The sequence below is a fragment of the Heloderma suspectum genome, chromosome 7 (assembly GCF_057233095.1).
Source record: "Heloderma suspectum isolate Gila_16-S chromosome 7, 16-S_ref, whole genome shotgun sequence".
Taxonomy (NCBI): domain Eukaryota; kingdom Metazoa; phylum Chordata; class Lepidosauria; order Squamata; family Helodermatidae; genus Heloderma; species Heloderma suspectum.
The window spans coordinates 47,454,025-47,741,721 of record NC_139464.1 but is presented as its reverse complement, the minus strand read 5'-3'; the positions used below and the strand labels follow the sequence as shown (position 1 = coordinate 47,741,721).

General features: G+C 43.0%; 8 protein-coding genes and 2 non-coding genes across 26 annotated transcripts; 7 read left to right on the top strand and 3 right to left on the bottom strand.

The window, feature by feature from the left end:
- The first annotated feature begins 12,014 nt into the window (after positions 1-12,014).
- IFT56 (intraflagellar transport 56) lies at positions 12,015-50,256 on the top strand. Of its 3 annotated transcripts, none has more exons than XM_084810039.1 (18): positions 12,015-12,288; positions 12,583-12,720; positions 14,338-14,430; positions 16,020-16,134; positions 16,344-16,393; positions 17,002-17,147; positions 18,464-18,635; positions 18,953-19,027; positions 20,461-20,563; positions 22,543-22,598; positions 26,173-26,226; positions 27,569-27,632; positions 31,028-31,116; positions 34,858-34,941; positions 37,807-37,876; positions 40,001-40,107; positions 41,271-41,404; positions 48,887-50,256. In XM_084810039.1, exons 1-18 carry the CDS (start codon positions 12,133-12,135, stop codon positions 48,996-48,998), a joined length of 1,818 nt encoding a protein of 605 aa, XP_084666165.1. In that variant the 5' UTR covers positions 12,015-12,132; the 3' UTR covers positions 48,999-50,256. The 3 variants fall into 3 exon arrangements, with proteins under 3 accessions (XP_084666165.1, XP_084666166.1, XP_084666167.1); XM_084810040.1 differs by lacking the exon at positions 12,015-12,288 and adding an exon at positions 12,376-12,453; XM_084810041.1 differs by lacking the exon at positions 12,015-12,288 and adding an exon at positions 12,376-12,453 and having other exon boundaries at positions 14,338-14,435.
- Positions 23,470-53,778, bottom strand: LOC146339718 (uncharacterized). 3 transcript variants are annotated; one of them, XR_014784326.1, is made up of 5 exons: positions 37,707-37,903; positions 34,586-34,636; positions 30,790-30,942; positions 30,178-30,269; positions 28,165-28,381 (listed from the first exon to the last, which is right to left on the bottom strand). XR_014784326.1 is itself a non-coding variant. In XM_084810052.1 (4 exons), the coding sequence occupies exons 1-3, from the start codon at positions 53,728-53,730 to the stop codon at positions 30,205-30,207; spliced, it is 420 nt and encodes a 139-aa protein (XP_084666178.1). In that variant the 5' UTR covers positions 53,731-53,778; the 3' UTR covers positions 23,470-25,752; positions 30,178-30,204. The 3 variants fall into 3 exon arrangements, 1 of the variants encoding a protein (XP_084666178.1); XM_084810052.1 differs by lacking the exons at positions 28,165-28,381; positions 34,586-34,636; positions 37,707-37,903 and adding exons at positions 23,470-25,752; positions 53,529-53,778; XR_014784327.1 differs by lacking the exon at positions 37,707-37,903 and having other exon boundaries at positions 34,586-34,696.
- Positions 53,779-53,962: 184 nt separating this feature from the next.
- Positions 53,963-103,072, top strand: UBN2 (ubinuclein 2). 3 transcript variants are annotated; one of them, XM_084810038.1, is made up of 18 exons: positions 53,963-54,628; positions 61,774-61,866; positions 64,441-64,542; positions 65,954-66,091; positions 67,233-67,345; positions 67,916-68,414; positions 69,729-69,799; positions 70,953-71,082; positions 73,883-74,001; positions 76,035-76,148; positions 77,748-77,891; positions 87,358-87,408; positions 90,219-90,261; positions 92,043-93,584; positions 93,967-94,020; positions 96,821-97,061; positions 97,904-97,993; positions 101,734-103,072. In XM_084810038.1, the coding sequence occupies exons 1-18, from the start codon at positions 54,137-54,139 to the stop codon at positions 101,781-101,783; spliced, it is 4,086 nt and encodes a 1,361-aa protein (XP_084666164.1). In that variant the 5' UTR covers positions 53,963-54,136; the 3' UTR covers positions 101,784-103,072. The 3 variants fall into 3 exon arrangements, with proteins under 3 accessions (XP_084666164.1, XP_084666162.1, XP_084666163.1); XM_084810036.1 differs by lacking the exon at positions 93,967-94,020; XM_084810037.1 differs by lacking the exons at positions 64,441-64,542; positions 93,967-94,020.
- Positions 103,073-113,755: 10,683 nt separating this feature from the next.
- On the top strand, positions 113,756-113,828 carry TRNAR-CCU (transfer RNA arginine (anticodon CCU)). Its single transcript has one exon. It is a non-coding gene; the product is annotated as a tRNA-Arg (tRNA).
- Positions 113,829-121,906: 8,078 nt separating this feature from the next.
- Positions 121,907-123,761, top strand: FMC1 (formation of mitochondrial complex V assembly factor 1). The gene is made up of 2 exons (XM_084810053.1): positions 121,907-122,054; positions 123,465-123,761. The coding sequence occupies exons 1-2, from the start codon at positions 121,917-121,919 to the stop codon at positions 123,666-123,668; spliced, it is 342 nt and encodes a 113-aa protein (XP_084666179.1). The 5' UTR covers positions 121,907-121,916; the 3' UTR covers positions 123,669-123,761.
- A 6,866-nt stretch (positions 123,762-130,627) lies between these two features.
- Positions 130,628-168,392, top strand: LUC7L2 (LUC7 like 2, pre-mRNA splicing factor). Of its 6 annotated transcripts, none has more exons than XM_084810045.1 (11): positions 130,628-130,985; positions 145,487-145,557; positions 146,966-147,060; positions 155,119-155,217; positions 156,672-156,782; positions 157,983-158,126; positions 162,518-162,694; positions 163,815-163,906; positions 164,360-164,389; positions 165,369-165,563; positions 167,373-168,392. In XM_084810045.1, exons 2-11 carry the CDS (start codon positions 145,500-145,502, stop codon positions 167,569-167,571), a joined length of 1,200 nt encoding a protein of 399 aa, XP_084666171.1. In that variant the 5' UTR covers positions 130,628-130,985; positions 145,487-145,499; the 3' UTR covers positions 167,572-168,392. The 6 variants fall into 6 exon arrangements, with proteins under 6 accessions (XP_084666171.1, XP_084666174.1, XP_084666170.1 ...); XM_084810043.1 differs by lacking the exon at positions 130,628-130,985 and adding an exon at positions 131,052-131,278; XM_084810046.1 differs by lacking the exon at positions 130,628-130,985 and adding an exon at positions 131,148-131,232.
- A 7,328-nt stretch (positions 168,393-175,720) lies between these two features.
- Positions 175,721-175,870, bottom strand: LOC146339713 (U12 minor spliceosomal RNA). The gene has a single exon (XR_014784585.1). It is a non-coding gene; the product is annotated as a U12 minor spliceosomal RNA (small nuclear RNA).
- Positions 175,871-176,206: 336 nt separating this feature from the next.
- On the top strand, positions 176,207-197,964 carry POLDIP3 (DNA polymerase delta interacting protein 3). Of its 2 annotated transcripts, none has more exons than XM_084810050.1 (9): positions 176,207-176,362; positions 184,624-185,011; positions 187,399-187,473; positions 189,340-189,435; positions 192,166-192,348; positions 192,761-192,838; positions 193,777-193,906; positions 195,309-195,375; positions 195,915-197,964. In XM_084810050.1, the coding sequence occupies exons 1-9, from the start codon at positions 176,250-176,252 to the stop codon at positions 196,087-196,089; spliced, it is 1,305 nt and encodes a 434-aa protein (XP_084666176.1). In that variant the 5' UTR covers positions 176,207-176,249; the 3' UTR covers positions 196,090-197,964. The 2 variants fall into 2 exon arrangements, with proteins under 2 accessions (XP_084666176.1, XP_084666175.1); XM_084810049.1 differs by having other exon boundaries at positions 187,396-187,473.
- A 5,207-nt stretch (positions 197,965-203,171) lies between these two features.
- On the top strand, positions 203,172-214,646 carry RRP7A (ribosomal RNA processing 7 homolog A). Its single transcript, XM_084810035.1, has 7 exons — positions 203,172-203,243; positions 205,002-205,144; positions 207,703-207,828; positions 208,542-208,665; positions 209,706-209,803; positions 210,670-210,868; positions 212,953-214,646. Exons 1-7 carry the CDS (start codon positions 203,180-203,182, stop codon positions 213,036-213,038), a joined length of 840 nt encoding a protein of 279 aa, XP_084666161.1. The 5' UTR covers positions 203,172-203,179; the 3' UTR covers positions 213,039-214,646.
- On the bottom strand, positions 214,529-263,443 carry SERHL2 (serine hydrolase like 2). Of its 5 annotated transcripts, none has more exons than XM_084810031.1 (12): positions 236,932-237,019; positions 231,089-231,238; positions 230,883-230,996; positions 227,801-227,842; positions 227,220-227,239; positions 226,975-227,043; positions 224,016-224,128; positions 218,483-218,562; positions 217,775-217,809; positions 216,879-216,946; positions 216,426-216,510; positions 214,529-215,406 (listed from the first exon to the last, which is right to left on the bottom strand). In XM_084810031.1, exons 2-12 carry the CDS (start codon positions 231,234-231,236, stop codon positions 215,287-215,289), a joined length of 894 nt encoding a protein of 297 aa, XP_084666157.1. In that variant the 5' UTR covers positions 231,237-231,238; positions 236,932-237,019; the 3' UTR covers positions 214,529-215,286. The 5 variants fall into 5 exon arrangements, with proteins under 5 accessions (XP_084666157.1, XP_084666156.1, XP_084666159.1 ...); XM_084810030.1 differs by lacking the exon at positions 236,932-237,019 and adding an exon at positions 234,851-235,536; XM_084810033.1 differs by lacking the exons at positions 226,975-227,043; positions 236,932-237,019 and adding an exon at positions 263,333-263,443.
- Between the last annotated feature and the right edge of the window lie 24,254 nt (positions 263,444-287,697).

The following is a 287,697-nucleotide window of genomic DNA, read 5'->3' as shown; positions in this document are numbered from 1 at the left end:
GTACATAAAGCAAGTAGCAGTCAGTGCTGCAAGCATTTTTGTATGGTACTTTGTACTAGAATCCATAGTGCCCTGGAGGCTTAAGAAGCCCTTCAGCTTCTTAAAACTTATATAAATAACCCATATTTGTGATTACTTCAACATGAGAACACTCATCCCCAATGTGGTGCACTACTTCTTTAAGGCTTCAACACCAGCAGGCCAAGTAAATGAACCAGAAGAAACTGTTTTACTGCCTATCAGTGTGTTTCTGAGCCCAATCTAAAGTGCTGGTTTTGAACTTTAAAGCCTTAAATGGTGTGGGACCAAATTACTTGGGACCACCTTCGCCCCTATCATCCTGCCCACACTTAAGATCAACAAGAGAAGCCCTTCTCATTTGCCCACGGGTGAGAGCAGTTAGGTAGGCAAGTACATGAGAGAGGGCCTTGTTTGCAGTAGTCCCACACCTCTGGAAGTTGCTATCAGGGGTCTGTCAGGCCCCATCACTGTAGGTTCTTAAGAAGGCCTTGAAGACTTATTTCTTTACGCTGGCCTTCCCTTGATATATCGAACTGGATTATAGCTAATTGTGTTGTGGGCTCTGTTTTTTGCTGATGTTTATTCTTTTGTGGAATGTTTGCTGCTTTTATTACTGAATTGTTTATTATGAATTTTATGATATGTATTGCATTGTTGTATGCTGCCTTGGAAGGGCTCCTGCCCTGAAACACAGCCTATAAGTATTTTAAATAAATACTTTTACAGTAGAAGTCTGTATGAGTGGTTGGGCCTGCATAATCTCCTCCCAGTCCAGACAATCCTTGGCCTAGATGGATCAATAATTCTTAGTTAGGTTGTACATGTTTCTTTTCCTCAAATCTAAGTTTTTTCTGCCCTGCGTTTCCCCAGTGAATTGAAATAATAAATAGTTGAGTTTTTAGAGTAAGTGTGGTGCATGCTGTGGTATTCATAAGCCCACCAACCTGACTTTTTTCCTAGTGGCAGGAAATGCCATAACCCTCCAAGTGAGTTTGCTGTACGATTAATGCAAGTAGGTTTATCACAGTGGTTTTGCCTTAAAGTGATGCCTAATTAGAGTCCAGGTTTTGACTGAAGAATGTTAATGTTTTTGAATGGCTAAGGACAGCTCCTTGAATGGTAGGGGTACACCTCCAACTGCAGAGGTGAGGAACTGAGACAAACTTGGTGGATTGTGGGAAACAGCAGCTATTGGCAGTTTTGGAAATGCAGAGAGGAATAGAGCTGCGATCCAACTGAAAGTGAAGCATGTTATGGTTCAGGATCTTTTGGAGGATCTCTACACCTCAAGTTTATTGCGTGTTCATGGTTGGTTACTCACTGAATTGTGCTGGTCCTTTACATGACTTTGTTGTTGTCCAGGCATTATTTCACTATTTCCTTCCACCTATCCTGTGTTTTCCTCAAATGGAAAAAAAATTGGTATTTTTTCCAGCCCAGGGAACAGGAGCAGCATGACCACCACGTGTAATTCTCCCATAGTGGAAGAAACCGCTCTCTGCCTGCTGTGGGCATTTGTTTTCAGTTGTTGGGGGTTGCCGTCAGGATGAGGAAGGCAGGCACGAAGGCAAGAATCACCTGCCAATTGCATCTCCTGCCTCTGCATTTCTCAATCGGAGGCAGAAGAGGGTAAAATGCCTCCCTGCAATGAAAGGAGACACATCTGATCCCCCACCCCACCGAGCTCGGAAGCAATGTCCTCTGTTGTTTCAGAGCACCCTATTAAGTTCAATGGGGCTTACTCGAGGGTTGCAGACTTACAGGATGATCTTATGTCTACTCAAAAGTAAGTCCCACTGAGTTCAATGCAGCTTACTCCCAAGTAAGTAAGTGCCCAGGATTGGGGCTGCATGAAGGAAGGTGCTCTCTTAGTTCAAACCACTGGCTGCTGTGTAAAAAGAAGCCTTTTCTTACCCCGCAGGAGGGGAAGGGGGCAAGGGAGCATGTGCAAAGGCAGTCAGTTGTGATCCTGCATTTAAAATGGAAGCAGAAAGCCTCGTTTTAAATGCAGGATTTTAGGCTGGTGTAGAAATGTTCTTTCTGAGGATATATTGTGAGGTTTCACATTTGTTCCTTTCCAGAAATGCTAGGTTGTCTCTAGTTATGTTCTGCTTTCATATTTATAAATCAAGTATACATTACAAAAACATTTTAAAATCTCCAATGCTTTCACATGCAAAGGAAATTAAATTCAGTAGTGCTGCTTCTTAGATAGCATCACTGATGTTAGATAAAAAGTTCTTGCTTCTGGTTGAAAGAAAGGATGCCAGGCAGGCAGCAGTGGATCCAACACTATTTTATTGAACGTTTTGCAAAACAGGTACAGAGCAGTCTGGACCCCGAGCTAAGCAAGCATAAGTCTTTTTATACCTCCGCCCCCTATACATTTTTGCTAGTGATAAGATATTTTAACCGACTAAGCTACTAGCTGACACAGCAGAAGCATGACCTGCAGATGTACAATGAGATAATGTCGGCATGTTTATTTTTGTGATTATGCTTATGTGCCTGTCTTAACCATGTTTTACGACTTCCCTTTTTAACAAATGTACATTCCCACTGGACATGTGTCCGGTGGGCTCAATAATTATGACTAATAGCTCAAAGGTCTAGCAAAGAGCTGACAGCCAAAGAATAAGAGGACAGTCTTTTTCTAACAATTCCCTCCTTTAAGTCTTTACTCATGTCTTAAAGCATTTTAAAACGGGGTTTCTCTATCAGCACAATAAAGCAAGAGCATTTGTTTTGACAAAGCAGTTTCAATTAATCACTGGGATAAGCCTCTGGCGCAGGGGATAATGCAACAACCAAATAATACTAAAACTCCTACCACCACTACAAGCGAGATAAGGATTGAGGCTGCTAGGTGTTTCCATTTTCCAAACCATCTTTCTAACCAGGCGGTCACAGGGTTGTTAATCCCTGAATTCTCGGCTAATGCTTCGGACAAGGCGGTGAGGCCCCGCAAAGCCCTTGTTACCGTGCTATCTGGGGCAGTGTTGTTAGGGATGAAGGTGCAACATCGTCCACCTAGCATGACACAAACCCCTCCTTTTTCTGCTAACATCATATCAAGAACACGCCGATTTTCCCAGGCCATTTGGCTAGTGGCATCTAGCTGCTCAGCCAATCCTTTTATAGCATCTCGGGTATAGTTTATAAACCTCTGTTGATTATAATAAATGTAATTGATCCAATCTACATTTTTGTTAATGGTCACCCACCAAAACAGGGTAGATTTAAATCTTTCAGCAATTTGATTTCTTCCTTTGAACTCATCTGGCATTCCCCTTGGTACTTCTATGGAGTCAATGTATATTCGATCATCAAAAGGGGTTACTGATCGTTTCTGCCGGGGTTGGCTAGTCCTCTCTACTGGATTATATGCAGTTGAAAAGGGGACTGCCAACTGAACTAACCCGCAAGCTCCAGACCAATTGGAGGGCAACACCTCATACAACTCTAGACCCCCACAATACCACCAAAGATCAGCTCGTGGGATTGAAAGGGAATTATTCTTAAAGCGGGTGGAATTAACACACCTTATTTTACTCGTCAGGTTCCCTATGCGCCCCTCTGTGTCTGCAAGGTTTCGGTGTATGCATCCGGTATGGTTTCTTCTTTGCAAGAAGACTGTGGAAGGTCTGACGCAATCTTTTAATTTGAGTGGGGGGTATAACTTATTGAGGGTTTGGCATTCCTCCTCTCCCCATGCATCAGGATGTTGGAACAAACGGATCACGCAGGTAAGGAGGGACGGAGTGTCCCACCCCAGAGGAAAAGGCAGCACCTTTGCTACCGATCTTCCTGTGGCACAAACAAAACAGTCAGACTTATTTAAGGACTTGGCTGTATACTTTATCCATTCTAACCACACATTATCAGTTTCTTCTGTTATCGGGATTCCTAACCTGGTTCTCCAGGGACGCTTCTCTTTCTCGGGGATTTGTACCAGAAGTGGTTTGAGGGGTGTAGGTCTGACATTTTGGAGTTTTATTTTAAAGCTGTCAAGCCCAAACCCTTGAGGTATCACCATCCATGTTAATATTTCTCTGACTAGTATTACCAACACCACCCACAATACTTGCTTCATATTACAAGTTCTTTGTAATTCGAACCCGAGCTCTTCCCAGATGTTGTGACTTGTATATTACAGGTGATTGTGGCTCCTCGATGGCTTTTTCGCCTGTGTCCCTGGCAGCTTCCGGAGGGGTGCCAGGGAGCAAAGGACCGTTGCCCGTGTCCTCCTGTTCTTTCCGGGTGACAGGAGGAAGCAGGGGTCGTTTAAATGGCTTTATCTGGCTGCAATGTGTCCATTTGCTAGAACCTACAAGTTTTACACATGAGTGGCTGGTTGGCCCCACCAAATAGGGCCCTTCCCACCCTTCCTTTAAGGCTTCTTTATTCCACTTTTTCAGCAACACCTCGTCTCCCGTCTGGAAGAGATGGATAGGTGCATCTAACGGCAATCTCTGGAACGGAACGGAATAAGCTCGTAGCTGTGAAAGAACAGACTGTAGAGAAGTCAACTGATCCCTTAGCATCTGATCACCCATCTCCCATTTGACCTCCTCCCTCCTTCCACAGTGTACCCGAGGCGGGAACCCAAACATCAGCTCGAAGGGGGACAACTTTATGTCCTTTCTTGGCATCCTTCGAAGTTTTGTTAAAGCTATTGGCAGAGCCTCAACCCAAGTGAGCTTTACCCCTTGTTGGAGTTTGGTTAAAGTCTCTTTGAGACTCCGATTGACTCTTTCAACTTGTCCACTTGCCTGGGGCCTCCAGGGGCAATGTAAGTGCCACTCTACTCCCAGAGCCTGTGCCAGCCCCCGTGTAATAACTGAGGGGAAGTGTGAGCCCTGATCGAACTCTATAACTTCAGGAAGGGAGAACCGGGGCACCACCTCCTGTAACAACTTAACAACAACAGTTTTAGCATGGCAGTTTCTGCATGGAAACGCCTCTACCTACCCTGTCATTTGACACACTATTACAAGCAAATACCTGTAACCCCTACATGGTGGCATTTCAGCAAAATCAATCTGCACCCTCTGGAAAGGATAGTAGGCCCATGGTCGCCCTCCTTTTGGCGGAGGGGGTGCCCTGGGAGGGTTGGTTTTCTGGCAAATTTCACAGGTTGCGGCTAGTCGGTGGGCGCGTACAGTTAAGCTAGGGGAAACAAACAGCCTCTTGCAATAGTCGATCATGGCTGATGCTCCAGGGTGTCCAAGAGAATGGTGGACTTGTTCTAGAACAACCTTCTGCAGGGTCTGTGGAAGAAGCAGTCTTCCATCTGTCATCTGTATCCATCCGTCATTGCAGGGACTTATTCTGTGTTCTTGTGCCATCTGTAACTCAGCAGGGGAGTATGTGGGGCGCTTTTTTCTTTTGGGTAAAACGAGAAATGTACTTTGGATTCCTTCTCTGGCTGCTCTTTTTGCGGCTTCATCTGCCTTCTGGTTTCCCCGTCTCCATTTTTCCTCTTTTTCTTTCCCATGGGCTCGGACGTGGACAATGGCCACTTGTGAGGGCAGCTGGAGGGCATCCAGAAGATCCACTATTAGGCCGCCATTAGCCACTGGAGATCCGTTTGCTGTAAGGAATCCCCTCTCTTTCCACAATTGCCCATGAGCATGCACAACGGCGAAGGCGTTTTTGCTAACGGTATAAATATTTACTCGCTTTCCCTTGCTGGCTTGCAGGGCTCTTGTCAGGGCTATCAGTTCAGCGGATTGGGCGGAGAAATGAGGAGGCAGTCTTTCCTCATGCACACTCTCGTCTAGGGTAACGACAGCCGCTCCTGTATAGCGCCTTCCATCTAGCATATAGCTAGACCCATCTACAAACAGATCTTCGGCTCTCTCTATTGGTTCATCCTCAAGGTCTGGTCGGCCTTTGGTGTCTAGGTCCAGTACTTCAAGGCAGTCATGATCTGGGAGTCCCAATCCGTTTGTGCCCAGTAACGTTGGCAGTAGTGTGGCGATATTAAAGCTAGAGCAAGCCTTAAAAGTGAGGTTTTCGTTTGTTAGTAAACCTATTTCATATCGGGAATGCCGGACTGGGTTGAGAAATTTGCTTCCTCCTCCTGATCCTAAAATTTGTGGCACCCCATGTGGCACCCAAACTTCAGTGGGTCTTCCCATCGTCATTTTCTCGGCCTCGGTGCAGATCAGAGCTGTTGCTGCCACTGCCCTCAAGCAACTTGGCCATCCTCGTGCTACGACATCTAGGACCTTGGAATAATAACCCACTGTCTCCAAGAGGGCCCTTTTCGCTGGCAAAGCACTCCCGAAGCTATGCCCTTATTTTCATGCACATAAAGTCTAAATGGCCGGCTGGGATTTGGTATGGCCAGGGCGGGCGGTGACACAAGGGCAGCTTTAAAACTGAGGAAAGACTTATTCATTCCCTTAGTCCATTTCCATTTATCCAATCTATCTTTTTGCAGCGCCTCATACAGCGGCCGCGCTGTCTCTCCATAGTTTGCTATCCATAGTCGGCAGAATCCGGTCAACCCCAGGTAGGCCCTCAATTCGCGGGGGGACTTAGGGACAGGAGTGTCACGGATGACTTCGACTCTTTCTTGCCCTAGGCTCCGAGTCCCTGTAGTTAAGTGGTAGCCTAGGAATTTTACAGTTGGTTGGGCCAACTGTACTTTTTCCTTTGACACTTTATAACCCCCCCCCCCGCTAGATGGTTGAGGAGGGAAACCGTCCCGCTTAGGCATGTATTCTTGGCCTTGGCTGAAATCAGGAGGTCGTCACAGTACTGGAGGAGATGCACCTCTAGGTGCTGCTGGACCCAGGGTTCGAGGTCCTTTTGGAGCTTCTGGCCAAAGACGACGGGTGAGAGATTGAGCCCCTGAGGGATTACTGTCCATGTTAATTGAACCTTTGACCCTCCCTCTAGGCTCTCCCATTCAAAGGCGAACAAAGGCCTTGAATCAGTGTGGAGGGGGATGCTGAAAAAGGTGTCTTTTAGATCTATGACAGTGAACCAGGCGTGCTCTTCTGGAATTCCTACAAGGAGGGTGTGTGGGTTGGGGACCACAGGATGGGGGGCCTCGATCTGCTGGTTAATGAGGCGGAGGTCTTGCACCAAGCGATAGCCCTTGCCCCCCCCCTTTCGACACAGTGAGGATGGGCGTGTTATAGGGGGACATTATCTCGGTGAGCCGGCCTTCTTCTCGGAGCTTCGTTATTACTGGTTGTAGGCCCTCTTTCCCTTGGCGGGAAAGGGGATACTGTTTCATATGAACAGGCTTTGCTCCCTCCTTGAGGGGAATTTTGTATGGTGCTGCCGACTTGGCACGAGAGGCCCCTCCAATCCCGGCCCAAGCTAGAGGGTTGACTTTGTTTTCTATTAAACCCCAGTCCTCGCCGGCCTCTGAGGTGGGTTCTTCTGCAACCTTCAAAAGGGCCATTTGGTAGTTACTACTCTGTTGTTTAGGGAGTCATACCTCCATCCTTCCGTCAGGGGTAAAAGCAATCTCAATTTGGAGTTTAGTCAATAAGTCCCTTCTTAGCAATGCCACTGGACAGGAGGGGGTACAGACAAATGCATGCTCTAGGTGTGTTTTCCCAACCTTGGTGAACAGGGGATGAGAGAGAGGCACTCGGGTTGCCCTTCCCTCGACCCCCATTATGGTGGTGAACCCCCCACTTCCTGTTGGGGGCTCACTGAGGGGGAGGATGGACAGGGCAGCCCCTGTGTCTACAAGGGCTTTGTAGGAGCGGCCCCCAACCTTTATTTTGACCATGGGGTCCCGTCTTGCCTCAGAGACAGCTAAGAGGGGGCCGGGCCCCGGTCTGTCCTAGTCTCTTTCTTGTTCGTACAGAAGTCTCTCTGCTCCTTCCGTATTCTCCTCTCTCTCTTTCTGCTTCAAAGCCTCACAATCACGCTTCCAGTGCCCCATTTTCTTACAGAAGGCACATTGATCTTTCCCCAGGGGAGATCCCTTCCTTCCCCCTTTCCCCCCCTTCTTAGCTCCCCCCTAGTCGGGTCTAAGAACCGCAGCAAGGAGCTTTGCCTGCCTCTTGTCTTTTTCTTTTCCTTCTTCTTCTCGCCTTTCATAAACCTTTTGAGCTACCTCAACTAAAACTCCAAGGTCAGCTGCCAACCCTCCTTCAACCTTTTGGAACTTCTTTCTGATGTCTTGGCAGCTATTTCCCACGAACTGAGTTGTGAGGATCCTTAAATTATTTGGATCATTCAAGTCAATGTCAGTATATTTAGCGAAGGCTTCTCTCAGCCTCTGGAGGAACACGGCAGGAGGTTCGTTTTTGTCTTGCTTTAGAGTCAGGACTTTTTGCAAATTGGGGGCCCTTCTCGCGGCTTGCTTCATGCCTGCTAAAATGAGCCGAAAATAGTCAGCATGTAAGCGTCTATGTGCCGCTGTGGCCACCCCCCAATCGGGTCACCCTGTGGGCAGAACCTCCGCCGTCTCCTCTTCAGTTGCCTGGGGATTTTCCTCCCTATACTTGGCTCGTGCCCCTGCAAGGATGGTTGGCTTTTGACTGAGGAAACAGGTGTTTAACAACATTTGCGTATCGTCCCATGTGGGGTTGTGAGTGAGCCTCACATTCTCCATCAGAGACAGGAGTGGGCCGGGATCCTCTTCAAAGGAGGGGTTAAATTGTTTCCAATTATACAAATCAGATGTCGTGAATGGGACATAGACAAACATCATCCCCTGAGGATGTTGGGAGGTAGGGTCAGGGACTTCTCTGATGGGGAAGGTGAACTTCACCGGTGGTTGGGGGTCCTTTCGCAGGTTATAGTTAGGTCCCCCTTTTGCTTCTCTTTGTAAGACTTCCAATCTTTCCTCCAGGGAATGCAGGCGATCTTAGAGAATGTCCCGGCGTTCAACTAGAGGGGTGGGGTCCTCTGGTACTATTTCGTGAGAGGGGTCCTCCTCGGGGGCATCTAGCCGCCGAGCGGGCCCCTCAGGAGAAGGTGGTGGTTGCAACGGGCGTGGTCGCCCTGCGACAGCTGTCCCGTAGGGAGGAGGAAGCAATGGGTCCTCCGGTGCCGTGGCCACGACCCTAGGTGGTCCCTCTTTTGGTGGTTTCCTTTTGACCACCATGGGAAGCGCCAGGGACATGCATTCAACAACCCACGGAGCGGGTCTGCTGCCAAGGGGCACACAAGTTGCCCATGAATCAATATAAGGGAACTGGTCCCAACTTCCCCTCTGTGTGACTGTTATTCGCACATCAGATACCAAGGTTGGGTCAAAAGACCCCTCGGGTGGCCATTTGGGCTCTAATATTGGCCATTCCTGGGTGCAAAAAAGGACAAGGCAATCCTTTGTCATCTTAGTTCCATAATCTTGCTTAAAATGTGACCCATTGCGCAAACAACACTCCAAGGGCGTATGGGACTTCTCCGCAGGCTTGGACTGGGACCCGCCCATGATGGTGGGAATTTCAATCAGAAATTCTTGTGGTTCACCCTTCTCTCACCCAGCCTGTCGCCGGGGTAGGGAAATGCAGATCGGGGCTCCTCACTCGCTTCGCCCGTAGGCGTCTCACACAATCACAAACACACCACCGTCCCGCGTTTATCCCCTAATGTAAGCTGTTTCACTTACCCCAAAAGCCTCTTCTGTCCTGCCCGCAGCTGCGTCCAGCTGCTTATTGATCCACTGCCGGTGCCTAAAAGGAGTGATCACGTCTCCCTCTTCCTCTGGCGTTGGTCCCCAAGCGCCTTCGCCGCCGCCGACGTGAGGAGAAGGCAGTGTAAACAACCGCCTGTGGCCACTTCTCCTCCGCGGCCCTTCGGTTCAGCGCAAAGGGGACGCGCCCCGAAGCAGGATCCGAGTCACGGCACCAAATTGTTAGATAAAAAGTTCTTGCTTCTGGTTGAAAGAAAGGATGCCAGGCAGGCAGCAGTGGATCCAACACTATTTTATTGAACGTTTTGCAAAACAGGTACAGAGCAGTCTGGACCCCGAGCTAAGCAAGCATAAGTCTTTTTATACCTCCGCCCCCTATACATTTTTGCTAGTGATAAGATATTTTAACCGACTAAGCTACTAGCTGACACAGCAGAAGCATGACCTGCAGATGTACAATGAGATAATGTCGGCATGTTTATTTTTGTGATTATGCTTATGTGCCTGTCTTAACCATGTTTTACGACTTCCCTTTTTAACAAATGTACATTCCCACTGGACATGTGTCCGGTGGGCTCAATAATTATGACTAATAGCTCAAAGGTCTAGCAAAGAGCTGACAGCCAAAGAATAAGAGGACAGTCTTTTTCTAACACTGATGCAATGAATATGGACTTGAGCACGCTCCGGGAGAGAGCGCAGGACAGGAAGGCCTGGCGTGCTATGGTCCATGGGGTCATGAAGAGTCGGACATGACTGAACGACTGAACCACAAGTGCTGCTTCTGGAACTAACTACTTGCTGCTAAGGTACATGGGGAGCATGCAACAATATGGGATCAGCTAAAGGCTTAGAAAAATGTTCTGCTAAAACATTTTCCCCAAAACTCAGAATGGTATCAAGAGCTAAAATGCTGTAACAATGTTTAAAATCAACAACAGAACTAGGATTCACAACTGTACTTTAAAATGCATTCAGATGAAACTTAAGGTGCTGCTTCGAAAGAGCGCTTTTATTTCACCATGTGCTGCTTCATTCCTGGAATTTCATTGCTGGGGGGAGGGGGAATCCAGATGAGATCATCTTCCACTTATTACTCTCTTTGTTTTCCCATTCTTCTTCTGTCTTTTTTCTTACTGCAGAAAATCTGTTAAGGAAGATGGAATAATTTCACAATGCCTCTGGTTGTTAATGCTAGGACCTCTTTATCTGGAAGAACCCCTAAAGAGCTGCTTCTATTCTTATAAGAAAAGCCATATCTGCAAACTGAAGCAACAGAAGAAACACCATTTCCACTGCTTCTCTAAGTAACCGGCTATCTAGAGTGAGATAGAAAAAATGGATTTTGATCAACCCATTTTTCAATTAACAGGCCCTAATATACGCCAAGCTCCTTCTACAGCTGTTGAATCTGACTGATTCAACAAGGTATTTGAATTAAGCTCTATTCTTTTTAAAAAGTAACTCATCAGCAGTGTTGTCATAAATCACTATCTTAAGTTCCTTCCTTTCTCCTTACGGCTCAAAATGTTGGCGTTTTTTGCACAGTCATCACTCTATTTGCATAGAGAAATTTCTGAAGGGTAACAATTTCCACAGAGGTAGTTGTGTTAAGTTTGTTGCAACAAAAACAATGAAGAGACTTGTGGCACCTTAAAGACTAGCAGAGCAATCCTTTGCATGTCTATTTAGAAGTAAATCCTATTGAGTTCAAGCTCAGGTAGCTATATAAGATTGCAACCTACCATCCTATAATGCTTGGGAGTAAGCCCCTTTGAAAGCAATGGGACTGCTGAGTAGAGATATGTACAGGATTGCACTGTAATATATATATATATATATATATATAATGGCAGGATGTTTTTGCACTCATGTCCTGCTTGTGTGTTTCCTGTTGACAGCTGGTTGGCCACTGTGTGAACAGATTGCTGTACTAGATGGACCCTTGGTCTGATCCAGCATGGCTCTTCTTAGGTTCTTATTAACTTCTGTGGACTAATGTTCACATCATCAGGTCCGTGCTTTTCTAAGTTGGCAGGTAGTGCCTTCCGTAGTTATGCTACTGCAGTACTAGCCCCAATCCAGGATGTGCGTGTGGGTGTGGGGGGGGGATGTATGTTAATCCAATTGCAAATCCTAATTACAACCCCTACTCAATCTGATATAAGGCAAGTGCGGAATTTTCTAGACCAGTTTGCACACAGCTTTGGATTTAATAAATGTAATGCCAATGGAATCTATAAGAATAGAAAGAAGATGGGGTTAAATTACAGGGCATCTTCATTCCTTTTTTCTGGCACTCATCCTTTCAAGTATGTACAGCTCTACAAACATATAAATCACACCAGAACCGCTCCAAAACAGCGGCAGCTTGTGCGCGCGCGCTCGCGCCTCTGGGTGCCTGCGGCAGCCGCGCAAACCGTGCCTTCCCTGCAGTGATGGCTGTCACAGTTAGGAGCGAGCTGCGCAGCTCCCGCCAGTAAAACGCAGCCTTGATGGAGGCCGCCGCTTTTTGCCGAATGGGGCCTCTCCTTCCTCCGCCCTCCCAAAACCAGGCTGTGTCTCCGCCCGCCGCCTTCTCCCACGCTGCCAACGCGCTCGCATTCCGGAGGCCCGTCACAAGGGCCTGGTGTGGGATCGGCAGCGGAACTGTGAGTATGGAAGGCAGTTGCCACCCGGCCGTTATTTGACGCTTCACTGTCCAGGTTCCCTAACTACCTCCCGCCCGCGCTGTTGCCAGGGTAACGGAGTCCTTGGTGAGGCAGAAAGGCGGCGGGCGGCGGCAGCAGTTGCGGATAAGGCCTGCGGGCAAGATGGTGAGGGGCAGGAGAAAGGCCGGGCAGGGATATTTTAAGGGGCTCCTCCGAAATTGGGGGGGGGGACGACAGCCGCCTGAGCCCCACCCGCCTTACCTGCCTCTACTCTCTTCTCCTCGCCTTTTGCAGATGCTCTCGCGGCTCAAGCCCGCCGTCGGAGGCGGGCCTCAGTCTGCTGACAAGCGCAAAAAGAAAGGCAAGCGGATCCCGCAGTTGGAGGAGCTGCTGACCCAGCGAGACTTCACTGGGGCCATCGCCCTACTGGAGGTACCAGGGATGCAACTTTGGCGGTGGAATTGGACGAGGCCCTGCACAAGGAGCTCCCAGAGAAAGGCTGGGTTGTTCATGGTGATGGGCGTACTGGTTTAGGATAGATGCTATTTCGGTAACCGAATCTGTGGGGAAAATGTCTCGGAAATTTGAGGTTGATCATCGTCCTCTTCTTCCTGGCTTTGATTCCTCCAGACTAAGAACATCAATGCTTTTTCAGCCTATTTGTGCTGGCATTATTATATACCCTGCTTTGTGGGGTATGCAAGGTGGGTTCAGTAAGACCGCTTCACAGAGTTGTGTTCAGATGCAGACCTGGTACTATTCCCAAAAAATTGCTTATCTATTTCAATATTGTTTATTGTACTGATAATGCTTGCTGAGTGTGTAATTCTGAGCTCCATATGGAAGACCTGTTGAGCCATGACAAGAAATCTGCTGTTCTACACATACGAAACGGGTTTAAGAGGATAAACAAGGTTGTTCACCAAGAGTTTGCCTGTGAATGCCTATTCATATCAGTTTAGGATAAGGGTCATGTTGTTGTTCAGTCGTTTAGTTGTGTCCGACTCTTCGTGACCCCATGGACCATAGCACACCAGGCCTTCCTGTCCTGCGCTCTCACCCAGAGCGTGCTCAAGTCCATATTCATTGCATCGGTGATGCTATCTAGCCATCTCATCCTCTGCCGTTCCCTTCTCCTTTTGCCTTCAGTCTTTCCCAGCATCAGGGTCTTTTCCAGAGAGTTTTCTCTTCGCATTAGGTGGCCAGAATATTTCAGCTTCAGCTTCAGTATCTGTCCTTCCCATGAGCAGTCAGGGTTGATTTCCTTTAGGATTGACTGATTTGACCTCCTTGCAGTCCAGGGGACTCGTAAGAGTCTTCTCCAGCACCACAGTTCGAAAGCATCAATTCTTTGGTGCTCAGCCTTCCTTATAGTCCAACTCTCACAGCCATACATTACTACTGGGAAAACCATAGCTTTGATTAGACGGACCTTTGTCAGCAAGGTGATGTCTCTGCTTCTTACTATGCTGTCTAGGTTTGCCATAGCTTTCCTCCCAAGGAACAAGTGTCTTTTAATTTCATGGCTACAGTTACCGTCTGCGGTGATCTTGGAGCCCAAGAAAATAAAATCTGTCACTACTTTGGTTTCTGCTATCCAAATTATAACACTTCTGTTGCATTTTTCTGGAGGCTTATTCTCTGGTAAGACTTTGCTACTATTAGTTTATGGCTGCATTCACACATAATGATAAACCAGGAATCCTGGCTTATTAAACCACAGTATGAATGACCAGCATGCTTGTTTGCTCCCTCCTTCATGTAAGCCGGTAAACAGACCAGGCAGGGATAGCTTCCGTCAGTCAAACTGGCTGTCCAGTGTATTTTTAAACATCTAGTTATATATCTTGTATCCAATCCCCTCTTAACATATTTATACATATCATATACACAAAGCTTTTGAAAGTGACTGAGTTAAAACCTTCTCTTTGAAAAAATTAAATTTGTATTTACTTCAGTCTGCAAGGCTGTCATAAAATAATGTTGAAAATGTCATGAGTGTGTCCGCAATTTGGCACCATTTTAATCTATTTTTCCCCCTCCTGCAAGTTTAAGCGTCATGTTGGGGAACAAGAAGAAGATGCAGACCTCTGGATTGGATATTGTGCTTTCCATCTGGGTGACTACAAGAGAGCACTGGAGGTGAGGTGAGGAAATCCTTCCTCTTGGAAGGAAGGGGGATGCTGCCCTAAAATAAGAACAATGAGAGAGAGGGAGAGAGATGTCCTGGAGTAGTGAAAAAGAAAGAAGGCAGGCCATTGTGCTATACATGATAGAACTGTATATTGTCACACTGGATGGTGATGATTTGATCTGGCTTACAAATGGGAAATCACTCATGCTAACAGGAGTGTACTGGCAGTTTTCTGATGCTGCTATTTTCCAAAACCCTATGCTTGTGTGAGGAAAAAAATTCTCTTGGTGTAAAAGCATGCTGAAAGAGAGTGGAAATAATTTGACCATGGCTTGTATTACTTATGTGACAGTTCACTTTTCATAGTTAATATTGGTGAAGAAAGAAATTAAATACCAAACTATTGCTCACAAACTAAGCAATAATTAAAGTAAAATGTCAAAGTATTTCAGATAGGCTTGCATTTCTTTGAAGGATATTGAGGACATGCCATGTTCCAATTTTCTTGAATACTGAACAGGAAAACAGTGTACAAATTAATAGTTGATACAAATTAATTGATTGGCCTCAGTATTGTTTTTAGTCTGCATACGTTAACTTGCAGAGTAGGAAAATATTATTTCTTTCTGAAGCAGAATGATTACCCAGTGTTTTTTTTAGGACTGAATAGTGTTTCCATTTGTGTTTCTTTCACCTCAAGGTGGCGATGTTGATTATGATATGTCAGGCAACAATATTTTAAATTTTCTTTGGGATAACTTTACATTGATGAGATTTTCTTCCATATTTTGAAATTGTATGTAAGGGCTGGTACATCAAGGTTACCTTTTAATGGTTAAAAGATCAATAGTTGGCTGTGGAATTGTGTCCTAGTGCTCATAACCTTTGTAATTAGCTCTAAATCCTGTCATATTAATTAACCAGTTGGAATTGTGTTGGTTCTTAAAGACCTATATGGTTATTTAATATTTTATTTTCTGGGCTAAAATTTAGTGTGGAAATAAAGTTATGCATGATCTTGCATCTTTAGTTCCTGATCAGTTGGAACCTTTTTTAGCTGGTGGGGAACTGATAACCCATGTAGCACTGCGGTTAAATCCATGGGTTATAAACAAGAAAGCCTCTTGGTTGAAATCTCAACTCAGGGTTGGGCAAGCTGCTATAGTAATACTGATCTGCCTTACAGCATTGATGTAAGGATTTCTGAGTCAATGACCCAGTTTGCACAATCAAAACAAGTAGTGGGGGTTGTTGCGAGCTATGGTGCATGCCAGGCACAATTTGCATGATCACCATCTGGCCCCAGCTTATCATGTTCTCCAAACCAATAAGCCATGGCCAGGCAGTGATTATGCAAATTGTGCCTGGCACGCACTGCAGCTCACAACAAACCACTGTGGCTTGTTTTGATCATGCAAACTGACCCAGTAAATGTGAAATAAATGTATAGAAGTAGGCAGCAATATTATCTGCACATGTTTGTTTATTTATTTATTGTATTTGTAACAAAATTCTCAGGGCTGCTTACAACAAACAATTTACAATTTGTGTTCAGTGGCAACAGCAAGAGTCTATCAAAAAGTATTATTTGTTTCAGGAGTATGAGAATTTGACCAAGCGAGCTGGCTGCAGCCCTGATGTTTGGGTGAATCTAGCATGCACTTACTTCTTCTTGGGAATGTATACACAAGCTGAACAGGCAGCCTTGAAAGGTGAGAAGAGTAATAGGCTATAAAGCTTACCCACACTTATATGGGACTCCGTCGTATTGAATTCAGTAGGGCTTACTTCTGAGTAGACATGCATAGGACTGTATTATTAGGGTGGTGCACCTGAGCAAATTCATACACTTGAAAACTCTGAATTGCTCTAAATATTGGCATAAGATTCGTTCATATACACTTCTGGGTTTTGTTTTCAGCTCCCAAAAGTAGACTTCAGAATCGTCTATTGTTCCATCTAGCACACAAGGTATGTATGCATTAAAGAATTACAAACAGTGGTTGTAATTCAGAAGCAAGTAAACAGTGTGCAGCTGAGATGTTCTGAAATTCAGTTCTTCCCCCAATTCCCACCCCCTCCTCAAATTCTACTTTAAAATTTTAGCTTCTGAAAGGCTAGTTTGAGTGAGAGAAACTCACTTGTCTAGGTATACAGGAATAGGGAACCTGGGTTTTTTCAGGTCTTTTGGCCTACAACTCTCATCAGCCCTAGCCAGCATAGCCAATGATGGGGGATCATGGTAGACTTAAACATCTGGAGGGCCACAAGTTGCCCACCCCTGAGGTACAGTGTTTTGGAAGTGTAGATAGAGATGCTTGGCAGGCACAGTGGTTGAATGCTGAGTAGAAAGAAGGCCCCAAAAGAAAGCAAACTAAGGGACAGGTAGCCCAGGGTTAAGGAAGGCTGAAGTCAGTGGAAAGAGAAGTGGTTTCTAAAGGAAAGATGAAGTGGAGGAGGTAGAGGCTTAAGGAAAATATGAGTAGAGAATGATTGCTTACTAACAGTTGTATATATAATATATTAGCCATCTGTGTAAAACTATTTTCTTTCTGAACTATATCATATTTTCCCTTTAGTTTGGTGATGAGAAGAAACTGATGAGCTTCCACCAAAATCTACAGGACATAACGGAAGATCAGCTTAGCCTAGCATCTATACATTATATGCGATCTCACTACCAAGAGGCTATTGATATCTACAAACGCATACTACTTGATAACAGGTTGGGTCAGCCTTTCCTTCCCCAATTTATCATTCTCTGTACCTGTTTTAACATTTTTTTGGTGTCAGTATTTCATGGGAGAAGTGCTCTTCCAATTCTACCAGTGCTGTTAATACTAATTTTGCTATGTTTCAATGTGTACCTTTCTAATAGTTGTAGTTATTGTCTTCTGAGATCCTTGTTTCTTGATAAAAATTTAACTGCAGCACATCCTAAAAAGTTTGGCCAATACGATACGGTAGTGACATCTAATTTTACCTGTGACCTCTCACAATAAGTTGCTTGAAATGTGGACAGTTAAAGAAAAAAATGTACATTAAGGCAGCAATCCTAAACACATTTGATAGAAAGGGACTTAAATTCCAGGTAAACATGTTTGGGAAAGGGCTATAATAATGTTGTTTGGTGCACACAGTTTCTTTGCTAGGTCTATTTGCCCAAAAGTGAATCCAAAACATTGGGCTGCATGTTCAGATTAGCTCTATAAGAGTCTGTAACTCAGTTTTTAAAGAAGATTCCACACAGCTGCTGTAAATAGACTATGTGTCGCTCTCATAAGAACAGCTATTCTGGATCAGACCAAGGGTCCATCTAATCCAGCATTCTGTTCACACAGCGGCCAACCAGCTGCCCACGAGAAACCCACAAGCAGGACATGAGTGCAACAGCACCCTCCCACCTATGTTCCCCAGCAACTGGTGTACATAGGCATACTGCCTCTGATACTGGAGGTAGCATATAGCCATCAGGACTGGTAGCCATCAATAGCCTTCTCTGTGAATTTTCCTAGTCCCCTTTTATAGCCATCCAAATTGGTGGCAATCACTTTATCACTACTCTCACTCTCACATGTGTGCATGCATGCACAGGTTAAGAAAAATCAGCATAAAGAAGGAGGTGCAATCATTGGAAATAGAGGAGGAGAGGTATACAGCAGTGTCAAGATTTTCTCCATGGTCTTGTTATGTATAACTTCTTTAAAATGGAAAATGATATGCCCAGGATTCTAGAAAAAGGTCTTAGTGACCCCACACATTTTTGATACAGTTTAGGAAGCCCTTTTCTAATCCTTCCTTGCGTACACTGTTGTTTGTAGCAAAATGCAGTTATTAATTCCTTGTAGCGTTTGGTCAAACTGTTCTACTACTGACTGAACTTGTGGTGAAATACTATATATAGCATTACTAGCACACCTAGATTTTAATTTAGGAACCTTTTGCTTTAACTTGAGCTTTCGGCCACTGAATGTAACAATTACTTTTTGAAATGCAGTTATTGAAGAAACACTGATGTCTTAACTAACTTTTATTCTGCAGGGAGTATCTGGCCCTCAATGTATATGTGGCCTTATGCTACTACAAGCTGGATTACTATGACGTGTCACAAGAGGTACTAGCTGTTTACCTTCAGCAGGTTCCTGATAGTACCATTGCTCTTAACTTAAAGGCTTGTAATCATTTCCGACTCTACAATGGAAAGGCTGCTGAGGTACATTGTTAGAATTCTTTTTCTCTCAAGTCATTCTCTCTTGATGCAGTCTTTAGTTTGGCAGTAATATTTCAGTGTATGTTCTGGATAAGTGCTAATTATTTGCAGTGCTTCACTGTGTCAACTTTCAGTTTGTCTGACTATATACAGGTATTTCCAGTTATCCTGGTATATTTGTCACTTTTATATGAGTTAGTCAAATAGTAGTTGGGATGTTTCTTTAAGCAATATCATTAGGGATTTCCTTGGTTACCATTGTTGATAGTGTGCCCTATTGTTCCATTCATTGTTTTTTTACATTTCTTTAAAAATATAAGGCAGAGCTTAGGAGTTTGATGGACAGTGCCTCAACATCCTTTGAGTTTGCTAAGGAACTCATTAAGCATAATCTGGTAAGTAATAATTGTGAAAGTCAGTAGTTTGTATAAATGTGGTTTGTGGAGCTTTGAATACCATAGGCTGGGATCAAATTGAATGTTGGGGGTGGGGGGAATAATGTATTAATGTTTCAAACATTTGCGGTCATGATTAATGTATTTTAATATTAATATTTGTATTTAATTTTCTGAATGCCTTCACATGTCTCCCTGATTCTGTTGTCTCCCAAATCCTGGTGACCATCTCCCCCGTTATTATCTACACACACCTGTATCATCAATCTATAACTGTTTTCCAGCTCCTTCCCCATTGTGTTCAAACATGCCATAACCTCTATAAGAAAACAACAAACAAGAAAGCAACCAAAAATTGCCCTTGCTAAAATTATGATTTATCTTCTAACTACCAAATCTGCCCTTGTTATCCTTGACCTATGTGCTTTCTTTGATACAATGGATGGTCCTCTCCTATTTAACTCTTTCCATGCCTTAGGTTTTTGTGACTCTATTTTAGCAGGTTGTCCTTCTATTGGTCAGAACACTCACCTAAGACATCCACTTGGGAAAGTTCCTCCTCTGGGTTTAGATCTCTTGCTTTCTGTTTTGGCTTCTGCTATTCCCTCACTGTATATTCTCTATCTCCCCTGGCTGCCAGTATCACCTGTATGGTGATGTCATCCACCTATACCTCTCAACCCTAGATTTCTCCCCCTCTGTTCTGCTTGTCTGAGACTTCTACATTACTTGGAAGTCACACTGCCATCTCAAACTCTTTACATCCAAGGTAGAACTATTTGTCTGTCTTCTAAGACTTGCAGTCCTTGCTTGCTCTCAACATCTGTCAACAATACCACCATTCACACTGTTGACCAGGCACACAGCCTTTGTTAAATTCCTCCCTCTCCTTTGCTCCTCACATTCATTTTGTTGCCAGGCTGTGTCACTTCCTCTACAACACTGCAAAAATCCACCCATTCTTTGTGTCCTCTGCTAAAAATCAAGGCTTATGCTCTGATTATTTCCCACCATGCTACTGTACCCTTCTCTAATGTTTTTGCTATTGCACCGTAATCTGCTATCGAAACTCAGGTGCCAAAATACTTTCATCATTCTCAGTGTTCAAACCTTGCAACATCCTTCCTTTTATCCCTTTTACTGGATTTCAATTCCCTTCCATATCCAGTATAAATTCCTTGTCTTTGCCTTTAAATTACTCTGTGTTTGGGCCTTATTTCCTAGTATATCCTCCCTCCTCTTCTCTAAATCTATCATCTTCAGCTGCCAGAAGGTGGTCTTGCTCTCTGCCGTTTCACCTTTTTTGCCCTCTGTGCTTGGAACTCCCTCCCTGAACATACGAATGGTGTCACCTCTGTCTCTTCCTTGTTTTCTCTCCTCAAAATCCATGTTTTCCATGAGGCCTTGGGATTAACTTCTTTATACTTCTTCAGGTGGTATTCCGAGGAGGGGAAGGGTCTCTCCAAGTACTTCCTCCCCTGGTTGATGTCATTCCTGAAGCTAGATTGAATCTAGTAATTTACTACCTCCGGCAAGGTACACAAATTTTCTTGATTTTTATCTCCTTTTAGGATGCAATCCCTCTTTGTCCTTTCGGGTGAATCTTTAACACCATATATGGCACTGGTGTTTTTTGTTTTGAAAATTGGGGTGGGGGTTGCACCTTTTTACTGTTTGTTGTATTTGTGATGCTATGGGAATTAAGAAATGACTTACATTCCTGGCTTGTGAAGAAAACTATAGTAAAGACTGGCATTACTATACTATTGCTCGCTTCCTGCTTTTGTTCTGTAGTGGCATTCCTGCACCTGTGGTAGGAGCAAGGAGAGAGTTGAATTATAGCAGGGATGGGGAAACTCCACCTCACCAGCCTAATTGGGCGCACAGAGGTTTCCATTTGGCCTGCAGAGGCTTGGCTTGGAGAGGAGGCAGCAGGGATAGGATTAAACTTGCCAAGTTTCAGAATGATAGCTGGTGTGTGTGTGTGTGTGCGCGCGCAAGAGCAGCTTTGACATCTTGAGGGTCTCCAGAAGAGGACGCACTTATCCCCCTATGTTCCTTCTGGATCATTGTTTTGAAAATGACAGACATGTAGAGGTGTCCCCAAGTAAGAAAAATGTAACTTTTCAGAAGGATAGATGCAGTGGTTCATGTGGAAGGGGAGTTCTCCGATTTGGGGGAGGGGTGAGTCATTTCTTCCCTCCCCCCGTGTTTTTTGGGTCAATTTGTATGAAAATGGACACATTATAGAGGTGTCCCAGGCTAAGAAACCTGCAAAGTTTCAGAAGGGTAGGTGCAGGGGCTAGGAAGTTAGTGTAAGGCTTTAAAAAAAATAGGGAATATTACTACTAATGTTGTAGTAATATCATCATAACATTATGATGATTAATGAAACATACACACTAGGGAAACTGATGGACAACAGGACTAAATTCAACTTTTTCTCAAATAGGGAACGGAAGAAGGGATTCATTTCTCAATTGTACAGAAAGACATTCCTTCACACATATACAACACAACAGAATGACTTGAGAAATCCAAGTAGAATATTTCAGGAAAAGGTCTAAGAGAGAAGGATAGAGTTACAGCAGAAAAGGATGATTTTGAATGAAATCATAACCAAACAAAATGTGAAACCAATCCACCCCACCCCTTCACTTCCATGTTCCTTCTGCTGTGCCCTGCTACAGAGAAACAGAAGAGAGAGAATTTTTATTGAAACACTCAGTAAAACTCAATGCCTTCCTAAAGCCGTGATTGGAGCCCAGGCTAAAATGTGCCCTATGTGGAGCTGTCAGCTACTCAGCTGTACTCCCTCCCCCTGTAAAGTTTAGAGAAAAGAAACCAAAAGATTCTAGTGTTTGCGGGAGACATAATGTCTGTCTCTCATGTCTCGGAAACACAAGTCACAAATGAAGCTTCATTCTGGAGAGGCTTTGGTTCTCTTGGCTTTGTCTCAGGAATCAACAGACTCAGACCAAAGCAGCCTAATTCTGCTCAGGCTTTGTTCAAATCAGATGCAGATTTCTAGATCTTAGAAGTCCCAGTGAGGTTAATGGAGCTTGCACCCACAAAATGGCTTTAAGATTAGGATGCTAGGAATCACTTACTCTAATTTTCTTAAGGATTGCACTATTAAGTGTCAGCTTTTAATAAACCAAGTATTTTGCTTTGGTGAAGCTCAGTTACAGGATTGTTACCCCTGCTTTCTGTCCCATTCTCAAAGGATGGATAAATGTGGGAGAGAAAATAATGTGAATTACTTGACTTCCTGCCTCAAAAGCATCTGCTGTGCTATAAAAAAAGGGCAGTGAGCCTTTGAACAAAAAATATATAGTAGTAAAGAAACTATTACTTAGATGGTATTTGTTATAAAGGCCAAAGAAATACACCAGCACCACAATACAAATGTTCTCCATGTATAGTTTCTTTTTTTTTCTTTTCTCTCTCACTGTTTTTGGGGAAAGGTGAACGATGATGTGGGAAATGTTATGCACTGTAAGATGTTGTTTCAGATGATGTGCAGGAAGCTTACAACCTGATTAAAGACCTAGAACCTACGACCCCACAGGTAAAAGAAAGATTTGGGCATGGTTATATAAAGGAGATATATACCATAAATATTTTGAACTGACTGCTCAAAGTTGTTTTTAGTTATATGTTGTTTGTGTATATTGTCTGTGTGCTTTAATGTTAGTGGCTTTTAAACTTTGTATATTGTATTTTAATGTTTTAACTTCTGTAAACCGCCCAGGGAGCTTTGGCTATGGGGTGGTAAAGAAATGTAATTAATAATAATAATAATAGTGATAATAGTATACAAAGGAAAGTATTATCACTTGGGATATGATGTGTCATGGGTTCAGGACAATACTCAAGCTCTTGCGTATAAAAGATCATCAGTTCACTTTACAGATTCAAGATAGTCTCATCTTCTTAAAACAGGAGAGTGGAAATTCTCCCCCTGCCCCCCAGAAAGGTATTTGAATCCAGGAGTTGGGTTTATTTGGGACCAAAAAGGAGCGGGCCTAAAGCATACGAACTTCTCACTTCACTGTCTTCTCTTTTTAAAAACTACGGGCAGTATCCAGTTAGACACTAGAGCTAATGTAATTTACATTGCACTAACATAAGGGACCTCTAGTGCAATGCCAATAGTGTTAGCCAGCATGATGGTTGGATCCCTGGGCTGGATCCAGACTAAATTAGCTGCACTTGGGTCCCACTTGGGTCCCACTGAAATCAATGCGAAAAGTTAGTCATAACACTGATTTCAGTGGGAACTAAGTGCACCTAATTTACTCTGGCTCCAAACCTATATCTTTTCATTGTCTTTTCACTTTCACTTTGTTTGACACACAACAGTATGAGTTGCACAACACATTTTGTGAAAACTTAAAGACCTTTTCACCATACGTAAGGAGCACTAGAACAGCACAATTAGCATGTTATGGACACCATTTTTTTTGTTTACAGCACAGAGATTTCTACAGAAATCTCTGGGATTATGCAGACTATTCCAAATACACTCTCGATCTTTAGAACTCTGTGTCGGTCCAGGTTATCTTGATCTGTTCGTACATATGTGCACAGATGATATATGGGTCTCTTAACTCCAAGGTATAACACACAGATCTAAACTTAAAACCTATTACTGATTCTACATTTCTTTGCCGTACTTTTTTTTAAAATACTTTTTATTCTATTTTTTATCTTTATAAATTAAATAAATAGTACCAACAACCTAATCATTATCTACAGTTTCCCGACAATACAGTATTCTTAGGAGGACACAGCAATAACAAAAAAGAGAGAAAAAAGAAAACAGAAAACAGAAGGAGGAGAAGGAAGAAGAAAGCAAGAAAGAATTTTTTTTAAAAAGTTACTTAAAAGGATTAAATTTAAACTCCATTACACACAAACTTCAGATAGCATTCTACTTAAAAGTTATACCTATAACATTGGCAATATTACAATTCAGTACAGCACAGATAATCAACCTTACATTTCAATATCATATCATCAGTCTTATAGCAAGGAAGCAGGCCTACAGTTCATTTCCAATAACTATATATTGCCCTTCAGTTAACATATAATAGTAGAGCTTAACAATTTAACCAGCCAAAAATATTACTAACCAAAGTCTCATAATAATGATAGTAATAATAATAAAAAGGAAGGAAATTAGAAAGGATAAGTAACAATAATAACAAATCACTAATAAATTTTATACTGTTATATAATAATAAATCTTAAAATCAACCTTACAACAATCATTAATGTATTTTGTACTAGATATATAAATGAGTTTGCGCATTTCTATTCACCCTCAGACAGTAGATTTAAGTACAGCATATCATATCCATTTTAAAGAGAAAGGATTTAAAAGAAAAGGGAAAAAAGAGAAAAAAGACAGATATATATGAGCAATTATCTTTGGCCTAACCTGGATCTTACAGACTAAACATAGCCAGTTGACAAAACATGTTTATAAATTCCAGTTCATGGGGCTGGAACAGAAGTCTCATGCATTTTTCCGATTAGCCACGCCTCCGCCATTTCGTGATTTAGAAACTTCTTCATCTGACTTTCAGAAAAAATGCAAAATGTAGCAGGATATTTCAAATGATATTGTAAGTTCATTTGTTTTGCCAGGTTTTTCGCCTTGGTAAATTGCCTTTTATCAGCAACTTCTTTGATGTAATTTGGAAATAACATAACTTTATCTTGTTTTGATCCTCCAAAAAGATTTCCGCCCCCTCTTGCCAAATGCAGGATATAATTTTTTGTGGAGATTCTTGCAAACTGGACTATAATCGTATAACCAGTCCCTTTGGCATTTGGCACACGGAATGCCTGCTCAGTATCAAGTAAATAATCAGATGACACAGAGAGTATCTCATGCAGAAGCTTATCTACAAAAGTCGACAAATTTATATCTGTAGGTAGATCTTTGATACCAATAATACGTACATTTGCCCTGTGTGTGAAAGCCTCAAGGAGATTCTGACAGAAAAATTGTTGAAAAAGCTTGTGCTTTTTCACAACGCAATCTCCTGTGCTGCCACCCGATCTTGCAGCTCGTTAACCTTCGCCTCCATTTTTTGTCAAGAAGTGTTAATTAAGTCCACAGCCCCTTGCAGGGCGGCGATGGAATTTTGAATTGTATCCAGCCTCTTAGCCTGTTCAGAAAATTGCGAAGACAACGTTTTTATCAGAGCAAGCAACTCCCTTGTATTTTTGCTTCTCGGAGCCTTTGCCACAGGAGGTATGGGGGGGTTGACAGAGATTCTGCTCCTTCTTTCCTCCTTGATGTAGCCATCCTTCTCTTCAAACAGATCTTGCAGGTCCTCAAATATTGTTAGTATTTCTTAGTCCATAAACTACATTGGAGCATGTCAGCCCTGAATTCTCCTAATTAGATAGGAGTTTCAAAACAACTTTGAGCGGTGATTAAGCTCTGGCAGACTAGCCTCGGAGCCCAGCCCCTCTGCTGCTTCGCAAAAAGGGCTACTCTTCCAAGACTTCATCTAGATGCTGCTCTTGCCTCCCCTTTTCATTCCAGGGGAAGATGCAAAGGTTTTTCAACCTTTTAAAAGCTGTTTGAGATAGCGTCCCGCAGAGGCTTCACAGAACGCCACCAGGGCAATGTTGGCTCCGACCGGAATTCTTTGCTATACTTCTAAAATTAGTGTCCAGAGCTAGTGAATGCCATAAGAAGGAACCTGCAAGTTGGGAAGATTAATGTCTAATTTGTAATTGCCCTCCTGCCCCCAAAATGGTTCAGCTCATAGCATATGCTGACATTATACAGTATATTTATGTGGCTATATTAGAGGAATGAAATGGGTGGCCAATCTCTTAATTGCTTGAGCCTCTTACTAATCATACTTCTTATTATGGTGATTTTTATAATGTGGTTCTTGTTTCATACAAGTCAGTGGCTTCGCTTATCAGGATTGCTTTTGGCTTGTATATTTAATATGGTCTGACTTGGACATTTGGAAACCATAGATTCAGAAATCTATCTATTTTTAATGTAATTTGTCTAGAATAATTGCAAGTTGCCTTAAGCTTCACTAAATAAGCTTAAGTAAATAAGCCTCATTTTAACAAGTTTGCTTTGGAATCTAATCTTTCTCTAGGAGTATATACTCAAAGGAGTGGTAAATGCAGTCCTTGGGCAGGAAATGGGTTCAGTGAGTATAATTTTTTTATAACAGTAAAGTGACGTGTAGACAACTGAAAAGCTGATTAAGATTGTATTTTTACCCTTGCTTTTCTGTATTTCCTTTAATTATTTGCTGTACAAAATAATCATCATAGTGCTTATGTGATTAGCAACAACTGTTTTGTGAATGCCCACTGTTAATAATATGATTGTCACCGTCAGTATTTTCTGCATTTAATTTCCATCTGACCTCACTGTTTACAATTTCTCTCCCCTCCTCCCAACCATATGTTCTGTATATATACTTGAAACTCTTGATAACGCTTCTTGAGTCTAATGAATGGACTATAATCCACAAAGCATATGCCATAATAATGTGTTAGCCTTTAAGTTGCCACAAGACTCTTTTGTTGCAACAGACACAGGTAACACAACTTTCTCTCTGGAAGCATATATATTAATAATGAACCTGGATATTGAGTTATGATGGCTATTGTAGCCAAAATGGGGTTACTGAGAAACAACAGGGTGGTATCGGCATGCTCAGAGGGACTCCAATGTTTGTGGAAATAGAAAAACTCTCTAAGGGGATTTAAGAACAAACAGCCCAGTGAGGACTGAGTATGATCAGTAGCCTCAGAATGCTGAGTGTCTGGAGGGAAGAAAAATGGGAAACTGGGCTGGCAGGGAGGGGCGGAAATGGAATAGAGTATCCTGAAAGAAGTCATGGTTGGCTGGAACACTGAACAGGAGCACTCCATGCTGCTGTTTTTGAAATGAGCCTCTCTGCCTGGCTTTGTGTTTGTGATGACTGTATATTAGGAATGATCATACAAATATTTCTTTCTTAATAAATTTTGACCCATTTGTTGATTCTGGTCCAAACTAGATGTTACCTTGATTATTCATTTTGAACTGGAAGACGGAACTTCTGAAGGGATGACCAAACTGTATTTAGAACTCCATGGGTGGAAAAACCACTTTTGTGTGTGTTGGAGAGTGGGGAAATAGCAAGTGTGGAAAGAGCTAAATACCCCCTACCCCCACTTCTGTCAACCCAATAGTCCCACTGGAAATTGCTTTTCCAGTACAAAATGCGCATCAGGATAATGTTTCTTTCTTATTTGGCCTCACTGTAAGAACGTGAGCCATGCTAGTTCAGACCAGCATTCTGTTTGCACATTGACCAATCTGAAGTCCATAGGAAACCCACAAGCAGGACATGAGTGCAACAGCACCTCCCTCCTCATGCTCCCAGCAATTGACATACAAAGGCATATTGCTTTGCTCACATCCCAAGCTTTGTACTTGCTTTGCCCCATTGTTCCACTTGTTGTAGTGGATTTCATGCTTCTTTGTTTCTTTTCCAGAGAGACCATTTGAAAATTGCTCAGCAATTCTTCCAGCTGGTGGGAGGATCAGCTAGTGAATGTGGTAGGTTTTAACTTCTATGTGATTTCTCTTCACATGTCAGACGTCAATACTACCAGAGAATGCAAGCTTTTGCCAAGTTTGTGTTATACCTGGTTTTAATAAAATATTGTATTTTTCTCTGTGGCCAGAACTAGACATTGCAATGTACTTGCATCTGCCACCAAGAACTGCAGTATCACGTCTAGTTCTCTTAATATATAATCCTTGGATCCTGGCATAACAACACTGCATTTCCTTGAACTCTCTGCACATCCCTCTGCATTACCTGCCAGCAGCAGCTAATATTAGGAAAACTTGTATTAGATATGACTGGTAAGGGTGGGACTTGTGGAAATAGAGAAACAGATACCATTTTTGTGGAGAGCCATGTGGATATTGTTTAGGTCCAGCTTAAATTTGTACATCCTAATCTGCATAGGTTATGAAAACTCGTATCATATTAAGCACTTTAAAATGCTGCAGTGAACTAATATGGCTAATTTTCTGAAATATTTTCAACGTAATATATGGTATGATTTTTTTATTTTTATTTGGCCCTTGTTTAGAACCATGCATAAGAGTATTTTTTTATATTGGAATGTTCCCTTGTGTAGTGGAAGCATTCCAGATCTTACCTTGTATGCAGATTTATTTATTTATTTGTTTGTAAATTTATGCATTTCCTTTCAGTCCAAATAGGCCCCCAAGGTAACTTACAATTTGAAAACTTAACAACATCACCAACTGCAGAATTAAGAGGAGGAGATAATCTGAAAAACAGAGTGTAAAGCTAATACATTTAGAGCACAGTACTCCATGATTTATGTTCATTAGATGGAGGGCTTTTTCACCTCCTGTTTCTCCAATAAAGCATTTTGAGCTAGTAAGGCTCTGAGCCCACCTAAAACTGAACAGAGAAGTGGCCAGTTTAACTACCTTTGGGAGAGAGTTCAACAGGTTGAGTGCTGTCACAGACACCTGTCCTATGATCCCAGCAACCTGACTTTTCAGTGGTGGAACATACTTCTGAAGATCCTAAACTACAGGCAGGTTCATATGGGAGGATGGAGTCTCAGATATCCTGCCCCCAAGTATTTAAGGTTTTACAGGTTTTAAGCACCAGCACCTTAAATTGTTCCTGGAAACAAATTAGTCACCAGTTCAGTTGATACAAGAGCTGTGTAATATGGTCAATGGAAGCATGTGTCAGAAAGCAGTCTGGATGCTGCATTTTGTGCTAGCTGAAATTTCAGAACACTGTTCAAGGGCAAGCCCCATGTAGAGGTGTGAGGGATTTCTTCTCCCCAGCATTGCCACCACCTATGGAGGACCTGCTCCTTCACTGGGTAATTCCACCCTGTGGAGTTTTTTATTTATAGCAAATGCTTATATTTCAGGCCCTAAGGAACTCTGCCACTATAACTCAGAGTTCCACAAACTGCCCCTTTTCCACTGCCACCAATTCTGTTAGAATACTTTAAAACCTTCTAGTAGCTGGTATAAGAGGCTTAGGCATGAGATGGGCAGAAACCAGATGAACTATTAAACAAGTAATTTATTAAAGGGATATTTTGTACATAGGGGATTACTAATATTTACTGTGGGGCTTTCAAGATACTGCTTAGTGTCAATTCTTAAGAACTGAGGAGACACTGTTGCTGCTACAAGCTTTTTAAGGACTTATTTTACCTCATGACAAATTCCCTAAACCTCCACTCCAGCCAAATACACTCATAACCAGGTACAGCTTCTTGGTACAGTCTTCCTCTGACACCAAAGCTCCTCCTGTTGTATTTCTGGCTGCTTGGACAGTTTATCAGGGTTTCTACTGCCTGCTTGTATAACCTTCTTCTGGCAAGATCTTAGGGCAGCCTCCTGGCATAACACAGCTACCTGCTCCCTACACCTGATCTTCACCAGCCACGTATGGTTATCCCATGGAGAAGAAATAGCTTAATATTCAGGCATTAGCTATTCAGTTTCTCCTCTGCTTTCCCCTAGTCCTTTTAATACCCCACGCACCAACCAGCAGACCTTCTTCCTCTCAGATTACCACAGACTAACTCCCAGCTGTCAACGGTCATACCTTAACTGTCATTTCCCATCTGCTCTTTTCTACCTAGTTAGAATCCCCAGCCAATCAGAACTGAATTTACCTGATCCAGGAGGCCCCATCTATAAATATTCAAAGCAATTCTCTCTCCCCCTTCAGAATCTTAATAAGCTACTACTACAGGCCTTTGACAGTAACAAAACAAGGCCTCAGGCCTATTCAGATACACTGTAGCCCCACAGAGCCACACAAAATAAACATTACATACAGAGCACATTGCAATGATCTAAATGGGAGGTGACTAAGGTATGGATCACTGTGGCCAGATCTGCCTTCTCCAGGAAGGGGCACAAGTGGCGCACCAGTCGACGCTTATAAGAGGTGCTCCTAGCCGCAGCAGCTACCTGACTATCTAGATAGCATCCCCACCTGATCCTCCTCAGAGACTACCATCCCATACAGAACAGGCTGCACCTCCAATCCTAGATTAGCTTTCCTACTGACGAAGCGTACCTCTGCCTTGTCTGAAGTCTCAGTTTGTCAACCCACATCCAGTCCATCACTACGTCTGGACAATGGTTCAGGACTTCCACAGCTTCCTTGGCCTCAAATGACAAAGAGACAGAGCTGGGTATCATCAGCAAACCAGTGAGACCCAACCCCCAAAACTCTGGATGACATCTCCCAGTGGCTTCATGTAGATGTTAAACAGCAGAGGGGATAAAATAGAGCCCTGGACGACCCCATAAGCTAGAGGAATAATCCCCCAGCATCACCTTCTGGAGAGCGATATAAATCTGCTAAATGTGGTTTACCTTTCATGCTTCTGATGAAGCACACAAAAGCTAAAGGCATAACAAATGTGTCAGTCTTTTTGTGTCAGTAAAGTAAAATGTGTCAGTAAAGGCATAACAAATGTGCCAGTACACAAGAGCTAAAGGCATAACAAATGTGTCAGTCTTTAAGGAGGTACAGGACTCTTGTTTCTCTTAAACAAGAAATTATTGGAATTACTAAAATTAGGGATGATCTGTAGTCAGGGCTCGCAGAATTGCAAATGATTATGCATTTGATGTAAACTGTGAAGCCAGATTCTCAAGATTTTGTCCTAGGTGAGACACTTACCTTCTAGATTTAAATTTCTGTAGTACATTTCTGTAATGCATTGAGCAATGTAATTGTCATCTGTATTGCACTCTTTCTCCTCTATTCCACGAAGATAAACCTTATGCATACATATATTGTGCAGCTGTCTGGTAGCCAGGCAGTAGTTCTGGGCTATTATAGAGAATGAAGTTAGAATATATTATCTAAGAAATGTACTTGATATTCAGAATATTTTCATATACCTTCTGCTCTTCAGATACAATCCCTGGGAGACAGTGTATGGCATCTTGCTTCTTTCTGCTCAGACAGTTTGATGATGTTCTAATTTACCTCAACTCAGTGAAGGTTAGTAAATTTGACAAAGGCTAGTAGTTTTCCCATACATCCTCACACATGTTACTTTGTATCGATTTAGCAGAATCCTAGAAGACTGATAATGCACACACTTATCTAACACCTAACAAAAGTACAAGAATGGCTCTCATATCTCAGAGAAAGTTCACAGGCTGGCTTTATCTGGCTTTTAATTCTGCTGCAGCCTGCTGCGATGACATTCCTGATGAGCATTCTACTGTGGTCCCAAGATCTCTTTTCTTAAGTCGTTAATGCCAATTTAGACTCCATCACTAGGTTTGAAGGTAAGATTTTTGCCTTCCCATGTATCACTTTGCACTTCAGTTGAATGTCATCTGTCATTTTATTTACTAGTCACCAAGCTTGGAAATATCTTTTGGACCTTTTTATGCTCTTGTAACTCATGAAGTTTTTGATATCAAAGTAAAATACTGCGGATATGAAGATAATTGAAATAAAGATTATATATAGCAAATATTTCCTACATGGACATGTAGATTTGGGAGATCCATTGAACACATTACAATTAGATTTCCTAGCATGGGGGTTTAGCATTTTAGTCCCCGTTTTGGACTATGACTGTGCTACTTGCCATAGTTTTACCCAACCATCTGCATTAGCCACAATCAGCTCAGGATCTGCACAGCCCCCTTGTGTCTGGCATATGTCAGGCTTGCTGAATCAGTGTGCATTATGATTGTGAGGAGTGGGGGGAAGTGTCTGGAATATTTTAAGGAAACATAGTGGTCATGGAACAGGAGGACAGGTCCTCTTTATGGATTTGTTATTAGCAGTGGGTAGGAATAGACAGTTTTTACATGAGGAAACGTTGAATAAATAGGTTTTCTGGAATCAAGTATGAATAGCCAAGTTTGCACATAACAGTGCATTATTGAGGATGGTAAAGTCTCTGGGGTTATTCAGACAACCAGTGGGGGAACAACGCAGTGTCAGTTGTTTTCCTTGCCTGCATGCACCAGTCGCGCGACCCAGATTACCCTACTTACCCATGCTATGGGTTGCCGTGTTGGCTGAACCCGGTGTGGGCATAGTGCATTTTCACCCACTCTACAACCCCTACTGCAAGCCATCAGTTGTCAGGTGAGTGAAAATGCACTACGCCTATTCCACGTGCCGGGTTCAGACAACACAGCAACCCATAACATGGTGTGGGTAATTAGGGTAATCCTGGTTGTGAGACCAGTGAATGGGGGTGGGGAAACAACCAACACTGTGTTGTTTCCCCCACTGATCGTCAGAACCTGGACTCTTGTCAAGAGCATAAAAAGTTCCAAAAGATCATTCCAAGCTTGGTGACTGATAAATTGTCAGTTACACATTCTCTGAACCTTGGCTGTTTGTTTTTTTTTTAAAGTAAAAGCAGGATGAAATCCAATTAAGTTTTTCCAACTGGTTGGAAAAAATAGCATATAATGTGACTTTAATATAGTTCTTTACTGCAGAAACAGATATTTGTTTGGGTTTTTTTTTAGCACAATGTTATCAGCCCAGTATTGTTGTATTTAGCAGCTTCAAAAGTGGCTGGCTGCTCAGGTTCTAATTCATTTAATTGATTTGAAGATGGAAGAATCTGTAGTGCTTAGCAGAAAGGGGCAGAGAGATGAAGATCAAACAAAGTCCTTCACTTATCTATCTTTATATGGCTTACTTCTGTTGGGCACAGACACGTAAGCAAATTAATAATTTAATAATAAGATTATACACACCAGTAAGAGGCACAAAGAAATGAACTACAGCTGCAACCTAGGAGTCTTTACTTTCAGGACTTCAGCTGTTACCTGCTGAGATCCGTCCTAGCTCAACTAACTAAAAATTGATATAATTAATAATGAGACTTTCTTGTATATAAGCTACAGGCTCACTCATCAGGGCATCCAGCTCATAATATAGAAGTACTCATAGCTCAGTGGCAAAGTAAACTGCTCTACTGTTTTTCTAAGGGGTGTATATTTGCTTATATAATCATGCCCACCCTTCTCCTTCTGAATACTCACTGGGGCTATATTTGATCAGCTATGATTTTGTTAATATTCTCCAAGTAGAAGATTTGCTGTGATTATAGACAGGAATGAAAGAGATGAAAACAGGAGCAAATTAAAAATTGAAGGCACACAAAGGAAACTACAAAATAAACTACTGGGTAGGATATAGAGTTGATCAAAATAAAATTGTTGGAGTAAGCACAGGGTGAGGCATGCTTGAAGACTGATGGCACTGTACAAAGCTTGATTCATAATCTGATAATGCAATTAATGTAATGCTTAAACATTCCGTTCTGACTGTGTCTTAATATCACTTGGCATCCTTCCACTCTCTCTATTCCAAGCCAGTGTGGCTAGGTAATGCTTTGTACCTCCCACACAGCCAAAGATTTCAGTACAAAGGAGCTGACTTTCCCACAGTTGGGGGTGAAAGGTGCTTTTCTCCCTGGACAAGAAGTTGGCATGAATGTGGGCAAAATTCATTCTGCTTTCATTTGCTCTCACTTGTACAAAGACACTGCTGTTTTGCAACTGTTCTGAAATTCTTAGTCATCATTTATACCATTTCACAGGTGCAGTCATCTTGGCCATCTTTATGGCAGAACCACATACATCAATGCATACATGAAAAATCCTATAGCATGTTAGACAGGCATATAATCAGCACAGGGTGTATTTTATGAATCAGTGATCATTCTGTGCAAGTACTGAGCACAGAATTGAGCATCCTGAGAATCTCAGCTTTAATTTCTAAAAAGCAAACATCTAGCTTTATGGTTGTGAAAAGACGTGAAAATGTGGGGACAACTCTTAGTGAAATCTCTGAAGTGAGATAAGGAGCTGAGCAGGATTTCCAGGATTTGGTGGGCCAGACTTGAGTGCACTGTCTAACCTTTTGCCCTTCTACATGCCTAGCAGAAAATGATACATGTATATATGTTGCAGAATTCAGTTTTTTCTTGGTGCAGAATTTGGGTTGAGGCAGATTTTTGTTTAAAGTACAGAAAGTGTTCTATTAAGTCAGATGTGCAAGGGAGCATGTGCACACTCAACTCATTCCTAATTGGCGAATGTGACATTTAGCTTCAGCTAGTATAACCCCAGTTCGTATTACAAAATGTGTCTTTGAAGACTTCTGGAGTCCTATCCATATTTCACCTTTTCTAATGTGTACAAGACATCACAGATCTATCCTGCTTGCGATTCCAGTGGCCATTTCTCGTACTAGTATTGTGATTCAAGGATAGATAACTAAGTACAAAATACATATGGATTGCATCAAATAGGAGTAGCACATGCATTAATTATATACTGTTTTGAAATTTAGTTGTGAAATTGGTTACTTTCTAGGACTGTCTCATGAGGGACTCTTGACAAATTATGTTATGAACAATCAGTACAATACTATAATTCCAAGGATAGCATAACTAGATAAAACTGAGATCTTCAACACTCACTTAACTAAATTAGGGAATCAGCCATGAATGTTTTTGAAGAGATGAGTGAAGCTGCAGGGAGAGAGGGAAGGAGGAAGTTACATCGTAGCAGGATTTAACATGCCCAGAAAGAAAGACAAACCAAAGAAAGCTGCTACCCTGCAATTTCTGGCATGGAACTTTCCACAAATCCATTGTGTCTAATACCATGGAATGTTTCAGCTATGTACTCAGTCACAAACTAGCTGAAAAGCTGTATGCTATTTATTTATTGTGCATGACTCATTTTCCAGAGTTACTTCTACAATGATGACACATTTAACTTCAACTATGCTCAAGCCAAAGCTGCTACTGGCAATACTAGTGAGGCTGAAGAGGTATGTATTTGCTTCCTTAAAACACAGGCAAGAAAGGAAAATAATTCCTACTTATCTTCCTTGTCTGAACCTTTTAAGTCTTCTAAGACTTGAGTTTCCTTTCTGCAATACCTTTGGAGGTGGTTTTGAATAAGATACTGCAGATTTTTGCAGAGGCAACTTACAGGGCAATCCTACGCATGTCCATGCTGAAATAAGCACCACTGAGTTCAGTGGGACTTACTCCCAGATAACTGTGTATAAATTGCAGCCATAAGCACACTATACAAACTCATTGCCATTTATTTATTTTTTTGCTTCCTGAATTCTCACGTTGCCAGATGCCTCCCTCTTAAATGGGATGCTTGAGAGAATGCATAAAAGCAAATGGCTGGCTGGGATAAAAAAGCAGAATCTTGTACAGGTGGAAAACAAGGAAATAGTAATGAACTTAGTACAGCGTTTAAGCACTGCCTGATACTTTACACCTTTGAAGCAGCATATTGATTATTTTTCCCTGCAAAGAACAACAAAAATGTAGGCTGCAATATTGCACACGTCCTTGGGTGTGAGCAAAACTGAACTTGACGGGACCGCCTTCTGAATAAACAGAAATCTTTATTTAATCTACTAATTTGGCATAAGACTTTCCCAGTCTGTTAGAATATGTGGTGGCATTAGGGCTGGCCGTCGTGGGGAAATCCAGCCCTTTTTAGGCCTGCTGGATTTCCTTGGAACCCCCGGCTCAACTTGCATTTGCATTTCCCCAAATCTGGCAACTCTTCTTGTGACTAATTTGCACAAATTGCTGCTGTAATATGCTTAACTTGTACAAATTGCATCTGTGGTTTGTGCAAATTGCAGGTGTAATTTGTGCAAATTAAGCATATCACAGCAGCAGATTGCCCAAATTACGGCCAGATTTGCACAAATTATGCAAATTGCAGCTACAATTTACATAAACGTCAGTTTAAGAAAAAAATCCAAAAATCTGTGAGCTGGCCTGACTCAATCTGCATTGAGTCAGGCCATCTTGTGGGTAAGCGAGCTGAAGTCCAGGGGGCTGAGCTGACAAAAACTTGGCGAACTTCCCCCCCAGATGGATTCCTCAGCCATCCCTAGATGGCATTGTTTTGGCAGTATAGCAACCTATATGAATATGAGTTTCTGATTGGCCAGTTGCTTGCTAATATGAATTTTTGCTGTAGAATAGGATTTTCAGCTTTTTGCTCAGTGAAGTTGAAGGCTTACTGGATCAGTAACAACACCTTCATTTCCCTGACTAAGTTCCCGATAATTTAATGGAAATGGGATATGTTTTTGGTTAGTCATAGAAGGCTCCTCTGTGAATAATATATGACAAAGAACATGGAAATATTATATTAATAGCTAATATCAATATAATCAATAAATAAAGTTTATTGTCTATTATCACAGGAAAGCATGACATACACAGATTTTTAGCTATTGCAGGGTAATCCCACAAGTTACTTTTCTGTGTCAGTACGTGATATTCCATCCATATTAATAGATTGGTAAGTAGGAGTAAATAGCCATGCTGCTTGTGGATATACATCATGCTTGTGGATAAACAGTATGTGGATAAACATTCCCCACAAATTTGACTCCCTGTGTATGAGTTGTACTGGAAAAGCATGTTTTGCCTTCAAAGACGGAGTTGTTTTTAAAAATGATTCATGAAATGAAACTGACATTGTTGTGGGAGCATTTATTCTGGGGCCTTTTTGTACTTCATCACTTCTAAAATATGGATGTGTAGATGACAATTCCATACAAGTTTTGTATAGAAGGTGAGCTCACAGTTTTCAAACAATTATTTTAAAACCTTTTAAAATAGTTTCACAGTGGTTTGACTAGGAGGGGAGTGTTTCTATCTGCTATAGTTATAAACAATATTCAGTACCTGTCCAATATCCAATAGCACTTGCACAATCACAAATAAAAAAATCAGAGAAGCATTACATGGAGAGAGAGTACAAAATATGTACTTTTAAGTGCTTAAAAAATTAAATATGCCTGCAACAACAATGCTACGTTAGGAATTTGTGTGATTGTATATTTTATTCATTTATTTCGCATAATAAATGTGTATGTATCACAAAATCCTAGGCTGGGCCTTTCTGAAATATCAACAGGAGGCCAGTGTTTCATTAAAGCACTGCATTCTAGAATCATTCTGGTCTTTGCCTTGCATTTTAGTCTTTACCTCACCCCACCTTTCTTCGTGCTCGGCTTGTTGAGTGCCAACATGTGTTGCTAACTCTGCAAAGCAAGTCATAACTATCCCTTAGCATTTCAAAGCTCCAGAGATTTTTTGATAAGACAACTTAGAGAGCAATCCTGTGGCCCCTAGACAGAGTCTGGGCGGGGAATAGGATACTTCAGATTCCTGGATCTGAGGTCGGAGACAGTACTCCAACCTCGGACCCTGGAGTCCAAGCTCCTCACCTCCTCACAGCCAGTGTGGCGAGAACCGTGCCAGGTGTCTCTCTGAGGTGAGGGAAAGGGGGCATTCCTGTGGACAGGGAGCGGACTGGGGAGACCAGCTTATGAGGAATCCTCCGGCCTCCCCAGAAGATCACCTCTGTACTCTTCCCGCTTTGCATAGGATGCCCGTCAGCCTCCGAGTTTGGAGAATGATGGGCATCTGGGTAGGTCTGAGCCCTTAGTGAATCAATTATCCATCTGTTTTATGTTGACTTTCCCTACACATGGCAGTTTCTTAAATTCTTTTATGTCATGCCACTGTTAAATGCTCATCTTACCTGAGATTTAGCTGTACGTTGGAGTGAGGACATGTACTGCAGAGCAGGTATTTAATGCAAACAGAAGCTTGATTTTTTTTCTTTCTCTTTTTTTCCTCAGGTGTTTCTCCTGATTCAAAGTGAGAAAATAAAGAATGATTTTGTTTACCTCAGCTGGCTAGCTCGCTGCTGTGAGTCACTTTGCTCTGTTATAGAATGTGACTTTTCTCTATTGCATCAGCCTTGGCAATCTGTCTCCTTAATGTTGTTTTAACTTTGTGGGTGGATTTAATTAATTTTAAAGATATATCACTAGGTATCTTTTAGCAGGAAAATGTCCTGCAAAAGCTAATCTTGCCACAGCCTTTGAGAATGTAAGTGATGCTGGGAGTTTCTACTACGGGAATAGCTGGTTTCTTGAACACCTGCAAAATATTTCAACAGAACAAGAACTTGTTCTTGTTAGCTTGGTTCTTTTGGGCAAATGCCATTGAAACAGCTATGGTGCAATTAAAATGTCAAAACATTTTTGTCTTACCTTAGCACTAGCTTTCCCCTAATTACATTAGTTAAGAGAGCAGCAAGTCCTCATTAGCTGTTGATACTAGATATGATGACTTATATGAGGGGTTGAAATTTCGTTCTCAGCCACCTTGGCAAAAGATACAGAATGGAATTCAGGCAGCATGGTTCTTGCTAAACATAGACAGTTTGCAATTTTATGAAAGAAGGTATCTTGGGCTTAGCTATGGACAAAAACAGTTTAATTACATATACTTCCTATTAAGTTAGGAGACCCAAAGGAAATGAAATTCAAATGCTCAGTGAGGATTCTGAAATACTTCTTCTGTTTCATGTATTAAAACTGCTGGTTCATTTCCGCAGCACTGCCCATTCAAGTTGTCTACTTGTGTGAACAGTAAAATGTCATCTTGTGGAAGTTGCAGTGGCAGCTTCTATTAGCTGGGAGCCCTGGGGCTGCAAAAAATCCTGCTCACAGAAGCTGCCATTGCAACATCTATGAGACTGCTTCTCCAGTTACATGGTGCATGCCAGTATGAGCAGTTACATTGTGCAAATATGCTGGTGGATGTAATGTATGCACCAGTTATGAACAACTTACTGCTCTGAGAAGAACTGCCAAACTGGTTATACTCTTGCCATTAGAGAATACTGTCAGCATATAAAAATAAATGGTGAATTGGTACCAAGCTCTGCCTTTAGTAAAAGTGCACTGTTGTTTGCTGCTATAGCTTATAAATGTTAATCATTTTATAACCAACTGTGTTTCTAAGTAGGCACCAAGCCTAGTGGCTTCAGTCTCTAAGCAAAGGCACCCTTTAAAAAAACCTTACTAAATAAATAGTAACTATAATGGGGACAGTTATCTGTGCATGTTATTCCTAAAGTACACTAGTTATTAGCCTCACTTTTGAAGCCTGCTATTACATTCTGGCTTGCACCTATACTCCTGAATCTTATAAGCAAGACCATTCAATGATGCTGAAAATTATATACATATAATGCTTAAATAGGTGCATACGCTAAACTGGATACATACAACCTAATGATGTTATAATCAGTGTGTGTTTATATGTCCACATAACAGCTATCATTACAAGGGTTTGCCACCAGTGGTGTGCTTATTCAGAATAAACATACATATTAAACGAGTGTTAATGTCTGTATATGTATATTATAGAGAACAGAAAAGGGCAACTGGGGGAAGAAAACAGAGGAGGGCAACTAACCACATACTCATGGTACCCAATTTCTGTGGTCTATTGAAGTGGTCAGTCTGCTATGATAGGCTGACCATTTGAATAGGACCTGCCATGTGCTCAAATTGAAAATAGCCACAATATATCTAGGGCATTGTCTAACAGAATCTATATCTCCTGGTTGCAGAATTTGTCTCTTTGCTACAAAACTGTAGACTCACTGGTTCTTATATGGAAACTAAGATAAAAGCAATCAATTTAAACTGTTATCTTTTTCACCCTCATTAGCCCTGTGCAGTCTCTAAGGCAGAAGAGACAGATCAGTGGGGTGACTTATGTTTCCAAGTGGAAGCTTAGTAAGCTTAGTTTAAATGGACCTCTGCTCTGTTGAAACATGTTGGCTATTTCTGTGCTAATCTGACATGGCATGGCTTTCCCAGCACATTTTCATGATTTCTGGTAGGTGTGGTTACATTGCTTCTCAAGTTTATCTGAACAGCAGAAAACAACTGTACCGCTGATTAGAATGCTTACTCACCTCTGCAAACACTATATAATATGTCTCCACTAGTTCTACCTTTCTGTTAATTGCAGACATTATGAATAAGAAGCCACGACTAGCCTGGGAGTTGTACCTGAAGATGGAAACCTCAGGAGAGTCCTTTAGCCTTTTGCAGCTAATTGCAAATGACTGCTACAAAGTGAGCTTCCCTCTCTTTTCCCACCCATCCTTAATTATTGGTATCAGTTACGACCCCTAAGGAATTATTGTAATTTTTTAAACAAAATGATTTCCATCCATTGCTGCTATATATATAACTCATAGGTGGTAACAATTGGAACATGTAATGTCACCAAGTTAACCAAGATCTGTTTGCATTTTTCCTAGCATGATCTAGCTATAAAACATACATGTCAGTGTGTTAAACTTCTGTGATAACACTTCAGGGATTCTTACAACCTAGAATGTGATTTCAGAATGTACACCTTTTGTAATAAGTATTCCTCAATTAAGAACAGGTGGTAAATACCTTTCTGAGACTGTGGAAAAACTGATGACTCATCTGAGATTTTTGCCTATTATTTTAGAACTCATTTAAGCTACAAGGTGAATTTGAGTCAGTTTTATCTCATGCTCATTTGGCAGGTGTGTTCAGTCACCTTACTTGACATTAACTCAAGCATATGTCTTAGGCTTTTGCAACCTAAGCTTAAATGATACAGTCTACTACTCCTCTGAACATGTTCAGAGATTTTAGAAAGATACTAATGTTAAATTATCCCCATCTCACCTTGTACAACTAAGGAACTGAAGTGAAATTTACCTCATCTTCTGCTTGTGGCTGTTTCCTAACATCTAGATGCAGGGTGTTTTATGAGATGCAGAACGTACCTTAAGAGAAGTACTTAAAGAGAAAGCAAGATAGTATCTTGAGGCTAGGTTTTTTAATGCTATTTTCAATAAAACCTTATTGTGATATAAGAAGCTTTACTATGAATATAATAATGTGGTTAAACCTAGAAGAGTGTTTAAAACTTGTCATAGAATCATAGAATAGTAGGGTTGGAAGGGGCCTCTAAGACCATCGAGTCCGACCCCCTGCTCAATGCAACTAACGAATGGTTAGAGGCATTTTCCCTGTTTTCTGCACATGGTTTAAGCATATAAAAACTGGCCCATTATCATAGATTATCCAGCATTTATGAAATTGAATTGAATCTATCTTGCCCCTAGTTGTCTAGATAAAAATCAGAAAATTTCCAGTGCCCCCCATGCCTTTTTTTTTATGAGTAACTTGCTGTATTCCTTTACTTCTTAATTCATTGTTGGTGTCTCAGGCATGTAACTTTATCTCTTGCACAGATGGGCCAATTTTACTATTCTGCAAAAGCCTTTGATGTCCTGGAAAGACTGGATCCTAACCCTGAATATTGGGAAGGCAAAAGGGGTGCCTGTGTGGGCATCTTCCAGATGATCGTGGCTGGAAGAGAACCTAAGTATGTACATTGAATTTCTTCCTACTCCTTTGAAGTCAGTGCCTTGGCCACTTACACTGTTGTTGCACCATTGTGCTTGCTGATGTCAAATGCCTATGGGAACAGCATGCCTATGATATACATAATGGAAGGAAGAACTTCTTCATTCACAAATCCTGAGAACTGATGGTTTGTGAATGGAAGTCTTACCTGTTTTGCCTTAGTGCTGGTGATTCAAAAGTAGTACAGTTAAACTAAACATTAGAATTACTGAGATTACAGGCAAGAGAAATATACTTATGAGATAGCTTTCAAGAAGACATTTCTTTCTTAAAACATTATTGTGTTCGAGATCAGCTTAGGCATATTTTTGATAAAGCCAACAGAAAAAGAGAAGTAATGGTTTTTATTTCCAATGAGATGTTTTCCTGTTCTGTTTTTTTAGCCTGTTGTTGTTTATTCGGTCAGTCACTTCCGACTCTTCATGACTTCATGGACCAGCCCACGCCAGAGCTTCCTGTCGGCCGTCGCCACCCCCAGCTCCCCCAAGGTCGAGTCCGTCACCTCCAGAATATCATCCATCCACCATGCCCTTGGCCAGCCACTCTTCCTTTTGCCTTCCATTTTCCCTAGCATCAGCATCTTCTCCAGGGTATCCTGCCTTCTCATGATGTGGCCAAAGTACTTCAGTTTTGCCTTTAATATCCTTCCCTCAAGTGAGCAGTCTGGCTTTATTTCCTGGAGTATGGACTGGTTTGATCTTCTTGCAGTCCAAGGCACTCTCAGAATTTTCCTCCAGCACCACAGTTCAAAAGCATCTATCTTCCTTCGCTCAGCCTTCCTTATGGTCCAGCTCTCACAGCCATAGGTTACTACGGGGAATACCATTGCTTTAACTATGCGGACCTTTGTTGTCAGTGTGATGTCTCTGCTCTTCACTATTTTATCAAGATTTGTCATTGCTCTCCTCCCAAGAAGTAAACATCTTCTGATTTCCTGGCTGCAGTCAGTGTCTGCAGTAATCTTTGCTCCTAGAAAAACAAAGTCTGTCACTGCCTCCACGTTTTCTCCCTCTATTTGCCAGTTATCAATCAAGCTGGTTGCCATAATCTTGGTTTTTTTGAGGTTGAACTGCAACCCAGTTTTTGCACTTTTTTCTTTCACCTTTGTCATGAGGTTCCTCAGCTCCTCGCTTTCAGCCATCAAAGTGGTATCATCTGCATATCGGAGATTGTTAATGTTTCCTCCAGCGATTTTAACTCCAGCCTTGGCTTCATCAAGCCCAGCACGTCGCATGATGTGTTCTGCGTACAGGTTGAATAGGTAGGGTGAGAGTATACAACCCTGCTGTACTCCTTTCCCAATCTTAAACCAGTCCGTTGATCCGTGGTCTGTTCTTACCGTTGCTACTTGGTCGTTATACAGATTCCTCAGGAGGCAGACAAGATGACTTGGTATCCCCATACCACCAAGAACTTGCCACAATTTGTTATCATCCACAGAGTCAAAGGCTTTAGAATAGTCAATAAAACAGAAATAGATGTTTTTCTGAAACTCCCTGGCTTTCTCCATTATCCAGCAGATTTTGGCAATTTGGTCTCTAGTTCCTCTGCCTTTTCTAAACCCAGCTGGTACATCTGGCAATTCTCGTTCCATGAATTGCTGGAGTCTACCTTGCAAGATCTTGGGCATTACCTTACTGGCATATGAAATAAGTGCCACTGTTCGATAGTTTGAACATTCTTCGGTGCTTCCCTTTTTTGGTATGGGGATATAGGTTGATTTTTTCCAATCTGTTGGCCATTCTTGTGTTTTCCAAATTTGCTGGTATATGGCATGCATCACCTTGATAGCATCATCTTGCAAGATTTTAAACAGTTCAGCTGGGATACCGTCATCTCCTGCTGCCTTGTTATTAGCAATGCTTCTTAAGGCCCATTCAACCTCACTCTTCAGGATGTCTGGCTCTAGCTCACAGACCACACTGTCAAATCTATCCGCGATATTATTATCCTTCCTATACAGATCTTCTGTATATTCTTGCCACCTTTTCTTGATCTCTTCTGCTTCTGTTAGGTCCTTGCCATCTTTGTTTTTGATCATACCCATTTTTGCCTGGAATTTACCTCCGATGTTTCTAATTTTCTGGAAGAGGTCTCTTGTCCTTCCTATTCTATTATCTTCTTCCGCTTCCGCGCATTGCTTGTTTAAAAATAATTCCTGATCTCTTCTGGCTAACCTCTGGAATTTTGCATTTAATTGGGCATATCTCCCCCTATCACTGTTGCCTTTTGCTTTCCTTCTTTCTTGGGCTGCTTCCAGTGTCTCAGCAGACAGCCATCTTGCCTTCTTGGTTTTCTTTTTCTTTGGGACTTTTTTGTTGCCGCCTACTGAACAATGTTGCGAACTTCTGTCCATAGTTCTTCTGGGACCCTATCTACTAAATCTAGTCCCTTAAATCTATTCTTCACCTCCACTGCATATTCATGAAGAATATTAGTGAGCTCATATCTACCTGATCTGTGGGTCTTCCCTATTCTCTTTAGTCTGATTCTAAATTGTGCAATAAGAAATTCGTGATCTGTACTACACTCAGCTCCAGGTCTTGTTTTTACCAACTGCATAGATGTCCGCCACCTTTGGCTACAAAGGATGTAGTCAATCTGATTTCGGTGTCGACCGTCTGGTGAAGTCCATGTATAAAGTCATCTCTTAGGTTGTTGGAAGAGAGTGTTTGTTATGCACAGTGAGTTGTCTTGGCAAAATTCTATCAGCCTATGTCCTGCTTCATTTTGTTCTCCCAGATCATGCTTGCCTGTAATTCCAGGTGTCGTTTGACTACCCACCTTAGCATTCCAGTCTCCTGTAATGAAAATAACATCTTTTTTTGGCGTACTATCCAGTAGGTGGTGCAGATGCTCGTAGAACTGATCTACTTCTTCTTCTTCAGCATCTGTGGTTGGGGCGTATATTTGGATATTTTTTAGCCTACTCCCTTTTTATTATGAAGTTACTTCAGTAAATAATTTATAAGTACATTGCTCTTACACACGTTCTCATGTGTACACATGCACACACTCTTTATAGAATTTATACCCCACTTTTCTATATTAACACGTACTCAAAGTGGCTGATATGTTTATGGTACAGTAACAATACAACACAGAAAAACAAAGCATCAGCACAAACACTTTAAAGCATAAATTAAGCAGCTATAAGGTAAGGGATATGTAGAGACCTTAACTTGAGAATACCTTAAGAAGAAAAGGCCCAGTATAAAACAACAGAGCGATAATGTCTGGCAAACAGATGATGCTTACAATAAAAGTGTCTTAAGTCACTTCTAAATTAATTACCACAGTGAAGGAGTGAGGCATGCCTCCATTGAAAGGCTATAGGTGCCACCACTGAAAAGGCAAGACAGAGAGAAGAACATCAGAAATAAAGTTCTCCAGTAGGTTCATATGGAAGGAAGTGATTCATGAAATACACTAGTTTGAGGGTGTTTAGGACTTTAAAGGTTAAAACCAGAACCTTGAATTGAGCCTGGAAACAAACTGGCAACTGTCAAAGTTGGTTGTGGATTGGCATACTATGATCTGATCTGCTGGCCCTGGACAAAAATCCTGGCAGCAGCATTTTGGATCAATGGAAGTTTCCAGCCTATCTTCAAGGGCAGCCCCATATAAAGTACATTGTAGTAATCTAATTTGGAAGTAACTAGGGCATTTTCATTATAAGTATCATTTGATTGCCAGACATTATAGCTCCGTTATTATATACTGGCCCTTTTCTCTCCATATGGATCTTGTCTCTATACCAGGGGTGGTGAACCTATGGCCCTCCAGATGTTGGACTACAACTCCCATAATTCCTGACCATTGACCATGGTAGCTGAAGCTAATGGGAATTGGAGTCCAACAATATTTGGCAGGGTGCAGGTTTCCCATGCCTGTTCCATACCATTTCCAATAATATGCTACAGTTTATTTTATAGACATTTATGCTGTAGTCCTACGCCACTTGTTAGCCCTATTGAACACAATGGGATTTACTTCTGAGTAGACATGTATGGGATCCCACTGTTTGTGTTTCAAGGATTTCACATACATTATCTCACAGTGCAATCCTCTGCATGTTTACTCAGAAGTAATTCTACTGTGCTCCATGGTGCTTATGCCCAAATATGTGTAATAGGATTGCAGCCTCAGTCATCCTGATGATCGCTAGAGAGGTAGATTAGTATTATTCTCCCCGTATTTTAGGTATGTGTCTGAAATTAGGAGATAGTAGTTTGCTTAAGGGCACTCAATGAGCATGACTGAACTGGGGGCTTAAAATATTGTGTTTGTATGAAAACAATGCACAAAATGGTGTGCTCCTTTATTCTTTGACTTCTTAAAACAGAAGAACCACCCTGCTGTATCACATCCAAAGGTCCATCTAGGCCAGCAGCTGGTTTCCAACAGGGGCCACCTAAATGCTTCCTGAATCCCACAAGCCGGGCATGAATGCAATAGCCGTCTTACCGTGTTTGTTCTACCAGCAACTGGTATTCTCAGAGGCATTCTGCCTCTGAACATGGAGGCTCAATTTAACTATCAAGGTTAATAGAAGTTGATAGGTCTATCAACAAATCCCCTTTTAAAGTTATCTCAGACATCTTCAATCTATCTGAAATAGATATCTGAAAGGATCTTGCATCTTGAGATCCCCTGAGTGGGAATCTATTCATGCGATGCTCCCATTGATGGAAGTGCAGGGGTAGGGGGGGAAGCAATTTTTACCAATTCCCTGTTCCACTCTAGCTCCATGCCCCCCCCCCGAGGGTTGGGGGTCTCCAGAACAGAGTGAGAAGTGGAATGGGGGGCTGTAGGAAGAATCAAGAAAAGTCACCTTTTCTCCCCCCCCCCTCCATCTGTCAGTAGGAGCCTGCACAGGATTGAAAGCCCTTCCACGAATGTGAGGAACCTTCTGTTTGCAGAAGGGCTATTTAGGATCCTAGCCATAATCTTTAATCAAAGGATGTTTTGTCCACCTGGGGATTTTTCAGTGAACATTTTTTGTGGCATCCTTTGTTCAACAATAGTTCAGAGCATTTACTTCTGTTTCGGTTAACTTCAGTGTGGAGCCACATGTTCAGATGATTGGTTGCTTTCAGACAGTAAGATATATGAAGCCAAGTCCCTCAGTAGTTAAGTGTTAAAATCCACATAAACATGGTTTAACAAAAAAGGAGTTAGGCTTTGTAAGTCATGTATGGAAAACACAGGTGATTCCAGGATTGTTTTTCTTTCTCACTCATAATAAGTGCACAATGCTTACTGTGATCAAAGCACTTTAAAGAGATATTATTTATTTTATGAGATATTCTAAAGAGATATTCTGATTCTGTGATTCTATATATCAAATGAGGACAGAGCAAGCAACCCAGATTACTCCACCACTGAGATCTCTTTAAAACCTCAACTAGTTGTGTGTCAATTTTATTTATTATTAATTATGTATACCCTGCTTTAAAAGTATTTTTTTCTGAAGCAACTTACAAAAAAATCATAAATATAATAATGGTAAAAACACAAATTTTAAAACAAATATAACAGATGCAAGAACACCAGCAGCACTAAAAGCCAAGGAGGCAGCATAAACAAAAGAAATAAATTATAAGATGCCTGATGGAATAAAACGTTTTTTTCAATACCAGTCTAAAAACTGGGAGCTTGGTGGACCTGCCAGTCATACTTCACTAGTGATGGGGCAGAGACCAGAGCCTCTAGTGCTGATCTCATGGCTTGAGCAGGTTCATATGGTGGACCAGGTTAACACTAGCACTTAAAATTTTACCTGGAAACAAGTTCTGACCACCTTGCTTTTATTTCTTTGAAGTATTTCTATCTAACCTTTCCGTGTCAATGTTCAAGGTCGCCAACAACATTACAACAATAAAATGCTGTAAACGATCATTAATAACAGATAAGAGAGAGAAGATAAAAACATTCAGATTAAAGAGTAAATGCCTGCTGGAAAAGGAAGGTCTTAGCCTGCCATCTAAGTGTATACATCACGTATGCAAATAGCCATTGATAGCCTTACCCTCCATTGTCTAATCCTCTTTTAAAGCTGTCCACATTGGCAGCTCTCAGTACATTTTGTGGTAACGAGTATACACTTTTGCCAATGTACGTAGTGACATTTCCCAGTCTTCTCATTGAACTGTCATTTACAAAGAATTTTGCAGACCAAAAATTTCCCGTATTTTCAGTCAGAAGCAATAGTATTTCACCATTTTTAAAACCTTGTTTTCACTCAGCTGAAGTTTGAAGTAGTCTGATTGCCTCCAGACCAGGTAATGAAGAGGTGAGACAATAGAGTTGAGTTTCGGACAGGCCCACAACAGTTTTAACTAACTGCAAAGATTTGCAGTAAAATAATCACTGCTAAAGTGGCCAGTCTCAGTGGAGCTTAACTACCTGGGCCAAGGTTGTAGATGGGAATTGACCCCACCACCTCTTACCCCACTTTTGGATGAGCTCCACCCTGACTCTCAGCCCAAGAGCACTTGCTCTAAGTTCTGGCTCCTTGCTGCCATGTGCTCAGGTCATAGAATCATAGAATAGTAGGGTTGCAAGGGGCCTACAAGACCATTAAGTCCAACCCCCTGCTCAATGCAGGAATCCTGACAGATGGTTGTCCAGCCTCATCTTGAATGCCTCCAGTGTGGGAGAGCCCACTACCTCCCTAGGTAAATGTTGGAGGTCATGTTGAAGTAGGCCTGCCAGTGTCCCCGCCTCAGAGCCCATTCACTTTGAGTTGGTGAAGTGGGCATGCCCCAAGGGGAAGGGTTGTTCCCGGTATCATCTCCTCCCACTCCAAGCCCATGAGCACTGAGAGGCTGGTCTAGGGAAGCTCCTTCATTCTCCAACGGATGAAAAAGGATGCTTACCAGAAATTCCTTACCTCCTTAATCTCAACTGTTCTTGCTCATTGTGACCTACTTGTAGTATATCTACTTATTTACATCTGCTCTCGCTAGCCAATGTTACAATGCAGAACAGGCAAAAGCCTTACAATGCAGGACAGGCACCCCACCCCCCAATCTCTGTGGCCAGTGCAGTATGGAAAGGGGAAAAAATTCTAGCCAGCCTCCACAAGCAGCCAGTTAGACCTGCACTGTCAATCCGAAGGATGAGTGGGTGCTGAGGTACATGTACAGAGCATGAGGTGACATTATGAACATTTATTTCCTGCCAGTGCCTGATTCTCCGTTAGCTAGGCTGACAGTGCTGGAGAGGCCAGTTGTTGACACTCTGCCTTGCTTGCTCTAATGACCGCATGCTGTGTGTGCGTGCGCATGCACGCGCACATGAGGACAGGGACACGCAATTTTCTAGCGATTGTACAGTACATTCCAAAGCATTTTGGATATAAAGTCGGCTAGAGATTGACAATTTCTTTTAGTCTAGTCCTCTTCTTTTAAAAAATGTTTGTCTTTTGTGTCTTCAGAGATACCCTAAGGGAAGTGCTACATCTCCTGAGAAGTACGGGTAACCCACAGGTAGAGTACATTGTCCGTGTGATCAAGAAGTGGGCCAAGGAAAACAGACTCCCCGTTTAAACCAGCATCACCAAGAGCATAGAAGCAGCCATCATCTATGTTGTGCCTGGCAGGAATAATGTGGCATTTCTCAACCTAATGTCAGCATTATGGAGAATATAATAATGCAAGATACTCAGAATAGATCTATATTTTTATATTAAAAACTCTTTTTTTTAATGAAAGCTGTCTGAATGTCATGCATTTGTGAGGAGTGACTTTATGCAACATTTTCCAGGTTCCATTTTATTTTCTATTACAATTCCTGGGGGTTGGACTCGAGGGGGTTGGACTTGATGGCCTTGTAGGCCCCTTCCAACCCTACTATTCTGTGATTCCCAACATTCAACTGTTCACGTTAGCTATAGTCCTCAGGTTGTTCCAGCAATGGGCACTGAGCAATATTTGTATGAGACAGTTCAAGAACTGGCCTGTACTGTGTGCAGATGGGCCCAAGCCTCATTGTGCCCATTTCTATAGCAGAGTATAAAATACACTCAAGAAAAAAAATCACATTTTATAGCAAGCCTCTTTGTCATTATGAATAATCCTGAATCCTAACAAAACTCTGGAAATGACATGATAGGAAAGTTGACCTGATGTGCTTTTAATTTCTATGGCCTAAAGCATGTTGAGAGCAGACTTAGACTGAAAATAGTCCCATCTAGCTGCAGCATTCATTGTTCATTTCTTTGTGTGGTTCTACAAGGTTTTGCCTTCTGATTAAGGCATGGCTGCAGGCTCATATTCTCTACAATTGCCATGCTAGGCTGAAAGGTGTCTACCTTCCCCTTGCAAATGCTTGTGAATAGCTTGAAGAAGTGGGGGAGTTCCTTTCAGAAAATATATTATTTAATTTCTAAAGGTAAGATTGCCAAGAGGTACAGAAGAACATATACTGAAACACATGATAGAATACACTTGTACAGTTTTTATGCATATAGCTCAAAGTGATTTTTATGCTTTCAGTTTAAAAAAATGTTTATAAACTGACCCAAGTTTTACTTCTGGGATAAATCCCAAAGAATAAATTAACTTCTGAAATTACTACTTATGCATTTTTGTACTTTATAAAAACAGAATTCATCCTCTAAGTTGTGTATGTGGCTAAAATGAATACTGTATTCACATATATTATGACAATTTATAATGATGGAACAGGATCTGAATTTAAATATGAAATAGGTAATTCATAGTTAAAGATGAAACCAGTTTACCTTTGTGCTGTACAACTTTGCCTCTGAAATTACATACCACAATGAAAGGGGATATTTAGGATAAATTTGGAAATAGCTATAGTTCTGTTTTGCCTTCATTTTTAAATACCTCTGCTTTGTTTCAGGATCTGAAATGCCTATCCAGAAGACAGATTACCACCCCGCTTTTGCTAAACCAAATTGAGTAAATGTTCCCTTTTTAGTAGAGTCAAGTTTCTTGAGCTCCATCTTAAATGCAAATTAATGCCTGGCACAGATTTGTTAGTTAGTAGGCCTTCACATTAAATGAGGAGAATGTCTACCGTTGGTGAAGGATTCAAGGCCTTTTCAGATATTTTGCAAAATATAATAAGTTGCAACTGCTCATTTTTGTACAGATTCTAGACATCTTTCCATGAGGTACTACTTTTGTTGTACTGCATCTTCCTAGCACTCAAATAGCATTAATTTACTGTTAGAGAATGCAGTTTCATTGTGAATGCTTTGTGGAATGTGACTATAGGGGTGTTGTAAGCCCTTGGTGGATAGTGCTGAAGGCATCATTATTGATGAGCAGCATAACTTCCCTACTCCCTCTTATGAAGTAGAAGATGGAAAGTTACTTAAGGCGCAATCCTATGCATGTTTAGACAGAGAAAAGGCCTACAACTCCCAGCATTCTCCAGCCAGCATTCCCCAGCTGGCTGTAGGCCTTTTCTCTGTCTAAACACGCATAGGATTATACCCTTAATGAAGCTGGGCTAGGCCACTACAAGAACAGCAATAAGGGGGAAAGTATTGGTTGTAGTGACCCTCCTCCTCTGGGGTAACTCAAGGTGTGGTAAGATTTGGCTCATTGTGAGGTCTCAGCCTACAGCTGACTTGCTTCCTGAGTGATTGGAACTGACATGGGATATTCTTAAGCAGTGAACATGCTATAAATGGATGCTTCTACCATGTTCAGGAGTAGCACACCAGATATGTCTCTGTTATACATAGAGTGACTACAATGTTTCCCTTCTGTTTTCTCCTTTGCAAGTTTTTTTTTACAACAACAACTGGGCTATATAAGACCATTGACAATGGAATTAAGACACTTACTGAAAGCTGCTATAGTTCAGGGATATTTCCAGAAAATAATACTAAAAAGTACTCAGTTTTTTTAGTATAGCCAGAAATTCAACTAGCAAACAAATATACTTTTAAAACCAGCACTCTCATACCATCACAAAGGAAATCCTGTAACCCAGTTTAAGGCACAATCCAATGCAAGTTTAGACAGAAAAAAAAGTCCTACAACTCCCAGCATTTCCCAGCCAGGTTGACTTGGGAGTGGTGGGAGTTATAGGACTTTTTTCTATCTAAATGTTTATAGGATTGTGCCCTATGAGATTCCTTTTACTTTGTCACCATTAAAAAATGGATAGGGTACTGGAGGCCACTGCTTGGTCAATTCTGACCAGTGTTAACAAATAGCTTACATTTGGAGACTTGATGCTTAAAGGAGTCTTAAAGAGGAAACATAGAAAGCTCTGAAGTATTTGGCAGTTGTGGGGCAGCAAAATTAAGAACTACATAAATTACATGCTTATTGATACAAAAACATTAGTGAGCCACGACATACCTTTACAGAACTCATATTGACTCTTGTTTAGCAAGACTTGTCCTTCTATATGCTTCATAATTTTACATTTAATAATTCTTTCTACTAATTTACCCTGACCAGATTTTAAGCTAACTGGCCTGTAATTTTTTGGATTCCACCCCCCCATCCCCTTTTAAAAATTGGGAGTTACATTGGCCATTTTTTAGTCCTCTCTGGTACAAAGGTACTTAAAGACATGTAACATAGTTTTGTTAGATCAGTTTTACATTTGAATTCTTTAAGAACTCTTGAATGGATACCATCCGGACTGAGTGATTTGTTTGTTTTCAATGAGTTAATAAAGTCTAGAACATCTCATCAGCGTTATCTGCTTCAGTTCCTCAGACTCCCTGAAAATGTTAGTTCAGGCACAGCTACCTGCGCTACACTTTCTGTAGTGAAGACAAGCACAAATAATTAATTCAGCTTCTCTACAATCTTTTTGTACTACTATAACTCCCTTGTCATCTAACAGTCTACCTCCCTAGCCAGTTTCCTGCTTCTGATATGTAATATATATATATATATAGTTGGCCTCAATGTTATTAGTGATATCCTCTTCAAAATCCTTTTTTGCTTATTGTCTGCTTGCATTTCTTTTGTGCAAATTCGTGTTCCTTTTTGTTTTTGTTCGAGCAACATCTTCATTTTCTGAAGGAAGCCACCTTTTCAGTAATAGCTTCCTTCCATGCTTATTAACCATGCTGATGACCTTGTGGACTTCATGTTACCTTCCTTGATCTGCAGGTTCTGAGTAACCTCCAAGCATTCTGGAGAGATTTGCCCCACTTGACTTTAACTTCCTTTTTACTAGTTCCTGCATTTTAGATAACTTTCCTTTTTTGAAGTCATATTGAACTTCCTTGGCAATTTTCCATTTGCATATCAATTCAGTCTGATAGCACTGTGGTCACTGTTTCCAACTGGTTCAACAAGACTTAGATCTCACAGCTTTCCCTAACGCAGCACACTTCATGGCCATTGGCCATGCTGACTGGGAATTATGGGGATTGTTGTCCAACACATCTGGAGGCAGTAGACAGGAAGGCTGCACTAGGTCCTACTCAGGATTAAGCTCAAGGGTTGCCTCCCCTCTGGCAGGTTCCATTACAAACTGTTCTAGGGCACAGTTGTTAGGGTATCTATAAATTTTATTTCTGAAGGCGCACGCTCATTATCCAGTATTCTGCTGGCACAGCAGAAGGAATGATGGAGGGAATTTTTGCCTCAGTCCTCTTCGTTATTTCCTCTAGACAGGTGTCTGAGCCCATCTGGAGTAGGGGTGGGCAGAAAGTAGATCTACTGACTTTTTTAACTTCAACTCCCAGCATTCCTGAATATTGGCCATGCTGGCAGGGGCTTCTGGGAAACACCTGGAGATCTACTCCAGTCCGAAACACCTGGAGATCTACTTTCTGTCCACCCCTGTTCTAGAGAGGTTGCACTGCCAGGAGTGGGACCAGGGCGGGAGAGGCCCCAAGATGCTGCAGATCCTGGCTTCTCCCCTCCCCTCCCCTCCCCTCCCCTCAGAATGCCCCTCTTCACCTCCCTGAAGTCGATTTGGCGACACCGCGAAGTAGCCACCACGGCTACCCATTACCACAACACTACTCCTTTAAATGCCTCCCTGATTTCACTCTCCATCTCAAGAAGGACGTGCTAACATGTCCCCAGTATCTGAATTTTTAACGAAGAACGCACATCTTATACCTCTGCCATCTTCATTCATTACGAAGTAGAAAAGAGAACAAGAACTCATGTCAGAACTGACCAGGCGCGGTTGTATCCCCGCCCGGTAACTGCTACCGACGCTGAACCTTTGCCGTGTGTCTAAGGCTGTTGCCTCCCGTACTGGGTCAGGCCACGGGGGAGTAAGACAAGTGCTTTGAGCACAGCCCATCTCCGGTTCCATGCAAGGCTATTTCCTGCCACTTTAAGAGCCTTACGGTAGATCGGCGTGCATATTTCCAAGGCAACTGTGGGCGGGGGCCTAGCGTCCTCAACGTGCGATCGTGGTGACGTCCTAAGAATCTGAGCAATAACAACAGTGAAGTGCGGCGGCGCGGCCGTGGCGGCCCCATTTCTGCGCATGCGTGCCCCAGTGGCCTGCTTCTATTTACGTGGGGGGGCTCCAAGATGGCGGCGATGTTAGCAGCGAGGAGAGGCTAGGGGGGAAGCGGAGGGGAGGTACTCTGACCCGGTTAAGGGGAGGGAACGAGAGGAGGAGCAGCCGGAGCTGCAGCTGTGGGTGGTGAGGAAGGGTCACCGAACAGGTGGGAAGGGGGAAGGGGGAAGGGGGAAGGGGGGTGGGGGGTTGGATGATGGCGGAGCCGCGCCGGGTGCCGTTCATTAGTCTGTCACCCGTGAGGCGACGTGAAGGCGACACTTCGGTGCTCGAGCGAGAGCCTGGAGGAGGTCGTGAGGCGGAGCAGCCATTGGTGCGGGAGGCCCTCAAATTGCCAGAGCAGCAGCACCACCACCGCCACCACGATAGTGGCCGGGCAGAGCCGCCACCGCAGACTTTCGAGTCCTGCCCTCGGCCGGAATCTCAGTCGGTGCCACTGCCATGCGAGATCATCCGGCCTGAGCAGACGACGAAGCCGCTGCTGCCACCTCAGCGGGAGCCCCCAAGGCCGGAACCGCCACCTCCGCCTCACCAGCAGTTGCAGCGCGAAAGCAACCGGCAGGGATCGCCGCCGCCGCCGCCGCCGCGTCAGACGGTTCGCCTGGAGTTGGTTCTGAAGGACCCAACCGAGGAGAGCTGTGTGGAGTTCAGCTACCCGGAGTTGCTGTTGTGTGGCGAGCCCCGGGTACGGGATCTGCGAATCAACCCTTTTCTCCCCCACCCCCCATCTTGACTAATACGTTGTCACTAGTGCCCGGTATTGTCGCTCTCCTTTAACTTGAGGACTGTGTGAAAGGAGGGAATAATGGGGAAGCGACAGTATCGGCATGAAAAAGCCTACCAGGAAATAAAAGCCAGTTCGCTGGTAGGAAATTATCCAGTAGAATGGTAGTGAATCTGTAGGGAACCAGCTTCTCGGCTGCTTGGTGTTTGAAGCTCTTTTGATATGAAATGGACTCCAAAGAAAGTGAAAAGTAGTTTTGTCTGTTGTTTTGATTTGTGTGGAACTCAAGAGATGGGGAATTGGGGTGGGTGGGTTTTTTTGTCTTCAATCTATGTCCTTAGGAACACACCTTCCCTATTAGTAAGTAGATAACATCTTTTCTTTCCGTGGTGTTCGTCGGCATATCCCCATGGGACATACCTGCAGCATACATTCACAGCACCTTGCAAGCTGTGTGGTACCTGTGCACAGTTTACACAGTTCCCCAATGCAGGGGATCATAGTCTGTGAAGTCCATATGAGACGAAGTGGTAATCAAATGCACTGATTTCCACGCTTTAGACTGTGTACATACATATCAGGGTCTTGGAAAGCTCCCTTGTGAATATCTTCATAGATGGCTTAGATTCTTGAGAGAAGCCCAGTTTGTAAAAATTAGTTGTGAGCAGCTGTCGGAGGTTGAAACATGTGGCTTTAGAGAAAGAAAGTTGAAATATATTGAGACTACTTGTTATATGTATTAAATATAATGGTGACGTGTTTATAGACTTTTTTTAAAAAACATGTTTTAGGCCTCAGGTTAATACCACTGAGGATTACAAGAGCTGCCTTGCCTAGAAAAGAAGTCAGAAAGTGTCTCAACTCTTGCTGTAAAAAAAAAAAAAAAACTACTGCCACATTTGACTGTTTTGAGAACCAGTTTGTTGTTGTTCAATCATTAAGTTGTGTCCGACTCTTCATGACCCCATGGACCATAGCATGCCGGGCCTTCCTGTCCTCCGCAATCTCCCGGAGTGTGCTCAAGTCCATATTCATTGGTGCTATCTAGCCATCTCATCCTCTACTGTCCCCTTCTCCTTTTGCCTTCAGTCTTTCCCAGCATCAGGGTCTTTTCCAGCAACTTTTCTCTTTGCATTAGGTGTCCAAAATATTTGCGCTTCAGCTTCAGTATCTGTCCTTCCAATGAGCAGTCAGGGTTGATTTCCTTTAGGATTGATTGATTTGACCTCCTTGCAGTCCAGGGGACTCGTAAGAGTCTTCTCCAGCACCACAGTCAGATGGGTGTATAAACAGATCCCTAGATTCTTGTTAAGGTTCTGGCTATCCACCCTGGTAGTGTACAGAAAATACTATAGGGGAAAGATACTAGTGTAGCTGATGGAAATACTGACTGAAAAAGTTACAACTAATAGTGGCAAGACCACTAGATTGAATAGCCTGTATGAGCTCCATAGACGTATCTAATTATTTTAATTTGTAATGCATCAAAGTAGTAATGCTAGACCACTGTCCATAGTGAGGAACAGTAACATCACTACCTTGTAAATAGAGAAGGATTACAGTCAGTAATTATGTTACTGATTTATACATCTTAGAAAATTGTGAACTTAATTTCTGTTTTGGGCACAAATGCAAATTTGGGTTATTTAAATAGGTAATCATATTTCCTTCTCAGGGATATTTTTACTGCTGCTTTTGATTATCCTCTGTGCACATTAGTGATTTTTGAGTTATAAAATGGTGCTGCAGCCTAATGCACAAAAATTCAGAGCTTATATAGCTTCCACAAGTTGCCCTCCCTTCTTTACATTGTTGAGAATTCAATAGCTATTTAAGGTATTACTTTGGGTCGCTTCCTTCATTCACAGGAAAATCTGTGTGTGAGCAATGTAACATATAATGCAGGATCTTATGGATGACAACTGCAGCCATGTCCTTCAAGGGCAAGGAAATTGACACTGGGGAGAGCTGAGCTGTAGCAATTCCTGAACACTACTTGACCACTGAACATGTGTTCACACAGTCTGCTGCAGCTATTACCTAGATCAGCCTGTACTGTTTGTACTGAATCTCCAGAAGGTAGTAGCAACTTTTTCCTCTGTGTGTGTGTGTGTGTGTGTTTTAATAATCTGTTCCTCTTTACAGTGATATCAAAGGTGGTATTGTGCCATCTTACCATGTGTTTCCGCCCATAACGTTATGGAATATGATACTCTTAGGTGATATGAGGAGTGATTTCTCCTCTATTTGACCTCTGCTTCTACTCTTTTCCTGCTACTGTAGTTCATCCTTTTTTGAAGGCCAATATGCTTGGACAATAGTTAATGTGTGTTTGTATGTATAAAATCTGGATTCTGCTCACAAAGCAGCATTAAAACAAAGCAGCCTATTGCATGTTTTCCCATGGATGCTTTGTCCAGAAGTTGTATTTGAGTGACTATGAGGTTTCTTTAAAGGTACAGTGTAAAACGGTGCAAAAAGCGAATGTTCTTGCAGGCAGATGCAGGCATGCTTGTGGCTACTTATAGAGACCACATGTTGTGGGATCACTGGCCATATGTGAAGAACAAGTCTCTGTTCATTGTGTGACAATACTGAATAAGTGTGAGCCATCAGTAAAATGAAAGAAGCTAGGTGAATTCAAAAGGGATGATGTAAACAGCCTTTTATTTCTAAGTGCAATTAATTCTGTGCAGCTGGATTCCACCCATGCTCTGTTCCTGTTCCACAAGACTAGGAAGGTAAGGCAGGAGATCACTTGTGAATCAGTGTGTAATGTCCTACATAGCAGTTGATTTCAACTATACTGGTATTGCTGCTACAGCAGAAGTCAGTGGCTCAGGCTGTTTCTATTTAAAATACTTCCATTAGCCTTGTGCTTGTGGAATCAGTTCATATGAGAGTTGGCTGTCTGTAGCTTTTTCTTTTAACGTAGCATCCTATAGCAAGAGGATATGATAACATATTGGCTAATTATAAAATGGGACAGCTATGAGCGGATTATGAATGTGAATGTTAAAGAAGGAATAAGAATATTACAGTTGGATACTGTTCTTCTTGTAGGAACACAGATAAAATGGGGTCATTCCATTTTGTCTTAACAGTTCAGAGCTGGTTCAGGAATGAGACACTGAACCTCAGGCAGTGCCCTTCCCATTCCCCCTTGCCCATCCTCCAGGTGGTTGCAAGGAGGAGATTGGAAGCTTTGACTTCTGTTTTTTGTTTAGCCATAGCACCAGAGCTTGTCATTTTATCTGAACCTGACAAACTATGGTTAATCTTAACTATGATTTATTTGAAATATCCCAACTTCAAACTATGGGTTATAAACTGGCTTGTTTCAATAAATCATAGTTAAGATTGACCTTAGTTTAGGGTTCAGACATAATGCTAAACTGCAGTTCATAAGAAATGGAGCAAAAGCTTTGATCTCTTCATGGCCATGCTGAAGGAGATGATGAGAGGGAGAGCGTGTGAGGCCAAAGCATGCTGTGGCTGGTTCCTGTCATGATAAACCATGGCTTATTGTGACTTCTGACCTGGGCCATTGCCTACTAAATTAGGCTGAGAGAGACTGACTACCCTAAGGTAATCTAAGTGAGCTATACGAATTTGAACTCTAGACTCCAAAGTCCAATGCTCCTATCTACTACACCGCACTAGTGTTCTCTGAGTGTGGGCGTATGTATGTGTACACACACACACTGTTCAGTAGAGTCTTGCAAATAAAAAAATCAGGGTTGAAACCCTGCTCTTGCTCCATTCATCTGAGTTTCTCTCCCACCATCCATATACTTTCTGCTTCAGGGAAGAGAGTAACCAGGGAGCCTCTCTGCCTTTGCCCAGTTTTGTGAACATACTGGAGGTGCTCCCCAGTTTGGTTGTTGTCCTAGGCCCATGATAAAGATGCTGGTAGTGTCATGCTCAGCTGGTTTCTCAAATGCATCTAGGCCCTGGCATGTGCTAGATGTTACTGGGCATTGCCCAGAAGACCATGAAACATATTTCTTTCATCTTCAAAACTTCATCTGAAATTCAGCATTATTTCTTTAATGGACGCTTCCTTGATTCTACTGATTTATTGTGGAGAGCAATTTAGTGTTTGAATAACTTTGCCTCCTACACTTAAAAGGAGCTTCCCTGCAGCTGCTCTCTTAGAAATGTGGTATTGCATAATAAGTTGTGGAGTGTAGCTTTGCATCTTGCAATCAGCAATGCAACTGAATACAATCTAAAAGAGGACTCCCAAGAGCCAGTTGATCAGTGCAGGGGATAAATGGGCCTTTCTTTGTTTTGTTTTGAAACCAAACATATACTTTCCGTTGGTGCTTGGAATAATATTGCCTGAAAGGTTTTAGCAAGTTATAACATGACTTCTCTACAAATGTTGTAGATGGTGATAAAGTAAAGTAACTGATGTTGATGTTTTGTAAAAAACCTAAGTGCATAAGATAATACACGACATAATGTGAAGTTGGCAACTGTTTGGTGTGGGAAAAGGTCTTTAAGCAAGGTAACTATGGTGGCAATCCTATACCCAACTGACATGTGAATAAACCCTGTTTAACCCAAATGGACTTATTTCTGAGTAGGCATGTATAGGATTGTGCTGTAAAAAGTTAGCTTTAATTGAGTACATTAAACTTCATCTCAGTTTTGCAGTACGAGTTCTGTCTCCTTACTAGAACTTGATTTAAAATTAACACTTTAAAAAAACATGTCATCTTCAGAATTATGATCTCTATCGTCCAGCTTTATGACGGCTCAGAAATTCTCACCACTTTTTGGTAAAGAATGTGAGTCTGCACACAGCCTTCACAGCAATGTTATGGGGAGTGAGCATGGACTTGCATTCTTTCTGTCTCTCTCTTGCCGACAGATAGATGCAGTGTTTGGAAATGCCATGTAGGAAGCTAGCATGCATATTTTATGGCCTCTGTGGATAATTCTGTGGGGTTGTTCCCATGTAATGACAACCCATTGGTTTAAAAACTGATGAGTTGTCGTGCATGGGTGGGCATGCTGCCTGCAGTGCACCCACCTCTTCTGCTTTACAGCAGAATCCACGATTGGCTCCTTCATAGGTTCCAGCATGATGTGCGAACCCAGACCACTAAATTGTTTAGGGGCTAAACCCAGTAATTAATCCAGTAACAAACCATGGGTTAACCTTCAGCCTTGGGTTGACTTGCTTTCCCCGTCTTCTTCCCACCTGGCCAGGAGGAGGATTTCAATATGAACCAGAGATCAGAGTTTAAAACAAACTATGGTTAGTTAAACAAGCCAGCTGCATTATAGCCCATGGTTTGAAGTTGACTTGTTTAAAAACTGACCACAGTTTATTTTAAACCATGATCCCTGGTTTATATGTAACAACGAGCTAGGGTTCTTTGAAAATGAAACTAAATGCTAGTGACGTCCTTCTGGCTGAAATATGAATGAGCCTTTTGCCATGCATGCAGCCACTTCGCTTCTCCTTTTGCAGCACAAGCAATCAAATGAGAAAGCCTTTAATTAAGCATACCTTCCTGTTTTATCCAATCTGGGAAACTATGGTTACCAGTTTCAGAACAAGCCAGGATATTAAACTGACTTTAAGCCATGATTTACTGGTTTAAACCATGGTTTGCTGCAAAGTTAATAACCATAGTTTCCTAGTTGAGATGAAACTGGCAACTAGTAGGATCACTGATGACATAGGATGTAACTATGGATTGTATTGAATAGTGTCATTCTGCTTGTGTAAATCTTTTACTGCTTGCAGAAACCACATTTTCATCCTTGTGCAACCGTCAAATCCAATACTTTGATTCTGCCTGCACAGGGCATTGTGCATGGCATCATGCATTGTTGTTGTTGTTGTTGTTACATTTATATCCCACCTTTTTTCTTGTACAAGGAGCCCAGGGTGGCTCACATAGTCCTCTTCCTCACAACATAGTCCTATTATCTTCACAACAACCCTGTGGGGTAAATTAGGCTGAGAGCACAGCACTATGCATGTGATAGTTCTGCTAGTGATTGTGCAACTGTTAGGGGAACAATGGCAATTTGCAATTTTTCTGCTAGCATAATGTTGACATGGTTCACACGTAACAGCAGCAGATTGTGGGTTAATTAACCTACGATTCGTTCTTAGGTTGTTTAACCTGCGATTAACCCATAGCATCTGAGTTCGCACATCATGAAACAACCTCCAGTGGGGCTGATTGGAGGTTGATTATGCAAAATGGCAGTGGCATACAGTGTGGCAAAGTGTGGGTTAATTAACTCATGATTTGCTACCAGCACACGCAAACGGGGCTATCAAATGTAATCTCAGTGACCATGACACTGGGTAGAGATATGTTGTCACTGTGACATGGAACTTAATGATGCAGAAGTGTTTTCTTTGCAACTATTACATCACTGGTGTAAGATATGAATTGTGTCACAGTGGGGAATAGGCACCTATAATTTTGAGTGGTTATGTCCATGTCATGCCACGGATTGATACTGAAAGTAGACAAGCTGGCTTAGTTTGTTGAATGTGAATTCTAACTGTTACAGCTGAAATGAATACTCATGTGAAGCAGAGCAGTAAAATTGGATGATTTATACTGTAAGTGAATTTTATAAATGAATGCTTTAGTGTAGGAAGATTAGTTTAAAGTTGACAGAAGAAGCTTAATCAAATGGAAAACTTGCTATTTATCAGATCTCTTAGGTTATTTATCATCTTATTGTCTTACTACTAATATTTCATTAACTCAATCACTTCTTATCAGAGGGTACTTATTATATGATGAATACATTAGGCTCCTTTGGCATATATTTCTAAATACTGCATGCTGAACTGGAAGGTACACCTAATTATGCTGATGCCTTGCTCTTAAATGTATATGCATGCTTTAAAGCAAGTCTTAATAATTCCACTGGGATTTACTTTAAGGTGTTTAGTACTAGTGTGTTAGATGTTAAACTTGTTACAAATATTTAATTTGCTTCCTCATCAAAATGCTCATAAAATCATCACAACAGTGTAGTGATGCTGTGACAACTTCCTTCATTTGTATTGAGCATTTTTGAATATTAAAAGTGACTGATTTCTGCATTTTTCACCTCAGAAAAAGTCTGCTCTCACTGAAGACCCATTTAATGATGAAGAGCGTGAGAGACATGAAGTGGAAATGTTGGCTAAGAAATTTGAAACAAAATATGTGAGTAAACAGATCTGCTGTAATTACTCTTACTGCTAGCGTGGATCTTTTATAGGTGCTGCCACTAATGCCACTTGAGAAATTCAGCTATCTTAATTTCTCTCTGAATTTAGTTCACAGTGACACAATGGCCATTTTCACACAAAACAATAAGCCAGAATTCCAGAGAATCCTAAACAGGCCAGGAATCGTCAGCCAACTTCAAGCCCCTGCTCGCAAACAATAAGCCAGAATTTTCTGTAATTCTGGTGTATCATTTTGTATAAATATGGCCATTGACTATATTGTTATAAATGCAGTTAGTTTTATGAAGAAGATTTTGGCCACAATTCTTCTTCCTCATGTGTGGAGAGGGTGCAGAGGGACTTCTCATAGAAATCTAGTACTCTGATACTGTGCTTATGCTGGGAGTACTGGGACATATTAGGCCAGTTGCAAAGTCTGGCCCGTCGCTCCATGAATTATCTGGTGGTCATTCTTCCCTTGCTGCATAATGCACAAACTATTTGCATAGGTAGCAAGAGTGATATTATGCATGGTGGCCTAGAAAATGTGGGCTACCTAGAAAAAAGTGGGCTACCAGATATTTCAAAGGGTGGTACTGGGAGGCCTTGGCTTGTTGTGAATGGCCTGGCAGGTTGTATCTCACCTAGCACAACAACTGTTTGCTCAGTGTGGAGAGCATTGTGGTGTGCTGGGCCTGATGGGAATTATAGTCCAAAACATCTGGAGGAGCCCAGGTTTGGGAAGGCTTCTCTAGATGGTTCCTTTTCTTTGGAGTTGCCTTCAGATGAAGTTATTCTTTTATAGAACTGTCTTGCTTTCTCTGAAGACTATCAAGATTTTTTCCATGGTTTTCAACCAAATTATTTCCTTGCTTCGTCTTCAGAAACCTTAGGCAGTTCTGTTCATAAAAATCTAACCTATTGCAGAGACAACCCTGACCCCCACTACCTAAAAGTCCCAGCAGAGGAAAAAGTGCATTTGTAGTGACTTCTTAGTCTTCTGTCAATGTCTTTTTCAGTTACTTTGAAACATAGGGCAGTGATTTTTGCGGTTGAGCAGTCTCTGTGTAGCTGCTTCTCTCCTTTTCTTTTTATGTAAACCTGTGGATTTCTTTTGAAGGACGTTGGGCAGAATAAACATTTCTGTGAAGAATTTATGAGAGGTAATTGAGAATGGGGAGGGTACATTCAGAGGTAATACACAAGTTAAGTGTATGGCCTGTGGGCCAGTTCACACATGGCATCATATGTAGTTTATAGATGTGACTGGGCATGGGACAGAGCCGTGGGCTTGCATGCCCTCTAGTGTGTATAAATCCTTTAATGTGAACTGCTCAAGGCTCTACTCACAATACCCCCTTTTCATCACTGACAGATTGACCAGGTTTGGACATCACACTAAGCTATAAATCCTTGCTTAATAAGCTACGATGGTGTGCACTGGCATGTGGCCCCTTTCTTGTTTTGTCTCTTTGCATGAGCAAGCCAGGAATCTGCACTTAACCATAGCTTCTCAAAACATCTGAACCTTGAACTATGGTTAATGGAGTCCAAGCAAGCCAAGATTTGCACCAGAACTTGAAAACATGGTTTAAGGATGGCTTACAATACTGGCTTGATTGCAAACAATTAACCATAATTCCTGATTCAAATGTAATGGGAAGCTATGGTTAAGTGTAGCTTCCTGGCTAGTTTTACTGCTTTCATGAGGGGAGGAACAAATTATCAGGAAAGGAACTGTGCTGCTTGTGCAAAGCCTGGCTTATTAAGCCAGGATTTGATTGTCCAAATGTAGCTAGTGTGTGAGCAAGACCTATTTATGTGAGGTCTGTTTCATGTTAAACATTTTATACAAAGTAGAACAGAAGAAAGGAATAAGACTTCGGCTCATATGCTCCTGCTGCATGTGTGAACTGGCTCTGCATCTGTGATACATCCTGAGCGCTACATGTGAAGTGACCAGTAGCTGGGAAACCTGAAAGCACTCTGATTTTTTTCTATAAGGGCTTGGTGGAGCAGCCCATTATCCAGTCACAAAGCCGGATGGGATATCTCGTGTTAATTCCAAATGCATGTGGTGTTCCTTTAGTTTCTATGAATGCAAGTTCAGCTATTCTGGAATGAATTCATGCAGTGCTTTGCCCCCCTAACAAATTTTGTGGCATGTCAAAACCATGCCTATAGTGTGCAATTAAATTGTCCTATATAGACAAGTTCTCTTGTTGGGAAGGTAATATGTTAATACTTTTTTCATAAATGAAATCCTCTCTAGGGAAAGATTACAAAATTGCCATTGTTCAGTTGTTAAGCTTTGAATTGCTCACTTAAGAGCACGTAGTATAAATTTTCACACCTACATTTTTGAGTGAAGACTGTGGACTTACAGGATGAACGTAGCTGCCAACTCTTTTGAACTATCTAAATGGTATATGCAGCTTTACTGTCAATTTTGAAGGGGTGTCAGAAGCTTTTCCTTGATCCGTTGCCATACAGTGCATATATCTGCTTCACATTGTTATGGCTAACACCAGTAACTCAGTAGTTCCAAGTTAGAAATATTATGTTGCAGGGCGGAAAGACCCACAAGCATCGGAAGGACCGTGTTCAGGATCTGATAGATATAGGCTATGGCTATGATGAAACCGATCCTTTCATCGATAATTCAGAAGCTGTGAGTAAATCTTATTTGTTGAACTTGTATTTTGCTTTCCTCCAAGAACTCAGAACAGTGTACATGGCATCCCCATGTGGTCTCCTTTGCCACTGTTAGCCATTTGCAGGCCTCCTTTGCTTTAAAGGTGGAACTATAGCAAATATCTTCAAACTATTATTTTAAACTATCCATCTTGAGGAATGGGAGAATACTTCATCTGTCAGCCCTCACACTAGTTATAGCTGGCGGATCAGACTCTGCTTTAACCCTCTCTACAGGAGGTTAGGACACCTGTGACTAGGAGCAAGGCTTTTACACTGTGAATCCTGACCTTCGGAAGAATCTATTTGTAAATGTTGTAGAACCTTTTTATTTCAGTTTGAATTCTGATTTTATTTGGCAAGCTATGGCTATGCTTTGTTTACATTAATTGTTGTGATTTTTATTTCGTATCTTGTAGTTATGAAAAATAATTAAAATCACATTTATTTGTGTGCTAACTTGAGTGTTGGAAAAGTAGCATAAATGTTTTAGAATAAAAAGTAAATGCATTCCTTCTGGATATGAGATATAGCCTAAAAGGACAAATTGCCTATAGCACAGTCTTGTGCATGTTTACTCAGAAGCAAGTCCCATTGTGATCAATGGAGTTTACTCCCAAGTAGGTATGTTTAGGATTGCTATCTTAATGTGATGTTTCTAAAATGTGTGTTTCACAAGTCTTGGTAAATGTCAACATTTACCTGTAGAAGATAGAAATGATTGATAGATGGAAGACCTCTATGATTTACAATACTGCCAGAAACAATTGCGTCCCTAGGTTTGTTGGATGTTTGCCTGTGTGCCCTGGTAAATGTTGACATTTGGCAGTAAATTATGGAAAGTGGAATAGAATTTGGCCAAAATCACTTGACTGGTCTCTGAGACTTTCTTTTTTCTAACCGGTTTTCTGAACTGTTCATAACTGATAAATACCAGTTTTCACAAGTTTCTGACATTTTATCTTTATTTTTAAAGCAATTTATACCCTGCATTCCTCCTCCATTAAAGAAGCTGCTCAAAGTGGCTTACAAAATCTAAAAATCATTAAAACAATCAATCAATGTAATACATTTACAACAAACTAAAAGCACCTTAATAGCTTCACATTATGATATGGCTCGGCTTTGTTCCCACCAGTGTACTGCATAGTTTGATACTATTGTATTTTTGGTGGATATAGTCAATACTACAGTATCTTGGCTTTATCTTAGTTTAATTTGTGTGCTGTACAACCCTAGCAGCATGTTTCCCCATGCCAACCTGGTGGTATTAGCATATTTGGTTGCCTTAATATCCTGTTCACTGCACTGCAGCATAGCAAATGCATTCTTTCATATTTTAAAAATGATAGCCATCTCTTAACCTGCATCTTCCATTTCCTTTCCAGTATGATGAATTGGTTCCTGCATCCTTGACTACAAAATATGGAGGCTTCTACATAAACACTGGAACTCTACAGTTCCGCCAAGCATCTGACTCTGAAGAGGAAGATTTTACAGGAGGCAAAAAGCATAGACCATCTAAAGTGAGTATATATAGTGTCCTCAGAACTAATTTGTTTAGAGATTTGTCAGACTTGCTGTCAAGGCTATAAAGCATCTCACTGATAATCCATGCTCTAGTCTTTATATTAAAATAAATATGCTCTTTAATAGCATAAACCTATGTTTTTTAACTGGCTGCCTCCATATGCCCATTCTGTTCTGAACATGGTGCATGGATGGTAAGAAGGTGCTCAGTGAGCATAGGAAGCTCTCTACAGCAGGGGTGGAGAACCTCAGGCCCACAGGTCAAATCCAGCCCACCTGGGATCCTAGTCCAGCCCTCTGGAGTTCCCCAGATGGCCCCATTCCCTTCACCCTGACTACTGATAGTTTGGTGGTTTCCCATCTTTTGTGCAGTTTTCTCCCCATTTGAAAAAGTTGAAATGCCTCTCCTAAAGCTTAGTTACTGGCAATAAGAACTTTAAGTTACAATATACTGGTATTTCTGGCCTCACACCTTTTGCCTTTGAACCCGCTCACCACTGAAGAACTTCTCCGAGATTGCATTAGCCTGAAAGGGGTTCCACACCCCTGCTGTACGGAGTTGAATCATTGGTCCATTTAGCTCAATACTAACTGCTGTTACTGGCAAAGGTCTTTCCCATTTAATCCCTGAAGTCCTTTCAAGCAGAGATGCCAGAGATTGAACCTTGGAATATACATGCAAAGCAGAGCTGTTACTCCTCTCCTGTTGTTCTTAACTGTTGTTGTGTTGGAAAGCAGAAAAAGGCTGTTGGTCTCTGAGGTATGGAAGACCACATTGTTAAGGGCTTTAAAGGTCACATTCAGCACATTGAATTGTGCCTGGAAGGCAATACCAAGTCAATGCAGGTGCTGCAGCACTGGCATAATGCAGTCTCCGCAACCCTCTCATGCTTAACGAAATTTGACAACTGATAGCTTGCACAAGGAAGAATGATGGTTGGATGACAAATAGGGGATAGCTGTCACCACCACACCCTGGTTTTAAGCTTTCAGAAGCATTTAGCTTTTGGAAACAAAATGCCATGTTAGATGAATGTTGACCTGATTCCACAAGGCAACTTTTACGATTGTAGTTCTATAATGGTTCTTTTGAGGTTATTGTGTGTGTCTCTTTCCCCTCTCCCTCCCTTTCTTTAGGTAGCAAAACTGAAAGATGGTGAGGATCGTGGCATGAAGAAACGCAAACGGAAAGAGGAAGAGGCAGAGAAGGAGAAAAAGCCTCGGAAGATGAAAGTTTCTAAGCAGCTGGGGTGAGTTGTTGAAATGCTTTTTTCTGTTTTGGTGAATGAGTCGAGAGCAAATACCAAATTGTTCCTGTTAGAGTTTCCATTGTGAGCTGTTCAGTTCATTTAAATAAAGTTGTGGCATAGTCACAAATAAAACAACAATGGGGTTTTGTATTTTTTCCTTTGACATCTTACATAACCCTCTCAGTACAATAGCTAGAGCTTCTAAAAGAATGCTGTTCCAAGTTTAAACAAATATGATACCTCTAAGTGTATTAATCAGTCATAAGACACCAAAGAAATATGTGCATAATAACTACTTTGCAATGTTCCATTCTCAGAAGTCCTTGGAAGCTTTTTTTCTGGGAAACAAATTAGCCACAACAAATATTCTGGAAGGACTGATAGAAAATGAAATCACAAAGTGTCTGCACCCCTCACTTCAGAAAGTTTAATGATTCACTATGTTAGTTACTAGTACACTGAATAATATGGTGTTATTAATGAAAACTAGCCTCCAGGTTCTTTACTATTTCAGAATGAACTTGCGCAACCTTAATTCTGCCCAATTGCTTATTTTTGTTTTCTTTGCAGGGTAATGGCCTTAAATTCACACAAATCTGAAAAAAAAAAGAAAAAGCTGTACAAGGACTCCTTTTCACTGGCTGCTATGATCCGAAAATTTCAGAAGGAGAAAGAAGCCTGTAAGAAGAAAGAAACTAGCTTGAGTCCTACAGTGGCAGCTACCAGTTCTACACCTAATAAACACCCCGCTGCCCCCACCACTGGTGGAAATGATGTGTCTGAATTGAACCTCAGCATCACAGATCCAGTCCTTTCCATTTTTGGCAGCACAAATGAACGTGAGCTCCTGCAGGAAGCTGAAACTGCCCTGGAGATGCTGGGAGACATTGACTTTGATAGGCTGCTTGATGGCACCTCCAATGGCAGCCCAGTATCAGAGCCATCGGGAGAGAATGGAAGTATTACTCAGCCTGCCCATACCTCTGAGGTCCTGACACTCAAACAGGTGCCTGCCCTCCCAGAAGGTCTGCCAGCACATCTGGAAAAGCGTGTTGAAGACCTTAGAGTTGTAAGTGTAGCTTTCCTGGTGCTGAATTTTGTGAAGAATTGTTACAACCCGAATGGCTTAACATAAAGCCAGGCAATGTTCATTGTAGTAAGTGTTACATTAGAAACATTAGACCAGAGGGTAGTAGCAGGCTTGTTCACTTATATATAGTTAATACCATTGGTTTTAAATTTGCACATATTGCACTTTTTCCCTGATACTATTTGTTGTTTCTCATGAGAGACTACAAATAGCAGTTCCTAGAAGTCATTGCTGCTCACTATTAAGGCCTATCAAATAAAATCTTTAATCAGAAATGTATGTATTACCAAAGAGAGATGGCTACTCATCTGCCTTTGTAGGATTAAAATTCGAGTAATAAATATTATTTCTACTGATCGTCTGTTACTAGAGCCTAGTGAAGTAATCTACACTTCTGATTAAGCAACAGTTTCATTAAATGAAATAATTGCCTTTTTTAATAGAAGGCTAATTTGCACATGCATATACATTACTTGAAATGCCCTAATTTGATGACTCACATGTGAACTACTGCCACTTAAAAAGATTGTGTTTGAGGTGATGTAAAACCTGTTCTTTATTTGTGGTGGCTGTTTTCCCGTGGATCATCGCATAAAGCTGCACTTGAGCAGTGAACAGATATCCATACATCCTGAGTGATGAACACACGGATGTCAGCTTGCTCTGAGATTCTGAAATGTTTCAAGATAAGCAATCTATAGTTTGCTCTATCTGTGTGGAACTTAAGTTTCGGAAAATATCCCAGTATGCTAGAATGTGCAACTAACTCCTTTACCAACTCAGTCTCCCAGCTACTTGACATAGTCCCTGGTTGTAGAAGTCATGGCACTTGAAACTGTACTTGACAGTCTTTATTTTCCTTGCTGCTTCAAACAGTTCAGGTCAAATTACCATGTTATGCAGCTGACAAGCCTAGAAAAGCTTTTAATGAAATAAACTAGGGTTTCCAGGATTCAAAGAACCTGTGTGCTGTACCAAAGTGCATTTGGTTGGAGGCAAATTAAATTTGTCATAGCACTTATATCTGACAATTTTATTTGCCAGCATTTGGTAAATCAAATGTGGAGATTACTTTTGAGAGAGGAGAAAGTAGTAACTATGGCATTCTGGATTAAGCACTTGGCACACAATAAATTGTATTACTTTTCTAAATGTTGCTGTGATTATGTCTTATGATTACAAATCAGCAGAGGGTAACATAGTGGTGGCTATATAAATTATGGATCATAAGAATTGTAAAGGTCTTTGGGGTGAAGTGTGATAAAAGTTTCTGGGTTTTATGGCTGTTTCCAGGCTGCCAAGCTCTTTGATGAAGAAGGCAGAAAAAAATTCTTCACACAGGACATGAATAATATCTTGCTCGAGTAAGTACTTGTCTTGTTTTGAGGAAAGTGTTGAGCTTAAGGGAGGAAATGGCTGCCTGAGCAATTTCTACTCCGTCAAATAGGCAGATTCTTAAAGGGCGCTATCGTATCCAGATAGGCGGCTGCCTCCGAAGTCGGAGGCGATGGCCTATCCAAAGCAGGGCAAGAAAAGCACGGAGGGGATTGTTCCCTCTGTGCTTCTCCTGCCCTGCCTTTTTGGCTAGACAGCTGATTGTGGCTGTGTAGCCATGGGAGCATTGAGCAGGGAAGGAGGCTGCTGTACAACACATTGGGTGTGTCATACAGGCATCTACGATCTCCCCAGAACACCCCAGCCATGCCCCTCTCCAGCCACTCCATGCTCCTCTTGCGAGTGCAGAGGACAGGGCTGTTCCGCGCTGCCTCCGAGGCAGCGTGGAAGCGGGGGGAGTGGGCTCCAAGGTCGGTTCCCAGATAACACAATATCCTGTGGCCATGTAGCCGCTGTCTAGCGGCCATAGGATTGCTCCCTCCGTGACCCATACAAAAGTTCATTGGTAATGTCGATTTGCTGAAGACCTTTCAAACTGAAAAGAAAATACAATGCACAAGAATCCTTATACAGCTCTAGTAAGTTTCGTAGTGGTAGCATAGCTGAGATTTCTATATTAATCTCTGTAAAGTGTTCATATGCTAATTGTATTATTTTTATGTATGTATTTATCACTAATCACATAGCGCTTCATAAAGCAAAAAAAATTGCTCCAAGAGCTTAAAGTTTTAATTTTGACTACAGAGGGAAGGGAGGGACAGCAGATGGGGTGGGAGATACGCTACATTTTGTATGGAAGAGTGGGGGTTAATTAAATCTTTAGTGGAGCTAGGGTAAATAAGCACAGGTATGGAGCTGCTGGAATGTCAAGTATAATTCATACCTCTACCCATTCTAGAGGCTATGAATCTGTGCTGACTATTCTGTCAGAGCCTGAAAGATGATTGTAGCTAATCCTGTCTCCTGATACAACTAGATTGATTCATGCAGAAAAATGAAAATTCTAGTGTAACAGTTCCTCTCTCTAGGCAACTAAAATGTGAAATGCCCTTAGGATGGACAGTAAGCAGAAGCTGTGCTTGGCTGTTTCTCATTAGTTGTGATTTTCCCCCCATTTGTCAGTATTGAGTTGCAGTTACAGGAACTGAGTCCTACCATCCGCAGTGGAGTGTACTCTCACCTCGAGGCTTTTGTGCCATGCAATAAGGACACGCTGATAAAGCGTTTGAAGAAACTGCACCTCAATGTCCAGGTAAAAGTGCTTGCAGCAGACATGTATTAGTTAAGACAAGCTGCAAAAGATGGGTCAGAGTGGGTTCCCTGAATCCTTTGAATCCTACAACTGTTCTTTTTACAAGTCTTTATCAGTGGTAGTGCTATTATATCCCCTGTGAATTGTTAATTGTGAAAAATTTCTGCCGCGGTCTATTGCACTCTTCAAATAAAAATTAGATCATCTTAACCTTCCAATATAAACAAAATAATACCAGTTGAACTTTCCTAGAATCATGAAAGGCACACTTGTTTGAGCAGGCATTTGGGAACTGATAGTGCTGCTTTCATAGTTAATAGTTTTGATCTCTTTTGAACTTTAAGTTTTTAAAATATGTTTTAACTTTGTGTGTTGCATTTTTAGCTGCCTAAAATCTGGAAAGGTGGGATAATACTTTAAAGAGCTTTCCCAGAAGAACCTTGTGTGTGCTGGAAAGGTGTTTCATTAGAGCCGGGGTGGGCAATATGTGGCCCATGGGCCACATGTAACACCCCCCCCCATGGCTTGATTGCAGCCTCCACTGCCCATGCTGCCACATGGCAGCAGCTAAAAATGGGTAGTTTGCTGCCAAAATTAAGTGGCAAACTGCTATGGAGGCTCAAATGTGCCAAATTTAGTTTGTTTTCAAGCTAAATATGGCCTTTTTGAGTCTCTGTAGAGTTTGCTGCCAAATTTTGGCACCAGTTTGCTGGTTTTTAGCCACCACAAAATTTGGCAGAATGGCAGTGGCAGGAGTGTGGCCTCCAGATCACCCAAAGTTGTGCACCCCTGCATTAGAGGTTCCAAGCCCCCTCTCAGAACCACATTTCGATCGGTCAGAAGTCATGGCAGTTAACAGATTTGAGACTTTCCGAAAGCAGACATTGCCCTATGAGTGTTACTATTTTTTCAGCCATTATTTCAACAATTTAAGAGGTACTTAGGGAGAATTGTACAGGAGGTATTGTTTATAGTATCACTTTTTTTAAAGTTTCCTCTGTTGAATAGGTTAACAGACAGTGGCAATACAATGCTAACTAGCAGGCAGAGAGGTCAAACAACCAAAGATTTTGGGAGATAAATGTCTGATGCATTTAGGATTTGATAATGTGAGGTTTCTGTTTTTCCCCAAGAATTTAGTTTGTTTCATTTTTGTAACTTGTTTGTCATGAGAAATGGAATAGTTTTTTTTATTCCTCTAAACTTGACAGATCTTGAAAATCTGGTGCACAAATGACAACTGCTGGCCCATCTATCTGTTGTGCCTCTCTTGTTTTCACTTTGCCTGAGTGTAGCCTCTTCAGGAGAGGAGAAAGTAAACAGTATTGATGTATTCCTGTCACCTGTGAGATACTCAGAAGGGATAGGAAGATTGTTGGATGATATCAGGCAAACTGGAGAAGATGCATGAGGAAATGAGCCTATCCTGGCTTTTGTTTGTGTTTAAAATATGTATATCCCATCTTTCCACAAAAAATAGCCTTCAAGGCAGCCTACATCTATTTTATTGTGATTTCTATATTTAGAATTGTTGTATTATAAATTACAGTATACAAAACCTGCAACTCAAATGCCAGTTTAACAACTTGTGCCAGTGTATCTTAATTATTATTAAAAGTTCAGATAAATAGTACAGATGCTGCCTTAGTATAAGATCAGGAGCTTCCTCTCCCTGCTGCATACCATGCATATTCTAAGGGACATACATAAAATAATGGTGGTGGGGACAACGTAAGACTGAGACAAGTGCAGCAATGGAGTGACTTGGACTACTGCCCAATATCTGGTCCTGATTGGTAACCAACCCATCTGTAGGTATATATGATGCATTGGACAGGTGTGGCCAGCTTTCTGATTCAGAGGGAAGCCTGACTCTCCTTGCTAAGCTGGTCTGGGGCTAGATCTCTTCCAGCATATCATTAGAAATTTGGTCAAGGAGAGTCATCACTCTTGACCTCTTATTTCCCAATGGGAAGGAACGCCTGAAAGTTAACACATTAATTCTTTCCTGGCCTCCCCCACTCATGCATATATCAGATTGGGAGTCCAAGGAATAGCACCACTTTTTACCTGACGGGTGCCTCTTTTGATGAATAGGTAAAGTGTCTGCTGGATAGGCAACAATGCTGTGTCTCATGTTCCTAATCTGAGAAAGTTTGAAGAAGCCAAGAAAATTAGAGAAAGAACCAAATGGACAGCCAGTTGGCTACCCATAGGGTAGATGATCTACAGGCTTCTAACCCTGCAGTTCTAAAATAGTACTGATGTAGCTAGGGAAGGGCTGCACTGGAACTGCATGAGCAATCAGTCCCCCTGTTCACTATGGAAAAGATAAACATTTAACAAACTTATGGAAAATAAACATAGAAAAATAAACCAAAAATAAACTTTTCTGTAAACAATAGGAGTTTCTGTATCATAGCAAAGAAATTTTGAAAACAATAATACAGGCATAGTGTCTTGAATTAATGCCACTTTACTCTACAAACCTTTTGCCTAATCTACTTTCTAAAATGATTTTCAGTTCCATATCATTTTGTTCTCATTTTGTTCTCATTTATCATGTGAAAAATTAAATATGTGCTCTTAACTGCCAATATGATAGGTTAACTTTGTTCTAGATGAAAGCAGAGTTAATCATTTCTAATACTTTTGTTATCAAAACCAAGGTTGCCTCAGAAGCTGAAAGTTATTTAAAGTTGTTCAGGGAGAAGGGGAACTGAGCAGCCTTTGAGAAACAGCACATAAATCAGTTGGCTAGACTACGTGCATCACTATTTTAATGGTTGTGTCTTCTCAGGATGACCGCTTGAAGGAACCACTGCAAAAATTGAAATTGGCTGTCAGCTGTGTCATGCCTGAACAATTATTCAAATATCAGGAGGACTGCCAGGCACACAGTCAGGCCAAGAATGCCAAGTATGTACATAAATCAAGTGGGATATATTTTGTTAACATGGAAAATTCATGATGGAAAGTGGGATGATGACAATGCTGGCACTTGAACAGGAGAGGGTGCAATTACTGCCTTCTTTGCCTGTTTTGTGGTTGTGCTTTTGAAACTTTCACTAAACCAAACAGAATTTGGGATGTAAGAAATACAGGACAGTACAATAGTGAAGTTTTTCAAGAGGTGGTGAACGAACAAGGAAGCAAGTTTGTTATTTTGCAAATACTGCTTGTCTTTGATTTGTTGCATTTTACACAAGAAAGAGACAGATTGGCTGAGCTACAGCTTCAGCGGATCTCTTGCTATCATTCACAAGGGTATTTTTTAGACCAAGGCTGGGGAATGTTTTTCAGCCAAAGTGTTTAATTCTAATCTGGGGAAGGTCTCAGGGGGCACATTCTGTCTGTGAGTGGGGCCAAATGTGTCACCAATTTTAAACCTACTCAAAAGTAAGCAGGACAAGACTCTGCATGTCTGATCAGAAGTAAGCAGGACTGAATCATACAACAGTTTTCTCCCCAACAGAAAAAGCTCTTATCTCTCATAAGAGCTTTTTTCAGTGCTCATTAGGGAAAAGCTCTTCTCTCTGATCAGCTCCTGATCAGAGATAGGAGCTTTTCCCTGCTGGGAGAAAGGCAGGGCCTGGGGAAGTAGCTGGTGGGTCTGATGGTGAGCCCCCATGGGCTGGAGGTTCCTATTGCCTGTTTTAGAGGGTGGAAAAACAGTATATAGTAGAGTTGTCATTGCTCAAGCCCAGAACTGAGAATCTAGAACAGTATTTGACATATGAAAAGCATGAAATAATAATCATGGGTAGCCCTCGTGGTTTCTTTAAACAAATAATTTTTCTATCCCTGAATATTCCAACTGAAGGATTCTCAGTATCAGCACGGAGTTACAAGTATCTCTCATAGTTCCTGTCCCTCTCCTATGGCCAGAAGTCCTATAGTCACTTGCTTTTACGACCCATTTCTCCCCAAACTCCACCTCCTTAATTTCCTTCCCTTACTGCCCATTTCTCCACAAAGTTCATCTCCTTTCTTTCCTTCCTACTGCTTGCTTATGGTTTTCCTTTCTGCGTTACCTGTGTGCCCATGGCACAGCTAGTATATTTTAAGAAATGCTACAGCTGTATGGGAAAATCCTTACCACAGTTGAGCGTGACTCTCTTGCTTGAAGTTCACCAAACAAGCATGTTTGGTTGCAACCTAGTTAGAGCCTCATTTGGGGGCCGGATAGGTTTGAGTTCTTGGTGGCCACCCCATTGGCTGATGTTGTAGGTTCCCATAGCTACTCTCTGTTACAAGCTAGCAAAGCAGTCCATTTTGACTGGTGTTGAGGACCGTTCCACTGATGTGGAATGTCACTGTTTGTGTTTTCAAAAGGCGTTTCTGTTGCTGATGTACGTGAAGCTGTTACACAGTGCCTTCCAAGTTCATGAAATGTTGTGGGTGGATACAGCTTTTGGCTGAACGGCCTTGCGTTCTTTATTTTTTTTGAGGAGACAGGACCCATCTCTAGGTTGTCAGCTAACCAATTGTCTATATGTGAGACGGCAGCAATACCACAAGACCATGGAGAAAAGCAGATTGCTTACCTGCAACTGATGTTCTTCAAGGGTTCATCTGTGCAGTCACACAACCCACCCTTCTTGCCTGTTTCAGGTGACTCTTGCACCTTTATATTGGTACTTTGCACAGTAGTTGTAAAGGTACTAAATGGGAAGGTGCTCACCTTGCTGCCCAAGATAAGCACAGATACTTAATCTCCCTTTGTGTAGCGGGGAGGGGGTATACAAGCATCAGCTCCCTGACTAGAGCTCTAGAATGCTCCTAGAGTTTGCTTTGCACAGGCAGAGAACCCATATGTGGTACAGCAAAGATGGCCACTCGAGAATCAATTACAGGTAAGCAACCTGTGTATACTGGAACCTAATGATGGGGAAATAAGTATACATGTGCTGACAGTCTTGCCCACAACATAATTACTTTTTTTGTTCCAGAATGCAAGCAGAAGATGAGCGAGACAAGAATGGCTCTGAAGAGGAGGATGATGAGAAGCCAGGAAAGAGGATTGCGGGTCCAAGAAAGAAATTCCACTGGGATGAGACAGTGAGGTGTGATACTATGTTGTCTGTTTAACTGCTAGAAGAGTTTTTTAAGGGCGCAATCCTATGGCCCCTAGACAAAATCTGGGGGGCCATAGGATAGTTCAGCTTCCTGGATCTGAGTTCCGAGGCACTGCTCCAACCTCAGATCCAGGAGTCAGAGCTCCCTGCCCCCTCACAGCCAGTGCAGAGAGAACCTCGGCAGGAAGGGAAAGGGTGTGTGCTTGTGGGCGGGAAGGGGAAGGAATGGCTTACACCATATCCCCAGGCCTCTCCAGACTCCTTCCCTCCCTGATGCCTCAGGTAGACCGGCGAAAACACCCATCTAGCTAAAATGCAGAGTAGGGGAAGCACAGAGGTGAAGCTTGCCTCTGCCGCTCCTCCCTCTCTGCATTGGATGGCCATAAGCCTCTGAGTTCGGAGGCTTATGGCCATCCCCATAGGATTGCACCCTTAGATTGCCACAGCACAATCTAATGCAACCTGCGTCAGACCCTGACTGCCTGGGGAAGGAATGCTAGCATTGTGACCTACCCAGAGAGCTTTGGCTATTGGGAGGTATAGAAATGAAATAAATTAATTAAGCAAGCAGCAAGCGATTCTGATCCCCCCCAAAGCATGCATAATTCTAGATACAGTCATAAATTTAAACCTATGTATATCTAATGCACTGCAGCTTTTTAATAATAAACTGAAGGAAGATATAACATCAACAAGACTCCCAGAAGCTTTGCTTTCATTTGGATCAGGTGAAGGCCTTTTGAATCTCTCTTCTTACGCTTCTTGGCTATAATACCACCTAATACAAACAGCTTAGGTGTTGGTAGTATACAGCTAACTCATATTATTTAAATAGCCTTGGCTCCTATCCCAGGATTGCAGGAGGGAAATGGGAAGGGGTATGGATGAAATACAAACTGTTTTGTTGCTTAGCAAAATATGGAAATCTGAAATGTGTGTTTTACTTGCTCTATGCTCTCATTTGGCTCTGGCTTCCCTGTTATGGGTAAAGCAGTGCTGCAAAAAGCGCTCAGTAGGGAAAAGGCCTTCAAACATGTTGGCTCTCTGATTTACTGCTGTGATGAGAGCCCTTTTTTGCCTCCATTTATGAATACCAAATGCCTGTCCCACTGATGACCACCCATTACTTGAGCAGTAATCTCCCACTCCATCCTTCACACGTCATATCATTTCATGTCTTAGTGATTTATGCATTATCTCTATTTGCTTACCCTAATTTCTGAAATCCATTTCCATGGCAAAGTAACCAAAGGCAGTTTTGCTTCTGGATTGTGAGGAATTTGGATCTGCTGACTGCAGAGTTCTTGGATAACCTCAGAATAAGAGTCCTGAGATACAGAAAGAACAAGGTTATAGCCTTGTGAAATTGAAAACTAAACTGCTTTATATAATGTAGAATACGATGTAACCATGTGAGCTATGTAAATGCTATAGCTGAATAACTCTGTAAGGAAAAGAGTGTAGAGCTACAGCAAGTCAGACAAATCTGGTGAGTGGAGGGGAGGTTCTAGTCATGGGAGATATACATGGGTAACTTGTGCATGCTAATGGCTGTTGTATTTAAGTCTGTCGGATTTCTTTCAACAGGGCTTTGCTGTGTAACCTTGTCAAGATTAAACTGGGATGTTATGAGCTAGAGCCAAATAAAAGCCAGTCTGCAGAAGATTACCTTAAGACTTTTATGGAGACAGAGGTGAAGCCACTTTGGCCAAAAGGCTGGATGCAAGCTAGGTATGATACCTGCTTTTATTCAGAGATTACAAAGTATGACTTGTGCTTTGACATTAAATGTTATTCAGAGTTTAGGCATGTACATTACAGTATTGTAAGTTCTTTTATTCCTTATCCTTAAGATCCTCAGTACGTTAATGATTTCAAAGTCGACATACATAAAACAGTTAGTAAAATCAAACAAATCATTCATTGGTGTTGCATCCTTAAAAGCTTAACTGTAGCCATAAAATATAAGCCCAAACAAAATTGTCTTGAAATACTCTAGGGATGAGTTCAATTATAATAATTGAGAATGCCTTTTGGCATACTTTTCTAATCATAGTGCAGAGATGGAATAATCAAAAGGGCATTCTTGATTGATCTGATGTAATTCAAAAGGAGATAGGTGAAGAAGCAGTCTCTTCAGTGTGCAGGTGGAGCTGAGCTAAAGCACTCTTAGCCCCCACTGTAGCCTGGAGTTCAAAGCATGACAATGGATCTAGGAGCACCCTAAGATTGCAAACCTGAGTAAAAAGGGGAATTTGAAAGAATGAAACGAAATTATTGAAGTATTTATACCCTAATTTTCCAGAAGAGATGTCCAAAGGAGCTAAGATTATGAGAATCTTATTGTTGGCTTCCAGTCTCGGAATACTCTTGCTTGGATCCAGTCTCAGTTGGCTCTAAATCCCTGATTACAACTAGCCACTAAGAAACAGCTCAGTTACCACTCTCTGGGACTACCCTTCCAGAAAAGCAAATCCATTTGAGCTGTTTCTCATTAACAGCTACCAGGTTCTTCAGAGGCATTATAATTATCAATTATAAGAGAGATAATATAGGGAAACAATTTCCTCCATTGATGTTTAGGTTTCAGCGTCAAATCCAGGTCAAAGGGAAACATCAGCATTTGCCATCAGCAGCCAGTTGAGTCTAAAATTCCAGAGCAGCTATAGCCTTCCCTTTCTGGTGAAGGCTAAAGGTGAAGATGGTCACTAGTTGTAGAATAAGCATATTTTGGGCAGGGGGTGGGAAGATACTTCTTTTCTTTTGAAAAACTGGCTGGATAGGTCTGGTGCCATTTTAGTAACTTGTCCTTCCTGACAAAGTCATAGATAATCCCACACTGCAATGGGCCCAGACTGTCTTGGCTGATACTCATGAGGCAGGATAGGCATGGTTTCTAACAAATGGTGCTTGAAATTATGAGTGCAACTTATTGCATCAGCAGCCAATACTGATAGAAACTGATTCTCCAACTTCTAAACTTTCATAATAGAATGTTAACTGCACTATCTTAATGTTTGGTCTGTACAGCTTATGGCTCTCCTGTAAATTCTCAGGAGAGTAACTATATTGCAGACACTTGCTAGAGATCTTGATTGTCAACTGACTAAGATCCAGTTGATGTCTAAATCTCAGTTAAGGCTTTTCGTGTTTGGAAAAGCCTTAACTGATATGCTAATCATCCATTGTTTTAGGTTTTCTAGATTGTATCCATGCTTCAAAGCATGGATACAATCTAGAAAGCCAGTTATTTGGATCTTATTACTCTAGCTCCATGTAGGAATGCCATTTCAGAGTTAAGCTGTAATGTTATGCCCTCTGCTTTCTTAAGAGGGCTGCTGTAAAAAATTACCACTGGAACAGTGTTTTCTGAGGATGTTGTCCACTATCTTACTCAATGTCCGCATGCAAAGTGTTTGTCTCAGGAAGAATTTTGTTACACCTAGTGAATTTGTATGTTGCTTGATAATGAACATTTTGTTGCCTTGCTTGCAATGTTTCCTTATTTGTGCTGGTGGCCAGGAAATTGAGAGCTAAATTGGTTGCTCAACTCTAAATGTTCCTTCAGTTTTTGTTTTGGCTTATAGCTAAACAATAAATAACATTATTACTAGTACATATAGAAACTGTACCTAAAACCTTGAAGCCATAAAGTCAGATAACGTTGCCTGTAACTGGTGGCAAAATGTCACACTAAGCAGAAGCTGATTCAGTCTCCAGATGGAAATAATCGGGATTTACCAAACCATTCATGATCCAGGACAACCTTGCTAGATAGTCTGTCTTTAAACTGCTGTGCCAGTCAGTTGGCTTCAGTATGAGTTGAGTATTCCTTGTTTTAATCTACCCTCCCACTTGGTCCACTTGAAGTTGTATGTAAGATGTGGAGATCTGTGCTAATGAAAGGGACAGAAAATGACTGGGTACAGTTTTATTGATGGTCAAGACTAATTTGTTACTGTAAATTTTGTCTAAGCCACTGTGGGTTGTCCATAAAGATCAGTGAAGATATATATGTGCCAGGGTTTTTGAATCTTACTAGCTCCTTGAGTCTGAGATTGGTCAACTCCCACAAAGTTCTACAACTCTAATGTTTTAATTGTTGTGAACTGCCCAGAGAACTTTGGCTATTGGGTGGTATAGAAATGTAATAAATGAATGAATGAATGGAATTTAGACCAGGGACCTTTGCCTTATCTAATAAGGACAAGGATGTCAAATTTGAAATATCAAATTTCAAATAATCAGTATCAAATTGTGGGTATGTCCTACCACCTGCATTCTATAATCTAAAATAGAGCCATGATTACCTTGTATTGAATTAGAATGTCTAAATAGGGCTAACATGGTAATCATTTCTGCCAGTTATTTATAGTGAAGATGGTTTAGTGGTAACAAATACAACCAGAGTGAACAGTAACTTGTAATAGGATTTTGCTATACAGGTACACATGTACATTGATCTCGGAGTCAAGGGATGCTCCCAGACAAAGGTGTCCTAGTATGAATGGTCAGAAGGCATTGTACAGTATTCCATCTTTTTTTATTTAATGAATTTTCCATGGGGGAAATAGATGGAAGCAGCATTGGGAAAACACAGGAGAATTACAAGGGAAATATGTTGTCTGGAACCTGTGAATGAGGCAGGGCAATGATGCAATCCTTGTCTGACAGCACCCAACAACATGTTTAACTTAAAGTGGTTTATTAACCCTGAGAGGTTATTTTGATCTATCTTAGTATTTTCCCTAATGTTTTTATTTAGCTTCTCACCTTGCATTATTTACTTCATAGTCTGCCCTATTCAAGGAAAGCGAACACAAATTAACTAAATCAGCCTTTAAAACTGCACCTTAAACTAATTCAGTTGCATATTTATTTATTATTATTATTTATTTATTGCATTTATATCCTGACTTCTTTCCTCTTGCAAGGAACCCAAGGCAGCTTACGTTATCCTCCTCCTATCCATTTTCACAACAGCAACCCTTTGAGGTAGGTTGGGCTGAGAGTCTGTGACTGGCCCAAAGTCACCCAGTGAGCTTCCATGGCTGAGTGGGGACTAGAACCCGCATCTTCTGGCTCCCAGTCCAACACTCTCACCACTACACCACACTGGCTCTATATGGTCAGACAGACAAGAAGTGGAATGTTAGCTTTAAAGTGTGGGTATGTTACTTCCAGTAAAGTCATCTTATTGGGAGATTGAAATAAGCATTGGTATCTCAAAGAATTAAGGAAGTCTGTTAATCAGCTATTCAAACTACTGGTCAAATATGGTATTGAGTAGTGGTTTGGTTATAATGGCATGATTATTACAAAGCATTAATATGTATTGAGTGCTGTAAACCTGGCCATTTATGAACAGCAAAACTTGTTTCCTGGCTTGAAGAATTTGCAGTCTTAAGATAGACAAGACAAGCCACAGGACATCAGTTTAGGTAAGAGAGGATCCGAAAAGTTTGAGGAGAGTTTATTAGCAGCAGGGTCACGAAGAATCGGACATGACTAAACGACTGAACAACAACAAAAAATTGACCAGAATTGGATTCTGTAACTGAAACATTTCCAGAAAAAATGATAAGGGTTATTTTTAAAAAAAACTTTGCAACAAATGATACAAGAGGTACAAAAAGATGAGTAGCTATAACTATTACTCTTACTATTTGTTTCCTTAGGATTAAAGGCAAGCAAAGGATCCAGCAAGAGAGAGTTCTGTGCATAAGCAGCTTTGCATGCATATTGCCTTTGTATATATACATCTCCATCCTTATTCTCATTGTGATGCTCATCCCAGCCCTATTGAACTGGCTGGGTGCATGTCTATTCTGTATCTATTCAAAGCCAGCAATGCTGAACATGCTCTTTTGGTCAAGATGTAGTATGGATATTGAAAGAAGGCATATTGCATTCCACAAGGATGTAATTTATGCTTTATCGAGATAGATTGGGCATTTATTCCTCATAACTGATAGTACTGAACCTACCTAAGGGCAATTTCAGAAATTTGTCCAAAGTAATGGTTATTAAGCAGTCCATTATCAGTCATATCAAAAGCATAACTAACAGAATGTTTAGTTATGGTTTAAGATATTGATCTGATGTCCTATTTAAGAACTGAACTTTTCCAAGATTTTATGGGCAATCTTATCTCAAAGATATCTGGTCTGCTAATTAAAACAGTGCTTACTGGTGAATGATTTCTGTGTACCAGGGTACAGCTTGAAGAGAAAATATTCCAGGGTGTTTCTCAACCTGTGTGTGTAAAATTAGCCTCTCACTTCAGTATTCAGCAAGGTGTTGCTAAAGGCTTGTCAATTTCTGCACTAATCCGTGTGTTTTGTAACTGGAAATCCCAGTTGCTAAATGGTTGTATTTTTCTATTTTTTTAATTGCGAAAAGTTTGATGGCATCTTAAATCTATATAACTCATGCTTGTCACTTCATTTTTAAAAAAAACTTTGAGGAGAGTGGCTACATTTTTGAGAGAGAATGTGTGCTTTGTGCTTGATAAAGCTAATTTCAAGTGGCATGAAACCCATGGGAATAGAAAAACATGTACTGTGGGGAAATGTTACTTTCAAGGTAACAGCACTTCACACTGAATTGTTTGTAGAAAAGTGCAAACTTTTCAAAAAGTGAAAAGTGTTCAGAAGGCATGGTTTAACAATTACATGTTATAAAATGGTATGAAGTGCCTTAACTTGGAGTGAAACACAATTTGGCTCTATGTTCAGTAGTTTTGCTGCATTCTCTGTCATTAAAACTGTACCCATGCACACATTTTAAAACACATTCTATTCAACTCTTTATGAACATTAAACATCTCTTGGCATTACACTGTTATTCACTCAGTGTTTCTGTCTTAAGTCTCTGCACTCTTTTATTTTGCTTTCATTTAATGAACTATCATATTTTGATAGTAGTGCTATCTGTGTATATGAATTTCTTTAAGATGGCTCACTGGAGAAACCCTTTTTTTTTATATCTCTTGATCAACCGGCTCTATTTAAACTGATGCCAAGATTGTGACTTAGTTAGCAGGGCTGCATGGCATTCCAGGAAACAACTGTGTATTGGGGGAGATCTTTCATTCTTTGGCCTGGTTTAGATGGTCATATTTTGGCTTATTAAGCCAAATTATGCACGAGCCTTTTGCCTGTGCACACAGCCCCTTTGTGTAGGCCACAATTAAAGCAGAGGTCTCAAACCATGGTTTCTTGCTTCGTCCAAGCCACGAAACAATGGTTACCAGCTTCAGAACAGGCCAGAATCTTAAATCATGTTTTGAACCCAGTTTAAGATCCTGGCTTGTTCTGAAGCTGGTAAGTGTAGCATCCTGGTTCAGATGAAACTGAAAACTATGGTTAATTAGAGGCTTCCTGGTTTGACTGCTGCGTGCTGCACAGCTGTGTGTAAAATGCAGTAGTGAAACTTACTCAGATGACCAGACTTGTGACAATCTTAAAATTAAAGGTACTGTTAAGTTTCAGTTTTTCCATATGTATAGTTTTCTGTTTAAGATCCTGAAGCATTTCCCAATATTTTCTTCAGTCATTGGGTTTTGGAATTTGGCCTTATTACACAAAAGAGTTTGGACAAACTAAAATTGGAGAACTTACTAGCTTAACTTTTTTCTTCAAGATCACAGCACTTCTAAAAACAGTTGCTCTGTCCTTGACCCCATTTCATTATAAGTCCTTTTAACAGAAGAACTATTTGAGAATGCTCCAGTCTGCATTCCTGATTTCTGTTCTGCTCTAAGTCAATGGCACGGAGAGATACAGAACTATGGTAGTATGTGGAATTGAGCCAGAGGCACAGAAAGATTGACAACGCTCAATGAGAGTGCAAAAGCTGCAAGCTCCAATTGTGTGATTTGTGTGAATGGAGAGACTACCTGTAAGTGGGCCTGAAAGTATCTCAATAGGACTGAGGAACAGAGTGGAATAGAGCTACTTATATGAGATTTTGCAGATCTTTCTTTTATTTAACAAGGCATCTTTTGGATCTAAAGGGCCCAAACCTTCAAGAAATTACAGTGTTTTCCCATTGTATACTACTGATGGGTGGGGAGGGTACTGCTAATTAGGGCTTGGTGACACAAATTATTAGTGGTAGCTTAGGTTTCTAAGATGCTAATCGTAACACTGCTTCTGTGCCTAAGTATGAGGGAGAAATTTAGTAGGTCTACATCTTCCTTTCTCCTTCAGTCCTGGGGCTGATGTTGCCAGGCCCTTCAAAGTCTTCCTCCCTCTGGATACTGTAGCATGTTGAGTTCAAGAAGAAAAAAATCCTTAAATTTAAGTATACATTTTCCAATATATTTCTTCCCTACACCTGGTTCCTACTTGCGTTCCAGGGCTACTTAGCACAAAAACAATGTTGTCCTCTGTGCTGCATTTTATCAATGCAGCTGTGCATGTACTCCATTCAGAACAATGCAGTTCTGTTTAGTGAACACCTCACACTGTAATCAGACACCCATTTTATATCTAATTAAAATGCAAAACAATTATCTCCTCCTTAAAAACAATTATCCCCCTCCCACCTCTTAAAGAGGTCTTGCCAGGACTGCCTAACTGACGGACAGGGCTTCCTTGCCCAAATCACTGATGCCACCATCTTAGCTGTCCCATCTTCAAGCCCATTCAGAATGCGTGCCTTCTACGTTTCGAGATGTAGGTGCATAAGGTAAGGGTTTTAGGCTGTGATCTTAGTAACACTTATTAGGGCCATAAAAAACCCCCACCAGTTGCTGAACTGGTCCATGAGAATCCACTCCAGATGCTTTTGGATGAAACCAATTATCTGGATCCATTTCAGCTGGGATTCAGGCTAGGTTTGGGCATGAACACACCCTGTATGATAACCTGTGTCTGGAAAAAGACAGGGGAAATGTGATGCTGCTGATCCTCCTTGATCTCGGCAGCTTTCAGTACCATCAACCATAGTATCCCTCTGGGGCAACTGTCTGAGCTGGGAGTGGAGGGTTCTGTATTGCAGTGGTTTCATTCCTGCATGGATGACTGGCTCCAGGAGGTGGTGCTTGGTGGATATTGCTTGGTCCTGTGGATTCTTCATTATGAGATTCCACAGGAGTCTGTTTTTCCCCCGTGATATTTAACATCTACATGAAACCATTGAGCAGGGTCATCTGGTGTTTTGGAGTACATTGCTATGAGTATGCAGATGACACACAGCTCTATTTCTGTTTTTCATCATCAGTTGAGGCTGTGGATGTAATAGATCAGTGCTTAACTGTGACAGTGGTCTGGATAAGGGCTAATAAATTGATGCTCAATCCAGACAAGACTGACATGCTGTTAGCAGGTGGTTCATCTGACTGGATGGAGAGTGTACATTTTGTTCTGGATGGGGTTACACTTCCTCAGAAGGAGCAGGTTCATAGCTTGGGGATTCTCTTGAGGCTCAGCTGGCCTCAGTGACATGGAGTACCTTCTACTGGCTTTGTCTTGTGGGCCAGCTATACCCAGCTACGCCGGACAAGGATAAACTGGCTTCAGTAGTCTATACTCTGGTAACCTCCAGGTTAGATTATTGCAATACGTTCTATGTTGGGCTGCCTTTGAAAACGGTTGGAAGCTGCAGCTTGTGCAAAATGCAGCAGCCATATTGAATGCAGGGACCAGAAGGTCTGAGAATATAAGAGCAATTCTGGCACACTTGCTGTGGCTGCCATATGTTTCTGAGCCCAATTCACAGTGCTTGATTTGACCTATAAAGTGTTACACAGCTTGGGACTACAATAGCTGACAGAGCACCTCTCCCAATATGAACCTACCCATACATTATGATCAAATTCTGAGGCCCTCCTCTGAGTGCCCCTTCCAAGGGAGGTTTGGCGAACAGCTACAAGAGGGAGGGCCTTTTTAGTGGGGGCCCTCCAATTGTGGAATGCTCTTCCCAGGCGCCAACATTGACATTTTCTTGACAGCAGGCTACGTTTTTCTCTACTCCAAGGTTATTTGTTTGTAATTATTTTAAACTGTTTTAAAATTCTATGTTAAAGATTTTATATTATGTTTAATCATATTGTCTGAGTTTGGATGACCACAGGAGCGTAAGAAGCCATCGTGGCTTCTCCCCCCCCACATGTGCTGCGTTTACATAATTACCTGTGCTGTAGTGGAGGTTAGCATGTTGTGCACACCTGGCGCACAGTGGAGTGGCTTCATACCCACCCTACAATCCACAATGTGCAGTAGGGGCTGTACAGTGGGTACGAAGCCACCCCCACCACACACCGGGTTTGCATGACATGCCAAACCGTGCTGCAGTGCAGGTAATTTTGTAACCAACGGGCAGGGGGAGAAGCCAGAATGGCTTCTTTCCCCCTTGCAATCGTCCAAATACCTCCTCTGTGAACTGCCTAGAGAGCTTTGGCTATTGGGTGGTAAAGAAATGGAATGCATGAGGGGGGGAAAACACCAAATCCACAGTTGGGCAATACCTTTAGTAGGACCAACCAAAACTCCATAGAAGTGTGCAAGCTTTCGAGTTTTCCGGAACTCTTCATCAGGCTAGGGTTTTTTTTGTACCACCTTGTCTGATGAAGAGTTCTGAAGAACTTAAAAGCTTGCGTGCTTCTGTGGCATCCGTATTGCCCAACTTATTAGGAGTACTCCCCACTGAATACAGCAAGATTTACTTCTGAGTAAACATACACTGGATTGTGCTGTTAGTGTGGAAATGCTGTAACTTACACCTAACCCAGTAGAGCAATCTGTTACTGTGAATTCATTATACAGTAGCGCCATGGTATACTGTAAATCTTGATGCTAGCAGTTATTTTGTCTTCCATTTCTGCCTTTCTGTCTCCCCTGTGGGAGCGGTGTAGACATTTAGATGCCAGGAGACAATTACAAGCTGTATTTAATGCTTAAAATATATTAACATGATGTCAACTAAACACAGTAAATTGATAAGATACTTCAGATATTTTATCTTTGTTAACTATAAACAGGAGCACTTAATAAGCAATATTCTAGTGTAGCAATTATCTGTACTGAAAATTAGTATGCAAATGGTAAACTTTGAGCATAGTTGCTTTTAGCCATCTTGTTATGCCAAGTAATTGTGCAAGTACTAGTGAGTTTGTACCATGGTCATTTAATAATCTGAATTTAGTTCTGGAGAAATTACTGAATTATTCCCTCTCCTTCTGTCTCTACAGGATGCTCTTTAAAGAAAGCCGAAGCGTTCATAGTCACCTCACATCTGCTCTGTGAGTATAACATCAATACATGCTCTCTTCTCTTTTAATCTACCTTTCTGTAATGGTGTCTGTCTTAGAATCTCACAGTAATTTGAGTTGATTGCAGTGGTTGTTGGTGCTTATAACTTTTTTCCTGTGGGTGATGAAGTCTAGAATTTGCGATATTGATGGCTTAATCTTGACATTTGTAAGGACCTTGAACCAGTTGCATTTTCTATAGTTCAGATTCAATGTCTGTAATAAGTTTCCTTGAATGAAACATTTTTTATGACATTGGCGGGGTTCACACAGTCACTGTGGCTTAAACAAGCCACAGTGGCTTGTTTAAGCTGTGGAGTATGTCATCACATGCTGGGTGCCGTTTGCCTAATCACCCGCCTAGATGCAGCTTGTGTTGTCCAAACCTGGGTGGCATGGCTTGTTGGAGAGGGAAACAGCCCTTAAATAACTCATGGGCTAATGTTGGGTTATTTGAGGGTTGTTTTCCCCTCCAATAAGCCATGCCGCCCGGGTTCAGATGACAAGCTGTGCCTGGGCAGGAGACTAGGGAAATGGTACCCAGTACACGCTGCATCTTAAACAAGCCACCGTGGCTTGTTTAAGCTGCGATGATTGTGTGAACCACTTCATTGTGCTTCAGTGTGCAAGCTGGAAAGCCCCCCTCTGGAGCTAGAAGTTGTTGCCTATATAATTTTAGTCTCCAGTCCACAAGTTTCACATTTACCAGACTGCCATCAGCATTAAATGGATATCCTTGTGGTGAAATGTTGGATGTGGAAGGGGGAGTTTGTAAGAAGAGATGTTTCAAATTCTTGATCTAGGTCAGGAGTGACCAACTGTTGATCTGCAGGCTTTTCTGATCCCACAGCAGTTTTATCTAGGTCCCAACAGCCCTATGAAATGTTAATCAATATATGGTAAAATATTCACACATAGTTTTTCCTCTGTGACAAAAGGTGTTTAAGTTGTAAGGATGCTCCATACTTTACTGTCTGCATATCTTTTGGATTTTGTATGTAATTACTAATATGTAAACATACACATTTTCAGCATCTGTGTAATGGAGAGTTAGCACTGAGGCGCAGGGCTCAGCGTTTGCGGCAAAACTCACTTCTGGCCTCTGGAACATGCTCTTGAAAGTAGAAGCTCCTGACAACTCTGTATTCAGCTTTGTGCTTGATATAGTTTACTCAGCTAAACAATACTGATACATAATTATTTGGGAAGTTGTCTTATAATTTGAGTTTACATTTACATGTGTTATAGAGAAATTTCTGCATACCACCCTAGCGATACTGTTGCCTTAAAAGCTTTGGAGTCTGCTAGAAGTTAGGAACTACCTAGATGTTTCTCTTTGTTAAGCTCTAACAGTATGAAAAGCCTAGTCAGGTAACTATTTGCAGGTGTTTCTCGAATGTGGAGTCTGTGCTTTAACACTTAATTTGTGATGACTTCATGTGAGTGCATATAATTGCTAATTTCTCAGTCAAAGATCACTGATCAATTTCTGTAACCTCAAGTTATACAAGATTTAGAGAGATATGTTATTACTACTATGCAATGAAGTCTGTCTGTCAGAACTTACTCTTAAATCTTTCTTTTAAAAAAAAAGCCATAAAAACTCCAGATTGCTAGAGAATTCCCAAACACTAAAAAGCTGCTATATTTCAAGTCATTATGCTACTTGATATTTATATATAGGTATTTCCAAAGTTAAGCCCTAACAATGGAACTGGTAATGGGTTCATCACCAGAATGCTGCTCTTTCCTAGCATTACTGATTTACTCAGTGGCCCAGTTTGCATGTCATGGGTAAAACCTGAGTTACTAGTGAAAGAGCCTACATGTTAGTTCATGTGGTTCCATCGCTCCCACTGCCAGTGGGAGCCACTAAACAACCAAGGATCTGCCTTGGTGCATAGCTGTGATGTCGGGAACCCAGATCTCTGGCTTTTCAGTGGAGACACAAGCCAGAGTTCTGGGTTCAGATGTCATGCTAAGCAAGACAGCATCCCTGGATTGTTTAGGCCGCTCCCACTGGCTGAAGGAGTGATGGAGTCATGTGAAATAGCATGTTGGCTTGGTCACGGTAACCCAGGTTAACGTGCAAACAGGCTTCTGAAAAGCTAGTTGTTTCACCAAGAAATAAGCAAAGCATTGCTTCTACAAAACCGTAAGTTTAATCACATGGGTATTCTCGGTGGGTAATGTCCATATTGTGAAATCTTCCAAGCGGAGCCTTGTCTTCAAATAAATCAGAAAATGCTTTTGATGATCTTTTCATATGTTCTGGCATTAAGTTTAGAATTGATCTGATATATTTTACTTGGGCAATGTAAGTTGCCTTGAGCCTCTTATGGCAAGGTGACAGATTATTTATTAGTACAATTATTCATTTTATAATTTCAAGAGAAGAAGCAAAATTCACCATGTAGCATATGCATGCTTCCTGTGCATATCTGACCTGTCCTCAATTTTTCTCAAAAGGTGCACCACAAAATGTGATTTCAGAAAGAAGTTTAGGAATTTGGACTAAGTTTTTTAAATGTAGGAATTTACAGGTCCGGGTTTTGTGAAGGCACCTTCTGAGAAGCAAACTGAGGAAAACACTGCATACTTGCATAGAGTGTGTATTTACAAAAAAAAACCCCTCTAAATTTCAGTCAAGTTGTTTTCAGTTTATTTTCTCTTTGAGCATGTCTGCTTCACATTTAACCAGCCTTGTGTTTGTAGCTAGTGCATTTTCAGTTAGATTGAAGGCCTTTCCAACTAAAAATGATAGATTTGCCTTCTAACTAGCTCTGTGCCCTCTTCTTTAGGGCAAAGAAGAAGGTGATTCTGGCACCTAAACCCAAAGTGAAGGTAAGTAATGAAGTCACTTAGTAAAGTAAAATCAGTAAAGAAATAAAAAAAATCAGCTTCAAGATGTAATCAGCAATACCTATCATAGCTTTTGATTTTAAGGTTGACAGTTCAAACGACAATACGGCTTTTTATTTATCACATTTGTAATGTTTACTTTCTTCCAAGGAGTTCAGGGCAACATAATAGAGTTCTGATATCCTCACAATAAGCTTGTGGGGCATGTTAGACATACCTGGTTTGCACTGTTTATTAAACCCATGGTTTGTTGCTCTACCCAGTATTTGTTTGGCAGACAATTGAACAAACTGTGATTTCTTTTCTCAACCACTGGGTTGTTTGTTTTCCTCCTCCTTCATAGTTAACAACACATAGTTAACCCATAATTCCAGGTTACGTGTGAACCAGTCTATGACCTGGTTCGCACGTAATGACAAAGCATAGTTTAATTAACCATGGTTTGTTGAATCGTGTATTGTCATTACATGTGAACCCAGAACTATGGGTTATTAAACATGAACAACCCACGAAGGAACCCATGGTTTGTTGTTGGTTGTGAACTGTGGGTTGTTTAAACCATGGGTTGTCATTATATGCAAACCCAAAATCATGAGTTGCTCATTGGTTGTTTTGCCAGGCTACAGAAGCTGTGAGCAAGAGTGGTCAAAACCCCTCAGCCTGTATACATGCCAGTACTCCAGTGCTGCAAAGGCAGTTGGGATACAGGGAGGGAGTGGGTGAAGGTGGAAAGAAGGAAACAACCTAGGGACTGAGAAAAAAACCCATGGTTTGTTCAATTGCCTGCTAGACAAACACTGGGTAGAGCAACAAACTGTGGTTTAAATAAACTGTGAGGTAGTGTTACATGTGAACCGAATCTACACGTTTGTGCTTTACAGTTTATACATCTTAAGAGAAGCAGGTCAAGTAAAGAATGCTGGCTTCCCTCCTTTATTTTGAAAAATGATCCTAAAAGAAGGCCAAAGTATTGCATTGTGATAATTGAGTTAATGGTACATGTTAAGCCACAAACACTCTAGAAATAAGTGTCATTGATTCTAATTGGCATGACCATTAAATCAGATTTATTTTGTACAGTCCAAACTCATGTGACAACAGTAGATTTGTGTCTTCAAAAGATGGTCCTGGCCCAGTGACATCTAAGATAGGGGGTGTAATTAAAGTGCCAAAAGGGCACATAGGGGGTGCTGAACCATCTCCCCATTACCAGTTTTCCCCTGCAGGTCCTCCTGTAGGCTTTTCTCCTAGTTGGGGTGATTTTTTATATCTGTTCATGACTGGTAGAAAAAGGACCTTGGAGGATAGACTGTGGGAGTAAGAGTAGAGGGAGACTTCAGGCACATCCCCTACATACCCTTTGGATACTTTAAATCGCATCCCACACCTTTATTTCAGACATGATTGGGCAGACCCATATTTAAAGACATGGCTCTGCTGCTATCACATGTCACTTGGGTCTCAGTTTTAAAACCTGCAATTCCTTTGTAATGGAAATTCAATATAGATAACAATATGAAAAGAGTAAAATTACAATTGAAAAGTCATAGCAATATACACCAGTAATGTTCAAAATTAGCAAGTAAGCAGACACACACATTTGCAACTTGGTTTCAAATAGTACTAAAACTACCTTAAAGAAAAACTATATTATTGGATCTACGCATGATTACAAACATGGAGAAGGCTAGCATTGCTTGAAACTTATGCATCTTTTCTTTGGGAAGGGCATTTCAATTTTTCTCACTCTGTCTTCACACTAGGACTCTAGCCCAAAGAAGGAGCAGAGAGCCTGTACCCCTTTTACTTCGGCTTGTGTTCCTGCTTCAAGTACCAGCACACCTATCAGTGCTCTGGCCAATTCTAGCTGTATCCCAGCCCCAGAAACAATCTGCCTGGATGACTCACTGGATGAAGATCTGTCCTTCAATCCACCTTCATTGGATTCTATTTCTGATGCTCTGGCTGTTATTAATAATGGAGCCAAGAGTTCTCCTGTTGGATCCTCTGCAGAGACACCAACTGCAAGACCTCGGCCTGGGCTGAGAGAAGAGAAATTAGCAAGTATAATGAGCAAGTTACCACTGTCATCCTCAAAAAAGGTAGAGACTGGTCAAACACCACATTCATCAAGTCTTATAGCTGGGCACACGGGACCAGTACCAAAGAAATCCCAGGATTTGCTTCAGACTGGTATCTCTTCAGGCCTTATCGCTGGATCTTCAATTCAAAATCCCAAGGTTTCCTTGGAACCCTTGCCAGCTAAGCTTCTGCAACAAGGATTACAGAGGTCAAGCCAAATTCAAGCTGCTTCCTCTTCACAGGCCCACATTTCTTCCTCTTGTAAGGTCCAAACCACAGCTTCTCATGTTTCACAGAGGCCAAAGGATACAACCGTTCTTGTAACCTCTTCAGAAGCCCAAAGTTGTGGCTCTTCAACATTACAAGTGACAAAGGTTCACCAGCAATCAGCTGCCCAACAAAAATATGTTTCTCCTCTACAAGCAACTATTAGTAAATCTCAGACCAACCCTGTGGTAAAACTAAGTAGCAATCCCAAACTCTCCTGTTCTTCCCCAGTTACCAAGACTTCAGATAAACCAGTAGTATACCGCCTTCCTTTATCTAACACCACCTCTGGGAGTAGTTCCCAAATGGCTCACCCACTTGTGTCTCGGACAACATCCAGCACCTCTACCTCTAGTAACTATTTAGCCAAGGCCATGGTGTCGCAAGTTTCTGCCCAGGGTTTCAAGCCTCCTTTTTCCATGGCTCCCTCCCCCAAACCTGCTGCCTCTCCCAAGCCCACGGCACCCAAGCCTTCTGTAACACCCAAACCTACTGCATCACCTAAACTGTCATCATCTAAGTCCACCTCAACACCCAAGCCCACATCATCTCCCAGTTCTTCCAGTTCAAGTGCACTAGTAACTCAGAGTAGTCACTCCAGTAGCAACAATTCCCTTCATAAACAGCCCAGTGGAGTAAATGTCAGTAGGCAGTCTCCTACAATTAATTTACTGCCCTCTAACCGCACCTCAGGCCTTCAACCAGCAAAGAATCCTCAGCCCCCTTCAAAACTTTCCAGCTCCTCTGCCTCTGGAACTATTGGCAAAAATAACTTGAGTGGAGTTGGAATGAATGTACCTGTCAACAGGGGCAGTAACCTTAATTCCAGTGGAGCTAATAGGACTAATATCTCTGGGGCAGCAGGAAGTGGAACACAGGGTGCTACTAAACAATTGTCAGCTCCACATAGACCATCTTCTGCCTCAGGGTCTACAGTTATACCAGCCAGTGTGCAGGTATGTATTGAATGTGAAATGTAATTACAGGCATAATAACATGAGACCTATTAAGTTGTTGGATATTTATCCTTCCTCCATAAACCCAATAATGCTAACAGTACAATCCTGTGTCTGCTCAGAAGTAAGCTCCTTTGAGTTCAACAGGACTTACTCCCAGGTGAGTGCATATCTGATTGCAGCCTAAATGTATATCGAGAACTTAACACCATGGGGGTATTAATCACTTCAGTTCAGAAGAGACAAAACTTGCACTGTAAGGGGGGAACTACACACTGTGAAACACTGAAAATAGCATCCCCTTGTTCTACCCCTTAATGTATAGGATCACTTACTCCACATTGTAATGTGATTTATGTTGTGCATTTCTCTGCCCCTCCAGTGGCAGCCAGTGATGTGGGGTGGGGAAACACACATGATGACATCACAGCACAGAGTAAGTTAATAGATTACAAGAGGAGAAATTGTTATGGTATCTGAAGTAGGTGGAGAAACCCATTCCCCCCCCCTCTGTTCCTTACCCTCCTTTTCTCTTTCACTCTTTCATCTGGATTGTGGGGAGAGCAAAGTTCAATCCTTCCCTCCCCTGCAATCCAAATGAAAATAGTTCCCCATGCTGACAGGGGGACATGCATCCTCTGTAGCAATACTGGAAGTCATCTTATACACGGTCCTTCAAATCCAAAGCTAACTACCTTAACTGTAATATATTTCTTCTTCTGCCTTTTCTTGCCTTTTTCCTCAGGTCTCAAATCCATCTTCCGAAAGCTTTCTGAATTGTATAAATTCATACCATTTTATGCTCTCCCTTAACAAAATGTAATCCTCCTCCCTTTAAATGTGAGCTTTGGCCAAGACATGTATGTTAAGGAAAATTTTGCTCTTATTAAGTATATCTTCCGGAACATTCAAAGTATAGTAGTTAAGCTTCTGAGGTAAAACTGACTATGGATTAGTTTAGATTGGGTATAGAATGAGTGAGAATTATTCAGTAACCAAAAGCACAAGCTGGATAGCAAAATAATTTATGCAGCATGTTGCCCTTGACCTTTTTTCTCTAAACAAGAGACTTTTTCTGCATCTATCATGTTAGTGTTTAGAATATTAGTTTTGGGGTATAATGTGCGTGACTGAGATCGACAGTAGAAAAGCAAAACTTAAAAAAAAGTATGTTATACAAAAGTAAAGGATTTACTTTTAGTATATAACATTCAACTATATATATAGTATATAACATTTAGTATATAACATTCAACTTTAAAAAAACACACAGAAGAAAACCAAATACAGATATTTGGATATTGAACACATTCTAAAACATAACAGAGAAATAGGATGGATAGATAAATATCTAGGGGTGAGAATTTATAACATAAAAAAATATGATTGTACACAATCTTGATATTCATTGTTCCAAAAGTTAATAAATAAGGAGCATCTTCAAATCCCACAGATTTATAGAAAATTATAGTAAAATATGCTACATTTTGCTATAAATCTATTTCCTAAACCTTTTTGAGCCAATTCTGAGACTTGTAGGGTAAATACTAATTTCCAGCATTTCGCAATACATATTCTTACAGTTACCAGTAAACTGAGTTAGTTGTAATCTTATCCATGTTTACTCGTAAGTAAATTCCACTGTGTTCGATAGAGCTTACTCCCAGAAAAGTATGCATAGGATTAACAGTAGCTTTAAGAAATCCCAATGGAACTATTTTGGGATCTAACGGTGACTGATATCCCATGATTTGATATATTAACAGTAAAATCTTTCTAGTATTCTTTAACTTTGGGGAGCATAGCTAAAATATATGCAAGAAATCGGCATGACATCCCCAATATTCCCAACAAGCTGACTGACTCTTGAGCTGGATTACAGCTCCAGTACTCTGTTGACTAAATAGCACTCAGTTTTGCAAAACTTTTGAGTTCAGTGATTCAGACTAATGAACCATTCATCATATTCTTCTGCAAAGTTATGATAATGTAGGAACATATTGAAAACTAGTGTTTCTTGGTAGCATATAAATGTTATTGTTTATTGGAAACTCTAAATTAATATTTCAAAATCCTAGAAAATTCTTAACTCTGTCAAGACACAGGTGTGTGTTTCCTCTTGATGAGCTAGAAAACTGTCCTCCTAGCACTTCTTTTGAGAGAATAGTAGAAAGATATTAAGATTCCATTGCTCTGCAGGTAGTGGTAATGGACAAAGCATACATGAGCAATGCATTTTTTTGAACTGGACAGGTATTGACCATAGGTGTAATCCAGAGAAATTTTAGGTGTGCCTTAAGTCACACGGAAGTTGGTGAAAACTGAGGACTGATGTAGATATGTCTAGCCTACCCTAGATTGTACCACATATGTTGTGTTCTGTAATATCGTCATTTTGTATTGGTCTAGTAACCCATCCCTGTATATTTGGGTTTCTTTTAAGGAATGCCTTAAAATTTCAGTCAAATAGGATTTTCTGTTCTCCTGAACCAAAGTGATGTTTGAATTTAAATCAGTAGCACTGATAGGTTAGTTTTTGTTTTAGTGAAGTTGTGGGGCAATAGGAGATCTGGCTGACTTGAATGACTTAGACAACTTAATTTTAGTACACACCTGTAAATAATTGCATTGGGTTCTCTTCTGCTCTCCATTCCATGATCAATATAAAATGAATGTGTTTGGAGAATGACTCATGTACATAAATTACAGTTACTCTGGAAACACTTCACTACTTATGCTTGGGTTTTTTAGTTATGGCTGCTTTGCAGTTGCAATCCTAAGTACTTTTACTAGGGGTAAGCCCCAATGAACACATAGAGACTTTCTGCCAGATAAACATACATTAGATTGTGCTGTAAATTAATGTATCCCTTCAGAAACCTGGTTTTAAAAATTATGATGTTTAAAATGTAAGCATAACTGGAGCAGTATTATGGGAAAGAAAAGCTGAGGGAATGGTTAAAGCATTATGGAACTTTTCAGCCTAAAACTATCACAATTATGTATAAACCTGTCACTTACACTAATGGCAAGAAAAAAGAAAGAGGACTTGCCACTACCTGAATCTTTTATAAAAGTTGTATCAGGAGCTACATGGGAAATAACATGGAGGAAAGCTTGAGCTGTGTCAGTTTTAATTAAAGCAGGATTTCAGACACATTTTAATAATCAATGTCTTGGGTGTGCCCTAGAAAGGCTATAAAACATGTTTAAAAATAACACCTATCTCTATACAGTCAACAACAGGTGCATCATTACTGGCAAATGCTTCACCTTTGACTCTCATGACATCACCCCTGTCTGTAACCAATCAGACATCTGCTCCATTGGCTCCTTTTGGGATGCTGGGTAGTCTTGTTCCTGTGACCGTGCCCTTTCAGTTTCCATTGGAGCTACTAGGCTTTGGAACAGACACGGCTGGAGTGACAACCACCTCGGGATCTACCTCAGCGGCTTTCCACCACAGCCTAGCTCAGAGTAAGTAAAGCTAACTTGTTTGACATCCAACAAAAAAAATCTCCTGCATAAATACTTAGAAATTTTTCACAATTCGTAGCTATTTCTTGTTAATGACTATTTTCTTTGAACTTCCAATGTCATGTGTGTAAGTGTGTATTTGCACAGTATGCATATACTTATTTCTGACTTTCCTTTATGGATTTTCTCTATGCTAATTTGAATATGAAAAACATTGTTTATAAAGATAGAGAAACTCTATTATACTTCTCCCCAGAAAACTGATTAGATGAGCAGTATATCCTTAGCTTGTGACAGAAAATGAAAACTTTGCTTTTCATATTATACTTAATCTTTTTTGTAAAAGATTGTTCCTTCTGTATATTCCAGTTCTTACTAATGATATGTGGATAGTAGCAGCAGTTTGATATTGGACGTCACAGAGCTTTTGATATTAGAGCTGTTCAGGAGAATGTATCTTTCCAAAAGCTTTTAGTTCTGATGCTGTATACATTTTTGAATAGATTCCCCTTTGCTATATCTCCTTGAATGGATTCTCCTTTGCTACAAAGAATTCTCCTTTGCTAAATATTATATTAAACTATATTTCTTGTTCTGCTACTGGGTGACTTATCCTAGGGTCAGAAGTGATACCAAACAATATTTATCCTTAGCTTAGCATGTTGGTTTAAAATGTTGTGCATGCAACTTTTTTTACATGTACTGATAAATGCATTTGCTGAAAATGTATTGGGCAAAAATGAGTAAATCTGCTCTTTGCATCCCAGCAACCCAGATTGTTTGCATCCATTTGTTCTTAACTCTTGTGATTGTAATTGTTTTTTTCTTTCTTATGCCAACAGATTTACTGAAGGGTTTACAGCCAGGAGCTCAGCATGCAGCAGCCCTGTCTCACACCCCTCTGCCTGCTCACTTACAGCAAGCTTATACAGGTAACTAAATATTTTCTTCATCTTTTTAAAAGTGAAAGGACAGTTTTTCTCATCATAACTCAAGTCTTTTGTAATTCTGCAACAGGGAAGACTTTTGTGGAATCGCTTTATGGTTTTGTTTCCATGAGAGCTGCCAGAAACACTTCAGAAAACACTAGAACCCAGCAATTGCTTTTAAGAGCATCTGTGGGCCTGTTCAGCCATTATGTTCCATGGATAGTTCTCAGCCTGGGATAAATTTAAGGCTTTCACATACATTTCCCTCCCTCCCTGTCACTGCAGGGAGAAAGTAACTAGTGAAGTGGGCCCGTTCACATGGTATCTACTCAGTCAGTTCCCAGAAAGAAGAATTGGAGTGAAATGCCAGTGAAACAGGGCAATTATCATACGTCTCATAAGACAGTCAGTTGCTAGAGGGTGGCCTACCTGAATGACTCAGTCTATTGATATTGGCCTATTCTGAATACTGACCAGTGATAGTGGCTAGTCTCTGCTGGGGTGGGGGGCAAAGAGTGGGCCATGGCAGAGGCGAAACCAGGGGGGTCACGATGGGTGATCTCATTGTGCTGGAGAAACAATGGCAGAGGAGCATAAAAGCTGGCTATCCATGCAGCATAGGAGTTTCTTAAGACATAACATGGTGCAAGGCAGAAACAATGGCAAAGGAGCTTTTAAAAGAATAAAAGTTGCCGATCCATGCAGCAAAGGAGTTTTTAAAGACACAACAAAGGCGGATTGACACTCAGACAACCAAAGGGCAATTTTCTCTTGTGTGTAGAATAGCCATCTGCACATGTGACAAACCCACATATCTATTTTGCTGTGTGCACATGTAGCAAAATACCACTATTAGTTACCACCACAGCAAAAAAGTGTACAATTGCTACATGCTATGACGTTGTGAGACCCTTTACTGCACTGTGCATTCCTCATGTTTTGACCCCTGATACTTCCCCAGGAATTTTTCAAAGGGCTAGATTAATCCATTTAATAATTCTTATGTGATGGGTTTCCTGACTAAGCCCATTGGGCAAGACAGTCTGCATTTGAAACACAAACTGTCATGCACACGTCCCCCTCCTAGCAACTGTAACCTCACTGAAAAGACATCCCCTCTCCCAAGTGTTGACTACTAATCTCTGCCTCTCCTTCTGCTTTGCTTTTCTCTTTGTGTCTATCTCTCTTTAATAATGAATTATTATTACTATCCTTGATGGAACACATCAAAAGCCAGGTACTGTGCAGTGACTTAAAAAGAAGGGAGAAAAACTACCCATGGGCTTACAGTGGTTGTTATCAACATCATCATCATCCCAAAATCCACATTAGTGCCACACCTTTATTAGGCCAGCCAAAGGATTTCAATATCTCATCAGGCAAGATGTTACAAAAAGCAGATGGGAATAGGAAAGGGAAAAAAACCCTAATTGATGGTGAAGTCAGTGCCTGCATGGTCAGAGTTCTAACATGAAGTGGAGTGGTCTGCAGACATTCAAATTAGCAGGCCATGTGAGGGTTACAGGTTGAACCTGAGGTTGCTGGGAGCAAAAAAGGGAGGATGTGCAGACATTGTAACATAAAAGACGTAAAAGCTGGCACTTCTAAACAGCATAGAGACATAGATTTAATGCATATTACATTGCCCATGAATTTCTCTAGTTACACCCACAGGAAAACACCATATTAACACATTAACATAATTTTAACACCATATTAATTGGATCTAATGTAAGCCAGCCAGCCAACCACAAAGCCCACACCAGGGGGTGGGGGGGATGGTTCATGAATTAATTGAAAATATTGTTACCCTACCCCCACAGAAGTTAATTTTCTTAATGTGGGCATCATGTTGCACCTAAGGCAATTTAAATTAATTATTGCAGCCATAAGATAAAACCTCTCACACACACCATATTCCACAGATCACAGTAAAAATCCATATTTTAGCAGCCATTCCAAGCAATGCAATTTAAATTGATTATTGCAACCATAAGGTAAAATACACACCACCACCACCACAACAGAACAAGAAACAGCAGGGATGGAGCTGCTGCTGCTGGCTGTTCTCTAAAGCAAGGAGGGGGAGTAGGAGTGTGAACAGAGCAGAAATGGGACAGTGTAAACTGACCAGAAACAGAAAAAAACAAAAGAGATCAGAAATTAATCCAAGGGAGGGAAATGCATGCAGAAAGGTGGAGGAGGAGGATGACAGTAGAAATGGAGCAAAGATAGGAGGAGGAAAGAGAGCAGCAGAACTAAGCCAAGCTCAATGATCAAGCAAGACAAACAGCAGCAGCAACAGAAGCACCAACACAACATACCAGTATAATTGTTAAGAAGGAACAAAGCCCAGCCTGAACGGAACTGGCTGCAATGCTCTCCCTGTAGCCTTGGGAGTCCAGTATGCTGCCCATCTGCCTTCAAGAACCCTACTAATTGCGTTGCTGTAATTCAGGCTCTTTTTTTTTGTTTACTTTCATGTAAACATTTGCAGTTCCAGGCCAGATTGGGACCATGACACTTCAGGAGAGCAGGTTTTACGCTCCCCCACCCCATCTGGTTTTCCCCTGAAATTCCACCCGTCCCCCTCCAGAAGGGGGGTGGTTAAAAAAAAGTGGAAAAATTCAACTGGAGGGGCTGGAATTTGTGGGGGGGGGGAATGGGTGAGGGGGGAAGCTTTAAACCACCTCTCCCAAAGCTGTGATCCCAATCCAGATCAGGATTGCATGCGCTTGCACAACAGTAAGGAAACATAGTAGCCTGAACTACGTAATGGAAGTAACATCGGTAGTTTGGCCCTCTTTAAAAGGATTTCCACACACTGAACAATACATTTTAAGTTATCAGCCCAACAAATTTGGGAGTGGGTAGAGAAACCCAACCCGCAGACTGAGCAAGGCAAGCAAAGACACACTCAGGCAGCAACATACCCCTGTTGCTCATGAGTGAGTCCCACCAACTGAGGAGCAAGACTATGGTAAAGCCAGGGGACATGATGCAGGCCGAGATCACCAAATTTAAGAAAACAAGCAGCATGCTTGCGGTAACGCAGCAGACCCACACAGGCCACCAGCACCACCTCACTCTGAGTCGGCCCACTCTTTGCCGCAAGCCTGCAGGAAGCCACAGCCACCAGAAGCCACAGCTCGATCAAGCTGAATAGCTGGTAATGATTTCCCCATGTAGACTCCCACCACCCATTCTGCCCCACCCTCTTCCTTTCACTCTGTAAATTCCTCAACTTGCTCCAATTGGCTGCTGCATCTTGATATTGGGCTTTTCTTGCTTTTTTTCATTACTTCCTCAAAGAGTGCCGGGACAAATCACCCTCCCTGTATATTCACACATTCCACACATGCACAAATGACAAAATGAAGCAGAGGTGCCCAGAGTGCTTGGCAGTGGCAGCCAGGGCTGCTGCATGCTGCCACCAAGGTAGCAAAAGGTGGAGGATGCACCGGAAGGGGGAGCAAATTGCTTTTAAAACTTATTTTCTTTCTGTAGGGTTTAGAGGGCCCTACACTCCAATTAGCACTGCCTCTGGTTCTCTCTATTGGAATTGCACTATTGGAATTCAGCAGCATCATGTGGCAATGAATTCCAGAAATACATTGCATGAAAATACATTTTGTTCTAAAGACCGCCATTTTAGAATGTGCTGTTTATGAGTATAGCTTCCATAATTATAAAAAAATGTGCCTTATGTGAAATGTTTTCCCCTTTTGATTTTTAAATTCCAGATGGAGGCCAAAGTAAAGGGGACACTAAGTTACAGAGGAAAACCCAGTGATATCCTAATGAGCAAGGGAGTTAAAGTGGTTCTGCTTTGCTGGTGGAGACTGACCAGTTGGGAAAGTGCTTACGTGGACACAGAGCTGCTGTTTCTGTCAATGTTTACATATTCTGATCCCAAGCACTGTGGTGAGAAGAAGAAAAAGAAAACAATACTTGATCAAAGAGAGAAGAAAAGGGAGGAAAGTGTTCTTGTAAAAACAACGCATAGTTTGATCTCTCCTAAAGAACTCCTAAAGCCTTTTATCTTTGAGTAGCTCAGAAAGGGTTGGCCAAATAGATTCAGTTGTCAAACCTACAGCAGCACAAACCTTCTTTCAGGCTGTTTTCTGATAGAGGATCTGTGAAAGGAAGCTAAAATAGACATCTCTATCCATCATGCAAGTGAGGCCATCTATCCTATTGGCAAACTGGAGGCCCAGGGAAGTCTACAATATATTCCAGTTGGGAACGTTCTGTATAGGTTTGAATATTGTGAAGTATAGAGCAAAAATAGTGATTTGTGTAGAAACAGAAAGGAAGAAAACATTTTCTCCACACAAAGCCAAGGCCACTTCTCTACTGTTTCTCTTCAAAGAGCCTAAAGATTGCAAATGTCTTGTTTTGGGGAATCTTTCACTAGAGTTAATGCTATTGACCAGGACAGGGCTGTTTCTCAGATGTTCAAGCGGAGGAAGGGAAACATTGGAAGGTGTTCTGCAACCTGTTTTAAATTCCATTCTTTTAAATGGAACGTAGAACCTCCCATTTAACTTCAGATATTCAGTGAGCACTAATTTGGCTTCATCAGCGCAGATCTTGCTTTCAATATCTTCTGAAGGAAGTTTTTTTTTGCCCTTAGGCTTGCTGTACTACTTCAGAGTTGCCTTATTTTTCATATATTACTGTAGTCCAGTAATTCCTAGTTTCCACCCTTTGTGAAGATATTCTTGTCTGTGGTTCTCCCTCTTCTGATAGCTCTGAAAAGTTGCACACTGTATTAATTCCCAGCAAACAAAAACTACAAGTAGCTTGCTTCTGTACAAGATCTTGCTTTTTTCAGTACTGTTCAAAGCTTTCTCCAAAGAGTGGTTGAGGTGCCTTCTGCCTAGGCTTAAATTTCGTATCTCCAGCTTTCCTAAAGACCTACATAGCTGGGAAGTATAAAACCGAACCCCACTGTTGCACAATGATACAACTTCTAGGCTGACTTTATTTTTGATAGCAATATGTTAGATGTTTGGGAAGCAAATTTAGGAAACTATCTTGTACTGCAGTTTATAATTAGTGCAGAAGGAATATTGGGTCAAAATATAAAATGAAATGAAAAATCAAGAAGGCATGACACATTCCAATGTAAAACATCGCATGGTCTTTTAATCTAGAAACCAGAGGCCCTAATAGAAAGCATTTTCTCTCAATTAAATCTCATATAACCTGAGATGTTTTTAGCCTTGAGCTAGAATTGGCCAGTTTTTTAACATCCCAGAAAATAAAGAGCATCATCCAACAAAGTTATATGCACGTGCAGGAAAGCTTGTATAGCTTCTTTGAAACTTCAACTGCAGCCACTTGCACTGCTGAAAAGAGCATTTTAAACAGATATGCAGCTTGTCTATTGAGCAGCATGAGTAGCTGCTATAGAAATTTCAGAGAACTCTCTGGCTTTGTGTAGAAATTCTACTTCACATATGCATATAGCTTTATTACATAGTGACCAAGATTATAGTTCTGCTGTCTTCTGCCAGACAAGTTTTTAGTTACCAGGTTTACAAAGGTGTGTTGTTTTTTCTGAGAAAGCCAGATAGGTTATCTTACTAATTTAGATTTTCTTCTAATTGTTTATGTAAAAACATTCATATATTTAAATAATATATAATATATACATAGTAACTGAATGTTGGGTTGTGCCCATTAATAAAGAACTTTGCACAAAATTGTGAATAGCAAATAAGCTCAATGTAAATCTTGAACTTTACCTTTAAACAAGGTAAACAAAGGGCTTTTCAAAAAACTTCCTTAAGTAGTTTGGTAGAGGAAATTATAAAGTTAAGTAGCCATATTTTGTTGAAATTGTTGTTGTTTGGCTGGTGCATTCTCCAAAGCCTTAGATTCCCCAAAATATTAATTGGTTTATTTTCTTCTTTTACTTGATTTGCTTACCCTTGGGATCAAGGTAAAACATCCTTGTTCCCCTCGAGCATATCTTTCATGCATACATAAACAAAGTCTTCAGTTCTCTGAGGGTTTTTGCTACAGTGTTAGTTTCTCCCTTGTGGCAACCTAAAGCCTGTGTTGCAAATTAAGTATATATTTTTAAACTGTGGATATGTTGAAAGTGCTAACATTTACATAGGCAAAAACAATATATATATATAGAAAGAAAGAAAAAGATTAGGCTTGAGATGGAGGAATGTGTTTGCAAACTGTTGCAAGAAATACCATTAAACATGAGGGTATATCTGTTAACCATACAAGGAATTCAGCACGTGGTAAGCCTATCCAGATTATATTATGAAAACTACAATTTTTGATAATATTCACTTCCCCACCCCCTTCTGTTAGTTACTAGAGGGAACAGAAGGGGAGAAGTGAATATTACCTACCTAAATGAAGTGGAGAACTGAATATTACCCCTTAGTGGTGCTAAAGCAGCGATCCAGGCTGCTTTTGGGTCACTGCAGCAACCTTCCCCAGTGACCCAGAAGAAGCCTGGATTGCTGCTTAAGCACTGCTGTTTGAGCTCCCTCGCTACCCAACATACATACTTATCGCTAGTCTCTTATCAGGGTTAAGGGAAGGGATTCCCAGGCTAGCATTAGCAAGGGATTGGAAGTGGCATTGCAGGGGCAGATGCAAGGGGTCTGGTGGGCCACCAGAGATGGCAAGTTGCCCACAGGCTGCATTTTTTGCACTCCTACTCTAGTATATGATGGGAGAAGGCATGGGTGTCAAACCTTTTCTTGCTTCCAGACAGTAATCACTTCTAGAAATAACGTATTAGACAGTAGAGAATTAGTAGTCATCTTTTTTCCTTTTAAGGTTTTCCATATTTTCAAAGCAAATTTTTAGTTCTGATGAATGTTCACTGTGTTTAAGTTACTGGAGAATGAAAACTTGCCCTGTAGAATACAATAAGTTGCCTCCTACCTGCCCTCCAACATATTGCATGCGTATTCCAGTAGCGTATTAAATTGATCAATGGGTTAATGGGTCAGACAACACAGCAATTCAATTGGGGCTTTTTTGGCTAAATATCCAAACTGGAATAAACTAAGCATATGCCCAACTTTCATAAACAGCCAGCTAGCTGTATCTGGGGATGTTGAGTGAAATAGTGATGGATACCAGCGGTTCCCTATGTGCTCACTAAAACAAGAACTTTAAGACTAGAATGAATCTTAACGGTGATTCCCAGTCCTTTTTTTCTTTTTTAATAAAGGGCATAGGGATATGAGCTGGATATTCTAGAACTGATGAAGAGGCTACATATGGGATCAGCAGCATTCCAATGCAAAATTTAATTTGATGTACTTCTTGCACAAAGTCTGACTTGTGTTAAATGCCTATGGGAATTTAAACTGCTCTTGTAATTAACCCTCTCAGTATTCACAAGCAATAAGAGTCAAAGCTGTCATTCTGGACAGTTGAATTGATTGAGGACTTGGAGCTAAAACAGCAAGCTCACTCTGAGCCTCAAATACAAGCAATAATGTTAAAGTACAGGTTTTGAAGCTGAATATCTTTTAAATTACTCCTTCTGCTATGTGTATTTAACCCTGTAGGGACACAATAGCAATTACTAGGTTATCTGGGATCTCTGCAAAGTATGGAGAAAGGCATTGAACTACAAGATGCAAAACTTCAGGTGTCTTAATATATTGCTCTCCTCTACCCCCAAGATAAAAGTTGATGGCTTAAATCATTCCGTTTTGCTCAGCCTTTTATACTGTGGTGTTTCCAGGAAGACTAATGGGAATGTCAAGTCAAAGTCCCAGGTGTGGGTGCTGTGGGTTTGACATCTGTTTCCATGAAATTAGAAGTGATTTTTAATTTATCATATAGGCTTGAGTGGGGCAGGTATGCTCCCTCCTGTTCTTAGCTGACTAATCCAACCTACATGTAGCCTCTCCACTTGATCCAAAGCAGCTGATATGAAAGTAATGATTCTGCAACTCCCAACCTACCATCAGTTACAGTGAACCATAACCATCTGACGGATTAATTTCTTAGGACTCTGAACTATCTTATCATGTTTGCTGCTACATTCATGAAAAGAACTTTTGGCTATATTTATAAGTAAATTTAAATCTAGTTTACAGATTGGTTTTAGAGTTCTTTGCCCACAACAAGATTAGGATGTCTTGGTTTCTTGGAGTGCATTGGTTAAAGATATAGTGATTCCTCTTTTTTATTTTTGGACTTTTCAGGATAGTATTGCAGGAAAAAAACAAAACCTGCAATCAAGCTAAGCTTTGGAAGGTTTTTTACCCATTTCTCTTCCTATGTTGGAGGTCATTGTAGAGTCACTTGCTCTTTCAGTTTTCCAAAAACATTACACAAAGGTAAATATACTATGTGAAAAACTGGTCAACCAATGTTTTATGCAATTATAATTTTATGGCAACCTTTAAATGTTTTTATATCATTTGGTTCTATCTCCAAATGGTGTTACCGCTCCAACTTACTTGATTCAGGCCTTTGTCCTTTGGTTAAGTGCCTTTTCTTTTTGTTCCCTCCTTTCCCTACAAAGTATACTCAGAGGTCCTAAAGTGCTAGGAGGTATTTGGAAGAACCTTGAACCTGCCAAGATGACTTCATGGCTGTTAAGATGACTTTTCCCTTCTGTAATTAGTGTTCAATGTGTGTAACGTTATAGCTGCTGTACTATGACATTCATTCTTATGTGCTTGCTTTGAAATGCAGCAGTATTCCTAAGAGTCCTAATCTTCCATCTGTTTTCTGTAGCATTAATGTTTACTTATGAAGGTGAGCACTGACACAGATGAGAGTATAGTAGCTAGGTGTTTTTGAGCAACTGTAAGGAAGTGGTTGGTGGGAAATCAACAGCCATTTCCACTGGAGTTTCAGGTTGAAAATTAATATAGGGCCAGTCTAGTAATGCTATAAATATTGAATTCATTCATTACATTTCTATACCTCCCAGTAGCCAAAAGCTCTCTGAATAATCTTGAGCTGGCATTCTTAAAAATTGGAATCATTCTCTACAAAAGAGAATGCTCTTAGCATAAAATAGTTAGAACAGAACAATATTTCCACAGGTTACAGATATCGTATTTGAGTCAGTATCAGACTAGCAAGTTATTTCAGCTCTGGCAGCACAAAAAGTAGCTTACATTGCAGCTAAAACTGGATCTTTTTAGTATGGCTCTACCCGTGCCTGAGAAACCTGCTGCTTTGGGTCACTATGTAGCTGCCTGGTGGTGTCAGTAGTAACTGAATATTCTAAATTAATCAGAGTTGTAGTTTCCCATTCACAAAATACAATGAGATCTTCCTTGCGTTGCTCAGATACATGTTTTAAAATCTTTGTCAAAATAATCTTGCTATATGTAGCATCCTTGCTAAATTAAAGGGTAGCACAATAGGTTCATACAAAGGTTTCATACCCAGCAAGATTTCACTTCATGTCAAGATTTATTTTAGAAAGCCTACTGCTGTAAATTGTGAACTGGTGAGAATTAGAATTCAGCCTAGAAATCAAAGTATGAAATCATGAATTTTAAAGCCGGCTATATATTTATAAAACTTAAATGTGGGTTTTTAACAGTATATTTAACAAGGTTCTATTGTATCCTGGAAACAAATCTGTGTACTGCCTAAAATCAATTCTGAATGGGCACTCTGAATAACCTTAAATAATCATCACACAGGTGAAGGTGGCTCAGCATGGCTGAGGATGTGTCTTCTATGTAGAGAGTTGGCGTTGCTCGTACTGCAGAGGAGACTGTCTTTCCTCCAGTCAAGAAAGGTTTTGAATACACTTAGAAGGGAAGATATGGGTTGTCACACTGTGGCTTGGAATATATAGCTATGGCCTAAAATGGAGTATTAAGGACTTCAAACCATTTGGAAAGAATGAGCATTCCCTTTGATCTTAACTTAATTTCATCCAGTCAAAGGAAACTCCCAAATGTGCCATTCTCCGTGGGTGGAGGTAATGGGAAAATTGTTACATGGAATCAGTGTGACAGTTCATAAATTACCATTACCCTTTTCTGACCTTACTTCTCAGCACCCCATTGCTCTTTTCTTTTTTCCATTTAACAGCTCCTACCAACTTTTGATAGTTGAAGTAACTTAGGGCACAATCCTATGCATGTTTAGACAGAGAGAAGTCCTACAACTCCCAGCATTCCCCAGCCAGCATATCTAAACATGCATAGTTCTGTACCCTTAAAGAGCTTTGAGGCTCAACTAAGGAACCAACTGGACCCACCTCTCCAGGAAATGCAAAGTTCATGGGTTGGGTCCAGATTTAAGTGTGTGCAAAGGGGTTGGTGGAAGTGGATTTCCCCACCTCATCTTCTCCACAGTAGCTGCTCCATCCCCCTGCAAATACTACACAGAGGGTTGGGAGAACCTGCTGAATAGAGTAGGCTGTAATATGGGGAGCTGAGGGAATCCCCCCAAATTGGGAGGAGGCACCTTCGATGAGCAGAAATCTACTTCTGCCCATCCTGTTGCAGGTACCTGAATCTAAATTGAATCCCTTCTTTAGACCGTTGTCAGTCCTTTCCCCTAATTGAACTTCTATTACCATAGCAGAAAACAAGGATTCTCTAACTTCATTTTACAATATATGTTACATTACGGAGCAATTTTTGTGTAAGAAAGAGTATCTGTGTTCCATGTAACAAAGAATAATTTCTGAAGCCTTCTTTACTGTAATCTGTTGATCTAATCGTAGGAACAATATAAGTAGTATATGCTATATTTTATTACTGCTCACCTTACTCAGTACTGAGGCGTTTTCACTTGGTGTGCCAGTGTTTAACAGTAAAGATAAGTGGGGGTGTTCTTGCCCAACGTAAAAAATAAATTGGGAGAAACCAGCAAATGTATAATGATCCTAAATGGTAGGTATGGCACTCAAAGCTTAGAGGTGAGCCGTTTCCAGCACTAGGGGAAGTTTTATTTTCAGCCCCTCCCTTCTCTATAAGGCCTTAGTTTGATTTTAGTAAGCAGTAAAATAAACTATGCATATAGCTAGACTTTACATTCAGTACTGTGTATACTTTTCCTAATGTAACATCTACCCAAAGAAACATGACATATCCTTTTGAATGTGTATACTGCATATTTTTGTAACATGGAAATTAAACTCTACATAAAGAGCATAAATGCTTTCAGTAGTACAAAGCTAGTGTCATGAGAGCCTTCCTGGGATATTAAAATCTGATGGTGTTATGCACTGATTGACATAAATAAGCAGACATCAAATAAGTAACAGAGTGCATTTTTCTCTTATTACCATCACCAAACACATATTAGTAAATCTGCAAGTGAATGAATACCTCACCTGTACAGAGAGCAATGTCAGACAGTTAACTAGATCTCTATCTAGGCAGACTCTCCTTTAAATGTAAGTTAAGTTGGGATCCGCATATCTCTGCCTCATCTTGCACCCTCCAGTGTTGGACCTTGTATAGATTGAAGAATCCAGAAGACTCCCTGATGTGGCAACTGGTGCACTTCTTTACTGGTAATCATGTTGGGGATAGATTTAAAATGTTTTAAAAGTATTTTGACTGCTAGCTAGCAAAAAGTCTGTCGCATTTACCTTACTTAAATAAGCTTATCTTCACTTTCTCAGAAACTGCTGAGCAGTGTTACATTGTTAGCATTATAAACTAGCTCCCCTCCCCCCTTTTTTATCACACTCAGTACCTGGATATTACATATAATGGTTAAAAACTTAATGTTTGTATTTTCTAGGTTATCAGATGCTATCTCTAGTTGGGCATCTGTGTGAGTATAAATGTGGAGTTTTGAGCTGAAATTCTTCATTCCAGAACACAAGGATAAGATGCTTTTCCTAATAAAGGGATTCCATCAACAGTAGAGCTTCCAAGTTTAAAAGCTAGCAATTCTATTGTAGTACAAACCCTGCTGAATACAGTATCCGTGGTTGCATTCTCTTTTTAACATACAGTGGAAAGTCAGCTTTTAATAACTTGCTGACTATACAAAATGAAGCAAAGAAACTTCCACAAGGTTAGCTCGCTATTTGACAAAATTGACACACGAATACTTAAAACACAATTATTATAGATTTTGCGTGGCCTTCCTTAATGTAACAAGTTTTCTAATCAAGTAGTGGTGCTATAATAAACCATACTTTGCAAATTCATCTGAAGCAGTAATTCTCTGTATAGCTTGGTTCCACAATATGCCGGCTTACCTTGCTAGTTACTACCTGAATATTTCTAAAACTAAGGGCAAGCCTTTGGCTTGATGTGGGGAAGAGTACTCCCCTAAAGTAAATTCATGTGATATGTACTCCATGCAACAAATATATATCGCTTCTCCAAGTGAAGCAAACGCAGCTACTTTGAGACTGGTGCCAACTCCTTTTGATTTTGCTTTTTAGGGAGATATGTTCTGTTGAGGTGAAGGGATGCTAGATTCTAAAGAAATGATTTGATCTTTTCCTCCTCTCTCAAACTGAACCTGAACATACTATTTGAATTAACATTTTTTGTAATAATCTCAGGACCTGAAAGATTGTAGCATAGTGTGTCTTAAATGATGTACTGTACCAGCCATGAATTTTGTAAATACCTGTCACCCTCCTTTTTGTATTTTTTTTAAGTATGTGGGGCTCCTTACTACAAGAATTGGTGCCTGCTTACTTTCTATGTAAAACTGGAGTAGGAAAAAGGGAAAGCTGCTGCCACAAAAAGCCTGCACCAGTTCTAAATGTGCATTCAGGCTTGTTCCGTTTTTAAAATGCATTTGAATTAACTGGGAAACAAATACTTTCCCTCCTAGCACACTTTATCATGGGTTAGACCTGAATAATAAAATAGTAACATGTATTTGTTTCAAAACCTCATTCCTTGAGATGTCTAGAAGAGAGTGATTTTACTTCAAGGACCTGCCTGCCTCTAGGGTCCAGAAATTACTCTCTCCCAGTTTCACTTTTCCAAACATGGTGCAGATTATTTTTGTTGGGGCAACAGGCTTCCTCTGAGAACCTATCTGTAGCTAGCTAGCAGATATCTAATCTGAAGCAGGAGCCTTGTTCAACTGAGTGTAGATGTACCTGTCTTTAAGCATGGCAGGGCCTTCATGAGTGTTTTTCTTTTGTATGTGTCATGTGTCTGTGCTGTATTAAATAAAAGAGGAATGTACATATAAACCTGTTTGATGCAGATTATTTATTAAACTTTTATATCCTACCTTTCTGTTTAGTAAACTAAACGTGCAAGGTAACTAACCAATATAAATGCATATTTAATCCCAGTAAAAATAAACAGACAAATCCATAGAAAAATGGTGCAGCCAATACTGCTTTAGAGTACAATAAAAGCAAAACCTATCACAACAAAAATTTATTAGTCTCGCCCCAAATAATCACTAAAATTAAAAGATCTTCACAGAATAACAGAAAGCAAGTAGTGGGGCCAAGTGAGCTTTCTGCTGAAAAGAAATCCACTGCTTATCCACATGGGCTGAAAAGGCTCTCTACTACAAGGCCAAAGCAGTGCTTTGGCCAAGGATGTAAGAGGGGGTAGGTTCATCTGGAAGGCGCAGTACTTAAGCCAGGGATGGGGAATGTGTGGCCCTGCAAGTGTTGGACTGCATCTCCCATCATTCCTCACCACTGGCTATGGTGGTTAGGGGTGATGGGGAGTTGCAATCCAGCAACTGGAGGACCAGATGTTCCCCGCAGCTAACTCATGCTATCCTGGTCCTAGGCAGGCTACTGTTTTAAAGATCATGCCACTTTAAATTGGGCCTGAAAGCAGATTTAGAGCCAGAGAAGATAACCTAATAGTGTTATAAACAGCCTGTCAGGTCTCTTACGGGTGTATTCTGTACCGCTGAGGCTTTCAGACATTGCAGACGTACCCCCTATATAGCTCAATACAGTAGTCTAATATGGATGTTACCAAGACGTGTGACTGCTGAGTCAGACCTCACCAGTTCTCCCAGTTTAAGAAGGCCTTTGTCACCTATGCCTTTAGGAGTGGAACTGGATGCGGAAACACCCCCAAGCTGTAAACTTGTCCCATTCACAACAGATTGTACATCTATACTTAGATCAGCTTTATTCCCAACTAACAGTAATTCCTCACTGCTGTGAGCTAGTCTCAGATATGCTGGTGAGTACAGATCTTGTTTTAGAGCAAATCCGGTTTAGATGATGATCAGAATAAGACTGAAGCTGGTTCCTAGTTACATATTCCTAGGCCTGTTTCCTTATCCAACAAGGAAGTGTGAGTGGTCTGAAGGGGCTGAAGTTTATATGCCCCTGCACCCTAAAATAAGCTTTGAATGGGACATACTAAGACAAATGATAATACCTGCCCATAAGGAAGCCATGAATGCCCACAGGGAAACATAGGCTTCCACCTGCCCATAGGAGGGTCCTGAATGCCTACAGAGAAACATAGGCTTCCACCTGCCCACAGGAAGATCCTGAATGCCCACCGGGAAACCTAGGTTTCTACTTAGCCATACGGAAACAGAGGCTTCCACCTGCCCATAGGGGGATCCTGAACGTCCATAGGGAAATGTAGGTAGAAGCCTATGTTCCCCTATGGGCATTCAGGATCTTCCTATGGGGAGGCAAAATCCTATGTTTCCCTATGGGCATTCATGGTTTCCCTATGGGCAAGTATTGTCATTTGTTTTAGTATGTCCAGCTTTGAACAACAATATATCATATACCTCCATGACCAGAAGACAGTCCTGTTTCAGATATACCAGCAGTCTCTATAGCTCAGCCTCTATTCCTCCAGGGCCCACTTAAGAATAACTGGGATTTGAATCCCAAAATAAACTTTGGGTCACCAGTGAATGGCACTGCTACATGGCATACACCTACGGGTGGCTACCCTTTACAAGAGGTATTTTTTAAAAAATATGGTGAGTGGTATATAAATCTATTAAATCTTGAAATGCTAGGGTAAATTAGGAAGTTGCAATGATCAAATCCACTGTAAAGACAGGGTTGCAAAAAATATTTTTTTAAAAAACACGTGCGAACCTGTACAAACAGCAAATACGGGCAAAAAATTAAGATGGAAGAGACCAAAGCTACAAATCCCTCCCTATACACGGATCTGGAAAAATAGTTATTCCCAACTAACAGTAATTCCTCACTGCTGTGAGCTAGTCTCAGATATGCTGATGAGTACAGATCTTGTTTTAGAGAAAAGCCAGCTTAGAAAGCTGACTTTCGACGAAATATGCAAAGGCTGTAAAACGCTTATTCTTTGTAATGCATTTATTTATCAACTAAACTCATAAACTAAAAGCTGGCTTTGGACACTCTTCCTCGCTATTGCCTTTCATCTACGCTCACCAACATGCAAACTCAGATAAATAAAAGCAACAATTCAAGAATTCTGTCTTAACAGCCAGTGAAAGAGACAAGCTCATTCAAAAGAAGGTCAAAAGGGAGCCTCTAGCCCTGCCCTGTTTGATTTATATTCTCCCATTGCTTCCTTTGTATTCCCAAAACTTGCTCCACGCATGCAAGATTCTAATCGGAACCGGAAGTGATGACTACAAAAAAATGCTACACCTTCGAAATCTACCTCCTAGACTTATCTGATTTTTCTATGGGCGCCGTGCGTGCATTGTGATACGCCTAGAATCTGTGATGTAGCTTCCGGTTTTTAAACGTCACAGAATCGCCGAATTACAACGTATAACGTACATAAAAAAGGGTGGGATCTGACTACGAGTTATAATGTGAACTACAATTACACGATTGGAACAAACTAAATTGTGTCAGCCCCAGTGGCCTAATGGATAAGGCATTGGCCTCCTAAGCCAGGGATTGTGGGTTCGAGTCCCATCTGGGGTGGTCTTTATTTTTTCCTTCCCCCGCTCAATTTATATCTTGATGCAGTTTTGAGGCCATCGTGCCCTGGACTTTTCAGTACGTTGCTAGCATTTTACTGTGACTATGTGTAACGTTAGGAAGGCAGAATGGTAACATACTGCTGACTCTGAACTTCTCCAAGTTCTCCTCTAGAGTAGGTTTGTTATTTGGCTTTATTCAAAGCACCGAGGTACATTTGCGGATCTGCTGCGTATTATTTTTTCTAAGAAGCTATACTGCCTTTCAGCGATAAACTCCCTGTGCTACTGTGTAGGTTTTTGGAAATGGAGTTTGAGGTTATATTGAAAAATATAGAGATGTGGTCACTAATACCTGAGCCTGGGGCCAGCGAAATATAATTCCAGCTAATGGTTCCTAATTGAGCCAGATGATACGGTTCGCCAAAAATTTCGTCCTGTATGCGTCATTGGCTGCGTGTCTTTCAAACCAGAAGAAAGTAAAACAAGGATCCATGAAATCAAAAAGGGATCCTCGTTATTTCATTTGATTTTTAAAGAGGAGACCCACAAAACCACCACCATATCATAGAGCACATCTGCCTCCATGGACTGAACCAGAAAAAAGCATGGACTCATGGGAGCAGCCACAGTGCAAAAACATGGATCTGAGGCAGGGATCCCCAGGAATCCTCATGATTTTTACAAATAACATACCCGAAACCACCATCATATCACAGATCACATCTGCCTCCATGGACTGAACCAGAAAAATCATGGATCCGCCACTCATGGGAGCAGCCATGGTGCAAAAACATGGACCCGAGGCAGGGATCTTCAAAGATCCTCAAGATTTTTACAAGAAAAATACCCTCAAATGCTATTATATCACAGATCACATCTGCCTCCACTGACTGGACCAAGGAAATCAGTTCTGCCATTCATTGGCGCTGCCACAGCACAAAAACATGGATTTTGTGATCCTCTGTGATCCAATCACAGTACACATCTGCCTCTATGGACTGAACAAGAAAAATCACCGATCTGCCACTTGTGGGCACTGCCATGGTGCAAAACATGGATCTGAGGCAGGAATCCTCATGATTTTTACATGAAACATACCCTCAAACACCATCATATCACAGAGCACATTTTTCTCCATGGACTGAACAAGAACGTTCAATCAGCCACTCATGGGCACAGCCACAGAGCAATAACATGAATCTGAGGCAGAGATCCTCAGGGGTCCTCATGATTTTTATGAGACAGATACCCCCCCCAAACACCATTGTCTCACAGAGCAAATTTATCTCCACAGACTGAACCAGAAAAATTGCAGATCCGCCACTTGTGGGCACAAGCACGGCACAAAAACATGGAATCGAATTTTATATGGGATCCACATGAAACTATGGTCAAATCATAGATCACGCGGATGCCCATGTACTGAACCAAATTACTGATCCTATACTTGACCGTTCCACTACAATACAAAAGTATTGATTCAAGGCATGCATCCTCAGAACTGAACCTTAAAAATCATGGATCCTGTGATCACTTTTTTAAAAACCCTGGGTTTTTTCGGAATCAGTGAGCATGCTAGGGCATGCTGCCTGTTCTCCTGCTGTGACTGAGAGCAGCTAAATAATCCAGGAATGTCTTGTCCTTGGGTTGTTTGTCGTGAAGTGCAAATGAGGAAGTCTGGCTTGTCTCTTCCAGAACAAGCCTGAGAAATAATCCCAAAAAACCATGGATTATTTCTCTGGGTTGATTGTGAACAGATAAACCAGAGTTCCTGGTTTCATGTCACAACAAATTAGCAAGGGGCCAGAACATCCCTGGGTTGTTTTGGTGCTCTCACTCACAGCAGAGGTGAGCAGGCAGTGTTTACCAGCATGCTGCCATACTCACAACCCAGGATTTTTGTGATATGTTTACCAGGCCTCTTTCTCCAGATCCGTAATCAAATCCGCTCTCAACCTTCTATACTCACTGGCCTCTAAAAAGCATGTATCGGTTGGAGCAAGGTGTTCCCACAGAACAACAACAACAGGTATATGAGGAATGGATCCTCATGAATCATCTTAATAGTTTTTACATGGAACACCTAAAATAAAATGTTAAGTCACACTTTACACCCTTATCTATGGAGTGCACCATAAAAATCAGCATGGATCCAGCATGCCGCGCTACACCATGCTGCACAAGCTTTGATGAGAAGCACAGTCATCATGATTCTTGCACACAAGCCCCACCATGTAGTCATAATGATATAAAAACCTATGAGGCACGAGATCTAATGGATGTTCATGGCTTTTGGAGACATGCCTACCATCTAATTACAGTTCACATCCACCTGCAGGTAATTCAGTACAAGTAGGGTTGTACAGATTTTGTTAGATCTTTTCTGTCTGTGTTTGTCAGGTGTCTTTAATTCCATTGGCCACTCGTTGACGAAATTGGATTACTTTTCTACGAGAATTATCTTCCACTTGTGCAAATGCACATTCTCATTAGTGCTCATTCTCATGAGCACTAATGTGCATTAACACATTATTGCAAGTATGCATTAGCGCTAATAAGCAGTGATGCAAATCTCCCCCAAAAGTAAAAGAATGGTCTGGAAGTCCACAGAATCCATGCAGAAGAAGCCAGTTCGCGGCAGAATATGCAGGTCAGATAAATAGAAATCTACACTCATTCGAACCCATTGCAGATTTTGCCAACATCCCTAACTAAAAATATGTTATTTTATTTCTCTGCTCTTTTCCTGCTAAGAAATGCAAGTCAGTTAGCAATGCAACATAAATTAGCAACACATCAACAATTACAAAATAAAATAATAACATACAAAGCAGCACCAATATATTATTGTATAACAATATACAAAACAGGACCAATGTCTGTAAAGAGAGGAAATATACGGATTCAGGGGGATAAAACTGCAGTTTCAATTATCATTAAAAGCCTGGTGAAGAAGGATGCTCTTCACCATTCCTCAGAAGGTGGAATGAGAGGAGGCCAAGCACATCTCCCATGGGAGAGAGTTTCAAAGCTTTGTTGCCAACACAGAGAAGGTCCTGTCCGTTGTACCAATGAAACTAACCTCAGACAGTGGCAGAATGTGAAGCGGAACCCTCCCTCCAGATTTTAAATTGGTTGGCTTGATCACATGGAGACACATGGTCCTTCACATAAGATTGGTTGAGGCTGGTAATGCTTCAAAGATCAAGACCAGCATTTTGAATTTGGCATGGAAACGTACCAGGAGCCAATGCAGCTAAAAAAAAAATAGGAACAATTTGCTCCAGAAAATTGGCTCCTGACAGTAGCTTGGGAGTTGTCCACCAGTCTAACTGGATGGCTACTAGTTCAACCACAACATGAGAGGAAGAAGAAAAAGCCAACTGACTGTTGTTATACTGCATTTTCTAATTTCTACATGATGAGGGGTGGGTTCCAATGCAGCCCTTGTGTGTGTGTGTGGCCAGCCCCACCAATTTCGCTCCACAAGGGGCTGCTACCGGTGATTTAGCGCTTCTGGGGTCAACCCAAAATGAGCAGAAACACTCATTTCTGGTAGGGGGCAGATCTGCAGTTCAGACCCAACAATCTGCCCCCTTCCAGAAATGAGCATTTCCTCTTGTTTTGGGACTTACCCCTGGAAGCGCTAAAATGCTGGTCCGCAAGCGGTAAGGGAATTGCTGAGACTGGGCATGTGCAAACTAGAATTGGCAGCCAGCTCCACTAGCGGATGGGCAGCACCTCAGACACCACAGTTTGGGAAGTTCAGTCTCTGAAGGTATCCAGGGCACCGTCTATTGCCAGAGGACTTTCAGTTTTTATGACCCAAGGATGTGGACAAGGTGCTTGTTTAAGTAAGCCCAAGCATCCTTGCTTGTCGTGGCTTATGACATCCAGAGGGGTGGGGGTGACTGGCTCGTTCTGAGAGGTTATCAGTTCTTCCCTACTGGTCAGAGTGGTGAGACTACTTCTGAAATAAACATCCCTGGATCCAGCAGATCTGAGTAATTATAGGCCAGTAGCTAACACCCCTTTCCTGAGCAAGGTGTTTGAGAGGGTGGTAGCAGATCAAATGCTATCACTTGTGGATTAAATTGATTTTCTAGATCCACCTTCGATCAGGGTTTAGGCCTAGTTTCAGCACAGAAAATGCAGTGGTCACCCTGTGGGATGAGCTTTGCTGGGAGAGAGACATGGGAGGGGGGTGCAACCCAGTTGATTCTCCTGGACCTTGCAGTGCCATCTCCCCAAGTGTCACTGGATGTCCAAAGGGGCTAGGGGCTAGGTAAGCAAAGCCACACCAGCCAGCAAAATCACCAGAATCTGAGTGGGACCCTGAGAGGGGGCGGGGTTGACAGCAAAATCAAATCCCACCCATACCCTCTTTTGGCAGTGCATGGAAGGCTGGAATGTCGTAAGCCTGCACCCTTGTATTTACATTGCAATCCTATGTATGTCTACCCAAAAGTAAGCCTATCAATTTCAATGAGACTTAGTCCTGGCCTGGGTAACTATACTATATACACTTATAGGATTGCTGCATAAAGGTGCCGTTGTATGGGGAGCGGGGAGAAAAATTAATACACACACATAGTGGTGTTTTCCAGGGAACTATGTCCTGATCCCCAAGCAGGATGGAGTCAGCTTTCCTACTCAACCTTAACTTCTTTTGGAGGCAGGAGGAGATTAAGAGATAACATTGTGGTGAAGTGGTAAGAGTGTTGGACTGGGACTCAGGAGATCCAGGTTCTAGTCCCCAGTTGGCCATGAAGCCCACTGGGTGACTTTGGGCCAGTCACTGGCTCTCAGCCTGACCTACCTTGCAGGGTTGTTGTGAGGATAAAATGGAGAGGAGGGGCTTCTGTGTACATAGCCCATTTTTAAAATATCACTTAGGACACATTTGTTCTGGATCCCAGGTGGATGCACTTTGTCAATTAAACCATACAATTATGATAGTAATGAATACATTACTACTACTACTACTACTACTACATATGGAGGCTCGGGTCTATGGAACTCTCTGTCACAATTTGTAATAACATTTACAAAGAGACCTCACCTGCTGCTTCAGCTATAAAATCTTTAACTGCTACCACCAAAATAACCCTCTAAATGTAAAAGGAAGTCAATATCCTGGTCCCTATGGTATTGGCCTTTGTATGCATTCAATGGCATTCCACCCCATCCCATGTCCTTAAGTCATCACACTCTGTTTCCCAGCCACCAAAGTTGTTAGACATTGATGTGCATATCACATAGCATATAGTATAGAACATGCACCATGCTGCAGGCAAGAGAAATGGTTGTGAAGTGTGATGGGCCTTTAGGCAATAGAAAAAAGACAATGATAATTGAGTAGAGGTTTTAGGAATGAGAACATAGTGAAGGAAGAGAACGGTGGGAGTTGAAAATTGTATGGCTTAGTTCAATGAGATGATTTAGAAAAGATTTTTTGTGGTCCGTGTATACACATCATTAGAGTCTGTACATCAAACTGAAGTGTTGTATCCATAATTTTTTTCAATACGATCTTGCGACAGTGATATAACCAATGATCATGTGGTTAATTTGTGACCCTGTGAGAACCACATGAGTCCATGCTATCGTGCTTTGGAGGAGCCATGAAATGAAAGATCCATGATCTTCATGGTGAGCTTCACAGACATAGATGTGATATGTAATTTGATGGTGGGGGATCCCACGTAGAAATCCAGAACATCCATGAGGATCCAGAACTTGGACCCAAACTTTTCACCATAGTTGGACCATGAAGTTCTGGATTAGCGACTTCTGTGGTTTAGCCCCTGGACACAGAAATGATCTGTGATTTGATGGTGAAAAATCCAGAGGACTCATGAGTATCTGTGCCTCAGATCCATGTTTTGTGGCATGGCAGCACTACAAATCAGTGGACCCATTATTTTCATAATGCAATCCATGGGCACAGAAATGATATGTGATTTGCTGGTTATTTTGGTGGCATCTTCTGTAAAAAGAATCCATAAAAACATAAATCTATGTTTTTATGCCATGGTGGTTCCATGAAGCAGAGGACTGTGATTGTTATGGATTCATGTTTTTCAATCACGCTTGCTCCATGAAGTACAGGATCAATAATTTTAATACTTTGCTCTGTGGCCATGGATGTGACCTGTGATGTAATGGTGCATTTGTGGGGACACTATATTAAAATCCAGAGGACCAATAAGGAACTGCATCTTGAATCCATTTTTTTCTTGCCATCCTGGATGTGAGAAATATAGGATCCATGCCACTGACATGGACTTGCTTTGTGATTCAGTATGATCCATGACACTGACATGGACTTGCTTTGTGATTCAGCTATGATTTTGGATGCACTACATATAAAATCCAGATGTTCCATCAGGATCCATGCCTTGCATAAATGGTTCACACCATTTGAGGTAAGCAGATCTGGGATCTGGTGGGAAGCAGCAGATCTAGGATTCTTAGTGTATATACCTGGATAAAGATGAGTTCTGTGCTTTGAGGGGGGGGTCTTTGGGGCTGGGGGGACTCAATGTAAAAATTCAGAGGATCCATATTGAATTGTGTGTCGTATCCATGGTTTTATAACATGATGGTGCTATGAAGCCCCAAATCTATGTTGTTGTTCTTCACTCATTCCCTGTGCATAGATGTGTTCTGTGATATGGGGCACGGGGTGAGGGAGTGGGGGCGGGACTTTCCCTGAAATAACCATGAGGATCCCTGCCTCGGATTCCTGTTTTTGTGCTGTGCCTGTGCCCACAAGCGCAGATTTTTCTGGTTCACTCTGTGGAGGCAGAACTGCTGTCTGCTTTGATTGTGGTTTGGAGGATTTGCTCAGTAAAAATCATAAAATCAAGAGGATCCTTGCTTTGGATCCATGTTTTTGAGCCGTGGCTGTGCCCATGAGTAACGGATCTGTGATTTTTCTGGTTCAGTCCCTGGAGGCAAATGTGCTCCATGATCTTATGGTGTTTTGGGTATCTTTCTTGTAAAAACCATGAGGATCCGTAAGGATCCCTGCATCAAATCCAAGTTTTTCCATCGTGGCTGCACCCACGAGTGACAGATCTGTGATTTTTCTGGTTCAGCCCATGGACGCAGAACTGCTCTCTGCTTTGTGGTTTGGGGGGTTTGCTCTGAAATCAAGAGGATCCCTGCCAAGGATCTCTCTTTTTGTGCCATGGCTGCACCCACGAGTGGCTGATCTGTGATTTTTCTGGTTCAGCCCACGGAGGCAGATGTGTTCTGTGATTGGATGGTGGTTTTGTGGGTCTCCCCTTTAGACATAACGTGAAATCATGCGATCTCTTTTTGATTTCATGGATCCTCGTTTGACCCAGTCCTGTTCAAACCCTGGACGTACAACGAATTATGAGCAGGAAAAATGCTACGGTTTCGCCTTTTTATTTAAATTTTAAGTATATCTCACACTCAAACATTATACATAATAAACTAGATATAAAATACTATGGATTTGGCTATTTTAAGGCGATATGTTAATTTTAAAACGGATTGTATTTTAACCCGAGGATATTATAAAGGCCCGCCCTGGCCGTCGCGACTGGGCGGGCTGCGCAGTCAGACGAATAAATGGGCGCGATCGTCTTGGGGCGCGATTCACTGGGACACTTCCAGGGGCCAAATCGGGCGGGCGGCTGAGGCCTGTGGAGCGCCAGGCTTCTTCCTACGGCTCCTCTAAACGGCTCCGAACGCCGGGGCGGTGATTTCTCGCCAACGCCGAGGTCCACCCTCCCCAACCTGAGATGCGTGGCGGCGGCGACTGCAACCATCGGCCATGCTGGCTGGGAATTATGGGAGCTGCAGTCCAACGCGTGTAGGGGGCACCAAGCTGGGGAAGGCTGCCTACGCCGACCCGCTTGAGGGGCTCTGCAGTTAGGCCCGCGGCTCGCGAGGCTCCCGCGGCTCGCCGAGTCCGCTTCCTCGTGACTCCTTGGGCCGTCGCCGCCGGCAGGCGAAGGGCCTGTTTCTTATTGGCCGCTGGGTGAAGGAGCGCCGCTCTCATTGGCCGCATTCTACGGGCTGGAAGGCGAGGGGAGAGCTTTCGAAGGGGAAGATGGCGGCGCTCTGGCCGCCTCTTCGCACCTTTCGCGGCCTATTACGCGAGCTTCGTTACGCGCAAGGAGAGGCCGGGCGCTCCTACCGCGACGCGGCGGCTTATCAGTATTTGAGGGAGGCCTTCCGCGCACACCGGGTATGTTGGGCAAGGCGGGGGCAGCTTTGATACAAGGGACCTTCCTAGGGCTCGCTCTCCAGTAACGCCTCGCTTCGTTTGCTTTAACAGTGTCCCTGGCTCCGAAAGTTCGATTTCGGGGACTAGCCACACTGGTGCTCCTCAGCTTTGGGTCGAAGGCTTGGAAGCGATCCGATTCTCGCCGTATGTTAATAGCCAAGCCATGACTAAAATGCTAAAACATAAATAAAACAGAATAACACCAATTCATATGTAAGTCGTTAATGACTTAACGTTTTGGAAGTAGATTACTGCCATGCACAGTGCATGGGGCTACCCCTGATGACTGTCGCTTCCAGTCTCCTCATGAGAGAAGATCGTACAGTGCATTTTGTACCTCCACCGTCTCTACTCCCCCCCCCCCATTTCTCTGGCTACAATTCAAGGTACTAGATATGACACGTCGCACCTTTTAAACAACTTGAGCTTTCCATTGCGCAGCAGAGGCTGTCTTTTTATCTCTTTCACAGATAAGACAGTCCTCTTGATATAAAGTTTATGTGAGGGAATAAAAAGATGTTATTAGAATCCTTACAGCTATGGAACTTCCTATCCCTAGAGATATGTTTATATTATCAGATTCTTACAACTGACCAGGAGCAAGTATACTACCTTAGGCTGGTACACCAGCTGGGACTTTTCCTGGCTATGGCCTCAGTTTTCCATGCTTTGGTAACCTCCTCGTGAGACTACTGTCTCATTCATGGGACCGCCTCTGAAGACTTTTTGGAAACTGCAGGTAATCCGCAGTGCAGCTCTGAGATTTCTAAGGACTCGGTGTTGTGATCGTACTACGCCTGTGCTATACCAACTGTGCTGGCTCATAGTCCATTTCCAGAGCCAATTTAGAGTGCAGGTTTTGAACTTGAAAATCTGTCATGGCTTCCAGATCAGGGTACTTGAAGGATCACCTGTTTCCATATGTACCTACCCATACCATTCAGATCTTGTGAGTGCCCCCCCAGCCCAATCTGAGGTGCAAAAGGTGACTACCAGCAAGAGGATCTTCTCAGTGGTAGTGCTGCAGTTGTGCAATACTCTCCCCAGAGCAGTTTGCCTGACACCAACCTTATTAATCTTTCTGCACCTGTTTTATTTTCCTAAGCATTTCAGGTATTCTGTTGACTGGTTTATCCTTCTGTTGTTTTATTTTTTGTAAACTACCCTGGGAATATGATTGAATCACTGTGTAAGTGCCGTTCTGTAGGCAGACAAGAATCCACCAGTGGGATGACACTTGTATCACTGGAGGCCCCCCGCTTTATATTGTGCAGGAATGTAGCCTACGCAACACGCTAAAAATCTCCTGGAAATCTAGAATGAAACTACTAAATGTCTTTTGTTCATCTTCCTCTTCCTGTCTATCTCCAGGTAACCAGTGAAAAATTATGTAGGGCCCAGCATGACCTACATTTTCAGGCTGCCACCTATCTCTGTCTTCTACGTAGTGTCCGGGAGCACTTAGCACTACATAAAGAATATCATGGAAAAGGAGAGCGGTCAGCAGAGGAAGTGGCTGGACTTGTAGGCCTTAAACTACCACGACAGCCTGGAGGGAAAGGATGGGAGCCATAAATATGAAAGTAGAGTACTTCATAAGAATTTTATAATGAATTCTGTTTTTCAAGACACTGTATTTGTTTAAATAAAATTCTTGCATGAAATATAGATTTTCATACTAGATATTTGTGTTGCCCTTAAGTTTAAAGTATGGTTAGAGCAAATGTCTGCAAGATTGTCTGATACATACGTACGGAGTTGATTATTCAATGCTCACTTTCAGCCTGACAGCACTAACACAGGGAAGTGTTAGCTATATTTACAAAACAATGCAGAATGTGCCTGTGATGAATACTGCATTGTCTTGTCAGCCAAGATCTTCCCACATCCCTTGTGCAGGGATGTCAGAGAATTCCGCCACAGATCTTGGTGAGGCTGAATGCCAGTGCATTCGGGCCCCCAAAATCTGTGGTGGAACGAAGCCCCCCGCCCCCCACCTCACGAAAGGTGTGCGAAATGGAGCATTTACCTGCTGCCGTCCGCGCTGACTTGCGAATGGTGGCCGCAGATGCGGCCGCCATTCGCTTCATTATAGCCGTGATAGGCTACGTAAATAATTACGTAGCCTATCACAGCTAACGCAGGGACGCAAACAAAAACAGCGAATGCAAATGGTGGCGGCTGCCATTTGCGTTCCCTTTTTTTTGCTGTTTTAGCCTACGTAAATATTTACGTGGGCTATTACGGCAAAAAAAAAAAAGGGAACGCAAATGGCGGTCACTACACCATTTGCGTTCCCTTTTTTTTGCTGTAATAGCCCGTGTAAATATTTACGTAGGCTAAAACGGCAAAAAAGGGAATGCAAATAGCGGCCGCTGTAGCCGCCACCTATCACGGCAAAATACAGGGACGCAAATGGCAGCGGCTATGGCAGCCGCCGTTTGCGTCCCTGCAGGCTGCCCAGCGGCCGGATGTCCGGCTGCAGGCAGCCCTGGCCAGTGACTCCGTGGAATCTCTGCGGAGCGGAGCCGGCTGGAGAGAATTTCAGGGGGAGGGACGGAGTGCCTCCCCCCCACCGCGAACGTCACCCTTTGACAAGGTAAGTGACTTTCGTACATCACTACCCTTGAGCAAGAAATACCAGTTTAGGCTGCAATTCTATGCACACTTCCCTGGGGGTAAAACCCACTGAAAACAGTGGGACTGACTTCTGAGTAAACCTGCACAGCTTCCATTGTTAATCCTGTCGTGGAAACTGGTAATTTTAAAGGGTCCAAATGTTAGTACCTGGAAACTTGTTAGTTCTTCAGAAGGAAAGTAACCTCCTGAAAGACCACAGCAGCTCTTTAAGAACTGATGAGATATAATCCATACAGCTGGCTCACTTAATCTAGCAGAAGTATTTTCTCCTAACTGAAGGCCCCAGGAAGTCTTCAGAGGCAGCCCCAGAAATGACACATTACAATAATCTAATCATGAGTTACCCGATTATGGATAACTGCCCAGGATATCTCTGTCTAGGAAAGGTTCTAGCTGGTGCATCAGCCTAAGCTGCTGGAAGACATTGCCTGCGTTTGGATGATCAGCAGGGGAAACAACACTGTATGGGTTGCTTTCCCCAGACGTGTTGTTTGCATGGCTGGCATTTCCCTAATTAACCGAACCAAATCACAGGTTGCAGTGTCATCTGAATCCGGCATGTGGTGTGGTGAGGGCGGCTTCTCACCCACCCCGCAAGCCCTACTGAAAGTCATGGGCTGTAGGGTGGGTAAGAAGTCCCGTCCCCCCCGCTGTGCCACGTTTGCATGACACAGCAACCCCCCACAGTAATTAGAGAAATACTGGTCACGTGACTGGCATGTGTCGGGGGAAGCAACCCATACTGTTGTTTCCCCTACTGATTGTCTGAACCCAGTCACTGTATGCTATGGAAGGCACCTGAACAATCAGTGGCAATGATGGATCTAGCAGCACCCCTAGACTGTGAACCTGATCCTACAAATGTACCCTGTCCTGACCAGGATGAATCCCCCCCCCCTTCGCCATGGTCAGACAGATCACCTACCAACAGTACTCTTCCTTGTCTGCACTGAGCTTCAGTTTATTGGCCCTTGTACAGTCCAACCCTTCACCATTTTACCTGAAGCCAACAAAAGAAAAATGGCTGGGCATCATCAGCATACTGATGACACCTCAACCCAGATCATCACCTGACCTCACACGCTTGTTTCATGTAGATTATGACATTACTTAAGAATTACTTAAGTTACTTAATGTCATATTAAGACATTACTTTTAAGAAGACTTTTTAGCAGTCCTGTTTAATGTGGTTTTGTTGTGATTTCATTACTTTTTATAGATTACATGATGTTCCATAATTTATAAACTAAAAAGCACAGAGACAAGACAGATCTCATAGTTTATATGCCTTGAGGCCAAACAGTAGTTTCCGAGCACCACCTTCTGGAATAATTAGTCCAGGCAGGAGTGAACTACCAAAATACAGTGCCCCCAATATAGTATAGGATACTATGGTCAATGGTACTAAAAGTTCTAAGCGAACGAGCAGGGTCATGCTTCCCACCCCTCTCCTAGTACAGGTCATCCAGTGGAGTGACCAAAGTAGTTTCTATGTCTATGCCAAGCCTGAAATCCAATTGAAATGGATCCAGGATAATCCATTTCATCTGAGCCAGGAGACTTAGAGCCACTAGAAAGCTGCCCCACCCTGCTTCCCAGGAATAACATCAAGCCAAGGGTAAGACCTATCTGGCCCACCCATTGGTCTGAGAAGAAGCAGTTGCAGGGAGCTTTCTTCCCCCTCCCTGCCAGAAAAAACATTCAGCTCCAATGGACAGTTGCCCTGGAATTAGAAAGCAAACTCTGGCCTCTGGCATCAGCTAGGATTCCTATGGCCACTGGAAGATTGCACCTCCTGCTTCCCGGGAATAACATCAAGCCAAGGGGGAGATCAACCTGGCCCATTCATCAGTCAAAGAAGGAGCAGTTGCTTCCCCCTCCCTGCCAAAAAGAACATGCTGCTCCAACTGACAGTTGCCTGAGTCTGTAGAAGTCAAGGGAAAGACTGCTCTGCCCCCCTCCATTGGCCTAAGCAACAAGAGCCTCCTTTAAGCAAGAATAGCAACAAGGGAAGATCAGCCTGGCTAAAAGTGCATTTAAATGCCTACTTCATCACCTTGTTCCACCCTTGAAAAACAGATCTCCTTCCTCTTTCTTTTTCATCCATGCTCCTACCCTTGTGTGTCTTGTCATTTTAGTTTGTATGCCTGGTGGCAAGGCCTGTGTCTCTCTCTCTCTCTCTCTATTGCTACTAGCCATTTTGGGAGACAATGATTGTCTGAAGAGTAGGATAAAAATGCAGTAAATAATTTAGAGCACATGGAGTTGCATGGCAGTCACTCCCTCAAGCACCTTGCCCCCCATAAGGGATTTTTTTTGCAATTGGTCAATAGTTGTAATCCTTGGGGTCCAAAGAGGATTTGTTTAAGTGCAGTCTTACAAACGCTTCTTTCAAGACTAGATGTAAACAGCCAAGAAGGGCAAGGTTGGGCCAAATGGCCATACCCCACCAATCACCTTGTTTTCCATATCTTCAGTCTGCAACAACAGAAAGTCATCCAAAATAAGATCAGCTGGTGTGTTGGACACATACCAAGGAAATCCATACAGTGATCTAAAGATATAAATAATATCAGTAAATAATATTGTTGCTTAAAATTGTTACAGCATAAAATGCAAGGAGTAACAAAAGACTAATACGAGAAAAACAGAGTTGCATCCAGACCTTGTCATACTGAAGTTAGTCATGACTAACAAATCCCATTGATTTCAGTGGGTCTACTTTAAGTCTAGATCCAATCCATAATGTTCTTATTTTCTGTTGAAATATAATGCAACATTATATTGCAACACACCATATTTTATAGTATTACAAAGTAAGTCTTACTAGCATGTGCAAAAATATTACTTGCATGGCAGTGAAATAATGAATATAAACAGATGTATTGTAAGACAGCCAGTGTGGTGTTGTGGTGAGAGTGTTGGACTGGGAGTCAGGAGATCCGAGTTCTAGTCCCCACTCAGCATGGAAGCTCACTGGGTGACTTTGGGCCAGTCACAGAGTCTTGGCCCAACCCACCTCACAGGGTTGTTGTTGTGAGGATAAAATGAAGGAGGAGGAGGACTATGTATGTCGCCTTGGTTCCTTATGGAGGAAAAAAGGCGGGATATAAATGCAATTAATAAATAATAAAATAAGGAGGAGCTGCATTTCCATTTGAAAACATTGTTATTACTACTTTCTCATCTGTTTGGTATTAACAAATTAGAAAGTAGTACTTTATAGGAAGTAGCACTAATATGGCTCCCCCATATAGTTTACAGTCTAAACCTGTAATTCTATGTACATTTATATAAACTTAAACTCAGATAATCCAGACTTAATATTTCTAGTAGACCAATTGAATTCAATGGGTGTTAAGTTAGCCATGACTAACAAGTCCCATTGATTTTAATGGATCTACTCTTAAGTATTACTAAGTCTGGATCCAACCCATAGTTGAAGACATTGTTGGACCTGGCAATACTCCTGGATTCACAGGTGGTACCTGTGGCCTCGAATGGCTTCACTGCTTCAGAAACTTCAGCTACTGCAGAATGCAGCAGCCTGCCTGTTAACAAGTATAGACCAATAATCTATTCTGAAGCAAGCTGGTTCTGCTGATTGGATGGAGGGTGTTCAACCTGTTCTGGATGGGGTTGCATTCCCCCTGAAGGAACAGGTCTGTAGCTTGGGGGTCCTCCTGGAACCATCTTCATGCCACCGAGGCCACCTGAGCCTCAAGTGACAGAGTGCCTTCTACCAACTTTGGTTGGTGGCCCAGCTATGGCCCTATCTGGACAGGGATAACCTAGCTTCTATTGTCTATGCTCTGGTAACCTCCAAATTGGATTACTGCATGAGCTCTATGTCGGGCTGCCTTTGAAGACGGTTTGGAAGCTGCAGCTCATGCAAAATGCAGTGGCCAGATTCATAACTGGGACTAGAAGGTCTGCATATATTAAGACCGACTCTGGCCCGCTTGCACTGGCTGCCTATATGTTTCCAAGCTCAATTCAAGGTGCTGGTTTTAACCTATAAAGGCCTACGTGGCTTGGGACCACAATACCTGACAGCACGCCTCTCCTGAAATGAATCTACCCGTATTCTACATTCAACATCTAAGGTCCTCCTCCAAGGGAAGCTCGGAACGCAGCACCTAGGGAGAGGGCCTTCTTGGCAGTGGCCCCCATCTGTGGAATGAGATCCCTGAAGAGGTCTGCCTGGCGCCAACATTGTTATCTTTTTGGCACCAGGTTAAGACCTGTCTCTTTTCCCAGGCATTTGGCAGCACATGATGACTTTTAATCAGTCCTGGATGTGTCTTTAGTTATGACTGACTGTTCAAAGTTGTTTTTAGTTATATGTTGTTTGTATATATGTGTGCTTTTATGTAAATGGCTTTTAACCTTTTATATTGTATTTAATGTTTTAACGTCAGTAAACCTCCCAGAGAGCTTCAGCTATGGGGCGGTATAGAAATGTAATTAATAATAATAATATGCACTGACTGCCAGTTCATTTTCATGCTCAATTCAAAGTGCTAGTTCCTACCTTTAAAACTCTAAAGCCTTCTCCAATGTGAGACCATACCACAACCAGCACTTTAAGTCCTTCTGTTGAGGGCCTGCTCTGAATTCCATCCTACCAGGAGTCTAGCAAGTTAGTTTCCATTAAAAGCATGCAGTGCTGGCTCCAGATTTTCCAGGGCACTTGGGCAATGGCCCCCCTCTCTCAGTGAGTCTTACCTTCTCACCACCATTATCAGCAGCTGCTCTTGCTCATCTTTCTCATTGTTGCTACCACTTTCTTGCTTGACAGAGACCAAGTGAGTAAACAGGCAGCGGCATCTAGTGAGTCTCTTTCTCACCACCACCGTTGTCATGCCCAGACAGAGAGGAAGGTGAGCAAGCAGATCAATAAAAATTCATACCATAAAACAGCAAAGACAAGTAACAGCAAACTGTTTAAAAAGCCAGATAAAGCCACCAAAGTTAAAACACCCCCAGAAGCCTGGATGCATAAAAATAACTGCACGTGGAGAAAGCACCAGGATTGACGTGCCATAACAGAAAAGGACCTATCCCCACTGCATCCACTGTTCTCGGTAAAGGGACCCCCAGAAGGCCCTTGGAAGAAGATCCTAGTACCTAGGCAAGTTCATGTGGGAGGAAATAGGGCCCTGACGGATCCTGGTCCCAAACCGCTTTCAAGGTTAAAATCAGCGCTGGCAGCCAGCGCGCCTGTTTCAAGGCTGGCAAATGTGCACCGGATCCCGGCTGGCAACTTAGCTGCCCTCATTTTATGCGAACTAGTTCCAAACCGTCTTCAAGGGCAGGCCGGCCCCACACTGCAACAATCCAATCCGGATCTCACTAGTAAGTAGTAACCCGTACCTGAAGTCAGTGAGCCTTGCGTAAACAGGACTGCGCTGCAAAGCTACGGACAGGAGAACGTACGCAAGCCCAATTTGTGTTTTTTGCATGTTTACACAAAATAGGGAGTAACCCCCACTGAGTTCAGGAGAGCTTCATTTCTTCCCTCCACTAATTCTGACAACCCCTTGGCTACAAAAAGTTTCTTTGGAAGTTTCAATTAGACGGAGGGATAAATGAACTGAAATGGGGGGGGTGGGAAGCTCCGGGCGGGGGGGGGAGTTGAATAATTTTCTATTAAATCTACAAAAGGGAGACCAATGACGCTCGCCGTCCAATTCAAACGAGCTACGTCACAGAAAGAGACTACGAACTGATCCTCCAAAGAGCTCAAGCAACGGGTGCTCCAGACCAATCGGCAAAGGCGGAACGCCTGACGCTACAGGCTCTTTGCCCGCTCGCTTTAGCCAATCAGAAGGATGGTGATCGTCAGGGAAGGCGGGAGATAGGGCGCGCGCGCACGGATGTCCGTTACCGCCAGGCAGGGCGCGCGCGCGCCAAGTGAGGCAGGCGTGAAGGGGGCGAGCGCGCGGGGGGACTCGCGGTCCGGGTAGAGCGACGGGCACGAGGCTGTTATCCACTTTCCCTTTCGGCCAGAAGGGAAGCCGCAGGCGCCATTGTAACTGCGCCAGCCTCAGGGAGACAGAGGGAGAGGCTCCGGCTGAGCTCGTCGCCAGGAGAAGCGACCGCCGCGTCGGGTTCGACATCCTCTAGGCCGCTGTGGGCGGGGCTTACTCGGACTTGGCCGGCCCTCCCGGGCCCCGCGCGCTTTCAGGATGTCGGCACAGGCCCAAATGCGCGCGATGCTGGACCAGCTTATGGGCACCTCCCGGGACGGTAAGAAGTGTTGCCTGATTGTCAGGCTCGGGGAGGGCGGGGACGTGTCTCGCCACGGGGGGAAGCGGGGAGAAAAAGCAGAAGCAGGGAAGGCCTAGTGCGATGGTGATTGGCAGTGCCTGCGCCTCGGTTGTTTCCTCCTCCCCGCTAGGGGCGGGGTTCAGACAGGGTGAGAGGCCGCCGCTCGGGAGCTGCCGCTACGAGTTGCGAGGGAGAGATGGTCGGGGCCGTATGGGTGCTGGCGCAGGTGTGGGAGGAGAGCGCCGCTGGGTTCCACTGAGGGCGAGGGCGGGGTACGTCTTGCTTCGGCGAGGGAGGGGAGGTGTTCCTTTCGTCCACAACGCGCGAAGGTGAAACGCTGAGGTGACACTGTACTAGCTAAAGGATCTGGACGTAGTCAGCATCGAAACGTGACATTGCCCGTTCTGCAGTTCATCTTGGCTCATCCATCAGTGAAACAGCAGTTCGCCTTATTCTGACTGGAGGCAGGGGGAGCATGAGCCCGTTTTGGCCGCTATACAAAACTGTGATGTATGGTTTGCTTTTTGTATTTTATGGCCAACCTACTGGGAATCTGACCCAAACCAGCATTTCAAGTCAATACTGCGCAACTAACGTTGCAAAGAGGTAGCTGTAGACGTTTTGGCATAGTTTTTGGTCTTATTGGGAGCTGATCAAACATGAATTTGTTGTGTGAAGGCATTCTTGTGTTTTGAGAGATTGTGTTTTAGAACAAAAGTGGTAATTTTCTTTTTGCTCTTTTATTTTTTACTTGAAAATGAATGATTTAATTGAAATTAGCACCCTTATAAGAATAAGCTTTCACAAGGGGTCACCCTGACAACATGTCTCAATAAAGCAACAACAGGTAAGCATATGTTCTGATGGCCCATTCATCCTTCTGAATAAAACTCAAAGTAATTTCATGCATTAGTTATATTTTCTTTATTGGTCAGATCTATATACAGCTTTCCATAAAGTTTCAAAGTGGTCAACATACATTTAGCCTATTGTGAATCCTGTTATTGCAGATAAATTTCAAGAGATGTATTGGGAAGGGTAGAAATGTTGAGCGAATGCATTCTGCTGTATGAAAAAGCTAGATATTGATACATGAAAATTTCAAGTAAGAGGTTTTATAGCCACTTTGCGCAGCTTGCTCCATCTGTGAAGTGATCTTATGACCTAAGGAAGCAGATCTAGGTTAATGTGTTTTTCTCCTTGGGGAATGGTGATAGAATTCTGAGATTTTTCTAAAATATGCTCATATAGGCCCCTCAGCAGTTCATTCTCCTTGTTATAGTATCACATTAAAACCAGTCAGATTCAGTTTATCCGCTGTAATATGTAATTTTTTGCTGGCTTTGCGGCTGTTTAGCTAGTTCTCACCCCCCCCTTTAATTTTTTTCAATTGTGTTGTTTTTTTCTGTTTGTTTACATTGTCTTTGTTTTTGTTCTGATCACTTCAGCTCTTCCTTTTACTAAAGGTACTTGGAATAATAATAATAATAATAATACTGAAGTGTAGTAAGAAAGTTTAAACTATATATACAGGGTTAGTAATAAAATCAAATTCAGTCTCTTAAGTTTGTTTATGTATATGTATGTGGCATCCAGTATTCTCAAAGAATACCTCCAGTTTTTAAAAACATCTTTCATGCAAACATTATTTACAGCAAAGTTTGTCTACAGTTTTGTTTAGTTTCTATATAGACTGAGCAAAGGTTGTCAGCGTTAACTGTGTTAACAGGTAACTGCGTGTTTAGTACCTGTGTGTTTAATTGTGGACTGACTAATACAAAAATGCAGTAAGAAGATAGACGGTTAGATCCGATTGTGCCCTTGCATGGGCAGCCCAGGCCTACCCGCCCCAGTGTGTGTGCAGCTGGCTCTGCCAGCGGCAGTGTATGTACAGCCCCTACTACTGGCAGCCGCAATGTAACACTTCTGGGGGCAAGTGCTGAAATGAGCGGAAATGCTAGTTTCTGGAAGGAGTGCAGCCGACCCTTACAGAAACAAGCGTTTCTGCTTGTTTCAGTGCTTGCCCCCAGAAGCAGTACATCGTGGCTGCCAGTGATAGGGGTCACATGTGTGCTACCGCCAGTGGGCCTGGCCTGCCCACTCAAGGGCACCATTGGATACTGCTCAGATATTCCATTGCTAAGGACGCAATCCTTTCCAGATAGGCGGCTGCCTCCGAACTCAGAGGCAACCATCTATCCCAAGCAGGGCAGGAGAAGCACAGAGGAGATTGTTCCCTCCGTGCTTCTCCTGCCCTTCATTTTCAGCTAAACTGTCTAGTGGTGGGAGGGCTGAGCGGGGAAGGAGGCTGCTGTACAACACATTGGATGAGTTGTAAGGCATTTCTGGCCACCCCGGAATGCCCCCAGCCACACCCCTTTTTGGCCACTCCATACTCCTCTTGTGAGCATGGAGGATGGGGCTGTTCTGCACTGCCTCCAAGGCAGCGCGGAATTGCGGGGTGGTCTGTTCTCCATGAACTGACCTTGGAGCGTGGGCTCTGAGGTCGGTTCCTGGAAAACAGAATATCCTATGGCCATCTAGCTGCTGTCTAGCGGCCATAGGATTCCTCCCTCCCTCTGCAATCGTAATCCTGAGAGGAAGCCCTATTGAACTTAATGGGATTTATGGATGGATTGCACAGTAAAATAAGGTTTTCTGGAGTCCTGTGTCTTTGGGCCAGTTTTCATTTAATTCAAGTTCATGACAAACTAAACCTTTCTTCTTTTGTTTCACAGTCTTCTTCTTATTTTGATATAGAACAGAGGTGCTAGAAAACTGATAAACAAAAAGACCTGGTTTGCACGTAATGCCAGTTCATGGGTTAAACAACCCATGAATTGATGGGGCTGTGCATGAGCGAGTACGCTGCCTCCCCCTGCTTGCCACTTCTGTTTTGCATCCGTTTTTCAAAGCAACACAGGAATACCCCTTCCTAGGTTGTTGGCTTGATGTCTGAACCTGGCACTTTGGGTTGTTGAGAGTTAAACAACCTGGAGTGCCAGGTTCGGATGTCACAACTAACATCCTAGGAATGGGGTATTCCTGGGTTGTTTCAAAAAGTGGATGCCAAGTAGAAGTGGTGAGCAAGCAAGAGGCAGTTTGCTCACCCTCAGCCCCAACAACCTATGGATTGTTGTTACATGCAAACTGGGCCAGAGTATAGATTGGGCTCAAAGTTCCTTAGGACCGTTTCAACTGAATATAACTTTGAAAATGCAGCAGAAAGATAATTCCATCACTAAGGATATTCCATCCTACACTCATTTAAGAGTAAGCCCTATTTATTGTTGAAATGGGAAAGGTATGGATATGTAATACGGATAATAGTTCTCTTGATGTGACTCGCTCTGACTTTTCCATAACGTTAGCTGAAAATGAGCTAAATTATAGGCCTCTTGGGATTTGGCTAGTTGTTTTCTTGGTCTGGGGTTAACAACCCTCGCATACCCACGCTTGCTGGTTTTGTGCGACATAACAACCTCCAAGCGGGGGGTTGGATATACAAAATGGCGGCCGCACATACCAGGGCCTCGCTGTGAATTAAATAACAGTGGTTCACACAACAGCCCAACCCACAGTGGGCTGTTGTGTTGTGTGAACCACTGTTATGCATGTGTAGTCACATGCATGTATACAATGTGTACTGTACATGGTGTATATTGTACGTGATAGTACTTGCTCCTACATTAGTGTGTTTAGGATTGTAGCCTTAGCTGATTACAATTCTAAACAAGTTCTGTTTTAAATCATTTAATTTAATATTTCAAAAAGTAATATCCTGCTTTTAAACTTGATTAAAATTTTCAAAGTAGTGTACAATGAATGTCAGTGAACTTTGGTTCAGATGATAAAAGTTTAAATAACACTAACCAGCTATAACAGCAACAGAACAGCTTGTATAAAAGTTATCAAACTGAAAATAATTGTTTATAAAAAGCCGTGGACATACAAAAGAATTAGCGTTGCACCTAAAACTTAACGAAAACAGTTCTAGACTGATCTCGGGGGCGGGGGGAGCTGTTCTACAATTGGGGTGCCACCAATGAAAAATCCTTTCCCTGATTACCATCTGCCCCATCTCTGAAGGCCTCTGAAGTGGATCTTAATGTCCAGGCAGGTTCATATGGGAGTAGGCAGTTCTTCAGCTGCTTAGGTCCCAAGCTTAACATTTTAAAACCAGCACTTTGATTTGTGGCTGGAAATAAATAGAAAGACAATGGAGCTGTTTCAACACTGGTGAGATGTGTTCCCTGCAGCTAGTACCAACCCGTAACTTAACTGGTACAGTTTTTGAGTCGTCTTCAAAGATAGTCCCACATACAGTGCATTGAATAGTCTAGTCTGGAAGTTACCAGGGCATGGACAATAGCAGCCAGGTTATCTCTGTCCAGGAGATGACATATCTATCTAAGCTGGTGGAAGGTGTTTCATGTCACAGATGCTACCTGGGTATCTAAAGTTAGAGTCAGTCTCCAAGCTCCATTAGTAAATTATATTACCATGATCAAGTATTTCAGGAAATTAAAATAGTCTTGCAAAGTGCTTGATTTTCATGATTGCCTATTAAAATTGATCATGCTACTGTCTCTTAAAAAGGGTATTTTGCCCCAGGTTTTTGAGGGATTTATTTATTTTATTTATTTATTTATTAAATTTATTAATCGCCCATCTGACTGGTCACCCAGCCACTCTGGGCGATGTACAACCCACCATAAACAATTTAAAACAATAAAATTTTACCATAAAATTTTTTTAAAAAAAATACCCTAACCCACCCCAAATGCCTGCCTGAACAACCACGTTTTTAATGCACGACGGAAGCTCATTAAAGAGGGGGCATGACGGAGTTCCCTAGGGAGGGAGTTCCACAGAGTGGGGGCCACCACAGAGAAGGCCCTCTCCCTCGTCCCCACCAGTCTAGCTGTCCTGGCTGATGGGACAGAGAGAAGGCCATCCGAGGCTGATCTTGTTAAGCGGCCTGTCTGGTGTTGCTGGAGGCGCTCCTTAAGATAGGCTGTGCCGGAACCATATAGGGTTTTAAAGGTCAAAACCAACACCTTGGATTTGGCCCGGAAAACAACTGGTAAGCAGTGCAACTCCTTCAGCACTGGAGTGATGTGATCTCGCCGGCGGCTGCCTGTAATCAGGCGAGCCGCTGCGTTCTGTACCAGCTGCAGTTTCCGAACCGTCTTCAAGGGTAACCCCACGTAGAGCGCATTACAGTAGTCTAAACGAGAGGAGACCAGGGCATGTACTACCGATGGAAGCAGATGGTCGGGAAGGTAGGGGCGCAGCCGCCGTATCAGATGGAGTTGATACAGCGCTGTCCGGCTCACAGCTGACACCTGAGCCTCCATGGACAGCTGGGAGTCCAAAATGACCCCCAGGCTGCGGACCTGGTCTTTCAAGGGTAGCTGTACCCCATTCAACACCAGGTCAACATCCCCCAGCCTCCTCTTGTCTCCCACCAAAAGTACCTCGGTCTTGTCAGGGTTGAGCTTCAGCTTATTCCTCCCCATCCAGCCACTCACCGTCTCCAGACATTTGGACAGGGATTCTACCGCCAACCTTGGTGAAGATTTGAATGAGAGGTAGAGCTGAGTGTCATCCGCCTATTGATGACACTGCACCCCAAACCTCCTGATGATAGCCCCCAGGGGCTTCACATAGATGTTAAATAGCATCGGGGAGAGGATGGAACCCTGTGGCACCCCACAAGTAAGTGGCCACGGGTCCGAAACCTCCTCTCCCAGTGCTACCCTCTGGTACCTGCCAGAGAGGAAGGACTGGAACCACTGCAATACAGTGTTTCCAATGCCCAACCCCTCCAGGCGGTCCAGGAGGATACCGTGGTCAACGGTATCAAAAGCCGCTGAGAGGTCGAGGAGAACAAGGAAGGAGCATTCACCCCTATCCAGAGCCCTCCTCATATCATCCACCAAGGCGACCAAGGCCGTTTCTGTCCCATGCCCAGGCCTGAAGCCCGACTGAAATGGGTCTAGATAATCAGTTTCTTCCAAGTGTGCCTTCAACTGCACCGCCACCACCCGCTCAATCACCTTGCCCAAAAATGGCAGATTTGAGACTGGGCAAAAGTTGTTCAGAACTTGAGGATCCAAGGAAGGCTTCTTTAAGAGCGGTCTTATCACTGCCTCCTTGAGGGCTGATGGCATCACTCCCTCCTCAAGGGAGGCGTTCACCACCGCCTTGATCCCCTCACCCAGTCTCTCTCTGCAGCTCATAATGAGCCAAGATGGGCAAGGATCAAGTAAGCAGGTGGTTGGCCTTACAGATGAAAGCACCTTGTCCACTTCATCAGGAGGAAGAAGCTGGAACCGATCCCACAAAACCGGTTTGCCACAGGCCGCCTCTTGCTCACTAACTGTATCCACAGTGTGCAGAGTAACACACCTAATCTGATCAATTTTATCTGCAAAGTGCCTTGCCAAAGCCTCACAGGAGGCCTTAGAATGCTCCAGTGGTTCCGGAGCCACAGGACCGACCAGGCTCCGGACCACTTGGAACAGCCTCCTGGGGCAGCACTCTGCAGACGCGATGGAGGCAGCATAATATTCCTTTTTTGCTGCCTTCACCGCCACGTGATAGGCTGAAGATATAGCTCTAGCCCGTGTCTGATCGTCTTTGGAGCGAGACTTCCGCCACCGGCGCTCTAGCCGTCTCACCTCCTGTTTCAGAGCTCGTAACCGCGGATTGAACCATGGTGCAGTCCGAGCCCTGTTCAGGGGGAGAGGGCGTTTCGGAGCCACCCGATCTAATGCCCCAGTGATTGCGGCATTCCAGCCACCCACCAGGGTCTCGACCGAGTGGCCGTTGGCATGCCCCAGAGAATCCCCAAGCGCGTTCAGGAATCCATTTGGATCCATAAGACGCCTGGGGCGGACCATTTTAATGGGTCCTCCACCCCTGCAGAGGGGTTGTGGAACCGAGAAGTCCAACATCACCAGATAGTGATCTGACCATGACAAGGGGGTGGTGGATATACCCCCGACTTCCAGATCACTCCCCGCTTCTCCAGAAACAAACACAAGGTCTAGTGCATGACCGGCTACATGGGTGGGCCCAGTTAGAATATGGTGCAGCTCCCAGGAGGCCATGGTCTCCATGAAGTCCCGAGGTGCTCCTGTGAGGATGGCCTCCGAATGTACGTTGAAGTCCCCCAACACCAGTAAGTTAGGGGACTGTACACGCACATCAGAGACCACCTCAAGCACCTCGGCCAGGGAGTCAGTCATGCAGCGGGGTGGACGGTACACGAGCAGAATCCCCAGACTGCCCTTCGGGCCCAACCTCCAGTACATGCACTCAACAACCTTGGTCTCCCGGAGAGGGGGTCTGGTGAAGACCAAGGACTCTCAGTAGATAACAGCCACTCCCCCTCCCCGATCCCCAGCCCTCGGCTGCTGTGCATACGAAAATCCAGCTGGACACATGGCTGCAAGGGTTGGAGCAGCAGCCTCGGCCAGCCAGGTCTCCGTAATACATGCCAGGTCTGCACCCTCATCCAGGATCATGTCATGGATGAGGGAGGTTTTCTGGGTAACAGACCTGGCATTGCAGAGCAGCAAACGAAGGCCAGAAGATGGGGTCATGCCTCCCCCAGCCATCCTTTGGCTCTGGACAGGCCCGGAGCAGGGGACAGATACTGCACATCTCTCCCTTGTTCCCCTTAGCTGGCATGGCCTGCCCCTAGCGCTCCGCCAGCGCCTGCCGCCCAGCCTCGGTATGTTCTGGCCCCCAACACTCCCCCCACTGCCTCCATCAGGTGGACACATGCCCTCTCGCTCCCGCCTATCAGGCAGGCTACCCACCCCTAAAAACACAACAAAATCCCCCCCAACAAAATAAAACAAACAAACAAAACAATTAAAATCCCCTTAAAAATGCCAGGCAGGAGTCCACAGGGAAGGCCTGGTGGCAGTGGTAGCGGCGACGGCGGCAGCAGGCCCAGCGGCTGCAAGCACGCCTCTTCCCCGGTGGTGGTGGTGGTGGTGGCTTCTCCTGCAGGCCCTGGCTCTCCCAGGCCACCTCAGCCAGCCAGCTTATGTAGCCCCTCCAGGGAGGGGCAGGTGGAGCAGCACAGCTGGCTCGGTACCTGGGGGCCTGGTCCTGCAGGGACTGGCGGTCTGCCAGGCAGAAGTCCACAAGGAAGGCCTGGTGGTGGTGGCAGCGGCGGCGGCAGCAGGCCCAGCGGCGGCGGCAGCAGGCCCAGCAGCGGCAAGCACGCCTCTTCCCCGGTGGTGGTGGTGGTGGTGGTGGCTTCTCCTGCAGGCCCTGGCTCAAATTATTTAAAATAATTTAAAGTATTTTTAACCTACCTTGTCAATAAAAAGTGCTCAAGGTGGCTTGCAAGATTATTTGCTTTTATATGTGCCCATGACGCTCTTTATGCACATTTGTTGTTGTCGTTCAGTCGTGTCCGACTTTTCGTGACCCCATGGACCGTAGCACGCCAGGCCTTCCTGTCCTCCACTCTCTCCCGGAGTGTGCTCAAGTTCATATTCATTGCGTCGGTGATGCTATCTAGCCATCTCATCCTCTGCCGTCCCCTTCTCCTTTTGCCTTCAGTCTTTCCCAGCATCAAGGTCTTTTTCGGAGAGTTTTCTCTTTGCATTAGGTGGCCAAAATATTTGAGCTTCAGCTTCAGTATCTGTCCTTCCAATGAGCACTCAGGGTTGATTTCCTTTAGGACTGACTGATTTAAGCTCCTTGCAGTCCAGGGGACTCGTAAGAGTCTTCTCCAGCACCACAGGTCAAAAGCATCAATTCTTCGGCGCTCAGCCTTCCTTATAGTCCAGCTCTCACAGGCATACATTACTACCGGGAAAACCATAGCTTTGATTATGCGGACCTTTGTCGGCAAGGTGATGTCTCTGCTTCTTACTATGCTGTCTAGGTTGGCCATAGCTTTCCTGCCAAGGAGCAAGCGTCTTTTAATTTCGTGGCTACAGTCACCGTCTGTGGTGATCTTGGAGCCCAAGAAAGTAAAATCTGTCACTGCTTCCATTTCTTCCCCTTCCATATGCCAGGAAGTGATGGGGCCAGATGCCATGATCTTAGTTTTTTTAATGTTGAGTTTCAGACCAGCTTTTGCACTCTCCTCTTTCACCCTCAACAAGAGGCTCTTTAGATCCTCTTTGCTTTCTGCCATTAGGGTGGTATCATCTGCGTATCTGAGGTTGTTGATAATTCTCCCGGCAATCTTAATTCCGACCTGTGATTCATCCAACCCGGCGTTTCTCATGATGTACTCTGCATATAAGTTAAATAAGCAGGGCGACAATATGCAGCCTTGTCATACTCCTTTCCCAATTTTGAACCAATCGGTTGTTCCACATCCGGTTCTTACTGTTGCTTCTTGACCCTCCTACAGGTTTCTCAGGAGACAGGTAAGGTGGTCTGGTACCCCCATCTCTTTCAGAATTTGCCAGAGTTTGTTGTGATCCACACAATCAAAGGCTTTAGCGTAGTCAATGAAGCAGAAATAGACGTTTTTCTGGAATTCTCTTGCTTTCTCCATGATCCAGCGAATGTTGGCGATTTGATCTCTAGTTCCTCTGCCTCTTCGAAACCCAGCTTGTACTTCCGGTAGTTCTCGGTTTGCATACTGCTGAAGCCTAGCTTGTAGGATTTTGAGCATAACCTTGCTGTCATGTGAAATGAGCGCAATTGTACAGTAGTTTGAACACTCTTTGGCGTTGCCCTTCTTTGGAATTGGAATGTAAACTGACCTTTTCCAGTCTTGCGGGTTTTCTTGACAAGAATACTGGAGTTAGTTGCCATTTCCTTCTCCAGTGGGCCACATTTTGTCAGAACTCTCTGCCATGACCTGTCCGTCTTGGGTGGCCCTACACAGCATAGCTTATGGCTTCACTGAGTTACGTAAGCCCCTTCGCCACAACAAGGCAGTGATCCACGAAGAGGCTTTATGCACATACTAACCTTCTAATACATGGGCAATCTGATTCAGCAAGTGAGATCTGTCTGCAGAAAGATTTCTACCTGCTGGTTATTTTGTGCCATGAGGAGAGTTGCATGCTGTCTGCCAGTCCCAAGGATGATCAGTTGTGATCAGTTTCCAGGGTATGGTTATGTTTGCAGGCTGAATCCAGGAATCACCATTTGTTTGATTCAGATTATCAGAGTTGATAGTATAGATTATCTGATTTCTGTTTTAGAGGAAGAGAGATCCTCCTGTGCAGCAGCATGCATATGCTCTTTTGCTTTATGCAACAGGGTTTGGAGATGTGACATTGAAGCTTCACATGCATTTACCTAACACAGCTAGCATTGCTGAGGTTTGGCAGCATCTTGGACCTTCTGTGTATTAAAGCTATGTGAAAAAATTGCTTGATGCTGAGGAGTTGGTATGCTACCTTTATTTTCACATTTGAATCCTTATTATAATGCTAGTTGCATTTTGCATAGTTCTGACTGTAAAATGTGTGGTTGGTATCGGAGTATTCTGGAACAACCCTTCTATAGCTCCAGCAGTGGGTTTGTTCTTGGGCCCCAAAATTCATTCACAATGGCAAGCATCTACCCCACCCCCAAGCATGGAGGATAAAAATTGTGATTTTTTGAAAACAGATGAATATAAGCATGTTAACTGTACAGTTACTGCTCAGATATGAGTATTGATACTGTACCTACTAAAGATAGGCATTTCATTTCCACCTGAAGAAAATAAACTATTCTAGTCTGACCAGTAACTATCAAACCTTGCTTTGACCTACCAGTCATGGGCTTTTACTTCGTTTTTGTGAGGGCAAGCCTGGGCCAAGACTGAGTGAAGCAGAAAGGAGCAACACAGGAAAGAAAAAAGACAAAAATGGCCAGTATGGATCTGCCTGTTATTTCACGGGTGCTTGTCAAAAGCAAGACCCTATATGGGAATATTTTAAAGACATTCCCTCTATAGGTTAAAAAAAAAAAAAAGCATGCAAAATATATAGTGATACAGAGGTGCAGAGCCTGCTTGTACGAATGAAACAGTGTAAATAATATTAAATTTAGTTGCAAATTAACATGGTTTAGCTGTCAGAGTTGCACCATTGTTCAGGAAATATATGGAAAAGTTTCAGTTGGACACTTTATTTAAATCAGTGGTTATATTTCCCTTTTTTCTTGCTGATTTAAATCATGATCAGTGATTTAAATTGCCTTGATTCACATCAGTCCTCCCTGCCTCCAAGTGACTGTGACCGAGCTTGGTGTGTGTGGGAACTACTCTTGCAACTGTGGCGCATTTCTGACACATTCAGAACTTCTTGGAAGTGCAGCACAGCATCTGTGAATTCCCTCCCCAAGCGTGGAAGAAGAGCTTGTATTGAGGAATCATCCCTAACATCACACTGCATTGCAGAGATGTTTGGAGTGCCTTAGATGTTTACTATGACATTGGAGGCAAGGCCTTACCTTTCCCCCTTGGGAAAGGGGCAGAGTCTTGGTGGCCATAGGTTCTTGCTGGCTAGAAAGGCCAGACATAATTGATCAGAATCTGATAAATTATTTAAAAGTTTCAAATGGTTACATAGTCTTTTTTTTAAAAATGGGGCTAATGAGGAGTGGAGCCCACACATACCAGAGAACCTAAGAGAGGTGGGGGTCCTCATATAACAGTGTTTAGAGTAGTGCAATGAGAAATTCTTGGAGCACACTGGGTGCTTGAAAGTTTCTGCAAAATGGGTGATTCTTCACCTTGAGAAGGGACCTAGGTCACCCTGAGCAGGGGCACTTATTGAGCTGGTAAGTAGACTTGTGGGGGCCAGAAACACCAATATTTAAATGCTCTTGCTGGTTATTTTGGTGTATATTGATTATGACATGCCACCATTATGGACCCTTTAACAGTAGCATTCATAGTGTAATGGCAATGCAAGTCTTTTACAGGATCATTTAAATAACGTTTATACTTTGAAATTGTAAGGGTAAAGTCTTTTTCTTGAACAGCTTTTTGGAAGCACAAGCTTTTTTTGTTCTTGAAGATCAGAAGTTTCGACTTACATTTTAGATTAAACACAGTTTAGCATTACATCTGAACCCTAAGCTGTGGTTAATCATAACTATAGTTAATGGAAAGTCAGCTTCATAAATCATGGTTTGAAGTTCCCACTAAACAAAGTTTGTTTAATAGTTTGGCATTTTGGGCCGGCAAGCTGCAGGTAATAAATGAAAGTGAACATTTCCAATCTCCTCCTTGCATCCCTGCTGGAGGTGGGGATGCATGAACTCAAGGCTCACTGCGGCTTATTGTCCTCATGCTAAACTGTAGTTCTGAATGCAGCCACTGTGTACTTTTAGAATTTAGGGGGTTGTTCCTGTAAATTTTAGTTACCTAACTTGAATGCTGGAGAGAGGATAGGATAATTATCCTAGGGACAGTCCTATAGGGATAGGTGGCCGCCTCCGAACTCTAAGGTGACTGCCTACCCAATGCAGGGTGGCTGGAGCGTGGAGGGGATCTTTGCCTCTGAGCTCCAGCCGCCCTGCATTTGGGGCTAGACGGCTGATTTTGGCTGTCTAGCTGCAGCGCTTCAGAGCGGTGGAGTGGCCAGCCGGATGATGCATAGCAAGCATTGTTCTTGCCTTTCTGAAGTCCCCTCCTCGCTTGCGGGAATGCCCCTTTCCTCCCGCTCTGCTCTTATGAGTGTGGAGCCCGGGATGATCTGCACTGCCTACGAGGCAGTGGGGGGGGGAGCGGGGAGGCAGTTTGGGGGGAACTGACCTCAGAGTGCAGGCTCCGAGGCCAGTTCCTTAAAATCAAATAATCCTATGGCCATCCAGCTGCTGTCGAGCGGTCATAGGATTGCAACCCTAATGGAATGCTTTCATAATATTCTTCTGTGAAGGAAAAAAAATAAGAAAAATTGGCACTTTAGTTAATGCACAGTTTAGTAAGCTGAAAATATGGTGGGTTTGATAGGGAGAAAATCTGCATTATTTGCATTATTGATTTTTGTTCCTTTTAATAGCTTTATACCTGGGACCTGAGAAAGCTATACGGAATCCCTAAAATGAAGAGATACCACTAACAGTAGGGTGTTCATAGTACTGTGAATGAGAGCGGGATTATAGATTGATCTGAAATTAATAATTATTAAAAGGTTGAGATAGTTAAATATGTGTTACTGATGTCTTTAATTTGTGAGTGCAAATGCTTGTTCAAATATTGACTGCCAACAGTGTTGGATTGTGTGTAGCCTGAAAAACAAAAGGCAGAGCACATATAAAAAGGATTGTGTATTTTAGTTTTATTTACTGTGACCTAAACTATTTTAATACATTTCTTTCTTGCACTTAAAGTTATAATGAAAAGGAAAACTGGATATTTTTGGATTATGATGGCCTCCACTGGTTTATGATCTGGTGGAATACGAATCCTTTAACATTTATACGGATCTGAGTTTTAATATCCAGGAAATATGTATTATTGGGCCAGTTTGCACAAACAGCCCACTGTTGTGCAATGCTGGTGACCATTTTGAATATTAGGTATCCAGCCACAGCTTGTTGGGCACAACAGGACATGCAGCAGTTGGGCATTGAATATTTAAATCCTGCCCAGCATGCAGTGAAGCCCACCGTGGCTTAATTAAGCCACGGTGGGCTTTTTGATCATGCAAACAGGGTCATTGTAAACGTAGCAATTGTCCTCGAAGTTAGGTTTTTTATAGGAATTGTTCTCATAATTACCTTTATTATATGGAAATATGGTTTGGGCCAGACACCTTGCAAAAAAGGAAGCTGCTGTTTCTAAAGATGAACTTAGTTTTGTGATCACATACATTCACTGCCACAATTGCAAGAATAAACCCCTCTGAGGACATTGGAATATGTAACAATAGAACGGTAAAAGCTAACTCCCATTTCACTCTGTAGTTTTTTTAAAATACCATGGTAATTATAAGTGCTGGTGAATAAAGAGCAATCAGATTTTATCTAAACTTGTCCTTTAAATAGATGAGCAAAATTCTGTTTTCACTTTGTTTAAAAATTGACAAGGCTCCAATGAGAGTTCATTTTTATTAATGATGTGCATTTTGAGAAGTTGCAAAAGCTGCAAAACTAGGTGTTTGTTTGTTTTTTTTAATGAAAATAGTTACAAGCAAGGCTGGAAAAATACTTCAAATTCCAGGCATCAGAATCCACATCTTAGGCTCAACATCAAATTCTTAGGAACCTGGATAATCTGGAGGAAGGAGGATAGGGATAACCAAACAAAATATTGATACCTAGGAATTAAAATACTTTTCCAGCCATAGTTTAGGCCACAGCTATTTCTTTCAGTAAACTCTCCCCTAAATAACAAGCTAGCACATGGCCATCAGGCACAAAATAATTTAGGTTTCCCACCATTCTTTACATTCAACATGTATTTCTAGATGCTGTAATGAAAATGCTGGCAGACTTTATTATATACAAACTGAACAATCTGGCCCCTTGTTTTATTTATAAAGGTTCAATGTATCTATGCCTGCCTACTTCATTCTGCAAGGGAGTGTCAGAAAGGCCCCGCATTCGCCGAGCCGTGAGTTACTGCTAACTTTTCAGATGTGTTAATTACTGTGGAACCAGGGACTTGTGTATTTAAAAGAGAGAGAGAAAGGGAAACTGGTGGGAAAATATCCCAGTTCCTCAAACCCTCTGCTGTAGCAGGCATGAATTTTAAAGACAACTCTAAATTTTCATTAGTATAAAATTATTAAATCTAGAGACCTAGCTTCTGAAAACCTATTGTTGAACTACTCTGAAGCTGTTCTAGTTTGTAAATTACTTATCTAATTAGCCTCTAGATAATTTATTTTTAAAACAAATGTTTAAGTGGAATACAGCCCATCTGAAAATGTTACACTTTAGTTCTGTATAGGGCAGATAGTTAAACTGGAAATAAACAATGGAATGATTAAATCAAGGATCTGGAGTGTAGAACCACTGCAGAGACTTAAGTTGCCTATTTCAGGCTTATTGGAATAGGATAATGACTGCATTTGTAACAGCAAACTTCTCTACCCTCTGAGGTGAATGAAGTTGGGATAGTTGCAAACACATTCTTGTCCCAGCAGCTCTTCTCTGCTTCAGTAATTCACCAGTAGGTTTTCCTTTGACATAATTATAATTTAAGGGGTAAATTAAAAAAAATGAAAAACATGAGTTGTATAACTGCTGCTGCATCTGCAGACTCCTTTTCAATATGAAATAGTAACTATTCCACTATCCCTTTTCTTGAAGGAAAATAAATCCTGCAATAAATCGGTAGCCAGGTGTTGAGTTTATCATTTAGACCTAATATTTCCAACGTTGTTCACAGATGTGATTGATTAGACTTGCAATTGGACTTCAATGTGTGGTAAGCAGGCTGATGCTTTTGTGTTCATAGAAGTCTCAGTTTGTCATTAATGCAGATGTAATGTGTTCATCTTATGGGGTTTCAGCTCTCTTAAATAATGCTGCTTGTAGACATTTTTATTTCTTCCAGTGTTCTAGGTTTATAAAAACACTTCAGTCTGTGTTGAACCTGCTCGAAGTAAAAGCATCTATGCCATAAATAAGGTTTTGAAGAAATGGCAGCTGGCATTCAGTAGACACTCAAGAAATGTTTAGTAAATGCTTGCAAGGCTATCCATGCTAATGCCAAATGCAGTCCCCATTAATAGGAACAGAAATCTGTGACACCTGTACATATGTTTTAGAGGCAATGCATTGTCATCCAGTGTAGTTATATTTCTATATTTCTTGCATTATTTTAATGTTGGGTGGTCCATAAAATAGTTACCACATGTAATCCATTACTGAGATTAAAATAGTATTCAGTTTCTAATTTATTAGATTCTTTCTGTGTGAAATGGAGAACAGTCCTTTGAGCTGTAGTGAAACAATACTAGTTTATATAATGTTCTATATCTGTCTAATCAGAAATGTGTATTTCTGTGTTACAGGAGATACTACCCGTCAGCGAATCAAATTCAGTGATGACAGAGTATGCAAAAGTCATCTTCTCAGTTGCTGCCCTCATGATGTCCTCTCTGGAACGGTGCGTATTTTATATTATTCTTTGGCAGTAATCTCTTCCCTATCAGCATTTTTGTGAAGGCATGTCAAGATTTGAATGCAATCAGCAATCATGTCAATTTCTATGCAATTTTATCAGGGTTAGTAGTATTAAGACTCTGAACAACACAAAGCCTTTCATTCCAAATGTTCTCAGGCATTCAGAAATGTATCTTGGGCCATTTGTACATATACTTGGTCTGTTTGAAAGAGGATGGTATTTCACTACTCTAAATGAAAAAAATTGGCATTAGTGTCTAAATTTATATTCTTGGGATCCACTTTATTTTCCAGACAGTAATTAAGAGTCTAAGTTGTGTGTTGTCACACAAGTTGAATGCTTTGCAGATGACCAGGACCTATAATGGGCAGGGAACTGGTTTGGGGTGTTGAATTGGATGACCCTCCCACCCAACCCTCCATGGGCCGAATGAGGTAAGGGGGCAAGGCCATGCCCCCTGCCATTATTTGCTTCCCAGTAGACATGCTGGGCGCATCCACCTGGCACATCTGCCAATGAACCGTGTTGCTGTGCATCAGCTTCTTCCATTGGGGGAGGCCAGCATGCAGTGAAAGAGGGTCCCACTTGAGTTGGCAGCTGGAGGAGTACTCCAGCCGTCAGTTGTGCTGGGACCCTGATTTGCTGCATGCTAGCCTCCCCTGTTAGGGGAGGATGTGCAGTGAAGCTGACCCAACTGGGTCATCAACCGCTGGAGGACTACTCCAGCCACTGGCTTAGCCATGAAGCTTCAGCCACACAGCATCTTCCCCAATGGATAAGGTGAGTGTGGGGCTTTGCCTGCTGTTGCCTCAGCCCCATGGGGGAAACATGCAATATGTGAACAGATTTGGCTGGTGGGAGCAGCTCCTCCCAGTGCCGGCCGAGTCCCTCACTAGTCACATCCCCCGCAGTGCTCACAGGGGAATCCCTGTCCACAATATTTGCAGAGGAATCCCTGCTGTTACCTCTGATCACAGAGGGGGGCCCCCGCCCCATGGAAGAATCCCTGAAGGCGCCATGAGCCAGAAGAGTAACCCCTGTCGGCTGGAATAGGTTCTCCCCTATAACAAAGTTGTCAGCATCTAGAAATAGAGCTCTTACACTAACAGAGCACATCCTGTCAGGCATAGCCAGGGTGTTGCATAAAAAATGTAAAGACTTAACATTAAAATGTGGACTTTTTCTTTAATCTTGAAATTGTTCTTTATTTTTTGTTTAGCTCGTGGTATTATTTATTATTTATTTATTACATTTATATCTGGCCCTTTTTCCTCCTTAAGGAACCCAAGGTTTTGCTCATGGTATCACTTGTAAGAAATTTTCATTACACCTTGATATACCTGGGGCCAGATGAATTTGCTTTAGGGCAGAATTACTGTACTACCCAGCCCTCCATGGGCCGTATGATGTCAGGCAGGCATAGCCATCCCCCTGACATCAGTACTGTGGCCATGCCCACTTGACGACATTTGCCCCCAGCCCAAGCACCGACTTCCACTTGGGCCAGGGCCAGGCTTCAGTGTGTGCAAGCTTCCCCAGTTAGGGAACCCCTGTGCACCGCAAAGCCAAGCCAGACCAACCCCTTTTGCTCCTTTGGTGGGAAGTGATGGAGACTAGCTCAGGTCTACCCTTTTTTTGCACATCCTGTCTCCTTCCTGCAATGGGGGAAGGAGGCAGGGTGCGTAAAGGAGAAGCGGCTGAGTCCCCTTTGCTTTTCTCAAAGTGGCACTCTGCCACTTTGCTTATTCCATCTCCTTCCCCCATTCCTGGAAGGAAGCAGGGCATGTGAAGGTGAAGCGGCGCCTGCCACTCCTGATCTCCACTGCTATCGCAGGTCAGAGTTAGCAGTGGGGACGAGAGGGGCATTGGGACTTGCCCGCGCATGGGGACAGAAGCCACTTTCCCCAGTGCAGGCAAATCCCAATGCTGCCACCTCTTATTCTCTCACTGCTATCTCCTGTCTGAGATTGGAGATAACAATGGGGGTTCTGCATCGCAGGGAAGTCCCCACTATTATCTCAGATTGGAGATAGCAGTGAAAGGATTCCTCCAGGGGGCAAGGCTGAGAGCCTAAGCCCTGCACCCTGCAGAAACCCCAAGAAGCTGTGCCACCCAGATTGGGGTGCCCTATGGGCCAGATTAGGTGTGTGGAGTGGAGGTTCTGCACCCCTGCTTTAGGGTTTATATCTGGCCTGAGATTGCCAGTTGGCCAGGCCTGTTTTAAATTATTTTTATATCTTGGAAATGGTTTTCCTCATAACAATTTGTACATGGAATTTCTTTTTCTAACAAGGATTATCACAATGTTTGGGGGGGAAAGCTTAAAGCGTATTTCCCAGGTTTCTCAAACCAAATCTTTGGGGTATAGGAAGTATCCCTATAGTACCACTGTTAGCACAGATTGAGCTTTTTCTATTCTTGGAAGTTGGGTTCCACTGGTGTTTCCATTGTACGCATCACAACTGATAAGCAGGAGTTCAAATATAGTTTCCTTTAAGAAAAATCCTTGGATGACTGAGTGACAATGTTATAGAACCCTCAAGGAGGTGGAAAGATCAATAAAGTATTAAGCTTTGATTCAAGCTGTTGGAAACCTATTAAGAATTAAGTTGCAGACTGTGTGTCTTGAAGCACCACAGGAAGTTGCTTGCTATTTCACAGGAAGTTGACCTTTATATTTCTGGACTCAGTTGTTGCCAAGGTCAATTCGCACCCTCAGGAAGGGATATCCAAAAAATCCTATGACTGCTGGGACACCCCCCAGTATGTCTGGATCCAACCTAGAATGTATAAAAATCCAGAATTTTGTTTTTAATATGTACTGATGTGAATTTAGAAAAAAAAGTAGTACAAAATACTATATCAGCGTTTATAATTTGAAGTGGTTAACTATTGTTTCAACTTCAATTCCAGTTTGATTTGGCAGACATTTCAAACTGTGGTTCAGCGTACTGTTTTGGTTAAAAAATAATGAAACAAAGTCCCCCATCAAATATTTAGCAGTCATGGAATAAGAGGAAACGTCCTGTTATGGATCAGTAACTGGTTAAAGAAGAGAAAGCAGAGAGTAGGAATAAATGGTAAATTCTCCCAATGGAGCGAAGTAAATAGTAGTGTCCCACAGTGGTATTTGGACCAATGCTTTTGAACTTGTTCATAAATGATCTGGAATTATGAGTGAGAAGTGAAGTGGCCAAGATTGCTAATGACTCCAAACTATTTAGGGTGATTAATGGTGCAGTCCTATGGGTTGCGCCCTGGATATTTGTAACTCCCCAGTCTTGGAGGCTTACGAGTATCCTATGCAGAGAGGGAAGTGCCTTGTGTCTCTTGTGCTGCATTTTAGCTAGACAAGTGATTTTGCCTGTCTAGTGGAGGCTTGGGGGAGGGAAGGAGGCTGGGGCAGTGAACGCAAAAAGCGTTAGCCAGCCGCCCCAGCCTCCTCTCCACCCCCAGGGATGTCTCCTTTTCCCCATATCCATGCTCCGCTTACCAAGCACGGAGGGGTAGCTGGCGCGGTTCTCTCTGTGCTGGCTACAAAGGGGGAGCTGGCGAGGAGCACAGTTTCCTGGTTCTGAGCCCTGTCCTCGAGCACGGAGCCAGGAAACAGAAAAATCCTAAGCCCCCTAGATACTATCTAGAGGACATAGGATTACTCTCTAAAAATGGGGGTGGGGGATTCTGAGGAGCTCCAAAAAGATCTCTCCAAACTGGAAGAATGGGCATCCAAATGGCAAATGCAATTCCGTGTAAGCAAGTGTAAAGTGATGCACACTGGGGCAAAAAAAAATCCAACTTCAAGTATAACCTGATTGGATCTGAGCTAGCTGTGACCAATCAAAAAAGAGATCTTGGGGTTGTCATGGATAGCTCAATGAAAATGTTGATCCAGTGTGCAGCCACTGGAGGAGCGGTGGCGGTGGAGGCAAACTCCATGTTAGGCATAATTAGAAAAGGAACTGAGAATAAAATTGCCAGTATCATACTACCTTTATATAAATCTATGGTGCAACCACACTTGGAATACTGTGTACAGTTCTGGTCACTTCCCCTAAAAATAAGATATTGTAGAGCTGGAAAAAGTCCAGAAAAGGGCAACTCAAATGATTAAGGGGCTGGAGCATCTCCCCTATGAGGGAAGGTCACAACAGCTGGGCTTGTGTAGCTTGGAAAAAGGGAGGGTAAGGGGAGACATGGTAGAGGTGTACAAAATTATGCATGGTGTGGTGAATGTGGACATGGAGACACTTCTCTCCCTCTCTTATAATACTAGAACCCGGGGTCATCCCATAAAGCTGATTGGTGGGAGATTCAGGACAGATAAGAGGAAGTACTTCTTCACACAGCGCATAGTTAAACTATGGAATTGGCTACCACAGGATGTAGTGATGGCCACCAATTTGGAAGGCTTTAAAAGGGGGTTAGACAAATTCCTGGAAGAGAAGTCTATCAGTGGCTACCAGTCTAGATGGCTATGTGCTATATCAGGTATCAGAGGCAGTATGCCTATGTACACCAGTTGCTGGGGAACATGGGTGCTGTTGCACTTGCGTCCTGCTTGTGAGTTCTCAGTTGACAGCTGGTTGGCCACTGTGTGAACAGAATGCTGGACTAAATGGACCCTTGGTCTGATCCAGTATGGCTATTCTTATATTTTTAATCATAATTTGGGCTAGCTTTTGGTTTGGGGGTGGTTTGGCTCCAGTTATCTGTGGCCTTTGAAGACAGGCGTGTTCTCATTTTCTTATAATGAAATGTATCAAAAGTTGTAGCTTGATATGTATGGCATGAATTTTTAAAAAATATTTTCCTTTGGGACAAACAGAAAAGAAAGAGAAAATAAAACAAAGATGTAGGTCGAGAAATGAAACCAAGTGGTGAGTTATTGTCAACATTAGCAATATGTTTGTGGTCTCACTTTGTCTGGTTTATAGCAATATACATTCTTTTTCCTGTAGTCTAAAGTTGTACGGCCCAGTAACAGTTCTACTCTGTAATATGAGAGAACTATTCTGTCTAATACCACTTCAGACCACAGGGCTTTGGGTGGCAGCGGGAGGTCATGATTGACTGGACTGCCGTATTTTTTTAAAAAATTAAATCCCTGCAGATAAGAAAACTAGATGTTGTTTAGAAAGTTTCTAGACTACCTTGACGTACTGTGTAGGGAACAGTTTTACCACATGATTAACTGTTTGTTAAGAATGGATCTGAGAAATACAGAAGGTGAAAAGTAGAAAACAGTGGGGAAGCAGAAAAAGGATGGGTGAGGAAGAATAATGCAGGGTGGGGAACAACCCAAAGGAGTTTGCTTTTCCCAGCAGAAGATAAATAGCCAGTTTGAAAAAAGGGAGTGGGTACTATCCCTTTTCACTACAGAGTGTTGTGCCTCAGTGGTTTAATGATAATCCAGGCTCTGTAGCTGTTAAGTTATGAAAAGCTCTTCTTTCTAAAGGCTGTATATTAAGTTGCTGATTAAAAGATTAGCTCAGTTATGTAGGCAGGCCTCCAGGGTCCAGGCAGTGCACTGTGCAGCAGTCTCCCAGCATCCAAGCTCTGAAGTAAGTAGCTTCACAAGACTAGAAAAAAGAATCTGATAGCAAAGGACTGAATGGTGTGGGAGTGTGCGAGAAATTGGCTGTGATTTTTTATTTATACTTTATACATTTTATCATATTACATCCTTCAGTGTCAAGTGATCTAGGAAGATCTTATTATTTTCCCCCGGCCCTTTACTATTTTCCTCCCACTTATGTCGTAGGCTTTTTTGTCTATTAAGGTAAAGATATAATATTATAAACATGTTAATCAAGGGGCTATAAGTTTTGGTAACCTTGAGAGGCAGCTAAAATCTATTCTTGCCCCAATCCAGCCCCACCCCTACCTAGGAGAAAGGGCACAATCTTATCTTTGACATACTGAGCTTTAAAGGCACTCCGAGTGCCTCAGAAGCACAGTATGACATCAGGAACAAGTCTCTCTGCCACACACAAGGAACTCATGTGGAGGCTGGGAGCTTATCCCTGCATTCATATTGACCTTTGGGAGTGCCCCCACATAGCCACATGACTACGGGGGCAATCTCCAGCCAAACTCAGGCATGTGGTAGTGGTTTGCAGGAGCAGGGAGGGGTGCTTGCCATGGTGAGCAAATCTGTGGACGTCAGTATTACATCATCTTGGCTGCACAAATCAGTACTGTAATCTGAGTCTTGGATCTAGAGAAGTACAAGGCTGCTTTTGCTTGCATATGGTGACTTTTTTGTGTTTCTCTGAATACATCCTGGAAAGTCCCTCCAAAGGTTGGGAGCCCTCCAGAGTAGCACCCTGTGTGGCACAAGAGGCTGCTGCTAGATGGCAAAATGGACTCCTCTCTCCCCCACACCCCATGTGTGCACCAAAGCATTGTGTCCATGTTTATCTGTATCCAAGCTTAAATATTTAAATTTTCCAAAATGCATAGGAACCAAACAAATTCAGGAGTGCCAAAACCATTAGTAATCATCTATTGGTCTCAACAGAAATCAAACTGGAACATCGAAAGTCACAGCTGAACATGATCAAACCAGATAAAGCAATGATTTTGCTCCTTGCTACAGTTCCCAAGAATCTTAAGAAAAAAAGGAATGACAGTTAAACAGCTTCTTATGTTTGTAGTGTAGGCACACCCTAGTCCCAGTCCCTCTAGTAATTTAATATCAATTTTATGTAACTAAATATACTAACAAAAAGGAAGAATGGTCCAGTTGTGGCTGCGGAGCTGAATTGGACTAGAATTCATTGCATTAGTAAAGATTCCAAGTAAGAGAGAATTGTGGATCTTAAGGTCTATATTAGTAGCTAATTAGTAGATCATTAGTTTTTAAGGATGTACTTGATTAGTTATATAATACTGAGCCTGAATTGTATTTTTTTCTATTAACTTTTTAACTGTTAAAATGAATAATAACACTTAGGTGTGATAGTTTTAGTATATTTCGCAAACTGTTTCAGTAACTTGGGATGCACGGCTGAAAAAGTACATAGGGCATACACAGTCTGTCATACTATTCCATTACTTTTCCAGAGTAAGATTCTGAATAGAGTTTATTGGACTTGAGTGTTCTAGTTAATGTGGAGCTACTGATTATCAGAATATTGAAGATGCCAATCTTTCACAGACATCCCTCTTTCATCCTTAGATTTATACCAGTCAAATTCTTACTGCTTTTTCAAGACAACTAATACAGAAATCCTATCGTCTTTAAGTCTGTGTTCATTGGCTGTAAGCAATGGCTTTCAGTTATTTGTATAGCCGCCTTTAGCATCTATTTCACAATGCATTTGATATAACATGGCTTAAATGCTACTGTGCCATAAGGCACCGATCCTGTTCAGTTTCCTTTAGATGCTTGTATTTATTTCACTGAGTTGGTACTGAGAGTCCATATTTGAAAAGGGAACTTGTGTCACCTCTTGTGTATTGTTCTAATTGTTGTGAACTGCCCAGAGAGCTTCAGCTATTGAGTTGTATAGAAATGTAATAAATAACTATTTCCCCTTCAACAAACCATGTCACCTGGATTCGACATGACAAGCCATGCCCAGGCAGGTGATTAGGCAAATGGTGTCCTGTACATGCCATGATTTAAATAAGCCACTCGTGGCTTATTTTGATCATGCGAACTAGCCCATTATCATCTTATTTGCCACAGCTTATTGTTAGTGGCATGCTTGTAGCATGGGAAAACATATCCAGGGTTTTTCAGCTTTTCAGGTATTATTGAATGTGCTGCTAAGGCTGCACCATTAAGGCTGAAGCTCAAACAAATATTTATCTGCTCTTCTAGTTTGTTGGGTTTGTGGATACTTCAGTGCAGACTGGGTTAGAGCACTTATTGTGGGAATAAATCTGTCATGTTCTAATAATTTCAAGTGGATTATTTTAAAGGTTATATAAATTACTCAAAAGTGGCTTGCTATATCGTATCAGAACAGAATATGTTCTATAGTCACTAATTATGCAATGTATCCATGTAAAATTCTGCTTTTATCTTTTCAGAGGATGGACCTTGGAGAATGTCTGAAGGTGCATGACTTAGCATTAAGAGCAGATTATGAAATCGCATCCAAAGAACAAGACTTTTTCTTTGAGCTTGATGTATGTTTTGCCTTTGAACTATCTCCACCACATAAAGGCTAAGAAATAGAGAATGGGGAGGGTATCAGACTAGTATGTGGTGCAATTGTGTTTTTAAAAGCCTTAATTCTATTGCAGCAACTGCCAAACATTTCAGAATTTTTTGACTGGACCTTTATGAAAAGCTTACAGTTCTATACAGTTCACAAAATTCAGCACTTTTGGCAGTTGTTGGAGTCCTTGTTATCCCCTCTCTCACAGGCCCAAAGTCCAAACCATTTTTCTCAAAATAACATTTGCATTTGAGGAGGAACTATTCTGGAGGATTGCCTTCTGTTCCTTTGACACATGTTAAGTTCAGGAATACACAGCACTTTTTTCTCCACGGGGTTGCTTTCACTGAAGGCATGGTAGATGAAATGTCTTAAGAGTTCTTCTTGGCTCCACTTTCTATAGTAGGAATAGCAAACAATGTCCTCTTGAGAAGTGGAAGAACAAGTCTTACTCCTGTAACATTCATACAGTGAGGAGCTAGGGTTGCCATCCCCAATATAGTGCCCGCAAGGCTCTTGCTGCACCCTGCTTGCCTGGACATCCTCATCTGAGTGGGCAGCAGTGATACTTCTGTATGGGAATCTGTTAGCTCCTATCCTCCTGAGAGGGCAGCCATTTTAGAATCCCCAGGATTCATTGCCCAACATCATGCAAGAGACAATGGGAGCTAAGTGGTTCCCATAAAGGAGCACTGCCACCTGCTGAGGTAAGGGTGTTTGGGGGCGGAGGGGAGAAGCGGAGTGATGGTGGGGGAAAGTGGAACAACTGTGAAGCAGGGTAAAGCAGAGCAACAGACACTGGAAGAGAGGAAAGAGAATGGAGCAACAAGGGGGTGGCATGGGAGGTTAAGAGAGTGGGGGCACTGAGGAGAGCAAGAATGGGGTGCCAGGAGGAGAAGAGGGGCAGAGAAGGGGGTGCATGCGCGCGTGCGCACTCACTCAAGTTGGATCTGGTAAAACATATGCTTGGTGGAAATATGTCCAGATTGGTAAGAATTACATTTGTGTATGTATGTTCATGTGTCTGTATGTGTGTGCATGTATGAAGGCAGGTACATATGCAGCTCTGACCCTGCAGCCAATCCCAAAACCAGCCCTTGGGACCAAAAAGGTAGGGCACTTCTATCTAAACAGGTGAATGTTTGAACTAGCTTTCAATGTGATCAGTACAGGAAAGAGTGTCAAATACTTAACATCTGCTTGTTACACTGAAAATTCACATTCATGTAAATATGGTCTTAGCTGTATTTACTTTAGGAACTCCCAGATAGCATAGATGGTTACTCAAGTGGAAAATTTAGAATAAAGAACAGAAAACAACCCAAACACATTTTTATGTTAAACCAGCCATTGGTGAATTAACTTTACCTTATGAAGAGATGCTTAATTCTGGTAGTGGTTGTCTTTTGCTTGGTGCTGTAGGCAATGGATCATCTGCAGTCATTCATTGCTGATTGTGATAGAAGAACTGAAGTGGCAAAGAAAAGACTGGCAGAAACCCAAGAAGAGATCAGTGCTGAAGTTGCAGCCAAAGTAAGCTTTTAACACTCTTACTCTTCAGGGCACTCGTTTGTAATTCTTCTAGCTTGGTTCTTTAATAACTATTATTTCTACAGCAAGTCTTTACTGTACAACATTTAACATAATTATCCCACTTGTCTCCTTATTCATCTTGGTAACCCTCTGATGTTATTAGCAGTCCCATTTTGCAAGTGCTGAACTACAGGTGAGAAAGGACAACATGCACAGAGCTATGGGATTTGGACCTAAGCTTTACTGATCTGGATCCAATTCTCTGGCTCTCTTGATTTTAGTGATTTTTTTATATATGGATTGCAAGCTTCTTGACTCACACTGAAAATCAATGCATAGGCTTTGGAAGAAAGCAATAAACTCAAGATGCAAGAGCAGGTTTTGAGAACCTGTACACACTGAAATTTTCTTGCTTATGAGAAGGAGAAGTTGAAAGCCTTTTCTTTTTCCCTTAGAGGGCAGGAAGAGCTTTTGGGGTTGTGCAAGTAATATAAGAAGGAATGGAACACCCACCCCTATGCCAGTGTCAGCTCAGTTTCTGAGGAGATTATGAATGGCCAATTTGCATGTGATGTTGATGTTTTATATTGACTTGTAACAATTGACTTGGGGTATTTTTTCAAGAAGTGGGTAAATACCATAGACAAATTCTGGTGAAAATGCATAGTGAACTCTTCGGCTGACATTCTTCAATTCTGAGTGCAATTACTTCTAAGCAATTTGTGCCAAGAGCTATTTAGCTCAGGAAATGAGAGGCTAGTAGTCAGTTTTTGTTTAGAAACCATAACTGGGCTTTCGTAATCTGTGATTTTAAGACATCATATAATTCTATACTAACAGCAAACTCATTTACCAAGTGCCTGTTCTTATAGGGCCAAAATGGCACCACCCACAAACAAGAGGGGAGTTACCAGCATACAGACATACAAAAACTCTGAAGGGGAAAACCCCAAACAGCCCTAGGAAGACTGAGTATGCTCAGTGGCCGCAAAATGCTGACTGGAGGAAAAAATGGAAAAATGGGGGGCCATGGAATGGAATGAAGTATCCTGGAAGAGAGCATGGTTGGCCAACTGGAACACTGAACAGGAGCACCCCACACTGAAACATTTTGTTTGAGGTCCCACTTGTTGCTTATATTGTAGTGGCTTCTGCATATTTCTGAATTCTTGTATTTGTATTACTTTCCCCTCCCTAAAGGCTGAACGAGTCCATGAATTGAATGAGGAAATTGGGAAGCTGCTTGCCAAAGTCGAACAACTTGGAGCTGATGGAAATGTGGAAGAGTCACAGAAAGTAATGGATGAAGTGGAGAAAGCTAGGGCAAAGAAGAGAGAAGCAGAGGTAATCTGAATTTGCGTTCTTTAGCAGTTGCTTTCAGTTGGTCTTTGGGTGGCAAGGTTAAAACAGTGGCCCTTAGCTTAATATTTTTTCAGTTCATATTATCAGCAGACTAATTCACACTGGTAGCATACAGGGAGATGTTTTAAATTGCTTTAACTATATTAATTGTCCCTAAAACTCCAGTAAATCTGCATGTGAATTAACAGTTTGGGTGATTTATATTTATTTCTAACTAATCCTACTTCTTACCAGGCATGGGGGAAGGCAGAAGTTGTGTGAGGCACTCATACTGCTGCTTCCCTTTCTGGAAGCCTGGTGTACCATGAGAGAGAAGCCCCTGTTTATGCCAAAAGTCTTTGGGAAGAGTTTTTTGCAAAACAACTATTCTGCAAAACACCAGTGCAGAGTGAGAGATTGACCCCCATCTCTCCCCTCCATATCATCTGCATGTTCCAGAGGATTCTCGGAAGGGAGGGGTCAGTGGTGACAACAAATCCTGTCTGGCTACTTAGCCAAGCCGAAGGTCGTGATTATTTACAGAAACAAAAATCTCATCTGCAGTATCAATTCAGTTTTTCAGCTTTCTATCTAGTTACTATAGGATTGCTTAAGTTCTCCCTGAAAATGCTTATTAGCACGATTTATGTATGTAGTTTTTTCTCTCCCCTATCCCTGTGCACATACCAGACATTGTTTAAATGAGTTTTAAACTGATTACATGTACTCTAAAATGGTGGCTCCTCACAAGCTTTTCTTCACACCTCCTGCTGCCACAGTAAGGGGGATCATGCACAGGGAAGGTAATCAGCTATTCCCATCCGGTGCAAGGTGACATCCATCATGAGTTAACTCCTCCTGGTGCCCAGGACAAGCATGGAACATAGGACCAGGCTTTTTGCCTTGGTCCTGGCCTTCATGGCACCTCCCAGCCAGGTCATTCCTTGCCTCTGCCTAGGGCAGAACTAAATATCTTAGTGGAAACTAAAGACAAGAGGAAGGGTAGGCATGCTTCTTCCAGGAAAGATGAAAGGAAACCTAAGAGGGCCCTTTGTTTATTTTGTACCTGCAGGTCCCTATTTAACCCATTCTTTCAGCTTTGTAACTATAAGTTCTCAAAATCTACCTAGTCCCGAACCAGATTCAATCCTTTACTCAGGGCAGAATAAGTCCCTCCCAATCCTCCAGGACCCTCGCCAGTAGTTCTGACTTCTCTTCCTGCATGTGTGGGAGGAAGGCTGCAACACTTCCTTCACACATGGAAGCAGACAGCACGAGACACCTGGACTCTAAACACTATTCAGCACAGATATTTTCTGGAGTTTCATCTGGAGGGGGTGGGGAGCAGAGTTTTTCCCCATCTTCTAGGTTTGTCCACAAGCAGTAGCTAATGTCTACAACAATTGCTTATCTCCAAGAGATAGGGGCCATAGAGAGCCAGAATGGTGTAGTGGTGAGAGTGTCAGACTGGGAGTCGGGAGATCCAGGTTCTAGACACCACTTGGCCATAGAAGCTCACTGGGTGACTTTGGGCCAGTCACAGACTCTCAGCCCAAACTACTTCACAGGGTTGTAGTTGTGAGGATAAAATGGAGTGGAGGAAGATAATGTAAGCCGCCTTGGGTTCCTTGCAAGAGGAAAAAAGCAGGACATACATGCAATTAATAAATAAATACAAGACACCCCACCCCAAGGAACCATTGAGGCTTTACACCAGGGAGATTTCCTATCCTCAGAAGACTTCATTGAGGCCTACATCCATGTCTCTATTGCTGTATAGCATAGGAGATTTCTTCACTTTGCTTACATGGGGTACCACTGCCAATACAGGGCAGTGCCCTTTGGCCTGGCATCCGCACCAAGAGGCTTCTCCAAGCTCATTCTGGCAGTGATAAGTTCATTTCCAACTCAAGACCATTCACATTTACCATTACCTTGATGACCCTCTTTGGAGGTCCCCATCATTGACAAAGGCCCATTCAGATCTACAGATAATGCTGTCCTGTTTCCAGGACCATGGGTGTTCTTAATCCAGTTCAGGAAGAGCCACCTTGAACCATCCTGAGCCGTAATTCACTTGGGAGTGGTTCTAGACATCTCCAAGGGCATAATACTTTTAGCTCTGGACAGAATCTCCAAACTCAGTCAGGTAGCAAAGCTCCTCCTTCAAACACACTCAGTAGATATTATTATATTTCTACCACAAGCCTTTGGGTCTCATGTTTTCTTGCCGGATTACACTCCAGACCCCTTCAGTGGCTCCTCCTCTCACTTCAAGCCAAAATCATTCAGAGGTGCCACATCAGGATCACCATACCTCACTCAGTCAGAATGTCTGTGCTGTGGTGAAAAGTGTCATGAAATGTCTCAAAGGGTCACATCACATAATTGTGACTACAGATGCCGACCTGGAGAGGTGGGGTGGGGTGGGGCCCATTGCTAGGGCTGACCATCCCATCCAGGATCTCTGGTCTCCCAGAGTCAAGCACCACACTATAAACTGGTTGGAGCTCCAAGCAATTTACCTCTTCATCAAATACTTTGCAGAACACATAGGCCCTGCCCATTTTTAGTCAGAACAGACAGCATAATGGCTTTAGCCCTTCAATTGTCAGGAAGGACAAAATCAGAATTCCTACACAAGGTGGTCTCCTCCTTCCTCCTCTGGGCTTAACACAACATCCTGCCCATTGTTGCACAGCACATTCAGGGGACCCTCAGTATTCATTTATTTAATTTATACCTCGTCTTTCTACCCCCCAAAAAAGGCACTCAAGGCAGCTTGATACAGAGACCAACTTTTGAAGCTGACAGTGCCTCGATCCCAGGGGATACACTCTGGAGATGACAATCTTTCAGCAGCATTGCCATCATTTTGGCCAATTCTGGGTGGACCTCTTGGCCTCCCCTCTCAACAACCAGCTGCCACCCTTCAGTCACCTGTTTCCCATCAGCAGAGACCATTGATGTGCTCCACTCCCCCTGGCCCAGGGGTAGGCTTTATGTGTTCCCTCCTCTTCCATTTTTGACCAGGTTCTCAGAAAAATCATAGAGCAACAGGCAACTCTAGTGCTCAGAGCTCCATTCTGGCCCCAGAGGTCATGGTTCTCTCAAGTCCTTCACTTGGTACAAAAAGACCCGTAATTCCTTGCCTTGTGGACTGACCTTCTCACACAAAAACTCTTCTGGCATTTGGACCCAGACTGACTTCATCTAGCCACTTGGCCACTGAGCACAGCTCCTTTCTCTCACTAGGCTACTCTGCAGAGGTAACTAACACCCCGTTGTCCTCCAGGAGATCATCAGCCGACTGAATATATGCAATAACGTGGAAGGTTTTTCTGTGTGGTGTAGAAGAAAGCATCTTGACAGTAAGACAGTAGGAATCAAGGAATTGCTTCTATTCCTCCAAACACGACTAGACAAAGCAACATGCTTTGCAGACAAGCTATAGTTCTCTTCGGCTCTCTCTAGACCATGCTACAAGCCACTTGGTTCTCACCTGCACCTTCAGTGATTCCTCAGAAGCGACACTGCTATGGGGTCTGCATGTGATACTCTTACCAGTTTCCCCGTTGAGCTGCTGAGAACTGTCTCACTACACTTTCTCTCAAGGTGCTATTTCTCATAGCTATAACATCGGCCAAAAGGGTCAGAACTAGCTGCATTCCTTAAATGACAAGCCACGGTTTTTATTGGCATTCTTTTTAAAATAATTTTAATATGGTGTTTTAATGTTTTTTCTTTTTTTTTGAATCTCTTACGTTCACCGCTCCAGAATCTATTTTAGATGGGGACCGGTATACATATATTCTAAATTAATAAATAAACCCACCCACTCCCAATTCCCAGTGAGAGCTAAGCTCAGTGGTCTCCAGCAGCCACAGAATGATATGTCAGCAGGAAAAGAAAAAAGGGGGGGGGGTGAATTGGCCTGCTTGAGCACCCAACTTATAGTACAGCCAAGGATAGCATGGCTGGCTAGAACCCTGAACCAGAGCATTCCTGTTAGGTGAGGATACATTGCAAATATTTGTTGTAGGTCCCGCTTGTTAGAAATATATGGTCATTACAACGTCTTCCTTTTGGTTTCAGAATTACCTAAGAATTATGTGGCAGTGGAATATACAACCAAGAAAACAAACACACACACACAGAGAATGGGGGCAGTGGGAGGTCTTTAATTCTGAAATCACTGAAAGAGTTGGTGAGGGTTTGTAGCTTTAGGCTGCTGATTGCACTTGGATCTCCTTTCCCTGGCCAAATCCTTTATCCCTCTTTAAGGAAGGGACATGATGTTAAAACTGTTCCACCTAGTAAAGAACATTCTGTACCCGTTAAGAATGTATGTTTTGTTCATGTATTTGAGAGAAGTATTGTGGTGTCTCTCCCAGGAGGTATACAGGAATTCCATGCCTGCTTCCAGCTTCCAGCAGCAGAAGCTTCGAGTCTGTGAAGTGTGCTCAGCTTATCTCGGTCTACATGATAATGACAGGCGGCTCGCTGATCACTTTGGAGGAAAATTGCACTTGGGTTTTATTGAAATAAGAGAGAAGCTTGAAGAACTTAGGGTAAAGACATACTGCTTTCTTCAAACTATTAGTGGTAACAGTTACTGGTCAGACTGTTTTAATAGATTTGCATTCATTGACACTGTATTTGAAATTGATACTAATGTGGCTGGGAATGAGGGGTTGCTTTAGAAAAGAACCAGTGTGAATTATTATGCTCCACTGAACTTTAAATAGCTAGGAACTTGACTTAGGATTGTGTTTAAGGAACCTAGGACATAGATGCAGAAAATATCTTTCTGAGAATCATGAGTTAATACTCTAAATTCATAGAGTGAAAGTAGGGCCTATCCAGTGGTGGCATCCTCACTGTGGAATACTTTCTCAAAAGAGATCTGCCTACCTGTATCCTGACTCTTGTTTCACCAGGAAGTAAATTCATTTTTATTTCTAAATCTGTTGTTGATTGATATTTTACAGTTGCTGATTTATGGTTTTGTAAATTAGGTGTTTGAATTTAAGTGATCTCCACTCAAATTTGTTTTGCTTTTTTGTTAAGTGTTTGATGTTGCATGTCACTGCTCTTAAGTAGACAATGCAAATAATAATAACAACAACAATATAAAGTTACTCCTTCCTTCATTCAAGAAGTTTCACCACTCACTGGTGAAAATACCTATGGATATTCACTTTCATAAAGCTTTGAGAATCGTATACCTCCATTTAAGCTTCCCTAGCTTATTCAATACATTGTCAAGAGAAATACATGAGCTTACCAGTTGTGCAGTTTTTCCACGCTATACATGCTCAAATGCTAAGCCTCAAAGTAAGTTTAGGGTGTTCACATTACTTCATACTAATGTACCTCTCCCCCTACCTCCCCACCCCATTGGCATCTCTACAGAATATGACAAAATTAGTATAGAAAGACCATTTAAGAATTGGGGCACCTCTCTAAATGTTGTGTTTGTATAAATAATTGCCCCCATTGCAGTTAGAGCAAAGATTACTCATATTGCATCTTCCTTGGTAAAGTATACCACTTTTAATCCTGCCAGATTAGGGCAGTGATTTGTGAGGAACAGAACCAAACACAAATCTTCTAATACTTGTTTTAGATAATACCTATCTTCTGAAGATTTTCGTTTTATTTATTTTAAAAATTGTCTTTGTTTTTCAGAGAATTGTGGCTGATAAGCAGGAGAAACGAAATCAGGAACGTCTAAAGCGAAGAGAAGAAAGGGAGAGGGAAGAAAGGGAGAAGCTAAGGAGGTAGAAATCTACTCTTGTTGCTAACCCACATGATAGTACATACTTGCATTTCCTATTACTATTCTATAAGGTTTCTGCATTGAAACTAAATGGAGCAGCAAAGATGAAAATGCTTACAGCATTAAATATGCCTGATGCATTTCAATATTAGCCTTTCTCAGGAGCAAAACAGTCTTGCACTATTTTACTTGCATATTTTTGGTAAGTGATATGTACTTTGAAGAGCTACAGATGTGGTTTTCATTAATGAAAAATGGAATAGGTAGCATGGAAGAGGTTTTTTTGGTGCAGTATCTTTTGTTTTTGACCTGGATTTTAGACTGTTGTTCAGCATCAATTGTGCAGTTAACATACAAAATGCTTTGCAATTAATAATGTCCTCGTTTAAATAGTGTATTATGCAAATTGACTTATCAGCATAAAACTTCATCTTTATTTTACCTTTGTTTTCAGATCTCGATCCCATAGCAAGAACCCCAAAAGGTAGAGTGTCATTTCTTTTTCCTACAAGTTTTCACAAATTTGAACCATAAAGTCTAGAAGGTTTTCTCAAGACAAGAGACATAATCCTGACACCCAGTACAGCAGTGGGGCTTCCATTGTTGATTCCTAACAGATACCTTCAAAATCCCATAGTACAAGGAATTGAAGCCTGTGGCCCTTCAGATGTTGGACTCCAGCTTCATCAGCCCCAGCCAGCATGGTCTGGGATGATGGGAATTGTAGTTCAACAACACCTACAGGACCACAGGTTCCCTGCCCTAGTGTTCCGTCACCAGCCATGGAAAAATCCCACTGGATCATAACCATGTCTTGTTTCCTGTATATCTTGGGTATTTCTACTTGTTGCTGGAAAACTGGGATCCTTAGGCACGCTTTTATTAATGCTGAGATCAGGGGTAGACATTTTAGTTGACAAAAGGCAAGGTGGGTCTGCTGTAGAATTGGAGCGTAATGTATTGGATACTATAGGGCTCACTGTGGCTGTGGGCCACATTATCAGTGGGTGTTTTTTTACAATATTTATGAATTGCTAATATTAAAGAAATTTCTAAGCGATGTATAAAAATAGTGATCACTTGAAGTTTAAGATATAAGGGGGGTTGAATTGGCTGCTGTTTTTAGATCAGTGGGAATATTTTTAGAACTAAAGGGGGGATTTTGGCTGTTTAAATCCAGAAGTTCCAGATTCTTACATGGCATATCCTGGAAGTAGTATAGAGTGCTTCTGCCTTCCCAGCAGCACACAGTGATTTCACTTGGCTATTCTTAGTCAGCTACTATTTAGATTTTCAGGTTACAGTGCTGCTCATCTGCCTCAAAACATTCCGCTAATCACTGAAAATTTCAAACTCTTGGCAACAGAAGTTGCCAATAACAGGCCTCCCATATAGAGCTGACCTAGTAGATTTGGTTGATATAGTTGTTGGGGATTTCTTATCCACTGTAAATCTCTCTTCAGATCTAGGTCCCGAGATCGCCGTAGACATCGATCTCGTTCCTCCTCACGTGAACGAAAGAAAAGAACTCGCTCCAGGTCCCGTGATAAACGTCACCGTCCCAGGTCTCACTCCACCAGTCGCAGCAGGAGCCGTAGCCACCAGAGGAGCAGGCATAGCTCCAGGGACAGGAGCAGAGAACGCAGTTCTAAAAAAAGGTAATGTTGGGATCTGCCCCAGAGTATAGGGTGATAGTAGGGTGCAACTCCTAGTGTGCGGCTCTTTCCAAACCGGGGGCATTATAGTAATTCTGAGTACTTTCACTTATATTATATATTATACAATATATACGCGCGTGCACATATATACGAATAATAAATTGAAGTGCTGAGTTAGGATGGCTCCATAGCCAAAGCAGGGATATGGAGAAGCAAGAGGGAGGTATCAGTATGCTTGGGGAGACCCCAAGGTTTGTAAAAGTATGTGTAGTGAGATACTAAGGGTGCAGAATAGACGCACCCCAACAGCATGATGAGGACTGCATGCTCAGTGACCACAGAATGCTGAATATTTGGGAGGAGATAAATACGGGGAAGGGGACATGGAATGAAATATCCTGAAATAAGGCATGGAGCACTGAACAGGAGCGCTCCATGCGGCAACATTTTGTTGCAGGTTCTTTTGTCGAAATTAAAACTTTACCAGTGCCATCCTGTACATATTAACTTGGAAGTAAGCATCACTGAATTCAGTGACAGTTCAGTAACTTCAGCCCTCAGTATTGGCTATGCTGGCCAGGGCTAATGGAGTTGTAGGCCAAAACATCTGGTGGGCCACAAGTGGCCCACCCCTGAAGTACAGGATTGCAGCCTAAAGCTTGTTAACTCCATGATGTGCCGTCAATGCTTTAGTAATGTATGTGTTTAGGGCTGTAGGGGGAACGTTGCCAATGTTAAATTGAGTGAATTGACACAGTGCCTCTCTCTCCAAGATTTTTTTTTCCAGTCTTGGATTATTTCAACCCAGTTTAGGTATGCTTATATCCATTTTATTCACCATGTGTATGGTCTGCGTAAATGAAGTAGTGCTTCTGTTACTCATTCTCTCTGATCTAAGTAGTAAAGAAAGTTGAATACCTGAATTGTTAGTTTAGCTAACTGAGGTCTTCAGAACCTCAGGAATACATTACAGTGTCACCTATGTTGCTATATTCGCCATTAATTGAGTTTGCCTGCATAACAGTGAACATGGTTCTTGATCCCTTGATGCTGTGGCCCCAGGTAGTATTCTTTCAGTGTCACCATCCACTTTGTTGACCAAGCCAGATGTTTTGGTGTTACCGTAATTCTTCCCTCTCCTTTGTTCCTCATATCTGCTTGTCACCAAATCATATTGCTTTCCTCTATACAACTTTGCAAATACCCACCCATTCTCACTTTCTTTAGCTAAATCTCTGGCTCATGATGTGGTGATCATCTGCATTAAGTACTGCAATCTTCTCTCTGGCCTTTCCTTGTGTCACCTCACTCCAATTTGCCGCTGTCCAAAACTCTACTGCCAAAATAATTCATCTTATTTAATCATTCGGTCTATGTGATGTACACATTCCTACATTGGTTCCCCAGCCCCTACTGCATCCAGCAAATCTTTATCCTTACCTTCAGAGCTCTCCATGGCTGAGCTATACCCTAAAACCACTCTGGTAACCCTGTCTTGTAGTATAGAAATCTGATAGAGAAATAAATACATTTCTATCTGCCCCTATTTCCTATTACTATTCTGACCCAGGATCCACAACCAGGGCTTCACTAATTTTCTCATGTTTTTTCTTACGCATATAACTCATTATCAGAACACCTATGTAGTGCCACCACTCAATCTTCCTCTTTTTCAGTTCTGATTCTGTAAATGGTGTGGTCTCTCCCTTTGATGCCTTATGCTCTGGTAGACTGGTGTCTGGCTAACATGAATAAATAATAACTTAAGTGAAGTAATGTAGATTTTCAGATACATTGTAATTTTTTCAGGTCCTCAAAAGAAAGATCTTCCAGAGATCAAGAACGATCAAGAGACCACAACAGAACGTCACGTGACAAAGAAAGGAGCCCCAGAGAAAAGTCACCTAGAGACCGAGACTGCAAAGACAGAAAGCGTTCCTATGAAAGTGCTAATGGCCGATCAGAAGACAGGAGAAGCTCAGAGGAGCGTGAAGCAGGGGAAATATAACTGGCTGTACATTCACTTGATCCTTTAGCTTCCTACGGAGTTGCATACTGTGGTTTAGTTTACAGTTATTCAAAGGGACACCAATGAGCAGTTCCATACACTGATCCAACTAGGGTAGATGTACAGTGTATAAAAATGGTTATAATGAAGCCTGAATTGACCCCTTTCAATTGATGACAACTAAAGCAGTGTCCCTTTTCCCCCTCCAATATACTTGTAAAACATATTTTCAAAGATCTCTCTCAAAAAGACAGCAATTTTATGTACGAAGATGTAGATCTCAATGTTTTATTCTCCTTTTTCAATACAAGTTATAGTGAACAAACTATATTGTGCTCTTTGCCTTGGATGCTTTCAAACCTTTATAAGCTCCTCTAATTTTGCTCCTGTCCCAACAGCAGCACTGAGTGGTTTTTAAAGGGGGGTGGGTGGGTGGGTGGGGGGAGTCCCAAGCTTTTATTATCACTGTAAGATTGTGTTCTCAGTTGCTTCTTGAGAGCCTAAGATGTTTGGCAGTATGTTTAGATTGGGGACGTGTGCTGGAGAAAATGGATTTTTTTTACAGTGCCTATTTAGACTTGGAAATTGAACAGCTGTTGCATTTCATCCTTTTTTTAATTTCTATTGCAACTTTGAAATCAAAGCCAGTCCCATATCTCTGTCCCATTTGATTGGTATGTGTTCAGTATACTTGTTTTTTTTCCATAAGACTTTTTTCTGCTTTTTCTTGTGGGGTGTAAACTGCACATCCTTAATTGTAAAAGCAAAACAAAACAAAAAACCCACAACCAGTAATAATAAAAAATAAACAAAAATTTTAACAGTTTTGTCAAGTGAAATAGCTGTGTGTTCCCCACTCCTTCCTCACAACTAAACTGCATGTTGCTAACAACTGTGCTCTCTATCAAGTCAGATGTATCTGGAAACTACATGGTGATACTTTTTAAATTGAAAGGAAACACTTTGTGCACAAGTATTATAAAAAGGTTCCCTTTATGAAATGCAGACTATCTGCAGTAAGGATAAGATACAATATCCTAACTATTGCACTGGCAGCTTGCACTTGGGGAAGTTAGCTGTAACATCTGAATTAGCTGTATTGACATGCCCACAGATGCATGTCAATACAGCCCAAACACAGCTCAGAAATTTATCGCTGAGCATGTGATGGGATGCCAAGAATGTTTATCCAAATATGAGTGCGTATGTTGCCTTCTATTCGTTCTATCTTCACAAATACACTGGGCCATTTCATCCAGCCCAATAGCCCACTGGCTAAGCTATGGTGGGTTGCAGCACATGTGGGTGGCCATTTGGAATATTGAAGCTGCAGCTTATTGTGTCATCTGAACCTGGGCAGCAGGGGTTGTGCAAAGGTTAAACAACATTCACATAACCCATGGCCTGTGACTCTCTGTACACACCCTTGCTTAAAAACATAAGTGCCTTGCTAGATCATGCCAAGGTCCACCTAGTTCCGTGTTCTCTGCAAGAATTCCAGCAAGTGCTAAGTGGCCTGTCAGAAATTGTCCAGTAGACCGAGAAATACCTTCAGTCTGCCCCTTGCAGTAGAATGTGAGTACCTCTAAGCCACTAAGGGTGCAATCCAGTGCATGTTTAGTCAGGAAAAAGTTCTACAACTCCCAGCATTCCTCGACTAGCAGCTGAAAGACTTTTCTTTCTAAACATGCATAGGATTGCACTTTATTTTTGCAATGTCTGTGTGTAATGATAAACTACCTTACAAACTGAGGACTAGAGAACTGAAGTAACTTGGCACACCAGTCCAACATTTTGCAAAAGATTGGGATGTTTTCCTCATCAGTTTCCAGTTAAAACTAGAATTAGTAGCAAAAAACATTTTAGGCTCATTACCCCAACATTGCCTCCTTGCCATCTTGGTGATGGTAGCACAGCCTGCTTGCTAACTCCCGACACCAGTGAATTGGTTTTTGGATCTATCTATTCTACACATACTTGAGGACACAGTGTAATGGCCAGAGTTCAGAATACTGAAATGCTACAAAACAAATTCCTTAAACTGGAGCAGTATGTTGGCACCTAACAGTCATTCCATTTAAATTTACCTGTTTAAAATTGTTTGTTCTGAACCTAGTAGAATAGCTAGCAAGTATTGTCAGTGCTTGATCTGTTTCAATATGCTTTGTTCAGGATGTATACTGAATTTGATTTGCGTTATAGGTACAAAAGGGATTATAACACATACATTCACTTAAACAAATTCAGCATGCACATTGCACTCATAGATGCATGTTCCTAATTGCTATTGCAATTCCCCCCTCAAGGTGGGTTTGCATATGAGAAGTGGGAATATAGGTCCCATAGCCTAATATTCTGACCCATGTGAGACTGGGCCTATGCTGAGCTGGAGTGCTGGCCTCTACTTAGAGTCAATCCATCTATGTCTTAACCAACTAACTTCAGGATTTTAAGAGGTACTTCTTGGCTGTCAGTGAATAACCATTTTAGAACATAAGAAAAGCCCTGCTGGATCAGGCCAAAGGCCTGTCTGTTCCAACAACCTATTTTCCACAGGGGACAACAAGGTGCCTCTGAGAAGCCCACAAGCAGAACATGGGGGCAAATGTCCTCTCCTGCTGCTGTTCCGTAGCAACTGATATTGACCTGGTTCACATGATCAGAAAGCCCATAGTTAAGAAACTATGGGTTGTGTGGGAGTGAGCAAGCAAGCTGCTTTCCTCCCCCTTCCGTTTTCCTAAACGACCCAGGAATGCTTAACCCATTCCTAGGTGGTGGTTGTGATGTCTTGAGAACATAAGAGCCATGCTGGATATGACCAAGGGTCCATCTAGTCCAGCATTCTGTTCACACAGTGGCCAACCAGCTGTCGACCAGGAACCCACAAGCAGGTCATAAACACAACAGCACCCTCCCCACCCATGTTCCCCAGCAACTGGTGTACATAGGCTCACTGCATCTGATACTGGAGAAAGCACTTAACCATCAAGGCCATGGATAGCCTTTTCCTCCAGGAATTTGTCCAACCCCCTTTTAAAGCCATCCAAATTGGTGGCCATCACTAGATCCTGTGGTAGCAAATTCCAACTATGCACTGTGTGAAAAAGTACTTCCTTTTATCTGTCCTGAATCTCCCACCAATCAGCTTCATAGGATGACACTGGGTTCTAGTATTTTGAGAGGGAGAAAAATGTCTCCCTCTCCACACCATGCATAATTTTGTAGACCTCTACCATGTCTCCCCTTACCCTCCCTTTTTCCAAGCTACACAAGCCCAGCTGTTGGAACCTTCCCTCATAGGGGAGATGCTCCAGCCCCTTGATCATTGTAGTTGCCCTTTTCTGCACTTTTTCCAGCTCTACAATATTTTTTTAGGTGTGGTGACCAGAACTGTACACAGTATTCCAAGTGTGGTTGCACTATAGATTTGTATAGGGGCAGTATGATGTTGGCAGTTTTATTCTCAGTCCCTTTTCTAACTATGCCTAACATGGAGTTTGCTTTTTTTTTTTTTTTTTTTTTACAGTGGCCGCACACTGGGTTGACATCTTCACTGAGCTGTCCACCACAACCCGAAGATCTCTCTCCTGGTCAGTCACCACTAGCTCAGATCCCATCAGGCTATAGTTGAAGTTGGGATTTTTTGCCCCAACAACCCATCCTGGCACTGGGTTTAGGGTTAAAGAACTCAGTTTTAATCCATGGTTTCTGTGGACATCACAACAACCCAGGAATGGGAGCATTCCTGGGTTATTCAGGAAAGCAGAAGTGATGAGGGTGTGGAAAGCAGCGCAGCTTGCACAATCAAATAACCCATAGTTAGCTGTTAAGTTTGAATTGGGTCACTGAGAGCAATATTGCTTCTCCTCCTGGAGAGTGTGTATAGCCATCATGACTAGTAGCCATTGATCGTCTTTATGTTCCATGAATTTGTTTAATCCTCTTTTAAAGCTGTTTAAGTCAGTGACCATCACCACATTTTGTGGAGCTGAATTCGATAGTTTAACTGTGTGCTGTACGAAGTACTACTTTTTTGCCTTGAATTTTCCACCATTCTTCATTGGATGACCCTGGGTTCTAGTACTAAGGTGGAGAAAAACTTATATTCACTTTCTTCACACTATATCCACTTTTAGGATATGCTATATTTCCCCTGTTGCATGGGAGAAACACAAATGTCATATTTTGGAGTACTGTACCATATTATAGGTGTGTACCAAATTTAAGGTTTCTGGTTTGTAGTGAAGTACCCCTAATCATGTTACCTTTATAAATGAGTCCCCACTGTCCATCTTTCCCCCAACTCATTTAATCTCATGTAAGAGATCCTGAGGGCAGAATCCAAAGGTGCACTTGCGTCTCCACTGATTATCTTCTGCCCCACTGATTGCCTTGCGCGAGCAGCCCCCACCGCTTGCACAACAGCTCTTGAGCGCTTCCAGGGCAACCCGAAATGAATAGAAACATTCATTTCTGGAAGGAGGCAGGTTGGTGGAGCTGGTGTAAGGTAGTTCTGCCAACCTGCCACCTCTCAGAAAGGAGTGTTTCCGCTTGTTTGGGGGCTTTCCTTGGGAAGGGCTAAATCTCCCTCGTGTGAGCAGTGGGTCCTGCGCGGCGGGGCAGAAAAGAACCAGCGGTGCAAGCACCCATTGGGTTCTTCCTTGAGTCAGCAGCAACTCAGCTCAACTTTACACCCTGTGCCAAGGTTAAATGAACCAGCATAATGTGTATTTCTATAGTGTTTTTAAAGATGGACTAACAGTCTTATTTTGTGGTATATTCTGAAATGCCTGATTCTTAATTTCTGTACTCTGGTATTGTTCTGATGTAAAATTTTATACCTTATCTCTCCCCACCACCCCTTTCCATTTGGCTAAGATATAAGTTATATAGACTTTTGGTAGTAGCCAATTTCTGTTAATTTGAGTCCTGCTACTTGGTATCAGCAGGTGTGTCTTCTGAAATGAAAATGTTTTACAATGGGTTCAGTAATAGCAGTCATACTTAAATAACCTCCTATTCTAATCTGATTTATTAGTGTCCCACAGGGATGCTGGGGTGGGGGGACAACTGTCAAATAGGTCCCAATCTTATGCTAGGCAGTATCCACTAAGCCTACACAACCAGGAGCAGGTCTGGGTTAGGTAGCTTGCACCAGAAGATGAGACCTCTCAACTCCACAGCACTCTACTGCTTTCCATTGCTCTCAGTCTGTGTCCTGTATTTATCAGTCAACATCCCATGCATTTTAATTTTCTTTCAGCATCCTTTTCTCTGCCATGCTGGAAAATAAGAGGTATATTGTACAAAAGGATTGTATACATTTGGACAATGAGTACAGAACTGGTTTTCTAGTTTCAGTGACAGATCCATGAACTCTGCCTCTTTTGATGATGGGCTATTAAGACTTGGTCTGTTTCCCTGCTTCCTTAAAGTTTCATCTGCCACCTTGGAATGGCAATGTGTTTGCTGTGTTCAGCTTGTTTGCATCACTCAAGAAAAATAAATTTTGTAGATTTTGTTGGTTTTCTAAGCAATGTGCTTTCCAGATCTCTCCCACCTCCCCCTTGTACTTCTGTAATGTCCATATCTATGATTCCTTTGAGATTTAACAGTGTGTTTCCTCCTGTTTGCTTCCATGCTGATAAACGAGGCTATCCTATATTCACTTGTAATGAGTAAATAACCATGGATTGTACTGTATGTGAACAGAACATTCTGCTCCACTGTTTCTCATAACAGGAGAAATGAGGTGTGAACCCTGCACTTGCTGGACTTCAAAGGCTAATTCCATTGGGATGATCGGACGCATTCCTGGCTGTTCCTGTTGATATTTATTTTTTGTATTTAACACAAAGAACACACACTTGTTCTGGGGAGCTATGGGAGATTAAGATTAGGGAAACAGAGGAAAGGGTTAACCCTTGCCCCCTCTCAGCACAGCTGCTCCAATTTAATTCAGAGCCCATGTTCCATACCTTTGCTTTCAAAAACAAAAATGGAAGGTCTGGATCTCTGATTTTACATCAGGCTTGTCTATATATTGTATTCAACACAACTACAAAGAATGAGGTGCAAACCTTACAGTGGTATCAGCTCTTTCAGTGCCATTTGCAACTTTTAAGCACTTAAAAAAATCAAATCAAAAGTTCTCGAGGGGAAAGCATGGTTATGTGAATTCATCCTAAGCACAAAATGAATACACACTGAGGATTAAATTGTGAGTTATTCAGATCAGCACATTGTGAAGGGGGGATCTTCCCATGTGGTCACAGTGGAACTTTAAAAAGCAGTAGTTGCAGCATAGTATCAGTTTCAGTCACCATTGCTACTGTCTTTTAAGTTAAAAACATGTCTTATATGTTTTATTTTTATTGTAACCCACCTTATAGGCCTGCTGTCAAGTAGAAAGATGGTATATATTTAAATTCATGCATTAAATAAATCTGTTGACTTGCGTTGAGGCTGAAATAAAATGGCTGGGAGGCATGCACAGAAGCTAAACTGCTGTAAGACTAGATAGGAAAACCTGACCGAAGGTAGGCTGAACAACCAGAATGCCTGCACAAATTGACACTATACAGATGGGTTGATGGAATGTGCACACAGTAGTTCCATGAGACTGATTCTGTCTGTGAAAATAGCACAATTGTGGAGAATGTCAGTTACGTACTGCAAAGAATTTCCCATATTTGGTGGAGTCCAAAGATCAGACTGATGTATGAACTAGGAGACAACGTGTCTTAACACAGCAGAGAGGGACTCCCTTCAGCTATGGCAGTTGATCCCAAAGCAATATGGAGTGTAGTAGAACTTTGAGCATCCTAGCAACTAAGTATAGACCTGTAGTAGTAGAGTATAAGTGTCAGTCCCACCTCTCTCTACCATGACTTGAGCTGCTAAATATCACACCTTGGGCGTGGGGGCTGCTGTTATAGTGACCACCCATTTGTTATTGCTTCCCACAGTCTTGCTGGAATGTGGCTGCAAAGCACACAGTTACTATGGTGCTGACTAGAAAGGAGAAATGTCTGTCCTTGGCTCTCCATGTTACTCTTGGAGGAAGTCTAGAATTATGAATTTTTTTTAAAAAATCCCAACCTTTTCAAATCCCACTATTTGGATTATTTATGCAGGTTTCCCACATTAATTCATTTGTTTGCTTTATTACAATATTTATTATAAATCAGAATTAGTAATATTGAGGTATTTATGAGGATGGTGGTAGAAAAGTATTTGGGCAGGGGGGAAATCATACATGTAGGTGGAGTGGGCCATATATATATATATATATGTATATATGAGAAAGAGAAATCAGTTAATCCAGAAACAAGGGTTTGTTGTTGTTCAGTTGTGTCCGACTCTTCATGACCCCATGGACCATAGCACGCCAGGCCTTCCTGTCCTGCGCTCTCTCCCGGAGCGTAGAAACAAGGGAGAAATGTATAAAAACTATCCTCATTTTAGGCTCAGAAATGGTCACAATTTAACTGGAGGATTGTAGAAACATTTTATAAATGGTAATCAAACTCATTGGTTGAGATAGTTAATACATTTGATTTCTCATATCTCCTCCCCTCCATTCCAATGAGGCATTTTAAATTAAAATTAATATGTACTTGCTAAATGACATCAAGAATGCATTTGAAGATGCTTCACAGTATATTCAGTTGTTACTGCACATCCCTGCACCCTCAGCCAACATCCAAATAGAGCATAGCACAGCAGCAGTGCCCTAGGGCAGTGGTGCTCGGCAGCCAAGATAAAGGGATATTTGTGCTTTGTGTGGGTGGATAGGACAGTGTGCTTCTATGAACGAAATAACGCTCTTTGGATCAATTATTTGTAAGTTTTGTCATGTCCCTTTCTCCCGCTGCTTTTTCTAACACCTTTGCTGAGGAAGAGATCTGTGCAAAGCTAACTCACAACAAAACTATTATTTGATCGTGGATCTCAGAAATTAAATATATGCAAGTCCTTAATCAAAATTTTCAGGAGCAAAAGCGGACGGCAGACAACAACGCTCGAAAATTCATGGAACAAAAAGCATTACGAGCAAATAGAACTTGTTTTCGTTAGGAACGTCAGCGGCGCGGAACAAGCACGGAAATACGCCGGAGCTTTCTTAAACAGCTTTAAAACAAGGGGCCGGGCAGATCAAAGCACCCAGGCATCCCGCTAAGTAGGCGGGTCACCATAGGGACGACCTGTACCCGTTCAAAAATTCCTCTCACATTAGCAGTGAGGACCCGGGCGTCACCCCGGATCGTTATTTTCCTTACTCATAAGTTTAAGGCATAAGGCGATTTTCGGTGGGAGGGCGTGTGGCTGCGTCTAACTACTGTCAACGTGAGGGTGAGCAGGTCAAGTCAAAGAAAAAGCCTCATAGCCATTCCAGATTACAATCTGAAGTTATCTTACTGGCTTGTAAATCACAAAAAAAAAGAAAAAAAATTGAGGATGAAGAAAATGCCACTTACGCGCGCCCTCGGCTCGTATGTAAATAAGAATTCTTGCCGCGAGGACTTATGGGAAGCTAGTACCCGCGAAGTTATCCAGGCTCTACGCGCGCGCGCGCACTGGTAACTAGAGCGGCGACAGAATTTATAGTTGCGCGCGCAGGGGAGGGGACGTTGCGCGCGCAGGGAACAACGTGAGGCCGGAAGTAGTTGAGTCTCATGTCCGGGCTTCGGTCGTTGCGACTTATCTCCGGGCCTAGCGACAACATGGCGGACTTGTCTCTGGACGAGCTGATCAGGAAACGCGGCGTCAGTGTGAATGCGAAAGGGAGGTGAGCCGAGGAAGGGGCTTGGCTTATAGAGGGTGTGGGCTGAGGCTGCGTTATTAACCAGGGGTTCCCCCCTCCGCCTCAGGCTGGATCCGTGCTCTGTTCCGGGAGGTTCTGGCCGAGACCCGCACTCCATACTCTGATTGGCGCACCCTGTTGTCAGTCGTGACCCACTGGAGCGTTCCGTTCTGTTGAATCTGAGCTGCGAGGTGGCGTCGACAAGGGGAGGGAGCCTCCGGGGGCGAGGGTGGGGCGCCTGGGGGCCCAGATACAGGCACCGTATGCGGGGCGGGGGGCTCAGTGTATGTGGGTCTGAATGGAGAGCTTTTGAGTCTTCCGCCCCAATATGTCTGCAGTACCAACGAGTCTGTTAAGAGGGTGGGGTAACTGCAGCCTGTGTCCCTTTCCCCTCACGCTAAGGTCTCGGGAATGGCTTCTCCTATTGCTACGGTCCTATCACCTCATTTTTAGGCATTGATATTGGCCCGACGCATTTTGCCACTCTGTAATCCAAAAGGTACATCTCACACCGTGCCTCGGAGGATGCTGTGGTGTATGCCTTGGGGTCATGGGCTGTATCATTGGCACCTCTGAGCAGTTACTTACCGCTGCCATGTTGCTTGTGCAGTTGGGCCAGCCTTTTGCTTTCTGCATCATTCAAAAGGGTCAAGACCACGCTTTTCAGACTCTCTGCTGCGTGCCCCTGACCTCTCATCCTTTCTCTCCTCTAGTACTCTTCGTTCTGTTATATTCTGTTCTACTGCCAGTACCCCTTTCTTCTTTCTGTTCAGAATAGTTTCCTCTTTGTTTGTCAGGCTACCCCTTTCTTCAGTTCTACCTCAGTCTCTCTGAGTACAACAAAATATTTCATGAACCGCATCTCACTTGCTATCCAAATCATATTTTCTATCTGTTGTTAGTTTCTGACCTCTCCCTGCATCCCTATGTTGTCAGTCTTCTTTAAATTGTAAGCACTCTTGTCTTGTGTTTAGCTTTCAATGCTCTCTAGTAGTAAGATGGGGTACTTTCCTCGCTGCTACCATCACTGCTGGATATTTTACCCAAACAACCCTGGTCTTTTTCCTATATGTATCCCCACTATCTTTCCTTTTTTTTTCTTTTCCTCGCATCCTATAAGTGCCATTATGCTGTTCAATAATTGTAATGGATATTCTGTTGCCTTGGCATAACATGTAGTAAATAATTTAGCTATTTTTGTCAGTAAAGCTGTAGTATTGTTTATCCTAAACAAATAAAGGAACTCTGCCATAATGTACAGGATTGGGGGGGGGGGTATTTTCTTGAGCTAGAAGCATCCCAACAAGATAACCAGTCAAGCTCCCCTTCAGAATACCCGCCCCTGCCTGTACGCATTGTAAGGTTCAATGAAAGGAGGTTCTTCAGTCTCCCTAAGCAACTGTTCTTTTACAAGAGTTTGCTATTTAGGAAGAATCTTATCTTTTGTGCATTTGACTGAAGTCAGTACTGGATAACATAGAAGTTAGTTAAACTTGCCATATAGTCATGCATAAGTGATGCTACAAAGCAATATGCCTCATGGCAGAGCATTCAGATAAATAATTTGTCAATCTGTGCTTATTTACTGTGAAAACCAGAGCATCCTATATCATATAGTTGTCAGATGCCAAGATTAGATTTTAATGTACTAGCTCTGCACAGGGTTCAACAAATAACTCCGAAATAACCAGCATCAGATTTCTATACTCCCAAGTGAACAGGTACCTACCATAAAAAAAATAAAAGGAGATCCATGCTTGATCAGACCAAAGGCCTATGTACTCCAGCATTCTGTTCCCATAGTGGCCAACCAGGTGCCTATGGGGAGCCCACAAGCAGAAGATGAGTGTAATAGCACCCGCCTGCTCATGTACCCCAGCAACTGGTATTCAGAAGCATATTGCCTCTAATGCTAGAGGTGATATACAGCCTTCATGACTAGCAGCTATTGATAGCCTTATCTTCCATGAATTTGTCTAATCCCCCTTCAAAAGTGTCCAAGCTTGTGGCAATCAATACATCTTGTGGCAGCAAAGCCACTGTATGTTGTTCAACTATGTGTTGTGTGAAGAAGTACTTCCTTTTTTCTGTCCCAGATCACTCACCACTCAGCATCACTGGGAAGGAAGATAAACCTCCACTTGTCCCCTTTTTCTACACCATGCATACAGAGTATTCCAAGTGTGGTTGCACAATATTGGCAGTTCTAGTTTTGATTCCTTTCCTAATGATCCCCCCTATGTGGAGTTTGCCTTTTCACATCAGCTGCTTCCTGGGTCAATGTTTTCATCAAACTATCCACTACAACCCAAGATAATTTTCCTGGTCAATCACCATATAGAATCATATAATAGGGTTGGAAGGGGCCTATAAGACCATCACGTGCAACCCCCTGTTCAGTGCAGGAATCCAAGTGTCCAGCTTCGTCTTGAATGTATTTATTTATTTATTACATTTCTATACCACCCGATAGCCGAAGCTCTCAGGGCGGTTTACCAAAGTGCCCCTCCCCTCCCTAAGTAGGGTCAGTCCACTTAATTTTTTATTGTAAAATTTCAACAAAATGAAAACGAGGACAGGGGGGAAAATGGTAGCCACATATATTTGAATATGAATATCTCAATCCAAGCCTGCTTCCCTGCCGTGCCAAGCACTTGTTATAACGACCGATTACAGAAAATGCTCCTAAGGCGTCTCTCTTTGTTTCTGTCTCCTGTTGCTTGCAATTTAACATTTAATATCCCCAAGAAGTATGTACACACATACATGCCACTGCAGTGTTGTATTGCCTGACTTCCACAGTCACGCTAATAAAGCACATCTCTCCATGTGGACTCTCGTGTTTGCAAATTGGGATGTCAAGTTCCTAGCCCTTGTTGTTTCTTGAAAGCAACCAGGAAAACAGGAGTTGTGAAAACCCAGAAAAAGCAAAACAAAACCCACACTTAAAATGAAAACAGAATGGTGTAACAAAGGAATTTGGATTTTGCAGTCCACCCTCCCTATTCCCTGAATGAGACCACCCTACTGATCTCTTCCCATCCTGACTGGGGTTACTCCATTTCCATGTCTGAATCCAGCTATTTAATGCCATCATGCAAAGCAGGTTTGGGGGACAAACTTCTCACCCGTACAATTGAGTGGCCTGCCCAGATGGCACACAAAGAGATGGTCACTGTCTTGCTTTAAGCATACATTTTATAGAAGGAAGCTCCTCTCAGCAGGGAGGGTGGGGAGGAACTTTAAGGCCTCCAGTGTGGGAGAGCCTACTACCTCCTTAGGTAATTGGTTCCATTGTTGTATTGCTCTAGCAGTCAGGAAGTTTTTCTTGATGTTCAGCTGGAATCTGGCTTCCTGTAACTTGAGCCCATTTTTCCGGGTCCTCTTTTTGATCATCTCAAAATGGAGATCTTGGCCTTCCTCTCTGTGACAAATTTTCAAGTACTTGAAGAGTGCTATCATATCTCCCACTCAGTCTTCTCAAGGCTAAACATGCACAGTTCTTTCAGTCTCTCTTCATAGGGCTTTGTTTCCAGTCCCCTGATCATCTTCATTGCCCTCCTCTAAACCTTTTCCAGTTGTCTGCATCCTTCTTAAAGTGTGTTGCCCAGAATTGGACACAGTACTCCAGATGAGGCCTAACCAGTGCTGAGTAGAGGGGAACTAGTACTTCCCATGATTTGGAAGCTATACATCTATTGATGCAGCCCAAAAGAGCATTGGCCTTTTTTGCAGCCACATCACATTGTTGGCTCATATTCAGCTTGTGATCGACAACAATTCCAAGATCCTTCTCGCTTGTAGTATTGTTGAGCCAAGTATACCCCATCTTGTAACTGTGCATTTGGTGTTTTTTTTCCCTAGGTGCAGAACTTGGCGTTTATCCCTATTAAATGTCATTCTGTTGTTTTCAGCGCAGCACTCCAGCCTATCAAGATCGCTTTGAATTTTGTTTCTGTCTTCCAGGGTATTAGCTATCCCACCCAGTTTTGTGTCATCTGCAAATTTAATCAGCATTCCCTGCACCTCCTCATCCAAGTCAATAATAAAAATATTGAAGAGCACTGGGCCCAGGACTGAGCCCTGCAGTACCCCGGTGGTTACCTCTCCTCAGGTTGAGAAGATCCCATTGATAAGCACTCTTTGAATCCAATTCTGTAGCCAGCTGTGGAGTCACCTGATGGTTGTATCATCTAGCCTACTTTTAGCTAGTTTGCTAATCAGGATATCATGGGGCAGTTCATCAAAAGTTTTGCTGAAGTCGAGATATATTATGTCCATGGCATTCCCGCAGTCCATAAGTGAGGTTACTTGATCAAAAAATGAGATCAGTTTAGTCTGGCAGGATTTGTTCTTGACAAATCCATGTTGGCTTCGAGTAATCACTGCATTGTTTTCAAGGTGCTTCCAGATGGATTGCTTTATCATCTGCTCCAGAATTTTCCCAGGGATTGATGTCCGACTGACTGGTCTGTAGTTCCCAGGTTCCTCCTTTTTACCCTTTTTGAAGATAGGGACAACATTAGCCCTCCTCCAGTCATCTGGCACTTCCCCCATCATCCATGATTTCTCAAAGAGAATAGACAGTGGTTCTGAGAGTTCTTCTGCCAGTTCCTTTATTACTCTAAGATGCAGTTCATCTGGCCCTGGAGATTTGAGCTCATTCAAAATAATTAGGTGTTCCTTGACCATATGCCCATCAGTCTCAAGCTACAATCCTGCCCCTTCAGCCTGTGCTTCATCTTTGCCAGGGGAGTCATAGACCCTCTTTTGGGGGAAGTCTGAGCTGAAGTAGATACTGAGCACCTCTGCCTTTTCTTTGTCATCTGCTATCATTTTCCCATCCTCATTGAATAGTTGAACCACCATTTCTTTCCTCTGTTTTTCACTATGCACGTAGCTGAAGAAAGCCTTTTTGTTGCTTTTAGCATCCCCCGCTAACCTCAGCTCCTTCTCAGCTTTAGCCTTCCTGATGCCACACCTGCAATTTTGTGCTACCTGCCTGTACTCTTCCTTTGTAGCTTGGCCTTCCTTCCACTTCCTATATATGTCCTTTTTTGTTTCCAGGTCATCTGTAAGCTTTTTGTGAAGCCACGTTGGCTTCTTCTGTTGTCTTCCACCTTTTCTTCTTGGAATATTTGTAATTGTGCCTTGAGAATTTCCTTTTTTAAAAGCTCCCACCCATCTTGGACTCCTTTTCTCATTAGAGTCATTTGCTACAGGACCTTACTTATCATTGTTCTGAGTTTATTAAAACTGGCTTTCCTAAAATCCAGGGTACGCGTTAAGTCATCTCTGTTGGTTAGGATCAAGTCAAGGATAGCCAATCCTCTAGTTCCTTCCTTCACTTCCAGTAGGAGGACGTTATCAGCAACACAAGTCAGAAATTTCTTGGAGGGGCCATGTTTTGCAGAATTTGTCTCCCGACAGATATCAGGGAAATTGAGGTCCCCCATTACTACTACACCATGATTCCTTGAAACATTGGCAATTTGCTTTTCAAAAGTTTCATCCTTGTCTTCTCCTTGATGGGGTGGCTAGTAGTAGACTCCAACCACCATGTTCCATTTATTTATTTATTTCATTTCTATACCACCCAATAGCTGAAGCTCTCTGGGCGGTTCACAAAAATTAAAACCAAACAACACACAATAAAACAATTTAAAATATATAGAACATTAAAGCAACAATATAACAATACAACCACAATAAAACCTAGCAGCAGTGCAGGAGTTTAAAATACAGATTTAAAACAACAAAGATAAAAATTTAGATTTTAGATAAAAATTAAGAAAGAAATTTTATTCTTTGCTCCATTTATTTTAACCCAGATCCTCTCGATGGGGTTACCAGCTCATCCTCCTGTATTTCTGTGCGGTGATCTGTATTTTTTAACATAGTGCAACCCCACCTCCCTTTCTGTTCCTTCTGTTCTTTTTGAACAACTTATATCCTTCAATTGCTGTATTCCAGTCATGGGAGTCATCCCACCAAGTCTCAGTTACACCTATCAAGTTGTATTTTCCCTCCTGTATTAAGAGTTCAAGTTCATTCTATTTGTTTCCCATACTCTGGGCATTAGTATATAGACTTTGAAGACCATGTGCTTCATAGTCTGGCTTTCTTCCTGCATGTTTCTGAAGACTATTATTGGGCACCATTAGAGCTGTTCTCTCTGTTGCGGTGCATAAGCCTTTGTCTATTGTTATCCCAACTTTGTCTCCCTCCCCTGTAGGAGTCAATTTAAAGCCCTCCTGATAAAGTTCATCATGCTGTGGCCATTCTTCCCAGCCCTTGTGAGTTGTAACCCACCCCTTGCCAGCAGTCCATCTTCCAGGAAGTATAGCCCGTAGTCCCAGAATCCAAATCTGTCTTGTCAGCACCACCTTCGTAGCCAGTCATTCACCCGGAGTATTTTTCTTTCCCTTTCTATCCCTCTTCTAACTACTGGGATGGATGAGAAAACTATCTGGGCCCCAAATTTCTTGAGTTTCCTTCCCAAAGCCTCAATGTCTGACGTGATTTCTTTGTAGCTCCGCTTGGCGGTATCATTTGTTCCCACATGGATGAGAAGAAAGGGAAAGCTGTCGGTGGGCTTTGAGTGTAGACAACCCTTCAGTCACATCTCTAATCTGTCCTCCTGGAAGACAGCATACCTGGCGAGTCCATGGGTCTTCGCGACATACTTGGGTCTCAATTCCATGCAGCAAGGAGTCTCCCACAATTACTACTCTTGTTGTAGGCCTTGGTTTCATTGTCTCTGCTTGACTGTCCTTCAGCCTCTTGCTTGCTCTCGTGCGGGGTCCCCTGTAATTCTTCCTCTGCAGGCTGTCCTCCGGTTTCATCCTCAAGTACCTGGAAACAGTTCCCTAGTTCCACTGCTTCCACTGGTGCATAGTGGCTTCTAGTTCTTCTGCTCCTGTCACCCTTTTCCAAGGAGTATCCTCTACTTCATTTTCCTCGCCTCAGCATTTTCCTCTTCTGCCCCAGCTTGCTGTTGCTCTTCTAGGTCTTGTACTTTGCTTTGCTGCTGTAGCTCCACCGTTCTGTCTAAGAACTCTTCATCTTCCCTTATTCTCTTGAGGGTCAACACTCACTGCTGCAGTTCTTACTTTTTCTTCCAGCAGTGTGACCAACTTGCACTTGTAGGCCATGTTGATCTCAGGCAAGAAAACAAACACTGCACACACCTTGCAGGTCACCACCACTGGAGTGTCTTTTCCTTCCATAGTCTCTATTCCCTTTTTGTTTCTAGCTTTCTGATTGTACTGGAATAGCTTGTGCTTTGTCCTCTATTCACTGGAGGTTAACAATAGAGTCCCACTGGTATAGAAGTGTGTGTTACATGAAAAAGAATTTTTTTAATGCTATCATTAGCTCTGATTTTTAGCCGGAGTCAATCTGTTTGAGTGAAATGAGTTGAACATAGAAACATCAGGGTCAGCCTACATGTTCTTTGAAATGTAGTTGGAAATTAATTTTCATGTGCTCTCTTACAATTTACAAAACATCTGCTTGTCATGCATACCAGGATATTTCTTTAAGGATTGACGTGCTGCTTGGTGAGCTGATTGATTTCAGTTAGATCTCTCAAATCATTTTAACTTGTGCAGTTTCTCATAATTTTGGCACAGACCAGGTTCGGACGACACATTGCAGTTCGAACGAGCTGTGGTGCCCCTGGGATCTAGGTTGCATATCCAAGCCTGCTTGGGGGTTGTCATGTCATGCAAATCTGGCAAGCGTGGATTATGCAAGGGTTGTTTAACCCTCAAATAACCCATGGTCACCAGGTTCGCATGGCAGGACAACCCCCATGTAGGTGCTGCATATTCAAATTGGTGGCTGCATGTGCTGCAGCCTCATCGTTAGGCTGTTGTGTCATGCAAACAGCCCCATAGTCTCCAAGGGCAAGACCTGATGTACTCTGAATTTCAGATTTTGGAGGCCAAGACAGGCAAACAATTTGCCCCGTTTCAGCTTTGTGTCTCAGGGGAACATATAATAATCCTTGCAAGTCACTTGTGTAATATTGGATTAAGTTGGCAGCTGCTTCACATATTTTGGCGTCCTCCACTCTTATGTCATTAACTTTGGCCTTCGAATGGCAGAGTTGTTCTGTTGCAATTCAAATGTTAACATCTCTGAGTCTGCAATCCAGCCTCTTCCTTCTGAGTTGGAGTTATTCCGTTAGTTGTTTTTAAGTTGTTGAATGTTATAGTTAACACTTGAAATTTCTCTTCCAGACTGAACACAAGGCCAGTATTTGGAGGTATCAGATCTCGCATTGGAGTCCAACAAACTTTTCTAAGCAGACCAGCACCAAGTGTTGGTTTCCAGCGGACATTTGATGCCCGTCAAAAGATTGGCCTTACAGATGCCCGACACAAAATTGGTGTGAAAGATGCCCGGGAGAAACTGCTTCAAAAAGATGCCAGGTTCAAAATCAAAGGAAAAGTGCAAGATGCCCGGGAGATGCTGAATTCCCGAAAGCAGCAGAGCGTCGAAAAGGCGACCAAAGTTGTTGATGCCAGAGAGAAGATTAGTTTGAAAAGGAGTGCTCCAACTGCAGCCACAGTGAACACTGTTGTGGAAACTGTGGCCCCTGCCATGAAGATCACAAAAACAATTCAGGTAAGTTATGGTTACCACCTCTGCAGTTGTTTATTATCTGTTCAGCAGTAACTGTATGGAGTGGTAGCTGCTGCTGAGATGGTTCCATTCATCTCAAGGGAAAGCACTGATTAAAGCATTAATGCGATATAATTGTAATAAAGGAAGACAAATCCATGCCTCTTAGTCCTGGATTTCTGTTTTGTTTCTTAATGTGAGCATTAATGAATAAATATCCTAGTTCTACTTGTTGAGTACTTCTGCACCATGAAACACACGCGTTTTTACCTGGGTTTTCAGACTAATCAAATCATATCTCGGAGGTGTAGTCTCCTTATCCATAGGTCAGATATGGGGGAATTCTGTTGCTCTTTCAGCACTTCTCATCCTACTAAAATAGTGTTTGGAAGTTTTGCTAGATATGTTGCTAGTAGATTTAGTCATTTTTACATGTATGTCAGAACTTACATTTGTATTATATATAATTGCTTTATTTGTATTACTTGATAATGTAATTATTAGTATATTTTTCCCCTTGAATAGGGTGTAGGAAAGCTTGTATGTAAACATAATTTACCTTGTATCTTCAGTAACTGAGATAGTGCTTTTACAGGTTTGATATGTCTATGCCTTCCACTTACCTTATTCAGAGGTATCATGGAAGTGGGAGAGAGACATGGGAATTTAGTCTGTACCTCTTAATGCAGAAATGATACTGTGCAAAAAACCCAGTGCTGCTCCATTCATGAAGTACAGGCACATGTAGAAACAAGCTCACTTACCTCCATCTTCCCTGTCTGGCTCAGAGCTGGTCAGGGCAGGTGGAGGCATACTGGCTTGGTTTGCCTCTACGTGTGCCAGGCACTCAATAACTTAACGTACCTGGCAGGCCACACACCTCTACTTTCCCCCTCCACTTCAAAGCCAGAAATGGAAGGCTTGGCAAGTGCAGAGCCAAAACCCAGGTTTCCGCCCAACTTTAGGTCTGGGAAGAGTTGGGAATCATTCCTCCCCTTCTGCAGCTCATGTGCAGGAGGAAGTCTTGGATTTGTCGTGCTCACCAGGGACTGGCTTGCTCATCACGAAGGGCAACAGCAGCAAATCGTAGGTTAATTAACCCACAATTTGCTGCGTTATATGCCATGCACAAGCTGCTTCCACTTTGCGTAATCAACCCCCATTGTAGGTTGTTGCATTACATGTGAACCTGGACACCTTGGGCTGTTCGTGGGTTAAACAACCAAAAATCAACCTTAGAACTAACCCATGAACATCCCAGAGTGTCCAGATTCACATGTCATGCAACAACCTGCAATTGGTGGTTGATTATGCAAAGCAGAAGCAGCTCGTGCACAGCATGCATCCCAGCAAATCATAGGTTGGTTAACCCATGATTTTCCACCATTACATGCAAAGAGAGTTGAAAAGTGTGGCAAACAAGATCATAGAGCCCTGATTCCAGAATTTGTTCCCCCAAATGGTCAACAACCACAGTGTGCTTTAGTGTTCTATCTGATATTACTGAGTAAAGACTTGCTTTACAATCTTGCTTTGTGGAGTGTTCTTATCAGACCTCACAAAGCAGGACTGGGACCAATTGTCTGAGTGAGAGTGAAGCAAAGCCCAGGTTAATAATTCTTCAGAGCTGTGAGGCTACTTTGAGCCAGATTCAATGAAAACTGGAATTGGAACACACGGGGAAGTGAAAACATGGCAGTGAAGGCAGGTGTTGCAGTTCCTTTCTATATAAACAAAATGATCTGCTGAATTTCTAGGAAGTCTGAGGTACTATCTTGCACAGCATTTTATTAAAAGACCATTCATCCTTCCAGCGAAAGTTGCAAGTACTGGAAGGGATTGTAAAAGTCAGGCTGAATTTGGTCTGCCTGGTGTCTCAACTTGGCCCTCTGGGGTTCCACAGATGGCCACGTCCCCTTTCCCCATCCACTGATAGTTTGGTTTCCCAGCTTTGGTGCATATTTTTCCCCATTCTAAAAAGTGGAAATGTCTCTTACTGGTAGTAAGAGCTTTAAGCCAAAATATGTGGGTATTTTGGCCTCAACCACCACCCCTTTTTGCCTCTGGCCCTGCCCACCACTGGAATCAATCATAGAATAGTAGGGTTGGGAGGGGCCTACAAGGCCATTGAGAGCAACTCCAACAATGCAGCCCCCAGAAGCTTCTCTGAAATGAAATTTTGCTCTCAGACTGAAAGATTCAACAGCCCTGTTGTAAAATATTGTGGCTTTCAGGCCTCAAACGTTTGGTAAATGTTACACAAATTAGTGGCACATTTGTTAGTGCTGAACAAGGGCAACTCACATCTTCATAACCTCCCATAAATTAAGGCCAGAAGGTGGTATACTCTGTTATTAATTATGTGTCTTTCTTCTCCCCCATCACAGCAGAAGGCTGCAACTCCATCACACACTCACCCTGCAGGTATGAAGGTCAACATTGTGAATAATCACACACACAAACAGGTGCGTGTCATTCAGTAGCAGGATGGGGATGCTCCATTGTTGTAAAATCCTAGTAGCTTGGATCATAAAATGTGTTTTATGAGACTGGCACTAGAAATTACTTAACACTTCTACTTGTCTCATGTAAATGGTAACATGTTCGCAGCCCATGGACTGAGAGTGTAATCTGCATCCATTTTGTTCAGACAACTCACAGGTGCCCATGTGTACTTTATCACACAGTGATAAATCACAGAGAGCATATTTCTGAGTGCCTTTGGATCCTTTCTGTATAGTTCTACACTCCCAATTCCTTGCCCTCATCACTTTTGTAATACTTTATTTAACGTCTGACCTCTCTGCCTGCCCTACCTATCTTGATTCTGTTGACTGTTATGTTGTGATGTCACAGTAGACCTGGACAGGAAAGGTGTCAGGTCTGCTCTGACTGTCATTGGCTTTTCTGCTTTCATGTTACAAGGGGGCTGGTTAGATGAATGTTAGGCATTAAGTGCTATGGGGCATTGGGAGACCTGGGGGCAAACTAAATGTGATGTTCAATGCATTTTTGCATTCATCATGCATTTTTTTTAAAAAATGTAAATAGCTGCCATGTGTTGAGGGGCAGGCAAGCTGGACAGAGACCACAATATGCGTGAGGGCAGGAATTACCACTTCCCACTGTGATTCTGAGGAAAATCCCCCCTCCCCAGCTGCTATGTGCATTGAGAGGAAAGTTCCCATTAGCTGCAAATAGCATTTGAGGGGGGGATTCCTCCCCTCTATCACAGTCGCGGGGGAAGGGTTACATTCCCCACCTGCTGTGGTCCTGATCCTGTTTGTCATCCCCCCCCCCCCCAGCTTCTGTCTGCATTTCAAAAGCCATGCACATTAAATGCAAAGGCCCATTTAGTGCCACATTTAGTTAGGGCCTTAGAATTTGAACTGTAGGATCAGTGAGCAACTTCTGTGAAACTATAAGTATTAACAAGATGTTGTGGATTTATGAATGACACCAGGTATCATTCAGTTGTGCAATTTTGAAGCCTTTCGGTGAGCAGTGTGTGGGGGGGGGGAGGGAGATCTTTTTGTATTTACAATTTGTCTCAAGGTGCAGCAAATGTCACTTGCATGCTACATGCATGTCTATTTTATTGCTGAGAAATGTGTTTAGAAAAACCAGTTGGCCAGTGAGTGTCACAGCAGTGAAACAGGCATGCATATAAATGTTCTTACGGTTATCAGTAGGTGGCTGGGAACCAAATGGAAGCATTTAACAGTTTACCCCATGGCAGCCCAGCCTCCTTGGGACGCCCATTTCAGATGAACAACTTGGGGTGGATGAATTTGTCATTTTTTCTTTCTCCCACATTCAGTTTTTTACATCTCAAGTTCTTTCCATTCTGTATATAAAGAAATTAGTAGATTCTTGTTTCTTATCAAAAACAAACCAAAATGAAATTCTCACCATCAGGTCCGGACAAATTCCATAGATACAGCAATTTCCAGCATGGAGAAGACCATGTTGTTCCTGTCTGCCTGCCATATAGCATTAAAGATGGGGAGCCTGTCAGAAAAAAGAGGTGGCCACCTTAATTTGGCACCACAAACATAGTTTTAATACAGAGGGATTCCAACACAGACTTCTAAGCGCTAAACACTCACAGCGCTGGCCGGGGATGGACAAATCCTTTCTTTTACCCCACATTAAATTTTGTTTAAATCTCAAGTTCTTTCTGTCATGTTTATGAGGAAAGTAGCAATTTTTTTGGTAAGTTCTTATAAAAAAAAATTAACTGAACAAAATTCTTACCCATCCCTGCCAAGAACCAGAAATGTCAGATCAACCACATATACTTATGTCACTTGTTTTCTACCTATTTTTAGTGCCTGTATGATGTAGAAGATGATGATGAAACTGTATCTCCCCTTCCTAACAAACAGATGAAAATCACCACCACAAACAGCTTTCTGCATAGTGCGGTAAGGCAGTTCATGGCTATCAGATGGAAATCAGTAGGACTTGTTACAGTTAGAGAGTAAGGGCACAATCCTATAAAGATAGTCAGCAGCCTCCAAACTCGATCTTTGCCTCCCTCTGCTTTCCAGCTGACCTGCATTTCCGCTAGACAGGTGATTTCTCCCATCTAGCAGCGGCACTTCAGAGGGGGAGGGTAGGAGGCTGGGGCAGCCATAGGAAATGTCATATGGCCAATGCCCCAGTCTCCTCCCCTCCCTGCTCCCAGGAATGCCCCCTTTTCCATTTCCGAATGTGGAGACACAGCCAGAACCACGCTGGCTATGAGGGGGATGGGAGTGCAGTTTCAGGGTTCTGAGGCCAGAGCCCCATTTATGACTTTAGAGCCCAGAAACCGAACAATCCTGTGTCCCCCCAGACGCTGTCTAGGGCCATAGAATTGCTCTCCCTGTAGCTTTAGTCTTTCCTTCCTGTGCTTTAACTAGTATTGCAAATAAAATATTAGGGGATAATGGACTACTCCTGACCACTCTTCCTATTTACATCCCCATGTACTTCCTTTCCCTCTTAGGCTATATTTCTCCCCCCCCCCCCAAAAAAAAGGGGGGACTGCTAATGTTAGCAGTTTGCACCTTCATTCAGTGCTTAACAGGGCTGTGTTGTAGAGACACAGGATTGGAAACCGCTCTATTGGCAATCCTGTTCCACTGAGGTCAAGGGGATTTACTTCCTCATAAATATGCAAGTGATCATCTTATACCTTAAACTTACAAGCCCCACTAGAGCTGCATTCTGAAAACTGCAAATGAGGCTTTCTTCTTTCCAGCTTTACTGGAAATGAAATGCCTTCCACCTCACCAGTAGCCTTTAGAATGCTGCTCTGTTAGGGCTTCCAAGTTACTGCTTTCTCTTTTTTCCTACAGAAAGTAGGAAAAAGCCCTGCCCTGCTTCCATAGTGCAGCTGTGGTTAACACAGGGACAGTATAACAGAGACCTAGATATAAGAAAGAGCTGTTAAGAGACTCACTCTGCAGATGAACACAGTGTTGCCCTTTGCATGATCCCTGTTGCCTTTTAGAAAGGATATGACAGGGGGAACATTCTGAAAGTTTCCACCTGCCTAACCTTAAACAGCCAATAAGCTCTTAAGGCCAGAAAAGAGAGTGGGGGCTAGCTTGGTTGCCTTGGAGGCAATTCTTATTTGTCACAAAGAGACAAATGGCTATCAGCAGCTCTGGCTTTAACTACTTACTTCTGTGAAAAGACCATCCTAATCCTTTCTTCAATCCAAGTCTTAAATAAAGACTTCTAGAATTAAAATATTTTTTCTGAGTAGATCTACCTGCATATTGATGGCCTCAAATAAATCTGCAGATTGAGGCTGTACAGAGCCTTTCCCAGCACTTATATTTTAATCAATCCTTAATTCACTTTTTCATTCTTCACAACATTACATTTGGGCTTATGGCTATTGCAGGAATTTAGTTTAGATTCAAGTTTAACTGTTGATTGGCATAATATTGTATGTTGCTGGCAAACCTTTATGTCCTGTTTGTTTTTCCTGAGATATTCCGTATTTTATGCTATTTTGTAGCCTTTTGTCACCTTTTCTTGTATGATACAATTTTAAAAATGGGGCAGCTTCCAGACTTATTTTTAGAACCTTTATTTTAAAAAGACTAAACAAAAAAAATTGTCACCTTTTCTGTCATCAGTTTGTAGTTCTACAGTTTTGCCTTTAATTTCTTTTGGCAGCTATGGTTGAATGCCATGTCTCAGGTACTGGCTATTTCTGTTGCTTTATCGTTGTGTTCTTAAACTTTCTTGAATTGTTGAGCGGAGATTGTTCTCCATATTCACAATTACAAATGATTCAGATGTGTTGTTATCCTAAGACCATCCCTGCCCAAGGCTTAATTTCAGAACCAGCTTCTTCCTAATGGGCGTATATACTCTTCAATAGCCTTTTGATTTCCTCACAGGCTCTTCTTTTCCCAAATGAAAGATGAAGGTATTTTATCCTTCACTTTAGCTGCCTTGTTGTAAAACTAAGTTTAACTTGCTAGAGTGGTCCCTTGTTTCAAATCTACTTTTATTAGTGCTAATATAATATGCAAACATTTTGCCTATGTAATTGGTGTTTTAATTTTTTTTAACTCAGTGATTCTTTAATTCGACTCTTAAAAATTGCTACCAGTATTTTAACAGTACTTTGTACTTACAAGGGTGTTGAAGTTGGCTGCTCCATCATACCAAATGACTCCTGCGGACTATATGTGATCGTACTTTGATATCCTAAAGCTGACAAGCAGTTCTGCTGGAGACACTGTACTCCACTAACTTTAATGCTACTGTGGAATTTCTGGGGAAGAAAGCTCTATTCCATTCTGACTTGCAAAATGGTTAAAACTTGGGATATGCTGTTTCTGTGCAAAAAGTGAAATGCTTCAGCTTTCAGAATACTCTAAAATGCAAGTACTTCGGAGCCAGAAGACAATTTTCCTGTTTAAACAAATATCAGAAGGAATTTTCTAATATATCCCGGAATGCATTAGCTAACCACAATTAGCAGTTGAGTAACTGCAGGTCTTTTCTACATCACATTGCCTTTGGTTCTTGGGGTTAAATATTTCTGGGATGGGAAATTGTGCTGACTGGCTATTGTTGCTTTGAAGAAGAGGAGTTGGTTCTGGCACTTGCAACATCCACGGATTTTTAATTCTCCGTTTATGTAGGCTGGACTCAGTGGCAACAAGTTCTCTTTATCAAAGACGGTTCCCCTCACAAAAGTGGTCCAGAATGATGCCTATACAGCACCCCCAGCTCCACCTTCCCCCATCCGGACAAAGGCCCTAACAAACATGTCCCGAACTTTGGTGACCAAGGAAGAACCCCCTAAAGAGCCACCGCCAGTTGAGGTGAGTCAATGACCGAAAAGACATTCTTTGTGTGGCAGCTACAAATTCCTGTTCTACAGTGGGGGGAAATAAAAATCCCGCTGAAGTACAGCAAGATGGACAAATTTTCTGTCCTAAGGACAGAAATGGATGAAACGTGAACTAGTAGAGTTTGAGACCCATTTTTTCTCAAGTTTGCTGGGCAGAACTTTATTATATCTGAGAGTTGGATGAAATAATAATCTAAGAGATTAGCAGGGCTCTTTAAATTTCCATTTAGCAATGGAAAGTTAACTGAAGGCTGGTCTTTGTTGAATCTTACTCCTTCCTATCATCTTTTCCCCTCTTCTCAAACATCCTGTTGACTTCAGTTTGTGTTTTTCTGTCTTGCCTCCTCCAACTATCTGCATATGACCTATCTTTTTCTTGGCAGCTGGCCTTCAGCCCATTAGAAGGTACTAAGATGACTGTGAATAATTTGCACCCTCGAGTCACAGAGGAGGACATTGTTGTGAGTACTATATGTTGCTGGGATCTGGGATTTATATGTTTCCTGTATCCATGTTGTTCCTAGTGTGTAAAATAGCCTACGTCATGTGCTTCCTTCAGAGAGTCTGGGGAATGTTAGCTGGCTGCAGTATGAACCTGACTAGCTGTCTGTATATATTCCGAGAAACCCAGATATGTTCAGGCAACTGAATGTCTTATCCACAGGGAGCAACCCAGCAGCTCCAAGGAGAACCTTCCCTATGTGTGCCTAAACTACTCTTCTGAATGAAGGCCTGGAAGACATAAGAGTGTCTCAGTTTGACATAACAGGAAAATTTCTAGAGTTTGTGGAAGCTGGAACACTGCACAGACAGTGCCCTGATAACAGCCTTACTGTCACCTGTGTTCCCTCCCTCCCTCCCTCCTCATTCTCTCTCTGATTTTGGTGGAAAAAATTGTGGAACCCAATGTAGCTTTGTTGCTTTAGATATGTGTGACATTAGGAATGCAAGAACTTAATACAGTGCACAAATAATTCATGGAATTCACTGCCACACAATGTAGTGAAGACTACTGGCTTAAATGGCTTTTTTAAAGGCATAGACATATTAATGGAGGATGAGTCTGTCTTAGTATTAACTGTGGATAGCTACATGGAGCACCCATGTTCAGAGGCAGTATGCGCTTGATTACCAAATGCTGGGAGCATATACAAGAAGGCAACTACCTTCATGCCCTGATTCTTCGCTGACTACCTAAAGATATCTGTTGGAAACGGAAAACCCATTGCTCCAGCTTATGCTATTAGCATTGTGCTGGGGGTTGCTTATGCTAGTGCTATCAATTGCATAAGAACAGCGGTCCCGTTGGATACTGCCCTTTGTCTCTCTCCTACATGCTGTGATTCAAAGCTGTGGCAATAGTACAGCTCTCTGATCAAAACCTTTGCTCTTGCCTCAGGAGTTATTCTGTGTGTGTGGTGCTCTGAAGCGTGCCCGTCTAGTGCATCCTGGAATGGCTGAGGTGGTGTTCGTGAAAAAGGAAGATGCTATCACTGCGTATAAGAAATATAACAACAGATGCCTCGATGGTAAGTGTGAGACTCATGTGGAAGGCTTCACCAAAGATCTTAAGATCTTCACCAAAGATCGTATTTTGCTTCACCAAATATCTTAGATCATGCTGCAGATATATCATCTGTTTGTAGGAAGCCAGAAAAGGTGATATTCGTTACTGTTGTGAGGGGCTAAGAACAGTTCTCAAGGGCTATTACTGTAGCAGGGGGCTTGGCATGCAGCTACAAAAATTGCACAGGTTGGGGAGAGGCAGTGTAGGCACATAGATAGATGTGAGCTTGCACTATACCAGCTGGATACACAGCAGGTTTGTGAGAATGACTGCCATTGAGAGCTGGTGGAAAAATCGGTGTTCCAGAGTTTCTGTAATGAGTTGTGCAATTGCCATTGTCCATAAAAGATGCTTTCAGAATAGAGAAGCAAGAGGAGTGAATGGAGCAGAATCCTCCAGCGCCTGCTATTTATCTTCCTGCCAGTCCTCTCCCCAAGTAAGTTCTGTGGTATCAGAGGGTTTATCGCTTCCTGCCAACATACCTTTTCTTGCTCATTAAATTGGACCTTGACCACCTCCCTCTTTCTGCCTGATTGGGGCAGATTTGATTTTAGACAGTCAAATCTGCTGCCATAATATGGAGTTCAGTGCTCAGGTTAAAGTGATGCTAGCTGCCACTTTAGTTTGAATTTCTTCTAGCCTGAATCAGCCAGTTGTCCATCTTCTGTGATACTTTGTTTTCTTACAGTGCTAGCAAGATGTTTCAGGGTCAGCTACCTCTTGGGTGAATTGTTGTACTGATTTCTGTTTAAGCTTTAGTTTTTGAATTAAGGTTTTTATTTACATGGTTATAAATTATAACAAGCAAATATGCAGTACTTCAAACATTTTCTAGGAAACCAAAGTTCAGGCAATAAAAATGTCTCCTATTTTGCCACATTTTTAGGGCATGAATCTAATGCTTTGTCATAATGGTCATTGTTCAAAGACATATTGACATAGATTATATGCATTTGTGCAGAAATTTGTTAATGAGGTGTTTCAGTTGATTATTGACCTTGTTACTTAAAGGAGACTTTTTTTGCATGAAGATACTTTTGCTAGTGAATACAAAGTAATTAATTAATACAAGACGTCTAGTTCCTGGTTTCAAGGCATGAAGAACAAATACCTTTGTGTTGCTGTATCTGTACAGTCCCATCTGAAATGCTCAGCCAATCTGTTATGTCCCATTTGGTTTAAGTGAACGGTGATCGTTGCTGATGGCCCTCTTGCCACTTGGAACACGTGTGGCTGTGCTATTCAAGGAGGAATTGGCCTATCACCCCTCGCAAGAGTGGTTAAATGCGGGTGCAATACCTGAATCCATAGTTTTGCATCTTTCTGTGTTATCTTTCTTAATTCCCTTTGTTTCTCTCCACCAGGCCAACCAATGAAATGTAATCTTCATTTAAATGGAAATATTATTACATCAGACCAACCTATCCTGCTGTAAGTTGCTTATGGGCTTGTATTCATAAAACTATGCTGAGAGATTTGGCTCTGGGCAAGATGCCATAGAATTCTTGTACACTAGCCAGATATTGAAGTAAGGTTTGCTGAAATGGGGATTAAAGCCTTGCTACTCATTGTCCTATTAAAATATTCCCAGCTTTGCTGCACAGATTTTCAGCAGCATGCACCATTACTATACTTCCAGCTAAACAGGACAGTAGGCTTCTCCCAGTTTATCAATCTTCTACCAGATTGATCATCTGAAGAATGGTTTTGGTTCAATGTGAATTGATCTCCATTTCACTCTTCAGTACCTGTAAGTGGTGAAGCTTCCTGAGGTTCCCTGTATTTTTCTTCCTTTTCCTCTCCTTGCCTTTGTATAGCTTAAGAACTGAAATGCTGGAAGGCACCCTTAACTTAAGCTAGCTGCCTAGTACCATTGGTGGAAACTGCTGAAAAGAGTAAACTCTTGATGCTTGACTCAATATTTGTTCTGTGATGAGGCTAAGTACTGTATCTGTTGGTGTTCTCCTTAGCCGATTGAGTGACACCCCCTCAGTGAAGAAGGAAGGTGAACCACGTCGGACAAGTGCAGGAGCCTCCTTGAATCCACCAGCTGAAGTGGATCCTGATACCATCTTGAAGGCACTGTTCAAATCCTCGGGGACCTCCACCTCTGTGCAGCCTACAGAGTTCAAAATCAAACTTTGAGGAGTGGGGGCGAGGAGTGGACTGGAAAACTTGTTGAGTGTGGGAAATGGGGAGGCAAGTGCGGGAACACAACTGTTGTGTTTGACCGTGCTGAAACCTTTGTTTTTCTACAATTGCTACCTTCCTGTACAGTAGTGTTCTCCCTAATATGTGTGTTCTGTTTTCATAGTTGGAGTTTTTGTCCACATATTTCTAATGGAATAATCTTCCCTTCCTCCAGTGAGATATATATCACCAAGCTTAGACCATGTAACTCCTTCCTTTGTGCCCCCACCCCCAGGCAGTATCTAACCAGTAAAAGTGCACCTGGAAAGGGGTGTGATAAGCATCTTTTGGGGCTTACATCCTTTGTGTAAGAGATGGAGTCCCTTTTGCTTTTTACTGATGATAAACTACATTTCATTTCAATGCAACTGCATCTGGGGCTGAGGCCAGGTATAATACTGTACTCCCATGCATTTAGGTTTAGCTGTTCTACAATCCTAAAATTAGTGAAGGAGAAGCCACAAATGCTGTTCATCTAGTAGTTGATGGAAGGGACTGCGAAGGCAGTGGGAGTATGTATAGGTACAGGAATATAGCATGCCCACACGTAATCTTTTCCATTACCATGATGATAATTTGCTACTGCACTGGCAGGAAACAGGCCCTAGCATTGGTATGAACTTCAGTCCAACATGTCTCACAAATGCATGCTCTCTCCATGAGAATGCAAGGGCTTTGGACAACAGTACAATTTATTTGTTCACTTTCTAGCATCTATATTATGTTCTCCCTAGTCTTTTACAATGCAGTTGTACATTAGGGAGGAAAGTGTTTCTAGTTTCTCCCAGTTCAGTTTTACAGGAAGAAGGGCAACTTACCTCTCTTGTATGGTGCTTTACAAGCATTGCAGCAAGCAGAGGGCCTCATTCTTCCAGTCCTGATAGAATTGGAATCACGTCTATGTTATGCTGCACCTTGCTAGGCAATAGTGACATCACAACAAATTTCAGTGACAGAACTGTTGGAACTATTCCAACAGGGCTTCTCAGTTGTCCTTATCCTATACTATCTTCTCTCATCCCTCAATGAAGATTGCTTACTGTAGCTGGAGGTTGGTCCGGTCACATATAATATGCCAGAAATAAATCCCATCACCTGCTCTTAAGGAATTATCAATTGTAATAATTTCACCTTTCAGCACTCTACTCTGTTTGGGCAAGATGCCGCTGCTGCCACCATGTAACACTACTGCTTATTTGCCTGTACTGAAAAGTGGTGAATGGTCTTTGACATAGAATAGGCAAGGGAGGTGATAAACGAAAGGGAAGCTAGAAGGATGTACTTATCCATGCAGAACTTTCTCTGACATGCCAATCTTTGCTTAGAGACAAAGACACACTCCCTTTTGCTAGCACCACATTAACCCAGTGAAAATGGAAAATGACAACAGTTCAGTTGTAGACTGAACCTCCAGACTCTGGTTGAGGACTTCCATTTTTATCCTTCCAACTACAAGATGTAAGCATTTCTGTTCTCTGCTAAAATCTTGTAGAACCTTTGTTCAATGGATTCTACTTTCCTGTTTTTCATTCTGTAGTCCTAGTTTAATCTAGCAGGAACATACCGGTTACACCATGCTATAACCCTACTGGACATAGGAGTTTTGTTCCCAGGGGTATTTGCTAATCTGGATTATTAATCTTGGACTGATCATAACTTCACCATTACTGGGGAGATGTGCTTGTGAACTACAGATATTGTTTTGTGCAGAACTGCAATTCCCTGTACCCATGTTTCATTAGCAGCAGTGGTTGGTTACAGGGGAAGGGAAGGTTGGGGCTGGAGGACACTGTGTATTATGTTTCTGAATAAACATTTGTTATACTGAGACTATTCTGCCCTGCTTCTTTAAGCCTGGAAGGAAATCTACAAATAAGTCAGTGGAGCAGGGGCTATGTTTTTCACTTTGGAGGGCTTTTTTTTTTTCAGCCAAACAGCAGAATGAAATAATAACAGCTTTCCCTGAACTGTAGCACTTAAGGCTGCCTGTGGAGGCTGCCATGTTTGAATGCTGCCCCAAGGATGGAAAGCATATCAAAGTAACAGGGTTCAGAGCAGCATTTGCCGTGACATGCTCTTTTTTTATGTGCAGGAAGTTTTTTGTGCGGGAAAAGCCACAAGAGAATACATTTTGTCTGTGTGGGATAAAAACAAGTATAAAATGTGTAAACCAGAATATATGTTAACTCTCTCCATTACAAGATGGAGCTGTCTGTCTATTTTGCATGACTATATTTTTAGCTCCATGCTTACACTGAGGGGCATTTTCACAGGTCTACCATGTACTCATTTACCTGTCAAAAGTGGAAAGTGCTCTGTGGAACCCCTAAGACACAGACCTTTGATGATTCTTTGATCTGAGAAGACCCAGATCTTGTAAAGATGTATATGTATATATTGATTCTGAGCAAGGGAAAGGAGCCATCATTGGGAATTAGTGACTATACTGTTGGACTTTCAAACTCAAAAACCAGTCTATTAAACTAAGCTCTCTGAATATTGGTTGATACTGCCTTTTTAATCAAAACTTTGGTTAAAAAAGCTAAATGCAACTAAATTCACAAATATGTATGATGATCACTGTGCCATAGACACTTCACTGCATAGTTAATATCTAGCTCTAGTTGCTGAAGAATTTAACACCACAACTTGGTATGTTATGTATTCCTTTGCCAACCTGCACCTCTAAGTTGCAAGCAAGCTGCACCCTTATCTTGTAAAAGGACCAATTAGTTATAAAAAAATTATCTGCAGCAGCACAACATTACAAAGCTTTGGAGCAACAACACATTTTTGAGCAAAATAACCTTAAGTAAAACTTTTTTAAAGTACAATGGTAATAAGTGCCCAGCCTCTATTGAAAATGTGTGAGCTATTGATACAGTGCTCCACACCATTCACATTCGATGTTCTTGGGGATTCTTCTCACACTTCTAGATTAGAGTACAACAAAACACGAATGGGACACGTTTCTTTTCACTAGTTTCTAAGAACCTTTATTTGAAAAGTGAATGAATGTATACACTTACTCCAAAATACGGGTAGGTAGTTAAAGAAGATCGTTACCTTGTCGTGGTACTGGAGCTTGAGCACCTCAATGATGTCATGAGCTAAACCGTGAAGGGACACCCAAGACGGGAAGGTCATGGCAGACAGGTCAGACTAAATACGATCCCTGGGGAAGGAAACTGCAACCCACCCCAGTATTCTTGCCATGAAAACTAAATGGATCAGTACGACCAGAGATATGTCGGTATACCATTGGAAGATGGGACTCCCAGGTTGGAAGATGGTCAAAATGCTACTGGGGAGGAATCGAGGATAAGTTCAACTAGCCCCAGATGTGATGACGCAGCTAGCTCAAAGCCGAAAGGACGGCTAGCAGCCGTTGGTGCTGGTGGTGAACGACAAATCCGATATTCTAAAGATCAGCACACCATAGGAACCTGGAATGTAAGATCTATGAGCCAGGGCAAATTGGATGTGGTTATTGGGGAGATGTCAAGATTAAATATAGACATTTTGGGTGTCAGTGAACTGAAATGGACTGGAATGGGCCACTTCACATCAAATGACTACCAGATCTACTACTGTGGACAAGAGGACCACAGAAGAAATGGAGTAGCCTTCATAATAATAAAGTGGCTAAAGCAGTGCTTGGATACAATCCAAAAAATGACAGACTGATCTCAATTTGAATTCAGGGTAAGCCATTTAACATCACAGCGATCCAAATATACGCCCCAACCACAGATGCTGAAGAAGCAGAAGTAGATCAGTTCTATGAGGATCTGCACCACCTACTGGATAGTATGCCAAAAAAAGATGTTATTTTGATTACAGGAGACTGGAATGCTAAGGTGGGTAGTGAAACGACACCTGGAATTACAGGCAAGCATGGTCTGGGAGAACAAAATTAAGCAGGACATAGGCTGATAGAATTTTGCCAAGACAACTCACTGTGCATAACAAACACTCTCTTCCAACAACCTAAGAGACGACTTTATACATGGACTTCACCAGGCGGTCGACACCGAAATCAGATTGACTACATCCTTTGTAGCCAAAGGTGGGGGACATCTATGCAGTTGGTAAAAACAAGATCTGGATCTGATTGTAGTTCAGATCACGAACTTCTTATTGCACAATTTAGAATCAGACTAAAGAGAACAGGGAAGACCCACAGATCAGTTAGATATGAGCTCATGAATATTCCTCATGAATATGCAGTGGAGGTGAATAATAGATTTAAGGGACTAGATTTAGTAGATAGGGTCCTGGAAGAATTATGGACAGAAGTTTGCAACATTGTTCAGGAGGCGGCAACAAAAAACATCCCAAAGAAAAAGAAAACCAAGAAGGCAAGATGGCTGTCTGCTGAGACACTGGAAGCAGCCCAAGAAAGAAGGAAAGCAAAAGGCAACAGTGATAGGGGGAGATATGCCCAATTAAATGCAAAATTCCAGAGCTTAGCCAGAAGAGATCAGGAATTATTTTTAAACAAGCAATGCGCGGAAGCGGAAGAAGATAATAGAATAGGAAGGACAAGAGACCTCTTCCAGAAAATTAGAAACATCGGAGGTAAATTCCAGGCAAAAATGGGTATGATCAAAAACAAAGATGGCAAGGACCTAACAGAAGCAGAAGAGATCAAGAAAAGGTGGCAAGAATATACGGAAGATCTGTATAGGAAGGATAATAATATCGGGGATAGATTTGACGGTGTGGTCAGTGAGCTAGAGCCAGACATCCTGAAGAGTGAGGTGGAATGGGCCTTAAGAAGCATTGCTAATAACAAGGCAGCAGGAGATGATGGTATCCCAGCTGAACTGTTTAAAATCTTGCAAGATGCTGCTGTCAAGGTGATGCATGCCATATGCCAGCAAATTTGGAAAACACAAGAATGGCCAACAGATTGGAAAAAATCAACTTATATCCCCATACCAAAAAAGGGAAGCACCAAAGAATGTTCAAACTATCGAACAGTGGCACTTATTTCACATGCCAGTAAGGTAATGCTCAAGATCTTGCAAGGTAGACTCCAGCAATTCATGGAACGAGAATTGCCAGATGTACAAGCTGGGTTTAGAAAAGGCAGAGGAACTAGAGACCAAATTGCCAATATCCGCTGGATAATGGAGAAAGCCAGGGAGTTTCAGAAAAACATCTATTTCTGTTTTATTGACTATTCTAAAGCCTTTGACTCTGTGGATCATAACAAATTGTGGCAAGTTCTTGGTGGTATGGGGATACCAAGTCATCTTGTCTGCCTCCTGAGGAATCTGTATAATGACCAAGTAGCAAAGGTAAGAACAGACCACGGATCAACGGACTGGTTTAAGATTGGGAAAGGAGTACAGCAGGGTTGTATACTCTCACCCTACCTATTCAACCCGTACGCAGAACACATCATGCGACGTGCTGGGCTTGATGAAGCCAAGGCTGCAGTTAAAATCGCTGGAGGAAACATTAACAATCTCCGATATGCAGATGATACCACTTTGATGGCTGAAAGCGAGGAGCTGAGGAACCTCATGACAAAGGTGAAAGAAGAAAGTGCAAAAGCTGGGTTGCAGTTAAACCTCAAGAAAACCAAGATTATGGCAACCAGCTTGATTGATAACTGGCAAATAGAGGGAGAAAACGTGGAGGCAGTGACAGACTTTGTTTTTCTAGGGGCAAAGATTACTGCAGACGCTGACTGCAGCCAGGAAATCAGAAGACGTTTACTTCTTGGGAGGAGAGCAATGCCAAATCTTGATAAAATAGTTAAGAGCAGAGACATCACACTGACAACAAAGGACCGCATAGTGAAAGCAATTGTATTCCCCGTAGTAACCTATGGCTGCGAGAACTGGACCATAAGGAAGGCTGAGCAAAGGAAAATAGATGCTTTTGAACTGTGGTGCTGGAGGAAAATTCTGAGAGTGCCTTGGACTGCAAGAAGATCAAACCAGTCCATCCTCCAGGAAATAAAGCCAGACTGCTCACTGGAGGGAAGGATATTAAAGGCAAAACTGAAGTACTTTGGCCACATAATGAGAAGATAGGATACCCTGGAGAAGATGCTGATGCTAGGGAAAGTGAAAGGCAAAAGGAAGAGGGGCCGACCAAGGGCAAGGTGGATGGATGATATTCTGGAGGTGACGGACTCGACCTTGGGGGAGCTGGGGGTGGCGACGGCCAACAGGAAGCTCTGGCGTGGGCTGGTCCATGAAGTCACGAAGAGTCGGAAGCGATGGACTGAATAAACAACAAAGGAAGTTAAACGTTGAAATCCGAATACAGGACTTCGTGCTTTCATCTTAGAATGTTTGCATTTTGACCTCAAGTAGCAAATCATATTTGAGCAGGCAGTTTTGAAGATAGGACTAATTGCTTCTTTTCTTGGTTCAGCTGGTTCTTACTGTCGTGCTTGTAGGAACAAACCAGGGCATAATCTGATCAGAGTTCAGTGCCAGAGCCTGTTTCCGGCACTTAGTTGTGGGCATTGAGCAAAATGCCTTCCTCGTCTAAGGGTGCAATTCTATGAAGGTTTAGACAGAAGAAAGTCCTACAACTCCCAGTATACCCCAACCAGCCATGCTAGCTGGGGAATGCTGGGAGTTGTAGGACTTTTTTTCTGTCTAAACCTGCATAGGATTGCGCCCTAAACCACTTCCTAAACAGAAAGCAACAGGCGAACTAAGGCTGTAACCCCAAGTGCACCTACCGGGGAGTAAACCCCACTTAATGTTGTGGGCCTTACTTCTGAATAAACATGCATTACTGGAGGGTGGACCCCCTGGTTCCCTCCCGATTGTTTGGGCTACAACTCCCATAATCCCTAACCACTGGCCATGCTGGGTGGCCCGCTACTGGGAGTTTTAGTCCAAACATCTGGAGGGCGCCAGATTGCCCACCAGCTCTGTGTTGAATCTGTTTCCCGGGAACCAGAAGCATGTCCCCTACCCGCCCCTCTAGCGGCAAACTACCGTTCCCAGGAACCTTTGCGCTAAGTAATAGTCGACTAAAAGGCGACGCAACTTTCTCCTCGTAAAGCAAGATGGCGACTTCTTCGAGGCAGCGTGTGAGACCTGGAAGTCCCGTCGCCTATCTAGGATACGCGGGTGAGCAAATAACGGGACTGGGGCGGAGAATCAACGGCGTGAGAGAGAAAATAGACCGAGTCCCTTTGTCTTACCTGCCCGGGCTCGCTGTTTCCTGCCGGCCGCGATGGCTGAGCCGTGTACAGCACCTTTTCTATAAGGCCGTGGTTCTCGGTGAGGCGGCAAACCAGAAAAAAAGGGGGGGGGGTGTATATGTATGTGTGTGTACACACACACACACGTATACATATACACACACATATATTACGTGTGTGTGTGTACACCCCCCCACCCCCCACCCCGAGAAGACCGTCTCTCGTATTTCTCATTTTGTTGTTTTTCTCCCCCGGCGTGGAAGCGAGAGCTTCCCATAGAAATCAGTGGGGAAATCCAAAATGCCACCACCCCGTCGAAACGGCAACAACAAAAAGTAGCAGCAAAGATCAGAGTCTTTGCTCTTTTGAACTTAGGTCTTACTTCTTGTAGATTTATTTATTTTTCGTTTATCCAGTCAGTGGAATGCAAGACATCTGCATGCAACTGAATGCTGGATTTGGCCTAGGAGGAGGACTAAGGGAGTAAATTAAGTAAATTGACCTTTGCCGCAACATGAGGGGTGTCTGTGGGGGCTGTTCAGCTGGGAGTCTGGACAAGACTCAGCCCAACCTCTGATCTGCAGTATTAACAGTGGACTACATTGCAGGCCTGTCATAACCAACCCTCTTTCAGCACAATCCCAAGCTTGCAGTGAGGGTGTAACAACTATGGACTACATTGCAGCATTGTGAAACCACTCTCTCAGTTTCAGCCCAACTCTTGCCCTGCAGCATTCAGAGTGAACTACACTGCAGGGTTGTCATGAGCTAGTCTCTCCCAGCCCCAGCCTCTGCAACATAACAACAATGGACGTATTTGTATTCACATGGTTATTTTGTAAATGCTGAAAAACTAGCCAAATAAGTCTTCCTATGAATAAGTCCTGAATTAGAACGAAATGGAACTCTTGTCTTTGCTGCTACTTTTGGGGTGGATGGGGCCCAATCCACAGTTACATTAAAATCTTGAATTTCTACCTTGATTTTGATGGGTAGCGCTCTTTAAACTAGCTGCTCAATGCGAACCAAGAATTGGTACATTGAGACACTGAGATGGTTTTTTTGATCTCTTTATAACTCCATGGTGGTATGTTCAGCTGGGCTGTTCAACTTAAAGGTGGAAGTAAGACTTCACATAATGGAATTTATTTGTTTTGTACATTCATATACCACCCTTCAGCGAAATAGCCATTAATTTTTTAAAAAAAACCAATAACAGTAAAACCAATATGGGATGTTCATCTGTACCAAAAATGCCAGAACAGCTCTCCTTGACTGAGCTCATCTTTTGTCGTAGTAGACCCCCCACCCACTCTTACTTTCCTCAGTTATGTATAGAAATGTCAGTAAACAAGTGTCACATCTAGTTTGGCCTTGAGCACTAGGTCTTTGCCACTTGGCCTTTCTACATTGTTCAGGTGTGAGTGCGCTCCAAAAAATTCCTATAAGCTTGGGGATATTTTCTGTAGACAGTCTTGCAAACCTGAATTTCGAGGACAGCTGGATGCTACAGAGAAATTGTGGACTAGTAGCTTGGTTGGAGATTGGGGTAGCTTTATTTGTTAAAATTACTGGCTCGTTAGTGTGGATAGTGTGTGCATGTTGCTTTTTATATCGCAGTGTTCTCTACTATATGGTTCTCGCTGATGTTATTTGCTCACAAAATGTTCCTCTTTCTTTTTAGCTATTCCAGTAAAGTTTTCTGAAAAGCATCAGTTGCCTCACTACCTCTATGTGAAGGAGCACAAAGTCAGAGAGGACACAGATCCAAACAGGCCTAAAAACCGTACTCTTTTCATCCTGAATGTCCCCCCGTATTGTACAGAGGTGAGCTTATTTGGAGCTATAGAGAAGGTTACAAATATTTATAATTAGTAGATATTCTAAGAGAAGGTAAACTTATGAGGAGAGAGAGTTATGAGTCTTGTGTGTGCTTCTGGCTTTGAAAAGGTAATTAAGAATTTCATTCTGGCTATTTTTAAAAAGCATATGTCTAAACTAGCAAACATGTACCATAAATAACTTGTGGAATGCAGATCCCTGTCTACTGAAAAACACTGGATTGCCTTGGTTGTCCAGTCAGTGAACTAGAATGTTGACTGACAAAGTTACTAGGGACAGCTGTAGTGTGCCAGTCATTGGGAGTTCCTTAAGTACAGGCAATGTAGGCATCTGCTTAGGAGTTGGCCTGCAACTAGCCGTTTAGGGTACCAGGATTCCTTCGAAACAAAGTAAAACTCTAGTAGTTAAGTGTCTCTGCAGTATAATAGATAAGCATGAGCTTTGAACCAGGAAGTCTTCATTCCAGGCCAACTCCATAGTCAGATTCATTAGATAGCCTTAGATGAGCTACTGTCTCTCCATCATAGCTTTCCCTCTGTATGAAATATAGAGATAACTAGTTGGTTGCCCATGAACACAGTTCACAGAGAAAAATCAAATTTAACGGAATGTTTAACTTAACTGTGTTTATTGAGACATTCAAAGTATTACATCTTTTATCTTCACAAAACTTCCTTAAATACAGTTTTCTTGGTGTACCACTATAGGGTGGCCAGTATAACATCCTTGTGCTGGTCCATCGAGAACTTGAATCTTGAATTTTGCCAATGAGTGCACATGACTCATGGCAATGTAGATCCCTTCATGATTTGTTTACAGGCTGTATGTTACTGGCATATCATTGTACTTTGGCCTACACCTGCATCTATAAAGGTGTACAGAGACTTTTAAATATTGTTTTGTTAAATTTACCAGCTAGAGACTTGCTTTCTGAGCAATAACTGAACTTTGACTGGGTTACTTTTAACTGTAGGTGTCTCTTAATCCCTTCATGATTTGTTTACAGGCCATATATTACTGGCATATCATTGTACTTTGGCCTGCACCTGTGTTTATAAAGGTGTACAGATACTTTTTTGTGTTCATATTTCATTTTGCTCCAATTTGCAATTAATTATGTTTGTTTAATTATACTTGACATTTTGTGATATTAAAAATAAAACTTTATAGTAAGTTGTTAAAGAAGATAGCTTAATTCTTTATGCCCATAAAAACTTTTTATTAAATGAACTCCCAGCTTTGAACTGTAGTGAAAGCTGTTGTTATTCGTGGAATCTGTGTGTCAAGAGTTTCCCAATCAACAGGAAGGCGATCAAAAAGGGATGACCAAGTAACTCCCGACTTAGAATTATCTAATCATTCATTCATTCATTCATTCATATATATATATATATATATAAATTCAATCTTAGAGAGTTCTTGTAAGACTTATTGAGATGCTCTGAATACATGTCTAAGGCATTATACAGATGCAAAGTATTCTTTCTTTTAAAATAGTGGGGAACTTGTGGCCCTCCAAATATTGGTGGACTACAACTCCCATCACTCTGACCATTGGCCATGCTGGCTGGTCCTGATAGGAGTTGGAGTTTCACAGCATCTGGAGGGCTACAGGTTCCCCACCTCTCTTTTAAAAAGTACCTTTTTAAAAAGTACCTTTTAAAAAAGTACCTTTTTAAAAAGTACCTAGAGAGAGAACAACTTGCAAGAGAAGACCTGAAGCATTTCTCACTCTATACTTACGGACTCAGTACTTCTTCTCTATGTCCTCCCGCCGCCTGCCTGCCCACTTGCCCAGCTTTCCACAAGGTTTACCACAGTATTTTTTTTTACTGCCATGGAATAGTTAGGCTTCCTAGTGAAATGCTAGGAAAGTGTCCTGCCTACTGATACTGGAACATGGGCGTATCCCCAGTCCACGGCCAGCCAGCTTGTTTAATCAGTGCGGATTTGGAAAGGTGGGTCAACAGTGCCAGTAATCTAAAAATTAGTCTTGGCCTATAATTGTCTAAGATGTGGGATCAATTCTTTCTGTTAGGTGTCTGTACTTATATTCATTCCTTAACTATCTAAATATATATATAAGAGATATTGGCAATAGATCTTTTGATTCCAAGACATACGTTCCATTGTCATTTAGGAAGGATGTGTTACACATTGGTAAATAAGAGTAGGTAGGGCATCTAAGCCAGCAAGTTTGGTGGCCCTTCCTGGTTTCCTCCTGCCCAGTGGGAGTGTCTGAAGGCAGCATGCCCATGTCCTCAGAGGAAAGATGCGGAGAAGGCTGCTGAAGGCACGTAAGAGGTCAGTGACCCTTTGTCAGCCAGAGCGATGACAAGGCCTAGTACAGATATGTGGCGAGATTGTTAGGCAGGGTAATGAGCTAATGTTTTAGCCTCAACACTGTGTATTGTTGATGATCCAGTTATATGTGAAATTTGATATTACCTTAGAACAACAATGAAATAAAAATGTTCATATATTTTAAATAATGCCTCTTTAACAGCCAAGAATTGTGCTGAACTTCTATTTCTTGCTTGAAGGAATGTTTGTCAAGGCTGTTCTCTGGCTTCTGCTCTGTACAGACTGTGGAGATGTGTGAAAAGCCAAGGCTGGGAGAAAAGACAAAAGCACCAAAGTCCAAGTTCTTCAATTCAAAGGCACCCTTGGTAAATCAAGAACATTGAGCAGGGGTGGGAAAAAGCTGAGGTATCAGCATTTTGGGACGACGAAGGGAGCCCTCTTAAAAAGGACTAGAGTAAATGCTTCATGACCATCCTTTTGTTACAAACTCCTGGGCTCACTTACGACAAGCTTGCAGTTTGTTGCTTGCCTGTGTGTCAGGATCTATGAGACTAAGAAATGCGTCTTGCATAGCACAGAACTGGACTGAGGACTCTGAATGTGCTATCTCCCCTTCCCCAAGCTTTATAATGGAGATAGCCCTTTAACAATGGGGCGGGGGAAGGAGAGCGTGCACTGCCTACAGCGTCCGTATCGTCATTTTGTGTCCAGCTCTGGAAGATGCACATGGCTCCCTTCTCTTTCTTTCTCTTCCCTTGCACCCCCTGCCCCAATCCCCATTAAAAATCCCGCTACACACATCGAGCCAAACACAGAGCTGGGCCATGGAGGCAGCATGTATGGCTGGCACTCTCTCTCTTTCTTAGTGTTAAAAGAGCCAATCCATATAAGAGAGTGATCTGGCTTTCAGGTGGCATGGGAGACACAATGAAGACACGTGAACAGCCAAGTAGAGCAAGGGGTATTTCACTGCCACCGTGAGCATTTATTTACATGACTAAACTAAGCATCTCATCCTTTGGACCATACGAAAGTGAAAATAGACCCATTCCGTAATAATTTGTTTTTTGCTGCACAGGGTTTCCAGGTTGCTTATGTTGTATTCAAGAGCCCTGTTGGGGTACAGGCTGCCACGTCCTTATCAACACAAGATCCCCTAGTGATATCTTCAAGCTCACATCCTCTCCAAACTGGCATTCATAGTAAGTTGACCACAGATGCCTAGAATTTCCCTCTTTTTTCCAAGTCTGGTATACAGGTGTGTAGGGATTCCATTTTGGCTGCAACCCTCATTGACAAGGGTTGGACAGATCAGGAGGAACAGGATTCAGCTCCCCATTCAGCCATGTGCTGCTTGACGTTGGCCCATCATGATCTCTCAGCTTAGCATACCTCACAGACCTGCTGCGATGATAATGCAGGATGGGGAGAGACAGTGTTTGCTGCCTTGACCTCCTCTTGGAGAAAAAGGGGATGGGGCAAAAGAATAATAAATAAACACCCAAATTGGGTGCTCATCTGAGCAATGTTAGTTTCCTCATCCTAGTTTTTTTCTTTCTATATTTTGTGGACACCTTATTCAGCCTGATCTCACCCAAATGCAAGACTTCAGCCAGAGAACAGATTGGGGTTTTGTTTTTTTCTTCCATTTCCATCCATTTTGCCAAAAGCAAGAAAGAGAATAAGGACCAATAATGGTCATTGATCCAATGTTCCTGGGCATTAAGTTGTATAGCCTTGTCAGGGATTGCCACCCTGAGAGGCAAATTAAGGCAGCACCATGATGTCCTGTCTTATGCCATGATGTGGCAGAGAATCTCCTTTCTTTGCTTTCCAGAGAATAGTGGCAATCAGAACTTGTTCTGAAGAAGTTGGACCTTCTTATGATAGGATTGTATTCAATAGCCAGGCACTAGGTTTATGCAATTGCATTGGTATTTCTTAACTACAGCTGCATATCGTAGCTGCAATTAAAACAGCTACCAGCACATCACTGATCATTAGCCTGAGAGCAAAGAGGTCCACAGACAAGTATTCAAGTTACACAAGTTGCAAATCTACAAATAATAGTAATTGGATTTCTTTCTTTTTTTGGTGGGTCCTCACAATTCAGTCCATGTCTTGGAACATATGAAAACGTGTCAGGTTCCCAAAGCGCTCCCCCCTCCCTTGCCCAGACCCCTTTGTGGTATCTTGGTAATGATTCCATTACAAGGGAATTGATGACTTTTTTAAATCTCAGAATGGATTGCAAGGTATGCAGCTTCAATTGTGGATCCTGCTGAGCTGAAGACAGAGGTGGATGCATTCATGCAAGCCTATGACCAAAAGGTTGCAAAGGTATGGACTGCTGGAGATGTATTGGTTTGAACCAAGCATGCAGTTCCCTTGAAGGGTCCTTTTGTCCAGCATTAGGGTTAGCATTAGTCATGCCTGGATGGAGATCCAGTGCGGTCTAGTGGAACAGAGTTCAGGTCCCCACTTGGCCACAAAGCCTTGGGTCAGTCCCTATATCTCAGCCTATCCTACATCACAGGATTTTTGTGAGGATAAATTGGGGGTTGGCGGAAAGGACCGTATATGTATATGTATATTTTATGTATATGTATATTTTATTGTAGAATTTTATTGTTTTATTGTATGTTGTACATCGCCCAGAGTGGCTGGGTGACCACTCTGGGTCACCACTCTGGGTCACTCGATTAATAAATTAAATAATAAAATAAAAAAATAAAAAATATGCCACACTATGCTCCTTGAAAGCAAGGATGGGATATAATGTAATAAATTCATAAATGATAATGGAGAAATCTTGCGTGCAAGCATGATAGGAGTTTTTTCAATATGTTACCTGCTGACAGTGGGCTTGGGCAGGGTCATTTTCTCACCAGTGTTGATGAGGTAAATCTAGATCTGGGATGTTTGGAGGATCATATTGTCCATGTTTCCTGGCTGACAGTGCAATCCTGCTTTCCTCAGCAAGCTTGTTTACAGGCACTTTGTGCATGGCAAAGGACGTGGGACTCAGAGTCCTTCCCTCAAGAGCTATGAAGTTCAGGTGGAATGTCCTCTGGATTACAAACAGTGTTTCTAAATTCATGGGGGTAGCTGTGAAATCAAAGCAACCATTTTCTAACTCGCTTGAACTGAACTGCTTCTCTCTCCCTCTCTTCCCATTTCTCCACATGTCCCTTTTATTGACACAGGAAGAAGCCAAAGCTGAGGAGGAGGATGGTGTCCCAGATGAGGAAGGGTGGGTGAAGGTGACAAGGAAAGGTCGAAGGCCTGGACTCCCACGGACAGAGGCGGCCAACTTGCGGGCATTGGAGAGGGAGAAACGCAAGAGTGCACGCAAGGAGCTGCTCAACTTCTATGCTTGGCAGCATCGTGAGACCAAGAGGGAACGTGAGTAATGGACTGCTATCTCACTTCAGTGGGAGCTGATGCAGGGAAATGTCAGTTGCTGTAATAGGAGTTGCTGCCTTCTGGTGATGTCTTACTGAGTTCTTTCAGTGTGGTTAAATCATTGGACGCTATGTAGAAGGGCAGGTTTTTTAAGCTTCGGTGTTCTCTGTGTTTGTTTAAATAGCAGCATCCTCTTGCCTACCACGCTTGCTGAAGACACATGTCCCCTCTACATGTCTGCAAACTACATCTCCTGTGTTTGGGGAATAAAGGAGCAGTTTGAGGAACTTCAAGTCATTTAGTTTAGGTAGCAGAGTACCCTTGTAATGTATCCAGGAAGCAACAGGGGATGAGATCAAAGCTTTTCCAGAAATTGAGTTTTATTGAAAAAGTATAACAAAATGGCAATTTAATAGTTAACTGTGAGGGCTGTCCCAGAGATGGGAATGGGATGAAAAGTGATACTGCGGTGAAGCAGTGGATCTCTTTGGCTTCTGGGGGAGGGAAGGAGAGGAATTGCAGTGAGAGTTAAAAAGCTGATCAGAGTGTGGGGGAGTTTTTAGTTTTCCTTCCTTATGTTTGACTGAAACACAGGAAAGGGAAATAAGTCCAAAAAGATAGTAAAAATACTTTGGCTGTGGCAGGGCTTCACTGGACAGAGGCCACTGAAAGTGGGAGTGCAGAAGAAGAGCACTCAGAGCTGGAGTTTCAGGCTAAGGGTGCAGTCCTATGCCTGTTTAGACAGAAAGTAAGTCCTACAATTCCCAACATTCCCTGATCAGCCATGCTGGCTGGGGAATGCTGGGAGCTTTTTCTGTCTAAACAGACATAGGATTGGCCTAAGTCAGATTATGATTATCACAGCAAGACTGTTTTCTGGAACTACCTGATGCTAAGGAGTGTGGAGGTGCAAGAAAGGGCCACCCAGCCAGGAGCCTTTAAAACTTAGGCTGCATGTCTGCCAGCAAAATTCACAAGGGGCACACTTGGAGGACTGTGAGGATTACAAATAATAAATCACAAGAGAATTGGGTGATCCTGGAAGAGCAATTTCCAGAAAAGGCAGTTGTCTTGTTCCTATGTAACAAAGAAGAGGGTCTAGCTTTAGATGGAATTCAAATTGCTTCTTGTAAAGGACACTTGAAATCTTAAGGCTCTCCATGGCCAGTCAATAAGCGATACAGTAAATAACCCATGGTTTGTTGTTGGGTTAAAACTCTGGGTTGTTTCCCCCTTCTGGGTTCACACTGCACAACAGACCAACCAGAAATGTGGGTTGTTTACCAAAGCAGAAATAAGCAGATGTGGTGAGTGCACAGAAAGCAGCTCGCATGCTCTTGTGCAGCCCGACTGTGGGTTGTGATGTGCAAACCAGGTCAAAATAGTGGCTGAATAATGCTCTCCAGAAACCTGTTGTTGCTCTAAATTAGACTTTGTTGTATTGAAGAGCTTGTACAGGGTATGGAATACAGATGGTGTGAATTTTCATAAAGCTGCAACCTTTTAACTTCTCAGTTTCTACATGAAATACTCCAAAAATGTGTATCCTATGGCAGAGTGGAAGCCCCTTTTTTTCTATTGAGGGCCATATTCCTTTTGGGGTAATCTGGTGGGGGTCTAGCAGTGGGGCCACCCCTTTTTCATTTTTTTTCTTTCGTGCTCTCTCTCTCCCTCTTCCTCTCTGCCCACTGGGATGCTCAGTGAGGATTGTATTCTGCTTGTTAGAGGTGTGAACTGATCACTTGGAGAGGTCTGCATGAAATTTGGCCAAGGGCCACAGGGTGCCCATCCCCAGCTTCCTGGCTTGGGCTGAGAGTCCTTCTAATCTGTTCCTCAGCTGGTGACACAGCAACAACTAAGCTGGAGGTTATAAAAGCATTCCCTTGCCCTACTCTCACCCCATCAGACTGTCATTTGCTTAGTCTTGGTAGTACCGTTTTGGACTGGTGGTGGTCAGCCCGAGTTTCATCTGAAGTCTCACTGCAAGGACAACACTGTTTGAATCCCACAGGATGGTTTCATAACATACCTCAAAGTAAATAGCAGGATTGATCTAATCACTTTCTCTCCTATGTGTCTTGCAGACATAGCTGAGCTGAGGAAGAAATTTGAAGCGGACAAGCAGAAAATTGCACTTATGCGGGCACAGCGAAAGTTTCGGCCCTACTGAGTTGCAGAATTTACCATTTTTCCCAAAAGAACAGTAGCCACAGTAAGAAGTGCACAGACAAAGAGGTTTTCTTGGGACTTTTGGGGAGCCAGCCTTGATACCTGCTCCCCCCATTAATATGTCTCCTGGACTGACAGATGAAGCAGCTGTGGGGCAAAGAAATGCAGTCATCTTGTTTGCTAAGATTGTGTAATGGTGGTAGTTCACAAGCAGGTATCCCTGTGACTGACTGCTCTATGGACCATGCTAAGTCCCTGGCACAATCTTGATTTCACCCCGCGGTTTCCTGCCCACATAACTGTGAGGATGTCAGAAGCAGTTTTTTTGATGAAGCACACATGTGGCTTCAGTTGTAAATAACATTGTCTATGTACTGTAGCATGCTTTTTGGTCTCTCCATCTTCATTGATCTGCTGCTTTTTGAAGTATGTGATTTGCTGGATAACTTACAAGACAAGCTGTCAGGCAGCCTGCTCTGAGAGTAGCTGCTTCTCTAACCTGCACAACCCCCTGAAACTCTTAAAGTGCAAATCATGCTTGGTGATGAACATAGTACAGAATATTGTTGTGTTCAAAGAATGGGCATGGTGCGATGTGTATTGCAGCAGCAGAATAATTGAGGGTTGCTGTGCAGGTAATACATTCCTATTTCCCCCTTCTTATGAGAGAGGAACTTCAGCGTCCTCGATATGATGTTCATCTATTTCTTGAATGGAGAAACCAGGAAGAAGTATGGCTTCTGTTTGCTTTTACAATTACCCTCAAACACTTCAGGTCATCACAGTACTTCACACTCCAGGGAGACTGAAAGGTTGTATGCTACAAGTATTCTCTCCTCCTCTGGCTCCTCTTTAATACATGAGCGCAGGGGCCCCTACCTTGTTGGGCACATTTCAAAATTTGAGACAGTGCCATGGGCGCCACCACAAAGGTATAATAACTTGCCCAAAAAACTGCATACAAGGCAGGAGTTGGCTTTGACCCCCAAATACCAAGCCACGTATTTGACTCCACATAGCACAACTAAAACCCCTTTCACAGTGGTAAAACTGAACCTCCCACTCTCACAGTGCTGGTGGGCACAGAGGCATTATGGGGCAATGAAGATGGCTGGAGGCCAGTAGTTCACTTTGCAATACACTCAGCAGGTGTCAAGGGAGGTTTATCGCTAATGTAAATACAACCTCTGTAGTGAAGGTTGTGAAGTGACTTAAAGTAGTGGTGGAAGAGAAGTGTTAGCTTCAGTACCCACCTGTATGGTTGGTGTAGATGTTTGTGTAGGTTCACACTGTGATACGAGAGAGAAGAACAACCGTTCCTGGAGCATGATATGCAAAGATGAACAGCCACTGCTATGACTAAATTTTATGACAGATGTGTCATTTAGCTTACAGCACAGAAAAATTGCATATATCCTGCTTCTACTTTCTGTATGATGGCCTTAACTTAAAGTGTAGGTGCTATCCCCTACCATTCCTCATAGATGCAAGTATGGCCCATAGTTTGGGTGGTATCTATGGCCTCCTTAAAAATCAAGAACTGCCAACGCCTTGATTGTTCAGGAAGCAAAGAAACAAAAAACTGAAATTAAATTTACTCCCACTTTTATCAGTTCTGTTAACCTGTATCATTTAACAATGAAGTCATTTGAACAGGCAATCTGAAACTGGTTAGGGCTATTTTAAAACCTTAGAAATAAGCAATCTTTCCTAAAATGCCTTTTCAAGTTATTACAAAGTTAGTTTTACCTCCCAACCAACATGAATAGTTAAAACCTTCCCTTTATTGAATTGACAGCTGTTGTCTATTAAGAACACCAGGCTTTGGCCTTCAAAAAATATTGCTGTGGGGAGGACTCTAATATCAAGCACATGAATTAACATTCAAAGACAAGCCCAGAGCCAGCTCATATGCTCCCGCTCAGCTTTGTGTATAACGAAATCAAGGCATTAAGGAAGAACTTATTCTGGTTTAGCCATTCAGTGCAAAAAGGACCCCATGCTTCACAGCCAGACAGTAGTTAATAAGCAGCAAAAGAGCTGATCCCAGTTTAAGGCACGTTCTTGGCATTAGTACATATGGCACCAACGTTCATTCTGGCTCACTGCAGGAAGCTTGGATGTCTTCTACGTTACCTCCTGTGCAAGCTGTCCTGCAGATAGCTCAACAATATTCTCTCCAAAGCAGGACTGGTTCTCCACATGAAATCCATCTGTTGGGAGGTCAACTGTGATGATGCTGATGCTGGTTACAGACTGGCTTTGAGGCTCTGGTCCTTACTTAAGAAGGTGCTGATTACCCCAGCCACAACCTCTGGCTCATTCAGGTGGACAAAGTGATTTCCAGCAACTCTGATGAAGTGGAAACGCTAAGGGCAAGGGAGAAAATGGTGAGACACAAACTACACGAGACAATCCAGGGGTTTGAAATAGTGAAACTGATAGATACTATTAAAATGTCTTTATTATTTATGACATTTGTATATGTCCCATGGAGTTCTCTGGGTACCTTATAATAAACAACAATTTAAATACAGAATAAAATATAAACCAAACAATCGAAAGCAATATACGATGTGGCAAAACTCACAGCAACCCAGAATTAAGTACAGATTTTAAAAGAGAGGTCCAGACTGCGTGAGTTACTTAAAAGGCCTGACTAAACAGGAAGCACTTCAGCTGGTCTTATTAATGGGTTTGTAAAGGAAGGCTGAGTAATCCAGAACATTCTGTATCTGGCAGTGGAAGCTTAGACGCCATTTAGCAGTTTTACCGAACTCTCAACATCTGTATTCAGTGAGGGATTAAAAAAGCAGCTCAAGGCAGTATCGTATTTAGCAGTAGCACTACTGTAAATTACACTGCGCTAGTGTAAGCTACCTCTAGCACCATGCCAATAGCATTTGCTGGCACAATGGGTTTTTCAGGGAAACCAGTTACACTATAGGTAGCTTACACTAGTGCAACTTAATTTATATTGGCGCTAGTGCCAAATACAATACTGCACCAAATTCTGTATATGCATCGTGCAAGCTTCTTTTACATAATTTTGCTTCTTTCTCCCCATCCAGGAGAAGAGCAGAAGCTTGCAGGGTACTGAAACTTTGCACACTGGAAATTCTTCTCAAGCTGCCCCATTTTCTTTCTCCTGTTCTCTTGTTTAGTGATATTTCACTAAACGTTACATATAGAAGCCCATCAAAGTAGGCTGAAAGGATATGCTAAAGAGCAAATTCTGCATCCATTAACAGGTCTGTAATCACAACTGTCAGATATGGCTAGCTCTGCTCCTACGTCTTCCTTTGCCATGCATAAGCAGCTGCACAATAAAGCCAGTGCAAAAATAGGTCAAGGTAGGGGTGCCCTCCAGGCTACTCGGTTCACTCACCTCTTTTAGGAAGCTCCTGAATGTTTCCTGGAGTTGCTCCAGAGTGTCCGGGGAATAACCTTTGGCAAAAATCCCATTTTGTGCTCTAGAAAGAAAACTCCAAATTGGTTCTGGTTGCACGTAAGGACGGAAATACAATAAATAATGTGCATGCTATACTTATGCAAGATTCATAGGTAGCGTGAATTCATCTATTGATAAAGGACAGACTCAGGTGGCTGATCATGTGACCTGACACCAGGAAGTTGCAATGACCAGCAGTTCTATATATTTCTATGATTAACTGATCTCTATGCTGAAACAAGGTTTAGATACCACAGCAATACCCTACAAAGGGTTCAGCCTTATTCTCGGGACACACTGGTGGAGCAATGGGTTTTTCCTAATCACCCCACCTCCACCCCTTTTCTCTCAGGCAGAAAATCAAATAGTGGGCACTTGTATATCACTTACATGATAATCAGTAGTACATCAGCCTGGATTTTTTTCAAGATTTTCATACTTTCATCCAAAGGGCTTTGCTACACAGGGAATGTAAAATGATGCATAAGCAAGTGAAACAGACAAGTCTGGCTAGTCTTCTGCATTCTTCTGAGGACATGGAATTTCTTGTAGAGCCTGATAGTTTGCATTCATTCCTGAAAATCAGCTTATATGTGTCCACACATCTAGCCCCTCATAATATAGGAAATAGGTTTGAAAACATACCAGGAAATGTCTGCGAAAGTCAGCCACTAATTCATTCTGCCTCTTCTAGGCATTTTGTAAATCTCTCTAAAAATCCCTGTGCTTTTATGAAAGTAGCCAGTAAGGCAAAGAAAGAGGAGCTATGAAGTCAGTCCATCTAGCTGAGTTATCTTTGCATTGACTGGATCTCAGCCAAAGCTGAGATGGGGCTTTGGTTTACTCCAAACTTGCTTAAAAATGATCACTGAGGTCCCTGGGATGCTGATTTCTGCACCCAAGTACCAATTTCTGCAGCTGGTGCAGCAACTGTCTAATATACACAATGCTAAGTACTGTTATCTGTTGTTTCAATAACGCTACTTAGTTGTGCAGTTTGTTTTACAGGAATTTTCATCTTCAGAAGAGCCCTGGAGGGTAGGCAAAAATACTTGGAAATGAAATATTCCCATATGCTGCCATCTAGGCTCTCATAGCAATTCATTTGACAGAGGAAGAACTGAGGCAGAGAGACCAACATGCCCAAGGCAAGTTAAGACAGCTCAAGCCTGGAGAGGCATTTTGGCCCGATTCATCTACATTGAACCTGCTATCTCCAGAAGCAAAGACATTATTTAGGTGGGAAAGAAACACAGAAATCAAAGTAAGACTAGAACACAGCTTACCATAGCAATTCTCACACCTCTGTTATAAACTAAACCTGCAGAACAAGAGAAGAATTAGATCAAAGATTTTGTGATATACAAACCTTCCCTCACTCTCTTTCTCTTAACACAGTGGCAATGACAGAATCAATAGTATACTGGAGTGAATGGCAGAACTCGAAGGGTTGAAGTTTAAGGGCTGGATCTACATTTCGGTCGTGCAACTGGGCTGACAGAAGCAGAGTTCCCCACCACCTCCTCCCCAGTGCAGCCCCTCGAAGCCCCTGAAAATGCTACACAGGAAGTTGGGTGCCCCTGCTGAGCTGGGTAGGCTCTGGTGTGCAAGGGAGTGGGGGATCCCTAAAAAATGGACAGAGGCACTTTCCATGAGCAGAGCCTCCATCCATGGAAGGCAGAACCTTGATCCAACTGCAGGAGAAGAACTGAATATTTAACCACAGAATACTCTCGTCACTAGATCGGTTGGGCCGTTCCAAGCCTTAGGCAAAGCCAGACCATCAGTCCAGCTTGCTGACTAGCGCAGCTGGCAGCAGCCTCAAGAAGGGCTCTCCAGCAACCTGCTACCAGAGCACCTTTAACTAGAGATGGCAGCTATTAAGCCTGGGACTTACTGCATGTGAAACTACATGTGCTCTGCCGGCGCACTATGCTCACCTGATGTCAGGTTCAGTGCTGCACAACAGCCAACTCACTGCAGTGTCTTCTTACCTCCTGACACTTCCGTAGCTCCTCGCTGCAGTAGTATCTTTCCACTCTCTTCTGTTAGGTGCTTGTTTGCCTCTAGTAATCTATGGAAGTCAAAGGGAAATATACACAAGTTTGCTGCTGCATAAATGGGTAGGAAATATAGTCTCGGAAGTGCCACCATCTACATATCCCATATATTTGTCAAACGTTACACAGCAAAGCTCACCATCTTGAACCTCATTTTTCTGCAAACAGCCCAGGTACCTGTTGATGTCATTGTTGATAAATTTCAGCTTGTCCTATTTGCAATTCCTCCTTGTTTTGTTTCATCTGCTGATGTGTTAACTCAAGGGTGTTGGCCCTCTTTCAGCCCGAGGGCCAAATTCCAATTCAGAGAAGCTCTCGGGGGCCACACTCCAGTGGCAAAAGGAGTGGGGCCAAGAAACCAAAATTGCCAGGATATTTTAGCTTAAAGCCCTTACTGCCAGTAACTAAGCCTTAGGAGAAGCATTTCAACTAGTGCTGTGCTGAAAATTTCGACTCTTCCGTTTTTGGCATTTCGGGGAGACAAACCTCTGGAGAAAGAGGCTGGGAGAGGTGAGAATTTTGGAGAATTCTCTCTTGGGGAGGGAACAGGGTTTCCACATACCTTTTTAAGTGTAGGCAATTCTTGAGAGGTCTTTTTTTTTTTTTGTAAAAACACCCCCTGCAGTTCCAGGAGCCCAGGCCTGTTCTCCAGCCCACCAGTTCTTTCTGAACTCTCAGGTGACCATGTGACCTCACCCTCTCCAATAGGCATTCAGGAAGAACTCCTGGCAGTTAAAGAGGCCTCAGCTCCTGGAAGTGCAGGGGGTGTTTTTTTTTAAGTAAAAAATAGAAGGCCCCTCAAGAATTGCCTACACTTAAAAAGAGGTATGTGGAAACCCTGTCCCCCTCCCCAAGGTGAAAATTCTCCGAAATTCTCCCCCTTCCTGTGAAAGAGGCAGGAAAAACAATGCCTCTTTTGTAGGGAGAGAAACAGTTCCTGAAAATAGGGGGCAGGTTTTGGCACAGCACTAATTACAACCTTTCAGAATGGGGGGAAAACTGCACAAAAGCCAGGAAACCACCAAAATCAGTGGCCGGGGGAAAGGTGGCATGGCCACCTGGGGAACCCCTTAGGACTACGTGTACTCTGCACCCTTGGGCTAAGTGTACTCATAAAGCCCACTGACAGGTATCCCTTTCTTCTCATCCATGTGGGAACAAATGATACCGCCAAGCGGAGCTACGAAGAAATCACGTCAGACTTTGAAGCTTTGGGAAGGAAACTCAAGAACTTTGGGGCCCAAATAGTTTTCTCATCCATCCTTCCAGTAGTTAGAAGAGGGATAGAAAGGGAAAGAAAAATACTCTGGGTGAATGACTGGCTACAAAAGTGGTGCCGACAAGAGAGATTTGGATTCTGGGACCAAGGGCTATATTTCCTGGAAGATGGGCTGTTGGCAAGGGATGGGTTGCACCTCACAAAGGCTGGGAAGAATGTGTTTGACCACAGCATGAAGAACTTCATCAAGAAGGCTTTAAACTGAATCCTACGGGGAAGGGAGACGTAATGTTGGGGGTAACAATGGACGTAGGCACATGCACTGCAATGGAGAGAACAGCTCTGATAGCGCCCAATAATAGTCTTCAGACACATGTAGGAAGAAAGCCAGACTATGAAGCACATGGTCTTCGATGTCTATATACTAATGCCCAGAGTATGGGAAACAAACAGAACAAACTTGAACTCTTAATACAGGAGGGAAATTATGACTTGATAGGTATAACTGAGACTTGGTGGGATGACTCTCATGACTGGAATACAGCAATTGAAGAATATAACTTGTTCAAAAAGAACAGGAGGAACAGAAAGGGAGGTGGGGTTGCACTGTATGTGAAAAATACATATCTCTGCACAGAAACACAGGAGGATGACCTTGGTAGCCCCATCGAGAGCATCGGGATCAAAATGAAGAATAAAAGGAACCTGGTGGTCGTAGTCTACTACCAGCCACCCAATCAAGGAGAAGACGAGGATGAAACTTTTGAAAAGCAAATAGCCAATGTTTTAAGGAAACATGATGTAGTAGTTGGGGGACTTCAATTTTCCCAATATTTGTTGAGAGACAAATTCTGCAAAACATGGCCCCTCCAGGAAATTCCTGAGTTGTGTGGCGATGTCAGGGTGGACACTGAGCCGATAGAATCCCAGAGTAGTTCTGATGCCGAGGAAGAGCAGTCGCTCCTGGGAGAGGAGCGCGCTCCTCTTTCCCAGGACCAACAGCTGACGGAGATTCTTCCCACCCACATTCCTAGTTTAGTTAGCAGTCCAGGGAGTGACCCAGCACAGATAGCAGACTGGGTGGATGCGCGGTGCAGACGCAGAGAGCGGCGCCAAATGGAGGGCGTGGAAAGGAGGCGTAGCGCCCGGTTGGTGCTCAAAGAACGGTTGTACCCAGAGGATCCAAGGGAAAAGGGGAGGGATTCTCCCTAGTCCTTATATTCAGGGGTCTGCCAGTAATTGCCTTTCAAACAGGGACCAACTGTTCCAACTTAGGGCATAGGGATGCTGCTGCTCAGATCTAGTTGCTACCTGTAGAATTGTTAAGTTGTAAAAGAAGAATAAAGCTTTGAAAAGAATGCCTTTGTCTGTGTCTGGACTTGGCTACTGGATTAGACTGAGAGAGCCCTCCAAGGAGCCCTTGACAGGCGGATAACTTCCTCCTACAGAAAGTAGACGAAGGAACTAGAGGATTGGCTATCCTTGACTTGATCCTAACCAACAGAGATGACTTAGTGGATACAGTAGCAGTTACAGGAGCTCTGGGGGAAAGCAACCATGTTGTACTTGAGTTCTTGGCTCTAAGGGAAGCAAAAGCCGAGTGTAGTCAAACATGTACCCTGGATTTTAGGAAAGCTGATTTTAATAATCTCAGAACAGTTATAAGTAAGGTCCCACGGCAAGCGATGCTAACAAGAAAAGGAGTCCAAGATGGGTGGGAGCTTTAAAAAAAGGAAATTCTCAAGGCACAATTACAAACAATTCCAACAAGAAGAAAAGGTGGAAGACAACAGAAGAAGCCAATCTGGCTTCACAAAAAGCTTAGGATGACCTGAAAACAAAAAAGGACACATATAGGAAGTGGAAAGAAGGCCAAGTAACAAAGGAAGAGTACAGGCAGGTAGCACAGAATTGCAGGGATGGTGTCAGGAAGGCTAAACCTGATAACGAGCTGAGGTTAGCGAGGGATGCGAAAAGCAACAAAAAGGCTTTCTTCAGCTACGTGCATAGTAAAAGGCAGAGGAAAGAAATGGTTGTTCAGCTATTAAATAAGGATGGCGAAACGGTAACAGATGACAAAGAAAAGGCAGAGGTGCTCAATTCCTACTTTGGCTCAGTCTTCACCCAAAACAGGGTCTATGACCCCCCTGGCAAAGGCGAAGTACAGGCTGAAGGGGCAGGACTGCAGCTTGAGATGGCTAGGCATATGATCAAGGAACACCGAATTACTTGGAATGAGTTCAAATCTCCAGGGCCAGATGAACTGCATCCTAGAGTAATAAAGTAACTGGCAGAAGAACTCTCAGAACCACTGTCTATTCTCTTTGAGAAATCATGGAGGATGGGGGAAGTGCCAGATGACTGGAGGAGGGCTAATGTTGTTCCTATCTTCAAAAAGGGTAAAAAGGAGGAACCTGGGAACTACAGACCAGTCAGTCTGACATCAATCCCTGGGAAAATTCTGGAGCAGATGATAAAGTAATCCATCTGGAAGCACCTTGAAAACAATGCAGTGATTACTCGAAGCCAACATGGATTTGTCAAGAACGAGTCCTGCCAGATGAATCTGATCTCATTTTTTGATTAAGTCACCTCCCTTGTGGACCGTGGGAATGCTGTGGACATCATATACCTCGACTTCAGCAAAGCTTTCGACAACGTGCCCCATGATATCCTGATGAGCAAACTAGTTCAAAGTGGCCTAGATGAAACAACGATCCGGTGGATCCACAGTTGGCTACAGAATCGGACTCAAAGAGTGCTTATCAATGGGACCTTCTCCAACTGGGGAGAGGTAACGAGTGGGGTACCACAGGGCTCAGTCCTGGGCCCAGTGCTCTTCAGCATTAATGACTTGGAGGAGGAGGTGCAAGAAATGCTGATAAAATTTGCAGATGACACAAAATTGGGCAGGATAGACTGGAGCGCTGGGCAGAAAACAACAGAATGACATTTAATAGGGATAAATGCCAAGTTCTGCACCTAGGAAAAAGAAACCAAATGCACAGTTACAAGATGGGGGATAGGTGGCTCAACAACACTATAAGCAAAAAGGATCTTGGAATTGTTGTCGATCACAAGCTGAATATGAGCTAACAAGGTGATGTGGCTGCAAAAAAGGCCAGTGCTCTTTTGGGCTGCATTAATAGAAGCATAGCTTCCAAATCCCGGGAAGTACTAGTTCCCCTCTACTCAGCACTGATTAGGCCTCATCTGGAGTACTGTGTCCAGTACTAAGCCCTATGAAGAGAGACTGAAAGAACTGGGCATGTTTAGCCTTGAGAAGACTGAGGGGAGATATGATAGCGCTCTTCAAGTACTTGAAAGGTTGTCACAGAGAGGAAGGCCAGGATCTCTTCTTGATCATCCCAGAGTGCAGGACACGGAATAATGGGCTCAAGTTACAGGAAGCCAGATTCCGGCTGAACATCAGGAAAAACTTCCTGACTGTTAGAGCAATACAACAATGGAACCAATTACCTAGGGAGGTGGTGGGCTCTCCCACACTGGAGGCATTCAAGATGAGGCTGGACAGCCATCTGTCAGGGATGCTCTGACTTGGATTCCTGCATTGAGCAGGGGGATGGACTCGATGGCCTTGTAGGCCCCTTCCAACTCTACTATTCTATGATTCGAATTCCTAATGTTGTAGAAGTCAACAATATAACTGGGTTCACAAACCCATGGTAGGTAGAATTTCCAAAAGCTGCTACAAAGATTTATACTTCCAACGCTAGACTGGCAGGAGCCTGAAGTAAGCCTGGGTTCCTTTATTAGCATCTTGTGCTGTTGTACCACTTTAGTGCCTTGTACAATTCCTGAAAGCTTCCAGAAGCAGATGCCCATCAAATAGGACCTTGAGCATGGTGGATCATTGGCATGAAACAGTAACCAGTTATGTTTGAAGTGTTTGTGAGTTTACAAAAATGAAAAGCCTCTAACAGAGAAGGCATTTGAACTAAATACTTAAGTTCTGGGCACCACTTCCCTGCTTGTCCTGCATTTTAGCTTTACATGCCAGTATCCTAGCTGTGGTTATGTTTCTTTTAAGAGGGCAGAGGAATTTGCAACAGAAAGCCTTCATGAAGTGCAGCGTCTTTGCGCTTCCCCATGCTGAGAAGCAGAGCTTTCAGAACAGATTATGAGGTGGGTCCACCACTGCGTTAAACCCAAAGGCACACATTTGGCAGGTCATCTGTTGCTGTGCCCAGAACAACAACAACCACAGAGTCAAAGGAGACAACTCACCTCTGAAGGGCCTCTTGAGGACTGCGCACTTTAGGGGAATGGGGTGGGTTGCCCTCAATATTCAGTAGATTTTCAATTACTTCCCGCTTTAACTTCAGCATTCTCTCCCAATCCTATAAATCAGAAGCAATTATCCGCTTGCTGTAGCTCCTTGGGCTCCAGGCCCCTCAAGACACAGAAACAGCGGCAGCCAGCAGAACCACAGCCAAGCAACTTGCCAGGATAATTATGGGCAAGTGGCTGAGGTGACAGTGAAGCTCTTCAGTTTATTATTGTTCCTGACAGTTTAGCTCCAATTTAGAGGTGTGAGGATGGGGAAGCAGAGCAAGACTCTCTGTAAAAGAATGTTTTTTCAGTTGTATCTATGCTAACCAACTGGAGCAAGCAGAGAGCCCAAATTAAAAACAAGCCTGGGGGAATAAAGAGTGGATCCTTGATCCTTCGGCCTGCATCCCTCGCAGTCACTGAGAGAAAAGCCTTTTTCCTCACCGATTTTATTAGATTATTATTTATTGTATTTCTATACCCTTTTTGGAACCAACCAAGGTGGTTTACAAAAATTCAGAAAACAAGAATGAAAATGGCAAACATAGTAAAATGTTAAAAACAACCTTAAAGATGTAACAATTCAAAAAGGCAAATTGAAAAGATGCATCTTGGCCCTCTTCCTGAATGCAGAGAGAGTGGGGACCAGTCATAACTCCAGAGCGAGCACGTTCCAAAGTCTGGGAGCAACACAGGAGAAAGCCATTTCCCACTAGCCCAACAAGCAGGATTCTATGAGCCGGTGGTCTTCAAAAGGGCCTCTCCTGCTGACCTTAGTAACAGAGCAGGTTCATACAGAGGTAGGTGGTTCCTCAGATAGCCAAGCCCTAAGCCATTTAGGACTTTAGAGGTTAACAACATCTTTAATTGAACCAGGAAAACAATTGGCAACCAGCACAGATCTTTCAGTACTGGAGTGATGTAACTATGCACTGGCTAGCAGCCAACAGTGCACTGGACCAATTGAAGCTTCCAGACACTCTTCAAGAGTAGCCCCACATTGAGCACATTACAGTAGTCTAACTGTGATGTTACTAAGACATGGATAACTGCTGTCAGATCTGACTGACTCAGGGATGGTTGCAGCTGGCGCACTAGACGTAGTTGTGTAAACGTGATCTTTGCCACCGCTGCCAGGGACACCGAAGGATACAGGAGCCCTCCCAAGCTACAAACCTGACCTTTCAGGGGGAGGGTGACCCCATCCAAAACAGGTTGAATCCCAGTTCCCGAGCCAGGCTTTCTGCTGATCAGCAGCATCTTTTTTTCTGGATTTAATCTTAGCTTGTTTGAACTGATGGGACTCCTATTTCAGGCTAGCAGTAACACTTCTTTGTAAAATTGTTTGCATTTCTAATTAAAAGCTAAAGGTTGCATTTCACTTGGTTGAAAAATATCCTTTACTAAAGTTCAGGGTGTTTTACTAGTTGACCCTAGGCATGCAGAAATAAGCATCACTGAATTCAGTGAAGCTTACTCCCAGATAGGACTGTCAGGACAAAAACTACAAAGTTTACTCAAAAATATCTTGATAACACTAAAATAATTTATAAACCCAATAATGAAAATGGAATATGGAACTATCAGAGGAGCCCTTCACTGTATCTGTTTTAATTATATGGTGAGCTCCATTTATAATAAGGTTGATATAAAAAAATAAAATAAAGGAGCAAGTTAAGATGTTAAAATAAATCTATTTTATAATCTTATTTTTAAGAACAGGTGCACTGATAAGCCTGGATATTGTGTTTTCTGGATTCTTTCTGAAGTAGTTTATTCAAGTTATCAGATGTACCACCGAAAAAACAATGCATCTGGCAATTGATAGCATTCATCTATAATAGATTCTTCTTGGGAACCTGAAGTGTTGGTCATTTATAATAGGTTGTTTCCTCTGCCTTTCAGTATCCACTGTATTTAACTATGGAATTTAGGCCCAATCCTATGCATGTTTATGCAGAAAAAATCCTACAACTCCCAGCATTCCCCAGCCAGCAGGAAGTTGAAGGACCTTTTCCTGTCTAAACATGCCTAGGATTGCACCCCAGAACTTGTTTTATTGCTATGTCTGGCAACTGAAAAAAATGCTTGTTTGTATTTTGTTGTGAATTATTTTATTTATTACATTTCTATACCACCCAATAGCCAAAACTCTTGATGCTGAATTTGTATATACTCCATTTTATTATTGTATTTATAAATTATTTTAGTGTTATCAGGATATTTTTGAATAACGTTTGTAGTTTTTCTCCTGACATTTTTAATACTGTGGTTTGTACCTGACTGGTCAGGAAAATTCTCCTCTTGGTCTGACTAGGACAGCCACAAAAACAGGGCAATTCTAACCTCCTAAGGGGAGTGCTGAGAGATGTTGTGGAACTCCCTCTCTGCCTGTGGACCTTCCTCTCTGCAGGTGAAGGACGTCTGCCACCAGAGGCCTCCTCACTGCATCAGCAGCAGAAAAATTCCATCACCACCACCGTTACGATCTTGGTAGAGGAAAAAAGGGGTGCGTTGGCAGTAGATTGGGGGATCAGCCCCAAATCTCAACATAGGGAAGAATGGGTGCGCATTACACTTTTGTCTTGAAAGGTCAAATTTCCTCATCTGCATGCAATACAAAGTAGGCCTAAACCCAATTCCAAACAGCAGAGCAAACAGTTCAGTTGTGCTTCCTGCAGCAACTAAAAAAGCAACTTGCCCATTGTAAAGACGGCAAAGTTATTTTTGCTCTCTTGTCACGTATCAACCCCTTACTGAGGAGGGCAGACATGGGGCTGTCTCCCATCTGCCCCATTGCAGGCTCACCTGCCTGCCCAAAGATAACATCCTTTCACTGATACAACAAGACCTGTATAGTTTCTTCAGTTTATGTCATGTCTCTCAAATGTGCAGTAAGGGTTTGGAATCTAACCTTAGGTGCTGGGCCATATGATCCCACCAGGATCAGCTGGTCCACCATTTCAGGGAAAATACATGAGAACTAGGAAGACAGGAAGAGAAAGAACATTTAGTTCCTTCATGCTAGGTACAAGAGTCATTTCTATCACTTTTGCTGCTTAGAGGATATTTCTTAGTTTCTTTCTGGCTTAGATATAAAAGGGTTCCAAGGAGAAAAGAGACTTCTATAGGGTAACACCCCATGAAGAATATACTCACCAGAGTTGAAACTATTCCACCTATACGAAAGAAAAGAAAGTGGGGTTTAGCATGAACCCAGAACCAAGGCCACCGTCAGAGTGAGGCAGGTAGTCAGGCAAAGAAGACGTCAAAGCCTGCTCCAGCTGGTCTGTCCCATTCCTGCCCCCACCCCCAAGTCCACTGATCACCAACTCCTTGTGGTCAGGATTCAAGGAGAGCAGGGGGGCAGGCAAGGATAACACCAGGCACCTGCTCCTGTTCTAATTGGCCTGCCCTCCTTTCCTCATAGGCCATCTACTACCAACTGCCCTGTGCGAAGGATCCTGATGGCCTGTAATACGTTGATATTGTTTATTGGCAAAGTGTGCACGTGCGTGCTTTAATGTATTTTGATGTTACTCATAAGGCAAGCCACCTTGGAAAGATTTGTATCCTAAAAGGCAAGATATAAACAACTGTATTAAAATAACTAACCCACTCACACACGTCAAGAGTAGGAACTCACTGGCAATGAGAGAATAGGTGAACAAAATGAGGGAAGATCTATCATGCATTATACATAAAAAACATCAATCTGCCAAGGGTCAAGAGTCACTTACCGAAACTGTGACCCATGAGGGCAAATCGGCTCCACTTCAATGCTAAAAAAAGAGAAAGATTTCCCTTAGCACTGAGATAAGACCCAGATAGCTCAGTCCCCACATGCTGTACATAGACAGTAGCATCTAAAAACAAACATGAGCCCACATCATCCAGATCAACCTTTCCCAGCCTGGTGCCGTCCAAATGTGTTAGATTACAATTCCCATCATCCCCAGCCAGGGGGAAGCTGGTCTGGACTGTAGGGTGCCACAAACAGAGTGTGTCACTTTGTGTCACTAAAGAGAAACCCCTGACTGGGAATGCCTAATTGTGTCCTTTGAAGAACAGGTAGCTGAGAAGATGCTTAGGAGGGAATGGATGATTCCTAGGTAAAAAGCTGGGGAACGGAGCAGGGCCTCTGGAAGTGGTACAAGTCTCACGGTCAAAAAACTGCTCCATACAGGACAACAGCATCTCTTGAACAATGATTCCCTGTTCCCAAGAATCATAGAATCATAGAATAGTAGGGTTGGAAGGGGCCTACAAGGCCATCGAGTCCAACCCCCTGCTCAATGCAGGAATCCAAGTCAGAGCATCCCTGACAAATGGCTGTCCAGCCTCGTCTTGAAGGCCTCCAGTGTGGGAGAGCCCACCACCTCCCCAGGTAATTGGTTCCATTGCCGTATTGCTCTGACACTCAGGAAGTTTTTCCTGATGTTCAGTCGGAATCTGGCTTCCTGTAACTTGAGCCCATTATTCCGTGTCCTGCACTCTGGGATGATCAAGAAGAGATCCTGGCCTTCTTCTCTGTGACAACCTTTCAAGGATGTTTAGACAAGAATGTTTAAATGTTGTCATTATGAAGACAAGAATGTTTAAATGTTAAAGACAAGAATGTTTAAATGTTGTCATTATGAAAATGGAGTAGCCATAGTTCACACTCTGTGTCACATGGAAACAAGAGGAAGGGCAAAAAAGAAAGAAAAATCAAAGGTTACCCCCCTTACAGGCTCAGCCATCAAAGTGGCTAAAAAGGTCCAATTGTTAGATCTTGCCTATGCTGGGGAAGAGGGAAGAAGTGGCTTTACCTTCCCACAACAGTTAGGGTCAAAAGTATCCTAACAGCGCAGAAAACAGATTCATAAACATTTATGTCAGTCTTCTACAACTCCATGCTCTAGGTATCCTTCAACCATTCGTGATTTCCCACATGGTGTTACGCCCCACCCCCTGCTGACAAATCTAGTGAAAAATGTGTTTATTCTCACAGCTTTGGGGGTCAGTTCTACCCCTATTGGAATGACTGCACAAACTGAAAAACTGTCCCAATAAGGTGCAAAGGCTCAAAGTGACCTGGCAAAATGCTCTTTAATTATGGGCAGAGTGATCTTGTGGCCCCTAGACAGTGCCTGGAGCGCCACAGGATGGTGTAGATGTCCTCCTCTGTGCCTGCAGACAGTGCTACAAGCACAGCAGAGATATGATCATGGATCTCTGCACACCCTGCCCCCAGCTGCCATGGAAAGCTACACAGCGGCTCCTCTTTCCAAGGTTGGGGAAGGTGGAAAGGGATGGTGGGAGGGAATGGGAGGGGGAAGGAGAGGCATGGATCCACAAGATCCCCTCCCACTGGAAGGTACGGAAGCTACGTGGGCTGAGAGGCCCATCTAGCTTAAAACAACATCAGAGGAACCGGAGGCTGTAAAAGCCTTCGTCCTCCTCCTACACTGCCTGGCTCTTGCTGGCAGGGCTTTGGATAAAAGTGGGGTCCGCTCTCAGAGCCCTCTGTCTATTGAAAGAGCAATCAGCAGGACTGCGCTTTTAATCACTCTTCATGGCTTTCGATGCTTCGACCAGAACCTGTTCTTTCCATTTCTTGTGAGAAAGGATCACAGAAGGTAAAAATACATACTTTGTCTTATTAACTTCGTAGACAAATTACCTGCTTTACTTAATATCACAAATCATTTTAGGGGTCAATAGCAACCCACAGGTGTACAAACCCCTTTTACAAACCTCATTTGTTTTCCTCAGAACCTTCATTGTGACCCAGCAAAACTAGTTTTCCCCCTCCATCATAGCTATTTGCGGAGTTGATGTTGAACTTACTAATTCTGCTTTTGGGGTAATTCTGACCTCATCAGGTGGCCAGTCTTCATTGGTAACTGTCAATCAAGCACCTTTAGATAACCTCTTTTCTCTGTTTATTCAAATATATTTGCAAAATGTATTGTTGAGGGTTACTCACAGGTTTCTTTGTAACCAGCCAGCAACAGCGATTCTCATTTCTTCAATGCATGAAGATGCAGCAATCTCAAGACAACACTTCCAAACATGAGATCATTCTTCATCAATAGGAACATAGAAAGCTATACTTGGCCCATCTAGCACAATATTGTCAACACTGGACCAGTTGCACTATCACCATGGGTTAAACAAGCCATGGTGACTTGTTTACGCCACAGCGCATGCTGGCCACCATTTGCTTAATCACTTGCTCAGGCACAGCTTGTTGTGTCATCTGAACCCAGGAGGCAAGGCTTGTTGGAGGGGGGAACAACCCTCAAATAACCCAACAACAGCCCATGGTCTCTCTAGCATTTCAGGCAGGATTTTTTCATCACCCTACCTGGAGATGCTGGGGATTGAATCTGGGATCTTCTGCATTCAAAGCAGGTGCTCTACCACTATGCTACGGCCCCTTCCTTAGACTAAGTGGCATAGACACCTGTGACAGACGGTCTCTACATACACTTCCAAATGTATGAGCAAATAGTGGCCAATTTTGTTTGTTTTTCAAATACAGTAGACATTGCATGTTTAAGTAACTATATTGTTTGGATACATGACCAGTTTTGAGTGGGTTTTATATAGGAGAGTTTGGGGCCTGTCTAACTAAAAACAGGGCTAAGCGGCTTTATGGCTGCCCTTGAAAATGGATTGAGGAAGAATCAAATTAAGGCCAGTGGAACCTGGAGGATAATCCTGGCTACTGTTGATCAGAAAGAGAGAGAACCTGTCTGTCTGCAGCCAGGAACTATGTAGATTCAGTCCACTGAGAAGCTTTCTATATGCTATGGAGGAGTCTAACAAGCTCACCTGCTACTACCCGGCGCACATCATTCACATAGTCTAAGGCGTGGTATGGAAACCCAGCTGGCCGGTGGGATGACAGGCCATGCCCCCCAAGATCCACTGCCATGTAATAACAGTCTGAAAGAGGACAAGGGGAAGCAGAACACATCACACACTAATCCACACTCCGGTAGATAAAAGAGACCCACAATTAATTAAGACAAACCCACCTTTAGGGAGTAAGGGAATGAGCCTGTTGAACGTGTTTGCATTGTCCTGCCAGCCATGCAAACAGAGCACAGGTCGACCTCGTGGAGATCCCCATGCCTTCGCTGCGATGTGGCCCCAGGGGACCAAGAACTTCAGCTCTGACACCATGCCTGAAATGAAACAGCAGCCCTGGAAAACTTGCAACACACCAGGTCATGTGCAGTGAAAGCCAGTTATTCAGAAATTCAGCACCGAGAAGTTTTTCTAAGTGCCACCTAGTGGTGCTGCATAGCCAGAGAAGATTATCTTGCTCATGTCTCATAACCAACTGTACTCAGCCTCTAGCCCATTAACAGATTCTGCCCCATCCCTCCAAGCCACCAGCTTAGGATACTACCAGGCACTAGTGGAGGCGTGCCTGGTCCCTTCTCTTCCAGCCTTCAGAAGAATAGTAAAGGCCATCCTTTTAGGCATGTTGTCTGGCCCTCTGAACTGAGTGTTTCATGAGGTTGCGGTTTTAGATAATCCTTATAAGTTTAGACTAGCTGGGTTCTTTAAAAAAATATTACTGATTTAGAGTTTTTATGAGTCTCTATTACAGCTTTCTCCAACCTGGTACCCTCCAGATGTTTTATATTACAACTTCCAGCATTCCTGACCACTGGCCATGCTGGCAGGGGCTGATGGGAGTTGTAGTCCAAAAATCCGAAGGGCACCAAGTTGGGGTGGAGTGCTCTATTATGCATAAAATACATTAAATACTTTTCTGCAAGCATAGCATTTCTTTCTCTCTCCCTCTCTCCCTCCCTTCCTAACTGCCACCTGGGGAAAAAAGAGAGAAGGGGGGAAATGGTGAGTGAGAAAATCTCCTTGCAGGAAGAATATGGAACTGGTATTACTGTTGGCTCCTATCAAGAGACAGGACTGTCTGAGGTCTGACAGATCTGGCCATTCCAATTGTGACTGGGTTACAGATGACAAAGACCTCAGGCTACTGGCAGGGAAGATATAACTCCCTCTTATGCACACTGGAACATTTTGTCCTGTCTGCCTGAGTGCTGCTTTTCATATGAGATTTTATACATCACCTTGTCGACAAAGGTCCGTCTAATCAAAGCTATGGTTTTCCCAGTAGTAATGTATGGCTGTGAGAGCTGGACTATAAGGAAGGCTGAGCGCCGAAGAATTGATGCTTTTGACCTGTGGTGCTGGAGAAGACTCTTACGAGTCCCCTGGACTGCAAGGAGGTCAAATCAGTCCATCCTAAAGGAAATCAACCCTGAGTGCTCATTGGAAGGACAGATACTGAAGCTGAAGCTGAAATATTCTGGCCACCTAATGTGAAGAGAAAAGTCACTGGAAAAGACCCTGATGCTGGGAAAGATTGAAGGCAAAAGGAGAAGGGGACGGCAGAGGATGAGATGGCTAGATAGCATCACCGATGCAATGAATATGAACTTGAGCACGCTCCGGGAGAGAGCGCAGGACAGGAAGGCCTGGCGTGCTATGGTCCATGGGGTCACGAAAAGTCGGACACGACTGAACAACAAATATAAGATGCATTGTGTCAGTTGTGACTCTGGCACATGCATTCATAACAAAATGCAAGTAAGTGGGGCGCTGAGCCTGCCCCCTCCCTTCTTGGCATTTTGCAGAGACAAGGCAACTTAAATGCAAACAAGGTACATAGTACATAGCGACAGATCACAGGCCAAAGGTCCATCTAGTCTCCACACTAAATTTCCAAGAGCAAACAGACAGATGTATCCTGGGAAGCTCATAAACAGAGAATTAAGGCAAGAGCCCTTCTTTGTTAGCCCTCAAAATCTGAACTCAGAAGTGTTTTGTCTCTGCGCACAAGGGGATTCCACCACAGAGCAAACTCATTTTCCAAGTGGTTATCCTTATGTAGCCAAAAGAGCACCATCCACAGACAAGAGGGACGTATCAGCAGACTAGGTGAGGAGAAAAAGGTTTTCAGAAGGTTTTCGTTTTTTTAATTAAAAAAATCTTCAGGAAAAAAACCTAAAAAGGGGGCAGGGGGAAATTCCGGAAATAGCTCCGTGACGACAGAGCATGCCCACTGAACACAGAGTCTGCTGGCTATCTGTTGGGGCGGGGGGGAGGGGAAGGGGAAACTGGGCTGTGTGGGTGGAAGGCAGTATCCTGGGAAAGGACATGGCTGGCTGGCATCCTGAACAGAAATATACTTGCTGGAGTGGCAAAGCGGAAGGATAATCTGTACGTGCAACCTCTTCATTAAAAAAAAAAAGAGAGATGCAATTATAACAACAACAAAAAGAAAAAAAGGTGGGGAGGAAAAAAACAACTACAGAAAAAAAGAAAAAAATGACCAAAAAATCAATTCACAATAATGGTTCATGACACCATTAATTTTTTAAAAGGGAGAAGAGGGGGATTTTTTTTTCAGCAGTTCTATTTCAAATATATACGTTAAGGGAGCAATCCTATGGCCCCTAGACTATGGCCATAGTATAGTGGAGATTCCCTGCTCCAACCATGGAAGGTGAAGTCAGGGATCCTCCCTCCCCCTCGCAGCTGGCATGGAAAGAGCCATGTCAGTTGGCCTCCAAGGTCAGAAAAGTGACTTCAGAGAGGAAGAAAAGAAGGCAGGGAGGGGAGGAGACCAGAAAGGCCAGGATACAAGCTATCTTGAGTCTCTTCCAGCCTCCTTTGCTCCTTTTCTGAAGTGACATCGCTAGACAGGCAAGAAAGCCTATCTAGCAAAAAGCCTGTCTAGCATCAAGTTCACCCCTGCCACTCCTCCCACCCTGCCAACTTCAGCCTGTTAGGGTATCAGATACATGGAAGCCTCTGAGTCTCGCGAGGGCACAACCCATAGCATTGCAGTACGTACGTCAAAACAAGCAGCCAGACGGAATTGTTGGAAAATACTAAAACAAATGCCAGTATTTGCCCATAGGGAAACCATGAATGCCCATAGGGAAAGTCTGAATGCCCACAGGGAGATCCCAAATGCCCATAGGGAAACATAGGCTTCTACCTGCCCACAGGGAAATCCTGAATGCCCATAAGGAAACAGGCTTCTTCCTCCCTTTAGGGAAACATAGGCTTCTACCTGCCCACAGGAAGATCCTGAATGCCTATAGGGAAACATAGGCTTCTCTCTATGGGCAGGGAGAAGCCTATGTTTCCCTATGGGAATTCAGGATTTCCCTATGAGCAGGAAGAAGCCTGTGTTTCCCTATGGGCAGGTAGAAGCCTATGTTTCGCTATGGGTATTCAGGATCTTCCTATGGGCATTCATGGTTTCCCTATGGGCAAGTACGGTCATTTATTTTCATATGTCCCAGCACTGACAACTGTATGATGTACATTTAAATGCAGCAAGAGCAGTAAGATCTGTGAACCATGAAATGGTAGGTAGAGAGTCCTTCCAGGTTTGAAGTAAGAGTCCCTTTACAATTGTAAGGGTTCTCAACATCTGCTTTTGCTGTCCACGTGTTAAACCCCGTATCACAGGAATATAAATGTGCAGGATCAGCCACAATTATCACGGATTTTTGCAGAACAAAATGTACACAAGCAATGATTTCCAACCAGAAAGAAACCACCACAGCGCATGGAAAGGAAAGGAAAGGTTCCTCCTGTGCAAGCACCGGGTCATTACTGACCCACAGAGAGACACCTGCATTACACTGGCGTTTTCATGGCAGACTGTAGCGGGGTGGTTTGCCATTGCCTTCCCCAGTCGTGACTACCACCTTTCCCTCAGCAGGCTGGGTACTCATTCTACCGACCTCGGAAGGATGGAGGGCTGAGTCGACCTAAGCCCGCTCCGCTACCCGAGACCCGGCTTCCGCTGGGATCGAACTCACGCCGCCGGGGAGAGTTTCGGTTGCAATACTGCCGCCTGCCACTCTGCGCCACACGCACAGCAGCCTCGCCATCCTGTTCCAGCCTCCAGACTGATCCCTGGTGTTGAATTTTTAGCCAGGCATTTGTTGAATTTTAACGAACAACAATACAGCGAACAATACAAAACAGCCGCAACCGGCGACACACCACGGCTTTCTAAGCAAGTCCACTGCACCGGGTAAGGGCATGTGATCACTATTCCCGACCGTTCCTTGGAGGGGGTCGTGACGAGGCACGGTAGCCAAAGGCCCCCGTCCACGGAAAGCGGGCTTTCCTCCCGGCTACAAAGGCACCGCCGCAGCACCGCTTTCCCCAGGCATGAAGCAACAGGGAAAGAGGAAGAATCGACGCGTCGTCGTCCGAGGGCACAGCGCCAGCGGGGCGAGGAGCAGCCCGCGCGAGGCCCCCGGGCGCACCGTCCGACACCTGCCCTGCCCTGCCCTGCCATCGCTCCTGCGGCGACGCGGCCAGCTCGCGCCCGACGGGGCTCGGAGGCTGCCGCTCTCAAGCTGTTCAGTTTTCCCGTCAGCGGGTGACCGAAGCCTCGAGACGGCGCTGCCCCTGCAGCGGGCGTGGCGCGAGCTGGCGACGCTTAAAGGGACCCGGAACGCCCCTCTCTTTTCTTGCTGAGCGGCGCAGTCGCTTCGCAGTCCTGAGCACCAGGACGAGTTCAAGTACATGTGCGGCGCAAATCCTCCGCATGCTTACTCGGAAGTAAGTCTGCTGCAGTTCGGTGCATCCTAAAAGGGCAATTTATGGAGTATATCCCATTACATGGGAGGAACATGGTGGGACTTCTTAAGTAGACTTGCAGAGGATCGCGCTGGGAGAGGAAAATCTTCTCCAAGTTTAAGTCCACGAGTACGACCGTGTTTTGATTGGATCATGACCTTCAGTTGGCAGAGATCTTGTAATGCCTGACTGGGTGGTGGGGAGCTATTTTTGATACCTCTTTCCCCCTTCGGGCCCCTGAAAAGTCATTACTTTTGAAAAGTGTAAGTAATACAGAAAACATTTTTCCTACTGCCGTTTTCTTTGTAGAAAGACAGGGTAAGAAATCATAAGAACATAAGAGCCATGCTGGATCAGACCAAGGGTCTATCTAGTCCAGCATTCTGTTGACACAGTGGCCAACCAGCTGTCCACGGGAAACCCACAAGCAGGACACAAGCACAACACCATCCTCCCACCCAATAAATCAAATCAATAAATAGGCTAAAAAGCAGGGGTTCATTTAACAACGAACCTGGGCATGGCCCCAGGACCTTTGGGCTGTGCCCCGGATCTTTTGAGCTGTCCTAATTACAATTTTTTACATTTTCCCATTGACTTCCATTGGAAAACAGAAATGGCCATAAATTTTAGTTTACATGATAAATACATGAAATTCGGAGACCTGGTAGCCCCCATGGAACTTGCCAAATTTCAGGCAGTTAGGTCCAGTGGCTTTGTGCTAGTCACAGGTAAAATTGGCTTTTTTCAAGAAAATCTGTCAAAGTAATGAGCTATAATTTTTTTCTGCTTCCACATAAGTGCATGGAATTTGGGGACTTCACAGCCCCTATGGAGGTGACTGAACCTGCCAAATTTCAGACAGGTCCAGTGGCTTTTGTGCTAGCCATGCATAAAGTTTCCTTTTCTCAAAGTCTAAAAAAATAAAACCTGTCAAGCCACAAGTGGATTAGAGATCCTAATCAGAAGGTGTTTAAGGTGACGAGGTCACTATCCCTAATTACTGGGGGGGGGGGCAAAAAAGTACTTTCCTTCTCTTTGTCCTGAATCTGCCACTATTCGGTTTCACTGGATGACCTGAGGCTCCTCATTAAGGGGAGAAAAAAGTTAAACATCTTTTTGGCTGTGATACACTTTGCCTGGGAAAAAGTCACACTGAACTCAGCTTCTTTATTGCACTATTCCATTTTAACTATTCCATATAATTTTATAAACCTCCCCCCTTATTTACCTTTCTTCTAAATTATAAAGCCCAAACATTGAAACCTTTCATTGCAGAGGAGCAATTGCATCCCACTCTCAGACACCCCACTGTGATTGAAGACTGCTGGGTTAAAATTTCAGCCCTATTGGCAGCTAAGTGTCACGTGCAAAGGCTCAGTTCCCCCCTCCCAACTCCTCCCCTCCCCCTCCTTAATCTTAAGGAAATTGTTACATTTTTCAGACAGGCTGTCTAGGCTTCAGAATCATCTGAAGTGATCTGAAGCAATTTGTACCAATCCAACCTGCTTTGGACCAATCCGGACCCACTTCAGATCTGGAACAATTTGTTCTGAATCACCCTGCTTCAGTTCGGAATTTGGATTAGGATCCAAAGCAGTGAACAGCCCTACCTAATACAAGCCTGCTTCTTCCCTCTGAGCTCAGTAGCCTTGTTGTTACTAGGAGGCCTTAGGTCTCGCTCCCTTGGCAGACCAATAGGGGCTCTAGTGTGAATGCACCAGCCTTTTAAACTAGAGGGGAGACTGCCACCTTTCCTTCCACAGTTTGCTCATTGTTTTTTCTCTCCTCCCCACTTTTCTGCTCTTACATGCCCACTGTTGAGAGCTTGCTTGCAATGACATTTTGAAAAGGGAGAAGGAAGGGTAGAAAGAGCTCCATGTGAAATATTGGTATTTCACAAAGCATCTGATTTTACTGCCCCAAACTGGAACCTTTGGATTCTGCAGAAGTTTAGTACCTTCAATACAGCAAAGGATCCAATCAGCCTCCACAAACTTCTTTCTCCCCCTCCACTTTAATTTCTCCTAAATAGCTGTAGGACTCAAATTATTCCAAAGGAAGGGTTAGGACTATCTGGCATCATAATCAAGGAACCACTGAGACTTTTAAATAGGTTCTGCAGTTTTACAAAAAGCTAGAAAAAGCCCTCTGCCACCTCACCCCGTAAAGTTAATTTAAGTACGTGCAATCCTTACAAACCCTCCACAGCCTCCTAAATTCCTCTCAAGTACTACCTCTCTGAAAGGAGCCACTTGGTTTAGGGAATTCTCTCCTCCACCCCCCTGCATTTCCAATCACCATTCTTCTTTTCTTCTTCCCTCCCCTCCCCTATCCTGTTCTTTCTTTCTCTTCTTTGTTCCACACAGAGCATATCTTGGGGAATTTTTAAAGAGAATGGGCAAGACAAGTTCTGAACTGTATTTGATTTTATACAGACAAGAGGGCTTGCTTTTCTTGTTCTCCTCACTCAAGTCTTTGAGAAAAGTAGGTTCACATGATTGCAGAGAAACAAATCTGGGGCTGTTTTCATAGAATCATAGAATAGTAGGGTTGGAAGGGGCCTACAAGACCATCGAGTCCAACCCCCTACTCAATGCAGGAATCCAAGTCAGAGCATCCCTGACAGATGTCTGTCCGGCCTCATCTTGAATGCCTCCAGTGTGGGAGAGCCCACCACCTCCCTAGGTCATTGGTTCCAATGTCGTGTTGCTCTAACAGTCAGGAAGTTCAGCCGGAATCTGGCTTCCTGTAATTTGAGCCCATTATTCCGTGTCCTGCATTCTGGGATGATTGAGAAGAGATCCTGGCCTTCCTCTCTGTGACAACCTTTCAAGTACTTGAAGAGTGCTATCATATCTCCCCTCAGTCTTCTCTTCTCAAGGCTAAACATGCCCAGTTCTTTCAGTTTCTCTTCATAGGGCTTTGTTTCCAGTCCCCTGATCATCTTTGTTGCCCTCCTCTGAACCCTCTCCAGCTTGTCTGCATCCTTCTTAAAGTGCGGTGCCCAGAACGGGACACACTACTCCAGATGAGGCCTAACCAGTGCTGAGTAGAGGGGGACTAGTACTTCCCGGGATGTGGAAGCTATACTTCTATTAATGCAGCCCAAAAGAGCATTGGCCTTTTTTGCAGCCACATCACATTGTTGGCTCATATTCAGCTTGTGATCTACAACAATTCCAAGATCCTTCTTGTTTGTAGTGTTGTTGAGCCACGTATCCCCCATCTTGTAACTGTGCTTTTGGTTTCTTTTTCCTAGATGCAGAACTTGGCATTTATCCCTATTAAATGTCATTCTGTTGTTTTCTGCCCAGCGCTCCAGTCTATCAAGATCACTTTGAACTTTGTTTCTGTTTTCCAAAGTATTAGCTATACTGCCCAATTTTGTGTCATCTGCAAATTTGATCAGTATTCCCTGCACCTCCCCCTCCAAGCCATTAATAAAAATGTTGAAGAGCACTGGGCCCAGGACTGAGCCCTGTGGTACCCCGCTCGTCACGTCTCCCCAGTTTGAGAAGATCCCATTGATAAGCACTCTTTGAGTCCGATTCTGTAGCCAACTGTGGATCCACCGGATCGTTGTTCCATCTAGCCCACTTTGAGCTAGTTTGCTCATCAGGATATCATGGGGCACTTTGTCGAAAGCTTTGCTGAAGTCAAGGTATATGATGTCCACAGCATTCCCATGGTCCACAAGGGAGGTTACTTGATCAAAAAATGAGATCAGATTCATGTGGCAGGATTTGTTCTTGACAAATCCGTGTTGGCTTCGAGTAATCACTGCATTGTTTTCAAGGTGCTTACAGATGGATTGCTTTATCATCTGCTCCAGAATTTTCCCAGGGATTGGTCAGACTGACTGGTCTGTAGTTCCCAGGTTCCTCCTTTTAACCTTTTTTGAAGATAGGGACAACATTAGCCCTCCTCCAGTCATCTGGCACTTCACCCATCCTCCATGATTTCTCAAAGAGAATAGATAGCGGTTCTGAGAGTTCTTCTGCCAGTTTCTTTATTACTCTAGGAAGCAGTTCATCTGGCCCTAGAGATTTGAACTCATTCAAAGTAATCAAGTGTTTCTTGACCATATGCCCATCAGTCTCAAGCTGCAATCCTGCCCCTTCAGCCTGTACTTCGCCTTTGCCAGGGGGGTCATAGTCCCTCTTTTGGGAGAAGACTGAGCCAAAGTAGGAATTTATTATTTTTTATTATTTTTATTATTAAATTGATTAATCGCCCATCTGGCTGGTCACCCAGCCACTCTGGGCGATGTACAACACACAATAAAAACAGTTTAAAACAATAAAATTCTACAATAAAAACATTTTCTAAAATACCCTTCACCCACCCCAAATGCCTGCCTGAACAACCACGTTTTTAATGCACGACGGAAGCTCATTAAAGAGGGGGCATGACGGAGTTCCCTAGGGAGGGAGTTCCACAGAGTGGGGGCCACCACAGAAAAGGCCCTCTCCCTCGTCCCCACCAGTCTAGCTGTCCTGGCTGATGGGACAGAGAGAAGGCCATCCGAGGCTGATCTTGTTAAGTGGCCTGTCTGGTGCTGCTGGAGGCGCTCCTTAAGATAGGCTGGGCCAGAACCATATAGGGTTTTAAAGGTCAAAACCAACACCTTGAATTTGGCCCGGAAAACAACTGGTAACCAGTGCAACTCCTTCAGCACTGGAGTGATGTGATCTCGCCAGCGGCTGCCTTTAATCAGGCGAGCCGCCGCGTTCTGTACCAGCTGCAGCTTCCGAACCATCTTCAAGGGTAACCCCACATACAGCGCATTACAGTAGTCTAAACGAGAGGAGATCAGGGCATGTACTACCGATGGGAGCAGATGGTCGGGAAGGAAGGGGCGCAGCCGCCGTATCAGATGGAGTTGATACAGCGCTGTCCGGCTCACAGCTGACACCTGAGCCTCCATGGACAGCTGGGAGTCCAAAATGACCCCCAGGCTGCGGACCTGGTCTTTCAAGGGTAGCGTACCCCATTCAACACCAGGTCAACATCCCCTAGCCTCCTCTTGTCTCCCACCAAAAGTACCTCGGTCTTGTCAGGGTTCAGCTTCAGCCTATTCCTCCCCATCCAGCCACTCACCGTCTCCAGACATTTGGACAGGGATTCTATGGCCAACCTTGGTGAAGATTTGAATGAGAGGTAGAGCTGCGTGTCATCCACATATTGATGACACTGCACCCCAAACCTCCTGATGATAGCCCCCAGCGGCTTCACATAGATGTTAAATAGCATCAGGGAGAGGATGGAACCCTGTGGCACCCCACAAGTGAGTGGCCATGGGTCCGAAACCTCCTCTCCCAGTGCTACCCTCTGGTACCTGCCGGAGAGGAAGGACCAGAACCACCGCAATACGGTGTCTCCAATGCCCAACCCCTCCAGGCGGTCCAGGAGGATACCGTGGTCAACTGTATCAAAAGCCGCTGAGAGGTCGAGGAGAACAAGGAAGGAGCATTCACCCCTATCCAGAGCCCTCCAGGAATTGAGCACCTCTGCCTTTTCTTTGTCATCTGTTATCATTTGGCCATCCTTATTTAACAGCTGAACCACCATTTCTTTCCTAAGTCTTTTACTATGCACGTAGCTGAAGAAAGCCTTTTTGTTGCTTTTAGCATCCCTCGCTAACCTCGGCTCGTTCTCAGCTTCAGCCTTCCTGACGCCATCCCTGCAATTCTGTGCTACCTGCCTGTACTCTTCCTTTGTTGCTTGCCCTTCTTTCCACTTCCTATATGTGTCCTTTTCTGTTTTCAGGTTATCTCTAAGCTTTTTGTGAAGCCACATTGGCTTCTTCTGTTGTCTTCCACCTTTTCTTCTTGTTGGAATTGTTTGTAATTGTGCCTTGAGAATTTCCTTTTTTAAAAGCTCCCACCCATCTTGGACTCCTTTTCTCATTAGAGTCGCTTGCCATGGGACCTTACTTATCATTGTTCTAAGTTTATTAAAATAAGCTTTCCTAAAATCCAGGTACGCGTTTGACTACACTCGGCTTTTGCTTCCCTTAGAACCAAGAATTCAAGTATAACGTGGTCGCTTTCCCCCAGAGTTCCTGTAACTGCTACTGTATCCACTAAGTCTGTTGGTTAGGATCAAGTCAAGGATAGCCAATCCTCTAGTTCCTGCCTCTACTTTCTGTAGGAGGAAGTTATTCGCCACACAAGTCAGGAATTTCCTGGAGGGGCCATGTTTTGCAGAATTTGTCTCCCAACAAATATCAGGGAAATTGAAGTCCCTCATTACTACTACATCATGATTCCTTGAAACATTGGCTATTTGCTTTTCAAAAGTTTCATCCTCGTCTTCTCCTTGATTGGGTGGCTGGTAGTAGACTATGACCACCAGGTTCCTTTTATTCTTTGCTCCATTTATTTTAACCCAGATGCTCTCGATGGGGCTACCAAGCTCATCCTCCTGTATTTCTGTGCAGAGATATGTATTTTTCCCATACAGTGCAACCCCACCTCCCTTTCTGTTCCTCCTGTTCTTTTTGAACAAGTTATATCCTTCAATTGTTGTATTCCAGTCATGAGCGTCATCCCACCAAGTCTCAGTTATACCTATTATACCTATCAAGTCATAATTTCTCTCTTGCCATACTCTGGGCATTAGTATATAGACATAGAAGACCATGTGCTTCATAGTCTGGCTTTCTTCCTACACGTTTCTGAAGACTATTATTGGGCTCTATTAGAGCTGTTCTCTCTGTTGCGGTGCGTGAGCCTTCGTCCATTGTTACCCCCAACTTTACATCTTCCTTCCCTGTAGCTTTCAGTTTAAAGCCCTCCTGATGAAGTTCTTCATGCTGTGGCCAAACACATTCTTCCCATCCTTTGTGAGGTGCCCTTGCCAACAGCCCATCTTCCAGGAAGTATAGCCCATGGTCCCAGAATCCAATCTCTCTCGTCGGCACCACCTTCATAGCCAGTCATTCACCCGGAGTATTTTTCGTTCCCTTTCTATCCCTCTTCTAACTACTGGAAGGATGGATGAGAAAACTATCTGGGCCCCAAATTTCTTGAGTTTCCTTCCCAAAGCCTCAATGTCTGACGTGATTTCTTTGTAGCTCCGCTTGGCGGTATCATTTGTTCCCACATGGATGAGAAGAAAGGGATACCTGTCAGTGGGCTTTATGAGTGCAGGCAACCTTTCAGTCATGTCTCTAATCCGTCCTCCTGGGAGACAACATACCTGGCGAGTCCACAGGTCTTCGCGACATACTTGGGTTTCGATCTCATGCAGCAAGGAGTCTCCCACTACTACTACTCTTCTCTTCTTGTTGTTGTAGGCCTGGGTTTCATTGCCTCTGCTTGACTGACCTTCAGTCTCTTGCTCACTCTCATGCAGGTTCCCCTGTAATTCTTCCTCTCCAGGCTGTCCTCCAGTCTCATCCTCAAGTACCTGGACTCGGGTCCATAGCTCCACTGCTTCCACTGGTGCAGAGTGGCCTTTAGTTCTTCTTCTCCTAACTGTTGTCAGGAGCACCCTTGCTGCCTTCTGTAATCCTCAAGTAGCTAGAATCAACACGCAGAAAAACGGGCTCTTTTCCAAGGCTTTATTTCCATTCAATCTAACGACGCTTACAGATGCTAATTGCCAGAGCCTAAGTGGAAAACTCAAAGGAGCAGCCTACCAGGGGATTCTAGCTTTAGAGAAGCAGTTGGTCTCCATTTGGAGGAAAAGCACGGCAATCCTCTGAACTTAAGGAGTAGGAGGGGAGAGTCCACCCCTTTCCCATGGGGCATCAGGGTGCAGCTGTTGTCGTCTCGCCAAGCGGGCTGAGCGCCTCCTCTCGGCACCCGCAACCTCTCACTTGTCTCTGCGCCTGCGCCTCGTGTCTAGAAGCTCAGGTTGTCCCTTCCCTCTCCCTGCCAGGGTCATGGTCAGTCTCAGGAATGTGAGCAGGGGGAAGCTCTCCCTCCAGCTGCACCTCTGAGAGACGAATGGGTTCCTCTCCCATGGATTGTATCTCTTCCTCAGAATCAGAACTGCTTTGGGACTCTATGGGCTCAGATCCAACCCTGACATCTGTCACCCTTTTCCAAGGAGTATCCTCTACTGCATTTTTCCTCACCTCAGCATTTCCCACTTCTTCCTCAGCTTGCTGTTGCTCTTCAAGCTTCTGGTCTTCACTTTGCTGCTGTAGTTCCACCATTCTGTCCAAGAACTCTTTGTGTTCTCTTATTCCCTGGAGAGTTGACAGTCACCGCTCCAGTCCTCTTACTTTTTCTTCCAGCAGCATGATCAACTTGCACTTGTTGCAGGTGTAGGCCATGTTGTTCTCAGGCAAGAAAACAAACATTGCACACACCTTGCAGGTTACTACCACTGGGGAGTCTTGTCCCTCCATGGCCTCTTTTCCCTTTTTGTGTCTAGCTTTCTGATTGTTCTAGACTAGCCTGTGCCTCCTCCTCTACTCACTAGAGGTTAAAAGCAGAGTCCTACTGGTGTGGAAGTGTGTGTAACAAGACAAATAAATTTAAAAACAATGTTAGGGGCCTCCCCCTTGACCTCCCCTGGCCAACTCCTGTTTGCTCCCCCTGTCCGCTCGCTCTGGTTGCTCACTTTCTGGGAGTTTGCTTGCTTCTGTAGTCCCTGGACCAGCTGGAGCAGCTTCCTCTGCTCTGCTCTGCTCTGCTGGGAGGCGGGAAACAGATTGACCCTTACTGCCCACACAGCTGCTGGGAGTACTCAGGCCACCCCCCCCAATTCAGTTGGAGCTCTCAGGAGCACCTGGTGAGCTCACAGCCACTCAGAAGGATAAAGAACAGCCACCTGGGCTTCCTGAAGCCCACTTACCTCTTTGCCTCTGTCTCCTCTGTCTCCTCTACTACTTAGTGAGCTCACAGCCACTCAGAAGGAAAAAGTTTTGTTTGTCAGTTGCCATTACCCAGCAATAGGAAGGGCTGTAGCTCAGTGGCAGAGCACATGCTTGGCATGCAGAAGGTCCCAGGTTCAACCTCCAGCATCTCCAGGTAGGGCTAGGGAAGAATCCTGCCTGAAACTCTGGAGAGCTGCTGCTGCCAGCCAGTGTCAACAATACTGCGCTAGATGGACCCAGCATCTGACTCACTATAAGGCAGCTGCAGCTTCCTATGTTGCTATGATCAGAAAGCTTTAATAAAAAATAGGAGTTTGGGGTTGGTTTTTAAGTGGACGGGAGATAAATACTGTTCATTTATACAATCCTATGTATGCCTACTCAGAAACCTCATTGAGTTTAATGAGGTTTACTGTCAGGAAAGTGTGCATAGGATTCCAGCACAAGTTACTTTTGCAGGGAGGTTTGCACCCTCATGTTCTGCATGTTTACTCAGAAATAAGTCCTGAGTTGTGAGCATAGTACTGCAGGCTTATTACATTACCTACCCAATTCCAGTCTAATGAATTGACTACCCTCTCAGCTCAGTCCTATGCATGTTTTGTCATTTGTGCTTTTTTCATTTTGCATGAACTCTAGCTTCAGTGGTGAGAGAAAGGCACTTAGTACATGCTCAGAATTTCTCCATAACTTAGTCCTAGTTTTGAAAACAGACTTATTGGCAGAATCCTGGTGAAGTCTTGGCACGGGGAGGAAGATAGAATGAGAACTTATGCATAACAAGGAGGAAGTAGAGGAAAGTTGCACAAAATAAGACATTTGTTTTTATAAACAGTTGCTGGAGGATGGTAGAATGAGGAGGGATGGTTGCATGGAGGGGAATAGAATTGGTAGAGGGAGAATGCTTTTCTTTCAGTGGTGAAAGAAAAGCATTCTATACATGCTCAGAGGCACTCTGTACTTAAGAACATAAGAAGAGCAGTGCTGCATCAGACCAAGGTCCATCTAGTTCAGTATTCTGCGTTAGAAATGGGAAACAACATTTGTTAGTTAATTGTTTGGGCCAGTGGAAGGTGATAGTTATGATAATTATTCTGTTCTTGTTGACTAATTCTCTCTCTCTGGTAAATAAGGGGTTCACTTGCTTAGGGAACAATCCTATAGCCGCTAGTCAGCAGATAGGATAGTCAGCCATAGGATATCTTGTTTTCCAGGAACCGACCTTGAAGCCTGTGCTCCAAGGTTGGTTCCCAGAGAACCGACCTTCCCACCCTTCCGTGCAGCCTAGCAGGTAGCGTGGAAAAGCCCCATTCTCCACGCTCTCAAGAGGAGTACAGAGCAACCAAAATGGGGCGTTCCATGGGCGTTCTGGGGCGGGGAGGGTGGAAACACCAGTACAACACATCCAATGTGTCATACAGCAGCCTGCTCCCCCGCTCTGCCCTCCCGCGGCTATACAGCCACAATCGGTTGTCTAGCAGAAAATGCAGGGCAGGAGAAGCGCGGAGGGAAAGATCCCCTCTGTGCTTCTCTGGCCCTGCATTGGATAGGAAGTCACTTCCGAGTTCGGAGGCGGCCGCCTATCTGCATAGGATTGTGCCCTTAACCTGTCTTTAATTACCCTTTGTCCGATCCTATTTCTTGACCACTTCCCTTCTTATCTTCCTCCTCCCTTTTTTTTCCTCCTCTGTCTGTAGTGAGGTGCTGTTTTATTTTCCTGTAGCTGATATGATTATGTATGTTCCTTTTTTACCTTGAATAAAGTTTTTTATCCTTCTTTTTCACCTTGACTATAAGTCTTAACACTTAACTTGTTTATCGCAACTGCTATCTGCAAATTTATCAAACTGTTTCCCAATATTCCCACAGGTTATGGGCCTAGACTAATTGATATGCAGATTGAGCAAGTTTGCAATTAAATGAACGGTGGAGAAAGAAAGGTTTGATTTTTATTTTTTTAGAATGGTTTTATAAGTACATGGTTTTGTGGTTCCAAACTGGTTCCCAGTGATTTTGATAATTGGCTCTTTCAGCTGGAAGCACTTTAAAGCAACAAGGACTTTTATAAGTGACAAAAGAAAATGGTCCTTCTGGGCAAGCTGTTGCTGAGGATTCTGTGGTGAGAACCTCAGACGAAGGAGAAGGCAGCTTAATAGCTTCCGGCTCAACAGATGCAACTAATAGTGAGTGGCATCAAAGGGACTTGAAAGCGCAGCTTTATATATTGCAGTCTCTACAGCCAGCAGATGTAGCCAAGATTAGAGGAGGGCAATATGCAAGTAGCATGCTTAAAAGGTTAAAGACTCTTTATGGCCGGTCCTCCCTTCAAGACAAAGTACAGCTTTACAAAAAGCTTTATAGAAAGGATTCAAAAGAGGGTCAGTGTCCCTTGGGACACCTTGATGAGATACTGGAAATTATACAGAAGCTTGAAGCTTTGGGAGATAAAATTGGTGAGGTGCAAAAAGTGTAACTTCTGTTGTCTTCATTACCACATCCTTGGTCTCCTTTTATCTCAGCCATGAGCACTACAGAAAATCCGAGTTTCAGTTGCCATCTTATCATTCTGAGGCAGAAAGAAAAAGAAATGAGTCTGAACTGGAATCTTTTACACAGAGCTCAGGATCAGGTTTCAAAGTTCAGGAGAAGGCACAGCAGATATCAGAGAAAAAGACATAAATTGAGTGTTGTGAATGTGGTAGGCGTGGCCATCTAACGCTAGACTGCAGAGAGAGTAATTTGAGCTCTGCCAATTTACAAAAAAGGCTGGAAAGCTAGGAGGATAGAGAAAGAATGATTTTAAAGGGAATAATTCAAGTCGAATTGTTGCAGAAATCAGAGTCAGAGAGACCACAGAGTGAAGGAAAAAGAGTTTATTTTTATTAACGTGCGGGCTTTATGGCTGGGATAACTCCCAAAGTGCCAAAAGCCCTGAGGTACATCAGCAAGTTGTTTTTATAGACATTATGACGCATAGGAAAAAGCTCCCCCTCCCCATTCTGTGTGGTTTTGCAGTATTCAGCATGTCCTCTTCTGGTGTGTTTATAGCACAGGAAATGGGTTATAGGGCATGATAAGCAGAGAACATGATAACTCTGACCTTAGCCTTGTTGACAAGATAAGAAATTCCTGCGTCTCTTTAGCTTGCAAAATGTATTCGAGGGAGAAAGAGCTCAGCAAAAACATGAGGCATGAGGCTACTTAGTCTGACCCTCTACATTGCTACTACAGAATCACACATAAAGGCACTCCTAGAGTACACAGAGACTTTACTGCTGTAAAGGCTAGTAAATAGTTGGATTCAGGAGCGAGTACTCATATTTCCAGTGATATGAAAAAAAATTTATAACGTTGATGAAAATGCGAAAGGCAGACGGCAATTTCCGTGGCAGACGGAAATTCAGTACAGATTAAAGGATGCGGCAAAGGCAAACTGCAATTTGATTACTACTCTATTGATGTCACAAATGCGAAGTATGTTGTACAGATGGATAGTAATATGTTAAGTGTTTCCAGTGTTGCACAAAATGCTAGTTTTGCCCCCTGGAGGCTAGTCCAATTTGCCCCAAAGAGGAGAGTCAACTTCAGGCTGGGTCCAACTCGATTTTATTGTTTGCAAACAGTTCGACAAAGGAGCTCACGCTCAAAAGCAGACTCGACCCCCGGCAACCCCCACGCCACAGTTTTATCACTTAGCTTGCATTCCTCAGCCAGCGTGTTACTTTTGATTGGTTGCCAGAGGTTTGCTTAGCAACCTTATCTTAGGGTTACTGTCTGCTTATTCCAGGCATGTGCGGCTCTTACAGTACTACGTGCTGCTTAAGACACATACAATGGCTTTTTATGTTACATTTTTATTACAATTCCCCCCTCAAGATGCTTTCTTCTTATAACACTTAGTCTATTTCTGCCATCGCTAATCTCTGGTAATGTACAAACATTTCCCTGCTGACTACAGATTCTACTGTACGTTTGACTAGGGCTATAATGCAGGGAAGTATGCAGGGTAATAAGCACAAAATTAGCATAACTAAGCAGAATATCATAAATCCAGTCTTCAACCAGCAAAAGTCTGGCAACCATGAAGTCAGCCAGTCAGTACTCCACCCGTTCCAGGTTTGTACTGGGACGTGAGTTATTTTTCTAATTTTGGTTGCAATATCCCTAAGGATATCGCCATTGTCATCAATCTGCAAGCAGCAGTCTGTCCAGTTAAACTTCTGACAAAAGCCCCCCTCTGCTGCTAACACGTAATCAAGTCCCATCCGATTTTGGGTGACAGTATTGCGGAGTTGGGTTAGCTGTGTGGCTGCTAAATCTATGGCCCTTGCAGTCTTGTTTGCAAAGATTTCCACTATTGCCTGAAGCCGGATTATGCGGTTAGTAAGGTACGTGGGTTCTCTCCCCACCACGTTGGGTTCTCAAGTGGCAGGCCCATAATACTTTATTATCCTTTCTGCCGGCCACTCATCATTTCCCCATCTTTGTGTAGCAGACAAGTCTTTTATGCTCAGGGATCTTTTATCTATTCCGTATAGTCGGTGCAGTACTGAGGCCCTTTGAGGCAACAGCGTGAATGGGGGCCTTAATATCCCAGGATAACACACGCCAGTCCAGTTGGCGGGCAACTGGGTGTATGCATGAGTCCTACAGATCCAATAATGGCCAGTCAAAGCAGGCCAAGACTCGTCTGCTAGGCCATATTTTTGGGGATTCAAATACTGATTATAATATCCCAAATATAGGGTTGAATCTCCACGCAGGCTGAGAGTTCCATTCATATAGCAAGCTCTAGCATTTTGATCTTTTGTCTGGTTTCAAATGCAATAGAACAAGGATTGTGAGCTACTATGAGGGATTGACCACAACACACATTTGTGGCCACCTATCACCCTTGAAACCTCGGGCCGAAGGGTGATGTAATCTGCATATCCTGCACAAACAGTTCTCTTTGAGGTGTGGTTGTTGTGCCATGCACCTCCCTTTACTATATAATTCCTGCAGCTGCTATTTCCTACAAAGTGTGTATGTGCGTCAGACCTGTTTTACATGAAGCACCATTCTCCTAATTGGGGCCGTACTTCGCATGATGGAGTTTGACTTAAGATAAAATCATCTTCTCAAGTAACATTTGTTTGTTTATGTATTCTATAATCAGTGTGTACTAATTCAGTCACGTTCAGAGGATGAGGGATCTATGTGCTTACCTTTCCCTCATTCTCGGCCTGTGTGCAGACCCAGCAGTTTGAGAGGTTCAAGTATCTGGCTACAGCTTCGGCTAGAAACAGCATGCTGTTTTCTCCTACAGCTAGATTTAGCCTTAGGATTATTACTAACAGACACAGCTGCTGCATACTTAATCTTTGGTCCTTGTTTTATATAATCTTAATTTCAGTTTTGAAATAGGATAACTATGCCAGTTGTCTTTATCCCGCTGCTTGCAGGCTTCTTCTTCCGAGAGGAGGTCAGCTTCCGGAGTGACCATGCCCTGGGAGCTGGTGTCCTCACCTTGGTTATACCTTTTTATTCTGGAACAGTGAGTCCACGTGTCATTGCCGCTGAGCTTGACAGCTGTATGGGTTACCAACAACACCTGGTATGGTCCCCCCCACCTCTCAGTTAGGGGGCCCTTTTTCCACTTTTGGAGCAGCACCTTGTCCCCCGGCTGGAAGTTGTGGATTGGAGCATCCAGTGGTAGGCTCTGGAATGGTGCAGCAAACCTGTGAAGGGATGACAAAACAGACTGCAAGGCAATAACATGTTCTCCAATTTCAGTTTTTCTCAAATCGACAGTGACTTGTTCCCTCTACCCTGCTGGCAGAAACCTGGGAGGCATTCCAAACATCAATTTAAAAGGTGACAATTTTATCCCTCTACGTGGAGTGCTACGAATGCGAGTTAAAGCCAGTGGGAGCGCCTGGGGCCACTTTAAGTGGGTCTCAATGCAAATTTTTGTTATCATTGTCTTTAATGTCTTATTCATGTGCTCCACCTGACCTGAACTCTGAGGCATCCATGGGGTATGGAGTCGCCATTTAGTGCCTAAAGCTTTAGACACTTCTTGCACTATCTTTCCCACAAAGTGGCTCCCCTGATCCGACTCAATAGACCCAGGCAACAGGAACCGGGGTATCAGTTCCTGGAGCAGGAAGCGTGCCACTGTTGATGCTGTAGCTGTCCTTGTAGGGTAGGCCTCTACCCATCCCGTTAGCTGGTCCACCAGTACCAATAAATATTGGTGTCGGCCTAACCTTGGAAGCTCTGCGAAGTCAATCTGCCAGGCCTGTCTAGGGTAGTGCGCCCACTGTCGTCCTCCCATTGGCGGTGGCGCTCGGGCCCCTTTTGGATTTACCTTCTGGCAGGTGGGGCATCTTGCTGCGACTCGTTGGGCTTCTACATACAATCCCGGTGCCACAACCTGTCGAACTAGTAAGTCTCCCATTGCGGTGCCTCCCATGTGGGTCTTCGCATGAAGTTGTTTTACCACTTCTTCTGCCAGCCATCAGGGTAGCATGACTTTTCCTCTTGGGACTATCCACCACCCTTGGGGATTTTTTGTGGCCTTGTTTTCCTCGGCAGCTTTGTCATCAGCCTGGGTGTATTTTGCTTTATAGTCTTCCAAGCGGAGGGGTATCTCATGGGCTAAGCCTTGAAACACTACTTCTCCTCCCATCTGCGCTGCTTCTTTGGCTGCCATGTCGGCCTTCACATTTCCCCTTCTCTGGTGCTCATCTGCGGCTCTGCCATGCGCTTTTACATGCACCACGGCTACCTCCTTTGGCAGTTGGAGAGCCTCCAGTAGTGCCACAATCTGCGGTCCATTTGCAATCTTCTGTCCAGAGGCTGTGATGAACCCACGTTCTTTCCACAGTAGTCCATGGGCATATACGGTGGCAAAGGCATAGTGTGAGTCTGTAAATATGTTTACTCTTTTATCCTTCCCTAATTCTAGTGTACGTGTCAAGGCAGTGAGTTCTGCTGCTTGCGCTGACCAACTTGCGGGGAGTTTCTCTTTCCACATAGTTTCAGTCAGCGTTACCATGGCGCATCCTGTATGTCGTGTGCCATCTATTATGTTGCTTGAGCCATCTACAAAGAACTCTTCTTCTGGATTTTCAAGCGGGTCATCTGTCAAGTCGGGTCAAATCAATACTGTTTGAGTTAACACTTCTAGACAATCATGACATGGGGGTCCTGGTTCTGGCAGAAGGGTGGCTGGATTCAGGGCCGTGGTGTGCTTATAGGTGAGGCCTGGATTAGATAACAAAAAGATCTCATATCTAGATTGTCTGGAAGGGTTTAAGAACTTTCCTCCCTCTGCTCCAAGGATTTGGGGCACGCCATGTGGGGTGTGTATCTCCATGTTAGCTCCCATGACAATCTTTTGTGCCTCCTCTACAAGGGTAGCAGTGGCCGCAACGGCTCTCAGACATGCTGGCCACCCTTTTGCTACAGGGTCCAGGACCTTGGAGTAATAGCCCATAGGCCTCTATGTCAGGCCCACTGGTTGAGTCAAGACTCCCGAGGCAACTCCCTTGTTCTCATGCACGTACAGTCTATAGGGCTTGCGCCCATTTGGAATCATGAGTGCTGGAGGTTGTGAGAGGGCAGTTTTCAATAGTTCAAATGCATGCTGATTTTCTTTGGTCCGTTTCCAACTTGCGAGGCCCTCTTTGGTAAGAGACTCATACAGGGGCTTAGCCTTTCCCCCATAATCAGGAATCCACATTCTGCAAAACCCTGTCAGACCCAGAAAGGCTCGTAGCTCCTTTGGGCTTTTAGGAGCAGGCATATTTTGTATAGCTTGAATTCGATCTTTGCTCAGGGCTCTTGTTCCCATTTCAATTTCATAGCCTAAGAAAGTGACCTTTGGTTGACATATTTGAGCCTTCTCTCGTGATACTTTATACCCCCTTTCTCCTAAGGTGTTCAGCAAGGACTCTGTTGCTCTCTTCTCCGTTTGCATGCTAGGGCTCGCTATCAACAGGTCATCAACATATTGCAACAGCGCCACCTCCTGGTGCTTGTCTCTCCACTGCTCCAAATCCTTCTGCAATGCTAATCCAAAAATGTGGGGGGCTGAAACGAGCCCTTGGGGCACCACAGCCCATAACAATTGAGTTTTATGATAAGTATATGGGTCTTCCCATTCAAATGCAAATATTTTCTGGCTGTCTTTGTGCAGTGGGATAGAGAAGAAAGCATCTTTTAAATCTAGGACGGAAAACACCCTTGCATTCGCTGGGACTTGGGTCAAAATGGTGTGGGGGTTCGGAACCAGGGGATGATCCACTAAAACTTTCTTGTTTATGGCCCTCAGGTCTTGCACCAGCCTGTAGGAGGTGCTATTTGGTTTGAGCAACCCCAATATTGGGGAGTTAAAGGGGGATAAGCCCTCTACTAGCCAGCCATACTTCTTAAACTTTTCAATAAGCGGTTTTAAGCCTGCACGAGTAGCTCTCTTCAAAGGATACTGTTTCACGCACACAGGCAGCTTTCCCTCCTTTAGGATTTAGGAATTTTGATTGGTGTTACATACTTTGCCCGAGCTGGGGTTCCATCTGCCCATACACACGGGTCAACATTCTCTAAGAGCTCAATCCCCTTGGCCTTTGACACAGTTTCAGTTGCCTGGAGGGCCATCTGGTAATTTGAGCTCTGCTTCACTGGTAGCTGTACTACAATCTGATCCCCACGAAAGAAGATCTCAGCTTGCAGCTTCGTCAGCAAGTCCCGCCCCAGAAGGGCAACCGGACATGTGGGCGAGACCACAAAGGCATGTTCTAGTCTATTTTCTCCGATCTTTGTGAGGAGGGGCTCACATACAGGCAATCTAGCCTTTCTTCCTTCAATTCCTTCTATTGTCACATGTCGTCCGCTTTCTTTGGCGAGGGGGGGGGGGTTTGCAGGGATCATGGGACAGGTGGCTCCAGTATCTACCAGAGCCTCATAGTCTCTGCCACCGACCCTTATCTTTACCATGGGATCTTCCCGAGTACTTACTCGTAGGGTGGTGGCTTTAGATCCCGGTCTCCTTCAGCAACATTTCTCAGAGGAGTCTGCTCTCAATTGGCGCCCCTCCCCCTGGCTCTTCTCTCTCTGCCTTCTCAGCGGGCAGTCCTTCTTCCAGTGTCCCTTCTCTCAGCAATATGCACATTCGTCAAACCTCGGGTGGCCCTTTCCCTTCTTCTGCCCCCCCTTTGGCCTCTGCTGAGGCTCTATGCATCCTGAGCTGCCACTCAAGGCGGCTGCTAGCATCGCCAGCTGCTTTTTGCCGCGTTTTGTCTCCCTTCTTTCTGTTACTTGCTCTCGGTTGCCATACACTTTATATGCAATCTCTACCAACTCCGAGAGTGGCTTGCCTACGGCGCTTTCAGCTTTCTGCAGCTTCTTTCTTATATCTGGTGCTGCTTGCCCTATGAACATTGTCTTTACCATGCGCTGGTTTTCTGGGGCTTCACGATCTAGGTCACTAAACTTCCTAAATGCATCAAACAACCGTCCTAGGAACACAGAGGGATTTTCATCCTTCTCTTGGCGGACTTCATACAACTTGGAAAAGTTAGTCACACGTGGCACAGCCCTCCCCAATGCCTCCGCTATTATTCCCAAATAGTCCTGACTCTGCTCTCGGTCCCTGGGGTCGTTGGGACACCACTCAGGGTCTACTTGGGAGCATAATTCATGGGGGTCCCTAGTAGTTCCCGCTACTCGCTCCTCAGCGATCCTATCAGCGGTGCCTTGCACTAGGTGCCTTTCCTCGGACGTTAGTAGGGTTTGCAACATCATCTGCACATCTGCCCATGTGGGACGATGTGTCTGCCCCACAGATCGAAATAAACTTTGCATCTTATCAGGATCTTCTCTAAAGGAAGGATTCTGATTGTTTTAATTGAACAGATCAGCGGTGCTGAAGGGCACATATACAAATGCAGTCTGCCCCTCCCCTGTCATTACCTCTCGCATCGGGCACTGGTATTTAGGGTGCGGGTTTCGGGTAGCCCTAGGCTCAGCCAGAGGAGAAAAATGTATTGCTAACTGGGATGGATCCCACAGGGGTCTTGGTGAGCCGGGTTGGGCCACTTGTCTTGGGACTTGGTCAGAAGAGGAGTCAGCAGGGCACGAGGGAGTCACGATATACTCTCCATCATAGGGTGGCGGTTGAGAGAGACTTTGCGATGTGGACCCGGCTGGCCGGGGTTGAGAGGCTGTGGCCACCGTTGGGGTACTTTCTACTGGAGGTTGAGGCGGAATTGCACGATCACGATCCTGCCCCCTCAAACCTTGTGCCAAGTCTATCTCGTCTTCTCCCTCTAAGATTGGCTTTCCCTTCCCTCCTTTCTTTCTCTGAGGGTCTGCAGCCAGCATTTGTTTGCACATCTCTCCTTTACATTGTTTCACCCAGGAAGGGTTGCTCAAAGTGCAACTCAACCATGAGTCTATGTAGGGATACTGATCCCAGTGCCCATCATTTACAACAATAACGTGCACTTTTCTAATTGTGGCCTCATTAAAGGAGCCGATATCTGGCCAGTTGACTCCAAATGACGGCCATTCCAATTGACAGAGTGTAACCAGCTTGCCTTTCGACATCTTAGTGCCATAATTATCTTTGACTTTGCTAAAGTTCTTTAGCATGCATCCCAAGGGAGTGGCAGAGCTTTCTAAATGGGAGCTACCCGCCCCCATTGTGCCTACCTCTATTTGAAACCATACACGGAGCCTGACAAACCTCCGACACTTACACGGAGTCTAACAAACCTCAGACGTTTACACAGAGTCTGACAAACCTCAGACGCTCCGAAGGCAACTCAAACAGAAAGACAGAAGGGAAATCAAGTACTTACTCTGCCCAACACCCTAGTGCCGTCTCTTCAGACCCGTTCAGCCTGGTTGACTCAATCAATGGAGTCCACGCCTTTAACCTCCTGGGTGTCCCAACCCCCGTTCTCTGGTGCCGTGGCAGACCTCAAAGGCAGTCCGGCGCGCCCCACAGGCACCTTTGCCAGTTCTGTCGTTTGACCCCAGGGTGGTCCAAGGGACTCCTGACTGGCTCGCCAATCTGTTGCACAAAATGCTAGTTTCGCCCCCTGGAGGCTAGTCCAATTTGCCCCAAAGAGGAGAGTCAACTTCAGGCTGGGTCCAACTCGATTTTATTGTTTGCAAACAGTTCGACAAAGGAGCTCACGCTCAAAAGCAGAGTCGACCCCCGGCAACCCCCACGCTACAGTTTTATCACTTAGCTTGCATTCCTCAGCCAGCGTGTTACTTTTGATTGGTTGCCAGAGGTTTGCTTAGCAACCTTATCTTAGGGTTACTGTCTGCTTATTCCAGGCATGCACGGCTCTTACAGTACTACGTGCTGCTTTAGACACATACAATGGCTTTTAGGTTACATTTTTATTACACCAGTTTGAACAAAAAAGGCTTTGACGTGCGATTTAATAAAAATGGACTGTGTACTATAGCTTTGGATGGACAGACCTATGCAAAGGACACTGAGAGAGATGGTGTATTTGTACTGAATAATATACAGCAACAAGTAAATTCAATTAGACGCTGTGAATCTACTGACTGTTTGGAATTGTGACATAGACATTTTGCTCATCACAATGCTGAGTCCACACTTGATTTGGAAAGGAAAGATCTAGCAAGAAATATTTCTATAAAGATGTGCGATGACAATACAGAAAGATGTGTATGTTGCATTAAAGGAAAAGGCATAAGGCCTTCAGTCCCATAACAGAGAGAAAGATATACGACACGACCATTACAACTGGTTCACTCTGATTTGTGTGGTCCAATTCAAACAGCAACTAAAGCTGGAAATCTGTATTTTTCACCTTTTTTGACACCTATAGAAGGTATGCAGTCATCTATTTGCTGAAAGAAAAAGCCAAGTTATGCAACTATTAAAGCAGTATATGGCAGTTGTGAGCAATACATTCAATCAAAATGTAAAGGTTTGGAAAACAGATAATGGGGGTGAGTTTATGTCTAGTGCTGTACAATAGTTCTTGAAAAAGCACGGTATAGAGCAGAAGTGAATCACACCTGTTTCTCCAGAACACAATGGGACAAGTGAGAGATTTAATAAGACAATTATGCAAATGACTAGATGTTTACTTTTGGACTCTAATCTTCCCAAAAAATATTGGGGAGAAGCTGTGATGACTGCAACTTATTTGCATAATAGATTGCCCACCAAAGCAACAGTGTGGACACCTTTTAAACTTCAAGGATATTGGGCATTCAAGGAAGCCCAATATGGGGCATATCAGGATGTTTGGATCTAAAGTCTATGCTCACATACCAAAGGAGAAGAGATCAAAACTTGATGAAAGAGGAGAAGAAGGAATTCTGGTAGGGTATGAACCCGGAATCTAGGTTATAGGATTTTAAATCCCATTACCGGAAAGATTACAGTGAAGAGTGGCACCTATTTTCATGAAAGGAAGATAGTTAATTCAGTAGGCGATACTGAGACACTAGACATTGATCTAGTTTGTTTACCAGTAGACATGGGTGTTGAAGATAAAGAACTACAACTCTGTGCAGAGTCAGAAGGGGATGTACAGTAGAGGAAAGTTCAGAGCCAGAAGTTGATAAACCAGCAGACAGAGCTACTGAACGTACCACCCTTAATAACGGTGTACCAGTCTTACGATTGTTCTACCTTGCAAGAGTGGCAGAAGTGTATGAGCCCTCAACTTGGGGAGAAGCTGAGAATATGCCACCAGCGGAAGCAATGCAAATGGAGAGAGGTGATGCAGCAAGAGATGGATTCACTATACCAGAGTAAGACATGGCCTCTTGTAACGCTGCCAGAAGGCAAGAATGTTATAGGATGTAAACAGGTTTTTAAGGCGGAGCCAAATGCACAAGGAAACATTCAACATTATAAAGCCAGATTAGTTGCCAGAGGGGTCTCTCAGATTCCAGAACAAGATTATAATCAGACTTTTTCACCTGTGGGGAAACATAGTACGATCAAACTGTTCTTAAGTATTGCTGCATCACGACAGTTACATGTGAAACATTTTGATGTGAAACCTGCTTTTCTTTATGGAGATCTTGAGGAAGAAATGTTTATGAGGCAGCCTCCTGGATTTGTAAAACCAGAGAATAAGGGACTTGTATGCAAGTTGCAGAAGAGTTTGCATAGATTAAAGCAAGCTTCCAGAGTGTGGAATGAAAAATTAAATCAGAAGTGGCAACACCCATGAATACAAATTGTCTTAAGAAAGAAGAGAACAATGAACCTTTTCCTCATATTGATCAGTACAGAACAGCTATGGGGAAATTGGTCTATCTATCTAATGTAAGTAGACCAGATATATTCATTGCAGCTGGAATTTTGAGCACAAGTACCAATCCACCCACACAGCGAAATTGGAGTGCTGTGAAAAGACTGGTCAGATATCTAAAAGGGACTGCACATTTGAAACTAAGATGGCAAGCCACTGAAAAACCTAAGCTCATTACATATACAGATGTAGACTGGGCAGGAGATTCAACAGATACAAACTCTACCAGTGGAAATTTGTTCTTTTATGGAAATGCAGTAATTGGTTGGCTTAGCAAGAAGCAAGACACAGTTGCAGCTTCGTCCACTGAAGCAGAGTACATATCAGCTGTACATGCATGTGAAGAAGCAGAATGGTTGTATACGTTGCTGAAAGACTTTGAAATAGATGAGCCAACACCAATACAAGTCATGGAAGACAATCAGAGCTGCATAAAGATCTCCCAAAGAGAGAAAATTGATGCACGTACCGAGTACATTGATGTCAAGTACCATATATTGAAAGATCTGTATATGAGAGGGCTTATTGGGATAAAGTATTGTCCAGCGAATGGGATGATTGCAGATATTCTCACTAAGCTACTTCGTAGAGACCAGTTTCAACCTCTATGGGAGAAGATGAACCTTGTAGACTCGATCAAGCGTGTTTGAGAAGGGGTGTTGGAAATGGGCAACAATGCTTGTTAGTTAGTTGTTTGGGCCAGTGGGAGGTGATAGTTATGATAATTATTCTGTTCTTGCTGACTAATCCTCTTTCTGGTAAATAAGGGTTAACTTGCTTTACCTGTCTTTAATTGCCCTTTGTCAGCTTCTTATCTGCCTCCTCCCTTTTTTCTCCTCTGTCTGCAGTGAGGTGCTATTTTATTTTCTGGCTGCTGAGCTGATTATGTATGTTCCTTTTTAACCTTGAATAAAGTTTTTATCCTTTTTTTTTTCACCTTGACTATAAGTTTTAATGGACTGTTTATTGCAACTGCTATGTGCAAATTTATCAAACTGCTTCCCAATATTCCCACATTCTCTTCACACAGTGGCCAACCAGATGCCCACAGGAAGCCCACAAGCAAGACGTGAGTGCAATAGCACCTTCCTACCCATGTTCCCCTGCTGCTAACATTGGTGAAATGTAAATAAATTCTAGTTATTCTAAATTTGAATGCATGTATATCCTTCAGAAACTTTGCAGGTTTCTTGTCTGGGGGACACCTCTAATGACTTGTGCATTTTCATATAAATTTACCCAAAAACTATTGGGGGTGGGGTGACGGGAAGGGAAAGCAAATCCCTCTCTCCCCCGAATTGGAAAACTCCCTTTCCACATGAACTGCTGCACCTATCCTTCCGAAACTTTGCTTGCTTCTTATTTAGGGACACATCTAGGATGTCTGTAATTTTCAGAACAATGGTCCACAAGGAACAGAGAGAGAGAAGTATGTCCTCTTTTGGAGACCTCAAAATGTCAAGGCTACCCTTGCACAAAAACCCCTGTGGCTATCATTCTGAAATTTGGCAATTATCTCCTCTGATGGGGCAATGAATCCTGCATTTTTTATCCAATTCTTCTAAGGAACAAAAATGTTATTGGCAGTTCCCTTTAAAAGAAAATAAAAACATAAACCCTGAACCTATTTTTCTGACATTGGGCAGGTGTAATCCCCTTCTAGGGGGCTACTATGCCTGAAATTATCATCCAGAGAGAAAAAAGTTACAGTTTTTTTTTCTAATTTCCCATGGTACAGGAAGCACAAAGCCTCATTTTTTCAAACCTTGACTCAGGGTTGGTGCTGAGCTGAAGTGGACCAACTACAAACTGGCCTGAGCAGAAGTGGGATGTTTTCCAAAAAGCTGAATTGGGGTCTGAGTTGAAGTGGGGTGGGGGGTCAGTGCACACTTCTTATGTATGTATGTATGCATGTAATCTACATACACACACACACACACACACACCCTATAGATATATATAGATATTAGAGGTGTGCTTATATATGCACGTGCAAATTTGTGTTATGGGCCTGTGCCCCCGGATCTTTTAAGAACCTAGCAACGCCCCTGGATAAATACATTGGAAAAAATGGGCATTGCATTCTTATGGTGGGATGAAAAGCAGTGGTATAGTAGGAAATTTTGAAGAGCAGATGCTCATATTGACAATCCACATAGCCACACCCTCAGGGAGAGTCCCAAAATGCAAGCTGCTCTGTGGATCCATATCATCAAACCAATTCTAGCTGTCCCCATTTTGGGGCTTTTGTAAAGCTAGTGTGTCTTAATTGCCCATTTGAGACCAAGCCACCCAAAAATACTTTGCATTACAACAAGGAACAAGATATTGTTGCTGAGAAAATGCATTCTACCTCCACCCAAGCTACTGTGAGGATTGCAGCTAAGCTCAGAGGGAACTGGGAAGTCTGAGTGGGTTCACAGATGTAGTCAGTATCCCTGCTAATGAAAAAGTGCAGGCGTTGCATTCCTGTACCATGTTGGCCAGTACAGGGCCATGCTGAGAGCCCCTCCCTGATATCACAACGTATATCAGGCCCATAGCCATTCCCAATGTATGCATGGACACCAATGGGCAGAGCTACAGTGACGTGGTATCAGAGGGCGGGGCTACTCAGTGTGACCCCATTCCTGCTCCCATGGTGAGTCTATATACTTTTAATCACACCTGAAAAGGACTTTTTATAAAGCCTTTTCTGAAATATTAGTAGAACCTATAACACAGCGTATGGGCCATGTTCTCCATACTGGCAAATTATTGGCTCAATGATCCCAACATTATAAGTCATTTTTAAGTGAGAGAAACTTCCATTCAGCAGCCTTGTTGGCACATAATGACTCACCATGGGTTAATTAATTAATTAGCCCATGGTTGTTCGAGGCCACATGCAAGTGAATGTACTGCCTCCTGTCTGCTCACTCCTTCCACTTTGCAAATAATTCAGGAAACAACCACACACACTCCCCAGGTGCTGAACAATCCATTCTGGATTGTTGAGGGAGAAACAACCCGGAGTTTTAATCCACTGTTTGTTTGCTTAAGCATGGAGCGGGGGAGTCAAGGGAAGGGAGCGCTGGAAGGTCGGATTTGACCCCCAGACCTGAGGTACTGTATCCGTGACATCACATGGGAGTAGACATGACTAGGGATGTACAGACTTTGTAAAATCTATTCCGTCTGTGTTTTGCAGATTGTTAGGTGCCTTTCATTCTGTTGTCCGCTCGCTAATGGAATTGGATTTTTTCCTATTTTCCAAATTTGCGCAAATTCACATTTGTGCAAACGCGCACTTGCACAAATCCCTCCAAAATGCACATTTTCATGCTTTATCCTATGAGGGAAATTCACATTTTGGGATGGTTTTTAATTTTATATATTTTTCTGCAACTAAATTTGTGTTAAAAATCTGTATAGTTAAAAAAGAATGGTCCACAAGTCCACGGAACCTGTGCAACTCAGGAAAAGTCTGTCTGCTGTGGAATCCAAGCCCATTTTATTCCATTGTGGATTTTTCATAGAAATCTGAACCCATCTGATTCCGTTGTGGATTTCTCCGATATCCCTAGACATGGCTCCTAGGCATCATATTTCTCCCTGTTCCTCATAATCCTGCCCAAATTTTCAATCTCATAATTTGCTCTCCCCTTTCAGAAGAGAGGAGCTGTCATTTTGTGAAGGTCACCTTGAAACCCACTCCTTGGAAGCCACTTAGACTTCCCCCGAATGTAGGGGCACCTGGAATAGGAATTCTGAAGCAGATCTAAGATTCTGGACAGGATGATATGGGCTGTGTATCTTTGAGAAGCAGCAGAAGAGCTTTTTAATTAAGACTTAATCCTGCCTGTGGCTGGGCTTATGTGGGCTACACGAAGAGTTTTATTTTCCCGTGAGTTATTATATATATGTGTGTATGTGTGTGTGTGTGTGTATATATATATATATATAATTTATTCAAATGTATATGCCACCTATTTATTTATTTACATTTCTATACCACCGAATAGCCGAAGCTCTCTGGGTGGTTTGAACAACAATTAAACCCATAAAATGTAGTATGATCAAATACAATTTAAAAATTTAAAACCACAGTATAAACTAAAGAAAAAAAACTAAAATAAAACCTGGCAGCAATGCAAAGATTTAAAATACATCAACAGATTTAAAACAACAGAAACTTTTCATCAAATTATCTGGGCAGTTCATGATAAAACAAAATAAAATATAACCATATATGGTCAAAGGATTTGGCCTTGCATATCCATATATGGCCCAGTAGGGTTTCTTCATCTAATGAAAGCTTGCAACCCCCTTCCCATCCTCCCATCTGCACAATGCTGGAAGTCCTGCCAGGCCATAAAACAATTTCTTATAAAAAAGCCCAGAGATGAGTTTCCTTGCGGTGCTCAGAGCCCAACGTCCTCTGAGAGGAGACACCCAGGCAAGTCTGTAAGGCCCCATGCATGCTCAGACATAAGCCGCTCTGAGTTCATTGGACCTTACTCCCAGGTAAGCATAGATTGGATTCCCGCCATGCTTTTGTACTTGGCCTGCAATCCAGATGGCAAGGGATCGATAGGCACAGAACATGGAGCAAGACTGGAGCCACTCACAAAAGAAGCCACTAGTGAGTAGCACTCAGTGAGGTAGAGCTCTTCCCTCTTGTTCCCATTGAGCCACGATTTGCCGCCATGATGTGATGATGTCTAAACAGTCCATTTGTGTCAATGCTCTGACAAAGCTCAAAACAAACACACAAGGTGCAAGACAGCTAACAGAACAGCACTAGACCAATAAGATAATTTTATACAGTGTTTATAAAGTACTTGATGGTACACAATCATAGCAATGTCATAACAACCATATCAGTTATATCAGTCCTTTTCTTTTCTTCCTTTTTTTTAGTGTTGCGGACAACACAGACAGAACCCCAACACAGACAGAACCTGACCAGTTTGATTGCTCTTGCCCTCATTGCAGGTTGTCAAGACATCTTTTCTTGAGGCAGCATTTTTGTGGTGGTGTTATTTCATATATAACAGCACTCAGTCCACAGTAGTTTGTTACTAGGAAAATCCTTGTGCTTCCATTGCTATTGTTCATGAGTGCTATGGGGAATGTGGGTGTGTAAGCCTCACAGGGTACTAATGGATAGTGCCCAAAGCCTTTTTAAGGGGGGGCACAGGGGGCAATTGCCCCAGGCCTCACATATGAGGGGGGTCGCAAATAGAGGGGCTAACATCAGCACTGACATTACTGCATTGTTGCCAAATCTTTTCTTTCAGAATCCCACTAATTTCCGTAAACCAAACAGAAAAAATCATAAAACAAACTCTACTGGTGGTCGTGTCCTTTTGTCAGGACAACATGAGCAAGATGGTTGCAGATGCAGTCAGTGCAAATAGCAGCAACCCAGCCCAACTATAGTCAGACATACACTATGGGGCCCTCAATGCAGTGGCTACAGGCCCAGTGTGCTCACAGAGACCTACCAGAGTGCCCTGCATTTGAAAGGCCCTCAAATGAATATTCTGCCACAGGCCTCTCAGGGTCTTAAAAGGCCCTGATAGTGCCTGTAACATTATTAGTGATAAACAACACCTACCCTGCCAAACCAATAGAGGGCAACAGTAGAGGGCCACTTCAGACCATATTAAATTGTACGATTGCAAAGGGGAGCAGAGTCATGTGCACTGGACCTGTCCATAGTGTCCCCATGGATACCAGCTCCACCCTGGATTTTCCTGTGTTAAATGGGAAGATATGGAGGGGAATTCTAGCAAATTTGGCTGAACTTACTTAGAAAAATCCTCCCTGTGACATGGAATCATGTGAGAACAGGGTTCCTGATCGTGGGGATAATTCTACATCTTTTCAGCCAAACATGCTTAGAATCCCCCTTCAGACCTTCCCGCTCATTCTGGGGAGGTCAGGGATGGGACCATGTGTATGGGCATGTTGAGGGAGGAGCTGGTGTGTTGCCCTCCCTCCAACTCTAAGGATATGATTTAATAATGTTTGAATAAGGTTAATGCCTAGCATAGTTGGAGATTCTTCTGGAAGGCTGAGGGCCATTTTGGGAAAAGGTATGGTTTTCTCTCTCCGTGCATTTCTTAGACTGGGGCGGGGGGGGGGAGGTGGGCAAACTCTCTGTGCAAAAGAAAAGAAAAGGACAAGACTACAGTTTGAGGCAGACAGAGAAAGACAAGACAAGAGGACTGAGTTTTTGGAATGCTAGCTTTCTCTAGAGGTGGGAGCAGTGGAATTTGGATTGTCAGACTATTTTATGCTGTAATTTCGCCTATGCCCAACCTGTATACTTGTAGATAAATGCAAATATTACAAATGACTGTAAGCTTCCTATGTCTTCCTTCCAAAGGAAACTAAACTGGGTAAAGTCTGTACTCCTGGAACTTCTCACTGCTTGGAGAATTGGGTTGAACATAATAATACCATCCCACTCTTCCAACATTGTGCCACTGACCAGAACATACAGCACATGATGGGGCTTATATGCAATGCAGTTGAATGAGCAGGCTCGATTCTCAGTATGACCAGGGAGCAGGCTTTGCCCTATCCAAGTGTTGTCCACAAATGCACCATTTTATTTTCTCCTGTAGAACTGAATGAGTGAAATAATGCTCTTGGTGACATTGTTGAGGTGAGGACAGAATCTGCCCACCATCCCTGATATCGAATAGCCCAGGGATTCACAGGGATTCTGCCTGAGTGAGACATTGCCACTTATGAATCGCCAAAAAAGAGCAAAGGCATCACCGATAAAGAGGACAAAAGTGGACAGTGATTTGCATAAAATGCGCCTATGCTAATTTATATGTATACATGCAAATTTATAAATTATTATATTGATTTAAATAGAAATACAGTACATCTCACCATACTGTGGAAAATGACCAGAGGACTCTTGTGCCTGCCTCTTCAGCCTGCTGTTCAGATGCTAACTGTTGATAGGTAACAGCTGTTACGGTTCATTATCTTTAAACTGCAGTTGGACTGGACAGCCCTTCAAATAGAGGACTGGCCACCCTGGATGCGTATGTGTGTATCCGTGTGTGTGTGTGTGTTTATGGCACACACATGCTATCTCTATAGGCTGGGCCCAAAGAGATGCATTGCACCCAGGTCCTCAGCATGTTTGTCATATGCAAACCTTTTTGTGATAACAGGCATTTTGCTGGTAAAAAAAATTATGCAGCCATCAGCCCCTGGTGGCCACTATGGCTAACTTCAGCTTTGAAAGCTGAATATAATTGCTGCTAAAATCTGCCACAGATCATATATTATAATTAGCAAGCAAATATGATGCAGAACAGCAGGAGTCATTAGAGATTCATGCCAGAATTTGCAGTCCCCAGGTATACATCACAGGATCCATTTTCTTATTTGCAGCAAAAGCCATGCAACTACACAAATATTTTAATTGCTGGATTTTAATTAGGATTGCCAACTTTCTTCCTGCCCTGTGCCTTGAACAGTTGTGTCATCACAAGTAGGAATCCAGCAGTTGGAATTCAGCATTACTTCACCTGCATGCCAGGAAAGCTTCATCTGCATGCCAGGAAAAGCTTCACCTCCTGAATTTCTGATGTTGTCATCACACAGCTATTAAGGCACAGGAGCTCTGCCAGAACTAAGGCTGAAACCTAACTGGAATGTAAATTATTGTTTCCCACATTCTCACTCATTTAAACACAAAAACACAATTCTCCACAACAGGAAACTGTGACAAGCACAAACTCTAGCATCAGACAGCTTTTTGTTGTTGTTGTTCAGTTGTTCAGTCGTGTCCGACTCTTTGTGACCCCATGGACCATAGCACGCCAGGCCTTCCTGTCCTGCGCTCTCTCCCGGAGTGTGCTCAAGTTCATATTCATTGCATCGGTGATGCTATCTAGCCATCTCATCCTCTGTCGTCCCCTTCTCCTTTTGCCTTCAGTCTTTCCCAGCATCAGGGTCTTTTCCAGAGAGTTTTCTCTTCGATTTAGGTGGCCAAAATATTTGAGCTTCAGCTTCAGTATCTGTCCTTCCAATGAGCACTCAGGGTTGATTTCCTTTAGGATGGACTGATTTGACCTCCTTGCAGTCCAGGGGACTCGTAAGAGTCTTCTCCAGCACCACAGTTCGAAAGCATCAATTCTTCGGCGCTCAGCCTTCCTTATAGTCCAGCTCTCACAGCCATACGTTGCTACTGGGAAAACCATAGCTTTGATTATACGAACCTTTGTCGGCAAGGTGATGTTTCTGCTTCTTACTATGCTGTCTAGGTTGGCCATAGCTTTCCTCCCAAGGAGCAAGTGTCTTTTAATTTCATAGCTACAGTCACCGTCTGCGGTGATCTTGGAGCCCAAGAAAGTAAAATCTGTCATTGCTTCCATTTCTTCCCCTTCTATATGCCAGGAAGTGATGGAGCCAGATGCCATGATCTTCGTTTTTTTAATGTTGAGTTTCAAACCAGCTTTTGCACTCTCCAATTTCACCCTCAACAAGAGGCTCTTGAGATCCTCTTCGCTTTCTGCCATTAGGGTGGTATCGTCTGCATATCGGAGGTTGTTGATAATTCTCTCGGCAATCTTAATTCCGACCTGTGATTCATCCAACCCACCGTTTCTCATGATGTACTCTGCATATAAGTTAAATAAGCAGGGTGACAATATGCAGCCTTGTCGTACTCCTTTTCCAATTTTGAACCACTCGGTTGTTCCATGTCTGGTTCTTACTGTTGCTTCTTGACCCTCGTACAGGTTTCTCAGGAGACATGTAAGGTGGTCTGGTACTCCCATCACTTTAAGAATTTGCCACAGTTTGTTGTGATCCACACAATCAAAGGCTTTAGTGTAGTCAATGAAGCAGAAATAGACGTTTTTCTGGAATTCTCTTGCTTTCTCCATGATCCAGCAAACATTGGCGATTTGATCTCTAGTTCCTCTGCCTCTTCGAAACCCAGCTTGTACTTCCGGTAGTTCTTGGTTCGCATACTGCTGAAGCCTAGCTTGTAGAATTTTGAGCATCACCTTGCTGGCATGTGAAATGAGCGCAATTGTGCGGTAGTTTGAACACCCTTTGGCGTTGCCTTTCTTTGGAATTGGAATGTAAACTGACCTTTTCCAGTCTTGCGGCCACTGTTGAGTGTTCCAGATTTGTTGGCATATTGAGTGCAGCACTTTAACAGCATCATCTTTTAGGATTTTAAATAGCTCAGCTGGAATACTGTCATCTCCGCTAGCTTTGTTGTTAATAATGCTTCCTAAGGCCCACTTGACTTCACTCTTGCGGATGTCCAGCTCAAGTTCAGTGACCGCACTCTCATGGCTATCAGGGACATGCAGATCTTTCCTGTATAGTTCTTCTGTGTATTCTTGCCACCTCTTCTTACTCTCATCTGCTTCTGTTAGGTCCCTGCCTTCTTTGTCCTTTATCATGCCCGTCTTTCCACAAAACATTCCCTTGAGATCTCCAATTTTCTTGAAGAGATCTCTAGTCTTTCCCATTCTGTTGTTTTCCTCGATTTCTTTGCATTGTTCATTTAAGAAGGCCTTCTTGTCTCTCCTTGCTATTCTCTGGAACTCTGCATTCAGTTGGATATATCTTCCCCTTTCTCCCTTGCTTTTTGCTTCCCTTCTTTCCTCAGCTACTTGTAAAGCCTCCTCAGACAGCCACTTTGCTTTCTTGCATTTCTTTTTCTTTGGGATGGATTGAGTTGCTGCCTCCTGAACAATGTTACGGACTTCCGTCCATAGTTCCTCAGGCACTCTGTCTATCAGGTCTAATCCCTTAAATCTATTCCTCACCTCCACTGTATATTCATGAGGGAGATGATTTAGGTCATACCTGAATGGTTTAGTGGTTTTCCCTACGTTCTTCAATTTAAGCTGAAATTTTGCAAGAAGCAGCTCATGATCTGAGCCACAGTCAGCTCCAGGTCTTGTTTTTACTGACTGTATAGAGCTTCTCCATCTTTGGCTGCAAAGGACATAATTAATCTGATTTCGATATTGACCATATTGGTGATGTCCATGTGTAGAGTCGTCTCTTGTGCTGTTGGAAAAGAGCGTTTGCTATGATCAGCGTGTTCTCTTGGCAAAACTCTATTAGCTTTTGTCCTGCTTCATTTTGTACACCAAGGCCATGCCTGCCTGTTATCCCAGTGATTTCTTGACTTCCTACTTTAGCATTCGAATCCCCTATGATGAAGAGGACATCTTTTTTTGGTGTTAGTTCTAGAAGGTGTTGCAGGTCTTCATAGAACCGATCAACCTCAGCTTCTTCGGCATCAGTGGTTGGGGCATAGACCTGAATTACTGTGATGTTGAATGGTTTGCCTTGGATTCATACTGAGATCATTCTATCGTTTTTAAGATTGTACCCCAGTACTGCTTTTCCCACCCTTTTGTTGACTATGAGTGCTACTCCATTTCTTCTAAGGGATTCTTGCCCACAGTAATAGATATGATGGTCACCTGAATTAAATTCGCCCGTGCCTGTCCATTTTAGTTCGCTGATTCCCAAGATGTCGATGTTCAATCTTGCCATCTCATGTCTGACCACCTCCAGCTTACCTTGATTCATTGATCTGACATTCCAGGTTCCTAAACAATATTGTTCTTTACAGCATCGGATTTTCTTTTCACCACCAGACACATCCACAGCTGAGTGTCCTTTCGTCTTTGGTCCAGCCGCTTCACTCTTTCTGGCGGTACTTGGAAATACCCTCTGCTCTTCCCCAGTAGTATATTGGACACCTTCCGACCTGAGGGGCTCATCTTCCGGCTTCATATCTTTTAGCCTTGTGATACGTTCCATGGGGTTTTCTTGGCAAGAATACTGGAGTGGGTTGCCATTTCCTTCTCCAGTGGACCACATTTTGTCAGAACTCTCTGCCATGACCTGTCCGTCTTGGGTGGCCCTGCATGGCATAGCTTATGGCTTCACTGAGTTACGCAAGCCCCTTCGCCACAACAAGGCAGTGATCTTACCATAAAAAAGGTAAAAAGGTAAAGGTGTCCCCAACCAGTCGTGTCCGACTCTGGGGTGCAGTGCTCATCCCTGTTTGTAAGCCGAAGAGCCAGCGCTGTCCGAAGACACTTCCGTGGTCATGTGGCCGGCATGACTGAACACCGAGGTGCACGGAACGCTGTTACCTTTCCCGCCGAGTACCTATTTATCTACTTGCAATTTCTTGCTTTCGAACTGCTAGGTTGGCAGGAGCTGGGACTGAAGACGGGAGCTCACTCCGTCATGCAGCACTCGGGTCTCGAACTGCTGACCTGCCAACCTTCCAGTCGGCAGTTCAGCATCTTAACCACTAAGCCACCGCGGACTTTTACCTTACCAACTTACCATAGATGCATTAATTGTCAGTAAGGCTAAGCAGGTAAGACATTGAGAGGATGACAAGAGTAAATAAATCAACACTTTAAAACAAATAAATAAAATCTGATTGACTGAATGGAACTAGGACTTTACTGTAAAGCTGTGAATGGCATATACGTTTCCTTTCAAAATAATCTCAGCAAGTAATTTTTCCTGGACAAGCATGATGATCTAAGCATCACGCCACCCCAAGAGAATTAATGTTCATTTAAGGGAAGAGCAAATATTTTATAACATACTTAACAGAAGGAACACCATATTAAGCATCAACAGGAACTAGAGCGGATATTGAAACTACGTGTGTGTGTGTGTGTGTGTGTGAGTGAGAGAGAGAGAGAGAGAGAGAGAGAACAGATCACACTGGGATAGATGGACCAGTGGTTTGACTCAGCATGAGGGCACAATCCTATGCAAGTTTAAACAGAACAAAAGATCTACAACTCCCAGCATGCTGGCTGGGACGTGCTGGGAGTTGTAGGTCTTTTTTCTGTCTAAACATGCATAGGATTGCGCCTTAAGGCTGCTTCATATGTTCATATATACATTTCATGAAGTACCTTCAGTCTACACCCTAAGTTGCTAGCAGTCAGTTGTGTCTGTTCATTAAACAGATTACTAAATTAGGTTTTCAACCTTTCAATTGATATGTGGGAATCTGAAACAGAAGGCATCCTGCCCTCCATTTTAGCCACTGTTTCCCAACATTTTTGGTATCCTTTTGAGTTAGGGCGGAGACTAAATGATCTACGTTACATCATAGAAAGACTGTGGTATCTGGGGAACATTGTGTTTTCTATATACCATTATAATCTTCTGCAGTTCTCTCTTTAATAGCTGGCAATCTTTGTCATTAGCTACTTGAGGGTGAAACATGTGACATATAACAATCTACTTTTGAAAGCCCCTTGAGTTTCAGTGTTATTTGCTATGTGGCATGGGGAGTGGGGGTTGCTACCTGAGAAACAAGCCCAAAAGCCTCTTGGGCATATGGAACTAGTTGGGTAGTTCTTGGATCCTGGCCTAAACTGATTGATTAAAATCATGGAATTGGAAGGGACATCGAAGATAAGATAGTAGTCCAAATCCATGCTCATACAGGAAATCCACTACTACAACATTGCTGACAGGTGGCCATACAGCCTCTTGACAACCTCTAACAAAGGAGTCCACCACCTTCTGAGGCAGTGTTTTTAGTCATTTTCAGTTGAAAACTCATAATTTTAACCCATTGGTTCAGGTCCTACCTTCTCTGGAACAATGGAACCCATTAATTTCTGAGTGATTAATTATAGCACCATCAATGTACATAGGAGATGAAGACAAGGATGCCCAAGTCAGATGAAGGTGTCTTGGACACTTGACAAGATAGTCTGTTTATATCCTGATCAGACCAACACTGGACATCCAGCAGCATCTCGATTCGGTACATGACAAGTGAGACCTGCAACAAACTGTTGCTATCTGGAGATATTCCACTTTATTCCATTCCTCCCCCCCCCTTTTCTGGTTCTTCCCCCAACAGTCAGTAAGCATTCTGTGGGCAATGAATATGCTCAGGCATCATTAGGAGGTTTGGGGAAGGTTTTCCCTCCAAGAGGTTGTGTGTGTGCATTATTTAATTTTATTTACAAATTTATATACTGCTCCACATTTAGACAGATTCCAGAGTGGTGAACAATAAAAGATATAAAGAATTAAACATATTAATTGTTTTTGTTTTTAAAACAGAGTACCAATTAAAAACACAGCTGGTCAATCAAGGAAGGCTTCTTGAAATAAACATGTTTTCAGGAGGAGCCACAAACAACACAATGTTGGTGCCTGCCTGACGTCCAGAGGCGAGGAGTTCCACAGGACAGGAGCCACCACACTGAAGGCTCTTTTCCGGGTGGACTCCAGTCAGGCCATGTGGAACCACCAGGAGCATGCCATTTGATGACCTCAGTGACCGGGCATGTTGAGAAGGCGCTTTCTCAGGTATCCTGGTTCCACATTGTTTAGGACTTTATACACTAGTATCAAAAAATTAAACCTGGCCCAGTAGTGAATAGACACCCAGTGCAGTTCCCTCAGCAAAGGAGTTACATTCTGAAAAGGGGCAGCTCCTAACAACAGCCAAGCTGCTGCATTCCGTACTAGCTCCAGCTTCTGGACCAGACTTTAGGACAGCCCCACTTAGGGTGCATTGCAATAATCCAGTCTTGAGGTTACTAGCACCTGTACCACTGTGGCCAAGCTATCGCTGTCCAGGAGAGGCCATAGCTAGCGAACCAGCCAAAGCTGGTAGAAGGCACTCCAAGCCACCATGGTCACTTGGATGTCCAGCAACAGTAATGGATCTAGGAGTACCCCCAGACTACAAACCTGATCTTTCAAAGGGAGTGCAATGAGCCTATCTACCAGAGTCAGGAACCACTCACCCACAGCGCTTTCGTATTGCCCGGATTCAGTTTCACTTTATTGGCCTTCATCCAGCCCATTACTGAGTCTAGGCATTGATCCAGGGCTTGCACAGCCTCACCTGATTCAGATGTCACAGGGAGATAGAGCTGTGTGTCATCAGCATACTGATGACACTTGGCTCCAAATCCTGTAATGACCACTCCCAGCAGCTTCATATAGATGTGGGACAAGATGGTACCCTGCAGAACCCTATAGCTCAATTGCCCAGGGGCCAAGGAATGGTCACCCAGTGTTACTCTCTGAAATTTACTCTGCAGGTAGGACCGGAACACAGTGCCTCCAATGCCCATCCCACAGTCAATCCAGAAGAATACAGTGGTCAATGGTATCAAAAGCTGATGAGAATGCTCGAGCAGAATTAACAGGCTTGCATTCGCCTGGTCCCTCTCTTGATAAAGTTCATCCATCAGGGTGACTGAGGCTGATTTGGTCCTGTAACCAGGTCAAAACACAGATTCCATCCCAGATTGGAATGGGTCTAGATAATCAGTATCCTCCAAGAGTGCCTGCAGTTGCCCCTCCACAACCCTCTCAAGTACCTTCACTAAGAAAGGGGTATTTGCAACTGGATGGAATTTGTTTAAAACCATTGGGTCCAGAGTGGGCTTCTTCAGGCTTAAGGACAGCAGGATCACCCCTTTGTGGAGAGATACATTTACCACTCCCTGGACCCACCCAGTCCTAACTCCTCAGCTAGCTTTTATTAGCTGGGGGAGGGGGGGGGATTGAAAGGGCACATGCTTCGTCACCTTGTCCACATCATCAGGCCACAGCAACTGAAACTGATCCTACAAAATTGGGCAGATAGTGGTGCCAGACACCTCGACTGGAGTTGCACTAACAATAGCATCAAGTTCGCTGGTGAGACAAGCAATTTTGTCCCCGAAGTGTGATGCAAAAAGGTCACATCTTGAGTCCTTGAGGGGACCAGGGCCCCATTTGCTGGGGAGGATGTTAACAGCCCCTGGACCACCCAAAAGAGCTCCACTGGACTCAAGGATACAATGAAGACAGCAAAGTAAGCCTTCTTTGCTGCCCACATCACCATACAATAGGCATGATTATGTGCTCTAGAACGTGGTCAGTTGTCTTCACTTAGAGTTTTATGCCATTTGTGCTCTAGCTGACATCCAGCCTGTTTCACTGACTGCAGCTCTCCAGTATACCAAGAAGCATAGCAGGCTCTACAGCGCTGGAAAGGGTACTCAGGTGCAATCAATTTGTTGGCCCTCTGCATCTCACTGTTCCACAGTAAGGGCTCCTTCACACTGAGCTTTTATCCTGTGATTGAGATTGCTCCTTCACAGAAGTTTGCGGGCGTTTTACATGACTGTGATCATTCAAGACGTTTGTTCCATTTTTAAATAGATCACAGATAATGAGCTATCAAATTACCCCATTGTGTCCGCTTCAGTTTCCTCCATGAAAAGAGTAAAAGCAGCAAGAAGAAGAGCGAGATCAATGAAAGAGAATGGAAGACTCAGATACCGGGAGAAGGAGCAGGGTAGGGGAAAAGGAAGCACATGAAAAAGGGAGTCATCGTGATCCTGCATTTAAAACAGAAGCAGAAAGCCCCATTTCAAATGCAGGATTTTAGGCTGGTGTAGAGATGCCCTAAGACTTGGGCCTCAGCTGGACCACCAACATTCTCCACTGGAAAATCCCCAAGCACATACAGACATCCAGTGGATTCCATCAGTCTCCTGGGGCAGACCATCCAAATGGGTCCCCCATCCCTGCAGGTGGGAAGTAAGGCCGTGAGTTCAAATCTCACTGGGAAATGGTTTGACCATGACAATGGAGCGACTTGGATCCCCCTGCCCCATCATTTTTAGACTACTCATACACAGCTGGGAGCAAAGACCAAATCAAGGGTATGCCCCACTTCATGTCCTGGGCCAATGACAAACTGAGACAGCCCCATGGTTGTTAATGGAGGCCATGAAGTCCCGAGCTGGAGTCCAGAAACAGCTTCAGCACAGAAATTAAAGTCACCCGGAACCACCGTCCTAGGTTCCTCCAACATTACACCAGCAGCAGGGTGGATGGTACACTAGCAGCATCCTCAATCTGCCTCTAGGGCCCAACACCAGGTGCAATCCCTCAAAGTGTGCTCCAAGATTATGTGGTTTCCTAGTGGGAGAGATGGAAGTTTTGTAAACCACAGTGACTCCGCTCACCCCTATGTTGGTGCTGCACCAAGTACTGAGATGGGTGGAGCTGAGTCAGGTCAACCCCACCCAGCTCATCCATCCAAGTCTCAGTAATATATGCAGCATCAGCCTTCTCATCCACGATTAATTGTGAATGAGTGCAATCTTATTGCGGACCAACCTGGCATTAAATAGCAGCAGCACCAGACATGAGGACTCGATCTCATGCCCTCACTAGAGGAATCCTCCTTAGAGGAAGAGCTAGAGCCTCCAAAAACCAAGGGCATGCTAGATCAGTCACTGGCACCAGAGCCTTCAGGGAGACCGCTGCAGGTCCTTCCCTGTCAGGGGAGGGGACTCTGCCTCTGAGACAGAGGCTGAGCAACCCCCTGGTCCCCAGGAGCATCATCACCTTGAGCAACAACCCAGTAAGCCTCCTGTAAGAAGGAGTATTCGCTTACAAAGATGGCCTCCTCAGGAGAAAGTGGCTCCTCTGGAGTAGGGCTCTGGCCAGAGAACTCTAATGGACAGCAGCTGAGCTTGGGTGGGGCTCAGCAGGCTTTGTGGCTAAAAGCCTTCAGTTAGAGCTTGCTAGTTGTTAGAAATAATGTCTCATCAACTCCTTTTACCTTGTGACTAAACCTCTTTGCTACAGGCCTTGGACTTTTGCTTGACTCTGCCGCTGGGTTGTGTATGTATCTGACTGCCTAACTGTGTTTGACTGCTGCCTGTTTGACTGCTCTTGCTTTGCCTGACTCCATATACTGGATGGATTGCCTGTGCCTGTTATCTTGATCACTTCTGCCTTTGTCTGAACTCCCTTGAACTAAAACCTGTCTGTTTGACCACTGGCCTGGTTTACTACTTGGTCTTGTGGTCAGTCCTATTACTGAGACTGCTGAAGCCAATACAAGATGCTCAGTGGATGATATACCAGGAACATGAGAGCAAGGGGAGGGCAATAAAAGGGGAACAGCATATAAGTATTTGTAACCCATTCTACTCTGATGTCACAACCCCCTTCTCCTGTCATATATCCTTCTGCCCCAAGTCACTGGAATACGGGTATCAGGTCCCTGGGTCAGTTTTTCAAACACACCAAAACTTCCTACATGCTCTCAACACCCGCTTACAACTCAAATATATCTTTGATCACTCAGAACTTCTCACACTTTCATATTAAGAAAGAAGATACCAAATATTTAATTAATAAAAAATTAGGTGAAGAGTTTATAACTGCAAGCCAAAGAAAGAAAAATGGAGTAGTTTTATATATTAAGCCACATTTGGGACTGGAATTGGTATTGTCAGATGAACAAGGTCGTTTTGTGGGAGTTAAAATTACACTGAATGGTGTATCAACATTGATTGTAGGGGTTTATGCACCTAATGACCACAAAGCAGAATTTTATGAGGATCTCTTATCCAAACTCGTGGATCTAACTTTTGACAGTTGGTGTTTAATGGGAGATTGGAATGGGGTGATTGCACCTCAAATGGATAGAATATCGGAGAAAAAAATAAAGTGTAATCAAGGGAAATTACCTAAAAGTTTCTTTGAATTGATGGACAATTTGGCTTTAGTAGATGTATGGAGAGATAAAAATGGAAACTCAAAACAATATACATATTTTTTCAGAAAGACATAGATCTTTTTCAAGGATTTATATGATTTTGACAATTAAAGAGCTTACTACAAATATTGGCAAAATACAAGTTCTACCAAGATCATTTTTGGGCCATAAGCCTATAGCTATATCATATGTGAAAAAAAGCACTACTTTTAGATGGAGATTGAATGAAATGATATTTCAAAATAAAAGTATTGTGGATGACACTAAAAAGAAATTGAGATAATTTTTTGAATTGAATCTGGACAAGGGAACAAATATCCAAACAGTATGGGATGCAAGTAAGGCCTATATGAGAGATTACTTTATACAACAAAACACACAACTGAAAAAGAAAAGTGAAGCGAAGGTACGAAATGTTCTAAAACAGATAAAGGAGAAAGAAGAATTCCTAAAGAAGAAACCAGGAAAGGCAAGTGTCCTCCGACAGATTAAATTACTCCAACAACAATTGTCAATGTTAACAGTTCAGGATATGCACACAAAAAACAAACTTTGTAAAACAAAAATTTTTGAATTTGTTAATAAACCAGTCCATACTCCAGGAAATAAAGCCAGACTGCTCACTTGAGGGAATGATATTAAAGGCAAAACTGAAGTACTTTGGCCACATAATGAGAAGACAGGATACCCTGGAGAAGATGCTGATGCTAGGGAAAGTGGAAGGCAAAAGGAAGAGGGGCCGACCAAGGGCAAGATGGATGGATGATATTCTGGAGGTGACAGACTCGACCTTGGGGGAGCTGGGGGTGGCGACGGCCAACAGGAAGCTCTGGCGTGGGCTGGTCCATGAAGTCACAAAGAGTCGGAAGCGATTGAACTAATAACAACAATAAACCAGGAAGATGGTTGGCCTATGAACTTAGAAAGGCAAAAGAAAAGAATTGTGAAAATAAGGAAAAGTGGATTAGAATTAACTGATAATGTGGCAATTCAGAAAGCCTTTTATCGATATTATTCAAATTTATATAAAGGACAGGATATCTCCCCAGAATTAATGGATAAATATATTCATAAACAAAATTTACCAAAAATTACTAAGGGACAAAAACAAATGATGAATGGCCCAATAACAGTAAATGAAATGGTGGAAGCAATAAAAAAAAATAAATTGGGAAAAACTCTGGGACCAGATGGAATATCAGGATTATATTATAAGAAGTGTGAAGAAGAAATTTTACAACCATTGAAAAATATGATGAACAGTATTTTAGAAAAGTAGGAGATACCGGAAACATGGAAAACAGCAGATATAACATCTGTCGGAGGACACTTGCCTTTCCTGGTTTTTTATTTAGGAATTCTTCTTTCTCCTTTATCTGTTTTAGAACATTTCATACCTTTAGGTATTAAAGAAGGACAGGATTTAACCTCAACAAAAAACTACAGACCAATCTCATTATTAAACAATGACTATAAGATATTTGCAACAATTTTGGCAGAAAGGCTCAAGAAAATATTGCAGGAGTTTGTATATGAGGACCAAAGTGGTTTCTTACCAAGGAGACAGATGAGAGATAACGTAAGAATGGTCTTGAATGTGGTGGAATATTTGGAAAAACACCCAGAAAAACAAGCAGCTCTGATCTTTTTAGATGCAGAGAAAGCATTTGATAATCTCAACTGGAAATTTTTAATTAAGACTTTAGAAGAACTGGACTTTGGAGAAAACTTTATAAAATCGGTGAAAATAATTATAAATGGGGATTTGACTAAACCTTGTGAGATACAAAGAGGAACAAGACAAGGTTGCCCATTGCCACCGCTACTGTTTATATTGGTTTTAGAATTATTGAACAGAGATATAAGACCAGATGATCGAATTACAGGAATAAAGATTAAAAAGAAGAAATATAAGCTGAGGGCTTTTGCAGATGACTTAGTGTTTATGTTGGAAGAACCTTTAAAGGGAATTGAAATTTTAATGAAAAAAATTAAAAGAATTTGGAGCAGTGGCAGGGTTCAAAGTTAATAAACAGAAAACAAAATTTTAACAAAGAATATGAATGTTCAAGAAAAAAAAAGTTGATGGATAAGACTGGCTTACAAATTGAAAAGGAAGTAAAATATTTGGGAGTCCTTTTGACAAGTATAAATTGTATGCTTTTTCAAAATAACTATGTTAAAGTGTGGAATGAAATTAAACAAGATCTATTAAAATGGGGGAAATTACCACTATCACTTTTGGGAAGAATTGCAATGATAAAAATGAATGTATTACCTAGAAAGTTATTTTTGTTTCAAATGATACCCATTATTACATCGGATTTACCTTTTAAGCAGTGGCAGAGAGATATAACAAATTTTATATGGCAAGCAAAAAAACCAAGAGTTAAAATAAAAATTTTACAAGATGCAAAGGAAAGAGGTGGCTTGGGATTGTTATCGTTGTTGTTCAGTCATTAAGTCATGTCCGACTCTTCGTGACCCCATGGACCATAGCACGTCAGGCCTTCCTGTCCTCCGCTCTCTCCCAGAGTGTGCTCAAGTTCATAGTCATCGCATCGGTGATGCTATCTAGCTGTCAGGGTGGAAACTGAGCCGATAGAACCCCAGAGCAGTTCTGATTCTGAGGAGGATCAGAAATCCGTGGGAGAGGAGCCAGCTCATCCCTCACAGGCACAGTAGCTAGCAGAGATTCCTCCTGCCGGCATTCCTGAGATAGATAGTGACCCTGACAGTGAGAAAGTGCGGGAGGGGGCCTTGCTAGACGCTCGACGCAGACACAGGGAGTGACGAGCGATGGAGGGCACGGAAAGGAGGCGTAGTGCCCATTTGGCGCGCAAGCAACGGCTGCGTCCCGTGGACCCAAGGGAAAGAGGGAGGATCTCTCCCTAGCCCATAAGTTCAGGGTCTTCAAGTGATTCTCCTTCAAATGGGGACCAACTGCCTACCCAGAGCATAGGCTACTCTGCTGTTCATTGCTTAGTCGCTGGTGATTAGCATCTGAAAGAGTCATTAAGTTGTAAAAGGATTAAAGCCTTGAAAAGAATCCTTTTGTCTGTGTCTTGAGTTGGCTATTGGAGTGTACTGAAAGAGACTGCTAGGGCGCTCCTGACACTAGCCATCTCATCCTCTGCCGTTCCCTTCTCCTTTTGCCTTCAATCTTTCTCAGCATCAGGGTCTTTTCCAGTGAGTTTTCTCTTCGCATTAGGTGGCCAAAATATTTGAGCTTCAGATTACCAGATTTTAAAACCTATTTTTCTGCCTGCTGCTTGCTGTGGGTGAAGGAATGGGTGACATTGAAAAACAGAAGACTTTTAGAACTAGAAGGACATGAATTGAGATACGGGTGGCATGGTTATTTGTGGTAAGATAAAACAAAAGTGAATGTAGATTTTAATAATCACTATATTAGAAGGGCTGTATTAAGAATTTGGAATAAATATAAATTAAGGTTCTATCAAAAAATACCACGTTGGATATCTTCACAAGAAGCAACGCATAGAAGAGAATTTGATAGCATGCATAAATAGATAAGATATAATGATTTACTGGAACTGTCACAAGGGGAATATAAGTTAAAATCAAGGGGAAGCTTATTGGAAGAAGGTCATGTATGTCAGTGGTTTTCATATTTGCAAGTTAAAGAAAGGTTTAAAATAGATGAGAAAAATGGTGGATTTGAACAAACAGGATCTGAGTTTGAAACAGCACTGTGTACAAATGATGAACATGTTATTGCTAAACTGTATAAATTACTGTTAAGGTATGAGACAGAGGATGAACAAGTAAAAGACTGTATGATAAAATGGGCACAAAATGTTGGTCATAATATATCAATGGAAGAGTGGGAAAGTATGTGGGGAAAAGATTTAAAATTTACTTTATGTACAAGTCTTAAAGATAATTTTTATAAGTTGATGTACAGATGGTATATGTCACCGTTTAAATTGTCTAAAATGTATAAAGGTGTTTCTGGAAAATGTTGGAAATGTGAAGATCAAGAGGGAATGTTTTATCATTTATGGTGGACTTGTAAAAAAGCTAAAACTTTTTGGAAACTAATACAGTCTTTAGCTCAAAGAATATTAAAGACTGCAGTAGAATTAAAGCCAGAAACTTTTTTATTGGGGCTAATAGATAAACACGTAAACAACGGCTGCAAGGTTATTATAGGGATGTACGAAAATTCCGCCACGGATCTCGGGGAGGCCAAATGCCAGCACATTCGGCCCCCCAAAATCAGTGGCGGAATGGCCTGCCCCCCCGGGATGAGACTTACCTTGGGCGGATTTTCCTGGCGGCGGCGGCGGCAGTTCGGCAGCTGGTCTTCCGACCAGCTGCCACCGCCGCCATTTCCAGTTTTTTTTTTAAAAAGTGATAGGCTCCGTAAAGATTTACGTAGCCTATCACGGCTAGGTTTAAAAAAAAAACCCGTGATAGGCTATGTAAATCTTTACGTAGCCTATCACGGCTGACTTAAAAAAAAAAAAAAGTACGTACGCAAATGGCGGCGGCCATGGCCGCCGCCATTTGCGTTCCTTATTTTGGCATGTCTTAGTCTACGTAAACATTTACGTAGACTAAGACAGCGAAAATAAGGGGAACGCAAATAGTGTAGCGTCTTTTTTTAGTCAGCCGTGATAGGCTACGTAAACATTTACGTAGCCTATCACGGCTGACTGCAGGGACGTAAACGGCGGCGGCTACGGCCGCCGCCATTTCGTCCCTGCTAGCCAGCGGCCGAATGTCCGGCTGCTGGCGGAGCCGACTGGCGCCTCCGCAGAATCCCTGCGGAGCACAGCCGGCCGGCCAGGATTCCCGGGGGGGGGGGGAATGGAGCGCCTCCCCCCCCCGGCGAGGATTCCAGGGGGAGGGACGGAGCGCCTCCCCCCCCAACCATAAACATAATCCGCGAAAGGTAAGTACCTTTCGTACATCCCTAGGTTATTGTATGCACAAAGGTGGAAGAATGAAACAATACCAACTGTGAGTGAATGGATCATGAAACTTATGGAGCTGGCAGAGATGGCAAAACTTACTATTATAATTAAAGAAGGATCAACAACTAAATTTATGTTATAGATTGGAAACCTTTTATATAATTTGTACAAGAAATAGAGAACAATGATATCTATGTATGCGGATTTTGAACTTTGAGATGGTTCTCTTGTTGTTGTTGTTAAAATTAGGAGAGAAATGAGATAACGTCTGTGAACTCAATGTATGATATACAACTAAGATAAGAACTAGAGAATAATAATAAGCATTTGTTGTATAAGGGGAGCCAAAGGTAGATATCTTACAATCTTAAGAGATATTTTAGTGTATGTGTATTGTATGTTTATGTTGTTGTTGTGTTTTGTTTCTTAAAAAAAAATAAAAAATAGAAGCTAGAATTTCTCACACTCTGTTCATCCAACCAATCAGACAAAACCAATGTGGCACAATCACAGATTATAGCTTGTAGCGATAACAAGTCACTGGTCACATATAGGACATCATGCTTGCTAACACACCAAGCAACACAAAGAACAACTAACATGTATACTTTCAAGCCTATCTCCACTAGTTCATGCTCTCTCCATCTCTCACCTGGAATGTTGCAAACACAGGCTCTCAACCAGAGGGAATCCCGCCTCTAGCCACCCATTTCTATATGCAAATGCACACACCTGTCCAGCAACTAATACTCCTCTATTCAGGATAAGGGCAATTGCCCACCCTTTTGTTCCCCTGGAAAGCCCCTTTCAACAGCTATGGGTTTCTGTCTTCTATAACTGGTCTTTGACACCCTGAATCCCAGTTGATTTGAAGAGCAGCCCTGCACACAGAGTCTGTTGGAGTGGCTTGGGAATTATTGGCTTGGTGTGCATTCTTGCACCTCTGGACTGCTGAATACTTGAACTTTTGTAAATTTTCGGAGAGTAATCTGGCAGGCAGACATCTTGCCCGACTCACTCCTGGAAGCCTATTTGGTGCCTATGTTGTACCACTATAACTTCATGACCCTGTCTGGTAATGCCTTGCTGTGCTCTGGGAACACTGGTTTCATCTACTTTTGGATTTACCCTGCTATTAAGGATCCCTGTTTTCTCACCCTCACATGCTTCTGACAGATTGCAAGGAAGGATAAATAAAAATCTCTTCCACTCTTTTAGCTTCCCCCTCGTTAGAGCTTCCAACTTTTATACTTTCTTCTTTCTCCCTCTATACTGCAGCACTGTGCAGTTTAATTCCCCTCATTGCTGCTTCTATTTTTCTCTCCACTCCTCACTCCCCCATCTGGGACAGCCTTCAGTAATTTACCTTTACCAATAAAGCCCCTTTTCTGGAAAAACACTGATCTCTCCCAGGAACTGTACAAAAATGCTCCACTCCACTATTCAGACCAAAAAACCTAATATTATGCACACTGTGCTCCTCTTAATTTGTTTGAATGTGCTAATCTCTAGGTCAGCTCTACCAGACTGACAGCAGCCTGCCCTCCAGAAGGAATAAAGCCAGGGCCGCAAAGGGAAAAGGTTCTGCTAACACCAGAGCAAAATTCCAGCAATGGTTTGTGTTCGAGGCTTATTTCCTGAACACAGAAAAGTAGGTTCCAGGTATGTACAGAGAAGCATGTACCAAGCAAGCATGGTAATAACAGACAGTAAGAAGAAACATCCCTCATGGACTTTGGCCATTTCTCCACCAGCATTAAACAGGCACCACTTTCCTGGAAAGCATTTGTTACAGTTCCTGAATGAACTGCCTTGATCCTGGAGAGGGATGGGAGGAGCCTAAATGCTGTTTCTGTGCCAAGGCCCACTAATATGATTCCTGGCAAGACTAAAATTGGCTCACCCTTTCACTTTCCAAAGTGTAAGAATTCTTAAAGGGAGCTGTGAAGAGAAAGATGAAGAATTAATCATTAAAAAGTGCTACAGATCTTCTTTTCGTAAGATACCAGACATTTCGAGTGTTAACAGCTATTTTTTAAGGATCTGAATGTATCCTGTATAACATGCATCTGGGAAATATTACAAGTATTCTTCAGATGCATTGCATTTTAGTAGTTATAACTTTTGTTAGTTTTTAGCCAGAATCTCACAATCCTAGACAGTAATACCACAAGTGGGGAAGCATATCCAGAAGCTCTCCAATGGCTCTGGGGGATTTCCCTGTTACTCTAGCAAGCCAGTCTGTCAAAGGCCTAGTTGACCTCTGGATCAGGGAAATATCCTGAGCCACTGACATGATTGCTCTTGAGCATCCTCTCCTGCATGGTAGAGCCAAACAATTTCTCTGATTTTCCAGGAAGCTTGGGGAGATGAAAAGGCAGGGACAACAATCAGAGTGTTGGTGGAGAAAAACTCACGAGGAAGCCAACTGTTGCATTCATTTTGACTCGGATGCCATATTTAGAGCAGATTCAGTAGAAGTACCTTCTGCAACTGCTTGCCCTGTTGTTATGGATACTTTTCAATTTGTACAGTTTGTGGATGTGGATAGGGGAGATGTGAAGTGGATTATGCTTATTCTCAATCCTTGTTTGCTCTCAACCATTGCCAAGAGTGATTTTGGTCATCTTAGGCAGGTGTACCAACTGTGCCTGCTCCTAGAAGTATCGGAGCTAGCCATGGTGAGACACCCTCTAGTTCCATCAGGACTAAATTATGGCAATATGCTCTACATGGTGACTGTCTTTGAAAAGTAACCAGAAACTTCAACAGGCCTAGAATGTGCCTGTACATGGGAACATGCCACAATTCTTATGCAGTGGCTTCTGGGTTGTTTCCAGGCCCAGTTCAAACTGTGCTGGTCATAGGGGAGTCTCTTCTTTATATCCTGTACTATCGGAGACTGAAGTGTGTCTGGCAGGGATGTGGGAGAGGATCTTCTCTGTAGCTGTGTACCTAGGCTATGGCACTGTCTGTCTAGGAAGGCTCGCCTGGCTACTTCTTTGATTACCTTCAGCCACTTGGTTAAGATATTAAGACCTTTATTTTCTGATATGTTAGCTGGGTTGAAAGATTTCAATGATCTCTTGTTCTAAAGTTTGTTTTAGTGGCCGTGACCTGTCTCTTCACCCTACTTAAAAGAAATTGTTACAATATCTGAAAAACTCAGAAATGTACACCAGCATGCTTGAACTTAAAAGTTGTTACTGCTAGTAACTAAGCAGTAGGAGAGGCATTTCAACTTTTTAGAATGGGACACCCCCCCCCAAACTCAGTGGAGGCTGGTGGCTGCCATTTCGGTGGGGCTGTAAATCCATTCCGGGTTTTAGTTAGAACCAGCCAGAACTCTAAGGGAGCCATCCAAGGTGCAGAACCCTAGCCCCCAAATAGGCTCACCACCTTGGATCGCTCCTTTAGAGTTCTGGCTGGTTCCGACAAACCCAGAATGACTCTACCACCCCACCGAAATCGCAGCTGCCAGCCTTCGCTGACAAAACCACCAACGGCGGAGGGAGAGCAGGTGAGGGTGGGGCCCGGGGAAGGGGGCGCGGCCATCTGGGGAATTCCGGAGAGCCCGATTGGCACCGCAGGTGCGCCAGATTTGGCTCAGGGGCCTGAGCGTGAATACGAATTATCAGCTGCTGCAGTGATCATCGACTCGAGCTGTTCCCCTCAGTTCGACTACTTTTTCTGTGATTTCGCGTTAGTGGGCAGCCTCTGCCGCGCCACAGAGGGGGAGCAGGAGCGGCGGCCACCCGGCAGCCCTCCACGCGTCTCACTAGGGGGTGGCCCTTTCCAGCAGCCCTTTCGGTCTCTGCGCTGGGGCGAGCGAGCCTCGTCGTCTTTCCGCGGGGCAGCGCGCGCGCTTTCCGCACGCGACGCAGCACCGCGTCCGCGGCCCGCTGCAGAGCGCGCGCGAAAAGGAGTTGCCGCGGCTTTTTTCCTCTTCCCCCGCCGCCTCCGGCGGCGAGCCCGCGCGCTAGGAGGCCGGCGCTGGTCTCGCCGGCCTAAAAATGGCTAGTTCGGGATCTCGATCCCCAAGCCCGTCTCTGGTTAGTTTTGTTTATTTCTGCTTGCTGCGACTTTGGAGGGGCTCTTTTTTAAGTAGTTGCAAAAAGGAATCGACGTTTTAAAAACACACAGAGGCCGGAAAGACAGGTGTCCCCCTCCCTTCTCCAAAGGTTTACTTGGAGAACGTTGATTTCCCCTTGTTGCTGCTAATTTTCAGGGCGCTCCAATAAAAGCAAAATCTGCGGGACGATTCGCTTGCCTCGTCCAGCGAAGTAAGTTTGCCAACTCTAAAAGCTCTTTTGTTTCTTCAAGCATCTTAAGAAAAGGGGGTGGGACGGTCCTTTTACCAGAGGCTCCCGGGGAAGGAGAGCCGAGTCCATTGCACGTACGTGCAGAAGAAAATCTAGCTATGATTGGCAACAAACTTCGCAGGAAAATCCGGAGTTCAGAGCGCCGTTGAGGCCCGAACTGCTCATGCAGCTGCCTGCCTGCCTGCCGCTTTCGGACGGCGGGAGACGCAAGATGCCGAAGTTCCCCGTTTCCGCTTGGAAACACATCGGGGCCCCTGCCGAGCCAGCGGCGTCGGGTGTTACAACTTCGACAAAGCGGAGAGCCGCCAGGGCCGCTGGCAAAGCAGCCTGGGATCCCGCGGAAGGATCCGCATCTGGCTTCAATTAAGGGCGGGGGGGCCCCCTAGTCCTGTGAGCTGTTCTGCTCGCGGGAGCCATCGAATGCAAGGAGATTTCAAAACCTTTCTCCCCCCACTCCTCTCCTTCCCCAGAGGAAATATTTACTGTTGGCTGCCCCTGCCTGCTTCAAACGGGTTGTTTTGAGTCACCGCTCGTGAAGGAAACGGTGGCTAACCTCAAAGTCTTTTTAATAGCTCCTGGAGATGAAGAGCGCGCTGCAAAAGTGGTTACGAAGAACAGATGCTGGTATGTGCAGGCGCCTGCCCTTACCTATAGTCCAGCCTTGATTTGGAAGATCTAACGGTGGAGAACTACAACAACTCGCTCGCAGTCGCAAATAGGCTACACAGCCCATCGTTTGAATGGTCTCCTCGCCGCCCGATCCTGCCATGTTTATTTGGAAGTAGGACCCTCTTTGTTCAATGGGACATCTGCTGCCCAGTAAGTGTGCATGCGATTGCCGCTTTAAGCCTGTGCACTGCGATTTACAACTGTTTGTTGTTAAAGCTTGCAACGAACTTGGGGAGGCGTGACTTCTTGTTTTCCCACATTACCATGGGTAATCTCAGGTGAGGATTTCTTATCTGCTTGTTAGACCCACACTAGTTCTCTGCGAACCCCTCGAAGTTGCTTTTCAAAGGATGGCTTCTCTTGCCATCCCCTGTTTTAGACAGATCATCTGGTTCTGTTGAAGCAGCTGCTACTTTGCTAGGTCGTTGGGTAACCCCCCCCCCCTTCAGATGCTAAGTAATCAGAAAAGATGGGGTGTAGTAACATCGGTAGTAATTAAAGTATTTTGATTATAATGTAATTATATTTTGATGTATAGAAATTCCTAGATTAGTACTATTAGATTTGTAGGCAAGCTCTTGGCTGTGGGTTGGCACAACTGAATGTTTAGTATTTATGTTGCTCATTTTGCCTCCTGAATAATTGCTTTATATGGTATTAAGGGTGGGAGCATTGGAGACCAAAGGTCAGTGGCTAAGCAGTAGTGGCAGGGCTAGAAATAAACCATTTATAAAGTGGGAAGTTCTTTATTTCAGATGGAAAACTTGATATTTGAATTTGTCCAAAACATCCCTTACACTTCCTTAAAATGTGCCATTTTCATGTCAGCAGTCCCCAAATTGAGTTCTAGACCTGCAGGTAAGTCATGGGGTCACCGTGTACGGGTTATCTGGATGCCTTCCTTCAGTTAATGCTGGGACAGGATCCTAAACATGGTTAGGGAAAGGTGAGATTATTTATTTTATTTTTAAGACGCCCAATAACAGCACTTCTCTGGGCAGATTACAAATGGTTAAAATAATAAAAGACAATATAAACAACTAAAAGAATAAAATAGAATACAAATAGTTAAAAGGATAAAATAAAATAAAAAGATGTCTAAGGTATGAATTTTCAGTGAAAATTATACTTGGTAAAAAGTATAATTGGGAGCTACTGTTCTGTCTTCCTTTATAGAAAAAGTGGCATCATATAGAATGAAGGTGTCTGAAAGATACAGAATAACTGGACACCTTGTAAAAAAGGCAATATTTGTGTATTTAGCCTTATTTGCTTTTTGAGAGCAGGTGATGAGTGAAATACCTATGTTCTCAAGAGTACCTATAGTATTGGAAACCTTGTATTAGTTGAACTGAATTGTGGCAACAACATTTGGCCAGCCATGATGGGTGCAGGGCCAAGTTTGGTGTGCTAATAAAAACTCCTCAGAAATTACCATGCATTTTTTGGCTTTGTTAAGGAGCTGCTCAATAATTGCGGAGGTGATGGTTGTGTTGTGACTAGAATAGTTGTTTCAAATACTTTACTGCAGGCTTATGGCCCACTTATGGAATCTAATGGTGAAGAACCATCTGCCATTTTATTCAGACTAGGAAATAATAAAACACACTATTCTGCTGCATTCTCAACACCCTCCCCTCAGTGTTCGTGTACAGCTTGTTACACAGTGGTCGTGTGCTATTTCCAAAGTTCTGAGTTTGAAGCATAATGCCAAGATTCCTGAACTGTTGTCTTAACTTGATGACAGTGGGCGAAATAAAAAAACAAGGCTAGAAGATTCATCATATAACATTGCTATTTGAGGACTGGAGACAGTGTTTATCATAGATGACTCCATTATGAGATCGAATTGATTGTATAGAACAGATGAGTGCTGGAGGGTGCAATTCTATCTGGATAGGTGGCCACCTCTGAACTTGGAGGCGACCACCTATCCAGTGCAGGGCAGGCAGAGTGTAGAGGAGATCTTCGTCACTGCGCTGCAGCCACCCCGCATGTGCAGCTAGACAGCCAAGCCTAGCCACAAGACATCAGCGCGCGGGGTGGGGAGGCTAGACGAAGCATAGGAATCATTGTACTGGCACTTCTGCACTTCCCTCCCTGCCCCCAGAAATGCCCCCTTTTGCCTCACTCCATGCTGCTCTTACAAGCATGGAGCCCAGGTACGATCCGCACTGCTTACGAAGCGGCAGGGGAGGGGGCAGGGAGGCGGTTGTCCAGGAACTGACCTCAGACTGCGGGCACCGAGATCAGTTCCTGGAAACCAATCCTGTGGCCATCTAGCTGCTGTCTAGCAGGAGTAGGAGGACCTTTTTCTGGCTAAACATGCATAGGATTGCACC

Bases quoted from the DNA above. Each gene is read 5' to 3' on its own strand.
- UBN2 (XM_084810038.1), top strand. From the start codon at position 54,137: ATGATGGCGGAGCCGCGCCGGGTGCCGTTCATTAGTCTGTCACCCGTG. The intron at 61,867-64,440 runs GTGAGTAAACAG...ATTATGTTGCAG, and splicing joins AGAAATTTGAAACAAAATAT to GGCGGAAAGACCCACAAGCA. The intron at 69,800-70,952 runs GTAAGTACTTGT...CCCATTTGTCAG, and splicing joins ATGAATAATATCTTGCTCGA to TATTGAGTTGCAGTTACAGG.
- RRP7A (XM_084810035.1), top strand. From the start codon at position 203,180: ATGGCGACTTCTTCGAGGCAGCGTGTGAGACCTGGAAGTCCCGTCGCC. The intron at 205,145-207,702 runs GTGAGCTTATTT...TCTTGCTTGAAG, and splicing joins TCCCCCCGTATTGTACAGAG to GAATGTTTGTCAAGGCTGTT. The intron at 207,829-208,541 runs GTAAATCAAGAA...TTTGCTGCACAG, and splicing joins TCAATTCAAAGGCACCCTTG to GGTTTCCAGGTTGCTTATGT.
- LOC146339718 (XM_084810052.1), bottom strand. From the start codon at position 53,730: ATGGAACCGGAGATGGGCTGTGCTCAAAGCACTTGTCTTACTCCCCCG. The intron at 30,943-53,528 runs GTATAAGATGTG...TCTCTATAATAG, and splicing joins AATGAATGAAGATGGCAGAG to CCCAGAACTACTGCCTGGCT. The intron at 30,270-30,789 runs GTAAGTGTCTCA...TTGTCATTTGAG, and splicing joins CAGAAATTTAAATCTAGAAG to GCCAAGGAAGCTGTGGAAGT.
- SERHL2 (XM_084810031.1), bottom strand. From the start codon at position 231,236: ATGGTGTCAGAGCTGAAGTTCTTGGTCCCCTGGGGCCACATCGCAGCG. The intron at 218,563-224,015 runs GTGAGTTGTCTC...TGACTTCCATAG, and splicing joins CCTCAAGAGGCCCTTCAGAG to ATTACTAGAGGCAAACAAGC. The intron at 216,947-217,774 runs GTAAGCTGTGTT...TTCCCTGTGTAG, and splicing joins GAGGTGTGAGAATTGCTATG to CAAAGCCCTTTGGATGAAAG.
- POLDIP3 (XM_084810049.1), top strand. From the start codon at position 176,250: ATGTCCGGGCTTCGGTCGTTGCGACTTATCTCCGGGCCTAGCGACAAC. The intron at 185,012-187,395 runs GTAAGTTATGGT...CCCCCATCACAG, and splicing joins AGATCACAAAAACAATTCAG to CAGAAGGCTGCAACTCCATC. The intron at 195,376-195,914 runs GTAAGTTGCTTA...TGTTCTCCTTAG, and splicing joins TCAGACCAACCTATCCTGCT to CCGATTGAGTGACACCCCCT.
- LUC7L2 (XM_084810043.1), top strand. From the start codon at position 131,088: ATGGTGATTGGCAGTGCCTGCGCCTCGGTTGTTTCCTCCTCCCCGCTA. The intron at 145,558-146,965 runs GTGAGTTACTGC...TCTGTGTTACAG, and splicing joins GGCCCCGCATTCGCCGAGCC to GAGATACTACCCGTCAGCGA. The intron at 162,695-163,814 runs GTAAAGACATAC...TTTGTTTTTCAG, and splicing joins AGAAGCTTGAAGAACTTAGG to AGAATTGTGGCTGATAAGCA.
- FMC1 (XM_084810053.1), top strand. From the start codon at position 121,917: ATGGCGGCGCTCTGGCCGCCTCTTCGCACCTTTCGCGGCCTATTACGC. The intron at 122,055-123,464 runs GTATGTTGGGCA...GTCTATCTCCAG, and splicing joins AGGCCTTCCGCGCACACCGG to GTAACCAGTGAAAAATTATG.
- IFT56 (XM_084810039.1), top strand. From the start codon at position 12,133: ATGGAGGCCGCCGCTTTTTGCCGAATGGGGCCTCTCCTTCCTCCGCCC. The intron at 18,636-18,952 runs GTACATTGTTAG...TAAAAATATAAG, and splicing joins ACAATGGAAAGGCTGCTGAG to GCAGAGCTTAGGAGTTTGAT. The intron at 26,227-27,568 runs GTGAGTATAATT...TTTCTTTTCCAG, and splicing joins TTGGGCAGGAAATGGGTTCA to AGAGACCATTTGAAAATTGC.